The sequence below is a fragment of the Thunnus albacares genome, chromosome 9 (assembly GCF_914725855.1).
Source record: "Thunnus albacares chromosome 9, fThuAlb1.1, whole genome shotgun sequence".
NCBI lineage: Eukaryota > Metazoa > Chordata > Actinopteri > Scombriformes > Scombridae > Thunnus > Thunnus albacares.
This window is the reverse complement of record NC_058114.1, coordinates 11,275,329-11,562,040: the sequence shown is the minus strand read 5'-3', so window position 1 is coordinate 11,562,040 and position 286,712 is coordinate 11,275,329. Positions and strand designations below refer to the sequence as shown.

At 39.1% G+C, this 286,712-nt stretch overlaps 10 protein-coding genes and 1 long non-coding RNA gene across 21 annotated transcripts; 7 read left to right on the top strand and 4 right to left on the bottom strand.

The window, feature by feature from the left end:
• Positions 1–4,202: 4,202 nt before the first annotated feature.
• Positions 4,203–30,707, top strand: myo1f (myosin IF). The gene is made up of 28 exons (XM_044362366.1): positions 4,203–4,729; positions 11,243–11,371; positions 13,642–13,731; positions 13,826–13,920; positions 14,056–14,143; positions 14,256–14,345; positions 16,782–16,913; positions 17,129–17,263; positions 18,389–18,521; positions 19,026–19,222; positions 19,354–19,434; positions 19,564–19,650; positions 19,873–19,959; positions 20,648–20,815; positions 21,133–21,218; positions 21,307–21,388; positions 21,475–21,581; positions 21,670–21,768; positions 22,006–22,150; positions 22,849–22,963; positions 23,052–23,221; positions 23,448–23,593; positions 26,545–26,691; positions 26,777–26,925; positions 27,106–27,168; positions 27,370–27,580; positions 28,425–28,585; positions 29,647–30,707. Exons 1-28 carry the CDS (start codon positions 4,727–4,729, stop codon positions 29,721–29,723), a joined length of 3,273 nt encoding a protein of 1,090 aa, XP_044218301.1. The 5' UTR covers positions 4,203–4,726; the 3' UTR covers positions 29,724–30,707.
• A 5,266-nt stretch (positions 30,708–35,973) lies between these two features.
• On the top strand, positions 35,974–40,680 carry acer1 (alkaline ceramidase 1). The gene is made up of 6 exons (XM_044362386.1): positions 35,974–36,087; positions 37,022–37,136; positions 38,339–38,477; positions 38,980–39,117; positions 39,200–39,337; positions 39,428–40,680. The coding sequence occupies exons 1-6, from the start codon at positions 35,995–35,997 to the stop codon at positions 39,603–39,605; spliced, it is 801 nt and encodes a 266-aa protein (XP_044218321.1). The 5' UTR covers positions 35,974–35,994; the 3' UTR covers positions 39,606–40,680.
• A 3,441-nt stretch (positions 40,681–44,121) lies between these two features.
• On the top strand, positions 44,122–53,441 carry LOC122989475 (protein ENL-like). 2 transcript variants are annotated; one of them, XM_044362384.1, is made up of 6 exons: positions 44,122–44,261; positions 47,316–47,496; positions 47,880–47,962; positions 50,159–50,302; positions 50,508–50,606; positions 52,961–53,441. In XM_044362384.1, exons 1-6 carry the CDS (start codon positions 44,250–44,252, stop codon positions 53,024–53,026), a joined length of 585 nt encoding a protein of 194 aa, XP_044218319.1. In that variant the 5' UTR covers positions 44,122–44,249; the 3' UTR covers positions 53,027–53,441. The 2 variants fall into 2 exon arrangements, with proteins under 2 accessions (XP_044218319.1, XP_044218320.1); XM_044362385.1 differs by lacking the exon at positions 44,122–44,261 and adding an exon at positions 45,761–45,862.
• Positions 53,442–55,449: 2,008 nt separating this feature from the next.
• Positions 55,450–77,291, top strand: LOC122989472 (protein ENL-like). Of its 2 annotated transcripts, none has more exons than XM_044362380.1 (12): positions 55,450–55,620; positions 61,183–61,363; positions 62,590–62,672; positions 63,870–64,013; positions 65,199–65,324; positions 66,638–67,291; positions 67,570–67,660; positions 68,574–68,685; positions 69,979–70,078; positions 70,601–70,669; positions 71,511–71,582; positions 73,065–77,291. In XM_044362380.1, the coding sequence occupies exons 1-12, from the start codon at positions 55,609–55,611 to the stop codon at positions 73,191–73,193; spliced, it is 1,773 nt and encodes a 590-aa protein (XP_044218315.1). In that variant the 5' UTR covers positions 55,450–55,608; the 3' UTR covers positions 73,194–77,291. The 2 variants fall into 2 exon arrangements, with proteins under 2 accessions (XP_044218315.1, XP_044218314.1); XM_044362379.1 differs by having other exon boundaries at positions 55,452–55,620; positions 70,601–70,678.
• A 3,312-nt stretch (positions 77,292–80,603) lies between these two features.
• Positions 80,604–108,537, bottom strand: acsbg2 (acyl-CoA synthetase bubblegum family member 2). 3 transcript variants are annotated; one of them, XM_044362367.1, is made up of 15 exons: positions 108,456–108,537; positions 95,461–95,596; positions 94,577–94,698; positions 92,039–92,313; positions 90,156–90,244; positions 88,813–88,933; positions 88,366–88,446; positions 88,119–88,268; positions 87,510–87,686; positions 85,924–86,105; positions 85,470–85,712; positions 85,136–85,353; positions 84,833–84,972; positions 84,047–84,293; positions 80,604–82,216 (listed from the first exon to the last, which is right to left on the bottom strand). In XM_044362367.1, the coding sequence occupies exons 1-15, from the start codon at positions 108,490–108,492 to the stop codon at positions 82,098–82,100; spliced, it is 2,337 nt and encodes a 778-aa protein (XP_044218302.1). In that variant the 5' UTR covers positions 108,493–108,537; the 3' UTR covers positions 80,604–82,097. The 3 variants fall into 3 exon arrangements, with proteins under 3 accessions (XP_044218302.1, XP_044218304.1, XP_044218303.1); XM_044362369.1 differs by lacking the exon at positions 108,456–108,537 and adding an exon at positions 106,534–106,755; XM_044362368.1 differs by lacking the exon at positions 108,456–108,537 and adding an exon at positions 100,276–100,452.
• rfx2 (regulatory factor X, 2 (influences HLA class II expression)) lies at positions 108,473–135,101 on the top strand. 4 transcript variants are annotated; one of them, XM_044362371.1, is made up of 18 exons: positions 108,473–108,559; positions 119,523–119,631; positions 120,363–120,452; positions 122,345–122,427; positions 123,438–123,708; positions 125,014–125,088; positions 126,127–126,308; positions 126,508–126,627; positions 127,495–127,616; positions 128,538–128,656; positions 131,187–131,299; positions 131,487–131,638; positions 132,184–132,281; positions 132,511–132,660; positions 132,792–133,000; positions 133,150–133,303; positions 133,448–133,490; positions 134,550–135,101. In XM_044362371.1, the coding sequence occupies exons 2-18, from the start codon at positions 119,524–119,526 to the stop codon at positions 134,669–134,671; spliced, it is 2,211 nt and encodes a 736-aa protein (XP_044218306.1). In that variant the 5' UTR covers positions 108,473–108,559; position 119,523; the 3' UTR covers positions 134,672–135,101. The 4 variants fall into 4 exon arrangements, with proteins under 4 accessions (XP_044218306.1, XP_044218308.1, XP_044218305.1 ...); XM_044362370.1 differs by lacking the exon at positions 108,473–108,559 and adding an exon at positions 108,580–109,030; XM_044362373.1 differs by lacking the exons at positions 108,473–108,559; positions 120,363–120,452 and adding an exon at positions 108,579–109,030.
• A 1,672-nt stretch (positions 135,102–136,773) lies between these two features.
• Positions 136,774–199,053, bottom strand: fcho1 (FCH and mu domain containing endocytic adaptor 1). 2 transcript variants are annotated; one of them, XM_044362359.1, is made up of 27 exons: positions 198,930–199,053; positions 182,763–182,813; positions 168,537–168,628; positions 164,809–164,883; positions 163,488–163,629; positions 163,073–163,225; positions 161,759–161,863; positions 160,004–160,102; positions 158,724–158,820; positions 158,382–158,499; positions 158,110–158,134; positions 155,816–155,876; positions 153,420–153,613; positions 153,242–153,266; positions 153,017–153,073; positions 151,844–151,895; positions 150,215–150,339; positions 148,976–150,079; positions 147,112–147,218; positions 146,318–146,513; positions 145,626–145,740; positions 145,370–145,525; positions 145,147–145,279; positions 144,577–144,773; positions 142,871–142,935; positions 138,403–138,570; positions 136,774–137,444 (listed from the first exon to the last, which is right to left on the bottom strand). In XM_044362359.1, the coding sequence occupies exons 2-27, from the start codon at positions 182,787–182,789 to the stop codon at positions 137,416–137,418; spliced, it is 3,717 nt and encodes a 1,238-aa protein (XP_044218294.1). In that variant the 5' UTR covers positions 182,790–182,813; positions 198,930–199,053; the 3' UTR covers positions 136,774–137,415. The 2 variants fall into 2 exon arrangements, with proteins under 2 accessions (XP_044218294.1, XP_044218295.1); XM_044362360.1 differs by lacking the exon at positions 198,930–199,053 and adding an exon at positions 196,875–197,020.
• Positions 199,054–199,192: 139 nt separating this feature from the next.
• Positions 199,193–203,563, top strand: LOC122989479. The gene is made up of 2 exons (XR_006405079.1): positions 199,193–199,258; positions 203,078–203,563. It is a non-coding gene; the product is annotated as an uncharacterized LOC122989479 (long non-coding RNA).
• Positions 203,564–208,315: 4,752 nt separating this feature from the next.
• prg4b (proteoglycan 4b) lies at positions 208,316–216,028 on the top strand. Of its 2 annotated transcripts, XM_044362374.1 has the most exons (15): positions 208,316–208,412; positions 208,534–208,612; positions 208,843–208,959; positions 209,287–209,409; positions 209,925–209,990; positions 210,111–210,164; positions 210,818–210,877; positions 210,982–211,245; positions 211,841–212,554; positions 213,087–213,173; positions 213,565–213,701; positions 213,895–214,051; positions 214,254–214,364; positions 214,838–214,966; positions 215,725–216,028. In XM_044362374.1, exons 2-15 carry the CDS (start codon positions 208,546–208,548, stop codon positions 215,832–215,834), a joined length of 2,196 nt encoding a protein of 731 aa, XP_044218309.1. In that variant the 5' UTR covers positions 208,316–208,412; positions 208,534–208,545; the 3' UTR covers positions 215,835–216,028. The 2 variants fall into 2 exon arrangements, with proteins under 2 accessions (XP_044218309.1, XP_044218310.1); XM_044362375.1 differs by lacking the exon at positions 209,925–209,990 and having other exon boundaries at positions 208,317–208,412.
• On the bottom strand, positions 215,885–241,030 carry tprb (translocated promoter region b, nuclear basket protein). Of its 2 annotated transcripts, none has more exons than XM_044362355.1 (51): positions 240,845–241,030; positions 240,405–240,509; positions 240,238–240,311; positions 238,945–239,041; positions 238,753–238,856; positions 238,432–238,596; positions 237,948–238,040; positions 237,691–237,771; positions 237,367–237,454; positions 237,077–237,217; positions 236,812–236,915; positions 236,320–236,517; positions 236,029–236,136; positions 235,682–235,908; positions 234,869–235,032; positions 234,530–234,672; positions 233,460–233,608; positions 233,192–233,354; positions 232,883–233,017; positions 232,656–232,796; positions 232,178–232,346; positions 230,956–231,122; positions 230,353–230,505; positions 230,010–230,126; positions 229,224–229,427; positions 228,816–229,003; positions 228,494–228,641; positions 227,960–228,097; positions 227,655–227,786; positions 227,386–227,516; positions 226,998–227,208; positions 226,681–226,827; positions 226,197–226,395; positions 225,878–226,071; positions 225,203–225,276; positions 224,818–225,014; positions 224,262–224,552; positions 223,636–223,790; positions 223,451–223,531; positions 222,799–222,987; positions 222,550–222,711; positions 220,718–220,811; positions 220,126–220,286; positions 219,949–220,002; positions 219,715–219,806; positions 218,676–218,785; positions 218,486–218,584; positions 218,142–218,298; positions 217,690–217,811; positions 217,479–217,574; positions 215,885–216,170 (listed from the first exon to the last, which is right to left on the bottom strand). In XM_044362355.1, exons 1-51 carry the CDS (start codon positions 240,993–240,995, stop codon positions 216,121–216,123), a joined length of 7,113 nt encoding a protein of 2,370 aa, XP_044218290.1. In that variant the 5' UTR covers positions 240,996–241,030; the 3' UTR covers positions 215,885–216,120. The 2 variants fall into 2 exon arrangements, with proteins under 2 accessions (XP_044218290.1, XP_044218291.1); XM_044362356.1 differs by having other exon boundaries at positions 219,715–219,803.
• An 8,533-nt stretch (positions 241,031–249,563) lies between these two features.
• On the bottom strand, positions 249,564–253,431 carry pdcb (phosducin b). Its single transcript, XM_044362092.1, has 4 exons — positions 253,308–253,431; positions 251,934–251,995; positions 251,462–251,610; positions 249,564–251,115 (listed from the first exon to the last, which is right to left on the bottom strand). Exons 2-4 carry the CDS (start codon positions 251,977–251,979, stop codon positions 250,600–250,602), a joined length of 711 nt encoding a protein of 236 aa, XP_044218027.1. The 5' UTR covers positions 251,980–251,995; positions 253,308–253,431; the 3' UTR covers positions 249,564–250,599.
• Positions 253,432–286,712: the final 33,281 nt, after the last annotated feature.

Below are 286,712 nucleotides of genomic sequence, written 5' to 3'. Positions count from 1 at the left end.
CCAGACATTCGATGACTAAAATCCTTCATCCGGTTAAAAGATTTAATGAAAAACAATGAAGATCTAAAAAGTTTATCATAAAAATGTTTTGTTGATAACTGATAACAGTTTTTGTTGAACAGCCATAACGCTGACATATTATCTTGTATGCGTATACTCTTTGGTAGATGCCATTGTAGTGGACAAACACAACGCCGACGCATGTATCTTGTACACATATACTCTTTGGTAGAGGGGTATGACACCATTGACAGGCGACCAAATGAAACAGACTGTTACCTTGATTAAAATTACAGATTTCTCTGGGTTTGTAAATTGTTGGAAACATTTGGAATAATGTAAGTACACAACCCAACAAAATATATAACATAAGTCTAGTTGTTTTTAGACATTTTAATGCAGAATAGTTACGTATTATAGCTTTAATAGTGAAATGGGAGACATCTTGTGTCTACCAGTTAAACTTCTGAAATCAAATATATTTACATATTAATAGATTATATAATTTTTAATGAGGGAGAAGGAGAAGATGTAATTTTAAGGATTTTAACGAGATAATTGACCTTTTTTGTGTGGAAAAACTATGTCAGACACAAATAATAATTCAAAGTAGAGTATTTTATATACATCTTACATCATGGCTGGAGAGGATCTTTAAATTATTGAACAGATTTCAATCAAATTTGGTGGAAAGTTCATTTTGAATTTGTAGCAAATTTTCTTTCTTCTCCATGTGTGGGCTTCAAATTTAATCTATTGTTCTCAGAATTTGTTACATAACCCAATTTGACTGAACCTGTAAAAAGGTAAGTGGTTTATTTTTTGGTATTCCATAGGCCTATTATTTTCAGATTTGACCTAGCCAAATTCTTGTAAGCATGCGTATTTGACAAAAATTGCCATAATCTTTGATTGAGTGCATCATTCAACTGCAATATTTATATAAAATGTGCAGTCATTCACTACTGAACAATTCTTCAAATGTTGATGGCGTGCCAGCATAGGAGATTCTAATTTTCTGTTTGGACAACCATTAAAGATCAGAACATTTCCTGTTCTGTGAATGACTTTATTGTATGTTATGAAGAGGGTGATAACAGACAGAAAAGAAAACCTAACAACTCAACAATACATAAATACAACTACAGTACTATAAAATACAATCATATATTTATATAAAAATTGTTGTCTCGTTCTCCTGCTTGTCCTTCTTTCTCCTCCTCAAACTGAAGAAGTGGCGGATTCTTTTCCATACTGAGTGCCTCTTTTTTTCCTCTGGGACCTTCTCCTCGGAAACTTCCTCCTCTACCAGCATTTCGACAGCCATTACAACAACAAGGGTCTTATCCTCCTGCTCCTTTAGCTTTTCCCTGAGCTGGGCATTTTCTGCCTCAAGGGCCTGACTTGCCTCTTTCTCAGTCTGGAGCTGAGTGGCAAGCTCCTGGTTGGTGAAGGTCTGATCACTGAGCTTCAGATTTCTGGCCTTCTCACACTGGATCTCATTGGTCAGGCGCTCCACCTCTTTCCACAGAAACTCGTTCTCTTTGGTCTCTGCCTCCAGCCTGGTGGAGAGCTCAGTAACTTTTTCCTCCTTGCAGGCAATGTGTTGCTCTGCACAAAGGAGGTGAGTTTTCAGCACCTCCACCTGTGTCCCTAGAGCCTTGTTTCCGATCTCGCAGTTGATAAGCTGCCTGGACTCCTCTTCAGGGTCCAGGACGTCACTTTATCAGACATATTCCTATCGTTCTGGGTCAGTGATGAACACTTGTGTCCCTTTCCAACCAGTTGAAAGGTGTGAAATGAACTGATTCTGCTTGAACTGATTTTCCAGTCTATAAATTCATCATAGTCGTCACTGTGACCCCCGAGAGTCATTAAAGTCTGTCTGAAAAGAGACATAGCTACAGTACCATGTGGGATACTTATATTCTTGAACCATTGCTCTTTTTAATATTCATGAATTATGTGCCGAATGTTTCTGACACAGTATTGCCAACACTTTTTGCAGATGACACAAATGTCATAATTTCACACCAGTAGTATCAATAAACTACAGAACCATTTCATTATTTTCTAAAATTTTATTAACGTGCTAATGGTACCTATGCTTTTTCATATTTGTCTTCAATTCAAGCATTCATTCGTATTGTACTACACAGTCTGAACATTTTTGTCTTCCTTTATGTTCCAATAATATGATTATAAATTTTCATTTAGATACAGAGGCCCTGTTTTGTGGAACTCAAATTTGCATATTGTCCATCACTCATCATCTTTGTTTACCTTTTAAAAAACACCTTAAACACTGATAACCTCCCAAGTACAATGTTGTTCGACAACATTAATAATTAATAAGAATAACTTCGTCATAACAGACGTACAGGTGGCATGTCATAACAGGAAAAGCACAGGTGTAATTAATAGCGTCAATGCCATTTAATTTGGCCAGTTCCAATGGGGTGCACCTGATGGTTCATTAGTATTTGTTCCCTGGGACACTGAGCCATCATTAATGTTACTAGTGGAGTGCCCGTTCAAAGTGTGCCTGTTCGAAATGGTGTTACCTAAATGCCTCACACACAGGCTATCAGTATACACTATAATTTACTGACAAACACCTCACATGGAGAATATCTAAAGACTACAATTTTGAGTTGAGTGGAAGTTGATCGGATGAACTGTAGTACCCGTTTAAAACGTGCCTGAGACATCCTGCACTATGTCTCCAACATACATACAGAGTTCCCGCGTGTGAGGAACCGGAATAGAGCTGAACTCTCTAAACCTTTTTCAATTCCTTCTCTATGGTAGTTCTTATCATTACTGGTGTAATCCCACCTCCAACCATAGCATGGCAATGGCAGAGTGGCGCTGTCTGTGTTTCTTCTTGTTGAATGCATGTGCAGCAGAAGAAACAGAAGCAACGTTGTTTATGAGATATTTTTATATATTTCTGAACATGCCTGATAAATCCAGCACTAAGTCTTGAATGTACATGCCAAGTTTCATTCACACTACACACTTCAATAGTAGAATTTAAGTCTCTTAAACATTTTCAAGTCATTAACACTACAGATGTAATCCCACCTCTGATCACAATGTGGGTTGCAATGGCAGAGCATTGCTGTCTGTATTTCCGTTCGTTGACTACACGGGCAGAAGAAGAATCAAATCAACGTTATTTATGAGGTATTTTTATATATTTCTTGAACAACTTCACACATCAACATTGCACTTCCCCGTTTCTCCAGCAATCCACCTGTCAGGTATGAAGTAGATCAGATGAACGGTTCTCAAGATACTCAAAGGACAAACCCACATACATACATACATACATACATACATACAGAAAGAGATTCCATGCTTTATATAGAGAGATACTTCCACCGCAGCTCAACTGGGAAACACTGTCCGAGGAAACACAAAGAGGGAATTTGATGCTAAAAAGATTGTAAATGTGGCAGATATCCACTTGATATGACTACCTCAGACTGCTGAAGCCTCATATAAGCTTCAGGTAAACTTTTAAATGTATTTTTGCACAAAATGACACATAATGACTGACACACTGTGGATTCTGGCCCCCATCATAAGTGAAAGCACATTTGAAGGGGGTCTTTTAACGGCCAGTATGAACAGGAAGAATGATTAAAGAGAGGAAATCCTCTTTCAGTTCATATGGGCACCTGACTGTGACTCAAGTCAAAATCACTACCACAGATCTGACCTGGGACACTGAGAATAAAAGTCTGCAGGAGTAGTTGCTCAAACTTTTTATATCTACTTGTGACCCCTCCACCTGTAGTAATAAAACTATCCAGGTTTTCGCATTTAAAAAAGCAGAGATCACAGAAAAGTTTTGTTTCTTTTAATTCCCTTTCTTTTTAACCATCTTTTGACCCTTCAGATTTATCTTGCAATCTCCTGTTTGGTCTTGAACCCTAGGCTGGGAACCATCACACTTGGCAAGGTTTATTGTGCAGGCAATGTGACAGCATTCTGACTCAAAATCACCCACAATACTACAAATCACACCTGTAGCTACCTCCTCACGCTCCTCTCAGCACAGTGTGTGCCCTACCTCGCTGTGAACCTGCACTGTTATTATGGGCGTTGCAGGCAGCTGTCTCTCTGATGACACAAACACAACGTGAAGTAACCACAGGCCTGGGTGGAGCTGGCCTTGCAACTGAAACACCATTTTCAGCAAAACATCATTTGGCAACAGATTGAAGATAATTATCTCTCTGTAGTTGTTGTTGCCACCAATACTCGTCCGCTGTTTGCAAGATGAATTGGATTGACTAATTGTCTCGTGAATCTTTGGGCTTTGCTGACACAAACACTGACATCAACCGTTCATTACTTCATCCTCTGTCCAGTGACTATTACAGAAATACAGAAGTAGCAGCTTAACTTTATGTGTGTGCATCAGAGTGTGTGTGTGTGTGCGTCTGTGTGTGTGTGTGTGTGTTATCTTAAAACAGTTCTTGTTTCACACAGTACGTCTCTGGGAGTATGAGGAAGTAAGCTTGCAGTGGATGTCTTTTAGGTCGCTGGCTGCCGACTGTCCTGCTTTGTGATGGCTGCAGTCTGAGGAGCTCAATCTGTGGATTTTTACAACACACACACACACACACACACACACAAACAGAGCCACACACACACACTCTCTGGACAGTGGACACCTGAAGCAGGACCGGGGGAGGAGAGACCAGCTGCAACGATGGTACAGTACCACACCCTCATTTATTATCTCTCACACACTTGAGACAGCTGTAGCGTGTATACACTCCTAAAACTAAAGTTTATATATCTTATGCTGACGTTTTCTCATTCACATAGGTTTTAAGTGATTTCACACTGTCTTGAACAGAATTTGCTGTTTTTCTGGCATAAATGTGACTTCTGAGGCAGCTTTCTATTTGTAAAAGCTATAAAAGCTCATTTTATCGTTGTAGTTTCCACTTAACAAGTCATAAGAGGGTATTCATGCTTTAATGTCAGTTTTGACATGATAAGAGATGTGACAGCAAGTCTCTTCAGAGAAACTCAGCTCGTTTACCACAGAACAGTGAGTTTCCTCTTTTCCAGGACAAGCCCTTTCATTGAGATGAGATCAGTGCAGCAAAATATTTCAATTGCATCCAATTTGTGATCAAATTTGGTGTGTAAATGTTGATTTGGACTCAAGAAATTCAGAAAATATAGACTTACATTGTATGCAGAACAAGGAATTGACAGAAAAAAGGTGATGTTAATGTTAAAATTACTAAGCAGAAAAAATACAATATGTTAATCAGACTGTGAAGGGATTGAGCTGTACAGTAATCTCAGCATGCAAGATTGCCATCACAGTGTACTGCACTTGGAGGGGCTACCAGAGCAAGCTACGATACAGGAAGCTGCAGGAAGAAAACTATCATGTACAAAGTTTACAGGTTTCATAAGAGGCACTATGAGTTGTGAGAGAGGGAAGTGGACTGCCTTCAGTTTCTGTAAGAATACTTCCTCTATAGTCAGAACAGTCCTCATGCAGTGCTACAGTGCACAGCCATAATATTATAGTCACAACAAGTCTTTAAATCACTTAAATCTCACTAAACTGATAGATTTAAGGTCAAAGATCTCCAAAGTGTGCAGAGAAATGTAACTCTGACAGTGTATAATTTTCTTTTTAAAATGCAGTGTTTCTACTCCAATTTTAAAACATATTTATGCTTTTTGGATATTGACTTAGCTATCATCCTTTCAAATGAAGACTTAAAAGTGCGATGGGGGTCAAAAGAGGCTGTGCTCTAATTGCAAATAATAAGCCATTTAAATATAATTGACACGCACACAGTGAAGCATGCAGGGACAGAAATAACTGAAGTGTGACAGGTGTTAAAGGGTCTGCACGCTATGGTTTTTATTTTTTTTAACACTCCGGATAGTTCCGATTTGAGGCGTTGAGATCTTAGTGTGTTGAGACTTCTGCTAAACCACAGTCAAAGAGGTGACTGGCGTTTTTATTTGTGGTTCTCATGAAAAATTTGCAATTTTAACTCAACAGAAATGTGTTCTCTCTAGTAACAATTCTTTGTCTAAAGACTAGAAGTGTTTCTCAATGAAAACTGGTCACACTGTGGATTTTGATACATAACATTTTGTTCATTTTTGTTGAGTTCTTTCAAAGTATTTTTTGATACTTGGAGCATCACAAACACAATGATCCAGGCATAGTTGATTTTTTCCAGAAATGTCAAAGTCTACTGTCAATTTTACCAAAAAAAAAGTGCATATAATTTATAATAATAACAGTCTTTATTTGTGAAATGATTGGGACAATACAAAGAAGAGCTTTGAACAATAAAGAGACGGGGCAGAGAATACCCACTTATTGTGGACATTGAAGTTTATAGAAAATTGGTTTTTAATAGAGATTTAAAGGATGTCACTGAAGTAGAAGATGAATTTCATCAGCAAGGATGTTCCAGAGTTTGGGAGCCATGACAGCTTTAAGTCCAGACCGGAGCAAAGCTTTGTTTCAGGATCTGAGTTGCACAAAAACTCACAAATTGATTAAAAACAAATTTGATTCCTACAAATGATTTCAAACTCTTGTGTAGATGCCTGTCATCCTTGAACCACTGCCTGATCGCAAGGGCGCCAAAAGTAGGGGATCCAAGGGGCCATTGGCCCCCCCACTTTACCTTCCTCCCCCATTCTTTTAATCACTGTAAATCACTGTATCCCTGAAAATGCCCCTATATTGCAAAACTTAAGGTAAAAAGACATTTCCCGTCCACTCTAAGACATTAGATAAAATAAAGCAGACAAACATAAAACAGGAAGAATATTTATATTTTAATCCAATCAAAGAAGACATTTTCACACAAATCAAACGCATACAGTATACATTGCAACCAATAATGCTGTGTGTTACATTGTTTAAGTCTGTTTGAGCTGTCAACTTGTTCCTGTGAAAGTTCATGTGAATTCATATCATATTGAAATTGACAGGTCCAAAGCATTTCCTCTTTGTGTAAAGGCAATCGAGGTGCTCCCAAAGTTTTTGTAGGCTATAGTAGGATATGAATGACATTTTTACAACAGCAAGGCATGTTGATAATTTGCAAAGGTGAAGAAGTAGGAAAGTAATTTAGTAATTTTTTTTTTCTGATTTATCATTAAATATGGATTTGGAGCATGGCTGCTTACAACTCAAGGATAACATTAACATTCATATTGCCTGCTTGCTGTTACTCAGCCATAGAGGTGTTAGTTTCCTATAAACTCTGGTCTATCTACCATCACACACACACACACACACACACACACACAAACACACACAGACTTTTTGGCACCCACACTTCTGAAATGAATCCGGTGCCCTTGCCTGCTCCCTCAAGTGCAAAGATGCAAAAATCACCACTAAACTAGATTAAGCTGATTTGCAAGGATATACAATATGTGTCCCTTTATGTTCCTGCCATGAGATGAGAAATGGTTTGTTTTTGAGAGTTTGCCACATTTTTGCATTAAAGACGAGTTGACACACTTAAGAAGGAAGCAGCAGAACATCCTGAAATCACTGTTACACTTGAACGTGTCTTATCTTTGTTACAGATCACATAGCTTCAAAAAGCGATTTCTACTCTAGTTTTACTTCTGTTCAGTACTATCTGAATGTGAGCGCATGAGCGTCTGACTGCTCAAATCTCTAAATCAAAACTTTGTGTTGTTTTTGATTAAGTCTGTGACATACATTTGCTAAAACTTACAGACAGTGTGAAAACTTAGATAGTATTTATCACAGTTATTGTATTTTCACTGCTTGCAGTTTCAGGAGTTTTTATTAGTGTGAGACTTCCGTCCGAATTTCCCCTTGAGAGTTTTTAAACATAGGACTAAAATTCATACCAAATTATGTATCTGCTTATGTGTTACATCTGCTTATTCCAACTCTTAAATAAAACTACTGTAGTTTAACTACAGTATATCATATTTAACAGTCCAACTGTTCTCCTTTGAGAAAAAGCCAATAGGGAGAAATTTATTAGGGCTGCAACTAACAATTATATTCATTATCAATTAATCTGCCGATTATTTTTTGACTAATCGTTTCAACTATGAAATGTTAAAGAAAAATAGTGAAAAAATGGTATTTACGATTTCTCAGAGGCCACAGTGATGTCCTCAAATTGCTTGTTTTGTCTGACTAACAGTCCAAAATTTTAAGATATTCAATAAAATGTTATATATGAAAAAGAAAAACAGTAAATCTTCACATTTGAGAAGCTGGAACCATTAAAATGTTGACTGAAACAATGAATTTTTGATTATCAAAATAGTTGCAGATCATTTTCTGTCAATCGACTAATTGTTGCAGCTCTGAAATTCATATTTTAAATAATTTGATTTGATGATTGTGCCCCCTACCTTTACATTATTTCGATTAAATACCGTTCAAATCTTGAATTAAGCAATAATGTTGCGTTCTATCATATGCAGAGTAGACGGTCACACTGAGCCTGATAACATCCTGCTACACAACAGTCACAGACTCTGAACAACAACCCACATTAGCTCTCCTGCTAAAGTCTCCTTCTTCTTATCTAACTTACAAACATGAACATACATCTTGTCCTGCACCTTAGCTTGTTGATTGAGCCACCAAACAAACATTTGGCAGGGAAAAGTGCACCGCTAAGGTCAGTTAGCAGGCTAGAGCGCTAATTAGCTGTTCAGCTGCAGAATATTAAACAGCATGTTAATGTACCTGAAAATGTCACTTCGGACCCTTTAGATGCTGGTTCTTCAAATCCCTGTTAGCAACATACAGTCTGTCCATGACTTTTAGCCTCAGCAGTTTGCCTCCATTAGCAAGGTGTAGCAAAGGTGTTTGAGTGTATCAAGTGACTGTGTTAACTGGCGACTTTCAGTCGAATGCATCCATGGTTGTACTAGTGTTGAAAACACAAATGCTGCCAACAAGTCGAACTCGTGAGTTTGAGGTTATGATATGGGAAGTCGTGCCCACAATATGCTTGGTGTTGAAGTGGTTAAGTCGTGAGAACACCGCTGCTAGGCAACATGGACGCCAAAAGACTCCTCGTTCTCTTGTCATTCTTCACTTCTTTCCAAGACATGTTGACTTACTTTGTATTTCATATTTCACACCAGGCAGAGAAACAAGTAATGAGACAACAGGGCTGACGAATTTTTATACATATATAACTTAACCATTACTCATAATGACAGAGGAAAAGATGAAGCCGTTGGGAATATCAACATTTTCCTCAGACATATACAATTACAAAGAAAAACTATAATTACAATATATTAACTTACCATCCACTGAAAAATGAACCTTCCTTGGCCTCTGCCATTTCTGAAAACGTCAATAACACGTAACAACTCGTGAACTCAGAGCTTTCAGATAATTTCCGCTTCTGAAGTCGCCTATTTGATGGCAGCAAAACAGAACATATAAAAGCCTTAAATTCTCTCAAATTAAATGTTCAATACAGTATACATTCATCTGGTCCTTTTTGTCTTACATTATGTAAATTAAATGCTGTCGCCAACAACATGCATTCACATTTCTTCACTTATTTTTATGAAATTAATCATTTTAAATGTTAGCTTGTTTGGGGGGAATGCTGAATCTGTTTGCAGTATCCCATACAAAACAGTTACAAAGCATGTTGACATTATTTCTGATGGCAAACTGGGGTGATTAAATGTGATTTTGATCCCAAGATACTATACCTTTTATTGTGTTTATTTATATCAAAATATCACAATTCCCCAAAACTTACTCTGACATGTTGGGCATCTTTGGAAACCAAACCAGACACGTCTTGATCTTGTCCAGGAAAGTACAAGAAAGCATTTTGATCAAAATGATCAAGCTTCCACCTGTAAAGCAGTAAGTGCCGCTCCAGACCACAGCTCTACCACTGTACCAATACCAAGATCTGTTCAACTTAACACATCAAACAAACCAGCTCCTTCTAAGGAAAACCAAGACACGGGACACAAGTTCATCTCTAGGTTTTCACTTGATCACTAGGTTTTCGTCTTGATCTGGAAAACTATATGGACTGCGTCGTCAGGGAAACACCCTTTTAATCACAGAAATAAATTCACAGCATAAAAAGCATCAAGTCAAAACAGTTGTTTTTGTTTTATCACCATGTTATGATCAGGTATGTACATGATTAGGCAATTTAAAGAACTTGGTGTTGCTTCTCTAAAATGTCTAAAATTTGAACATGAGCTCACCTCATCTGTGACCTGTTTCCTGACAACCAGGCCCAGCTTCCTGTAACGACCATAACCACATTGTGTTACATTCTTAAAACATGTCTACACTGATGCCTAGTCTGTTTCTCTTTCTTACCGTTTGTTTATTTGTTTCTTCTCTGTTTGTTTGTTTGTTTGTTTGTGTCTATCTTTCTTTCTTTCTTGGTTCAGTTCAAAGAGCATAAACTTGAATTTACAAAGGTGCTTTCCAGCGATTTATATTGTATGTCCATTAAGTTTGTTTACATGTTTGTTTCATTCTATTTGCTTGTTCGATTGTTTCTTTCTTTATTAGTTTATTGTTTGTTTGTTTGTTTCCATCTGTTACAGTTCAGATCAAAGAACATAAACTTGAATTTACAGTAAAGGGGCATCTCAGCGATTTAGTATTGCACAACATTAAGTTTCTTCCTTTGCTTGTTTGTTTGTTTGTTTCTTTCTTTCTTTCTTTCTCAGTTCAAACACTGTGAACTTGAACATAAAGATGAATTTCCTATAGCATTTCCATTAACATGAATCATAAAACCTGAACCCGCAGAGCCTGAGATATACTGACTTTTATTCTCAAGTATCCTCAAAACACTGGATCCTACGTTTCCCATAATGCATGTAGTCTTTCAAATTATATATTTGTAAAATATTCTTTCTGCAACAAAAACACTTGTGATCTTCAAGCCCAATTTCTTTTCAGACTTTGGAAAATGTTGCTACAGAGCCACAGAAGACATTTCACAACAGTTTTACTCCTCATGACTAGTAAACGGAACTAGTAAAATCAGCGTAGTGGCTCATATAATAATTTAAGACTTAGTCATATTTCCATTTCATCTTTTTTTTTACTATAAAGAGTTTAAGACTTCAGTGAATAATGAATTCAGAGAAAAGTGGTATCTCAACGATCTTGTTCATCTTCAGCTCTCTTTCCTTGTCTTTGTGCTGTGTGATTCAGGCTAAGTACCATTGGCAGAGTCAAAATGTGAAGCAAAGCGGCGTGGACGACATGGTCCTGCTGTCCAAGATCTCTGAGGACGCCATTGTGGAAAATCTCAAGAAAAGATACATGGACGACTACATCTTTGTATCCCTCAGGCTCTCATTTAGACTTTTCTGTTGTTATTCCAGCCAGTTATGTAATTTTACTGATTGTCATAGATTGTTTTGTATTTTAACTGTTTCACTGTTCGGAGGATGATGGACAAAATAAACAAACATATTTAGGTTCTTGTTGCAGCTGCTTAAAGACAGTAAATGACTATGAACAGGAAGTTCAGTAACATGACCTGACATGATCAATCAGCTGATGTCAGCCTCATGTTTAACTTCATTTTTTATCTCACAAAGGCATCGGAGATTTAAAGTAAAAAATCCTAATTTGATTAAATGTGGGGCATTAGTGTCCATCCAAATCAAACTCATTCCCTTCATAGACCAAGTCCTTTTCTGTCCTATGACCTACTGTATGTGTTTAAAGTTACATACTGTCATACTCATACATCCGTCCCCGTCCCTCAAACATACCACAAATATGCCAAAACGCAATGAAACAATCGTCATATTATATCATACTATCTTAAACATATATGGTCATGAATGCAAGAAATTCACTCTTCCTCTTCTGCATTCTATGTGTGACTCAACGGCTCACTTCCATCTTCCGAGAGCACAGCTGAACTTCAAACCAATAGCGTGCAACAACAAAAAAACCCTCAAATATGCAAGCAGGAGGAGCTGACGTCACCTTAAGGCTACACTGACATGAGTATAAGGGATGTATGCATTGTCTTGAGGTTATTGACTTGACAATGACTTTATTCACACTTATGAACTATTTTAGTGCATAAAACAACATCTGGGTTGCCAGATGGTACATTTAAGTGAAGGATCTCTTTGGTTAGTGTTGCTCCTTTGGTAACATAGCATACTTTGCCTTTTTAGGTGGTTCTTTTATCAGACTAATCAGGAAATTTATGGACTTCTTCAAATATATTCTTTATTTTGGTTGTAAATTTTACTCAAATAAGAGTAAATAGTGCATTTTTGGGGAACTATTTTCAGCTGTGGATTAATACACATTTGGTGCACTATTGAGTATTTATGGCAGGATTGTGTATGTGGGATTTACTCAGAATAAATTGCAGTTTAAACTACATTTATTATGAGTGAACAATTACGTTATTGAAACATGTCACACAGTGCAACAATGTGGCCACTCATGCACATCATTTTGACCAGAAACACCAAAAAAATGTCTCCAAATGGTTTGATTTTTCTTGTGCTAAAAATAGTCAAAAAATTAAGTCCCTGCAAAGCCAAAGTTAGAAACAGAAACGGTATATGTGCAGTGGAGTGCAGTGGGCCTCCACCCATGTTTTGAGGAGGTGCAGGATGAGACATTTTTGGGCGTCTGAGATCACACACACCTCCCACTATGATGTTGCTCTGCTAGCTGCTACAACCCACAAGCTTACAGTTAGGACCAGGTTTTTAGCTAGTCAATCAAAAATACATTTGAATGGATAAATTTATGCAGACGCCCCATGAGTTCAAGACGAGTCATCAAAAACTTTAACATTTTACAAGAAGACTTACAAGACTTTAAAAAACTCACACTATATATTTATTGAATACAAAATGCACTTTATAGGATTCAAACCTTCACATTTTAAGCCAGAAATACTCCATTCTGACCTTGGTGACCTCAGTTATGGCTGACTTACACACCCTTTCTAGGTGCGTTTTGTCTCAGAAGCATTGCTTCATTTCACGAAATCCCAACTGTGCAAAAAGCCAGATCCATCCTCAAAGACCCTTCACACATCCTCAACTCCTCCTTTGAATGGCCTCCCTCTGGGAGACGGGTTCGGAGCATTAGATGCTCAACAGTCAGGAGGAGAAACACATTTTGTTCCTGAGGCAGTTTGCCTCTTTAATCTCACAGCATCTAACTTCCTGACCCCCTCCCCTGTTCCACCCACCATAGACTCCAGCAAACTTTGCACTCTCTTAACACAGTTACCACTCTTTGTAGATGTTTTTAATGTCAGTTATGCCTCAGTTTTATGCCTCCCATTGGCCCTTGGGGACAAATAAGGTTCATTGAATTGAATAGAATAGATTCTTTAGTTTTTTGTGTAATTTCGTTATGTAAAGAAAGTGAGTAATCTGCTTCCTTTGCTATGTTCTGATACCAATGAGTATGTTTTGTTTGTTAGGTTTTTTTTTGTAATGAGAGGTTTATTAAAGCAGGGAAATCGCAGGAACAGTCATGCTTAGATTTGCCTTTTGAAAAGCAGCAGCAAAAACATCTTGCTTCTTGTTCTTATGACACTCCTTAACCACGCTGTACAGACGTACATCGGCCCGGTGTTGATATCAGTTAACCCGTTCAAACAGATGCCCTACTTCACTGACAGAGAAATTGAACTTTACCAAGGAGCTGTGAGTAAACTTCAACATTTTATCACCCGTAAATATGTTCGGTGTGGTACATTCCCTTCACCCAAACTGACAACAGATCTCTTTCTCTCTGTAGGCCCAATATGAGAACCCGCCCCACATCTACGCCTTGACTGATAACATGTACAGAAACATGATGATTGATGGAGAGAATCAGTGTGTCATCATTAGGTGATCACCCACACTCTCACCACATTTTCCTCACAGTCTCTCACATTTTGAGACCTTATAACGGACTGTTTGTGAGTTCTTTTGTTAGGGTGAATAATTTTTCTAACATTATGTTGTTTTCTGCTGTTGTGGTAGCGGCGAAAGTGGTGCTGGAAAGACGGTGGCTGCCAAGTACATCATGGGTTACATCTCCAAAGTATCTGGAGGAGGATCAAAAGTTCAGGTACAGACAGTATGCAACCCTGCAGCCAAAATGACTCAAGACACCTTTAAACTTCCTGCAGTGTGGTCTGCAGATATTTCTGCTGTCTCTCACTCTCATGTGTGTGTTGCAGCATGTGAAAGACATTATCCTGCAGTCAAATCCTCTGCTGGAAGCCTTTGGTAACGCCAAGACCGTCCGCAACAACAACTCTAGTCGTTTTGTGAGTAAGACTTTCAAGTCAGCGCTGCATTTTTGTTTTGCTCTCTCTGCCGCCTTCAGAAATGAGTCTATGGAGTTTATTTATTCACTGGAGTTTTAATTTGTTGGGAGACTTGAATGTTTTCCCCCTAACTTTATTGTCAATAAGGAGGATTTGACAAAAAAAAAAATCTCACCACAAGGTACATTAGTAGCTGTTCTGGAGCTTTCAATTGAATCACAAGTCATAAAATTGTAGATGTTAAAACTTCTGTTGTTCTTTTTGTTTTATTACTAATTATTTTAGATTATTTCTAATTATTTAAGAAGATAAAACCTGACAACACAGAGCAACCAAGATGACAGCAACCATCTCAACAACACTGTTGAAGTTCACCAATAAATTAACACAAAAACCACCAGTATATAAATAAAAGATGAGCCTCTCACAGCTGTGTAACTAGAAAGAAAACAGAATCAACTCATGCAAGAGGAAGTCGAAAGATTATGCCAATAATATAACGATCGCCTCATAGTACATATTGCAAGCCTTTTTTGGCTATACCCATTCATGTTGAACCACAAGTACAGATCAGCCGAGAACCCACCACCACATGAGACACTGCACACATTTCCCACACGTCAATGTTCAGTTTTCTCCTTCTATATAACTCATAGTCAAGTCAAGTCAATTTTATTTGTATAGCCTAATATGACAAATCACAAATTTGCTTCAGGTGGCTTTATAATCTGTACAGCAATACAACATCCTGTCCTTAGACCCTCGATCTGAATAAGGAAAAACTCCCTAAAAAAAAGCCTTTAACGGGGAAAAAAAATGGAAGAAACTTCAGGAAGAGCAACAAAGGAGGGATTCATCTCCCAGGACGGATGTGTGATAGATGTGTGTACAGAATAGAACAAGTTAACAAATTAAAGAAATACAGCCTGGAACAGAATAACAAAATCATAACAAAAACTGTTCTCCTTACAGCTATGAAAGTTTGCAAATGCTGCATTTTCTGTTCTTAATATAACTCCTTCTGTATTTTCATGACTAACTTGACTTTTCCATGTGCAAAGTATGATTCTCGCAGCAAAAATAAAACCCATTAGAGCTAAATTAACACATTCTCTGGCACTTTAAGGTCCGAGTTGGCTTAGAATTTGAGATTAAAAGTTAATTCTTATTATTGGAAACTGCAGCTGACTAAACATTTTCAATTCTGGGCAAACTCCATTTGCAGACGAAGGTTGTGTGATACGATCAAAAGCTCTAGAACAGCTATAAATGGACCTTGTGGCGAGACTGTTTAGTTAGCTGCTGTTTCCAAGGTCAAGAATGAACTTTCAATCTCTATAAGAGGATGCATCACAGATTAAAAAGTCTAAAGCTGATTTCTCATAATTCTCTCTGAGGAAACTCAGGCAGTAACTAACGATTATTTACATTGCCATTAAATAATTAAATAATTGATCGACCATTTGATCTATGGAATGTCAGAAATTAGTGAAAAATGTCCATCACCATATCCCAAAGGCTGAGGTAACGTTTTTCAAATACATCTTTTGTCCGACCAACAGTCCAAACCCTCGATATTTAGTTTTTTATCACATAAGACAGAGAAATGGAGAAAATCCTCACAATTGATAAGCTAAAACTAGGGACTGTTTGGCATTTTTGCATGCAAAATGACTTAACCAATGAATGGATTATTGAAATAGTTGCTGTATAATCTTCTGCCTATCTACAATAAACGATTAATCGACTAATCGTTTCAGCTCCAATAGGAAAATAACAATATTTAATGGTCATCACAAATAGATTTCAGTACTTTTAGGTTTTCTGGCAATATGTACCGACTGTAGAAAATGGTATATTGTACAAGATAATTGGATAAATATTAGGATATAAGTATAGTATAAATATTAATTGTGGCATTACAATGCACCACAGACGCTTGAGAAGGTGTTGGTTTAAGCTAAGAGTTTAGTTATTTCTCATCAGGGGGGTCCTGATGCTATGATTCACACCTATAAACCGCATGAAAGCGCATTTGTGCAGCTTTTGCCTTTAGTGAGTGCATGACATCAAATTGTAAAGTTTCCTGTCATCACTTCTTGCAGGGACCCTATTTGCGGGTTGATGCAACAAGATGCATGCTGATTTTTTTTTTTTTTTTTGTAGGTCATACAGATATTGCAAAAATGGAAGTCACAGTTGTTTAAGCATTACTGAGCTGATATCTAACACAAGTTTACTGTTACACTCATTATTCAACTGTACTTATATTCTTCAATGATGCAGAAATGTGTCACTTTTATGTGCATGATGGGGGAAATTTCCCCTGCTTTCCTTGTCCTTTGCATATGTTCAGTGACCAGATCTGACAGATTTATCTAGCTGACAGCTTGTTTATCACCTTTGAGTGTTAACTTTGATTTTTGCATCTATTAGGGGAAATACTTTGAGATTCAGTTCAGTAGAGGAGGAGAGCCAGACGGCGGAAAAATCTCAAACTTCCTGCTGGAGAAGTCAAGGGTGGTGAGCCAGAATGAGAACGAGAGGAACTTCCACATTTACTATCAGGTCAGAGGCTGACGAGCGACATGTTGCATGTCATAGATCGGTCACATGAACTGAGAGATCGTGCTAAATGTCACATCGATGTGAAAAATAATCTTCTTAAAGGTTTTAGAAGATGTGAAATTGAACTATTCCTCATTTTTCTTGTGTCTACATTGAGAGACACTGTTTTGATGTTCAACTTTAACTTCTCCTTTACTTGCACTGTTGTCTTCCAGCTGATAGAGGGCGCCAGCGCTCAGCAGAAGGAGGGCCTGGGTCTTATGACCCCAGACTACTACTACTACCTCAACCAGTCTGGGACCTACAAGGTGGATGGAACCAATGACAGCAAAGACTTTCAAGAGACTATGGTACATAATCTGGGGATAATCTATAGTGATTATGTTACTTTTTCTGTCTTTTTTTTTTTTGACATTTGCCTGAATTAATGGATAGTTTTGCCTCCTCTGGTCTCTAACATTTTTTTTAAATCAAGATGAAGATCAAGATATACTGAATGTCCACATGGGGACATTTGTTTTGCAGTTCCTGTTATGATTTCCCACAGCCCAAGTCCATATCTTGTTTTATTTTGTCCAACCAACAGTCCAAAACCCAAACACATTCAGTTTACTATCACAGAAGACAAAGAAAACCATAAAACAATCACATTTGAGAGGCTGAAACCAGAAAATGTTTCACATTTTTGCTTTTCAGTGATCAAAAATAGTTTCAGATTCATTTTCTGTTGATAAATTAATCAAATAATCAACTAATTGTTGAAGCTCTTGTTCAGTTTCAGCAGCCACAAGCCAAAAAACCTGGGAACCTCTAGTGTACAAAATTCCTCAGCTGGAATATTTCCCAGGTTTGCTGTGCTGTGTGCTAATATAATTAAACATAAAATTACTTAGGAATATGCTCCATGTAAGCACATGTTTACTGAAATGATCTTTTTGACACAGGGGCCCAAGATCAAGTAGGAGCCACGTTAAGTCCCTTATCGTGTCGATATTGTGCTGTAGTAGTGCACACTCCTTTACAAAGGTATCATTGGCCATATTACTACAAACTAATTGCCACACAGTGATCCATGTGGCTTTTGGGGGCCCCTGCTGGTGGTCAGGGGTCCCAGGAAATTTTGCCTGGTTGGTTACTCAAGTACTATACAATTTTGAAGTACTTGTACTTTACTTGAGTATTTCCGTTTTATACTACTTTATATTTCGCTGTTTTCAACTAGGTGTACCTAATAATCTAGCATCTGAATGTATATTGTAGATGCTTTATACTCTCCCAGGTGTTCTCATATAAGAAACAAATGACTCAGCCAGTGACCTCGTCATCTACTGTCACTTAATATCAGCCAAACAACCAACTTTAAAATGTAAAAATGGGTTTTGTCGAACAAATATTTCCCATGAATCTCACTCATGGTCATTGGTAATACCCCAGACTGTTGCCCTCACTGCCCGCTGTTGTCTTGTGGTCTCCAGGAAGCGATGCACGTGATTGGGATCCCAGGCGACATCCAGTCTCAGGTGCTACAGATCATTGCAGGCATCCTCCACCTGGGAAACATCAGTTTCGTAGAAGCAGGGAACTATGGGCAGGTGGAGAGCACAGACTGTGAGTGAGACAAACACACCTGCAGCCTGACACACCTTCACATACCACACACACGGGTTCACTCGTGCATGTGCTGTGCACACACAATCCCACTTGGAATATAAAATTGTCCAATTTTCGCCCCTCGGGGATATGAGCAAATTAGAGCTCACCATGGCAAAAGTGGTCCCATAGCAGAGACTCTGCTAATTGATTGAATCTGTGCACATCGGTGCTCTTGTTTATCGTCTCCTGTGGTTGTTGCCTAGCGATTCCTTTCTCAATGGATAATTGGTGTTTACATCCAAGGTGGTAATTTTACCATCCAACAGTCACTGTCTACAATTTCAGAAACCTTTAGTCACATCCTCATTTATGGTGCAGTTACAGTTACATTTTCAGGCAACGTGCTCACTTTCAGTCTGGCAGCCAAACATATCTGAATCTCCATTCTAAGCCTCATTTTTACACCGTTAATATGTTGGTTGTTGATTTGAAACTTAACTTGGCCTTTGTTTGCTCTAGTGCTCGCCTTCCCTGCTTATCTGCTGGGCATCGACCCCAACCGTCTGCAGGACAAGCTGACAAGCCGGAAGATGGATTCAAAGTGGGGAGGAAAGTCTGAGTCCATTAACGTGACATTGAACCAGGAACAGGCCACCTACACACGAGACGCACTGGCCAAAGCCCTCTATGCGCGTCTCTTTGACTACCTGGTGGAGGTAGCCAAGCTTTATGACATAGTAGACACGAATGCAGATTAAATCAAATTCCTGTTTTTTCTACCTTCACTAATGGAGATCATTCATATTTTATAACTTCTCTCTGCTTTCTCTCTATCTGTCTTCTCCAGGCCATAAATAAAGCCATCCAAAAACCACATGAAGAATTCAGCATCGGCGTCCTTGACATTTACGGTTTTGAGATATTCAAGGTAAGTCTTCTGTCAACTTGCAGTTACATAATATTTATAGACAGCCAGTAAAATAACAGATGTTAGTATTATAGGGTTTGTTTTACTGTGTGGTGATTATCATTGACTGGATTATTTTCTCCCCGGCAGAAAAATGGCTTTGAGCAGTTCTGTATCAACTTCGTCAACGAGAAACTGCAACAGATCTTTATTGAACTGACCCTGAAGGCTGAGCAGGTAGTTACAGCGCATTTATTGCTTTTGTGAAGTCAACATTTGTGATTTATCCTTCTTGTCTCTGAATATCTGCACTATTAAAGTAAATGGGGATCCATTTGCTAGAAGCAAAGAGCCAGCTTCTGATCTATTCTGCAAATATTTAAAACCCACCGTCGTAATATTTGTTTCCATCAGCTTTACCTTGAGATATTTTCTTTCTGTCTTCTAATTTTCTCTCAGGAAGAGTATGTTCAGGAGGGCATCAAGTGGACTCCCATTGAGTACTTCAACAACAAGATTGTGTGTGACCTTATTGAAAATAAATTGGTAAGCTCATAATTGCATCACCTTAATCAATACACCAAAAATGAATATATGTTTTTATGAATCAATTAAAAGTGGTCTTGCTTGACCTTTTTTTTTATGTTATTCTTAATTATCTTAATAATCTTTGTCAGTGTCTTTCAGTTTTTGTCCACCTTAGTGATTATTTTCATTACTAATTAATCCACAGATTATTTTCCAGATTTATTGTTTGGTCTAGAAAATGTCATAAAATGGTGAAAAATCACAATCACAAATTTCTTACACCTTCAAAGTGCTTGTTTTGTCAGACCAGCACCCAAATATATTCAGTCACATCACACAAGACAAAGAAAAGCAGTATAATCCTCTGAATGTTTACAGTAAAATGGACTGAAAACTGTTTCATCTGTCAATCCTTTTCTCAATTAATCAATTAGTTATTTGATCTATAAAATGTCGATCAGTGTTTCCTAAAGCTCAAGGTGATGTCCTCAAATGTCTTCTTTTGTCCCAACCAACAGTCAACAACTTAAAGATAATCAGTTGAAAAGCTGGAATCAGAGAATTTAGACTTTCATGACTCCAAATAATTAATTGATTATTGAAATAGTTGGCAATTAATTTGATAATTGGCAACTAATCGATTAATTGACTAATCGTTGCAGCTCTACTGTATTACAGTAAAATTCAAGCCATGCTCTCCTTGCAGAACCCTCCTGGTGTAATGAGCGTGCTGGATGATGTGTGTGCCACCATGCATGCCAAAGGAGAAGGTGCAGATGGCACTTTGCTGCAGAAATTGCAGGCCGCTGTGGGAACACATGAACATTTCAACAGCTGGAACTCCGGCTTCGTCATACATCACTACGCTGGCAAGGTAGAAACCCGGACTTGAGATAATTAGTCACAGTGACTCTCCTGTAGCAGAAATACTACCCGCTGTCTCTGTCATGAATGTTTATTTTAGTTATTTTAAACAGTATGGTTGCGGCTTATGATGCTTGTTGGCTGACATGTTGCGTGATTGAGGTTTCAGCCACAAGAGAAAATAGGTGACTAGGCATGCTTGTTGGCATGAACATGTTAAATAACACAAAGTAAATAACCTAATAATGTTTTTCTCTCTGGTCATTAATTATGTCTGGCTGGTTGGTAAATCTTACACAGCAGTTATAACCTCTCCTGTCGTCTCAGGTGTCGTACGATATCAACGGCTTCTGTGAGAGGAACCGGGATGTGCTTTTCCCCGACCTCATTGAGCTCATGCAAAGCAGTGAATAGTGAGTCTCCTTTATTTATCTTACTTTTTCACTTATGTTTGATATAGATATGCGGTGAAAATTATCTCTCCTGTATTTGCCTCTACAGTGACTTCATCCGTAGCTTGTTCCCTGAAAACCTCAACACAGATAAGAAAGGCAGGCCGACCACAGCCAGCTCCAAGATCAAGGTGAGAATAGTGTTTTTTTATCTGTTTGAAAAGAGGAAGTTTTTAGCTTCAAATAATACTTCAATTTACACTGATTTCTCCAACAGAGGCAAGCTAATGATCTGGTGAACACGCTGATGAAATGCACTCCTCACTATATCCGCTGTATCAAACCAAATGAGACAAAAAGACCTAAAGACTGGGAGGAGAGCAGGTCAGAACCAGCACCTTGACACAGATTCACATCAAACACATGGTCAACAACACATGTTAATGAAAGGTGGTGTTGCATCTGTTTTCAGGGTTAAGCATCAGGTTGAATACCTGGGACTGCGGGAAAACATACGTGTAAGAAGAGCTGGATTTGCGTACCGCAGATTGTTCAATAAGTTTCTGCTAAGGTGAATTATTAATGCACAGTTTTGTAAATGTACAGTATTATGCAAACGTTTTAAGGCACTAAAAGTAAAGTGAGAACTCTCAAAAATAATTCCAATTCCTGTCTATTGCATTATAAATAAGTATCTAAACATCTAAAGTGCCTAAAACTTTTGCACAGTACTGTACATGCATGCACTTCTTATTTCTCTGTGTTTGTCCTGATAAAATAAGCTCTGCTCACACTTGTTTGTATCCAGGTATGCCATTCTGACAGCTGAGACATGGCCGTGCTGGAGGGGTCCAGAGCAGCAGGGGGTCCTTCACCTCCTCCGTTCTGTCAACATGGATAATGACCAGTACCAGATGGGACGCACCAAGGTCTTCGTCAAAAACCCTGAATCGGTAAAGAGCTATATTTCAGTTTGGCTGTTATTTTACGTCTGTATTGATCTTTATCTATTGTAATATTACAGTTTAAAGCTGTTTAAATGACGTGCTGATTCATCTCTATGTGCAGGGACTCCTAACATTTAACAATCAAACATTCCATTTAACAGACAGAAAACTGATGAAATACTGTAAGAAAATAAATTATAATAATTATTCTGAGACCGTAGTTTTGTATTGTATTGAAAGGGGGGTAAATCATCTGAAGCACTATTGTTATTAATGGAGTTTGACAGGTTGATAAAAAGGAACTTATGCAACAAGATGAAGTCAAGAATTTGCAGTAATGCAAGCCAAAAGACTAAAACTTAAAAATTTGATATTTTGTCCAAAGCTCAAGTTGAGAATATACCAGCAAGCCAAAAGTTTTTGAAATTTTGAAATAAGATGTTTTTGGCTTGAAACTTCAGAACATCCTGGAGGAGCTGTAACAGATACGTCCCTTGTGTACCCCAAATGAGATAAAATTGCTAATTAAGACAAGGCAAGTGACATTTACTCAAATTAAGACAAACAGCCTTGCATAGTCAGTACTAGATTGACTTTAAATATAAACGAAAGGGTTTCTTACTAACCTAGAAATATAGTTTTTGGATTGTAGAGGGAAATAAATCATAAATGCAAATTCCTCCCTCATGCTGTGTGCTCCCCAGCTGTTTCTACTCGAGGAGATGAGGGAGAGGAAGTTCGACACTTTTGCCAGGATCATCCAGAAGTCCTGGAGAAGATACATCGCCAGGAGGAAGTACGAACAGATGAGAGAGGAGGGTGAGTTACAAAGACCTCTATACTGTTCCTACCTGAGTGCATGTTTTCAGATCACGATTCTAAATGTTTGTCCATCCTTGCAACACAGCTTCTGACATCCTGTACAACTCCAAAGAGCGGAGGAAGAACAGCATCAACAGGAACTTTGTTGGAGACTACCTCGGTCTGGAGCAGAGACCTGAGCTCAGACAGTTTCTGTCCAAGAGGGAGCGTGTTGATTTTGCTGATTCTGTCAATAAGTTTGACCGCAGGTTCAAGGTGAAGCTTTGTGCTATTGTAATGAATGAAGGGGAAAAAAAAGGTCTTGCTAAATTCTGTTAAATCTGGCCAATATTAAATGTGTTAGAGATGTGACAAGTCTTTCCTCTAAAACATGTGACACGTAAGATGTCTCTTTGCACCAGACCTCTTCCCCGAAGCCACAAACAATCTTGTTCTCCTTTTCTGTCAGAGTTCTCACTTCTTTTTTTTTGTCACAACCCAGTCCATCAAGAGAGATTTGATCCTGACCCCCAAGGGCATCTATCTGATTGGTCGAGAGAAAGTGAAGAAGGGACCTGAGAAAGGACAGATAAAAGAGGTGCTGAAACGAAAACTGGAGTTTGGAAGCATCAGTGGTGTCTCTCTCAGGTAGGAAAATTAAACATTGATCTTACGTGCACAAGAGTTACATTACCACAGTTGCTAATGGTAACATATGTGGTTGCTGCTGTGGTGAAAAGTACAAGAACTAGCGTGCTGCTTTGTCGGTCGATAACCGAGTTATGAGAAGCTACTGTTGAGAGTAATTATAGCCTGATGAACATAACGTACTCAACTGGAAATTCACAGAATTGGTCTTCTTCTTTTACTGCTTTACAAGGAAACAACTTGACATTCTCAGAGCCAGTTTCACATACGTGATAAGATTTTTCTTAAAGCTAATAACATCATGCTTGATTTAAATTGGAGACATGTTTCTGACACTATTATTCAGAGGTATCTAGACACGTAATGAACCCTAAACCTGAGACGAGTGCATTTAGAATCATAACAGTTCTTGTAATTGTAGATAAATATGTTTAAATGGGTACCACATATCTAAATGAATAGGGATCCGTGCATACTTAGTGACTAATACTGCTACTAGTACAACAATATAATAACAATAATAATAATAAGTTTATTTATATAGCACTTATCAAAACCAGAGATTACAAAGTGCTTTACAAGGACAAAATGAAAAAGAAACAGAAGAATACATAAATACACACATGTGGATACATTTATCCAAATTGAAGTAGGGAAACAGGTGAAAATGCATTTTCAAAAGCAATATTTTTTAATAGAAAAAGCTATTTAAAAGAAGTTATTTAAAAGCCTTTTGATAGAAATGTGTTTTAAGCGATTTAAAAGAAGTACTGATTTTGCAGGTCTGAGTTCGTCAGGCAGGTTGTTCCCTAACAGCACAAGCTTTGTCACGTTTAGTCTTACACCCTGACATGGGAATGCCAACATGTCTGTCTGAGAACAGGATGTGCAGGTCTTTAAGGGACGAGTAATTCAGACATATAGTCTGGAGATAGAGGTGCTTTAAAAGTCATGAGTAAACTCTTAAAATGATTCTGCAATAAACTGTTACCCAGTATAGAAACATCAAGAGGAGAGTAATATGATCTTTTCTTGGTTTTTGTTAGTAGTCTGGCTGCCTATGAATTGTTTTGTGTTTTATAATATGATATAATTTCTGATTTATGATAAAAGTCAGATTAGGCAACACTTCAAGTGTTGCTCCAGCTGCTTTCAACACTTCAGACACTTCAGCTGATACTTTATTTCAATTGTTATACTTGAACACAAGCTCATTTCAGAACTAGCTCCTTTCAGCAGAAGTGGAAGGTAACTCAGTACATTTACTCAAGTACTGTACTTAAGTACAGTTTTGAGTACTTTACTTAGTGCTGCTTTATACTTGTAATAGCACTGCACAACAAGATACTCCATTACATTTAAAAGCCCTGAATTTTAAAAAAAATTACATAAAGAACCAGTGTGGAGGATTTAGTGGCATCTAGTGGTGAGGTTGCAGATTGCAACCAACTGAATACACCTCCCCTCACCATCCCCCTTCCAGCGTTTAGGAGAACCTACTGTGGCTTCGAAACTCATGAAAACGTAAAAAGCCCTCTCTAGAGCCAGTTTTAGGTTTGTCCATTCTGGGCTACTGTGGAAACATGGCGGTGCAACATGGCAGGCTCCATGGAAGAGGACCCGCTCCCTATGTAGATATAAAACGGTGTCACGAATTGCAGAGCAGGTTGATGTAAATGCAGAGACAAGAAGCAGGGCTGAAGATTTTATTTATCTTTTATTTCTGGGATTAACAGAACAAATTAAAGCTAACTGGGCAGAACAGACAACTTGACAAAGACTGAACTGAAAACTGAACTTAAATACAAACTGAACTAATCAGACAACAAGGAACAGGTTGCACAACACAAGGAGCTGATAGACTGGGAAGACACTGGGAGCAGGGAGGGGCTGACGAGACTGATATAGGGCAAGTGTGAAGGTGACAGCAGACCGGGGAAGAACACTGAGACAAGGGCAAGGCTAACAAAGATGAAGGGAGTACATGAACACAGGAGGAAAAACACAGGGCAAAACAGAAAACCAAATACCCAGAAACACAATGAGTCCAACCAATAAAGGCAACCTAAGTGAAATAAAGCCAGAAGTCTTAAAGTCCCTCAAAAAGTCTAACTCAAAACAAGCCCTCGCATTCACAATCCAATCTTCACAAAACAGAAAAGTCAGTGGGCATTCGTTGTAAAGTAACAAAAACACAACGATTCTTATTTTCAGGTGATTTAACACTATTTAAAACATACTTATGAATATTATGTTCAATTTCTGCCAAGTCTGTTCCGCTAGATGCCACTAAATTCTACAGACTGGACCTTTAAGTAAACATATAAAAGTATCAGTTGCAAAATTTACTTCAAATATTGACAGTATAAGTACTCATTATGCAAATTGTCCCTACTCAGTGTTATATTTGTTATATACTGTAGACAGATATACAGTGCTGTAAAAAAAAAAAAAGTATTTACCGTTCTTGGAATTTGTGATGTTTTGTTGTTGAATCAAAAAGGATTTAATGTGTATTTTTTTGACACTGATCAACAGAAAAAAGACCCTTTAATGTCAAAGTGAAATCAGATCTTTACAAAGTGATCTTAAATATATAAAATATAAGCTACATCATCTGTTTTACATGTAAAATACTGAAAAGTAACTAGTAACAATAGCTGTAAAATAAATGTAGTGTAGTAAAAATATTTTCTTCTGAGACATAGTGGAGTGGAAGTATAAAGTAACATGAAACGTAAATACTCAAGTAAAGTTAAAGTACCTCAAAACTAAAGTACTTAAGTAACAAAAGTAATTGAGTAAATGTACTTTCTACCACTGGTTTCAGTTAGAGAAACTCAACATGTTAAGTGTTTTAATGTTTCAGCAGTGGTGTAAATTTTCTTCTTCAAGTTTTATCACTCTTTATCTCACTTTATTAGCTCTTAATGTTGTGTTTTTGTCTTCAGTACGAGACAGGATGATTTCTTCATCCTGCACGAGGCCCAGTACGACAGTCTGCTGGAGTCCAACTTTAAGACAGAGTTCCTCAGTCTGCTCTCTAAACGCTACGAGGACGTGGCCAAGAGAAAACTGACAATATCCTTCACTGACAGGTAGAGGATCACACACACATACAGATTTTATTTGCATAGAGAGTCTCACACACACAAACCACTAACATACAATCTCACCACCCAGACTAGAGTTCAGAGTGAAGAAGGAGGGCTGGGGTGGAGGAGGCTCCAGGGTGGTGGTGTTCCAGAGGGGGCAAGGGGACCTGGCCCAGCTCAAACCTGGAGGAAAGACCCTCACCATCACAGTAGGGGACGGTCTACCAAAGTCCTCCAGTAAGTTAAAAGAGATAATGAAACAGTGCAGCCTTGAAATAAAGACAGGCGAGACAAAATGTATAGAAAATGTCATGCATATGAAGAAATATTAAAAGAAAAGATTACAAAGATGAAAAATGTTACATTACATAGATTCTTGTGTATCTAAATGTTGTAACTGAACATTTATTTCATCAGAGCCAACCAGGAAGAGTGCTCCACAGTCTCGTGGTGGCGGGAGAAATCACATGGCCAACAGAGGTAAAGTATTTTTATCTATATATCTTACTTGACTGGATTGATAAAACCATTCCAAACTTCACTTTCTAATTTCAAAACCACATTTGTAAGCAATGAGATGTACTTTTAGCTTTAAGATTTTCATTCAGCGGCATTTAAACTTAAGTCCGAAGGTTGTTTAGGGGGTTAATCTTACTGTTATTCCACCTTGTCTCTCCTCAGCGCACCAGAATGGAGCAGCCCCATATTCCAGAGGCCATCACAATCAACAACAATCAGATATCACATATTCCACCCCGAACAAACAAGGCCGGCCACCCAGTGCAGCCCTGCCTAAACTGGGTTCCCAGAAGGCTCCCAGAGTCCCAGCCCACAACCAGTATAACCAGGGAGACCAGGACTTCCTTAACGTGCCTGATCAGGGCATGTCAGGGTAAGGCAAATGAAATATATAAAAAAAAAAAAGAAAAGAAGGGATGAGCACAGCTTGTGTGGGTGGAGATGATTAGTCACTAAAAATCATTGCATACAAGCAATGAGCTGTGGCGATACAACAAGGAGTGGCGTAACGCTCACTGAACCCAAACAAATGAATGAAAGCCAACGTAAGGTAAAGAAACCTGTTTAGTTCCAGGACAATAAAGCATTAAAAGATCCTTAGTATCACTTTCTTATCAGCCCCCTTTATAAAAGGTTTATACGTTTCAATTAATGGTTTTATTAATGGCTCATGGTCATTTACTAAAACTTTATAGATAAGTTATCAATTATTAATAAGAGTGCCTGAATTGTCCAGTTTTGACATTTACCTTCTAGTGGAGGGCTGCAGAGAATCTGGACCAAAATCCATTTACTAACAATTTATTAACAGCTACAACTGCAGACTAGATGGATTAAAAACAAACCCATTTTTACTCATTAACATTTATAACAAAAGAGTTGATGAAATATTAAAAAGTCAGAAATCAAATTATTACCAACATGTATAACTGCATTATTATCAAATAGAGAGTGTATTTTCACAACCATGCAACCCAAAATGTATTCCTTTATATCTGATCTATAAAGTATTACTAAGTGGTTTGGTCACAATTAATAAAGTTATAACATAAAGCGTGCCTTATTAGACAGTTTTTCAATTAAAAAAAAGATATAAAAACACATTTTCCAGCTCTGTGTGTCTCTGTGGCCACTCAGTCTCAAAGAAACTTTAGTAAGAGTTCCCGTCTTCTTCAGCTCCTTTGATCTCTTTGTCATTTTGTCTCTCGTTGTCACAGGAAGCAGAGGAAAAGGAGCATCAGTAAGCGGCCTCCCCCTGCTCCTAAACCTCAGCCTCGCCCCCAGGGCCCCCAATGCAAGGCGATATATCAGTACATCGGCCAGGACACGGACGAGATCAGCTTCGAGGTCAATGATGTGATAGACCTCATCAAAGAAGGTGCGTGTGAGCTATAAGGAAGCAGGATGGAGAGTGAATAGTGATAAAAAATAAATGATCAGGGCCTTGTTTCCTGACATTTCAGCCAGGAGAGATTAAGAAATTACGTAAGAAGATGGAGAGGAGGACGATGACAACAAACACAAATTGGCAAATCAATTGCTGAATTAATTTTTTGCATATGTTGGTTTAGTTTTAAAGTGCAGTCTTAAAAATGTACAAAAACAATAAGAACTTAAATAAGGAGTCACTTGTTAATCTACGATCGTTTCTTAGAGTATCTGTAGTTACTTTTGCTTTTGCTTTTGCTTTTTGGAAACATCTGTTAAGCTTAAGAAGGTTTGTAAAATGGATTCTACGATCATCTTAGCCTTAAATATAGCCCTACAATTTTTCAAGTCATTGAAACAGGTTTTTCTTGCTGTAATCATTCCTCCTGTTCATACTGACCATTAGAAGATCCCTTCATAATGCACTTACAATGTAAGTGATGGGGGCAAAAATCCACAAGCCTCATTCTGTGCAAAAATGTTTTTAAAAGTTTATCTGAATCTAATATGAAGCTTCATTAAGTAGATATCTTTCAACATTACAGTCCTTTTAGAGCCTCTTTGTGTTACTATACTTCCACTGCAGCTCAACAGGGAAACACAAAGAGGGAATTTGATGCTAAAAAGACTGTAAATGTGGCAGATATCCACTTGATATGACTAACTCAGACTATCAGATAGACTTTTAAATGCATTTTTTCACAAAATGACTGTGTGGACACACTGTGGATTTTAGCCTCCATCACTTACAATGAAAGCGCATTTGAAGGGGATCTTTTAATAGCCAGTATGAACAGGCGTATTGATTATAGTGAGGAAAAACCTCTTTCTCTGTTCATATGGGCACCTGACTTTTGTTTTAAGACAGACTTGAAAAATTGTGAACCTGTCCTTTAAGATGCTTTTAGGAAATGAGGCCCAGGACTGGCTCTGGCAGATATACAATAGCTTCTGTGCTGTAAAGTGCTGCTACTGGTTAATGATAATTTTCTCTGCTGCTTCCCTCTCTAGATCAATCAGGCTGGTGGACGGGCAGGATTCGAGGAAGGGAAGGTCTCTTCCCTGGTAACTATGTGGAGAAGATTTGACCAGGACTTGATCGATCCTGGTGGACATATCTTCATCTATTAAGAGATACATGTAATTTGCTGGACCAGCATATACTGTTCGCTAAACAAACTGCCTGTGAATTGTTCATGGTTGTATGGTAGATCTTCATCCATAATGGAAACAAAGTTTTTCAGGATGGACTCTGCTGACATTTGAGCCTCATATAACTTGTTTGGCAGCGTGCTGTTGTACAAGTATAGCACAGGAGACATCGCTCTTATGGTCATGATGGTTAAAACACAGATCCACTGCAAAGAGCTGCTCAGGTTTCATCTCCGTCGTTGTCTCGGACTGAATAACCTAGCAACAAGATCTTTTACAACAGCCATCTTTGAGCCATCACACGACTGAATATAGCCTCCAGCTAAAGTTACAGTTCTGATAAAAAAGTGACCTTGAAATACTTCATTGCTTCCTTGTGTCTATAGAGTTTACTGTGGACGTTTTTCTCCAGAGTAAAATCCAATATTGCTCAGTATTCATGATTAAGGCAACAGCAAAAAATCAAGTAATGATATACATTTGAAGATTTACTGAATAAGTGAACTTAAAGTGAACTTAAATGTTATGTTTGCACTTGCTTCCAACTAATCAAATAGTTTTTTTCACTTTAAAAAAACATTTAGATTTTCTGTTCATGACTCTTTACTGATATCAATGGCATTTCTTTGTATGTTATCACCTCATTAAAATCAAATTAAATATATTTTCATATTTTTTTTACCTCAAGGATGTTTTCACTGTCCTACAATTGGTAAGAGCATCTATGTTACTGAAGACTTTTTGAATATGTAAACACAAAGGAGTGACTGCATAATTTGAAAGTGTTTATTTCTGTGCCTTTTTTTTTTTGCAAATCTTTGAATTTGTGGTCTTGTCAAAAATGTAATGTTTTTCACAGTCAACATATATTTTTGTTTATGAAGAAAATAGTAAAAAAATAAAGTTGAAACTTACATTGATTTTGGTTTTTTTGTGGTTGTTCTTGAACTTGAATAAAAAAAACATTGACAGGTACAGGTAATAATACATATAGAGGGGTTTAATTTATGACACTTAATCAATTACACTATTTCTTTCAAAAGATTAAAATAAATCTGTCAAAACAAAGTTAATTTAAAATATATGAAAGAAGGAAAGCAGCCAGTTCAATAAGAATCAGTAGAGGAAGGTGCACATGTTGCTAAGACTTCATTTGAAGCTCTGCATCCTGCAGTAATTGGATTAACCAAAGCCTTGTGATTGGTGCGACACACCTGGTTTTCTCTTCGTATTTAGGTCCTTGAGAGAGCTCATCATGGTAGTGTGTGTGTGTGTGTGTGTGTGTGTATGTGTGTGACCATACATAATTTCAGATAATTAACACAACACATGCAGCAGTGGAACATAACAAAGTTAATTTATTCATGTACTGTACTTTTAGGTAGATGTAACTTCAAGTTTGAATTACTTTAGTACTCAAGCTCATGCTACTTTATACTTCTACTTCACTTTATTTCTGAGGGAAAGATCGTACTTTTTTAAATTTCACTGTTTATTTACCTCTCAGATTAAGATTACATTTGTAAGTAAGTATATGATTGTGTGTTGTTATAGATTTAATGGTACCAATTTTCTGATAAGTCTTCCTTTATAAAGGGGTTTATAAGAAAGACAAAGTTTGATGCAGGATGAGATTTTCCACAACCTGGCAACCCAGAGGTTTTTCTTAATTAATGGCTTATAAATTAACTATAAAGCAAAAAAAGTAAATGATTTATTGAGTTAATAAGGGTTACTTATCGGAAGGTGGTACAGAAGTAGCTCCACCTTGTCAACATTGAAATGCTGTTTACATGTTGATACATCAGTAATAATGTTCTCATAGTGTAAACATGATAAATAAAACACTGAATAGTGCCATTTTGCATAATGAGTAATTTTACTTTTCATACTCTAAAAGATAGGTTCACAATTTTTCAAGTCTGTCCCACAACAACAGTCAGGTTCCCAAATGAATGTACATACACGTTTTTCTTGCCATAATGACACCTCCTATTCATACTGGCCAATCAACGAGCCCTTCATAAAGCACAAAATACGCAGTCAGTGCTCTTCTGTGCAAAAATGTTCTTAAAAGTTTACTTGAAGCTAAATATGAAGCTTCAGCCATCCAAATTAGTCAAATCAAGTCAATATCTTTCAAAGTTACTGACTTTTTAGTGCTAAATTCTTTCTTTTTGTTACTATCCTTCCACTGCAGCTGAAGAGGAAAACAAGTCTGTTGAGACTTTTTACTAAAAAGACTAACTATGGAAGATATCCACTTTATTTAACTCTAACTTTGACTGCTGAAGCCACATATTATCGTCAGATAAACTTTTAACAACAAAACAAAGACTATGGATTTTGTCCTCCATCACTGATATTGGAAGCACGTTTGAAGGGGATCTTCTAATGATCAGTATGAACAGGAGGAAAGATTATAGCAAGAAAAACATGTATCAGTGTTCATTTGGGCTCCTGACTGTTGTTTTAAAAGACAGACTAAAAAAAATTGTGAACCTGTCCTTTAAGTATCAGAAGTAGGGATGAATATTTCTATTATCACCACATTTGTAACACATGTATGAAGCAATTACACACATAGTCATATTTCCATCACTTAAGAAGACATTATATTGATTTAGATTAATCTCCAGGAGACTTACACTAACCTTAAACCAAATCTTCATCCTAAAATGTAATAATCCACGTTATGGGGTCTGACTTTGGTCCCCAAAAGGAAGAGGAGTCTCCATAATGTGGCCGTATGTCCCCACAACATGAGTGATACCTGTTAGACACACTCACATACACACAGCGACACACACACACACATACACACACACACACACATACACACACACACACACACACACACACACACACACACACACACATACACACACACACACACATACACACACACACACAGGCACGCACGGCTCTTCCACCTGGTAAAAGAGCGTTTCTGCTCAGGTGTGTGTTGGCCTGAGGCAGCGGAGGCAGATGGACCAGTTGAGCCTTTCTAGAGAAGTCCTGAGATTACACAGACAGGTAGAGCAGCTACCTGCTGCACCTGTTTGTGCTGTTAGACATTTCATCAGCCTATTCATCTGTTTAAGCCATTTAATCTATATGAAATCTAATGATTAATACTCAATTTGAGTGTCTGTGGCGGTAGTTAGCGTGCTTACAGTGTCCATGTTGAACTTTTAAGCAGTTTTATGGTATCAAATTATCGCATTATTTGAATATCCATCATGTGATAACTGAACTCCTTTTTTAGTCAAAAATCAACCCGTTAACATTCAATGACAAAAGAAAATCTGATTCTTTCCAGACATTTTCCCATTCCCACCTTTAGCGTTGATGATTAGTGACGTCACACGTCTCGCACAACAGGATCGGCTTCGTTTCGATGCTCCACCCAGTCAGTCAAAATACACCTGTTGAGCCACCTGGAGCAGAGCAGCACTGGGAGGCTGAGACAACAACAGCATGGGTGGTAAGAAGACACATCCATTTATAATATAGACTATCTCAGATCAGATGATACCAGTTTAGAAGTGATTTTCTTTTTTGTGTTTTGCGCCTAGAAGAGGTGTGAACTTGTCACACCTCTAACGAGCAGTTACGAGAATATTCCTATTATTATTCCTCTAGTGACTGAAAGTGCATGTGTGGTGATTAGCAGTAAGTTTATAGTGTCTTTGTGATGTTTCACATGTGTCATATCTGCACAACAATCCTATAGTATTGGCTCTCACAATCTAATCAATCTAATAGTCAGTATTTATACTTTATTATCTACTGTATGTACAAGATTTTTTTGTTAAGTTGTGGTATTTGTGGTGTTGTTTTTATGTTTCATGGTTTAATGTCGGTACATTTATAAATGTATTTGTCAACAACTCCTCCTCCTCCTGTGGGCATCCATAATTGGGTGCTGGTGAATAAACAGATAATTACTGACAATACAGAATCAGAATCAGCTTTAATGGCTAAGTTTGTTTCCGCAAACAAGGAATGTGACTCCAGTTTCTAGTGAATCTCAGTGTACCTACAAACAAATAGTGTTCAGGAAGATACACCTGGGCATACAGCCAAAACCAGGACATAGAAGCTGAACAAAGATAATTAAACATACATATATCACTGTCATGTGCAAGCAAGAAGGTGTGAGGTGCATGAGCAAAGGTTTGAAAGAGTGCAAGGAGTGTTGAAAGAAATAATGAATGGGTAAAAAACACATGATAATTGACTTTATATACATATACATACAGTATATACGGCCTGCTCAACACAATTATAATAATGTAAAATATGTCCTGATAGAATATGTTATAATTGCTGATAAATACTGCACATTAATGAATACTTAAATGCCCTTATATCCATTAACAAATATATTATAGTGTGTTATAAACCATAATTAAATGTTTTTATACTTCTTATGAATGCTGTATAGGGGGACTTGAAGTAAGGTGTTAATGATAGTTGTTAAAATTACTCATTCTTGTCATTCCTGTAGTATTTCATGCTGAGTTACACCTCCAAAACAGTTTCTTTCTGGCTGGTGACATGAAGATTAGTTGACTCATCATACAGAGTACCACTACTTAGCATGTCGATACTGTTGTGTACTGTCTCCTGTGGCTTTATTGACAATGAAAGATGCTAACCATTTGCACCAGTGGAAGTGCAGGATCCAGTGTTTTTGGAGTTTGATCTAGTATCTAAAAGTCAGGATATCTCTGGCTCTGCTTCAATTTTGATCATTAAATTTTTAATGTATTTGACAAAGCCCTTTAAGCAAAGCATCCCTTGTTATTCTAATTTGTTATTATTTCTAATATAATTTTAGCCCTAACATACCCTTCACAGTATCCCCTCATAATTAGCCTTTATACCAAACTTCTGAACCACAAAGCTATTTTTCATTCATAAATACCTCATCAGTCATTAATAAACAGGCACTTAATCCTTATTTGAGCTTTCAGAGATCAGAGAGAGTGTGTTCTTTAGGTTTTATACTATTTGTTTGTGGAGAAAACAACATTCACAATCACACTGTGTATTATAGTCCCATGTTACATAAGACAGGAGAGCATAACAATCATAATGATTTTAATTAATTTTACTGGATGTGAAGGATGCAACAATAATGTTAATTTCTGAATTAATACATGTCTAATTTAACGCTGAACACCCTCTCAGTAAAAAAAATGTTCATCAGCTGAACCAAAATTTTTTAAAAAGTTGAAATATTTACATTTTTGTGTATTCTGGTTCACTTCGGGAAAAGCAATAAAATGTCAGGTGTTTTCAACAACAACAGTCAGATGCCCATATGAACACTGAAACAGGTTTTCCTCACTGTAATCATTCCCTCTGTTCAAACTGGCTATTAAAAGATCCCCTTCAAATGTGCTCTCTGCCACATTAACAGTCATTTTATCTTGTTTTATCTTGTTTCCTCGGAAAGTGTTTCCCTGTTGAGCTGCGGTGGAAGTATAGTAATAAAAAGAGGGACTTTGGCAATAAAAAGACTGTAACGTTGAAAGATATCTATCTACTTGATTTGACTAATTTGAACGGCTGAAGCTTCATATTAGCCTCAGATAAACTTTTAAATATTGTTTTGCACAGAGGGAGGGTTATGGATTTTGGCCCCCATCACTTCCATTGTAAGTGTATTATGAAGGGAACTTCCAATGGCCAGTATGAACAGGGGGGATGATGGCAAGAAAACCCTATTTCAATATTCATTTGGGCACCTGACTGTTGTTTTAAGACAGACTTTAAAAATTGTGAACCTGTCCTTTAAAGAGATTTGTTGTTTTCTATATATATGTATGCAATATACTAGATTAAAACAAATTATTAGGAAGTGTTGTGGTTTACTTGTCTATTTCTCACATTTAAACAAACATTTGAATAACTATTATGAATGCTCTGAGAAAGGATGCAAAGCCACATTTGAATACAAGTATAGATACGACTCGGTGGGGAGTGGAAACTGATTTTCATAAACCACCTACCCATATACATAGTACCCTCGGGAACCTCCTCCTGGATATTTACCCTTTTTATCTGCTGACAGTAAAAGTATTTATTTGAATCTGTAAAACTGCAGGTGCGCTCTGTGTGTCACTGACTGATTTAGAAGTCAACAGTCGTTGTTTCCCTTCTCTGTGTCTCTCAGGCATCTACTCCAGTGAAAGGATGGCAGGAGTTTTCTCTTATGAGAGTTCAGAAGTCGACTGGTGTGAAGACAACTACAAGCACTCAGAACATGTGGTGGAGTACTTCAACACTGTGAGCTTCTTCTTCTAATGTGGAGTTAATGTCAACACATGATTTATGAAACATTTATTTTACCAGAATGCAGTGGTGGAAGAAGTATTTAGATCTTTTACTGAAGTAAAAGTACAAAAGTATTAGCAGCGAAATGTACTTAAAGTATTAAAAGTACTTATTTTTTCCGTCTGATTATATATATATATATTATTATATATGACATTATTATTAATACTGAAGCATCAGTGTGTAAGCAGCATGTTACTGTTGTAGCTGCTGGAGGTGGAGCTAGTTTGAACTACTTTATATACAGGTAGCTAGTTTAGTCCAGTGGTTCCCAACCTAGGGGTCAGGCCCCTCCAAAGGGTCACCAGATAAATCTGAGGGGTCGTGAGATGATTAATGGGAGAGGAAAGAAGAAAAAACAAAACTCTGATACACAAATCTGTTTTCAGTTTTTGGACTTTTTCTTTAATCTTTGATTTTTGGTGAAATATTGGATCATTTGAACATTTATTGAAATGAAACCATGTGAGAAGTTTAGAGGGAAAAACCACTATTTGGCGGAGCTGTTAACAACTCATAGACATCTGAGATGTGACCCCGACTACACACTGCTTTTTGTAAGACGTCAAAAGCCAAAAAGGTTGGAAACCACTGGTTTCATCTTTAACGATGAGTTGTATTTTAAAAGCTTGTTATATTGTCCATTGTGACAAATCTTCATCCGAAAAGGAGCTAAAGATGTCAAATAAATGTGGTGGAGTAGAAAGTACGATATTTCCCCCTGAAATGTAGTGAAGTGGAAGTATAAAGTAGCATCAAATGGAAATACTCAAGTAAAGTACCTCAAAAGTGTACTTAAGTACAGTACTTGTAGTATTAAAGTATTAAACATTGATAACCTCACAGGAAAGAGTTGTTGATTGATTGCTTGATGTTTTCCTTGCAGATGAGCAGCTTTGTTTTCTTCATTATATCTCCCATCATGCTCTACCTTCTGCACCCCTACGCCAAAGAGAGGAACCTGGCGATCCACATGGTCTGGATCATGATGATATTTGTAGGTCAGTTGATCATTTTTCTTTTTTACCCTCTCTTTCCCTCTTTGTGCATTTATATTGGTTTGTATCTTTATCATGTTTAAATATCAAGAATAATCAGTTTTCTTTACATTACATTTGTTTGTTGTTCTTGCTTCTGTTATTATTTGCCAAGTACATAAATCGCTGACTGGGTACATCCATTTTAGACATCATATTCTGCACACACAGATGAAAGATAGTTACATACCTGCCAAGTAGAAGTGGCCCCAAGATGAGTCCCTGGGGCGCTCCAGCATTGTGGCATAAACAAAAGTAGACCTATCATGGGCTACTGTAAGATCTATTGTGGAGTCTTCTTTAAAATAAATAAGTAATCAGCCACAGAGTTGAACTGACTCTTTTATGAAGGTTTACAGCCATGGTTCCCCACCTCTTGGGATTCTGGATCCCTAAAACAAAGCAATGTCTATTTCTTGCCCCTCATCTAGGAATTTTATTTACCTTAAAGGATATTGCTGGAGATTTTCTGTATTTTTTTATTATCAACAAATCTCATGTGCAGAGCCAAACCAACAATGAATTGATATTACTTACAAGTACTGTGTGTGCATCCAAAGCCTGATATATCTTATTCTTCCGTGCTGTCGTTGTTGTCCTGAAACTACTGAAAACACGTCAATGAGCCACAACGCTACATTAGGTTTCATGTTCCTTAACCACGAAGAGTTTTGGGCAGGTAAGTTTGTTTAGAAACAGCTCCAAAGACTAAAAACAGTGATCACATTTTCAGTCTTGTTCTAAAGTTCTTTGAGAAATTCACAGTGTAGTACAAAGTCAAAACGGAGCTGTGTTCCCACACATGGACAGTGGCATCTGCCTTACAAGGAACTACTCTCCAGAGACTGCAAACAAGCTGTTTTTAGTCTTTGGAGCCTTTTCTGAAAAGGAAATGAACATAAATTTGTGTAACTAAAGTATGTTTTTCGTCATTCTTCTCCTGCTAATCATTTCACGACCCCCTGTGTGGGTCTAGATCCCCAGGCTGGGAACCAATGGTTGACAATATCAGATGATAATAAATATCTGAAAAATATGAACCCCAACAATGTTCAACCTGTCAGATTTAGATTTTACATTCCCTATATGTCTCCCTTTTTCAGTCCCTATGTGTTTTATTTCTATATATTAAAAATTAATTGTTTAATTGTTCTGTCTTCTGGCAGGGCTCTTCTCAGCCTATTTCCACATGACTCTCAGTTTCGTTGGCCAGATGCTGGATGAGCTGTCAATCCTGTGGGTGTTGGCAGTGGGATATTCCATTTGGTTCCCCCGCAAACTCTTCCCTTCTTTTATAAAAGACAGGTAAAGCAACTCTACAACAATCAACCCAATGACAGAGACTGATTTATGTTTGCATAGACTATTCCGTGCTCTTTGTTTGTCTTTATTGAGCAAACGGTAATTCATATCTCTCTTTGTTGCTAAGGATTTACACAAAGCTCAATAATCCTTTAATAAGGCAAAAAAACAATGAGTTTTTTACGAGGCACGCCACTCTGAAACCTAACCTGTGCAGGGCAGCGAGCCAGTCTGACAGCTCCAATTGGACTCATTGTTACAAAGACACAACATGGTTCTCCTGTCTTCATCTGAATGTGACAAAAAGGGGCTTGTAAGAATGGCGCTCCACCCAACTTGTGTAAATATTTAACTATGAGGTGGGGAAAAAATTAATGAAATTTTGATGAGCACCTGAAAAGAATCCCACAGCCCTGACTTAATACCCTCACATTGATTTTCCAGTTTTTCTAAGTGAGTAATGAGTTGGTCCTCATGAATTATTCCTCTTTCTTTTCAACTAAAGGTCAACGTTCTCGAGGCTTGTCCTGGTGGTTACTATCATCACTTCAGTGTCATCGTTTGTCAAACCGACAGCCAATGCCTACGCTCTGAACTGCTTCGGCCTCCATCTGCTTTACACTCTGGCTGTTGAGATGAGATGGTAAGATAACACCGGTGGTCCTATGAACAGTAATCAGTGCATTTTTAATTTGTTATGATCACCATTTCTCTCTCTTTCTCAGCTGCACAGACCAGAAAGTTCTGCGCTTGGCCAAGCTGTCAGTGGCTCTGTGGGTGCTGGCAATCTCCTGCTGGATTAGTGACCGTTTTGGCTGCAGTTTCTGGCAGAGGCTAAACTTCTGCTACCTGCACGGTATTTGGTAAGTCCTGGTTTGCCTGTGTCCTTTTTCTTTGCCTTGCCTTTCTAGGATATGCCATGTGTATTGATCTTCATTTTATGCATCCTCCAGGCACATTCTGATTGTGATAGCGGTGGCATATGGCAGTACCCTGATAGCTTACTTGGATGCCAACTACGAGATACCCTACTCACTGCCTGGACTGCAGTACTGGCCTTGTGATAAATGGGCTGTTGGGTTACCTCACATTGTCCTGAAGGGCACTACCAAGACACGGAAACACTGCTAATGAAATTAAAGGGATGTTTAACATTTCTATTGGTGCACTCTGCTCCAGTAGTTCATAAAGCCACCAAGAAATCTCACCTAGTGACCCTTACACATCACCACCTTTAGGTGTTTTCACACCTATAGTTTGTTTGCTCTGGTCTGAATCAGTGGATGATTTTGTAACCTTGTTGTATTTGCCCCTTGGGAAATTTAAAGCGACCCAAAATGCATGCTAAAGTGAGAATGTAAACACAGGAAGAAGGTCGTGAGTAAGGTCTTATCGGTCATTGCTAGTTCAGGTTGAACCTTGATTCATTCTCTGACTGGCTGTTAGCAACTGATGATTTCACACATCTGCTCCCCAGTATGCAATGTACACCTGGGTTTGGGAGCAGTTATCCCAAACTTCTTATAGAACATCTTGTAGTTGGATCAGATCAAGGTTGGGTCATGTTCCCACCACAAACAAACTGCTCCAGAATTTGTTTGTGACCAGACTGAGACCACCTCCTGTAAAGCATCTCACTGTGATTGTTTTGGTCCACACCTGAGTATGATTGCTGTGCTCAGATCTACAGAAATGAATCATACACAGAAGAGAATAAACCAGAGTCGAATTCAACCAGACTAAATGATGCAGGTTTGAAAACGACCATAGTGACACAATCTGTGATCCAAAGTGATGACCCCACCATCAAAGTGCAAATTAAACCTGCTACCTGCTATCAATTCTTTAATACAATAATAGTCAAATAGTCTTTTAATGAACAAACCAACACTAAACAACTAAATCTAGAAAAAATATTGTTTAATAACTCAATTGAAGGACCATTTACAACATAATAATAATTATATTATTGATGGCTTACACTTTCAATCAGGATTAATTGACAAAAATACAAGATAAATATTCTTCATCTGTAGATCAAACTAGGTGTATGTTTGAACATACCTGTCATTTATACAGTCACATATATATTTATGATGATCATCCTAGACAAATAGAGTAAATTCTGTAACATTAATTGAATTCTCTGACCCTTAATTTATCTTTTTACTGGCATAACAGATTGGGTTTTGAGTGTTTTATAGTTGATGTTTAGAACTGACCGATGTTGAACATCTGTGGAGATGTGTATAATGAGGTGAGGTTTCTTGCAAAGACATTTTATACGTTTGAAGATGATGACTGTCAACCATTAAGACATCCTGAATGACTGAGACAATTAGACAATTAGAGAAGCTGTGTGTTTGTCTTTGACAGTTATGTATGTATGATTTAATGTGTAAAAAATCAATTGCTTTTATTTATTTTCAATATACGAATGCAAATTTGATTCTGCACATGGCAAAATATATTTATGTACTATATGTTTTCTTTACTTTTCCTAGGAAATAATAGTAATAATACTAAACTACTGTCATTATGTTCAGTGCAACAGCGAAGCACTACAGTGAAATATGTTTACATTAATATACCTCAACATGTGATATTTTCACAGTCAGTCTTCAGGAACCAGCATGAGTTATGTAACCTGAAATAAGTCCAGTCAAATTCTGAACTCATAACAGTTTAGTAAAGTTATATTTCTCTGTGTAAAACCTCAAAAGTGCTGTTGTATCTGAAGTTATTTTAAACTGAGGACATTTGAGTAACACATATATTGTCAATATTAAATAATTCCTCTGAAAAACTGCGAAACAGCATTTTTAAGTGCATTTGTAGACCGACCTTGAAATCGTGTGACTGACCACTCCAATACAATCACATGCAAATTTCTTTCTTTCACACGACTGACTCAAAGTCATCACTGAACTGTTAAAGGCCTCTTTGTTGGAAAAGCTCTTCGTATTTGGTGACGTTTTGAGAATTTTCAGGTACATTGTGCCTCCATTCACATGATCTTTCCTGAAGGTTACAATACGTAGAACAATAGATCCTTTACACAAAGAAATGCACAAGCGTCCTCTGTCTGTACTTGAATGTTCAACAGTGACCTCCTGTGGGCTCATGAGATTATTTAAAGTTGTTTGTGAGCAACTGGTGCTTTCTAAAAACTGAATGTTTGAATGTTAACCTTTGACAGCCAGATGATGTACTGGGAGCCAGATAACAAAATACAATATGTTGGCATGATGACAGAACAAATTAGCTGTAACTTTTCAGTGCCCTGTTGTGGTGAAAGTTTTACAGGAACTGGATGAAGTGATCTCTCACTTCCTCCGGCCTCTAAAACCCTTCAAATAAAACAATATGAGAAGGGAAATCACTTTTCAGTTGAATTGTTCACAACTCATGCCAGGACTAAGGTCATAAATTGTGATAAGGGGTCAGAAATTTAAAAAAAAATTAAAGCATGGGAACAACTGCTTTAGATTTACTCACTAGAGATACGTTTTGTGCACATTATCAAAATGTTTGCTCGAGTTTGGCCTTGAAGGATAGGACACAACTGTATTTTTAGTTATCATGGAAGAATGATAAAATTATTATTGTGGATATAATGAAACAGTCTTTTTTATAATGTAAATTGTACTTGTTCTTTTGAAAAATATGTACCATTAATTATAATAAACCTCTCTGTTATGTGTGTGAACTCTGTGGGACGTGGCTTCATTTTGTGTTTCTCCCAACATATTGAAAAGGAGGATTTAAAGGTTGATGTCTCAATACAAGTCGGACACCCTTGTGTCTGACAGCAAGGTGGGATTTCTTTTACTCAGCTTTGACTGAGAGGCAGACTGGATCAGTTTGAACGGCAGGGGAAGAAGGGGAGGCATCAAGCCAGTGAGAGAGTGGTGACCTTCTGTCCCGTAGCTGAGCCCTGGTAATCTCACATCAAAGTCTGGCACCGCAGAGACCTGACTGCAATGGGCCCTCACTCCCTGACTCTATATAAAAGAGATGTCTTCAATCAAAAGACATACTGCTTTTTTTTTTTTTCAGGAGAAACATTTGAAATGGAATCAGTAGACGGGGGCCATTTTAGGCCTCAAAGCTCATTGTGGAGTGGTAACACTATATTTACTCAGCTATACCCAGATTCACTAGACCTTTATCTTGATGATACAAAAAGTGCATGGTGCTGATAAAGAGCTTTTTTCATATTTTTTACTAATTATACTGACATGCAAATGTTTAATATTCAGCAGTGGTGGAAGACGCAATATCATACCATAAACATATTTCATTACAAGTACAAGACCTGAATTTAAATCCTACTGAAGTGCTTGCAACAAAATGTAGTATCAATAGTAAATATATAAATGATTAAATTATGCAGAATGGTCCCTGTCAGTGTTATATTGTTTTAAAACCATTATTATTGATGCAAGCAGTATTTAAACGTAGTAGTTGGTGGAGGTGGAGCTAATTTTAGCAGCTTCATTTCATGTTGGATAGTTTAATCTGCAACATTGTGTCATATGTTATGAATAAAATAAATGTAGTGAGGTAAAAAGTACAATACTTCCTTGTGAAATGTAGTGGAGTTGAATGATAAAGTAGCCTTAAAGAATAGGTTCACAGTTTCTCAAGTCTGTCTTAAAACAACAGTCAGGTACCCATATGAATACTGAAAGAGGTTTTCCTCACTGTAATCATTCCTCCTGTTCATACTGGCCATTAAAAGATCCCCCCAGATGCTTTTTCAACATAAGTGATGGGGGCCAAAATCCACAGTGTGTCCACACAGTCATTTTGTACAAAAGTGCATTGAAAGGTTTATCTGAAGCTCATGAGGCTTCAGCATTCTGAGGTAGTCATATCAAGTGGATATCTGCCACATCATTCTTTTTAGCATCAAATTCCCTCTTTGTGTTTCCTTGGACAGCGTTTCCCTGTTGAGCTGCAGTGGAAGTATAGTAACAAAAAGAGAGACTTTGGCACTAAAAAGAGTGTAATGTTGAAAGATATCTGCTTGATTTCACTCATTGGATGGCTGAAGCTTCACTTGAACTTCAGATAAACTTTTAAATACTGTTTTGCACAGAGGAAGGCTTGTGGATTTTATCTCCCATCACTATCATTGCAAGTGCATTATGAAGGGATCTTCCAATGGCCAATATGAACAGGAGAAATGATTACAGCAACAAAAAACTATTTTTAATGCTCATTTGGACATCTGACTATTGTTTAAGAAAGATTTGAAAAATTGTGAATCCACCCTTTAAATGGAAAGCCTCAGGTTAAGTCCAAGTACCTAAAATTGTACTTCAACTTGAGAAAAAGAGGTTAGTTACTTTGCATCACTGCTTTTCAGTGAGTATATTATGGTTTTATAAGAGATGGAAGCCGGCATGACATTCTTTAGCAATCAGCACACTAATAGCATTAGCAAACTACAATCGAAACCCGATTAATCAATTAACATCCTGTGCATTTTACAATTGAAACAGTGCTGAAGCCATTGAGACAAACTAGTTGTCATGCTCGACAACCATCAAAACTTTATATTTGCAGCTGTGGTACTGCCCGCCTTCTGAGTGCTGTGATTGGCTCTATTTCCCGCTCTCTGATTGGCTGAGAGAGCTGTCAGTTTTGGTTGCCCGGGGACACCATGTCTGCCTTCCGCTTCTGGGCTAGATTGAGCAGCAGGAAGTGGGGAGACGCTCCACAAACACAACTGTAAATAAATACAGCAACCACCGAGGCCAGATAAACATGGAGGACCAGGTACAGTGGCTTTTCTGTTATCTTTTAGTATCTGAACTTTTCACGTTGTCGTTACCTGAGCTATGCTAGCAAGACGTCACAGTAGTATTTAGCTGCACAGCTGCACAGCTGTAAAAACAACCAGGCACATAAACCAGTTTGTGCCTCTCATGTATCATTTCAGTCAAATTTTGCAGTGTTGAGTGGCCTCTAGTCATTCTGTCAGATTCAGAACAAAGGGAGTCTTGAGTGTTTATTTTCGATCTTTTGAATAGTGACGATGGATTCTCAAAATGATCTTGACCAGACCTTGAGTCTAGATTGCTTTGTCAAAATTGGAAGTTTAGGAAGGTCAGTCTTCAGTCTGTAACTCAATGAGATCTTTGTGAAATCTGTGTTTTATGAGGACTGTAGTTCTACTCCTCATAACACCCTATCTGCATTATTTACTGATGTGCTCAGGTGATGTAAACAGGCCATTTGGGACTCCCCTGTGCTTTCATGGGATTGATCAAATATACAGTCTAAGCGATTGACTCGTTTTCCAGTACAAGTAACTGTTATGTCTTTATTCATGCCATGCACAGTATTTATCAGAGTAGCTGCAGGTCTTTAAAAGGCTTAAAAAACATTGATTTAGGTTTCTGTTATAAAAATTAGGATTATACTGTGATTAGATGTATGATTAAAATCATACTGTGTGTGTTCCTGTTTTTACATGTCATGATGAATGTTCCTGTATTGTTCTACAACGTTGCAGAACACAGCAGCTAAGGCTAACAATGGGGGGCCAGTACTATATATGTTAGAGGATGTCAGAAAAGAATAAAGGTCAGAGATAGGTCAGGAGGGTGTCATCTTGATTTAAGGATCTTCAGCTGGCCACCAATTAGAGAACTGAGAAAATGTTATGACGTTATCTGTGGAATGTGTCTGTAAACAAAAGGAGAAAACTGAAACGCCTATTTTGTAAGGTATATAAACCAACTGTGAATGCTCCATGAGGAGCCTTTTCTTTGTAACCCTACCTGTGTGTTGCACTGTGAAATGCTCCTTCTTGTATAAGTGATAGAAAAATCTGTACCTTGCATTGTGTACCATGTATGGTATGTTATGTTAGACGGCAGGGTCTCGCGGGTAACAGCAGGACAAAGTCATATGGATATCATGTGGAAGGGAGAGTTCTGTAAAGCTTTGTCTAGGTCTGGTGGGAATCTGTAAACAACTAAAGGTGCCTCCCAGGGCCATCAATATATACCAGTGAATTTCTTTCCTTCTTCAGAATTCTGCACAGAGACTCTGCGCAATCTCTGTGTCTGTAACATGTGATCTGTTTGAATTAAAGAGACTTCAACCAACCTCAGTCTATTGATAATTTATCTATCAACAAGAAAATAAATTCAATTTAAACTTTTATACTTTGGATCCAGTCTCCATTATTTAAAGGTCATTAAGAAGAAATTCTTTTGACAGTTTCCTCAAAAAAAAGGCTTTAGAAGGTATTTACAAGTCTTACATTTCATTCTCAAAGGTCTACATGATGGTATAAGAATGGGCATCCTGAAGATGCTGGTCAGAGAACAACCAGGGGTGCTGTTGTCCTTCTCACCATGCTGCATGAAGTAAAGAGATTTCAATTCAGTTTTGATTTGAGTCTTTGATTCTTCAGAGAACAAGCAACTCTCAAACATACAGGAAGACTTTCTGTTATAGAAATTGTGAGCTTGTCAGTTCAGAAACTCCTGGAGATGTGGATGTCTGATGCAAAAAGATCTATTGACAAACACAAACTTCATCGACCAAGGAGATAGCAGTTACAATTCAAAGTGCCGGTGTAGATCCGGTGTAATGCCACAGCAAATCTGAAGGGAAAAAAGTTGAACCGCTCTAAGTTATTCAGGCAGCGCCCAGATGACCTTGTCCCTAGCCACAACATCGCCAAAAGATTGTTTACTTTAATGCTGTCTCTATGCCAACAATCATAAAGCCAGCTCGGCTCAACTGGGAAGAAGACAGCTGTCTGTCCCTCGCTGTCTGATGGTCTAAGGAGAATTTCATACATGGCACATATATGAAAATAGGAGCATTTTCATATATGACACAAATATGAAAATTCCTTCGCGACTTCCACAACAATCTCAAAGTCTTCCTCAGTTCATTTAGTTTGCTCAATTATTACCATACTGATGTCACATAATGCCAACTAAGCTATCTCTGTCTGTTGACCAAAACCATTAGATGCACTTGAGTCCAGTATTATGCTGTCCATACCACATTCTTGAGTTCTTGGGTGAGATGGAGGTGATGATGATTTGAGGGACTCACTAAACATGCAGATAATAACAACAGATAAATGTTTTGATTCTGCATCGTCATCCATGTCTTTTCTTACCTTCATGCCCCTACAGTGCACAGTTTAGTATTAAATTTGGTTTTGTTTGGCAGTGGCAATGTCTGTAATATATATATGTATATATATATATATATATATATATATATATATATTTGGATACAACTGATCCGGTTTCTGCAAAGTGTTTTAGAGTCCCATGCAGTGCCCCCTTAGAAACTTTTAGTCTAGCCATAATTTGATGCTGAGAAAGCCCGTCTTTGCTTAGAATAACAATTTCACTTGTGACACTTTCACTTAGTTCTGATGCCATGTTTCCCACTATCACAATGTTACTTAGTGGAAACGTGAGGCACAGCCATATTTCTAACAAGTGAACACTGGCTGCAAGTTGAGTTATTTGAACGAGCCTCTGATGAGTGGATCAAATCAACCTGAGTGTCACCTGAACTCATGCTTGATGGAAGGGACACAACTCAAGGAAATCTGATCTTTTGTACAAAGGAGTTAAGTTGGTCAATGCCACAAATTTGCTTCATCATTTTACATGTCGTAACTTGTGTTTTTAAATGTTTCTGAATCCTCAAACTTTCTGATTATTTCCGGGTTTACGTGAAGAAATTAGAGAGATTTTCAATGTGGTCTCAGACTTTTGGACCCCACTGGATATGTGCAATACAAAGTACAGTATTTGACTCTTTTGTTTTCTACTCATCTCCTTCCAGTGCACAGTGCAGTTGAATCTAGAGTTGGGTCACAGAGCCCGACTAAAGACGAAAGAAACATCAGAAAACGTCACCCACGACTGGACGATGTTTGTCCGAGGTCCAGAGACTGGTGACATTCAGCAGTTGATAAAGAAAGTTGTTTTCCAACTGCATGAAGGCTACCCTGAACCCAAGAGAGGTACAGTATGACAGATCGTCTTTGTACATGCACACAAGCACACACATTATCTCTCTCAGCGGTTATATAAGGCAAGACAGGTTCATTTATATGGCATGTTACATACACAAAGGCAGTTCAAAGTGCTTTATGTTCTTCATAAAGGACGTCAAAAAGTGCGGCATCACACATTTAAAAAGTAGTGTGTAGGGTTTCGCCCAGGAAATCAGTTAGCGGAGTTGAAACGTTCAGCAGCTCCCCTCCCTAATAAAGTGAAAGAAAAAATAAGAGTAACTGACAGGTTTTTATTCTCTGCCTGTGTCTCCTGCACACTCAGTCCTCTATCACACTGAGAATAATGTCAGTTTAATGACGTTTTAAAAGATACCTGTGTTTGTCTTCAGTGTGTAAGGAGCCGCCATATAAAGTGGACGAGTCGGGCTCTGCAAGTTTCCTCATTCGCATTGAGGTTCACTTCAAGAACAAGGTAAAATGGAGTGAACTGAACTGTGTACGCACTGGAGTAATATCACATTGAAGGAGACCAAACCAAAGAATCTAGATTATCAGGACACATCAGGTTCAGGCTCAGCAGAGATCAAGTAGCATTAACCTGGTTTATATTAATCCAAATTCTTTAACCTGTCAAAAGAAACCAGGTTTGTCCTTTTATATATTTACTCTCACCCCTCTCAAAAATGTGTTTCGCTTATTGTTACTTCACTTGGATGTTTGAGCTTCACTGTGCAGAGTGATGTATGTGCAGAATTTGTTTTCACATTTATCTGCTGAAAAGGGAAAGTTTCTCCGTGCTCACTGTAAATCTGAGTTTAAGGTGTGTACCTGCTGTACGAGCGTGATTTGCATAAGTGTGGTGTGGAAACTTGAAGCCTCCAGTTCACATATACTGAGAATGGACTTTACAGTGAAGCAGGAGACATCATCCATCCAGGAGTTAAATATTTGAAAAGAAAAATATTTACATATAAATTATTTTTCATTGAGGGAGAAGGAGGAGATGTAATCGAAAGACTTTTTAACTAACAAAAATCCATATGATTATTATCATTATTGATTAAACTGGCAATTATTTTCCTAAGGTGATGGCTCAAATCCTCAAATTTGAGCAGCTGAAACCACTAAACACTTGAACAAAAAATAACTTCAACGATGAATCGATTATCAAAATAGTTAGTGATTAATATTCTGTCTATTTTTTGACTAATTGTTGCAGCTGTAGTCTGCAACGATTATCAGACACAAATTATTATTCAAAGCAGATTATTTTTAGATGTTTTAAAACATTTCTGGAGGGGACTTTTAAGAAATAAGGTTACTGCTGAAAGCCTGAAATCATCAGATTACTAAAATGCTTTTAAACACAGTGGACTACGTTTACATACACACAACAGACAAGATAACTGTGATAGGATGGTTTCAGGTACTCTATTTGAAAATACATCTGCATTATTTGTTATCCAAAAGCTTTTCGTGTGAAGCTGCATCATCAGGAAATGCTCCTTTTGATTTAGCAGTAAGTTACTTTAACACAGTAAATACAGCTGAACAGAGATGTTCACACCACGTACAAATTAAAGATACTCGTGGAGTTTCCTTGTAAGCAACAGAAATTATTTTTAGATTCATTGTTTCTCACCAAAACGCCTTTGTGTGTATCCTTCCTTGAGGCCTAACAGACATGTTGAATGCATTTCTTTTGCAAAGCCAGTTTTTTGGAAATGTTTTGGAACCTGCATTGTAAGTCATCTTCTTAACCCTAACCCTTTTTCCAGCTTTCTTTAACAAGAACACACTATATTGGCATCTCTGAGTGTGCTCCTTTTGTCTCCTGCAATTCTCCATAATATTAGACTTTGGACTGCATCCAAAAATGTTTACATCCTCTGCATTTCTGCAATTATGCACTTATATGGACCTATTTGTCAACATCAAGTGAAAATAACCTTTGGGGAAGCGAGCAAGGAGTGCAAATATCAGCAACTATTATCCATCCACATTTACAAAAATGGATTTTCTACTCATAAAGGTCCAGTGTGTAGAATTTAGTGGCATCTAACTGAACAGACTTGGCAGAAATGGAATATAATATTCATAATTATGTTTTATTAGCGTGTAATCACCTGAAAATAAGAATTGTTGTGTTTTTGTTGCCTTAGAATGAGCCCTTTCTACCTACATAGGGAGCGGGTCCTCTTCCACGGAGCCCGACATGTTGCACCACCATGTTTCTACAGTAGCCCAGAAACCAAATACTGGCTTTAAAGAGGGCCTTTTGCGTTTTTCATAAGTTTTGTGGCCACAATAGGTGCTCCTACACGCTTGGAAGGGGAGGGCTATATTCATTTGGCTGCAATCTGCAACCTCACTGCTAGAATCCTACACACTGGTCCTTTAAGAGCGTCTTAACTTCTTTTTCCTCTGCTTTTATTGTCCCCCTCTTTAGAAATGAGCTTCTCCCAGGAATGTTAGCTGGAGCTGATATGAAACAACCATGTCTGTTTGTTTTGTTGACTTCTAGGGTGATAGTTCATTCATTCAGCTTTTATCTTTTGTTGTGAAATATGTAGGTATTGAGAGGCGACTGCATCAAGGGGTGTTACAGTCAGGTTAAAGTGACAGATTACTTAAATAAAATACTCTTTATTCTATTGTTTTCTTCCAGGCACAGCCGAAAAAGGTGTGTTTCAAATACGACCTATTCCTTAACCCGGAGGACAAATCTCCTATTGACCACTTGCGTTGTGAGAAGCTCACCTTCAACAACCCCACCAAAGAATTCAGGAGAAAGCTGATCAAAGCTGGAGGGGTGAGTCTGCCTGACAGACTGATAGCTGAATGACTGATAACTCTATAGTCATATCATAAGTTCTCAAATAAAAGCCTTGTTCTGTCTTCAGTCAAGGTAAATGAAGGACCCCACCAATATTTGAGACCTCATGGTGTGTATATGGTGTATTGTGGCTGTAGAGATCAACACAGAAACACTATAACTGTTGTTTTTTCCATCTTAGGTAAAGGTGGTTTCAGAGGGCGCTGAAGCTGTGTCAAGACCCAGTTCAGACTCCCCGATGCCCCCAACAAAAAAGATCAAGACCTCTCATGTGTCAAAGGTTGGTCAGCATACAGTATGATCCTCTCAGTAGCACTCCTAGCCTTCTCGTGGTTTTTTTAGATTAGATAAGCTGAAACAGTGTCACAGGTTTAAAGATCGTTTTTAGAAAAAGGTGTTGCTTATGGGGCAAAGTGAACGTGTGCTGGTGACTCATTTCAATTTGTGCTGTTGACAGATTACCATGAATTAAAGGATAGGCTCACAATCAGTTATGTTCTAAAAGAATAGTCAGGTGCCCAAGTGAACATTAACACATGTTTTTTCTTGCTGTAATCATTCCTCCTGTTCACACTGACCATTAATGGAACCCTTCTTAATGCACTAAAGACTAACTATGGAAGATATCCACTTTATTTGATTAACTCAGACGGTTGAAGCATCATATAATCGATTCGTCAGATAAACTTTTAAATACATTTTTGCTCAAAATGAGGACTGTGGATTTTGTTCCCAGTCACTTACATTGCACATTTAGAGGGATCTTCTAATAGTCAGTATGAACAGGAGGAATGATTACAGCGAGGAAAACCTGTTTCAATGTTCATATGGCCACCTGATTGTTGTTTTAAGACAGACTTGAAAATTTGTGAACCTGTCCTTTAAGTAACTCTAACGCATAGAAAAACATGTTTCTATCTACATTATTGATACACTGCAGTGTGAGTGGTCATGTGTCGAGCACCAGCTTGAGGCACAGTTGGGACTTGGATTCATCCCACTGTGCCAGATGGTGCACTTGTCCAGAGTCACCACATCTGGCACCAGAGAGAGAGCTCAGAGCCACATCTGAAGACACGTACCTGGCCACTGTCTCCAGTCGTTCAGTGTTCAGTCCATTTTATTATGCAGCGAATGGGTATGAAAGAGGCTTTAATGGACATACCTAGTTTAATAGTGTGAATCTGAAAACCTATAAAGCCAGTGTTTGCTGATAAGAGGATGGATAGTTACAAGATACTGCCCTCTCCTTGAATCACTGTGTCAGAGAGTTGTGATGAAAGACACTCCTGCCACATACAATTTTAACTACATCTCTATTTTTATCTGCTGCACCCACACTTTTACTACACATTTAAGTTTGCTCAGTGACTACCTCTAAAGTAAGATATTTCTTATTGTTAGCCATTGAATGCCTGTCTCCGTCTTTATGAAGGTCAGTGGGATGTGTAAACATCAAGGACAATGATGGAAATAAGTCCAGGACTTATTTGGTATTTTTCAACCTGGACCATATTTTCCCATCTTTTTGGGTTTAAGTGACTAATGGGAACAAATATTTTTGGAATTGGCCCAGTATCGAGCGAGATCGCTTATGCTGGCAGCTGCAAAACTGCAATGTAATCCTTGGGCGCAGTTGCTCCCATACGTCCACTAAAAGTGCTTGTTTTTGCCACTGACAGACTCAGATTGTTATTTTAAGTGTCTGACAATGAAAGTATTTTTATTTTAGCACTAAAAACATTCACTCAGCAAAAGCACATGTAAATAAACAATATCTTTTTAAATTAAAGCGTTAAAACAAAACACAACAATGCAGAGATATAGGGAAATTAAAACCATGAGTGCTAAAAGATAAAAGACAACATCACATCTATAAAAGTATGTTTTTTTAAGAGATTTAAAAGTGTGTACTGAATCTGTGAGCCTCAGATCCTCTCGCAGCCTATTCCATAATTTTGGGGCCCTGACCGAAAAGGCCCGGACCCCCTTTGTTATTAATCTGGAGTTTGGAGCATTAAGTTAAGACCTGCCAGAAGATCTAAGGCTTGTGCACTGGCTCATAAAGAGACAGCAGGTCTGCAGTGTACGAAGGAGCCAGCCAGTAGCAGAATAGCTTTAAAAGTGATTAGTGAAATTTTAAAATCCATCTTAAACTGGCAGCCAGTGGAAGGATGTCCGAACCGAGGTTATGTGATGATGTCTTTTAAAACCTGCTCAAAGCCTTGCTGCTGAATTTTGGACCAACTGGATGTGTGAAAGTAATTTTTTGGCGGATTCTTGCAGGTAATGAGTTACAATGATCAAGTCTGGAGAAGATGAATGTGTGGATAATGTTTTTTTTCCAGGTCATGGTGAGAGAGCATGGGGTTTTATTTTAGTGATTGTTTGAGATGGAAAAAAAGCATGAGTGAACTATTTTCTTGACATGTGGTTTGAATTTGAGGTCTGAGTCAAAAATTACACCTAGATTTAACATGCTGACAGTTCAGCTCCACATACTGTCAATAAACCAAGCCCAATTCTGATCTGACTTAACTCCTTTACAACCCAAAACGTCCATGGCCTGTTTTATCTGATTCCTCGCTTCGAGAGTAGAGTGGTGATGACATTTCTTATGTTTTCTCTTTCCAGGAACCAAGCGAAGAAGGAAGCGGTGACAGAAGCCAATCCACACTAGCTAACCAAGGAGCACTGTGAACAATCCCAAAAAGACTGGCGCAGTCAGACCGGATTTCGCCCCTTTATTCGTGAAGCGGGCGCGACACGTTCGACTCTGGTCGTGAATCGATGGGCCTCTTTTTTTGCTTCGTGCAGAGTTCAGTCTGATTATGATCTGACACAAAGTTGTGTTCTATCAGAATCAGCTTTATTGGCTGAGCATGTGAACACATACAAGGGGAATACACTTAATACCTTTTATTAAATTCCTCCAAAATCTTCAAAAGTTCAAATATTATGAGTCTGGACAGACATGGATATAAACTGCAGCTTGACTGGTTTGCAGAGACACACAACTGCAAGGCGGTATTTCAAGTTTATAAATTGCGCTTATTGACAAGCTTTGAAAAACATGTATTTTTTTAATTGTAATAAAGCTCTAGTATGTGAATTATGTGGGATGTGGCTTTATTTTTTTATTTTTCTCTCTTCTTGCATATTGAAAAGGGGGATTTTATCTTCTGTCTGACAGCCAGGTGGGATTTTTTCACTCAGCTTTGACTGGATCAGTTTGAGCCAGTGAGAGAGTGGTGACCTTCTGCCTCGTAGCTGAGCCCCGATAATCTCACATCAAAGTCTGGCACCGCAGAGACTTGACTGCAATGGGCCCTCGCTCCCTGACTCTGTGTAAAAGACGTCTTCGATCGGCAGAAATACCGCTTTCTTTTCAGATGAAACGTGTGAAATGGGACCAGTAGACTAGAGAAGTTCAGACAGAGGCTGAGTAAGCTTATTATGACTACCTGTGGAGTTAGTTGGAGGTAATAATACTCTTATCCAGATATACCCAAGTTTACAAAGCATTTATCTTAATGCTACAAAAAACTCACTCACTACTTTTGATTCAATTTAGATATTTCTTTTGACTGACGTCTTAGAAAAATTAACATAAGATACAATGGAATACACTTCTTGTGTAGGCAACCATGTACTGCTGGTGAAAAACAGCTTTCTGCATGATTTTAATTAATTTCACTGGTATTCAAATTATGTCCTGCATTTAAATGTTTACACAAATACAAGTATTAGCCACAAAATGTATTGACAGTTTCAAAAGTAAGAATGTTCATGCAGAATGACCTCTGTTAATGTCACATTATTATATCATTGATCATTATTAATACATTAACACGTAGGCAGTACTTAAATGTCACAGTTGGAGCTAATTTTAACTGATTTATACACTATTTGGTTTGGTAGTTTCGCTATAAGTCATTTTATGAAGAAGATTTGACACAATGAATAATATCACAAGCTTTTAAAATACAACACATTGTTAAATATGAAACCAGTGGTTTCCAACTTTTGTGACTTTTGACGTTTTTCAAAAAGCCGTAGTCAGGGTCACATTTCAGATGTCTATGAGTTGTTAACAGCTCCACCAAATAGTGGTTTTTCCCTCTAAACTTCTCACATGGTTTCATTTCAATAAATGTTCAAATGATCCAATATTTCACCAAAAATCAAAGATTAGAGAAAAAGTCCAGAAACTGAAAACAGATTTGTGTATCAGAACTTTGTTTTTTCTTCTTCCATCTCCCATTAATCATCTCACGGCCCCTCAGATTTATCTGGTGACCCTTTGGAGGGGCCCGACCCCTAGGTTGGGAACCACTGGACTAAACTAGCTAACTGTATATATAAAGTATTATTCAGTATTCAGTATTAATAATCTAATGATGTCATATATAATGTCATATATAATAGTATATCAGCCAGAGGGATGAAATAAGTACTTTTACCTTAATGCTTTAAGTACATTTTGCTGTTAATACTTATGTACTTTTACTTTAGTAGGATTTTTCATGCAGGACTTTTACTTGTAATGGAGTATTTTTACATTGCTGTATTAGTACTTTTCCTTAAGTAAAGGACTTGAATACTTCTGCTGTTGAATAAATGTAGTGGTGGAAGTATAAAGTAGCATAAAACTCATCTCAACATTGTACTTAAGTACAGTACTTGAGTAAATGTACTTATTGAGTTTATTATTGTTTCATAAGACTTGTTTATGAACCAAAAGCGAAACTGTGAACTTCTCAGAAGTTTCAACAAACTTATTCTGTGTAAATATAAGAGGAATGTGAGACTTATTAAGTTGTAAAAGTGGGATATGACTGTCATTGTTAATGTTACTAATATTACATTTACCATACAGTAATCAATAGCTAAATTGTGAAAGCAATACAATCGAGCTCCGATTAATCAATTAACATCATGTGCATTTTACAATTGAAACAGGGCTGTAGCCATTGGGACACGCTCGCTGTCACTCGAGACAACCACCAGAAAATGCTTTAATTGTATTTGCGGCTCGGATTCTGCCCCGCCTCCCGGCCGTTCTGATTGGCTCCTTTCAAGAGTGCTTAAATTCCTCGCTCTCCGATTGGCTGAGCGAGCTTTCTGTTTTGGTTGCCTGCCAGCAGCCGTCTGGAAGGGGAGGGGAGCCGTCTGCCTTCCGCTTCTGGGCTGGATTGACACACAATGAGGAGCCGAGGCTGGGGAGACGCTCCACAAACACCGCTGTAAATACATACAACAATCACTGAGGCCAGAGGAACATGGAGAACCAGGTACAGTGGCTTTTCCGTCTCCTTGTGGGGTCTGAACTTTTCACGCAGAAAACGCCAGCAGGCTGCGCGCCGGCAGGGCAGGAATGAATCATCTGTACTGCTAGCCAGAAGAAAAAAAAAGCTCCTGCTGCTAATGAACTCGTAGTTGTTTGGCTCTGGAGCTATGCTAGCTTGGGCACTCATACATCGGTATTTACCGCTAGCTAGCTCCAGTCTACCACACCGCTCAGCACCGCTGCATAGCTGCAGCCACAACCGGGCACACAAAGAGATTCACACCTGGTGTTTATTCTGCTCTGCTGTGTTTAAAAAGCACATGCACGCCGTTAAACACCATGAAAACCATTTTTTTGTGTAGCTAAGCTAAGCTAGTCTACCTACCAGGAGAGTGTCGGCCGTTGGCTAAAGGCTAAGGAGCCGCTACAAGGCGCCGGGGGAAAAAGATTTGTCCTCTCCAGGTTGGGCTGGAGAGGCGGGGTGGTGTCTCCACTGCCAGCGGCCCTGAAACCTCACACACACACGGCTAATAAAACCAGCAACCATCACACAACTTCTTGAAATATCTAAAGGAGTATTTGCTAACAGTTGGTTAATGTTTAATGCATGCCTCATTCAGGGTTGTAGACTAAAATACACGCAGTATGGTGGAAAACCTGACTAATTCCCAGTGTGGCTGAACTTGACTCCAGTTATGATGGGCACCCTTGCAATTGGGTGATCATGATAAGGCAAAGAATCCTGAACATTACAAAAAAAACCAGATGTAAAGACAGATTTGCTCTTGCAAGTTCAAGCCTTCACCTTTAATATAATTGCATTGTTTCTTTTTGCATTGTTTCATACTATTAAAGACTTATATCAGCCTAAAAAGCTGCACGATTTACTTCACAAGCTGATAAGTGGGTGAACCAAATTACATATCTGCTTACTGTAAGGGAGATATTGCTTCAAAATGGGTTACTCTCTAAATGCCTGAGGTTATATTCAAGACTATATTTCAGATGTTAAGGCCACACACACCCATGGAAAGTTGCCCAGCCACTTTCTTGGAACTAGTCCCCATTCAGCGTTGGCCCCTTTGAAGTTTTTAACTAGATCATCTAGAGGAAGTCTTCAGCTACGAGTTAAAAGGTAGTCAAGTTGTACTTCTGTGAGTGTTACCAAAGATCTCTCATTCTTATTGCACAAATATATACACTCAGTTGCCAGTTTATTGGTACACGTAGCTGAAAGTAATGCTGTCTAACAACAACACAACAACCATTCAATGAAATAAAAAAAAGGTTATTTTGTTTTGTTGCTTTCGAGAGGTTGATTCAACTTTATGACTTGCTTTTTACTAGAGGCTGTTTCTAATGTTTTATCGACCCTTGCTGATATAAATGAACATTATAACCCTCAAGGCTGTTGTATTATACATTATTTTTAGCCACGAGTTGTATACCAATAAACTGCCAACTGAGAGTGTAAAGATTTGCAATGTTTGTTAGTCTGTTGCCACGCTGTCACATCCAGAAGTGAGTCAACTTAAGTCCGTCACTGGTTCATTGGAATTTATTTATCTAATGCACATTGCAGCATCCTGATACAGCCAGGTGACAGCTTGGCTAGTCTTAACTGCGTTATGTATGGACAGTAGAGTAAAGGCACAACTTTTAGTTGTTTGGTCTATAAAAAGTCAGAAAAAGGTCACAAATGACGATTACTGTTTCCCAAAGCCCAAGATGAAACCTAAAATGTCTTATTTTGTCCTGACCAACAGTCCACAAACCAAAGACATTCAGTTTACTATCATCGAAGACTAAAGAAACCAGAAGATATTCACATTTAAGAAGCAGGATTATCAAAATCGTTGGTGATTAACTGTCTGACAATCGATTTTGATGGACTAATCGTTGCAGCTGTAGCTGAGACTATTGCTGTTTGCTAGCTGTGTTGAGTGGATGTGTGTTTATGAACGCTACAGTTGGGATGACAGGACGAGTAGTCATGCAGCTTTTCATGATCCCCACACATGATTTCCACTACAAGTAACTGTTTTGTCTCTATTTGTGTCGTCTTGTAGATATATATAAGCGTTTGGCAAAAATGAAGGATTTAGTCGGAACCTACAGCGTCAGCACCACCATCATGATTGTTTGTGTGTGTGTGTGTGTGTGTGTGTGTGTGTGTGTGTGTGTGTGTGTCCTCCTCTCTTCTCCGAGGGAAATTTTCTGACTTTTACTTCAATCGTTTATTAGCTGGAAGAGATTAACATGGTCATGAGGGGTGTTATTTACATGGCAGCTGGGAGTTCATTGTTTTCATGGGAGCCAGCGTGTCTGCCAAAATTTGTATTTCCCCTCAATTGGAGCACTGTGTGTGAGAAAGAGAGAGAGAGGGCTCAAAAGCATCATCTCAGTCTTAGTGGCTTTGTGTTTGTTTTTTTTACATTTGCGTCGCTACATTGCCTTTTTGGTAAAGGTTAGCTAAATAAAAATGTGATGCCAAAAGTAGTTTTGCCCATCTGATATTACAAAGAATCGAATGATTTGAGAAACTCAGCTGTTGTTTTTTGTATCTCTCGGGGTGTTTCATATTTTCAGACAGTTTGACACATTTCAATTGATGTTTATTTATTCTCCCGTTCTCATATTGCCTCCTGCGATTTAAATTTTATGATCATTGGCAGAAATTAGAGCAAGCGGTCAGTTTTTTTAGATGTACGTTTCTGCACCGCTCACTCAACTGTTTCTGATATTCGGCTTCATATCTTCTTCGGTTTCATATTTTAAGACTTGGTGTAATTCATCATCGTGAGCTGAAACAATGAACTGATAAATAAATCCGATCGACAGGAAATTAATTGGCAACTATTTTGATAATCATTCAAGTTTCTGTCGAAATTGCTTTATTCAACCTCTAAAATGTGAGAGTTTTTTGCTTTTGTCTGTTTTATATCATAGTTAATTCAATATATTTGGGATTCGGATTGTTGGGCGAACAAAATAAACAATTTAAAGAGGTCACTTCTTTTATGTTATAGATTAAGTGATTCATAGAGAAAATAATCAACGCTTATTTGATGATGAAAATAATCGTTTGTTGCAGACCGAGTATTCTCTTGGGAGCTGAAACAAATAGTTGATTGATTAGGCTACGGGCAACTATTATTTATATCTATTAATCGTTTTAAAGTCGTTTTTTTTTTAATGAACGTTCAACATCTCAGATTTTAGGATTTGCTGCTTTTTTTGTCATATATGATAGTAAATTGAATATCTTTGGGTTTTGAACTGTTTAGGGCTTCAACTAACTGTTATTTTTATTATCAATTAATCTGTTGATTATTTTCCTGATTAATTTATTAGTCGTTTGGTCTATAAAATGTCCAAAAATGGTTGAAAGCCCAAGGTGACGTCATCAGAAGTCGTCTTTTATCCCGACCAACAGTCCACAACCCACAGACATTCAGTTTTCTGTCACAAAGACTAAAGAAACAGAAAATATTCACATTTTCAGAAGCTGGAATCTGAGAATTTGGACACTTTTTCCTAAAAAAATGACTCTAATCGATAATCAAAGTAGTTGGTGATTAATTTTCTGTCGATCGACCAACCGATTAATTGACTAATTGTTGCAGCTCTAGAACTGTTTGTCGGGCAAAACATGCATTTTAAAGACAAGTAGATTGATTGATTATGAAACTAATCACAATAATAATTGTAACCTCTTTAATTTTATGCTTATTTGTATGAATTCTGTGTTTGTTTTTTTTCCACGTTGAAGCTTTTGAATTTGTTGTTCTATGTAGAGTCAGTGTCCTCCTTTTGGCCCATTATCATCCTGGTTTTTAATGTTGTCCTTATCACATTCCTGATTTTTTTTTGTGTGTGTGTGTGTGTGTGTGTGTGTGTGTGTGTGTGGAGTCGGGCTGAGGGAGGGAGGTGTTGATGATTGGAGGGACTCCGTGGCTGCTCACTATGGGTGTGGTGGAGTCTGGAGTTTAAAGGCATTACTGCCACAGAATGGCCGGGCAGAGTGCCAGGCAGAGGAGGTGTGTGCGTGTGTGTATTTGTGTGTATGTGTGTGTGTGTGTGTGTGTGTGAGAGAGAGCCTGTGTGAGAGTGCTCATCTCAATCCGGTCCCCTCTAATCCTCCCACTCAGTCCCAGCTCACGAGCCGCTCAGTGCCGGGGCCAAATGCCCACATTCTTCAGTCCTCCCCTGGACATAAAGTGCCTTTCTGTCGCCTCTCGTCCCCCCTCGTTCCCTTCTGCACTCCATCTCCATAGCCTCTTCATTTACTATGCCTATCACCCCCATCACACCAGTGCGGTGTCATTCGCTTGTCCCGTTTGCCGTCATTGTTCTTGACAGAGAGAGGTAGCCCAGCAATGTGCCCCTCTTCTGGACAAACCTTTTGAGATCTGCCGGTTGGGCAGCTAATCACTCCCATTCCACAGGGAGCTTCCCGACACCAGTCCCGCTTTGTGTTTGTCCAGGCCAAGTGCTCAGTCTCTCCCCTTGAGAATAAAGTCCACACACTCAAAATAGAAATTCAGAGGTTTTGCACAAGGTTGAATCAGAAACCAATGAATAATGCCCCCTTGGGTTAATCTTACCACTGGCTTTGCTTATGTTTATTTCATAAGCAATCTCAGCTTGCAAGGTGTCTCAGCTGCTATTTATTTATTATTATAGGCGAGTAAGTCATGTATGGTAAACCTACTTAAATTCAGGTTATTCATCTCTTTATTTTTAGAATAAAGTATTTCTTCCTCTTTTTTTAGTCTGACTCATTTGTAATATTTATTCTTAGAAAAGCATGATCATATCTGATGCAAGTTACACAACAGAAAAAGCATAAAGTTTATATATATATATGCGTGAGAACAAGCAATCCAGATACTATTTTTTAGAACTGAAACTATTAATCAGTAATAGTAATTTAGTAAAATCAAATATAAATGCCAAACATTCACCTGTTCTAGCTTATACATTGTGAGAATATGCTGCTTTTCTGTATCTTACATGTTACTAAACTGTTTTGTGCTTTTGGAAATTGTAATTGTTCACTATTTTCTGACAGTTTATAGACCAAACAGTAATTGACAATTAAAGTATTTGCTATTTGGAGTCCTAGTTGTTTTATTATAGACATCATGTAGAGTAAACTTCAAGTTACCCCTCGTTGTATGTCTTTTTCTTCTCTTCTGTTTTAGGCTGACACATTTAATTTAGTATGCATCGTATACAACACAGTGATGCATAATGCAGGTTACATGTAAACGTTTCTATCGTGAGAAAGCAAGGGATCAGCATGTACTTAAATGTCCAAAAGACGCAATCTCAAGGCATTTATTTGTCCTTGATGTGCTCACCACAATATGCAAAAAGTGTAGATAACAGCAGACATGTTTCGATTCGTCATCATCATCTCTTTCTTGATCTGAAAAGTCTTTTTCCTCTCACCCTGCCTCCGTAGTTCACATGTTACAGTTGTTTTTTTGTCTCGTCTATATTCTCCCAAGTCTACAGACCTATTATATACAATATTTGACTCTTTGATTTGTCTTTTCAGTGCACAGTGCAGGTGAAGCTGGAGTTGGGCCACAGAGCCCAGCTAAGGAAGAAAGTGACATCAGAAGGCTTCACACACGACTGGATGGTGTTTGTCCGAGGGCCAGAGACTGGCGACATCCAGCACTTTGTAGAGAAGGTTGTCTTCCGCCTGCATGAGAGCTTCCCGAAACCCAAGAGAGGTATGATGACAGAGATAACGATATTCAAACATGCACACAAACACACATTATCTCTGTCTGCAAGGCAAAGCAAGTTATTTTTATATACACATTTCATAAAAGACTAAGAAATACAGAACAAGACATTTAAAATGCGTAAGGATGTAAACTAATTGCACAAAGATTAGTAACATAAAAACTGAAATAATTAGAGTTCAGGATTAAAAAAAAGGCAGGTGAGATAATTGTTTAAGTGCTTAAGATTCAGTTTTCGGTGCTCAGTTCTCTGGGCTTTACATTTCTCTGTGATGCTTTTGGTTTATCAGAAACTGATTAAGCTCTAGCAGGGGGGCAATGACATTCTCAATTTTTAAAATGAAGTTGTTCATAACATAATTCAAAGAGGTCAGAGTGAGGCTAAGCTATGGTGCAGCTGAATAATCCATATGTCATTTTTTTATTTTACATTCCTGACAGTCTTATAAGTTGATCCTCTAAGCTCTAACAGTCCATCTTGTTAATGCCCCAACACATCTACAAAGTCAAAACTCTTTAAATGTATTTGACTGTAGGTGGATAAAACGAAGCCCGTGCGATTCGGACAACATTAAAAGCGCCCTGTGGACTTTTCCCAGTTAGTTTACATTAAGAGTTACTCACCAAGACGCATTTGTGTGTATCCTTGATGTCTATCAAAAGTGTTGAGTGCATTTCCTGCCTCGAAAACACATTTGCAAAGCCATTTTTTCAAAGCAAAGTATTTTAAATCCTGCATTGCTTAAATCCATGTACACTAGACTATGGTCTTCTTCTTCTCCTTCTCTGCGTTTCTTGGCACATTACAGCCACCAGTAGGTCAGTGGAATAGTGTGAAACCGTTGGCAAGAACATGTATTGCATCATGCGCGTGCACCAGACAAACAAAACGGGGACCCGCTCATAAAAAAAAAAACTGCTTCATAGTGCTACTAGAGGTCAGAAACTCCACAGGGGAACCTTTTTAATATCCTGACAATCCTGACAAATGGTTTTACTGTCAGTAAACTATATTTCAATCTTCTATTATATGAAAAAATGTTCATTAAACAACCGATATCATGTTCATCACTGTCATGGTAATACAGTATAAAGTTTGACGAGACTGTAATTTACAAATAATGTTACTTAAATTTGTTTCTGAGGGTATTTGTTTGATATTCGTGTCACTCTCAACAGTTCACTGTATTTCCGTCTGTGTTTGTCTGCAGTATGCAAGGAGCCTCCGTACAAAGTGGAGGAGTCGGGCTACGCAGGCTTCCTCATGCCTATTGAGGTTTACTTCAAGAACAAGGTGAGAAAAACGAACACAAATAGTTTGCTTGTATACTGCTGATGGCGTACGTGTAGGAATGTACAGATCAGACATTTGGGCAGTGAATAAAAATACTAGAAAGAAAGACTAGTGCAAGTTAGAATGAGATGTGGGACAAACGTAATTATTTTAACTTCAGTACGGTTTGAGTGTTGTAAACTGATTTATTTTAAACGCAGTGGATGCTATAATATTGATTTATATTGAAATTAATGTATGGACCGCCTTTACGTGCACACAAGAATCCAGGTTATTTGGAGAAATCAGGTTTTTCCAGCAGAAATCTACCCGTGTTAACCAGGTTAAGTCCTTAACTTGATGAAGGAAACTGGTTTTCCTTTTACGTGACGTTTCAGAAATAAGGTTACAGCCCGAAAGCCGGGAATAATCCGATTACTTAAGTGCATGTAACCTCAGTGACAGTTCAGAACCTTTTTATAGACTGTTTTGTGAATGGCTTTACTGACACACGCCCCGATTGGTCCAGATAATTCAATGAATGTTAGTTAAACATTGTTTTGACATGGCGACATTCATAAAAGTGAAAGAATTAAAATGAGCAGACACTATTATACCAGGACTTCTTGGTCTCTATCGGTCATTGGAATGAACAATGAAAGAAAGATGTATATACGTGCACATTAGTTTATCATCGTCTCCTGAAAGTCTTCATAATATTAGACTTCTGGACTGCATCCAAGAAATGTACTTCCTCTGTTTATGTGCAATTAACATATACACAATCAACAAATCTGTCAAAAAGATGAAGAAAATACCGAGAGGGAAACACAGGGAGTGTAAACATCAGCAACCATTCATCCATCTCTACATTTACAAAAGGACGTTTTTGTTTATAAAATCTCTCAAGAGTGTCTTAATGCCTTTTCCTCAACTTTAATCGTCCGTGTCTCTACTTCTCCCAGGAATGTGACTTGTTCCTTATCAGTGTGCAGGCCCCGACTATGTCTGTGTGTTTTATGGACTTCCAGGGTGATCGTTTGTTCATTCGGCTTTTATCTATTGTTGTGAAATATGTAGGTATTGAGAGGCGAGTGTATCTAGGGCAGTAATGCAGAAAGACAAACACAAATGAGCTTGTGTTGCACAGAAAGGTTAAAATGACACGATGACTAAAAAAAAAAAAAAAAAACTTTTATTCTATGGTCTTTTATTTAGGAAGAGCCAAAAAAGGTGTGTTTCAACTACGACCTGTTCCTTAACTTGGAGGGAAACCCCCCTGTCAACCACCTGCGCTGTGAGAAGCTCACCTTCAACAACCCCACCAAAGAATTCAGGAGAAAGCTGATCAAAGCTGGAGGGGTGAGTCTGTCACACACACACACACACACACACACACACACACACACACACACACACACACACACACACACACACACACACACACACACACACACTGGCTGGTTGCCAGGTTGAGTGGACTGATGACTGAATGACTGACTAAAATCAATAGCAGTGCCACAATGAACAATAGTACTCTAGTAGCAGTCACTACATAATGCATTTTACCATAAATTCTCACGTAAAAGCCTGTCTCTCTCTTCAGTTGAGTTAAATAAAGGCCTCGACAAATAACTTATCGGCCCGAATATAAGAAGACCGTCCTTTTCCAACACCTGTTTTTGGAGAAAAAAAAGACTTTTTGAAGATATAACACACTTTCACACTCGTCCTGTTAGGATATTTTCCCTGAGATAATATTAACCCAAGGAGAAAAGAGTCCTCATCCTTGAAGCTTTTTTCTCATAAAAAAGAAATATTTCCATTAAAGCAGAACGTAAATCAGTCACTTTTTAGCACCTCGTCACCTGCGACTGCAGCAATTCTTGGCTGCTTGACAGATGATTTAGTCCACGGTTTGTTTCTGCCGTTAAGATGTTGGAAGACAATTTGGACTCATTTGTTAATTAGTCAGTTATTAAATCAACAGAAAAATAACTATTTTGGTAATCATTCTCTGATTCCAGCTTCTTAAATGTGAATATTTTCTGGTTTCTTGAGTCTTAACTGATAATAAACTGAATATCTTTGGGTTATGGGCTGTTGGTCGGGGCAAGATGAGACATTTAAGGTTGCACTGTGGGAAACAGTTATTGACATTTTACACCATTTTCTGACATTTTATAGACCAAACAACTATTTGATTAATTGAAAAAAATAATTGACAGATTAATTCATACTCAAAATCATCATTAGTTGCAGCCCTAGAGCTGACCAGCTCTAACACAATCACTATAAACAAACTTAAAGACACTCGCTAGCTTAGCAACATTAAGGCTACAAACAACCCATCATGCAACACTCATAGTAGGATCCAGTGTACTCTGATACACTCTCAATTCAAAAAGAATATCTGATGTTGTGACATCATCATATCATTTATATTCGGACCTATACAGGTTTTTGAGAATTTACACTGCGTTGTGACGTACGGTGGCTTTAAACATCAACACAGACGCTCTTCTAACTGTTGTCTCTCTGATTTAGGTGTTGGTGGTTCCAGAGGGGGCTGAAGCTGTGTCGAGGCCCAGTCCAGACTACCCGATGCTCCCCACTATCCCGCTCTCTGCCTTCTCAGACCCCAAGAAGACAAAGACCTCCCACGTGTCAAAGGTTGGTTAAGAGACAACCTATCCCGAAAGTCTCACAACTTCATTGATCATTCCAGTCAATTTATTGATATTTTGTGAAAAAAAAGGTATAGCCGACTTGCAAAGTAAGCATTGTGTGCCCTCAACAAAAACATCAAATCAGCCTTCAGAACAGGCTGACTCAGGCCTCTCTAATCACTACCAACTGTGCTTGAGCATCTGTATGCATGTATGCAGTGTTACACACCAGCCAGCTTATCTGCCAGGAGAAGGGACATATCAGAAGAAATCAGGAAGTTGATCCATTTGCCTTTTTCCAGTGTTGCCACAGTTATTGTATCAACCCTTCACAGACCAGTATAGTTCTTCCTGCCTGCCTGACTGAAAAGAAATGACTTTTCACTTTTTTTGCCTTTTGCCAAGGTTTGATCGTCTGTACCGCGACCTGTGTCGCTGTGTGTTACTATAGTTACTATACAAAGTCTTACCTCTTTCTGGACAAACTGATTCTGAGTCAAGAACCATGTCTGCAAATTATCTTTAACTAATATTCCTCCTCATGATGTAGAAATGTTTTTTAGATCCACATTAATTACATGGCGTGAGCAGGTGTGTGTTCGGCACCAGCTTGAGGCAGAAAGAGGACTTGGTGTCATCAGAACTGCTCGCTGGACAGTCAAACAGCTTTGGGAACAATCTTCACCTACACTTTTCTGACGTCAGATTAGAGGGTGCCCACTGTGTCTGTCGGTTTCTGCAACTTTGTGAAACCAACCATCCGAAATTCATACCCAGTTCACACCCGCTTCTTTTCTCACCTCATTGTGTGGAGGTGAGAAAAGAGCCTGGGGTGTCAATTTCTCTCTCAAACTCCGTTTTCCATTCTTTATAAAACTATTTCTGAATATCTTTGTGGTTTTTACTGTTGTTTGGACAAAAAATACATTTGAATATGTCACCTTTGACTCTAAGAAGGTATAATAAGCATTTCTTAAACTATTTACTGACATTATATAGACAAAGCAATTAATCAAGAAAATAATCAGCATATTAACCAATAACAAAAGCAATGGTTAGTTGAAGCTCTAGACTAATTGTTTCCTACAGAGAAATTAGCATTTTTTTTTTGTTTTGGCTGAAGTTATCCTGATAAAAAATGCAGTGTTTGACACTTGATTGTCAGGAAGTACTGTGACAACAGTGCAGAGTAGACTGGCAAGGCTAATGTCTGTGAGCAGTTGAGCTTGTGCCCACGTTAGCGTCCTTAAGCTGAGCGCTTTGCTAAGAGTGGTGTTGACAGTGCTGCTGTTCATCCAGATGTTTATTTCTCTCCAGGAGCCAAGTAAAGAAGGAAGTGGTGGCAGCAGCAAAGGACCCAAACCGCACAAAGTGACCAAGGAGCACCGGGAACGTCCCCGAAAAGACTCTGAGAGCAAAGCCACGTCGAAAGGGGACAATGACAGAGATGGAAGCAGCAAGAGTGGCCGCGACCCTTCTTCTTCCTCATCATCGTCTTCAAAAAAGCCGTCAGAGATCAAAGTGAAAGATGAAGTAAAGGTCCTACCCAAGGCGGCCTTCAAGGAGCCTAAACTCACACTGAAGGAGTCAAAGATGGAGGGCATGTCCCCTAAAGGAGGGGGGGCTGGGAGTGGAGGGGGTGGTGGGGGAGGAGGAGGAGGAGGGCCCACAGAGTCCAAAGCCCCCGGGAAACGGCCCTCCACGGTGGAGTCTCCCAAACCTAGCGCTAAGAAGCAGAAGAAAGGCAGCTCTGAGGGGCCGAAGGGGCCGTCCAGCGGGGCCTTCACAGGAACATCTCCCCGCGTCTCCTCGTCATCTGCAGCCAGCCAACCGTACGCGGAGAAGAAACCTTCCAAGGAAAAGGGTCGCTGGGCCAAAGGCAAAAACGACACGCAGGAGCTGAAGGAGCCCAAGAAACTTCCAGAGTCCGAAGAGTCGAATTCAGAGGATGAAGCATCTTCGAAGTCAGAGGTAACAGGAGTTTAAGTTTTTTTTCTTTCTTGGAAATGAAAGAAATGTCTGAAAGGATTTTCTGATGTCATGCTGTTCATCTTATGATCCCCATATTTCGTTGCGCACTTGCTAATTTATATTTTTATCGATTTATTGCACAACTGCATTTACAAAAAAATGTGAAAGTTTGACCTTATTTTATTCCAAATCTTGGATCTTGAATTCAATCAGCCTACATCTCTTTATCTTGTCCCACTAACTTTCTTACATATTTCTGTCCCCTTCTCCTCCTACAGCAGTCGGCCCCCTCCAGTCCTTCCAACTCCAGTTCCAGCTCTGACTCCAGTTCAGATTCGGACTTTGAGCCAGGACAGAAACAAGGGCAAGGTACAGTCAATACAGCTGGTTTCACTGGAGAGGAAGTAAAGATCAGGGAGTAAAGATCTAATGTGAAATATTTGAGTCTGTTAAAGGCTTTTGGAATATGAGGTTATAGTTTAGTTCACATTGTTTTTGTTGTTGTGGCAATGAAACACAAAAAATGACATTTAAAAATACTAAAACACTATTATTAAAATATTATAATAATAAGATTAAAAACATTAAAATGAACATGTTGAACATAAGGGAAAAAACAAAACAACAAATTCAAATACAGACACAATAGACAGATATAAAAAAGGATTGTGTTGGTGAATTTAAAAAGCTAAGGAAGTTAGCTCTGTGGCCACTGAGTCTGGATTTGATCTCATGGTCTTCTCAAATAATCTTGCTTTTGTTTTGACATGCTTGCATTGTTGATTTCTGGTTGACATTGTGGGTGTATGTGATGTGCTGTTGTGTGTAGCTTTGTATTTTGTATAATGTGTTCTGTGAGTTTATTGCTTTGTACTGTTTATTGCTGTGCTGTTGTATGTTTTGATTGTGGGGGACTACAGATGTAAATTAGCTTTGAGCTAACTCTGGTGCAGTGCATCATTTATGTTAAAAACTGCACACTGCCTCGATAAATAAACACAATACAAAATAGGCTTATAAAGACCTCTCACAAAAAAAAGGTGCACAGTAGCACAACATACAGAACAGAAGAGAGGAAAAAAGACTGATAATTCTATGTACCAAAAATAACATACAGATGACAAACATAGATGGCTACAACTATCAGAAAAGATACAAGAAGACCAAAAGCCACAATATACAAAATACGAGTATCTGTGCTCTTTTGAAATCTTGGAAGATGCAAATGATTTACATGTCAGGTCAGTAATATTATGGTTGTGTGTCTGTCCGTCTCTCTCAGGCCCCTTGCGATCTATGGTGGAGGAGATCCAATCAGAAGAGTCAGATGATGATGACAGCAGCTCGGAGGAGGAGACCCCCATCAAGACCAACCCCCCCAACCGCGACTCTCGGTCAGTCTCTCTAAAGCGCACTTCAACACTGCTGAGTTATCTCGGTCTGTCGTGAGATGAGAGTTTAAAATCATCAGAGAAACGTGGTGAAATCTCGATCAACAATGGCGGTGCTCGATCGCACTGTGAGACTAGTTTATCAGTGGAAATCATCGGCAAGCTGCTAAAACACATTAACCTCATCTGTGTTTTATGTAGCCCTCTTTATCTGACTGCAAAAGGATTCACACACTCTCATCTCTTCCTCTTCTGAGGTTTTGTGATGCATCGAAGTGCCAGCACTGCAGCCAAAGCTTTCATTATTGCTTTGCTACGTTTCAATAAGATGAGAAAGTGGCGGCACGAGTTAATGACACGTCTGTGCATATATATATGTTGTTTTTATTTTAATAAATATTCCAGTTGTAGCACTACAGTTCAACAGGTATTCATCACAATGTGAAATAAGTCAAAACTGATATTGTACAGACTGACACAGATTGCAACCAAGATTTTATTAAAACCATCTTGCACAGTGTAACATGCAGTGAGCTTGTAAGATGTTTGCAATCAAACAGGTGCCTTATAGGACAATGCTGGTGATTTTCTATATTATTCATATTCTCAACCTGTTGACTTTGCACTAAAGTTATTTACACTGTAGTACAAAGTTCAGAGGTTGTTAAATGTAGCGCAACAAGCTAGCAAAGCTCTGCAAAGGTAACCACATTCCTAAGCGGTAGCTTTCTAAACAAACTACCGTGACCATAATCTTCCTGGCGAAGGAACATGTCAGCCAGTGCAGCGGTCTGACTCACTGACATGTTTTTAATAGTTTTTGGACAATAACGGATGTCTACAGCACAGAGGAATAAGATATATCAGGCTTTGGATACACAAACAATACTTGTAAGTAGGATGAGTTCATTGTTGGTTTGGCTCTGCACATGAGATTTGTAAGAAAAATATAGAAAACCACCAGATTGTATCCTTTAAACTTTCTCTCCCTACCTCACCAGTTTTCTCTCCTCAGTGTTGTTTACGTAGGTTTTCTAATTTTAGGCTGCGGTGTCTCCTCCACTAAACGATGAAATGAAATGAAGCCCATAACCGAAAAGGGCTGATGTTGATTTGTTTTGCTGAGTGGTGAACCCCATACTGGCAGCTAATAAAATTTACAATCTTAAGATGCACACACACACACACACACACACACTTGCAAGTACAACAGCAAGCAGTATGACAATGTGTTCTTTCTGTCCATCTATGTGTGACTGACCTCTGGCCTCTGCCTGTCCCCCCCCCCCCTGTCAGACTCAGCCTGGACAGCGAGAGTGACAGCAGTGACGGCTCGCACCGCCCCAGTCGAGACCCCGCCCCGCCCCCGCAGAAACATAGCTCCTCCAATAACAAAGTGAGTCAGACAGACCTCCGACGGCTGCTAACACATTGACATATTGAGGTCGGAGCAGTTTGACCAGAAAATAAACATGGAAACCACCAGAGCCGTCGGTGATAATGACAATATGTTTACATAAATTCTTTAATTTTCAGTTGCCAACATTAATTGTAATTTCCTGATGTGCTTTGTGTGTTTGAGAAAGCAACGTATGAGTTATACTGTCAAAACATTATTGAACAGCACTCTAAGGTGTTAGTTTAGACAATTTAAATATCAGTACATGCTGTATTTTTAATGCTGTGGTGCTACCAAACACGGAATAGCCTGAAGCCATTCAGCCACAGTGTTTAAGGATTGCACCATTTCAGCTGTATTAACTGTCATCAGTGTCCCAGATAGTCTCATGGTCTCACATCGCTGCCTCTCTCTCTCTTCTTCGTATCTTTTCTCTCTGTAATTTCTCTCCTTTTTTTTTGTTTCTTTCTTGCTCTCTCTCTCTTTCTCTGATCTTGTCTTTCCTCTGTCCGAGCGTAGGTGTCAGGCAGAAAGAGTCCAGACTCCTCGTTTCGCTCAGAGAAGGTGTTGAAGAAGGGATACGACAAGGTAGGAAGGGTAAATCAAACTTTTTATGCTTCAACTCTCACACACACATGCAGTGTTTCACCAATGTTCAATGAGTGCATTAATGAATTCAAGATGGAATACGGCCAGTGAATCGATCCAGATGTTTAGACAGACCTATGAACCCCCTGAAAAGAAATCTCCTTCCTCTTTGTAACTAGAAGATTAAAGTAGTGTTAAAGGGAAACTCTGGTGGAGTGATCTTATCACTCCTTCACTTTGAAACATCTGCTGAGTTTCATGGAGATGGATTTTGTTTATATGTAAGTCCACATTAAAAGGCTTTGTGTTGGTGATTTAGCCTGCATTTCCTGGTTCATTTTTAACCATATCTGGACCAGCTGCAAGAGAACAAATCACAGACGTCTGAAATCATGTGAATCAAGCTCCACATTATTATCGATTAGGGAAACAAAATTGGTCTTGCATCTTTAAAAATAGCAAGAAATGTAAAAAGGCTACCAAGTGCAAATAACTATAACATAAAGATGTTTTTATAACATCCGAATATTTCCAGTACAGCTAGAACGGCACCATAATTATGTTGTTCGGGTGTCAGTCAACTTTATGTATAAAGACTAAAATATCAGCTTTGTCTCAGGGGGCTTTAAAATCTCTAAAATTTACGTCCTCTGTCCTTAAATCTTCATCTTGATCATTTCTAGATTCACTATTTCGTGCCGATGTTCTACAAACATACAGAGAGAAAATTCAAGTCATGGAAGACAACAAATATTACCGGTTTCTCTACTGACTCATGACTCTCTCCTCTCCTTTTGTCTTTCATCTCATTCTCCTCTGTAACCTCCTCCAAACTCTTCAGGCGTACACAGAAGAGTTGGTCGACCTTCATCGCAGACTGATGGCTTTGAGGGAGCGTAACGTCCTGCAGCAGGTGTGTGTTTCTGTGTCTCTGTTTTCTGCTCGATACTACTAACTGTTGCACTATTTCATCAGAGGTATCTGAATATAAAACTAAACTACAAAGCGTACGGGGGGAAAAAACAGTAATTTGCATTTTAAACTTTGTTAAAAAATGAGCAAACCAAACAAAAAAAAGTATAAAAACATCATGGTGGTCATGTTTTAAAGATGATAATTCATCTCTCCTCTCAGATGGAAATCTTTCACCTCCCATGAATGTGCAGTGTTGTGGATGTGTTGCATTGAGCGTGTAATTTACATACTCTGCTCCGACTGGATGGTTATTTTCTGATGGAGCTGCCACACACGAGGAAGTAGTTAATTTTCTGTTGCACTGTTTGTTTCCTGAGTACAGAATAGCTTTGTTTGCAATCTTTTTTTTTTTTTTTAACCTCGCAGTATGTGATGTTGAAGCTTTTAATACAACAAAGACACACAAGTTGATGAGACTGATAGTGAGCGAGTTCTTTCACGTAGTGGAGCGGAAGAGTGAACATTTCTGTGCTTCAGTTTCTGCAGGAATCAAATCGAGTGCAATTGGCTCTTGGCTGATTTTTTTTTTTTTTTTTTTTGCTCACATTTGCATCAGAGGACATTTGCTTCCACTTTCCCCCTGAAGAGTCTGTGGCTCAGTGGGTGGCACCGGGCTGCAAAGCCAGGTCCCATTCACAGTGAATAGCAGCCTATCGATGTCTCAGTTTTTAAGTCCTTACATGTGAACGGCTCGTTAGACTTTTAAATGTTGACGAGTCTCTGTTGGAAGTTTTCAGTACTTCCTTTTATTGAGTAAGTTCTAACATTTAATATGATCTGCTGGTTTGGTCCGAAAACAAAACCCCACTGGGGAAAAAGTGAGTGTTTGCCGTAAAGTCATAAACTTAATTTATGTAGCACCTTTCCAAATAGCGTTATAAAGGGAAAAGCTAAATTTAAAACAATTTAGCAGCACAATTAAATGAAATCCAGCTATTAAAGGTTTAATTAGAGAATACCTGAAATAAAATAAAATGAGGTAAAACCAGTAAAAATAACAAAACGCATAAAACATTATAGAACTAAAAACAAAAAACTTTGAGTTAAGATTAATAAAATGCTTGTTTGTTTTTTTTAAAGGTAAGTTTTTGTAAATTTAAATAATCTTTGCCACTTTTATCAAGTCAGAGCTGCACTTTAACATATATATATGAGGTTTTTTATTCAAACAACAAAATTTAATTTGGCTTTCTACAAGCTGTGGAGGCATCACGGTGGTTCCCTGGTTGTTTCTTCTCGCTGGTAACAATGACAACAGTGACACTGGTGTTACTCTCTGTACTTTTTTTGTATTTATTGTTTTAATTAATTGTGTCTTTTTAATTTTTTTTTATTTCACTGACTGCTGTCTATAAGTCAAATTGCTCTTTGGGGAAATGAAAACTTGATTTTCTCTCTCGTCTCTCTTCTCGTATATCAGATTGTCAACCTGATCGAGGAGACGGGCCACTTCAACGTGACCAACACCACCTTTGACTTTGACCTCTTTTCACTGGACGAGTCCACCGTCCGCAAACTACAGAGCTACCTTGAAGCAACGGCCACGTGACAGGAAGTGGAATTTTTTGTGGTCGGCGACGATGGCGGCGGCGGAGGTGGACTCGCTGCGATCTCCTCAAGGAGGGGACAAGCAGCCACGTCTGTCGCAGCTGTTTCACAGGCCTGACTGAATCATCGAACAACTACCGTACACACACACAAACAAACACATGAAGCACACATGAAGACACACCACCTTCACGTGACGCTGAGGAGGAGGAGGAAGGAGGAGGAGGAAGAGGAAGAGGAGGAGGAGGAGGAGGAGGAGGTGTGAGAGGGAGTGTCGGAGCTGGTGGCAGGAGGGTGGGAGAGGAGCACCGGAGTGGCTGAACTCCGTCTACAGTCAGGATTTTCACTACACATCTCTTTTTTTTTTTTTTTTTTTTGAGTGTCAAGCCTCTGTGCAGAGCTGTGGAATGCACCCCACTTCCCCTCCTTCGCCCTCCTGCACTCATGTTGCTCCCTCCTTTTGCAAACCCAATACTTCCCCTCCTCCTCCTCCGCCTCCTCCTCCTCCTCCTCCTCCTCCTCCTCCTCCTCTTCATTCACACGCACACTCCTTACTCGGCAGAACACTCCAGTTCCCTTCCCCCTGCTGTCAGCTGGAGCTCATTTCTCTCCCAACATATTCTTGAGTTGTGTGTGTGTGTGTGTGTGTTTCTGTGCACGTGTGTGTGCGTGTGTGTGTGTGTGTGAGCGAGCACTGCTGAGGTTTAAGAGGAGATGTTGTCTTTGTGGTTACTGACTTCTCTTTGTTCGTGAAGCTCGAGCACAAACAACAGCCGGTTTCCCTCCTTCCCCCTGTGTGCACACACACACACACACACACAAACACACACATAACACACACTCACCAAACAAATACAGATTCATGCACATGTTTGTCTCCCAGGTCCTTACACTTAACACTGTACATGAAGACACTGAGAAGTGTGCTGTATGTGTGTGCGTGTGTGTCTGTTTTTGGATGAGGTTTCTCTGTTGTCTGAACATCTGAACATATGTTCTGTTGAGTTTCCCCTCTACTTCCTCGCACTGAAAGCTGAGCCTTGACCTCCTACCAACAGCCCCCCCCCACCCCCCCACCACCCCCACACCCCACCTCCACCTCTTCCCACTGAAGCCCCCTCACTCCATCCCTCCTCTTCACCCTCCTCCTCCTCTTATTCCCATATCGGCGTGCATGAAAGGGCTCGACTGCTCGCGGCCAGAGCAGTGGAGGATCACTCCTGAATTGCCTTCTAGTGGTGGGTAGGGTGGGGGGGTTTAAAAAAAAAAAAAAAAAAAAAAAAAAAAAAAAAAAAAGCCGCGAAAAAGTAGCCATACTTATCTCCCAGAATCCAAAAATAAGAAGAAGAAAAAAAAAAAATAGGGGCCACGCTTTTTTACATTTTATTTTTCTACAAGTGCATTTTGTGTATTTATTCCCAGATTGCGGTTAAGATAACCTGTGAGCTATGAATGTATATCGCTTTTACTTTTCTACGGCTAGCAACAGCCCCACTCTAGTGCCTTTCTGCAACTTGCAGTGCGAGGGGGGGGGTGTGCGCTCTGTTAGCCATGGTCACACAGATTGAAGGACCCCCCCAAACCCCCCTCCCAACCCAACCCCTGCTCGGGGAAACAAGTGTTAATTGGGAAGCCTGAATATCCAGTATTGTCTTAATGGCTTCCATCCCTGCAGTGCTACTCCTTTTCCAGTGTCTTTGTAGGCTGTTGTCCTTTTATCGGTGATGTTTCTGTTAATTGAGCTCTCTGGAAATTTTAAGACAACTTTTTTTTTTTTTTTTTTTTCTTTTCATCGACGGTGATCATGTTTTCATGTTCTTGCTTTCTGAGATTAGGTTCAGTGTTTTTAAAAAGAGGGAGCGTCAGGTGACTGTGTGGTAGATACTCCCGTTAATTAGCTGTAGTAACAGTCGCTCTCAGCTGTGTTGTGTGTTTTTAATGAGACGGCGCTCTCAGTTGTTGTTGAATAGGGTCCAGGTTCCCTCTTCAAAAGGTTTGAAGTATCAGAACTAATGGTGGAGCATTTGATACCAAGTTACCAGGCACTTGAACAGCGTCGGCGAAGGACGTGTAGGCAGAAAAATAAGCTAAACAAAGCGCTCTGTGTGTTTTCTTTCCCTAAAAGTGAAATGTATTTCTTAGCGGCCTGCCTCATGAAGCGTAAATAGTGTTTGTTTGATAACTCTTGAGTTCAAATCAGGTTGTCCGGTCTCACAAAGATGGCTCTCTTTAACCAAGTTGTATCACTGTGCTGCTCCAGAGAGGGTTTAATTGAGATTAAATCAAAATCTGTACATGGCAAGAAAGCATTATCATCAGTAGAATCACTGAATCACTCTTTCCATGCCAACTATACAAGATATAGCCACAATCTGACTTTAAAACAGGGCTTTTAACATGTAGCAGGAAGACAACATTTAAGTATTTAGTGTCAATTTTGTGTTCATAATCCATCAGTGCAGCTAAAAATAAAAAGTGGTGGGACTTAATGAACACAAAATGTTTCTACAGATAATGATGCTTAGTTAAAAGAAATGCCAAGTGTAGCATCATTATTATTATTATTATTATTCTTATTATTATTATTAAGAAATAAATAACCACACACAACATAAGTGTCCTGTGGTTGCATAAAATTAGGTGACGCATCCGGATTTATGAAAATAGTAGACGTGGAGTTGAAGAAAGCATGAAACAAAGCCTTTATTTCCTTTTATTATTACTTTTATTTTCTATATCACAACACCTCTGACAGCATTATCACACTTATGTTACGGCCACACACCAAAAGAAATAAAGCTAGACCGTTCAGCTTCACTCGTAAGCAGAGTATCATGGTTAGAGTTCGTCTTGCACACTAATTTAGAACCATTTAACCTAATCTGACAACTATTTCCTTGAATCGCGTTATCCAAAAAATGCTTAAAAAAAACAACAACAACAGAGAAATACTCGTCATAATTTCATAGAGTCCGAGGTGACTGGGCTCTCTGGGTGATTCAGATGTCTCATTTTATCCGACCAGCTGTCCAAACCACCAAATTCTCATATTTGAGAATCTGGAGCCAGGGAATGTTTGGCATTTTTATTGACTGAAATTATCAATCAATCAACCAAATTTTCTTTTGATCGCTGAAAAAAAAAACCACACATCTGCCAGTCAGTCAGAGGTTTGTCTCTGTGGTTATGGAATAACAAACAATAATCAAGCTTTCTGTTATTCAAGCCTTATTATGTGCATATTTACTCTTTGTGTCATTTTAATTGTTTATTCACCTTGAAACACAAGAGCACAAATGATGATAATCTACATTTTTCTCACTGTGGAATACCAAACATGTCGAATATGTTGATTACTCACACTTAACTACACCCAATTACCTTCAGTAGTTTGATCATAATTTGATTATTATTGTCTACTACTTGAATATTGCCTTTTATGCATATTGTCCTTTATATCTTGATCTATATCACTGAATTTTACTTTTGCTGCTGTGACCAAAGTGATCAACAGTTTTATCTTAAATTATTTACACAGCTTTTCGATCTGTCGGCATGTGATTAGCTTCTTGTTGCACCTCTTTGATGTGAACGACTTCCTGCCATGTTTTGGTGAACTGCGGTTTTGAGAGAGCCAGGAGGCATCTTTGTGAGACCGGTTTCTACCATCACCACTGTTTGGTTTAGTGAAGCCAGAACAGCTCAAAGAGAGGCCGACTGAGGTGAACTTGCTTTGTGAAACAGGCCCCTGGTGTGTTAGTTCCTGTGGCCCCTTTTAGGCTTCACACAAACACACACACACACATGCATAGACACACCAGCCCACTGTGGTATAAACCTTCAATGATCAAGGATTTCCCTCCCTGCCTCCACCGCCTCCTCTTCTGTTTTTTTTTTTTTTTTTTTTCTCCTGCCGACAGTGTATTTATTCTGACGCTGCGATAGCTTTAATAACTCTTTTTTCTGTTTCCTGCCGGGCTCAGCGACATGTACACACTCCCTCTGCTCTTACTGTAAACTGAGCAAGGACTCTGAAAACGTGTCTCAAAAGAGGAAAAAAAAAAAAAAAAAAAAAAACCTGGATCCCCGCCGCCTTACAGTAACCCCCCCTCCCTCCTCTTTGTGCCCCCACTTCCTCCCCCTCCCCCCCGCCCCTGTCCGACCCTCATTTTCTCTAGGTGTGCCTCTGTCAACAGAACTTCAGGCAGTGATTACTGAGAATGAACTTTGCAACTGTGTGAATGAGGTTTGTGCATCTGCGAGTGTGTATGTCAGCGATAGGAGATGATTTAAGAGAAACAAAAAGAAAACAAAAACAAAAAACAACCTTCCTGTCCTCTCTTCTTCTCTGTGCATCGATGTAGGAACTTTTAAGTCCTAGTTCATGAACTCTGACCTTTGACCAGCCACTCATTCAACCCCTTGTGGTGGTGGAGTGGGGTCATGGGGGACGTCGACTCAAGAGAAGCCCCGCTGTCTACCCACAGTCAATGTTTTATTTATGGACCTCTGCACTTTTGGCTGTGATGACTAAAGTACTTAAGTAGTTACCTAAACTGTATTTTTAAGGATTTTATACAATATTTACATGCAATACAATATGAATTGATTTTTTTTTTTTCTTTGCCAACCTTTTTTTTTGTTATTTAATTGTCTTTATTTGTATTTTTTGGCATGTTTTGTCACTATTATTCACAAACAAACATGCCTGTTGAATCTATTTTAGGCGTAAAATGTTGCTAAGGGGGACGTTCCCTGTATGTTTCTGTGTATCATGATTCTGATGACAGCTGAACACCAAGAAGCAGGTGTTGGAGATGTTTGCTGGATGACCTAAACTTTGTTATCACCCTCTGCTTCCAGTTGGAATAACTGGACCAGAACAAGGACACGGAGTCCACAATTTGGTTCAGGGAACTGAAAACTTTTGAGCTAAAAAAAAAAAAAAAAGTCTATTTTCTGTGTTATGTCCAGTTATGATTTGAGTGTTTATTTTCTGCTCAGATTATCATTTTATAGAAGTCTGTACTCTGTTGTTACACAGACAGTCATCATCACTCTATTTTTGTTGTTATGATCCCCTGAGCCTGAAGAAACACATCATAGGAAACAATGAGCAGGGCTGTAGGAGTGAGACTATATTATATATAATACGTGTATAATACAGCAAAGGTAGATTATCTACTGTGTGGATCTTTAGAGGACGAGGAAAAAGCAAAAATTATAGAGCAAATGGTTCCTTGCAAATATGTGGGGGGGTTGGGGAGGGAGGGAGGGAGGGAGGGGTGGGGGGGCATGTGCGGACGGGGTCTTTCCTGTGTCAGTGGTCGTCATAATGTGTCTGTGACAAGGGGACAGGGTTGCCTGTATTTATAAAGGTTTGTTTTCTACTGGGGATGAAGGGTGGGAGGGGGCGGGGGGGGGGGGGGGGGGGGGGGGGGGGGGGGTTGGGAGGAGGGGGTGTGTGGAAATGTGTCCCATATACAGTATGTGGTCAATGCTACAAACGACGGGCAGAACAAATGAACTGGATGGCAGAAGAACAACATGATTTGGTATTTTTAAAAATAAAAACTTGGCATTGCAATGCCACCATGTGGCCATATGATGCAAGTTGTTAACAAGGACAAAACATGTTATTTTAATGTTATTTTTTATTTGGAAATCATATTATTAATAAAGTCATTAAGTACTGTTTTCCTGGTGTCTGATCATTGACCGCTGGCTGACCCGGTCATGGCTGTGTGAGTGTGGAGGGTTCATGTAAAGTTCATGTGAGGGTCAATGCAGTCTGTGGGGTTAAAAGGACAAGCAGTGGGCCGAGCAATAACGCTCATGATGCATTGACCATCTATCGAGGAAATGTCACTATAGGGAGGGACGTTTATTGGCAAAGGCTGATCAATAAATTGTGTTCTGTGACTCGACTCTGCATTGAGAAAACGTATCCGTGAGGCCTCTGCTGCCATGAAACCTCCATCATTGATATACAAATCAGATATTTGACACAACAGATTTTACAACATATTTTTGATAATTTAAGGACATGAATCTGTCTCTGAATGTAGAAGATCATTGTAGGCAATGTTACAAATTAATCATCAAGACTGCTGTATTGGATGTAGAGCTGCAACAATTAGTTGATCAGTCCAGCGGTTCTCAAACTGGAGTCCAGGAGGAATAATTTATTTTACTATAATTTCATCCATAAGTAACATAATGAGAGAATGTTTGACTTGTTGTTGGTCTTGGGCTTCATACACTTTCTGTTATAAAACATCTAAAAGCAAAAATCTTATCAGATGGGGCTCTGTGGTCTAATTTGTGTCAGTTTAGGGTCCTTAACATGACAAAGTTTGAGAACCACTGGATTAGTCTATTGGGAAAAAAATTATCACCAACTATTCTCATAACTGAATAATCGTTATAGTTGTTTTTAGGCAGAAATGCATCACGTTTGCTGGTTCCAACTTGTCGTATGTCAATATTTTACACTTTTCCTTGTCATACATGATGGTGAACTTGATATTTTTGGGTTTTGGACTAATGGTCCGACTAAACAAGATAATTGAATATGTCACATCGGACTTTATTTTCTTGCATTTCACAGACAAAATGATTAATCGATAATGAAAATAATCTTTAGTTGCATCCCTAATTGGATGTTTGTGTGATAATGATCTTTATGTTGTGACAAAGGTCCACCATTTGTTACTGTTTTATATATAAACTGTTTCTCGGCTGATTTTACACAAAATTTACTATTTAGTGAAAGATACTGTACATCAGTGTTAAAGCTTAGAGATTAGTCAATTAACTAATTAGTGGACTGACAGAAGATTGATTGGTTGGTTGATAATTGGTTATAATTCACAAGACAAAAACTGTATTACATAATCAGCATTATGTATGTATGTTAATATTTGACCTCGACTTTACTCACGCTACAGATAAGATTCATACACTGTATATCATACAATTCAAAGAACGACAGAGGAAAAGTGGCGCTCCACACATTTGCATATTCAACTTTTATTCCATAACTGATCAAACACACAAACATTCACATTTCTGTTGATAGAAACAGGCCCGCTTAACTTTCCTCCAGCAGCATCATGCATATTTCCATCTTACCATCCTGATGTCGCTAAAAACAACAGTAACAGCTCGTTAAGGTCAGGTGAATCCAGTTTTCTGTCTGAGTCAGGTGAACTCTCGCTGTTTGAAGCCTGGCTTTTTGCCGAATAACGTTTTAACAGCATCGTTCTTAATAATTAGAAAGTGCTGTGATCGAAATAATTGAATAACGTTGATGGAAGTGTTTTAAACCTCAAATAAAAAAATGTGTTTCACGTCGCATGACTGGCCATTTGTGGCTTTACAGCGGTAAAAACTCACCCTGACAGTGAGGCCCTGAATCACCTTCATTTCCTTTATTTAAAATTACAATACATACAATATTACAGCAGATACAAATCACACACTTTGCTCCGTTTTGTTTACCCTGAACGTCAGTTAAGTTTGAGCGAGCTGTAACCGCCAAACCTAAACCTTTCACTTTTAAACTATCAGAATGCTACAAATACCTCTAATATTCTTATATACAATTACTTCATATACAGATACAAGATCAGCTCTTTGGATTCCAACAGCCTCTTTCAGTATTTTACTTCCTTTAAAATCTCTGAAGAATGATGAAATGTCTTCAAGGAAACCTCGAGCATTTAAACATTTGATATATGTTGCATAAAAGTGTGGCAACAGACCTATAAGGATAACTATAACGAAGCTGATATATTTGCTGTAAACCTACAATCTAACTTTTTCATTCCAGTTACTTTTGTTTATGTGCCAGTGCAAAAAAAAACAAACAAACAAAAAAAAAAAGGCATGAGGCATTGGATGTCTGGGCTGTTCAATAAATGGCTAAAAAATAAACTAAAATAAATAAAAGACGAGTGCGAAGGTGATGATGATGATGTAGGCAAAAAAAACATATTTACAATATTCAACAGTATCACAGCGAGTCTACACACAGGAAGGGCTGTTAGAAAACGTTTCCACACAGCCAGGCAGGTGTGTAGGCTGTCATGAGTCGTCAGCGTACAGAGTCTGAATTTACATTTACAAAAAAAAAAAAAAAAAGCAAAATATATATGGCTTGGATGACATGTTTTTTTTTTACAACACAAAAGAACAAAAAATTTTGGATGCTCAGCTGTGAGTGTTTCAACTAAATCTCTACACCTGTAGCTACATTTGTAGAAAACCTTTTTTTTGTTTTGTTTGGACTGATGTACAAAATAAACTATCAATTATTTTCTTTAAATCCAGGCTGACAAAGACAAGAGAAAACCACCAAATACCAGTAAAGGCGAGTAAACATCGGATGTGATTTCTGAATTTCATATGAAGTTTTACTAGAAATTTCATCTGAAGCTCATTTGGCCCAAGTAAACGTTGACTTTGGCAAACTGAAAATAAATAAATAAACAAACATGTTCAAACACACAGATTACTCCTTTTTTTTTTAAAAACATCCTATAAACTTGTTTTTTTTTGGATTCTCTTTCTTTATCTCAAGTATTACAGTACAATAAACAACCTTTTTCTTACATACAGCTGCTGCTACTTCATCTATCGGATATTACTGTTCAATCCCAGTAACACAAATAAATAGTTGAGCTTATTGAGAACATCTTCAAAATCATAAAGCTAATTTACAATGGCTTCTTCTCTTTGCTTTCCTTTTGTACAACACCCACAAATGTAAACCAAGACCGAACAACCAAAAAAACAAACAAAAACAAAAAAAACATAGTAAGGCATTCAAAACATTTATACAAGAGAAACATGGCGACAGGGAGAAGTTGGATGAATGAGGTGGAGTGTGTCTGCAGCAGCTCTATTTGGGAGGCAGCGGGTTGTCGGGGGTCGTTGGAGTTGCCAGTTCTTTGTAAAAGTTGTCAATCTGCTCCTTGTACATCTTCGCCACCACCGGCCGCTTCAGCTTCATGGTTGGACCTGCAGATAAAATATAATACAAACTGTTAAACACTTTTTTTTTTGTTTGTTTAAATTAAACTTTGTTTCCCTTTTCAGCTGCAGTGGAATTATAGTAATAAAAAGCAGGAAATTGGCACTAAAAGTCAGTAGTTTTGAAAGATATTGACTTGATTTGACTGATTTTCGATGGCTATTAACGTCTAAAAAACTTTTAAATACATTTTTGGAGGACTGTGGATTTTCTGCCCCATCATTATGAAAGTGCATTAAGGAGGGATCTCTTAATGGCCTGCATGAACATCCTGAAAAATTGTGAACCTGTCCTTTAATGTTTAAATTACATGGTCTTTTATACACATCTGCTGTGTCCTAAGAGGCTGCAGTTTTGCTGCATTGTGTATAAAATCACCTAAATACCACTAGAGGTCACTAGAGGTCACTGTTTCCAAGGTTAAACCTAAAGCTGCTCCAGACTTGGAGCCTATGTTTATCAAAACAGCTAAAAGTAAAATTTAGCAAGTAAGTGACAGATAAAAGTAAAAACACACCAAAAAAGGCACATTTTCAAAATCTCAATTTTCTTAGCTTATTAGTTAGTTAGTTTCAAAGAATACAGCTCCTGGTTACATTAACTATAGTTATCATGATTATGCAACAAGAGGTACTTTAACAAGTTATTCCTGTTGGATTCAAGAGTTTTACAGGCAAAATTACTATTTTATACACTGCTGCAGTTTTCTGGAACAGTTCTCCAGACTGAGAGGAGCTTTAAACTTTCAGTAAAGAAATGGTTGATGAATAGTCAGTGATGTGTTTGTTTTGTCTGTTGTCTTGTCTGTTTGTTTTGTTATTGTTTGTGTTTTAACCTGTCTTGTCTGACTTGAAGATCAGGCATCTTCCCCCTTTTTCCCCTTGAGAGGACCTTCTTAATTGTGATTTTATCATTGACAATGTAATTGTATGTAAAGGTGACTACAGTCTCATATTTGCCTTGTTGTCAAATAAACTCTATCTACTCAAAAACTTAAGATATTTGATGATTAACTTTCATTCTTATGACTTAAAAATGCTCTTAAATGTCAGAGTGGATTTTAGTAGATGACTGTAGTACAGACTGTAGCAGTGAGGACACACCTTCTGGTTTGGTCATGAATAGTAAGTTTTTTCTTCTTATTTTGGATTCATCAGTGGTGCAAACATCTGGAGTACAGCTGGCATTGATGTTGTTTGCAGTGACCTTCCATCCATCTTCACTGTTAATGTGATTAATTTCTCTTATTATCTGTTTTATCTGATGAACCCCGTCTACCAGCAGCTCCAGTTTGGTTTTCTTTTATTTTCATTTCATCCAAGTTCCTTCATCTGTATTTGTATATTTTTATATTATAAATATATTAGATTGTTGTTATCGATTATTTTGACATATCAATTGCTGCCAGAGATATTATGGATTCCACATAAATAATATCAACCCTTTAAACGTTTTTATTTGCATGTTTTTACAGAATGACGTCTCACTGAGTAAAATGTAAAGACTTTTTAAAAGAATGAACTACATTATGTGTCTTATTGGCTCCTCCTGCTCTTAGAATACATGTGATGAATCATGTGATGTGTGAGTTGCTCCTACACTTCACTTGTGTGTCTTCTTCCTCACAGTCAGTAAAGAACTTTTTTACTCTTAAGTTGTCATTTTAAAGGATTCTTCAGTGTCATTTTTTTCTGATAATTGTGGGTCCTGGTCTAACAGAGGTTCAAGCTCATAGAGTCCAGGATAAAAGCAGATTTCTACAGCTCAAATAATCAAATAATCTTTAAATAGTTCAAATCTTCAAAGTTCCTGCTCACCAAGCTCTCCTCCAGGGATTGAGAAGTCCCGATCCAGAATAACCCACTTCTGGATGCGCTGGGCGTTGGAGGTGGCCTTCTCATTGACTCTGTTGATTCCCTCCTGGACAGCAGCCTGGATCTCTCGATCTTGGCCGCCTGCGATCTCAGAGGCGCGTGTGGCATTGCTGCCCAGCTTCTTGCAGATCTCAACAGCTTCTGGCGTCAGCTCGTCCTCCGGACCGCCTGTTTCAGCGTTCACCTGGCACTACAGACAAAAAAACCCAAAAAACATTAGAAAAAGATACAAAGATTGAAATGTTTCATTTTTATTTATGTAATATTACCAAATCACAACTAAAAATAACAAATAATTAAAAGTTATTACATATTTTTTAATTGCTTGTCCATGCAGCTTTGGTCTATATATGTGGTCTTGCAGTTTTGCTAATCAGCCACCAGATGGCAGTGTATGAAATCAAATGTTTTACAGCCAGTGTTCAGCTTTTTATCGTCAATCTCCCTTTGCAACAGTATCAGCCAAGATATATAAACTCTAAGATTAGATAAAAAGGAATAAAGATAGGATGTTGACTAAGCAAACAGCTGGTCATGTTTTGAAATGCACGTCTCAGATACAGTTACATCTTCATCTGATACTCTTCATTCTGTTAAACAGCCTGTAACACACTCCTTTTCTTAACAGTCTTATCTACAAGAGCCTCCACTTAAACTATGAATAAAGTTGACAAACTGAGCCGTGCTTGCTGTGAAGGTTACACCAGGTCCAGGTCTCTAAGCCTTTACCTTAATGGTGAGCAGCATAGACAGGAACTTCCTCTTGTCTCCGATCAGCATGGCGTTGCTAATCAGCGGCACGGCCTCCTTAACCGCATCCTCGATAGGGACAGGAGGGATGTTCTCTCCTCCTGCTGTGATGATTAGCTCTAAAAATCAAACGAGGACACAGGTTCAAGTAAGAGACAGGTTTAATTGATCAGGGTCTGATATAGAGCTGCTTTTTCCTGAGGCTTATAGGGATTAAATGTCAGTTACAGTGTTATCTAGCTCTGTAGGGGATGCGGGGTCAGAATGTTTTTTGCAGCTTACCTTTAATTCGTCCTGTGATAAAGAGGAATCCGTTCTTGTCGTGTTTGCCGAGGTCACCAGAGTGCAGCCAGCCGTCTGCGTCCAAAGCTTCCTCCGTCTTGTCGGGCATGTTGAGGTAGCCCATGAAGACGTGGCGACCCCAGAAGCAGATCTCACCGTTTCCCTCCTTGTCGGGGTTGTGCAGCTTTGTCTTGCATCCTGGGAGCTCCTTACCACAGCTGCAGGACAAAACATTTCTTTAACTCACCACTTTAAAGCATGTTTTTTTTAAAAAAAATTATTCCTTATTTCTAAACGGAACGAAAAGTAGTGCCAAATCAGGCAAAGCAAATACCTGGTGAGCTTAAAGGCATCCGAGCGTGAGATGGTGTGAGGTCCGGTGCTCTCACTCATGCCGTACAGCTCGTACAGAGGAATGTCCAGGCTGAGGAAGAACTCCAGGGTGTCTTTGGTGATGGGTGCGGCGCCAGTGTAGCACTTAGTGCAGCGGTCCAGGCCCAGAGCCTTACGCACCTTTTTGAACACAAGCTTCTTGGCTATGTGATAGCTGAATGGTGTGCGCCCGACTGCTCCGCTTCTTTAAAGGGGTGACAAAAAACAGCCAGTGTGAATGTTTGACTTAAGGCAATTCACAAATATCAGGTGTCCAGCAGGTGTTAAATGTGATGCACAAACTACTAACAGAAAAAAATATTTCAGTGAAAAGTCAAAACAAAAGCTTGAAACCAACCCTGAAGGAAAAGACTGAACCCTCTACATAAAGCTGTAATCACAAAATTAGTACATACGGATTCATCTTGACCAGATTTGCCTGCAGACCCACATCTTTGGCCCAGGCAGCCACCTTCCTGCGCACAGTCGAAGACTTGGATCCGACGGACTTCAACTTCTCCTGCATCTTCTCCCAGACACGTGGGACACCCATGAAGGCTGTGGGACGCACATCCTTCAAGGTGTGGACCAGAGAGCCCTGATAAAAAAAGAAGGCAGAGAGCTTTAACCACCAGCAGCCATATTGTAAACACAAATATGGAAATCTGCTACCACAACGTGACACAAAGAAAAACTGTTTCCAAACAAACAAAGACGCCTTTTTATGTGTGTGTGTGTGTGTGTAACATGCTAATATGTTCCCCCCTCAGGATAGCCCTTAATTAATCTACTTCTCTTAACTACATTACACACTTAACTTGGAGTTAATGCACCGTTAGGGGGGGATGATGATGATGAAATGAAAGAGGCCCTGACAAAGAAATTACCCTTGAGAGGTTTTCAGCACGTGTTTTACACTGCAGATAAAATCTTGCAGCGCTCACGAAAAGCTGGCGAGAGTTCATGGATCAAAGATAAGTTTTTGATGATTCATTTCAAATGACTAAACCTGTTTTTGTATCCAGGGTTTCTGAAGCGTTCACCACATTAAATTCAAGATGTTTTTAATTTCACATAGAATGCAGTTTAATACCTGTTTCATTGTCATACTGGTAAAAGAATGATGGAAAAACAGTTGGGACAAAAAGGTCCACAACTATTTATTTAGTACATTAATTTACTGACATTTGTATTACAGTTTTGTCAGCACTTCCCCTCTGATTACAGGAGTTCTTTGTAATATAATTCATCAAATAACATCATGTTGATCCAGATGAGCAGAAGATTGATGGATAGATTAACCAATTACAAAATAATTACGTTTATTTAATTTAATTTTTTTGAGTCCATCAGCTTCAGAGCTACTTTGGCAAACAGTAGTGATTAGTGTGCTACAGGTCTTATGGTGCGGACTTAAACTCCACAAAGAAGTATAAAGCGACTTCCTGCACTACAATCCACTGTCGTACCCGTCTCACTTGAAGTTTATAGATGTAAAACGTTTTCTGACTACGGAGCCCGAGAGGCGTCATTGAGGGAAAAAAAAAAAAATTGTTGTCTCAGTTTAATAATTCATGGCTTTCTTGGGTGGCAAGAGAGCGAGACACAGACACTAAAAGCGGCTGTCTCACACCAAAAACAATATTAAATTTAGAGCACGAATTATAGTTATCTGTTTGTATAAATTATTAAATCGAGAGCGCAAATGGTTTTTTCTCCCCAGGCTCAATACCTGAACCGCTGCAACTGCATACAAAAAAAAAGTTAGAACTAATTTTACCATATATATCAGCCAAGAAAAAATATTTTGTACCTTTAAGGCCTTTTTTGCGGAAACTGAATTCAATACTTTTAAAGACTTTTCAAGACCTGCAGATTCCACCAGCGCTGCTGAGGAAAACATAAAATATATACCTCTGCAGTAAATACTGGAGCCTATGTTTTGGGTGTCCACGTGTTTGTGTTCTGTTCATTACATATAAACACAACCTCTGTGCCTCACCTTGAGGGCGTCTGGCTGAGCGAAGTAGGTAGCCCCTCCGACCCTCATAGTGACCCAGATGTCGACCATCTGAGCTGCGATGTGGCTGAGAGGCAGGTAGCTGACCACCGACTCCTGAGCCTGAGTGGCGTCTGTCAGACGCACGTGATGGCTGGTGGAGAGCGCTGTCCATGTCAGCTGAGAGGGAAGGAGAGAGGAGCGCAGTTAATATGATGCATTTGAATTGTTTTATGAAAAGGAGGTCACTTATACTGTAAACATGTTTATGAAGAGCAGAGCACTCAAACAAAATGGTTTTACACCTTTATAAGTGAACTTTGACATGGATAAAATGTGTTTTAATTGGTTCACTCAGACAGTTTGGTGTCAGGTTAACGAGACTACGGTCTAACAGGATTTAACAGTCCATGTATGTTGTTTAGAAAAAGGACTTTAGCCACAGACACAGTGCTAAAAGTGGAGTCATTTTAATTCCCTGAGGGTTTTTTGCTGCATCGTGAGTGTAACAAGTTGATCTGTGCCTCATTTGTCAGCTGCACCTGCACCTTTCTCCCGTCACAAACTGTCAGCTCCAGACACCAAACATGTGACGCCGCGTGTGAAACTTACATTGTCATGGCTGAGCATGACTCCTTTGGGCTGGCCTGTAGTTCCTGAGGTGTAGATGAGCGTGCAGCATTGGTTGGGCTTCTGACTGGAGATTATCTCATCAAGAGGAGCATCTGGCTCATCACGTCCGAGCTCCATAAACTCCGCCCACTGCAGTATACAAAGAAAGAAAGAAAAAAATGCTGAACTGATGTTTATTTGAACTGAATAAACCTTTTTTTGTGTGTGTTTTTGAGTTTTTACTTACAGAATACAGATTTGGTCTCTTCTCTTTTAGTGCATCTTTGTACTGGACGATGGCTTTCAAGTGTGGCAGCTTGTCTTCAACCTGAGAGCAAACAGAATACAATCTTAGTACAAACTGTAAAAATCTGAGAAAAGTCAACATCACTTCTATTTTAAAATGTACAAATACTGATAATTATTGCAAGATTAATACTATATTGATCAAAGCCATGCTACAACATCAAAAATTGCTCTGATTATCCACAAGAGACATTTCCTACATGAAATGTGGTATTATAGCTACCAGTAACTTCTCTTTTGTCAGTGTTTTAGCAAAATCACTGAATCTCTATTAATCTCCAAACGATGTAGCCCTTAATCATAGTTAAAACTGACACTAATTGGCATGTGCTGTATATCAAATAGTTGTGCGCGGCATTTAAATGTAGCGTATAACTCTTGAACTCACCTGCAGGATCTTCTGCAGCTGCTTGTGGTTCTCCACCACGATGATATTGGCCTTGCTGTTGTCTGCTACGTACTGGCACGCCTCTGGAGAATTGGTGGTGTAGATGCCCACAGCAAACCCGCTGCAACAGACGAGGGAGAGTCACGTTTACAAGTTTGCAAAACTGGATGAAACTATTCCTTTGTGCTATTCTGAGCAGGCTCTTATGTAGAAATCTGGCTTATGTGTTAGAGGGAAACATTTGAGTGACAGCAGGTATGTTACTAAGACTCAAAAGTGGATTCCTTCCGTCAGAGACGTTTTAATCCACAGAACAGTGAAACCTGATGTGCCACAACCATCGTACGTGCTCTTAACACTGATCAGATTTGTTCTCATCTCTACTGGTTTTGAGCTAAACTCATTTACTGGTTTGTTTACAATGGTGAGTATGTTTATTCTCACAGGATCTTGAGGAGAGTAACCTGCAGTATATTGTTTTCCTGGGTAACCATGAGACAAATTATGTTGAAATAGCTGAAGTATCTCAACCAACATCCTGTTTTTCTTGCTTGTTTTCTGTTTTTGACTGCCCCAATCCTAAAGAGGATGGGAAAATACAAACTACTTGACTTGGCAGTATCATTGCATTGGAGGAACCGACACCCACATCCGATGGGAAGTGAGACAAGCAAGACTTGACCCAAGTTTCAACGTGATGTACTGCAAACCTGAGTTGATTAAAGAGGATCTGTACTTTGCCTCCTCAAGACTGGTTTGACAAGATGGCAATAGTTTCAGCATGATGATGTGTAACCAAACTCCAATCGGTAAAAGCTTTTTTAAGAATTACAGAAAACGTCAGCATCACCACAGCTCAAACTGGACCGACAGCGGGAAAAACCCAACCTAACGGAACAGATGTTTGGTGATGTAACCAGCTCAGCCGGGGCAAAGCCGACATTGACCAATCAATACTCATGTTCTTAATTTGCTGCAGGGTTTCGGTTTCTCCATGATGGAGTCAATGTATTTGTGTCTCACAGCTCACTGTACGAGGCACGCCTAAAGGTTTCTGAAGCCCTTCACGCTGATTATTTATGCAATCATGAAAGCTGAGAGGTTTGTGTTACTGTTATTTGATCACCTCGCAGTTCATCAGCTTCATGTTTAAGCAAAGTCTGAGGCACGTCCTTAAATAAAGAGGCTACGTGCGGGGCTGGGTGATACCCGAGGTTATGTTCTGGCTTAGACATATTTCAGGTCTTGGATTGCATCACTCAGGTATGAAGACATGCAAACAATGACACCCTTTGTGAGAAAAACTCCTCACTGACACCTTCAGAGATGAAGATAAAACTCACCCCGCCAAAATGGCTCCGATATCAGAGATGAACCACTCAGCGGAGTTGAAGCCCAGGATCCCGACACCATGGTAACGCTGCAAACCGAGCTGCAGAAAGACAAACATACTTTCCTTGAGTATATATAAACATTTCCATTTCCTGTTTTTAACTCAGCCAGGTACTCATTATCCACTAGAGTCCCCCTTCCGCTCAAAAATGTGATTTACTTCTTGTTACTTCACTCGGATGTTTGAGCTTCACTGTGCAGATGATGTGTGTACAGAGTTTGACACAAGAAGGCTGTTTTCACAATCATCTGCTGAGGAAGGAAAGTTTCTCTGTCCTCACCTTTAAATCTGAGTTTAGGGTGTGACATCACAACTAGTTTGGAGCCAATCACGGTCCAATATTCAACTTATACAAGTGTGATTTGGAAACTTGAAGCCTCCAGTGCACAAACACTGAGAGTGAAGCGGAAGACATCTTACATCCAGCAGTTAAACTTTTGAAATGGAAATTATTTGCATGTTCATAGAGTCTTGAATTTTTAATGAGGGAGCAGCTTTAGATGTAATTTTAAGGATTTGAGCGAGGGAATTGAACTTTTTTTTATAGAAAAACCACATCAGACACAAATTATAACTCGAAGCAGAGTATTTCTATACAGTATACTTCTTAAAACATGTCTGGAAGGCATCTTTAAATATCACTGTTGTCATCTTGATGATCTTCTAAGTCTCAAATTTAGTTATTTTCATGTATTAAGATGAAACTTGAAGCTTTCCTCTGTGTTTTGCTCATGAAGTGTCCTGTATGCACTTACAGTAATTGTAAAAACAAAGTTTGTCTTTCTTCCTGAAACAATAGGAAGCAGGTTTTGACCTGCCAGCAGCAGATCTGCTGATCTACACAGTGATCAGACCCAAGGACAGCTTGAAGCTCGTTGCCACAACGGCAGTTACTATGGAGCAAATATACAGCCAAATGTACACAGGGCCGTCATAATGAAGCCAAGTTGAAAAACAGAGAGCTTTTTAAATAACTCATGATGTCTTTTGTAACAGCAGTTGGATTCTAATATGAGTCTTGACATGTGATTCTCAGCTCCTGTAGATGGAAACATAAAACCTTCGCAGACCCGACTGTGTTTTGTTAATATCTGAGAGCGTTAAAGCTCAACGAGAGACACACTGCCATGACTGTTAAGACTGTTAAGATCTTTGCATCACGTGACCTAAAACAAGCAATAAGTTCATGTTGCATATACAAGAGTGTGTGTTCGGAGGGCGCCGGGTTCAGGATGGTTTGAGTGTTTACATACAGAGACACACGTGTAAGTATGTCTGTGTAGATGTGTGTGTGTGTGTGTGTGTGTGTACATGACCCCGGCTGAGTCTCCATGCTGACAAACTTCACAATAAACAATAGCGTGCTCTGTCCTGTATGAACAGCTGAGGACTGTACTGGCTGACATTTCAGCCTGACTCCTTTGTGCTGCGTCGTGTGTCGTCTAGACTGACTTGGCATAAATTCCAATGCACAGACACAAGATTTTAAACATGACGACAGTCAGAAAGACGAGGGGGATTGTTTAAAACAAAACTGAAATGTTAGACCTTTTGAGACTGAAAAACTAAAGGTGGGCGGTAACATTTACAGGTACTTCACTGTTCTCTTATGAGGTGTTCTGTAATAGAGAAATTTTTGAAATTAGCCTACCGTGAGTAATTTCCCTGATTGAGCAACATCCTGTGCCAGATTTTTGCAACCTTGTCCTGGCAAGTGTTGAAATGTTCAGGATTTTATTTAATGCTCTTAATGCGGGCAAAAAACTGACAGCTGTTTGTCAAAAACCCTAAACAACCTTTGTCAGCATTTTTCTCTTCCTGGCTGTCCGTTACCTTCAGGAAGCTCTTGGCTGCTGTACGGCAGGCCTGGTAGTATTCTTTGTAGTTCAGGCTCTTCTGCTGCTCGCCCTCCTTCCAGCTCAAAGCCGTATATTCGCCAAAACGCTCCACGGCTGAGGTGAACATCTGGTTGACTGTCAAAGGGGTTTCGGCAGCCAGGCCAGATTCCCCCATTCTTAGTTTCACCTCTGCATCATACTGAGACGTCCACATGTTGCGCTCTGCTGCCGCCGCTGGCAATGACAGAGAGTCTGGGCGCTGGGCATTCACTGGAAGAGGAGGCGTGAAGAAAGAGGGCGGTCAGAAAAATGAGCAAAGGCATGTTAAGAGAATTCAGTGACAGATCCCCTTCAAGACGTTTCCAAGAAAACATGCAGAACTAAACTTTCTGCCAGCATCTCCTTGTTCCTCTAATCTCCACGTGAGTTGCAACAGAAACCCTGTATTTGTCGTATTAGAAGGGAAACCATTCACTCTCTGATACTATATTAAGAGCTGCAAACAAGCATGGCCCAATGAGCAAATGAGCGAGCCTAATCTAAGCCCTCAGCAACAGCTCAGTCACACAGGATGCACAGCGTTGTCCAGATGAACAACGGTAAGATATTACTTCTGGTTGGCTGGATGAAGATTTCTTTAAACCAAACAAATCCGTTCATTGTTACCTTCTTACAGTATTTAAAATTGTTAAATGGAAAAAAATGATTTATTACAACTTATTACACCAAATTAACTGCTGAGATCTCAGAAAAGCAGATGATCATACAATCAACATACTTTTTTACCCAAACCGTCTGTCGTAAACATCCATCACAATTTACGGGCCGACTTCTTGAATCAACGTTGAACTAGTGTACTAGTCGTATCTGTGTGAGCGCACATACGGTAGTTTCCAGTGCAGTGAGGGATTACCAACATTACAGGTGAACTCCCTTTCAGTTTTACCTAAAAAAGAAAATGGTTAACATCATCTGACTAATCTGAGATTTCAGCATTTACTTTGGTGAGAGCAATGTTATCATTACTGATATAAGCGAAGACCTGAGCAACGAAAATAAAATCCAAATCGTGAACTAGAAGAGTGCAGATCTCCACCAGGTGTGTCTGGGGGCCATCTATAGTCTCCTTATACCTCCCTCTCCCCTCCCAAACAAAGAAGAGTTGAATAAACTCAATTGTCCCTCCTGGCTCCCTTAGAATCAAGATGGCAGCGAAGCTAACAAAAACTGGGATTTATTCATCTCGTATCGTGCTTAACTTAAGTGGATCATAACATATTGGATATGGAATTAATCTGCAGTTCAAGATAGCCAAAACTTCTCTATAGATGTCAGTTTTTGAGCCACGACAAAGGCCGAAACGTGGCCTGCAACAGACTTGTTTTTAGCTTAGCCGGAAATGCCTTTTGCTGCAGTTGTTGATCACTTGCGGCAGGTTAAGAGGAGTCAATGAGGGTATAAAACGTGTTATAAAATAGGTTTTTCAACAATTGTGAATCACTGCAACCACGAGAGGTCCTGGAGCATACAGTCATAAATATGCACAAAAGATATTAGGCTGATGGGTCCAGTAGTATGTGAGATAACACACACAGGGACACATACACCTGGTGGAGGTAATGAACCTAAATATTTCTTTAAAATGTTAAATTAGCATTAGGAAAAGTTACAATTCCACTTTGTGTGTTTTACAATCACAAACAAAAGGTGTGTCTTGACCAAACAGCCAGCAGGATGTTTTGGAGGGGTATTGTCTATGTACAGAGGATTTATGACCAAACTCAAACAGCTGCTTATCAGTAGATGGAGCAGCTGGGAGGGCAGGATGGTGAATGTTTTATCATGGAAAACTCTACAACCATTATATTTCACCTGGTGAGTGACTGATGAATGACCTCAGTGTATATTAGTATAATAATCATTTTGTTATTTTAGTACACAAACGGCATATATCACATGTTTGTCCATCATGAAAGAGAGATCCATCCTCTGTTGCTCTTCCTGAATTTTCTTCCATTTTTTTTCCACTTAAAGGGTTTTTTGGGTGACTTTTCCTCAACATTTTAAAGCCTCTTAGCCTCTTTACTTGAAGATTACCTAAAATAATGACAGCGTTTTATTCCACTGACCTTATTTTTCATCATAATTAAGAAGCACTCCTTCCCTGACAAATATCCTGGAATAAGTAGGACATGTACCCGGATTTTCCACGTCAGTGAGCGAGACAGGAAGGAATGTCAAAATTGAGACTGAAGGCAGGAAAAGGAAAGTCATGTTGTGCTGCCAAAGAATGTGGAGTTCACACACTCACTTCTGTATTGTTCACTTCCTCAGCAAAAAAAAAGGACAAAACCATACTGCTGATTTCAGCAAATAGAGCCAACACAATAACTATATCCAATCCATCCATATAAAGATATAAAACCAAGCTTATCATAAGTTTAAGGTGGGACAAAGAGAGTGTAAAAAAAGCATTCAACCTTTTGGCTTTCCTTTGTTAAATTTCAACAGGCGTGTGTGTTAAATCTCTCACCTGTTTGTGTGTTTAAGGTCTGTTCAGCAGGGACCTCTGTAGTCTTGGTGCTGCTGGTGACTTCATCACGGGCACAAATCTCCTCTTCTCTCTCCCCTGTGGACTCTTCCTCTGAGGACTCGCTGAGCAAACAAATAGGGAAAAAAATACGTCAACAAACACACAGATGAGTGGATTCCCAGGATGACTGCACCCTGCGACGTCCGAGGGGATAACCCGAGGCAGAAAACTGACCCTGCCCTGAGTCATATGGGAAAAACCGGGGCTCTCGACACGCTGTTGAGTTCATCATCATCTTGATTCTGCCCTAAATCTCACGGCTCTTAACATACTGTTTATCTACAATCATATCAATCATAAGTCATTTTTATATTATTATAAAGCTTCCATTAAAGTGATAAAAACACTATTTGTACACTGACAGGAACGTAATCCTCTACAAGAAGAGACTGCGCAATTACTGTGAACTACCACTGAGCGCTGGAGCTGTAACCTGGGTGGTATACTTGGCTCACATCAGTATCCTGTAATTTCCCTACCCGTAAACCGACATTCAAATCTTCCCACAAGACAATAATGCTATACGTGTCCAGTCAAAAAAGCACTTCCAACTAACTATCAAGCTCGTAGAATTGTAATCCACGTCAATATCAGACTCTTAGACCAGTTGTTCCCAACTGTCTGTGGCTTGTGATCCTCCATCAAATGTTTCATATTTCAATCAGCTACAATCACTTCAAGCAAAGACTGAAGAGATAAAGACATCCAGTATTTTACAATAAAAATGTCCTAAAAACACTTGTTGATTATCTTGTAACCCCCAGACAGTGGCATAAAAGTGTGTGTGTGTGTGTGTGTGTGTGTGTGTGTGTGTGGAGACGTACTTCGCTGTATCCACAATGCCATCATCAAGGGAAGCTGCGCTGTCCCCCGTACCACAGGAAGACTCCAGGAAGCCACCTGGTCTGGGAGGCTCCATCACCACGGCCTCAGACATGGTGGTGGGCTCACACGCGGTCACTGAAAGAGTGAGGTCAGAGGTGGTTAATAGGAGCCCTGTTAGCTTAATTTAACAAACACATCGCTGACAATAATCCACAACGAGAAAAGTTACAGCTGTTACATGATGATGACAAAGAAAACTGGACACAAAGTAGTGTACGTACATCCTGATAGTGTATAAGGTGCAAGAAGGAACTATAAAGAAAAGTCTCCTTAGCGAATAAATAAGGATTTTGACACAAGACTTTTTAATAATTTAAATTTAAATTAAATTTAAATTTTGTAATGTCCAAATCTCGTCCGTCCACCTGATGATTATCATATTAGGTTACTTATGTGAACCAATGTTGGTTCTTTTTTGCCCTTTATTGTTAATTTGTTTGTTGAATAATTGTGAGTTTTCTTTCTGTGTAAACATGTTTATTATTTTCATGATGGATGGATTAGTCAGCTACTTCATCTTTTTATAAATCAATTAATAGTCTAGTCTCTAAAATGCTGACATGTGTAAATTACTTATTTTGTCTAAACAACAGTTCAACAACCAAAAAGTTTCCATTCACTATCACAGACAAGGAAACCAAGCAAATTCCTCACATTTGAGAAGCCGGAGCCAGAAAATAATTTGATCCACTAATCTAACTAATTAATTTAATTACCATTTCAGCTCTTAAAATGTTTACCACTATTGTGCAATGAGTCCAAATCACCTGAGAAAAAAATCGATTCACAATATTTACTGTCATTGTATTCAGTGGATCATCTTGAAATAATTGTTTGCGTCCTATTGGCTGACATGTAACTGATATCTCAAGGAGTTTTGTGGTTGTAAACACTGTAGATGATTTAATTTGCAGATGTTATGATGGTGAAGCTCAACCTGAGATTCACACTTGCGTTGAGTCAGTATCGGTAGTATCACCTTATGAAGATGTAATGTGAAACATCATCGCTGTACTCAGTTTATCTTCTTTGGGAGCATCAATTCAACCTTTTTCTTGATTAAAAAAAAAAAAAAAAACTATACACACACAGTCTTTTGGAGTTAGAGTCAGACCTGGTTTTGAGAGGACTTACAACTTCAAAAGGAAAGGAAAAGAAAACCTTTGCTCCTTTAGTCTAATTGCAGCAAAGTAACCCACACCAATGTGTGACTGTCAGCGGCTTGTAGTGCTCACAAGACTGACACCTGAGTGTTTATGGCAGCAGGTCACACTGCTTTTTCTAGCAGCTGTAGTCGGGGTCATGTTTACACATCCGTGTGCAGGTTTCACTGTAAGATCTTACATTTAGATATATTTTATCAAGAAAAAAAGACTAAATATTCATGAATGAATACATCAAAAACAACTAACATGCACAAACGCATGACATGCTGACAAAAAAAAACCCCACTCGAGGAACCTTTTTGTTTTCGCTACATCTTACTCATGATCAACCTTTATGCCGATTTTATGAGATATTACACAAACATCGTCTTCGCCTACACCACGCCTGTGCTGTTGACAGAATTTGGTTGTGTGGCAACAGTGTGGGGAAATATGGAGCTTAGCCGGCAGAGCGGAAAGATTTGCCACAGATAACATCGTCTTGCAACAAATAATATATAATTGCCTTTTCATGTCCATGCTCGATCAACAAAACACCTCCTTAAAAACTGTTTCCCCTGCTCCACCCTTCTCAAAATCCGATGAGGGCCATGTTGAAAATCTGATTATGAAGCCAAAGTTTAGAGATACGCAGCCATGAGAAAATGACAAAGATCAGGGTGGAGGACGGATTTCCAGGAATTCTCTTCCATCAATCATCCCGCATCATTTACATCTCAGCCAGTGTTTCAGTAGAAGTGGAGAGAGTATCCTCTCCTGCCTTTTTTGCCATTACCTCATTACAGGAACCACGTCAAAGCCTCCCGAACATAAACCATCGACCGTCGACCACCGTCACAACCATCACAACCACACCTCACTGTTGTTGCCTGGACCCCCCTAACAGGTTTGAGCTGCTGCTGGCCTGTTTATCTAAAAAGGGGGCTGAAAACACATACCAGCGGCTTCATCTGCCTATTGTAGCCTGTCATGACTCGCTGGTAGGGACAATCGGGTTTGGGCGACTGGAAAGAAACAGGCTCCAGAGAGGTCAAAGAGCAGGAACAAAAAATATCTTTCACCCACCCCCCCTTTTGCAGCAGAGTTTAACACATATTTGCCAACCGAAGCTTCCAATATATAACTGTGGAAACACGTAAAATTGAATCTTCCACGTGGAAATTGTATCTAAAAAATCGTAGGAATGTAATTGCAAGCATTCCTGACGTTCTGATCTCTTGGGAATCAGCAGCCATCACCTCAAAGCATCATAAACCATCACTGTTTACTGTTGTTAAAGAAAATCAATTCTACTTGGAGCATGTGGCGAGCAGCCAGCTGACCCCTCAGCTCCTCGCTTACAGATCCTACGGAGGCCTGAAGGTCTCTCAGCCAAGGAGACAGATGTTAAAGGGTGATCTCAGTGCAGCTCACATGACACATGCGAATCTGCCGTTTCTTTCTAACGATCTTACTTCCAACGCAGCTGCAGATTCCTCAAGGACACAGCTGTTCAGTGGATGAGGGTTTTCCAGCAGTATTGAGATGAGTTAAAGGGTGGAGGCAGGCAGATCTTGGATGAACCGGGTTATGTTTTGAGAAGACATTTTAAAATCCTCCTTCCTCTTATTGCTTCTGGCTGTGTCATTGTTATGGGGTTGCTTAGGGGACAGGAAGGGGTGACATGTGTGACACTGATCTTGAGGAAAGGTCTGTCACATGAAATGATAAATATAAACACTAAAGTCTTTTTCCTTGGTTGCTGCATTTCATTTCCCCCTCCTTCCTTCCAAACACTGTGTCCATTTTGGTTTAATGAGCTATCATCACATGAGCCATCATGTTTACACCATAAATAAAGGCTCAAGATGCCTCTGATTTAGCTCTGGCGTGACAACCCCACAATCATCGGTCTCCAGTTGTGACTATTCATCCACAATCTGACTAAAAATAAAAAAATCTCCTGCCTGCTTTGGTAAATCACTTCCAGATTTGATTAAATCCATTTCCTCTAATGGTGTGGTTTACTGGTATGACCCATGTGATAGTGGGCTCCTCTTTCATTTGAACTTCCCAAGATCTCTTAGAAGAAGGGCTGCAACTATCAATTATTTTCATTATCCACTAAACAGACAATTATTTTCCTCAGTTAATCCATTGTTGATTGGTTTTATCTATGAATTGTGAGAAAATATTGGAAAACCTCCACTACAGTTTCACAGAACTCAAGGTGACGTCTTCAAAATGTCTCTTTTTGGTCGATCATCGGCTCAAAACCCAGAAATAACCAATTTACAATCATATAAAAGAATGAAATGCAGCAAATTCTCACATTATAGAGGCTGAAACAGGCAAATGTTCTGCATTTTTGCTTAAAAATGCTTCAAACAACGATTCATTCTCTGTCTGACAACTAATTGATTAATTCGCTGATTATTTCAGCACTGCTTGGGAACTCTTTTAATTTATTTTACTCAAGAAAGACAGTAAACATGTTTTGCATCCTTTGCACGCTTTTGTGAAGTTTTACCGATCATGTACCACCACAGCTGATGCCAACGATGAATTATCTGATGGATTTAGCACTGCGCAAAGTGACATCATTATCGCAACTGCATTCATGCAATCAAAAGGGGATTATGAATGTAGAGCAGACACCGACACAGCTGTTCCCTTACAGCAACAGTTGCAAAGACAACAACACTGAAATCTTTTGATTACTACAGAAGGAGCCCCCAAATGATCACAACCCCGTCCTCGGCCAAAACTGTGTCTGCCTCAAACCAACACAAGGGACTCTCCCCCCGACACAATACCATTAATATACCACAATGCCATGCCTGTAAACTTCAATTAGGGTAATCCCCTGTCAAACAGTACACACAATACTCTACCGCTCCCTCCAGTTTAGTCTCACTGTTCTTATACATCGTCTCTGAGATGAATTCCTATCAATCAATTCTCTGCATGATCTGCATCCTCAGCCCAGCCGCTGCTGCTGCCTCTGACCAGCACCCAGTAGAGCAGTTTATGACTGGGTGTAATCCTCAGCATCCTCACTGTACACACGCCAAATAAAAGCCGGTTCAGGCCTTTTTAAAAAAAAAAAAAAAAAAAAAAAAAAAAAGACAAAACCTTTATTATCTCTTAAATACTGGCTGTCATCTGGCACATTCACACCGATACTGGTTGGGTTACACCCTTACTGCAAACCACCAGCTCTCCACATGTTGTTGCGAAGGGCGATTGAGCCATATGTTTCATCTTCATCAAATACACATATTAAATGATGGGTGTTGGTGTATCACAGTGAAGAAAATGAGCTAAAAATGAGCTACATTGAATTATATGGCTGTAAAATTGATGTTAGGATTTTTAAGCCACATGATAACACAGGAAATCCCACAATGGCATAAACCAAGAGGAAATAAAATGATCTTAATTCATATAAAAAATCACATTATCACACATTAGATCGCCATAGTTATTTTCTTAAGGATCATTATCAACCGGTTTCCTGACAAACTTGATCTGTGTAAGTGAAAGCTGGCGCTCAAAAAGGTGAAAGGACTACATCTGAGCTACGTGAAATCAAAATGAAATACTCACGTTGCATTGCTGGAAACAAATTCTTCACACAGGTTAGGGTTGTTTTTTTTCAGAAGGTTTTTGTACAATCGTCCACTTTCCTCTTCTCTTTCTATAAATGTGCTGTGACTTCAGTTTGCCACCAAACACAAAAATGCTAACCGCCCACTGTGTCTACAACTTGTGCAGCATATCATTCATTTTCAAACACTAGCCGGCTCCACTAGTCCCTCCCCCTAAAAGACCCCACCCAGACAAGCTAGCCAGCTTCCTCCAGACCACACTACCCCCCCCATCCCTCCCCCTTCTCCACCCTTAACCATCAACCACCCCAAAGCGAACCTGATTGGCTAAAACTGCTCACACCACAAGACTCATCATCCATATAAGGCCACGCAAGCCAAATGAATAAGGTGGGGGGAAGTGACTGCCAAGGAGGACACACACACACACACACACACACACTCTTGACAGATGATGCTATGAAACTAAAACCCATCCCCCTACAGTGAGATACTCCTCTCTCCACACAGTCAAACACACGTTGCAGCTATGAGGTTACTATCGGGCAAGCTGTAGTGCTGCATGTAAAGGTTTCGGAGGACAGATTACAAGAGCAGCTGTGCTCGTTTTTATGACTTTCCACTGTGACTGAAATCATTCTTATGCACACAGCGAGGACGCCCACATCCTGTGACCTACATTATTAACAATATCATACATTGATCTTCCTTCTTCTCATTGTTATCTTCTTTTTATTTTAAGCCACTGTAAACCCCCATTAGGGCTGTAATGTTCATTACTGATCAATCTACAGGTTGTTTTCTTGATGAATCGATTAAACTGTTTCATCTTCAAAATAGATGAAAAACAAAATGCCTGTCAGAGTTTCCCACGCTCCGAAATGACTTCAAACTGCTTTACTCAACTGACAGTCTAAACCCAAATGATCTTCAGTTCACAACAATATAAAACAAAAAAAAAGCAGAAAAATCTCACATTTGAGAAGCTGAAACCAGTAAATATTTAGCATTTCATGAAAAATGATTCAAACGATAATTTTCATCTGTGCCAAACATGCAATATAGTAATTGCTTCAAGTCTAACCCCATTTCAAAATATTATTGGTAGTCTTAAGTACAAATTTAAGGTACTTGTACTTGTTAAATATTATTAATTTCATACAACTTTATTCCTCTATTTCACTAGTGAAATAAAGGAAGTGAAATCTTGCACTTTGCATCTATTTCGCTGTATTTATCTTCGCATCTATTTATCAACTCATTCATCTTTTACGTCATTTTCATGCAGAAACATTTCTTGGTTCCAGCTTCTCGAACGTGATGATTCGCTGCTCGTCTTTATCTTAAATTACAGTAAATGTAATCATTTTGGGGTTAAGAGTAGAAGTAGTAGTTACTGTTGTTTGGACAAAACAAGCAATTTGAGAGCTCTTTTGGATTGTTTTTACTATTTTCTGATGTCTTACAGACTAAACATACAATTGAATAATCAAGAAAATAATCAGCCATTTAATCGCTGGTTATATAGAAGCTTCAACCATCCACAACAGTAAAATGCTGCCTACACATTAAAATCTAATGATATAATATATAGCAGTATCACAGTCATAGGAGCCATTTTCTGCATTGAGCACTTTTACCTTTGATACTTTTACTTATTCAGCATTTTCAATGCAGGACTTTTACTTGTAATGCAGTATTTTTACAGCGTTGTATTACTACTTTTACTTGAGTAAAGGATCACAATACTTCCTCCACCACTGCAAAGTAATATCATACAATGGATGGTAAAGCTACTGGACAATATATGAACATCACTGACTGCATGCAGCGGGTTTAAATACACCTAAAAGAGTCACAAGTCAAATGAGAAGCTATTGCAGGTAGACTGACAGTTAAAAATGTGACTAAATCTCTCCTAAAACTGTTTGCTAACTTAACTGTAGCCCTCTGAATGAGGATGAGAGCTGTCAGCTTGACAAACCAAGTCAAACCTGTACTTCTAGTTCTTCTCAGGCATGACCTGATATACAGGTTACTAAAACAAAGCCAAATGCAGGAAGAGAAACAGGAATGAAAGAAGAGACTATTACAAAAATGTTTGCTATTGGCAAACAATACATATGACCATGATAATAAAGGCGTGTCAACTGAAAAAAAAAACGTGCCTGCCTCTGAAAGCAATGTGGGTGGGGATTTAGAGCTATAAGATATTTTAATTTCACATTTTAACCTGCAGGTAACTCCAGATGAGAGTAATTTATCAGTGATGTGCTCTGAAACTCCACTAATCATCACATGTAAATAAGCTGCTACTGTTGGACCAGACCGGGGATTTTCTGTCACAGTTTCCCCTAAACTTCCTCCTCTAAGGTTCCAAAGGTCAAGTAGTTCAAGTGGGGAGAAGCAGGAAGAACCTAAATTTCCTACTCAAGCTCATTAACATATAACCTGTAAAAACACCTAAAATTTTGCTAAGCCTTACAACTAACCTTCTACATTTAACCCTACAGAAAATCTAAATCCAATTTTGCAATATTTCACCTCAAAAATGAGAGAAAGGCCTGAATATGTGCAGGATATTCATTAAAACGGGTGTTATTTTCTTATGATTACAAGGTTATTTTCATGTGGATTACTTTTCATAAGATCTCACGTGCGCGGATGATCACATGACTTCACAAAATGTGTGCCATCACTACTCTATAGAAAGATCAGTCTCAGCCAATTGCTACGAGAGACGAAAACGCAGAGGCACCACACCACAGCACCACATGACAGCAGAGGCCGGCTCATCCAGTGTGCTCATGCGCGAACGCCGAAATGCTGCAGGATGTGCACAGTGCTGATGCACCCTGCACTGAGGTTACTGTAGGTCAGTAACATCCTCTCTCATCAGATGCTCCCATGATGCATACTTTATATTACGGTGCACTGACTTTTTCCTATGTGGTCACGCATCGGGCTTTGGTGATCAAATATCCCACATAATGTCAAAAGCATCACTAATTAATTATTAATTAGACATTACATCAAGATATAAAAATGAGCCTGGTAACATCTGTAAAGAGTGTATGAGATAACAATAACTGGACTGCATTACTTCAAAATCTTTAATATTTCTAACTATTTATTTTAATTTATCATAAAATATTCAATTTCATCACCATCTAAATGTTAACCATTGTGAATTTAAAAGTCTTGTAACAGGAAATATAAAATAGATAGACAAGGGCACCTACAGTGAGATAAAACAATAATAATAAAAGTACAGTTAAAAGATATATTAATAAAATAAATAATATTTCTAACTAAACTATTTTTGTAACATTAGTGAGGATGACGTCACGTCGGGTTAGCCTTGTTTCTGTAACACAGTGCAATCTTTCATGGAGCGTTTCTTTCATCAGTCTTTCTGAAAAAATGAAGCGTTTTCCTGGAATTTATTTTCCATATTCTCAGACCGCTCAGCGTCCACTGCAGCAGCCGCCATCAGAAGTTTAAACCTTTGTTAGTTAAACTTGCATTGCGGGACTTTTACATATAAATGAACGTCCGTTACATTCAAGTCCTAGCCAAATGAGTTCACACAATGCTGATTAAGCCCATAACCGCTAGATAAATCTCTCTGTATTTCACAGTATACAGAGTGTCGGTGGAGACATTCCCACGCTGGCCAGATGAATGCGTACTGCACATGCTCTATGAGCAGAGCATGTGCACTACAGACTTCCGCCAGCCAAGTGGCAAACTTCCCATTAGGCCTCTGCTAACTTGAACTAATTTAATTGTGCGGCTCTTCTAGACTTTCCAAATGTTATCGGACCAAATGGATCAAATTCTGATAGTGAAGTCAGTCATTTTGCGGAGGTTGCGTGATGCTCAAAACAATTTATCCACCATTTTACAGACACAACAGTAGCGACGGAGTCGGCTACAGCGGTGCCTTTGACGGAAGCGCCTGTTACTCTCATTGCCAGAAGAGGGTGACATAAGTCCTGCACTGCAGCTTTAAACGTTTTAGTTTAAGTAATTTTTCAACTTTCTTTTTGTAATGTGTGCTGTTTAGAGCCTTGTGCAGCGTTCACTCCTCTCTGTCCTGCTGTTACTACAGACATGTCTGAACTAGCCGCAACCCCTCCATTTGTTCATGAAACAACTTTTCTGCAGATGTATTTCTGTGCAAAAGATAAATCATTCTTATAAATATTTTTTAATTTTCAAAACTTGACAATTATTGTCATCCTAAAAATTATTCTTTTGTCACACATGACAGGAATGCCCCGCCGCGACTGCAATCAGACCCATCTCTATGCAAATGTTAAATTTATATATATATATATATATATATATATATATACATATATATATATATATATATATATAAAACATAACAAATATATGTAGTTATTATCATACACAAAGATCAGCAAATATGCTATACAGCCTTGCAAGTTTAACCTCTGGAGAAAAAAAAACACAAAATGCACCATTAAATAAAAATAAAAAAATATAAAAATTAAGATGGTAACAATAATAATAATAATAAAAATGATTCAGTTAACATTTAACCGTCACCAACAACTTGTCAAAGCTGCAACTGCCAGGTCACAGGCTGACACTGGATCTGAGGCAGTTTGGATATCCTGCATGTTATCAAATGAAATTTAACACTTTAAAGACATGTTAATATATATTTCAACAAATGTGGGTAGCTAACAAATATTATTGGCCTAACAGAATGTTAGGCGGTTGGATTATCAATAAATTAACACACAGCAATCTTACCAGTAAAGATTTTGTCCCTTACAACTGTTTTTTTTTTTTTTGCTTGCTTGCTGCTTTATTTAGCTGGTCTTCTGTATTTGTATCTTCCTGTATTTGTTCTCTGAACTGTGTTTGGGAGGTCTGAACGATAATGAGAACAGGAACTCCTTCTTTATGTCAACATACTTGGCCAATAAAGTTCCAATAAGTTTAACACATATTTTTAGATATAGAACTATAAATGTTGCTTACTAAAAGAAATTCAATGTTTTTGTTCCTATAAAAATTTAAATATAAATATTATTATATTGTAAAATATATTGTCATATAATAAAATATGATAAATCATATTTTTTTTATTTCTTCCAACACCTGTTCATAGCGACTCAACATTTTCAAAATACATCTCCCTGTGAAATGTTCCTGACTGTTCAGTCCTCAGAGGTTAGCATTCAAGAACTACATTTCCCAGAAGCCTTTGGCAGCATATTGTATTGCAGAGATATTGTAATAGATACCTATTTAGTTTAGATTATGCATAGAAAACCTCAGCAATAAGATTCAAACTAACCAGGAAGACCAATGAAAGATAAACTTTGGGGAGAGCAAGTTACCGCTGCTGTCGGCAGATGCAAGCTAACGTTATTCCTGCTGTTAGCATTGCCGGTGTTTCGGTTTAACGAGTGACCGTGTTAATTGGTGACTTCCGGCCCAATGCGTCCGTGGTCACCATGGTTGTATGGCGGTTACCAGCGGTTATTCGCAGTAATGGCAGCTGTTGAACAAAGTTCTTAAATTGAATGTTCAGCATATATTCGTCTGGTCCTTTTGGTCGCCAACAAGAAGCATTCATCTTTCTTAAAGTTACTTTTAAGTGCGGTAAAAAATAAATAAATAATAATAAAAAAAGATTAGCAGAGCAGCTAGCGTCTTATGACGAATTTGACACTTTTACACAGGGGAATTGGTTGAATATGAGGCACTTTCCGGTTGAGGATAACGGTATAGAAACCTTTGGGCTACGGTTTGTTTGCAACGCTGTAAGAAACGTAAGTAACTACATTTATTGATGAGGCTTTTTTTACGCGGACGCAACAGCGCCAACCATTCGGCTGAGTCACCGGTTAACACGGTCACACGTTAAACCGAAACACCAGTAGTTGTATTTAAAAAAAATGAGGGAAACCGTGGTTTCTTCTCGTAAATCCCAAACGTTAAAATTTGGTAATAATCTACCGTCGTTAACCGTGAAGTTGATGAAAAGTGCTGAGCAGGAGTGTCCTTCAATCATGATCGCAGTGTGGTTTAACTTTAATTTAGCTTTAACAAGAACAAATATTAGCTTAATTCAACTTAACACATCAACAAACAACACCTCAACTGATTAACTCATTATGTTAGACGCTCGACTGATGTTTAGAAAGTGTGATAACATTTGTCTAAATAAGCAACATAAGCCGGTAATCAATGAAAAGGTGCCATGACTTACCGCCAGTCACTCCTTCACTTATTTCTGACAGTGGACGTCTGTGGACTTGTGAGTGCTCCTTTCACTGGCAGACACTCAAACTCACTGTGAGCTAGGCTGAATGACTCTGTGACACCTGTTTAAGAGCCAACTGTCTGTTTTTCAGCTCTGGACAGCGCAGTCACTTATCATTTACCCTGCATAACACTGAGCACTGGCATGGCGGGGACTGACAAAGAAAAAACTCTCTTTGACAAAGAAGTTAACTTTCTTCAAGGGCTCAACAAACTTGCATTAAAATTTGACAATAACTCTACCTGAGTTTATTTTTCATATTTCATTCATTCAATTAATTGTTCATTTATATATTTTCTGTACATTTAAAGGGGTACTCCAGCAATTTTATGTTGCACCCCCAAGTTGGCTACTCACAAGACATAGATTTTTTAAAAAAACAACAACTAATTTATCAAACTTAAAACAGCAGATCCTGACTTTTAGTCTACATTATGGCTCCGAAAGTAATTTCCAGAATGCAGCTCAGTAGCATTTTCCATGAGATTGCCATATTGAAATATATTTAGCTTAAAATACTTGAATAAACCTATAAAATACCCACAATATGTACGTTTTTAAAATTATAGGATGTAAGTCACCTCAGGTTTCACGCTTGTCTTGCCATCAAGCTAAAGTAAACCACTTGTCTTGTGTTTATCAAGAAGACCTGATAAAGTAATCTCTTCAACTGACAAACTGTGACCACCTTGTGACACAATATAGACATATGCTGCCACCATGTGCTGAAAAATATGAAATGCAAGAAGACAAGGCGGGTTGCAGTCTGGCAAGAAGGAAAGGAAATTAAAAAAAAAGAAAAAAAGCTTTTCAAATGGAAAACAATCATAAACATAAACACAATAACACATAAATAATATGTAAATGTATAGGAATAAGAGGAGGAAACAGTACCTGGAACTGAAAATCACACAGATAAGTAAAAAGAAGGATAAAGCAGGGAGGCGTCTAAATTCAGCAGAAATAAAGAAATATCTGGGAGGAAAAAGGGGAGGTGAAGCTGTGCAGTGAAGTAGTTTCAGTCAATAATATTTTAATAAGTTCTGACATCACTTTAATGGTTGCACTACTGTACCTCTTTAGCTCACACATTATTATATACTTCAGGGTCTAATTTCTTTCATTTTTGCACTAATTTATTTATTTTTTCCTGCCTTTTTTCTCTATTTAATATCACCTTTGTGCAACTCTTACTCATATCAGTATTTTTTATATGTCTTTATTCTTATTACTATTATTATATCTATATCTTATAACTTATTTTTCATACTTATAAGTTACCTAACATGCTTTATATGTAAAATGTCTATGTAGGCTAATGTCATCACCCTGTCACTTTTGTTGTTGTTGTTGTTGTTGATGTGTTGATTTTAAGAGTGTGTTGACTTTTAAAAAGTCAAAAGAAAAAAGGACTTGCACATAGGCTACGACACATATTTTTTAAAATAAGAATAATAATAATAACATTTAATTTGTATTGGACTTTTCATTGGCAGTGGATCTCAAAGTGATACATGCTACAGCGTTAAAAACATATAACGCACAACATAAAGAGAATAACAAGAGTTAAGATGAATAGAAAGGTTTTAAAGCCTGTTTTAAAATAGTCTAGCTTATATATATATCTCAAAAGATAAAAATAAAGTATCTGTATATGTGAATTATTCTCTTCCATCACTTCCCTAATCAAGACCGCCTCCTAGTGGTTCAATTAAAACTCACATCTTAATCTAACTGGGCGGGACTCTTGTCGCTTTGGCCCCTCCCTTGCACAGTGCGGACCGTGACGTAGACATTCGAGGGTAGCAACAGTTGCCTCGAGACCCCGTCGCGCCATAGTGACTGTAGCCGTGGAGACAGTTACTTACCAACGGGCGCAACACTCAGCAACAGCAGCAGCAGCATCTGGAGGTCACCGTGGGAGAGTGAGGAAAGAGAGCAGAGCCAGGGCAGAACTTTTCTCAAGGCAAAGGTGACTATATCCTTATAGAATTTAACATGAATTAATCTCACTGTGGAGAGGAGTACTCTGAGATCGTTGCTAGCAGTGTTGGTTATTTTCCACAACATAACTTTCCCTTCTTTTGTGGCATCCGCCCCAAGTTGAGAGAACGGCTTTCCACTCTTCATCTTAACTGACGTTCCCCCCTATCGCCGGCAATAGCTTTTTTACACCCGCTGTCAAGCTTGGAAAAACATCTACTTCACGTCTACTACTTGTTTTGCTACACTTAAACGTGAACGCTACTCACAGCGTCAATGTTAATCCAACTCAAAAACGTATTCAACATCACTTTACACTTGTTGCTATGCTCTGTGGAGATGTGAACGCGCTTTTCAGCTCGATCCCAGCAGGATGGATGGCTGGTTAGGCTAGCGTCACCGGTCAAGCTCCGGCTAATGCTAATTTAGACAGCCAGCAGCGATGAGTGCAAGTTCAGTTGTGAGTTCAAACGTTTGTCACGTTGTTAACGGCAGCTCGGTCTTGTTCGTCGCACCACGGACTAACTTTTCAGCTTTGGAGTATCTTTTATCAGAGCCGTATTTTCAAGCAGGTGGCAGCGTTAACTATAGCAAGCTAGCGTTAGCAGCGTTATTAGTGCTGGAGGCTCAGACTGAAACTGACGTCCTCTTACGAGTAAGCCAGAACTCAACAGGAGGATAACTTTCTTTTCAGGAAAGCTGCTCGTCAGCTTCTCTGTGGCGATTTTTCAACTTCACAAATTGAGCCGTAAAAAATGAACTTAAACAGACAGAGTCGAGCACGAATATAGATGAACTTCTACCGGCGACGACACGACCCTCACGGTTTTTCACGTTACCAAACCTGGTGCCTCCCGTGATCTTTATTTCAGGAGCATAGTGGGCTGTCATGATAAACAAGTCTCTGTTAATCCTCGATTATATTGTATTTGCCATGATCTAAACGGAACAAAGTCGGTACTTTCCAAAGTTACAAAGTTTCTCATATTTTATAAATGGCTTGAATGACTGGAAATGTTACAGCTAGGTGGTGCCATGATGGTTCTTCATATTACTCGGTCTTGTTTTTACAGTCCTGGAAAAGAGGTTCAGTGTTTAAAGTTAAAGAGTCTATGTGCTTTATGAGTTATGCAGTAATTAAAATACACTTGTAAACCACTGAGCCTATTCTGTAACTAATTTCACCCCAGGGAGTTTAATTTTTGTGTCTAATTTTTGTACAAACCTGTCTAATTTTTACTGATGCTGTACCCTTTGAACAGACCCATTAGTAATTTGTTTTCTAATAGCCGTGTTGATCACAGTGGTATTGCTTCATTGTTCAAATGGCAGGTCTCATTTGGGTTGCTGTTGACCTCTCTGCAGAGTTGAAGGCTCATATCAATCTGGGCTGTAGCAATAATGAGAAATCAAGGGAAAGTATCCCCCCTCTCCCCCCATGAGTTTAAATTCTCCCTTTCATTAGTTTTTACAGTGTGGCTTTGTGGCTGCTTTCCAGCCCTTTTACATACCTTTTAATCTCCTTTTGGGATTTTGTTTTGTCTCTTGAGATAGAGCTATTCTAATGAACTATCTTTTCAGAGACAGCTGTCAGGTGCTCGGTCATTTGTGATGATGTTTGCTATTGAAGCATCAGGAAGAATCTTTGCAGCATGAAAATTTGTCTAATTAATGCCCTCTCTGCATGCTATTAATGAATCCAGTTTAACCTTTCAAATGTGTGTTTCCATTAAGTATTCATTTTCTAAAGGAAGAAGGCTGAATGATTCATTTAAGTAGATATATTATCGATGCAGTCCAATATGTATTTCCTTTTAGATGAAAAGCTATCGCAAAGCAAGTCTGAGCATGCTTATATTAATCATAATTATTAACTAGTCTGTGTAATATATTCAAATGTGAAGTTCATGAAACTTCCCTCTCCCACTGATGTTACTTCCGTACTTTTGGCCGGAGTATGTGGACGATGAATTGAATGCACATTAGCAGAAGACTCAGCTTGTTTTGAAGTAAGTGTCAGAGAGGGAAACGTAACTTTGATTGGTCAGACAGCCCTCTTCAGCTACAAAGAAAAATAAAGAAATGACTGCGCTGAAACTCTGTGTAACCCCCACCAACCCCACCCCCCCAATTTGAGCGTGACAATGTTATGTTTACATGGCAACTTGATACACAAATACACCCAAGTCATGGAAAGAAAAGGGGATGGATTGGGCCAGGGGGGCGAAATGTTATTCTTTTAAAAGTCAGTGTTTTTAATCAGGTTATTTTCATCTCCCTCTTTGTGGTAAAAGTGCATAGTTCTGGCTTGCAGAGGCAGGCCAGAGAGAAAAGGTGCTTAGAAAGGAGAATTAAACAAAGTGGAATGCAGCTGGCGGTAGTTGAGGTTAACATATTTCATTGCACTTTTATGCAGAAATCTCTTACGCCGGCTTGCAGAGTAGAAAAAGGGATTGATAAGGATGTTCATATAAAATGGGAGGAAAATAATTTTTTATTTTGGGCAGCTCTGTTGTAGGTTATATATCATTTGTCTGTCTGTCTGAAATTGCAAACTGGCCACACCATAGCACAGTAACACTAAATTAATGTATTCTAATGTGCAGTGACAGAGCTTGCTTTTATTGGCATAGCCTGCACTCTCTGATTGTGGTCATGCTTTGGTCCATTTCAGGGATGAATGCCACCGTGGCCTGTGATTTACAGAAAATTATGCACCTTCTTTAGGCTTAATAATTCCCCTATTCTCTAGCTTTTCTTTTCAACCATCCCTGGTGTTGCTGGTATGATTGTATGTAGCAGTGTTCACCATTACCTTGTGCCATTTTGAGTGTTTAATGGACCCGTGTGTGTAGTACAGTTTAGCTATCAATAGGACAGCTGCAGTGGTCTCTTGGGCAGCGGGTGACCTGACACAGCTTTTGGTCACATGTTCTGTGTGTGTATGTGTGTGTGTATATGCAGTGTGTGTGTGTGCATACATGAGTGTACTGTGTGGATGTGCTTGTGTGTGTGTTTGCTCATGCTGTATTTAGCTTATCTTGATGAGGCCCACTGCCGCCCCAGGGAGAAGTTCTCAATCCAATAGCCAGCTACAGATATAGACACGGACCGAGTCACTGCCATCACTTTCACTGCTGCTGTTTACAGTTGATCATATTCATGTATAGAGTTGCATTTACATCCTGCTGTGCTAACTGAACTGCTTAGGCTTTTTGCACATTTCGTTGTCTGATATTAACATTGTTTTAATGGCTTATCCCATAACTCCAGTCAAAAGCATGTCAGGAAATCACAGAGCAAAGCAGAAGAACTGAGAGGAGAATGCCTTGTGGGGCTTGTTAAGTGGAAATTAATAGTACCATTTGTACACATGAATGTTTCAGTTTCATAATTCATTTATTTGTTAAGAGCTTGTTACCGTTTTATAAGAATCTGTTGAAAGAAAAATAGTTTAAGTGTCCTCGTGTCTGTCACATCGAGTCTTCCAGCTACAAAGATTTTTGGAAATCATTGTTGGCTTGCGCTGCTAGGATACAAAGAAATAAATCTCGTCAAATACCAAAAAAAAAAAAAAAAATGCTGCAGCTGATTGGCCCTTGTGCGGTGGCAACAAGTTGAAACTCGTTGCGAAATGAAATGTTTTTCAGTCTGTCTCTTCTGTCTGTGTGTGTGTGTCATCAGGAGCATTCTTAACATTCCACCTGTTTGTATCGTAGCTACACAACTGCTAATTAAATTTCCTGCCACAAACAGCAGACAAGGCAGTGACATTTGCATTACAATGACTGCCCCCCTTCCCTCTCTTTCAGGCACTGATAGTAGCCGCCCCCATCCTCTTCTCACTTTTCCTTTCTTTTGTAGAGTTTTAGACTAGTTTGTTAAGAGATGTTTATTAAAAAAAAAAAAGAAGAACTTAAGTCAGTGTAAAGCAGCTACAAAGTAACTACCAGAACCCAGATTAGGCAATCAGTACAGTGAGATTTGGACACATTTGCCAAGGAGTAGACGCACTCAGTAGTTTTAGGTTGCTGAATTTGTTGGATCTCCAGAATGGCTCCTCAGAAGCTCTTTAATGAGGAGCTCCGGTGGGGAACAATAGGAGAAGACACCATTGTCACAGATGGAAACAACTAGAAGGTGGATATCCTTTAACAGTGCAACCCTTAGATCCCATTCCTCCCACTCATTAGCTTCAGAAGAGAGTAAATGTTAATGTTGCAATGTTCAATATGGGGGGGGTACATATATAAAAGCAGCAATGTATGCTAATTATTTTCATTTAAGAATGGACAGCATTTGTGTTGCCTGCTGCAAGAGTGTTGAAAATTGTAAATTACTTACATTGTAGGGTAGCAAAATCTGTTTGGTAGCAAAATGAAAAAAAATTTTGAAGTTTAAAATATTTTAAAAAGTTTCAGTCAGTCAAACAAAATGGAAGACAAAGAGAGAAATGACAACTAAATAGGATTTAAATGCTGTAATGTAAATGCCGTCTGAATGCAAACTGCCACGCAGAAACACTTGTTAGATCCCTAAGTAATTTGATGTTAAATGTTCTGCAAATGACACTGAAGGATCATTAGTAAATTAGTGTATGAATACTGCTGAGATTATGCAATACATCATTTTTAATTTTAGAATCTTATCTTGTACTGAATCTTGACTGCTGACAGCAGAGATGATGATTTAAAACCCGGACATCATCTCAGCAATGTTTTGTGCAGAAATCATTAGTTCAGTAGCATTATGTGGACTCTCACACCAATTAAGTCCACTCCATTTGCGGCCAGCTGTAACAGCTGCTAAGATGGAGTTTGGCTGCAACTGACACTGTTAAGTTTCAATATGAAAGGTTGAATTTAAGGGATTTTTGGAACATGCTAGTATGACTCAAATTATGCTTAAACACGAGTCTTGCACGTAATTTGTTAAAACCACATTGCGGTAAACATATTAAAAGACACTGGAAAAAAAAAACCCACAGTTACACACTTGAGTCTTGTGCAAATGGCATCAATCCAATATTTACCTGTGTGCACTATTCAGGTATATGTCAAAGGTACATGTGTTTATATCAAGTGTCTTGCACCGGGGTTTGTGTGTGGAAAAAGGTATTAAATACTTAATTCTGAGGTTGAAGGGTAGTATTCAGCGTGGCACAGTATTTACTGCATGAACAACAGACACTTGGATCCATCTCAGATTTAAAGCATTAACTGGTGACTCACTGTTAGTGTCGAGTAGTGCTTGTAAAACCATACTGTACATACAGTAAAATGATTCCCAGTATCATATCCGTGTGGGATGAATGCTTGCCAAGAAGGAAAACTCCTCCAGTGCAACATAACGCCTATCTGAGATTCATCGGTCAAGATAGACACAGCACGCTGCCAGTATCTGAGGTTATCTCTGCAGAATGTGGTTCCCTAGGAAATAAAACTCCCAAGTCTCACAGGTTGGATACACACCTGTTTTATGAGAGCAATGAGCACCTTTGGTCTGGTGTGTTGTACTTCCGCAGAGGAGGATTACAAGTCTGGGCTAGGCTAAAGTGTTAGGATACTTAATCACTTCAAGTTGTCAGTCTCAATGATTAGTTTTGATTTAATGTTGTCACTTTGAGAAGAGACAGCAACATAGCCTCCTCGCCGGAGGTTGTGTTTTCAGTTCTTAATGTTTGTCTGATAATTAGCAGGATATCTCATTAACTTGTTAAGAGATTTCAATGAAATTAGGTGGAAAGACATGAAGGCTGCGGCCCAAGGAACACATAATTCATTTTTGTTTTAGATCCAGATCAGGAATCACTGTGGATCAAGAATTTAAAAAATATATTTAATTTTAACAAGCTGAAGGGCATTTTCAAACATTTTTCTATTTTCTCACAGACTGCTGCTTTTTCTGAATATTTTCTGTTATTAAAATAACACATTTAGAGGATTGTGCAGCCTTGGCAGGTGTGACAAAGGAATAAAACAGATATTATGCAATGTGACTGTTAACATTTCTATATTTTTAGTTTGCTCTTTAGTCTCCAACATCTTCTCAAGCAGCCTAGGTGACTTGGGTGAAGTTCCTTCCTTTGTGTCATCGGTGCGGCAGCCTCGAAACACATTAGATAAATAAATACTCGTCAAAGACAGAGACGCCCGCTCATATGAGTATAGTCTGATTACCTTTCCATTTGTGACCTCCCCCCCTCCCTCGCCGCCTGTCTTTGTTGTGTTTTCCAGTTTAACTTGTCAAAATGTGCAGTTTCAAATCCTCATTCTTCATCTTGAGATGTTGAGGATGAGGGATGAAGGTGGGTGGAAGTGGAGGGGGCTGGGGGGGGGGCTGTGGAAATCTGGAAAGGGTTAGAAGAGGTAGGGTGTTGGGGGAGGAAGTCGCTAGTGTAGAGCATGGGCGAACACACAATCTCCATGGCAACGGTTTGATCTTTCTCTCTATGGCTGTCAGGCCTGCAGCACACATGGTGACAGAGTGGACAGGTTGTGCTGATGACCAGAGGTGGGGAGGTGAGCTGAGGGGGGGGGATGCTTAGATCAGACACTGTGGTCGGTTGCCTCCTATTTCTGCTCTCTCTCTCTCTTTCTCTCTCCCTCGCTCCCCCTCAAACTCTGCCATCAGCAGACCCCAAGAGCCGCTTTGATTGGATTAGCCATGAATTAATGAGACAGGCTTGAAGAACAGCCTCTGTTGTGGAAATCTCTATCATATCTTAATTCGCTCTTTGTGTGAGCGCGTGTGCCTGAGTGATCTTATAGGGTCTTTTAATGAAATCAAAGAAAAGCAAGTCTAAGTGGGAGTTTTTCAAATCCCAAAATGACCATGCAATTTGTTTTCTAATGGAAATAATATCGACTACATGAATTCTTAAATAAAGGAACACATGTTGAAGCCACTTCAGAAGCCTGTTGCTTCTCTGTGGTACATGTATTAAAGGTGTGGCAGAGCGATGCATCTGTCAAGTGCTAAACAAATGTCCCCAATAGACGTCCCTTCAAAAGCAACAAGTGTCTGCCTCTGTTTCATGTTGTTTTATCTTCTCCTGAGTTGGAAAAAAGTATCACTCTGCTCAAACTGTTTTACTATCTGCTCCTCTAAAGGAACTTTGGAAAGACTTGACTTGGTTTTGAGAGTGTTGTTTTTGGGTGGCATGAGTGTAAAGCAACCTCGAAGAATAGACTGTTGTGCCCCTGATGACTTAAACATTCCTCCTTTTTTTTTGATCACCGAGTAGTTACAAAAACAGAGCACTTCATCCTGTCCTCCTCAATCAAGTCATCCTGTCTTCCTCAATCAAGTCTAAACCAGTATAAACTCTGTACATTTTTATATAACTGCAACACAGGAATAACTCTGCTTCTATGTCCCCCGGTGTCTGAAATTAATAGCTTACATAGTATTTATTGTTGTAAGTTTCTACTTAGCGTGAGATAGAGGGATCAGGTGGGGGGATGGCATTGTTTGGTTTGGGAAGTATTCTGTTGGTTGCATAGCAACAGGCTCCTGGAAACGGGAGTGGACAGTGTTGCCACTAGCAACCGTTGTTGCTCTGCAAACAATGTGGGCCAGTGCAAACATGAGCCAAGACTGTGGGCTCCTGCTTTTAATTGAACATCTGTATGTGTTTTTCTCTGATTGAGCCCTGTTTAAGTTAGATCTGTCAGTGACATATGTTTAAATCTTGTCTGTGCTGTTAACATTATAGACTATAGAGTTAGTGACAGTTTGTAAAGCCTTAAATATTCTTCTCTTGTTGCCGTATATCTTTTAAAACTCAGGTAAATCTTTAAAGGAGGGAGTTGGGCTGGGGGGGGGCTGTTGTTGTAATGTTAAGTGCTCATCTGGGATTTGCCTGAATGAAACCAGGCTCGCAGACTTGACATGAAAACGGACTCGTGTGTGTGAAGTTGTCTCTGAGTTGGAAGCAGAAAGGTTCGGTCCATCCAGAGTAGCGTTTTACAGCAGTGTGCTATATCCCCTGCTGTGTGCTACTTTTGTGCATTTCAGAGCTTGCTGGTGGGGAATTTGTGTGGCTTTTAACCTTCCCTGAACACTAAGCACTCTCCCCTCAAACCCAGTGATTTGACACACTTCATCATACCTATTAAAGCCAGCGCTTTAATTGAGCTTTAATGAATGAAAACGTGCAGGTCAGTGGTCTGTTTCCTGATCCCCCACCATCTTTCCGTGCCGCCCTCTCCTTAATGGCATAAAGAAGACCTCAAGCTTCTTTCACTTCCTTTGGTGAAAATGACTAATCTAAGTCTAAAGATAAATAATGGGATTGTTACAAGTGTATTTATAACTCAGCTGACACTCCATAGACAAATTCTTTTCTTTAGAAACATGCCTGAGTATTGGAGTGGCTTTTAAAATGTTCACTCCTTGTTAGCATCATTCTGATAATAGTCTCTTGGTATTTTCATGACATACAGTAAAGAGGTGTGAAGAAAAATGGTAATAGAATATGAGAGTCTTTACATACACATGCTAATTGTGCCTTGCTAACAAACACATTGAAGAGGTCTGCTCAGGGTACACTCAATATGGTTTTTGGGTCCATTTGTGTGATTGAAGATTGACACATACAGTATCAGGGATTTCAACATAGGCCTCCTCCACTCAGTGTATTAGTCATTTAAGCAGAGCAGTAGGTCCTTGCCTGTGGCAAAAGCTCCACACATGGAAAATGTCAGTGGTGGCACGCCCAAATCAGTTGTTTTTCTATCTTAAAGGTACACTCTCTGATTTTGCTATGGCACCCCCGCACCATCAAATTTCCCCTCAACTCACTGTTGATGGTTTGAAACTCAACACAGTTGGTTGCTCAATTACCTCGGTTTGTGCAGATGATTTATGTGTCAGATTACTTATCAACTACCATAGAGAGCTGTGATTGGAGGACTGATGCCATAATTAACATCAGCTACACAAATAAAATGTGAAAGTGACAAACTCTCTCCTCCATGTGAGTCAACATGTGGTTTTAATGCAGCTGGATACTGGATAAAATGAGAATCCCAATTTTTCTAGTCCAGTCTAGTCGAGTTGAGATTACAGTTTGGTGTCAAGATCTGCAAGAAAACCATGTGTTCATGAAACATTTACCCTTGTAATCTCCTTTTTGCCTGCAAGAATGTTTTGGTTGTAGAAATACACTGATCGTGTGGTGGGGTTTTTTTGTGGTAGTTTCCATGATGGCTTCATTATGTTGTACTTAGCGGCGGGGTTTCAGGTGGTTGGTGAAATTAGTGGTGTTACCCTGTATCATCATGGTCTCAAACTATGAAAACGTTCCACAAAAAAGGATGTGACTCCTATTTTGGTATTAGCACAGCATTTTTGTTGGGAGTTTGGTTTGGTCAAATTTATTTCCTCTTCCTCTATATCACCATTGGGGTTTCCTTGATTCTGACTCATTTTGCCCTTGTTTTTGTTGTCCCTCCAAAGCTTTTTTTTTTTTTTTTTTTTTACTGTTGCTGTTCAGTAGGTCTCACATTAGATCTGTTTTTGTTTCTGCTCTCTCTGTCTGAGTTCAATTTGTCACGGTCGTGTCATTTATTGATGGTTCGATGCAATGGATGCAGGGAGATTGGATGCAGGGAGATGAGAAAGAGGCTTAAATCGTTTAATAGCTTGAATCATGAAGCCTCGTCACTCAGAAAGTTTTTGTTTAGTCTTGAGAAAGCCAAGAGACAAGCCTTGCTGCACCTGTTGCGTGTATCTAACAGCTCAGCCTTCAGATTATTGAGTAAGGTCTCTTTCCGCAAATTAAAATAACATTGTATAGCATGTCCTGTGTTATGAGTAATCACAGGGTGTCTTGAGCAGGTTGCGTCTTGTGGATCTGAGCTGTAACGCTCCTGGTTAACACTGTTCTGCTGTCTACCTACAGACTTCTCCTGCTGCTCCTGCCTTTAACCACAGACTGCTCATCAATTCAACCCACCCCTAAGAGTGCTGTATCTCCCTCTCCCTTATTCTAATCCTTCTCCCCCTAGTCTCTTTGCGGTCGCACTCGAAAGTTCCTGTGCAAGAGCTTTATAAAGGGGGGGAAAAATAGAGGAGTGAACGGGGAGGGGAGGAGGGGGGTTGAGTTGGGGGTGGTCGTCATGGAATCCTCACCATAGCAACCGACAAACGTTTACAAAGCATTGAGGAATTTCCTCATATCAGCTGGATTATTGGAGCCCTCAGAGAACGGCTCTCGTTCGAAACAAACGCTGGATATCATCAGGACCCTGGCAGGGGCTGGAGCCCCACTGCCATTTTCATCTTTTTCCCCCCTTCGTTTTTTTCTTTTTTGGAGAGAGTGGGGAAGTTGTTTTTTATCTGCTTACTCCCCCTTGCAGCTCCATTCTTCTCTTATCCCTCCCTTGCTCCCGCTCTTTCCCTCTCTGTCCTTTTTTTGAAAAGAGAGCCTTTGTGTCACTCCATTTTTAGCTCCCCTTTGCTATGCTGCGCACATTGTCACCCAGTGGAAAGCCGAGTGGCAGCAATGGGTTTGGTCCTCAGGAAGCAGTTCAGTCCTTTTGGTAACTTGAACTCCTGTACTGTAACTTTCCCACCTGGGTCTGTCCTGTCAGCAGGACAAGAAGTGTCTGTGTAATACTGTTGGGCTGCGTATTTTGCCATTGATTAAGGCCAAAGGTGGGCTGCCTCTGGGGCTCTGAAAGCTTCACTGGCTCAGCTTGACTTGGCAAAGCCAGAAACCCCCTGGGGGACAATGAATGCCCCGGTGGCTCCATGAAAGAAGGGGGTGGGGTGGAAAAGCATTTATTTAGTATGGCTGTCCATATGTATAGACTTGAAAAGCTCTTATCCTTTTCTTTCAGGCTTCAGTATTACCTGTAAAAGTATTTCTTCAATCTGGTATGAGATTCCCCCCATCTCACGTCTTTTCTTCTTTCTCTTTCTTCATCTCTCCCCGTGCAACCCAGCATGCAGAGCTCCGAGGGAGGGTCAGACACCACGACCAGCGTGGCAACACTGCGGACGTCATCATCAGCCCAGGCGCCTGTGGTACAGCCTGTCCCAGCCTCCCAGCAGGTAGGGTGCCACCTCCGCCTCACTAACTGCTACTGTAATGACAGGACAAATGGGGAAAGTCTGTCACGAGTATTTGCAGTAACTGTTCTGTATAAAAGAAAAGTTGTTTTGGAAACCAAACCAACTACTTGCTACATGAGTGCTTGTGCATGGTGTCTGTAAAGAAGACCTTACAGTATCTTGACAAGGAATCTCTCCTCCTTGCAGCACCTGCAATAAATAAAAACACTTTTTGTAGTGTTTCCAATTTGTAACTTGTCAGCAACCACAACTGCCACCCCTCCACTCTGCCAACAGATGCCTCTTGTATTCATTTACCATGCCAGCTTTTGCAGTTACTTCTCCTTGCGTTACTCAACCATTTCATCCATTTAGCCGTTTTAGGCTATAGGAAAAATACAGACCTATAGAATAACCAGAATTTCTGTTGTCCATTGCCTGTAATCAGTTAACGACATTGAGAAATTAACAGTGCTTCGCTTTACAAATCAGACATTCAGTTTGTCAGACTTTTACAGAGAAGTATAGGCTTTCAATTATTTTTTAAATTCTTTTTTCTTTTACCCATTTTCTCTCGTAAGGAGCATAAATCTATTAGGCGTTGCTTAAAGAGGGCTTAAGAAAGGCATTTGTTGGCAGTCATATGCTAACAATGATGTGTGTTTGTGCGTATGTGTGTGTGATTGTGCGTGCATACCTATGTAATTGAGTTATGTCTTGTATCTACACAGAGGGTGCTGGTTCAAGCCACAGGCTCAGCTCAGAAGGGAGGACAAGTACAGCAGCTTTCAGTACCCAGGGTTCAACAGGTCCCTCAGCAGGTACACAGTACTGTACATACATATACAGTGCTGTGAAAATATTTGTACACCCCTTGACTCTTTTTGTTCAGTTTTTAAAAAAAAATTAAATTATCTTAACTTGTGACTGAGCCTGAGACCCACACACTGTTTTCTTTTACAGTAAAGTAAGATAAGAAAACTATATTATTTATATCAATTCAAATAAATGGAGTCCAGGATGAGCAAGATAAGTATATAGTCTGCTTCATAAGGCTTATTTGTGTCACTGACAAATATTTGATTAACTTTTCATGTCTCACTGGGGTCAGAATTTACATTCAGGTTAAACAATAACAGTCAAACTGGGGGAGTTAGATAGTAGATTGTTTAGATAATAAACAAGTTAAACAGTAACCACACCACTGGGTGAAGATCCCAAACATTGCAGCCCATTCATTCCACTGAAAGCTGCTCATGCAGAGCTGAAATGTTTCTCCTGCTTCCTTCCTGTGCCCATCATGGGTGCGCCTAAGTGTCTTTCTCTGGCTGAGCCTGGCCCACTGCCTGCATACATGAATGACATGAAAATAATATCTTTATACAACTCTTAGCGGCTTTTAATTAAATTTTGGCACTAATGGTTGGTAATCAAAAAAGTTATTTTTAAATGTGTGTGATGATGAGGAGCTTTTGGCCTTGCTAGCGGCTCTGCTTTAGGGATGGTAATGTCTCTCATTCAGTTGGTCCTGACTGAAATATTTCGACAACTATTGGATGGATTGCCATGAAATTTTGTACAGACATTCATGGTCCCCAGAGGATGCGAGACAAAACCCATCAGCCTTAGCTGTACATTGTGTTTAGTGCTAATTAGCAAATGTTAGCAAGCTGAATTAACACGGTGAACATAGTAAACATTATATCTACTTAGCATTAGCATGTTAGCATTGTCATCAACCTTAGCATTTAGTTCAAAGCACCGCTGTGCCTACGTACAGCCTCACTGAGCTGCTAGCATGGCTGTAGACTCTTGTTTTCTTAGCTTTCCCGCTGCTTCTTTTTCTGTGATGATGTGTAAAGGTCTTCTCTAGTTTCCAGGGTATAATGTGACATGCAGTTTGATGCAGTTTGGCCACTACACCACCAAAAATTGCTGCACAGCCCAGTAATGTTCCTGGGGGCTTGAACCAAATCCCAACACCAAATCTGTGTGATGTCTTAACGTCTAACGTTGAATAGCAGGGACAGACTGACTGTCTGCTATTAGCTGGTCTTTGGTGTCAGGTGATATCATCAGCCACAAGACTGACCAGCAGCAGATAGACAGTTAACTACCTGTTTTTCATCATGTTTATTCTTCAGTATGTTATTCATCATCAGTTGTGATGTTTATCAAATCAAGTATATCTTTATCAATACAAGTTCAAATAAATTCCATTATGATTTCACCAACATTGTTATTGTATTACATGGTGAAGTTATAATTTAATTTACATCTTAATAAACTCTAATTTTTTTATGATTTAATTTTTGTGATTTCCATGTAACCAAATCACTTTTACTCCTACTTCCTTTTCAGAGTTACTGATGTGTACTTATTGTACTTATTTGCCACTTTGAATATACAGAACATACACACAAAAACCTGTGAAGGGCCAATTACAATAGGCATTTAAATATCAAATTATATTGTTGGGGCTTCTGCTTCTGACAAATAATTGTGCAAAAACAAAAAGGGGTGGACAGACTTTTTCACTGCACTGTATAAATGCACACATATGGGTGTGCACATGCCTATACACACATGCAGTTATATCAATCTGTTGCCAAATTTAAAAAAAAAGGTTAAATTACAATCTCAGTGACAGCCTGTGATTAAATCTCAAGTAAGGAAGGTATAAAGCTTTAATTCTACTGTTGTTTCTCTGTAGGTGCAACAGGTGCAGCACGTCTATCCATCACAGGTCCAATATGTAGGAGAAAGTGGGGAGGCTGTTTACACCAATGGAACTATGTAAGAAATGTTATGTCATTCCACATTTATAGCAAAATGGTATGGTGTTTTTATAGTGTAGTTCAACTAGACCATGAAATAAAATGTAAAAGCAAAAACACTCCACTCAAAAATGTGTTGTGCTTGTTGTTATTTCACTCGGATGTTTGAGCTTCACTGTGCAGAATGACGTATGTGCAGCAACTGACACTAGAAGACTGTTTTCAAGTGGAGAAGTTTCTCTGTTCTCACCTTGAATCTCAGTTTAACACGTGGACATAAGAGCAAGCTTTTGTGACATCACATCTAGATATGAAGCCAATAATGGTCCGATATGCACAACAAATGATCATTCCAAGCAGTGTTTTGAAATGACTTAAAATGTGTCTGCAGGGAATCTTTAATAGTTGTGTTTTGTTGAGAAAAAATAGTAATAAATATCTACAAGAAAGTTATTTTTAATGTTTATGTGGTTTTGTGTGCATACATAAGTTTCAATATTGCCCTAATGTATAGGAGTTCATTTTTATTCGAAAGAATTACTCAAAAGTTGCCATTTTGTTAATGTAAGATACCTAAGTTTAATAAAAAAGGCTTAAGCTTTTGAAATTGCGGAGACACAACACTGTGAATAATATTTGACTCCACTCCATTTTCGGAGTCATCTTGAATTATGCATGAATAAGTGCTGGATAAGGGGTGTAATGACAAATAAGACTTTCCAGACTGCTTTCCTCATCATTTTAACTGTGGCACATCCAACTGCTTTTAAAGTGGCTCGAATCAAAACGTCATTAAAATTAAATGAAGCCAAAGTGAGTTTTTTCCCACAGTTTGATGTCTGATATGATTCCAGCATAACCAAATATTTCAATGACATCAATTATTTTGTTATCTATGAAAACCTCTTAAACAGAGCATAGTTCTACATCGCTCTACTGCATAGGACATCCTAAAATTAATCAGTGATCTTGAAATTTATTTTCATTGAATGACATCACTGCATACTAATTACAATGATCTCTCCACAGCCGAGCGGCCTACTCCTACAACCCTGAGGCTCAGTTGTATGGGCAGAGCAGTGGCGGAGCTTACTTTGACTCACAGGCTGGTGGAGCTCATGTCACCACAGTGGTCTCCTCTGCCAGTGGCGGGGTGCCCCCTCATGGCATGGTGGGCATCGCCATGGACGTGGGCAGCAGCCACATCATCTCCAGCGGCAGCACCTACCTAATCCATGGAGGAAGCATGGAGGGAAGCCGCAACCACATATCACACTCCTCTCGCTCCTCCTCAGCCATGGTGAGCAATACTCACCCCAGTGTCCTTGTGGCGTTCTGCAGCATGGTTTGCATTATAGAAAGATTGATGAGCAAGCAAAAAAAAGCTGTAAATCAGAGGTTTACACCCTCCAAAGACTGAATGACTGTGCAAGTAAGTCATTGAACAGTACAGAATATACTTGGAAGATTGTTTCTCAACTCCTCTAAGTCCAAATTGTAGTTTTTGTTCTCTAAAGTACATAAATAAGAGGATTTTACAACATAATGTACCCAGCAAACATCCCCACTTCCATATGGGGTTGTGTGATGCACACAAGTGCTAACTGTCATCACTGCTACGTGAGCTTGTGTCCTGACTACTCAGCCTCCCAGGACAAGCCTGACAGGCAGTAACAGACACACAGGGTTCACAGCAACCTGAGTTGGGGCCTCCTGGCTCTGCAGCAACACACAGAGAGCAGAGTGGAGCAGGGCAGAGAGCCTGTAGAATCGGGACACTGGCTTAAATAATTCAGCGCTGCCTTGTTTCAGAGGTTTTCACAGGCACTTGAGCGCCCTGCGAAACAAAGCAACCCTTGGGGCTCATTACCATTTGGCCAAGAGCCCTCGGGAGTCTTCTTAAGGCTTGGAACGCTGCCTCTTTCTTTTTCCTTTTCTTCTGTGTCTCCAGTTTGGCTGCAATACCACACATCTTTTCTTTTTTGACTTGATTTTCTTCCACAGCTCAACAGAACGTCCCTGGTTTTGTCATTCACTTTACCAGCCAGTTGGACTCCGACACTTTTTGTTGTCCAAAAGAAAGAATTATATGTCAGTGTGTTTTATACCATGACACTCTTGCTTGTGTCGTAGTTACAACTTACTCTATCTGATTTTTAGTTTTTTAGAATATTCTTTCTAAGTTATATTGTTTGATAAATTGTTGGGGGGGGGTAGGCATTGTTGACCTATTGTCTCTGAGCTTGACGTGACCTGTGCCCCTGTTTGTGGTTCCTATTTGCATACATTAGAGTGTCTGACCGCAAGTCTTCACTGAGCAGCTTAACCCTATGAGTCCCTTGATTTGCATGCTTTTGTTAGCCAATAATGGATTTGGCTGCAACACTGACTGATTTTAATGGAAATGCAGAGATCTGGCTGCTCGCTAACAGTCTTATTTCCTTTATCTGTTTTGTGTGTTTTTTTTAATTTTTTTTAATTTTTTATATACGTCTGCTTATTTCTGTCTCATTTTTTATCTCTCTCACTCTCTTGCCTCCTCCCCCTTCTGTGTCCACTCTTTTTTTTTTCTTTTTTTTTTTTGCATGCTTCCTTCTTTCTTTAGCTTGAAATGGCGATTGAAAACCTCCAAAAGTCTGAAGGAATTGCAAGTCACAAAAGCAGCCTGCTCAACAGCCATGTAAGTCCACCAGGAACTTTCTTTGAAAAGGACATGAGAGAGAAAATGGAAAAAAAAAAAAAAAAAAGAAAGAAAGCTGTGGCTGAACCTGTTGGCAGTGTGTTTCTACTCGTGTTGTGCTAAGTTGAACACACCACCTACTGCTAGCTTTACTTACTCTGCACTGTCCCACTGACACGCATAATTGTCTCAATTAGTTTTCATCCTCGATCTGAACTTGCATTTGCTGTCACTTTTTGCTTAATGATGTATCTTGTATGCGTGTCTTAATACTCTGCATGGATTTTGAGCTGATTGATACAAGATTTCTGTTATTTTCACTCGTAAATACATCAAGACATGCACTTTTATTGCAGTATTGCTGTAATATTCTCTTGTTGGGATGCTGAGTTATAATGACATTTAAAAGATATTTATGACACATTCATTTAGTACAACTTTGTATTTCTACCCAAATTTTTACTCAAATGGGGAAATGTTTGGTTTAGATGTTTTCACTATATTCCAGCTCTTTACCTCAGCTGTCACCAAACAATCTCCACATCATTTGTATGAATAGCGTTTGAAGTATTTGCTTTAAATCTGATTAGTTAATTGGTTATTGTATTTTTCATATAAATTCTTTATAACAGCACCGGTAACAGACAAGGTCATGATGACTGTGTCCTCCTTAATATTGACTCGTCTTGAAGATTTTTCCGATTGGATAAATAGCTCTTCAGATGTTTGAGTGTTCACTCAATCAGCCATTCCTTCTGCTGTAGTCACTTACCGCTTCACTCAAGAATATAAATGTGTTGGCAAAAGCCACAATGGGAGTGCAATGGTCTCTGTGGTGTTAAACCTCATAAAATAGGTGGTGATGTGATGTGATGTGTGTGTGTGTAGGTAGGAGTGTGTGTGGTGTGTGTCTTATCTCTCTTTTGATGTGATAATAAGATCCACTGCTCCTCTGTATTGCTGGCCCGGTGAATATCACAGAGCCGACATTTGGGCTCACTGATTGTGAGACTGTGTCTTCTTCTGTGTGTTTTTTAGCTGCAGTGGCTGCTGGACAACTACGAGACTGCGGAGGGAGTGAGCCTGCCCCGGTGCTCCCTGTATAACCATTACTTGCGGCACTGTCAGGAACAGAAACTGGATCCGGTCAACGCAGCCTCCTTCGGCAAGCTCATCCGCTCAGTTTTCATGGGCCTCAGGACCCGCCGCCTCGGTACCAGGTACAAACAGGAAGGCAGTGTTGCGATGCTGAAGATGCTGATAACAGTAATCATGTAACCATTAGAGATGTGACGAATATGATGATGCTTATAGGCATTGGAGACTTGCTGATGGAAGAGGATAATGATAGTGATTACATTGATGGCAAGTCTTCTCCTCCTCACTGGTTTCTGGCTTTTCTCTCACTGAATCCACCAGAGGCAACTCTAAGTATCATTACTATGGCATCCGGGTGAAGCCAGACTCTCCGCTTAACCGGCTGCAGGAAGACACCCAGTACATGGCCATGAGGCAGCAGCCTGTCCATCAGAAACAGAGGTCAGCACTCTCCCTAAGATCTGATACTTTAACCTTTCCCTGTCCACTTCTCTTACTCTCTGCCACATTTGTCACAACTTTCTGAAATGCTCCGTTCATTGTCAGGATTGTGCATAAATCTCATTTTAATATTGATAACATTTATGCTGTAACAGCTGCCTTACTGTCATCACCATCTCTCTGCTGCTTGCTGTGTTTTCTCCTCATCTTTGTCCTTCCCATTTTCTTCTTGAAGCTCTTGCCCTTTTCATTTTCTTTTATGGTTGCTCTTCTTACTCAAGACATTAAACCAAATACTGCAGCAGGGCTACGTTCAGTGCTGCTACAATGTGCTCACAGTTTTTTGTTTTTTGTTTTTTTTTTATGGAAGCGGTGGTGCATTTAATGTCCTGTTGCAATGTGTCGGGACAATTCTGTATGTCCTTTTTTGATTAATTCTCATAAAACATTAAAAGCAAAGGCTTGTGTGTTTGTTTAATTGTGTAAAGTTCACCCCACAGATTAGGTTTTTAGGGTGTATGAATGTATGTAAGTCACTGCTCCGTTGAGTTTTCTCTATTATGCTCCACCAGACTGAAATGAAGGCAAAACATTTTTCACAAATGGGAAATAACATATCAGTAAACCAGAAAAATGTTGCAAACTGTTGGGAATGTTTTCCTTTTAAACACACCCATGGTGATTTTACTAACTAGTCCTCCCTCTGGTTGAAGGTGCGCTTACTCAGGAGTTATCTTGTGTGGATTTTCATTGGCATTAAAACTTGCATACTCCCAGCCTTCTGTGGCACACTCTTTCTTTTTTTCTTGACTGTAGCCAAACATTGCTAACACAGATGTCCTGTTCTCTCCTCTCCTGTCTGTGTAGGTTCAAACCTCTACAGAAGGTGGACGGTATGTCCGACAGCCTGTGTGGGAGCTCTCAGCACTGTAACAACACTCCAGAGCAGTCGGTGGCTGCTCAGAGCCAACACCACCAGCAGTACATAGGTAAAGACAGGAGCTGGTTGGCTGCCACCATGATGTGTATCTACAGATGTTGTGATCCTGAGGATTAGTTTTTTACATAATGGAGCATTTTTTCCCCAACATAATTACTTAGTGAGATCACATGAGGCACATGTTGGCGGTAGATGTCAGACTTCATGAAATTTACTGGCAGGCATCTTGATTGTTGAGACAATAGCTGTTTTCTCATGCAAACTCTTGTTGCCCTTTCACACATATTGCACACAACTTGAGATTGTCTGCATCAGGCACATTCTCACCTACAGGAAATACTCAGATAGGCAAGAGATGACGCCTGGGTAGAGTGTGTGGGAGGCAGGACATGACGCAATAAAGTATTCTGTAGTTGTACTTTGGCGTTTCTAAGCTTTTCACCAGAAATAAAACGCAGTTTACTTTATGAGAAATTGCAGGAAGTCGTCTCTCCCATTAGCGCTAGCTTCACAGCAGAGCGTTCAGGCCCAGCTTTATCTGGCCTGCTGCGTTTATCCAGCACCAGCCGCATGATAGAAACGTCATCAACACCCCACTTGTTCACTGTGAATTCTCTGGAAAATTACCTGATGTATTCACACATGGGCTCAATTGGACATTACACGGACTTTGGACTAGGGAGCTGGCAGGGTAAAGTCCATTTAATGTCCGGTCTGAATGATTTGGACATTTGCGTTCCAACATACAGCTCCTCTGGGTAATGTCCAGATAACTTCAGGGTTGCAGTGCATGTGTGAAAGGGGCTATAAATAGGACATGTGATTCAATCTTGACATACTGTAAACATAAATTATAATATTCTATATTATATCTACCCGTACAGTTTTTATATGTTTCCTGTCTCCATACTCCATGATACTGTGTGTGTGTGCAACAAGTGACACCTGTCTACCTTTTTTCTTCATGCAGATACATCCCACACCTTACCTCCGTTTCCCACTCCTGACTTGGGCACCCAGCCTCTGCCCGAGCGCATCAACATGAACGACATCAAGAAGCTGCAGACGCTCTACAGAGACCACTGTGAGGTAGGTCACATCGTAGCGGGACTCATTTTTATTACATCTTCCACCACCTTAGAAACTTTTGAACAAATATTTACATTTTGACCTGTGGGTTGCTCCTCAGTTTGGTCACATTCAGACGTGCAGCACAGCTCGTCCCTGGTTACACCACACACACACACACACACATTACTGTCTGCTTCCTGGCTGCGGGTCGTCTTTTGCAAACCTCTCACCGTTATAGTTTGAGAGAATGAAATTATTATTTATATCACTGAAAATCACACATTTGCCTCAAAGGGCTTTACAATCTCTACAGCATACGACAGCCTATATCCTTAGAGGGAATGAGACTACACTGACATATGATTAATGACTGGAACAGCTTTCTACAACTCTCTGTGGATCATGATTAATCCTAAACAAAGTGGAAAGAAGGACACAAACAGCAGAACTTCATGATGCAATTTATGGCACTGTAAATTGTATTTGTACTGACATGTATTCTGCTAATAGTTAAAGATTTAATTATCACATATTGAGATATATATATCTATATATATGTGTCAACAGGTCTGTTAGTCGAGCACAACTTTGTCAGACTTAAAATAAAAATTCAGTAAATCAGGAATTTATGATACTGATACTGTATTTCATAGGTATTTCACAGCATAATTCAGAGACATTGAATTTGATAAGGCATAAGAATAACTCGTCACCACAGGTTGAGACACACAGGCAACGAGAAGAGGAAAAATAATAGTAAACGTTAAAATTTGGGGGCTTTACAGGCAGGAGGTAGGCTGTGATTAAAGCAGCGAAGCTCTGGCTTTATCATATTATCCCTGCCCTCCCCTTGTCCAGCCTCACCACGCTCCCTTTGTTCCAGCCGTCTTTTCATCTCTGTGCAGCTTTCAAGACATGCCAATTAACCTTTCAGCGCGCTGGGTGGACATCTCGGTGTCTTTGTGGTGGCCTCCCCTTGGGCCTTTGTGTTGCCTTGTCTGCGGACAGGCACATGGGCTTCTGTCTTTGTCTGCCAGCGCATTTCTGTCACTCTCTCAGCTCTCATTGCCTCAACGTGTTCTAATGTTTATGCATTTCACTTTTTCCTCCCTTATTTGCGAGCCAACAGCGACCTGTTAACACATTAGTCAAGGCTTTTATTAAAGTTACAGCACAAACAAGTTGGCTGAAACGATACTTTATTTCTTACTTTACTTTCATGCAGTTAAAAGAGTCTGGGGTTGTTGTTTTTTTTTGAGCAGGGCTGTAAACAGATTTGTCGGGCATGTATTTATCACTGTCATGGTAACAGACAAACATTCAGGCATCAACCACTAAATGAATGTTTTAAGTACAGATAAATAGATGGTTAATAAAACACGAAGTGAGGGGTTAAGATTTGCGAGTGTCTGACGCAGACCGCTCTTTCTCTGACCATGCATGTGAACACGTGTTATTTCTCCTCCACACATATTTTTTTCTTTCTTTCTTTCTTTTTTTTTTTTTTTTTTTTTTAAGGCATGCTGTTTTTCCTGTGCGACGAAAAAACTGCGGAGGCAAAACGCTTCTTGTTCAGAGGGGATGGGGAATTCTCCTTTTTGTTTTGGAGTTCTGTGTTTGACCTGTTGCTGGGGGCAACCGTAAACAAGGTTACCATGGCGACGGCTGGAGAGGAAGCAAAAACATATCATGTGATTGAAGCCTACACTGCTGTGTAACAAGATCCAGCGGCAAGTGCATGTCCTGCCAGATAGTGAAAGAGGAGTATCTCTGGGCATGGTGTGAATCATAGTCGCATACTCGACAGACTCTCGACGTAGAGATATACGGTTCTGTTTCAAGCCAGAAACAAAGAAGTTTGACGCGTGGAGTCACGTTGACTCTTCTTCTGGTGTGATGAACGGCCTCAACAACTTCTACAGCTCTAAGTGTTTATATTCACCCTCAGCAGGAGGTTTCTCTGTTAATATTTAGAACCAGGTTTTGGCTTTTGCTTCAACCACAAACCTAAAACCATAAACCACAAAACTAAAACTATCATTTACAATCATTAGCTTGCTTCTGCTTCCTTTTGCATTCAGTTGTGTGCAACATAACAAGCTTTCTAAGAGCCTCATACATATGAACAGGAAAGAGGAAGTCACATGGGTTAGTTCAGGTCAGCGCCTTGCCACTGATTGTTAAAAGGAGGCGAATGCACGCTTAAATCTATGAGACTAATCTGCTTTCTAAAGGCAAACAGGATGCAAAGTGTAGAGTGGAATCAACTTCAAATAAAACTCCAGATAAAGACTAAACGTGGCCTTTAGGATCCTCCTGATGATTAATGTGCAGGGAGCTGTGTTTAAGCTGGCTCATTGTCTAACCAGGAGGGCCCAGAGTGAGCGAGAGGCTGCCTGCCCGCCTGTAGAAACTTGGTGTGTGTCTGGTTGCCATGGTTCAGCTCTGTATGTTTTGTCCCCCGTCCTCCCTCTTTTCCCTCCTCTCTTCCCTCCCTCCCTCCCCGCTTTTTCTCTCCCTCCCTTCCTCCCTCGCTGCTCTCCTGCAGGCGACTTTGGATGTGGTGATGAACCTCCAGTTCCACTACATTGAGAAACTCTGGCAGACCTTTTGGTATTCAACACCGCCATCTAGTGACGGAAGCACCACCATCCCTAACAGGTCAGACCACACAGACTACACACACCTTTTAGTGTCACGTCTGGGCTAAATCACATTTTGTATTTAAACAGTTTTTCATCTTAATGTTTTGCTTTTTACCTGAATGTCTGCTGAGTTCAGAATAGAGTATTATTTGCAGAATGGCAGCATTCACAGTCTGTTTTTCTTCTTTCTCATCTATGTGTAGTGATGATGACCTGGAAAGTGTGATCCCCAGAGAGAAGCTGGTAGCTCTGTGTAAATATGAACCAATCAGACTATGGATGAGGAGCTGTGACCACATCCTTTACCAGGCTTTGGTGGAGATCCTCATCCCTGATGTGCTGCGTCCTGTTCCCAGTCAGTACCACTGTTACTTTTTAAGGGATTTACAGTTGTATGCAAAAGTTTAGGCACCAAACTATAACATATTAAACTATTAACTATACATTAATGTTTGCTGAAAATATTGTGTTTTATGTTCTTTACCCTAGAGAGGCTAAAAAAATCACCAAAATGTGTTATTTGTCAAGGAGTGCCCAAACTTTTGCATACAACTGTAAGCTCTATGAACTACTATGCAAACAGTGGAAAATCCGTGACCCTTTGTACATGTTGTCAGTGGTCCCAACACCCTGAATCACTTCACTTTAATAATACATTAGTGAACAAACATTAATAAGAGCTAAATCTATTTGTAAAGGTCCGGTTTTCCTTCATATGAACCCCAGTAATACATCGACACACCTCAGCATTAAATTCAGAGAGATTTTGATGTTTATTTTTATTACAGACCTTCTTGAATTGTGCATTTTACTGCCTTTATACACATCTGCTTGTGATGCTTTATGTACAATGGAAATAAGTAAAGTCAGTTTTTAATTTAGGCTGTTTTGTTCCTTCAGGCACTCTTACTCAGGCCATACGTAACTTTGCCAAGAGTCTGGAGGGATGGCTGACTAACGCCATGACCAACTTTCCTCAAGAAATCATCCGCACCAAGGTAACAGGAAAAAACTCTCATCTCTTTTTGCGTTAACATGTACGTCATTTCTAGATTACGTGTATATGATTCATAATTTTCATAATCAACATCTGAAGATGAAACATGTTTAGAGTTTGTTCACAGAAATGTGTTCTCTAAAAAAATATTGGGTAATATCAAGAAACATGAAATCATTGTGTCTGTTGTAACGTTTGTTTTGGATCGTGTGGTTGTGTGTGTTGCGTAGGTGGCGGTGGTCAGTGCGTTTGCACAGACTCTGAGACGTTACACCAGTCTGAACCATCTGGCCCAGGCAGCCCGCGCCGTCCTCCAGAACACCTCCCAGATAAACCAGATGCTCTCTGACCTCAACCGGGTCGACTTTGCTAACGTTCAGGTGCTCCTCTCTGAGATTATATTCTAAACTTTGATGTGAAGATGACAAATGTTAATGTTTGTTGCAGACTGTTGACTCTGTGTGTTGTGGTCTGTTGCTGACTAGTCGGGTGTGTTTGTTGTGTCTAACAGGAGCAGGCGTCGTGGGTGTGTCAGTGTGACGAGAGTGTGGTTCAGCGTCTGGAGCAGGACTTTAAAGTCACCCTGCAGCAGCAGAGCTCCCTGGATCAGTGGGCGACCTGGCTGGACAATGTGGTCTCTCAGGTCCTGAAGCCCCACCAGGGCAGCCCCAGCTTCCCCAAGGCTGCACGCCAGTTCCTGCTCAAATGGTCTTTCTACAGGTACGGGTGCACTTTCCTTTAAATCACTGCGTTAGTCTAGTTTTTATACTCAATTTTAAGGAACTGATCTGTGCAACGGTGACACAGCAACTATGTGAAACGCACCAAACAGCATTTTATACTTTGTGTTTTCTCTCTCCGTCCTGTAGCTCCATGGTGATTAGAGACCTGACTCTGCGTAGTGCAGCTAGTTTTGGCTCCTTCCACTTGATCCGCCTGCTGTATGATGAATACATGTTTTACCTGGTGGAACACCGTGTGGCTCAGGCCACTGGAGAAACTCCTATTGCTGTCATGGGAGAGGTAAGAAAAAGATATTTGATGAGGGGGAAGAAGTGTCATCGCTCAAAACACTTTAATGACATCGATGTTAACATGTACTGATTGAAAATAGTTGTTTTGTCGAGCCGGCCCAGCACTAATGTTCTCTCATCTCTTGAATTACAGTTCAGTGACCTGAGCTCTATGATGCCATCACTAATGGAAAAAGGTAATCCTTTATTATCTCTCAGTGCTAGTTTTGATATTAGTAACATCACAGCTAACTGGCTCCAAAGTTTCCAAGCAGATGTTGAAGAATAAGTCTAGTGAAATTCTATATACTTTTTTAATTGTCAGAAAATCCCATGAAAAGACCAAAACCAACAATTTGTTAGTCTGTTTCAATTTTTTACATTTTCCCTACACTGTCTGTGGTGCTCAAGCTCATTCGTTCTTTATGAATCTTACAACATATCGTCAGTGTAACTAAAGTCTGATGTATCTTATTCCTCTTTGCTATAGACCTCCATTGTTGTCCAGAAACAATCTCATTGTTGCTGGATGACATACAGTATATCTTTATTAGAATGAACAGAGTAGCAATGATTAGTTGATTAATCAATCAACAGAAAATTAATTGCCAACTATTTTGATAATTGATTAATTGTTTTGTAATTGCTAAAATGCTAAACATCTCTGGTTGCAGCTTAGGTTTCTAGAAACAATGAGATTTTTCACCATTTTACTGACATTTTAGAGACCAAACAACTAATCAAAAATATGAAAATAATCGTTAGTTGCAGCTCTAACGATGAACACTGTAATTAATTCAGTCCAACATACAACGTCCTGAGCAATAATTATTAATCCACAGCTGAAAATAGTCCAACAAATGCACTAAATACTCTTGTTTGACCAAATGTGTCAAGCAGTTTTACACTTTTTAACAATAAAACTATAAATGTCTGTGTTTTTAAAGAATCGCTTAATTAGAAATTAGAAATTATTGTGTGACTAACACATTTTAGTGGTCTTTTCATGTCTCATTCGAGAAGAAAAACCTTAAATACTGTCAAACTTATCCTTTAAACCATCTTTCTTATGCTAGATATGGCGATGCTTTATGAAAAATCCATGTTTATGTTGAGGGAAAAACTTTGTACTGTTGCTGTACTTGTCTTTTTGCTCTCATCACACATCCTCCTCATCCCCCTTGACTGGTCACAAATTACATGAAACTAAACTTTCTCGACTTTAACGATCCCTCCCTCCCTCCCTGTGCCACCAGACGCCTCCTTCTCTGATGAGATGAGCGACTTGGGCAGTGATGCCGACGCGTCCAGAGGTCCTACTGAACCAGCCGTTAAGAGAGAGAGGATCGAAATGAGCCACCCTCTGCAGGAGATGTGAGTCCAGTCCAGACGGGGGCCGGACTGAAAGCCACATCAACCAGCATCTCTCTCTCCGTTGAAAAGATGACCCTCGTGTGGCTTTTGGGCCGAGCACACTGCGTCCGTCTGCAGTCAGCGTGTGCAATGTATATAGACAAGAGAGTAGCAATGTCAGTCCTCCCCTCACTAGCGTTCGTAAAGACGGTAATCTTTCTCCCAGGAAGCAGCAATCTGACCCGAGGAGCAAGCTCACGTCTGTCTTTTTTTTTTTTTTTTTTTTTTTTTACTCACAGGGGTGTAACACAGGTCTGATTTTCTTTGTTTTTGTTGCAACTGTGAATGACTTTGTGCAGTACCTTTTTATCGGATGTGTAACTCTTGAGTGGTGGTGTGTGACGTTAACGTGGGTCTTTAAAAAAAAAAAAACAAAAAAACAACAACAACAAAAACAATCTTTAACTAGCTGTGCCATAGTGTCATTTGAGTGCCTTAGATCGCTAACTTTGAAACCACCACTACAGATGTCTATCTGTCCCTCAGCTGTGCCTCTACCGCAGTATGAATGTATCGTCTCCAAACCTCAGACATTCAAAGCACCTTTAACATTGATTAGGTGTAGGTGTGTACTCCTTGTTGCCTCTGCTGCAGCTCGCAGCACAAAAAAAACAAACAAAAAAAAAAGTAAAAAACAACAATGAACATGCAACCTACTGACCCAAAGGACCTTTCCCTCAGTCGTTCCCACCAGCTTAGCCATAGCCGTGGCTCTGTCTGTCAGGCAGTAGGGCCTCAGTAGTCAGGAAGGCAGGGAACTCAGTCTGTTACCTTGGCTGTGTAAGACGTTGGTTTGTTTACCTCAACAGATTTTCTATGCTGTGCTCCGTTCGGCTCAGATGACATGAGGCAAGTATTAAAATAATAAAAAAAAAAAAAATGTAGCCACTGATGCGGTTTATGTAAATAGTTCCCCACGTTCCTCCAAATGGTTTCAATCTTGTAATAGCTCCTCCATGTGATATAAAGACGCATTCAACGAGTCCTTCTGTGGCAGTTTACTCAGCCGCCGCAGAGTTGGGAACAAATCATCCATCCTAACGGAGATGTGATGTTGAAGCCCTTTAACCTAAACTGGAATCTGGTCCGTCTCCTCTTTGAGCCTCATTTCCTGATCAAAGTGGTTGTACGTTTCTAAGTGAGATCAATTAATACATGTTAGAGCTTTGGACCTGTAAAACCAAAACCTTTACACACACACACACACACACAAAAAGAGAGGATCTTGTTGGCATCTGAGCCGGCACACGTTCCCCCGACTTCAGATTCTGTGACCTCATGCTGTTACTCAGATAAAGTCTCATGTCCTGTTTGAATTAGATAGAAAAACACGGTGCGTTATTGGGGACTTTGTCCATAATAAATTATATATACAGTATATCTTTATATGATGTAGAAAGTGTGTGTTCTGTGGCCTTCGGGTGTTTTGCCTAACTTCTCTCACACTGTACTGGTCACATCGTATCAGAAGAAAATGCTTTGATGTGTAATTGATTAGACTGGCGTGTGTGTGATAAATTTGTTTCCAATCTCAATTGTTCAGTGTATGAAAATCAAATTATTACTGTGGTGCTGCTGCACCCGTGTTGCTATTAAACTGTCACAAGAGAAATTTCTATTTATATGAACTATTCTGATTTGATTGACATCAGCTTTGTGTTGAAATTGGTTTGGTTGATTTAATTTTCCCTCCCTTCGTTCCCCCCCCCCCCCTCAGATGAATTTTGTTGTAGCTATGAGAATCCTTGAGTTTGAGTTATATAAAGGCTTTTTGTAACTTGTGCCTGTCACAGTAATTTGCCTTCAAGTGCTTTGGAAAAAAGTAATTTCTATGTGTACTTTGTAATGTTTTGTAAGGCTGTTTTAGATTTTTGGCGGAGGATTATTTTTTATTGAACTAGATTTGGTTCTTCTTACAAGTATACTGAACCCTTATTTTTGTGTATTTTTAAACCTGTTCTTGACTACACTTTAACTAGCCCAAGGACAGATGGTCTGTAATAAACTGCATAGTTAAGCTGTATTTTGTAATTGGTCACAATGTGTAATAAATTGGTGTAAACCAAAGACTTGAGCACATTTATTTTTATCAAATATCAACATCACAAAACCTCTATGTGGAACAAACAGCAGATTTACAAACATTTCTTTTTCTCCGGTTTGGTAGAAGATCTTTGCTCACAAACAGTTCAATCCTTTTGGGTTGCTTGACAGATTTCTTCCATACAATATATACATAATTTAAAAATCCTAGTTTCCATGGCAACTCAAGTTCCAGACTGAAATATGCTTAACTTTTATTCACACAATTTTTTTTTTTTTCCTCCCTCTCTGTAAATCAAGAAAAGTTCTGACATCTAGCTTAGTTTGCAGTCTCTTAATACAAAGGCACACAGAACACAAAGTGAACAGAGATTCAATAGAAAAAAAAAGTTTTTCCTCCTGGAAAAGGCAGGTCGACTGAGTGTAACAACACAGAGCTGAACAACGGAGGGAAAAGAAAAGGCTTGGTCCTAAAACAGCAGGACACCGTCAGAAGTGCGTGCACGTTGTTGTCCTTCGAAGGCCGAGTAACGACTCCTCGTCTCCGGGACTTCTGTCTTACCTCGGTCCGGTCCTCGACTCAAGACGCTGAAAAAGTGCAAAGTTCTCTGAACGTCCGGCAACGTTTTATCCATTTAAGGGATCTTGACGGTCGTTTTACACAGTTCACAAAGAGCAGCCCGCCATGTACTTCCCTGTAAAAGAGATCATAAAAGATGAATGTGCAAAGAGGAAACGCTCTGCCAACGTAAACCACAAACTAAAGTCATGTGTGCAAAAGCTTCCAGCAGCGTCATTATCTGGTTCAACTGAATAACAAGATTTTAGTAATATTCAGCATGTTGAGACATTCCTGTCTATTTATTCACTAAATTCACACACTTTCAACATTTTTAGTTGGAATAAACAGATTTAACTGATTAAGTGACTACTGTAAATTAAACTTATCAAAATGACATGTTACCAATGATAATCAATGAGTTATTAGTTTTTAATTCACCGTTCAGCCAGTATCAGATTCTTTATAACTGATGGCTTTATTATTGTTTTATAAATTATTTACTAATTCTTAATTGATCAGTTATAAGTTCATTAACAAGAAAAACACTGTCACACGACTCTTCATCATTAAAAAACAAACAAACTGTAAAATAAATAATCAATAATCAACTTTTTAATTTGCTGACAGAACAGAAAAATTAGCACATACTCAGATTTGAAAAGATAAAAACAACAACAAACATTTGGCATTTTTGCTTATTAATTAACCTGATTAATCATCATCAAAACATTCTGACAGTCGACTAGATTAATTAATAGATTAATTGACAAATTATTCCAAGCAACAGTTATTTTTCTCGGAAAATACATATTATAAAAATACATAACAGAACTGTGTGAAGGTTTTGATGTCTTTATGGGGACCAGACTGACAACTGACCACTTATACTGGTATTGTTATTTAAAATCATTTTTAAATGTCAAAACCCCTTTTTAAGTTAATATTAGGAGGTAAATTATTATATAAGGGGATAAAATAAACCTACAGTTAAAAAATGTAACAATAAACTGTTGCTGATGTGTTGATGAAGTCCGATCCTCCACCAGTGAAAACAGAGAAACAAACCACATTGAGTGTGTTCAGAAAGTCACCTGTGGCAAATCTCTTCTTGACCAGCGACATGCGGTATCGGGTCCCCACCAGCTCCACGTCCATGCCCGACAGCGAGGCCCCAGAGCCCACGAACTGAACAGCCAGGCTGGGCGGGGGGCCGCGGGGGACCTCCAGGCACTGCCAGCTGGCACACAGGGTCCCTGATCCTGAGACACAGAAACACAGATACATGAGAAATACGACTTCACAGCCGTGATAAAACTTGTACATACAACACAATGTTATTCAATGTTATTAAACTTATTTACAAATTGATTTTGAAGTGTCACAAGCTCAAATTTTATAGTTTATAGTTATATTTAAGTACTGAATTACTTTATGGTGTTAAAATCTGATAGAAAAAAACAAAGATTGTGTCATAAGTGTTTTGCAAAATGTGAGACACAGAGAGAAAATGTCAGTCTTCATAACAATGGTCTCAATTGTTTTAAAGTAATTACACCAACTTAGAAAGTTTTATTTGACAATTACACATTGTTTGAAAATCCAACACGCAGCACTTGAAAGTTAACAAACCGCCAGCAGAGATCAAAATGTTTCAGCAGCATCTATTACGACGCGACTGCATTGTGATTTCTCTAATTGTCTGTATTTAGCTGAAACTAGAGCTGGGTATCTTTTATATATTTGTACTTGTACTTTCTAGTATACCTGAGTTTCAGAACCAACACCAAAACAACACTTATTGATTCATCTGAACATGTTTTTCTACAAAAACTTTTCCATTAAATAAAAGAAGAAATAAAGTTCTTAAATGCTAAATGTTGAGAAAAACAGAAAAAAAAAGACAGAAGTTCAGACTTTGTGACAAGAAGCGTCTTGGTACTGAGATGTGGGACACTGAGGTTTGTATAAACTACAAATCCTTGTTCACAGCAGTTACAAAAACACATAAAGATTAGTTTGACAATCACATATTATCTCAAAATCCTACATTTTGTACTTTAAGTTAATTAACCACTAATAGAGTAAAAACTGTTTAGAGTGACAGAACATCAATGATCCCAACAACATGATCCAAACTCCATGTGTGATAAAGTCAAAAGACCCAGAACAGCTACTAAATGGACTTTGAGGTGCGATTATTAAATAAAAAACTTTTTTGTTAAGAATGAGACTATCATTTAAAAAAGATATTTACTAAAAAATAAAAACAAATCTGTAATAGTCTACGAAGTTACATAATTATTTCATTTTTTGTAGGATCATATGGTTTTCCTCACGGCCCGACAGCAAATGTTTTGTATTAGTCTGCAGCCCCAGGGGGGGGTCAGGACCTCTGCTGCCCCCCCCCCCCCCCCCATTAGTCTCCACTGTCTAACCAATAAAGGTAAAGTTGCCTTAATATTATATGTTAACATTTTACTTTAAGTCCCTTTTTTGCATTTATAAGTGATATATAAACATTTAATAAGTGGTTTATAACTCACTATAATGTAGTTTATTATTTAGTGTTTATCAATGTATTTATCAACAATCCATAAGTGCAGCTGGTGTATGAACAGATAATTAATGACAATATAGTAAAACTAGAGCTGCAGCAATTAGTTGATCGAGAAGTCGATCGATCGAAAATTAATCGACAACTATTTTGATAATCACTTAATCATGTTTAGTAAAAATGCAAAATATATGACAGTTTCAAGTTCTCGGGTTTTCTCAGAGTTTTGGACTGTAGGACAAAATATGACATTTGATGACATCACTTCGGGCTCTAGGAAATCATGATGGGCGTTTTTCACAGTTTTTACATGTTTTATAGACCAAAACAATTTATCGATTAATCAAAAAATAATAATCAGAAGATTAATCAATAGTGAAAATAACTGTTGCAGTAAAACACAGTTGGAATAATGTAAAATATGTCTTCATAAGAGAAGTTTTTTTAATTGTTGACAAGTGTATGTTAATCACTTAAAAATGTCTTTATATCTGCTTACATACATTATAGTATATTATGTAGTATATTAAATGTTTGTGTACTGCTTATAAATGCTTCACAGGGGAAGTGTTACCGAAGTGAATTTTACATATTAACAGTATATAAATGTGCAGTCAGGACCTGCTTTATATTGAACACAGTCACTTAAGTACTTTATGTAACCCAGACACCTGAAAAAAAATTCATTTTTCAAGTAAATTTAGCCCAACTTTAACTTTCTAAAACATCTTGTGACCTTTAAATCACCAAATAAAGCAGCAGCCAGAGTCACAGACCTCTGCGTGTACAGTAAATGTCACAAACTCCTTGTTCATATATTCATCAGTGTGATAAACAAATGCTTCGTAAATTAATATGAGAAGAAATGTTGATGGATTCGCTGTAGGATCCCTCACACGGCTGCCGCAGTTTACAAGACGTCCAGTAAAATGAATTCATTACCGACTCAACGCTGGGAGACATTATTTATGAAAAGCAGCACTTTTAACATTTGAGTAATAAACTGGAGGTGTGCAGGGAGGCAGTATTTCAGGGGGGACAGAGAGGAGTTATGGAGACCTTTTCAGTGCTTCGTCATCGGCTCATAAACCACACAAGTCCTCTAACTATAAACATGTTCAGCCTTTAACATCCCATCCATCACTGGAGACTATGAATAGTTCTTTATCTCTGTTCTCCAACCTTGTAACTTCACACTGAGGTAATAATATATCATTATGGATAAAAGAATAAAATAAAAAAGAAGAAATGTGGGTGTCCTTGTATAGAGACGCACAAACACTCGGTTTAATTTAATTTTAGACCTTAAATTAGAACAATAAAAAGCTTCTACGTGCCATGTCTCATCTGTGCACCATTAAGGTCATGAAACAATCAGCTTGACACCAAATAAATGCTGAATACTTTCCTCATGTCTCCAATTTATGCTCGTCTTTATTGCCAGTATTCACAAGCACCTCCGCTGACGAGAGCAGCTGCCACGTTCAAATGCTAATGCCGCCGCTAAAAGGTAATGATACGCCTTCAGATTTCAGCTTTTTCAAAAAAAAAGAAAAAAAAAGAAAGAGAGAAGGATGTGGAGCGCAAAGATCTTTTTACATAACTCTTAATTACTCATTTCTACATTTCGTCTTGACACGATGTGGAGATTTGAACCCGTCGAGAAGGCAATCAGGGAGAAAATTCCGGCACCGATTTTAATAAGAAGGAAAATATAAGAATCAAGTGGCTGCTTATGACAAGATGCAAAACAGCCTGAGACTAATAATCAGGTAGATGTCAAGGTGAGAGTGTGAAACTTTCTCTCTCCTGTCCTCCCAGTGAGCAACAGGGTCCAGTATCAGCTGTTCATAAGTTCAAACTTAGCCTAGTTTTAACCTATAAGTGTTTACTAAATGGAGACTTACGCATCACTTAATTAAAACCGGTTGCACCACACAAACTAGTACTTACGTAGAGATTAGTCATTATTAAATATTTACACCTATGAACTGCCACGTGGAAGCATCGTGTAAGCTAGCTGAGTGAATTTATTTCCATGATCGATTGATCTGTTGATTATTTTCTCTATTAATTGATTAGTGGTTTGGGCCATAAAATGTCAGGAAAATGATGAAAAATGTCAAAGTGCAAGGTGCCGTCTTCAAATGTCTTGTTTTGTCCACAACCCAAAGATATTCGGTTTACTGTCATAGAAGACTAAAGAAACCAGAAAATATTCACATTTGAGAAGCCGGAATCAGTGAATTTGACTTTTTTTTCTTAAAAAAAAAAAAAAAAAAAAGACTAAAAAGTATGACTCGGTTATCAAATAATTAGCGATTCATTTAACAGTGAAAGCTAACATTAGCTTGCTAATATCTGACCCGTTTAGATTGAAGAGTAAAAGAGGTAAATAAGCAAAATGGTCGACATATCTGACCTGACACCCGATTTCACTGAAAAAAACACACTAAACCTCAACTTACAAAACCAAATAACATCGGTTAGCTTAGCATTATCGGATATTTCTCTCTCACTGTAAACTGCATGAATACTACTACAGTAACACACATATTTCATCCATGTATGCAGATAAAAAAATAAAACAAAAGTCAGACCTACATTCACAAAACATCGGCAGTTAAGTTTATTCATCTTTTCGCCCCTAAAACTGTTATTTTTGGAAGTTATGACACAGCTTGTAATGCTACACTGACTTCCTGTTTACATAGATGGTTGCGTCATATGCTACAGATGTTTCCTAGCAACCAATTTACACATTAAGTGTTTCCTGGCTAAGACATTTCTTAAATGTTAACGGTGCGACCTGATTTGATAAATCACTAGTTTGAAACTAGCTGGTAGTTACAAAGAACTTTAGGAAGAACTTTATGCACAAACTTAGTGATGGATTTATGAACAGCTGGTGCGACCCGGTCCAGTTTCTCATTAACTCCCTTGTTCAATGAAGGCTAAAAAATGAAAGCAGAGAGGTAAAAGGAGAAAAGCAGCAGAGCTCTGACCTTTGCTGTGGTTGGTCGGGGAGAGGTTTGGTAGTTTCCACAGCAGCCGTCTTTCCTCAGCGTTCCTGCAGAGGCAAAGTAATAGTCAGTGAGGCCCTTCGTCTCCACGCTTTGACCTTTATCCCAAAACAACACGTCCGTTATATGTGAAAATAAGCTGGTGCCCAAAAACAACTAAGAATTATTCTAATGATCAATTAATCTGTTCATTCTTTTCTGTAAAATGTTAAAAAAAAAAAAAAATGGTGAAAATACCCATCACAAGAGTTTTGTCTGACCAATTCTCCAAAGATGACACTCTGTCCATCATTTTGGTCCAGACTAGAGCTGCAACAATTAGTCAATCAATAGAAGATGAATCAACAACTAGTCTGAAAATCAATCAATCATTTTGAGACATTTTTTAAGTACATCTTTGCATTGAGGACTGTTGGTCGGGACTAAAAAAGACATTTAAGGTTGCATCTCAGGCTCTGGGAAACGATGATCAACATTTTGCACCATTTTCTGACATTTTAAAGATCAAACAACTTATTGATTAAAAAAAACAACCATTGGTTGTCATGGTCCAGACTGAAATATCTCAACAACTATCGGATGGATCAACACATTTTTTACATTCATGATCCTCAGAGGATGAAACCAAATGACTTGATGTGATCACCTGACTTTTCCTCCAGTGCCACCAGCAGTTTACTGAAATATCTCAACTATTGGATTGATTATAACCTTTTGGTGCAGACATTTTTTCCAAACCTTCCTTAACCTTTAATGTAGTGCCATCATCAGGATATAGGGTAGTTAGTGCAATACATTCCCATCAGCTGCACTTTATGTTTAGAGCTACTTTGCATTAATGAAAACACTGATGCAGAAATGATAACCAGTACCAAACAAAGTATTTTAAATGTTCATGTTTAAATGCTTAAAACAAATAAAGACCTTTATTCTGACTCCACCTTCTGGTAAATATTACATTTACTTCACCACACACTAGCATGATCAAAACTGTTGACTATTTGTTAGCCATCACATTTCTATCGATTAACTAATCCACTAAGAAGAAGGTTTCTTGGTTTGTGTTTTCTTCTCTTCACCTTTTGTAAAGAGTCATAACTGTCCTCTATAACTTTGTGTCATGTACATTTTTATGTTATCCAATGTTTTGTACTAATTCATTAAAAAAGAGGAATATGACTGGTTTCTTGGAAAGTGCATATAATGAAAATACATACTGTCATAAGACCTGCGTAACGTCCACAGTGGTTTAGAGTGAAGATATTAACCCCTCTTACACCATCATTTACCATAATTTTAATCATCAGAAACCCCCTTCTGACTTTATATTAGGGTGTAAATTTATATATATATAGACAAATGAAGGCAGCTAAATATGCAGTGAAGCATTACCTGCTTCTTCTCTTATTTTTTAGTCAATAGTTTCCACCTTTTGTACCTTAAAACATCTCCTGTTCTTCATTCTCAGTCTATTTTTCCACATTAACTCTGAGTTCATTGACAGCGCTTCAGCTCGCACATTCTGATTACATGGTTCAATTATGATTCTATTTGAGCATTACAATAATCTTCTTGATTACATTTATCAAGTAAATAACAGGGCGGACTCCTGCTAAACCTGTTATATGTGACTGACAGTTAACAGAAACCGCTCGTTATCCCTCCTTCGTCACAGTATCTCTGCTCACCAGGAGGCGGGTGGCTGGCACTGCAGGTCTGTGGCGGTGTGGTCTAACGGCAGCAGCACCTGGACAGCGGTGAGCTGGGTGGAGGGTGCGGTGGCCGGGCAGCAGTGATAATCTAGGGACACCCGGGTCACTGTGCCGCTGCGTTGGCACTCCGCAGACAGCAGGAGAGGAGCCCGACCCGGGTCCTGGGACGACACCTGAGACAAGAACACATTAGTGAGACTTTTTAGTTTAAATATATTTCAGACTAAACAAAATTAAGACTCCAGAGCAGGTTTGGGATCATCTTATGTCAGTAAAACCCAACTGAAGGTACAGATGCACTTCAAATGAAAAGTGTGAGCCAGAGTGTTTCACACAGCACACACACAGCAGGTCCGCTGAACATGTAGTAACACGAAATGTGTCTAGAAGGAAATATACAATTCAACACATACGAAGAACGAGGTTTCCAATAATAAATTATTTAAGTTTTAATTGACACCTGAGGGAAAATGTGGCAATGAAGAGGAACAAAGAAGCAGAAAATATCAGTGTTAGATGGTGAGAATCCTCATTTTGAATCCTGACCTGATACTTTAGCAGCCCTACGTTGTAGTAGGAGGCCTGGGGGTTGAGTTCAGCTTCTCTCTGCAGGTAGAGCTGCAGAGCCTGCATGTTGAACCAGAAGTCTCTGGTGTCTGGGTCACTCTGTGATGGATCGCTGTGGAGACATAGAGACGGCTTGGTGAGGATAGCATACGTTTACAGAGAGGGTTGTGAGGCTGTGTAAGGCAGAGGGCGGGCAGCTGACCTGTAGAGCAGCTTTTGATTAGGCAGGAAGTGATCGATCCTCGAGATGTTGACCAGTCTGAAGCTGAGCACGGGAACGTTTGGGTTTGCTGTGAAAATCCGAGTGATGCCTGCTGGGAAGGACATAGTCAGGTCGCCTGTGATCTTCACAAGACAGCTGGAGAAAGAAGGAAACACACAAGTTAATTTAATGTCAATTGACAGCAGAGAATATAAAAGATTTGTGGTATTTTTGTAGAAAGTAGCATCATGCTGACCGGTTGTGTTGTCCACCTTTGAAGTAGGCATTGATATATTCAGTTATGGCTGTTGCCACCGGCCACGCCTCCTGTGTGCTGAGGGAAATGGGACTGGGACCTCGCGAGAGATGCACTGTAGAGAACAAACGTGATCATTCTGAGTCAAGCTGTAAAAATGAGTTTTACATGAAGCAATTCATGTTTAAAGGAACTGTTCGAGAGTTAGATAAGAACATTACCAAACTCATGTACGCTGAATATGAAGCTAAAACTTAGAGACAGTAAGTTTAGCTTAGCATAAAGACTAGAAACAGGGGGAAACAGCTAGCTTGGCTGTTCACAGGTAAAAAATCTCCAATCAGCACCTCTACAGCTCACTAATTAAAATATTATTTCTCTCTCTCTCTCTCTCTCTCTCTCTCTTTAATAAATGCAAAAACCTAAGCATAAAAACAAAAAGTTATGGTTTTGCAGGGAGTTATGTGCCAGACTATTTCTCGGCAAGGAGCATTTTGGTTTTAAACGGATGTATAGCCTAGCTGTTTCTAATCTAAGCTAAGCTAAGCTAACTGAGCTGTAGCTTCATATTTAGGTCCATGAAAGCAAACAAATGTCTAACTATTCCTTCTAGTACATCCGTCTCTGCACTATCAAAGAAGAGAAATCAGGTTAAAACCATTAAACATCCACCTGATGAGTCTTACACTTACGCTGTCTTTGTGGGTGGTCCTGGTGCTGGTAGGGCAGCGGTGAGGCTTGTCCCACCCTGGCAGGGCTGGGGGCCCTATTCTGGGCCCCCCATTCGTTGTCCCTGGCTTGGGGCCCCCACTCACTGGGGCTGGAGGAGGAGGAGGAGGTGAGGGAGGGGCTGGGCTCCGGCAGTGGGGAGGAGCACAGCGACCGCGACTGAGAGACACACACACACACACACACACACACACACACACACACACACACACACAGGGACAAGGCTGAGTCAACATTAGTAATATTTTCATATGAATAAAATGTCAGCTGAAGTCGAGCCTGTTTCTCTTAGAAAACTAGGGCAGAACAGGTATATATTAATATAACTTCCAGTTCAAGCGTACGTGTAACCATTTGCATCCCAAACATCAAAAACTGAAATATATTTTTTCATATCTGGTGATGAAACTAAAGCTACAGGACAAATTTGGTATATTATTATATAACATAGAACAGCCCACAGCCCAGGGTGACGTCTTTAAATTAAACCTCAAAAATAGTCCTTTTATTAAAATAGTCCTACATTCATATGAAAAAGCAAAGTATAATAAGAATTGTTCATTTATTTTCTTTCGATTGATTAATCGTTTCTCGTACTGCATGAAACAAGTTCAAAACTCTGCTTATTATCATTGTGTACTCATTCCTAATGATTTCTTAAATTGCTGGATGTAATTTCCATGAAACACAAACAACTTTCTGAAACTTGATAATATCTAATTTATGAATTATCTAACTCATAACTCTGGATACTCACTCTCTCACAGCCGCTGAGTCGGCCTGAAGTCCTCTTGGCTCTCGTTGCTCTCGGAGGAGCAACCGTCACCACTTCGGCAGTGTCCTGTCTGAAGTTATGCTTGGACCCTTAAAAACACAGACGCACGAAGTGACTCAACGCTAATCTGAATCACACGCTAGAACAAGAGTATTAAAAAAGGCAGACAGCCTCAAATATCAGCCAAAGCTGTGTTAAGAGCAGCCGCCGATGAGCTAAACAGGCAACTCTGCCAAAACAAGCTGGCAACAAACAAAATGAAATATTATTTGTGTTTGTTTAATTGAGGGATTTAGCGTTCTGCTGCTATTTGAATATTCTTTGAAGATATTTTTCTCTCTAGTGAGAAAAAACAACCCCAGACCTTCATTGAATAAAATTCATATGAATTGATATGATATGACATGATTTATACCAGATTAAGGTCTTTAATACATTTTTTTTTGCCTTTATTGGATAGCAAGCAGTGAAGAGGCAGACAGGAAACAGAGGGAGGGAGAGAGAGAGAGAGAGAGATGGGTATGACACGGTCCCTGGCTGGAATCAAACCGGGGACGCTGCAGTCACGTAGCACGCGCAGCAACCGAGCGGCTACTAGGACACTCCTCAGTCTTTGTTTTTAACTTGTCAATAAGACGTTCTGGTGTGCAAGATCTTTGTAGTGATTGCTTCCTCTCTGTCATTGCAGTCATTGTAACCCTGACAGCGACAGATTAAATAGATCCTCATTCGACTAATAAGACAACAGCTATCACAGCTAATAGTTTATTTCATCTAGGGCTGCAAATATTGATCGTTTTCATTATTGATTAATCTAGCAATCATTACCTTGATTAATTAGTAATTGTTTAGTCTATGAAATGTTAATATATAGTGAAATAATTGCCTTCACAATTTCTTAGAGGTCACGGTCTTCAAATTGCTTGCTTTGTCAGACTAACAGTGCAAAACATGACAAGTCACAAAGAAAATCAGCAAATCGTCATATAAGAGAAGCTGGAACCAGAAAATTTGGGGCATTTTTAGTTGAAAAATGACTGAAATGATTATTTGATAATGAAAATAGTTGCAGCTTAATTTTCTGTCGATCGACTAACTGATTAATCACTGCAGCTTTAATTTAATGATCGCAGGAAATATGCATGATTCCAACAAAAATCCTTGCAGCAAACTAAAAAAAGCTTTAGTTGCATAAACCCCTTAATGAATGACTAACCAGACGGACCCCGACGGACAGATTAACCTTCATGTTGGCTGAACTGAAAAGACGAGGCTGTCTGGGTGCAGAGGTCTGCTTTTAATATAAATCAGCAGCCTGCCTCACAGAATGGAGGAGCAAACTTTCATTCATTGTGATATGAAACTTTTCTATATCTTATATATCTTAACCATTCCAGGTCAGAGTTATGAAAGTCCTGTGTGGATGGTTTGCTTCAGGGGATCAGTATGATTAAAGCCTCCATAATTATTTTAAGGTATTGGAAAATAGCACCAAATTTTAAGGATTGGGTAAATTAAATGGTAGAGATCCTTTGAATCTATGCTCAGGATATTAAAAGGTAGTTTAGAAGATGTGATTTCCTCATGTGACCTTTATAAAAATCAACAAAGTGCCCATTTAGATTTCAAGAAACTCCAGTGAATGTGACAGGTTTTCTTTGCTTTTATTGTCGTCTGGGTCTCTCACTTTTGCAAGTGGATCTTATTCAGTAATGTAACGTCTACAAATGTGTCCATGAAGTTATGTTAAGGATCTACTTGCTGCCATGTACCAACCGTTTCTTTGAAATCAATAAAAACCTAAACGACCCAAGTAAACAAAAACAAAACAAAAGCAGATTCATACCCTTGTGAGAGCTGATACTACACGGCAGCTGAGTGTTGAGATCCAGGCAGTCTTGGTCTTTGTCTGTGGAAAAACACAGATCCTCTTGCGGGCCAGAATGCCTCGTGAGGGGAGGGGCGTTCCTGCGTGGCTCACTTTCTGATGATCGATGTTTTCTCCTCTCTCCTCCTCCCTCTCCTTTTCCTCCTCCTTCCTGTGTTTTGGAGCTGCTCAGCGGTCCAGAGACGCCCTCACTAAATGGGTTGTGAACAGAGTTCCAGTGCATCAGCTCCTTCTTCGGCTGGGATTGGGGTAAAGAGCCTGAACTGGCATCAAGTCCCAGCCTATTGCTGTTGGCGGCGCCACCACCACCACCACCGCTGCTGCTGCTGCTGTTGTTGCTGTGTGGAGGGATTATTCCAGCTGCTGCAGCCAGCGCCGACTGGTGTGTTGGGCTGCCAATCATCGTGATCGCAAACGGGTCATCAGAGGAAACAGGAGGCGGGAGGCTCCGGTCTCGTTTCCTGTCTCTGTCTTTACGATTGGATGAGGAAGAGGACGAGGAGGAGGAAGAGGGGGTTGGGAGAGTCTTGGTGTCAGCGAGGGTGACGGAGAACGGGTCCCCTCGCACCTCCAGCCCCCTGCCCTCCTGGGTCGGGCGAGGTGGCGGGCGCGCCCAGGCGTCAGACAGGTTTAAGGTGTCCTGGGTGACTGTCCTCTCAAAAGCAGCGAGGAAGGGGTCCTCCGGGGGGATGTGTTTGCAGTTCCACACTGACGACTCCATTTCAGGTGGTGGGAGGGACTGGGAGAAAGCAGGGAACTGCATGGATGAGGTGTCCATATCTGGGGGGACGCGAGAGGGACGCGATGGGGCGGCAGACCAGACGCTCGCAGAGTCGTCCTGCGGGTGAGGACTGCGACCAGGGGAGGGGTCACGGAAGGCAGAGAGGAAAGGGTCTACAGGTCGCCCAAGGGTTTGGGTCTGTTCTTTACTCTGGGAAACAGGAGGCCAAGCTGCCCAGCCCACCAGTTCAGGGGAGGGCCCAAGGGGCTGATGGGAAGGTGAGTCCAGGCCAGAGTCTTCAACGTTCTCCGGAGAGGAGGAGTCAGACGAGAAGGCAGCATCTGACACACACATTAAAACACATTACAGGATATCAATACAGTGCAGCAAATGAAAGGATATCAATATGGATACCCACAGAAATTCAAACTTAAAATGAATTTACAAAATACTTTAAACGTAACAATCACTCTTACACTCAGAGGCACCAAAAGTGCTCTGCTCTCTGAATTGTTCCCGACCATCAAAGCTTTTGGACTTAAAGGCCGATTCCAGCGGTGGTCCAAACAGACTGTCTGATCCTGACGCTGTTGAACTCAACCTGGTGGAGAGCAGGGAGGGAATGAGACAAAAATCAGAGAGAGCAGGGGGAGCGATGAGGAGAGGGAATAATAAAGGGAAGGAGAGAAACTACAGAAGTGTGGACGTGGTAGAAGAAGACGACGGGGGAATTTGAAGGATGGAGCACAAAAACAAGAAAGAGAGCAAGATCTTCTGTACATTTCTGGAAAGATACAATTTTATGTATAGGTAGTAGGGCTGGGAAATATATCAATATTATATCGATATCACAATATGAGACTAGATATCATCTTAGATTTCGTAATATCCTGATGTGGCATAAGTTGTCTTTTCCTGGTTTTAAAGGCTGCATTACAGTAAAGTGATGTAATTTTCTGACTGTTCTAGCCACTTATTCATTATATCCACATTACTGATGATTATTTATCAAAAATCTCATTGTTTAAATATTTTGTGAAAGCACCAATAGTCATACCTACAATATTGTCGCAATATTGATATTGAGGTATTTGATCAAAAATATTGTGATATTTGATTTTGACCATATCGTCCAGTACATATATGAAGATTTGGTGCTCCTGTAGGATCAGTTCTCTCTTCTGTATTTGAATCACGAGGTTCTATATTATTTTATTTTATGTTACTGTGGCTTTTTTGTCAATTTACATGAATATATGAGTTAAAATAAGAAAGTCTTCGAGAGGTTTGTGTTTATATGTGGAAACAGAGGCCGGTAATAATGACACACATATCAGTTTCTCTGAAAATTGGTAAAATAACTCTTTGGTTTAGGGCTATTCTTCTTGGTTTAGCTCCAATTAAGGGAGTATCATATGTCATTTTAGACAACAGTTAGCTTCTAACTTTTTAGTAACAGTTTGGGGAAGGTGCTTTCCTGTTTCAACCGATGCTGCCGTGCACATGCAAATCCCTTCAGCCAGGCTCCGAAATCTTGTGGTCAGTAGTGCCAGAAGAGTGGAGGTTATAGCAGCAGATTAATGCTCATGGTTTTTAAATGTAATGTTCAGAAAACACATATGGGTGTCCACATACTGTTTAGCTTGTTTAGTAGCAAGTCAATGGAGGTTCATCATGAACAATACATTTCTTGTCAGTGGAGAATCTTCAGGGTCACGAGTAATGAGGTCAGATCTAAAGTGTCCAGATACTTTTGATCATATAACGGATACATTGACCGTGGTCCCCTAGATTGTCATTTGGTTGCTTTTCTTTAAAAACAACAAAAAAAAGTAAAAAATCCTGACAGTGTTAGAGCTGTCTGAGCTACAGAGGAAATGAAAAATAGGCGAGACAAACAAGGTGAGGAAGGTAAGAATAGCAGATGGGCAAAAATAAAACAAGGACGGTGACATTGAAAAGACTGTAAAAAAGAAACCTGAAGCACCAAACTACTGAAAAGGCCACTGGTGACGCAATTTAACCTCCAAATATGTCTCTCTCTCTCTCTCTCTCTGGACCGCGCCCAGACAGATAGATGGGTATGAAGGGCAGAGCCATCTCACCTGCTGTGATCAGGACTGGAGGTGGACCTGCGTAGGCCCTCCTGCTCTCCATCTGAAAGGAAAGAAAACACACAAACACACACACACACACACAGAGTGACTCACTGCAGAGGATGTTCCCTAATCAGGACTAATCAGCAGCATGATGTTCTTCATCAGAGCACTGAAGGCAGGCCGGGATGGGGTACGATAAGACGACACGAGGGAAAACCGATCCACCATTATCTCCTCAGTAAAAAATACCAGCAATTAGCCAGGTCTCACTAAACTCCAGCCACCTTTGCTGTCACTGCAGAGCAACCATTTTAATCAGAAGCTCATCATTAATCCTAACCCTACTGGATTTAAACGAGAGAGAGAGAGAGAAAGAGAGAGATTCCCCGTTGCTGGAGAGAAACAGCTTGTAGCCTCCCACTCCAGCCTGACCTGCTGGCAGCCAGCGAACCTGTCAGTGATAAAACATGTTTTGAAGCACGAGCAGAGGGCCGGGTGTGACTAATGGAGGGTGGCTGTTCATGCAAGGTCAGCCAATGAAGAGATTTGCTGTCTAGAAGGAAACACGGGGGGCCAAGCAGGCTGGAGGTGGAGAAACACTGCACAAACACATGATTGCTTTACTGATGCTTCAAATGCAGTTGCATGTTCATGTGTGAGCAACGGTTTTCATTCTTATCAGATACCAACGGACAGTAATTTGAAACCCCCCTTTTACAGGCACAGTATAAATGCAAAATATGACAGACTTAAACACTGGATGATTTATTTTTTGTTGTAGTTCAGATTAGTACGAAATACAAAATTATTTTAATCTACTGATTATTTTCTCGATTCATCATTTGATCTATTGAAATGTTAAAAAAAGATAGTGAAAAACAGCCATTACAGTTTCAAAAGCCTAAGGTGACATATTCAAATTGCTTGTTTTATCCGACAAACAGTCTAAAACACAAAGATAATTTAATTTACATTATATATCACAAAGAAAAGCATCGTATCTTCATGTTTGACGGGCTGATTTTCAAAAAAATCGGTGATGAATGTTCAACTGATTCTCATCGATTAATCCACTAATTGTTTCAGCTCTACATAAAAATATGTGAAAGTGTTTCGAAAAGGAAAGCTTGCCAGCTAGATAAATAGATAAAGATAGATAAGACAGACAATAAGACTCACCCCTGTGGGAGGCACCCTCGCCCTCTTCTGAGCGACCTCCTGCAGTACTTGAGTTTCCTGATGACACAAAACAGAAGACTGTAGTCGAAGATACAGTAAACAAACTGTGTCACCCCATTTTTCTTTTGACAAAATATCCCTTTTCTTTATGGTACAGGACCGACAGGAGTACTGACTATTCAGAAAACAGACACAAACATTCAAAACAGATTTGACTGAACTTACTGGAGAGATGTCGCTTGATCACCACCTGAAAAATCAAGAGGAGGACAGATGTGACTCATTTAAAGAATACATTTTTATTATTGTCAACAAATCCCATGAAAACTGGTGAACACTTTATCCTTTAGACATGTTATTTAAAGCATTTGACATATAATTTGAAACAGAAATAACAACCAACCTGTTGCCGGGCCCCTCTGTTGGGCGGCAGGGTGAGGGCCCCCACAGTAGCTTTCAGCTCCTTCTCTGTGGCTGCAGAGTTGCTGCGGTTGCTGCTCGCCACGGGTCTGATCTGGATGTGGAACTTCTTGGGTTCCTCGTCGTCAAAGTCCGAGTCGCTGGAGTAGAAGTTGTTCTCTTTCTCCTCGGAGCAGCGTTCAGAGGGAAAGGAGGGTCAAGGAGAACGAGCTTTTGATGTTGTTTGGTAAAAAGGCAGCTTGAAAGAGACAAATGAAGAGAGGATACACTTCAAAAATAAAAATAAATGGGAAATCTGGCAGGTGACCTTTGTTCCATGTCATACCCCTTTCTCCCCTTGTTTCCTGTCTGCTTTGTCAGTATCGACTGTCTAATAAAAGGCAAAAATGCCCCCCAAAATAATCTTAAAATCAAAATAACAAAAAACACACGAGAGCAGGCTCAAATTTTATTGCCCCTGCTCAACGGTGAGTATTTCTATTTGGACAAAAGGCTGTGAGGAAAGGAATTAGATTCTCTGTGAGATTGATTAAATTGTAACAACAGAGAAAGGATGCAGGAAAAGAGCGCAAAGTGCAACGAGGCACAAACGCAGACACACATGCAAAACACAAACAGGCGCAAGTGGCACCGCAGAGTGTGCTGGAAGTGAGGTTGCCACTTCCTGCCACTATTTTCACCCACCCCCGACTAAAGTCACTGCCTCTTCCTCTTGTCTTCACTCTCTGCTGCATGTGGCCGTGTTGTGTCATGTTGTGTGTTTGTGTCTCTTCTGAGCAGGCGGAGGACCATGATGTTAATGGTGACAAAGGCAGGAAGAGCTGTTATCTTGAAGCTGTCAGGGCTGAGAGTGTTACCACTGATAAATGGATCAAAGTTGAAAGTCAGGACTTGGGAGTATTAGGTTGGACAATTCATTCCTAACCGATGCTTGTGTACGCAGCTCGGCATGACTTTACCTCGCCTGTATTTAATGAAGAGGATGCATTTAGTCGTTTGTGTTAACTAATAGGATGGAGATCTAAATAATTGGCTGGCTATCCAGTTAATGAGGCCATGAATGGAGCCGTTTGTGTTAACAAATTGGATAAGCCTCGCCCCTCACCTCTGACCTTCTGATTAGACTTCATTTGAAACGTTTTCACCTCAGTTAAAGGCCTTTGAGTCTTATTCAGCCTCATGAGGTTTAATTAGGTGCAAACTGTCTCTGCCGTGTGAGAGACTCAAGTTTGTGTGATCTTTGAGTCCACCAGACGAAGTGATGCAATCAATTTAGAGAAGGCTCCGGCTGTTGTTTTTTTGAGTTGTGCCGAGCCTCTAACTCCGACCTGTTTTCATTCAGTAGACGGTGCGCTTCACATGTTTGTGTTCGCTCAGATACTCATTTAATCAATTAGTCAATCAGAAGGCAATTAACCAGATCCAGACCAGACGGTTTTAATTATTAATAAAGTAAAAATACCAAATGTTCAGAAATGTAGAGAGAGGTTTAATATAATTGAATATTTTTGGCTCTTTACTGTTTGTCAGGCTGAATTAGCATTTGTAGAACATTTATGCCACCAACGATGGACATTTGCTGATGTTTTATAGTCTAAAGACGTACTTGATATTTAAGAAAATGTCAGCACTTTATTGATTGTTGCACTCCTTTCTTGTTGTTTACGGTTTTTCTTACGCAGTTGCCTACCTCCAGTAATTTCTTACTTTAATTAAAAAACAAACAAAAGCTTCTTCTGGCACTCTTGTACCTAATCAGCTACTGGATCATTTGTCACCAGATCTCAACTCAGCTGAACAGACTGGGAGACTGTGGATCGACAGTGCTCCTCACGACCATCATCAAAACACCAACAGAAGGAAGATCTTTTGGAAAAATGATGTAAAATTCCCTCCGGTAGAATCTCAGAGACTTGGAGAATCTATCTACTTCTATTGAAGTGCATCCAATGGACAAAGTCAAGTGTGCGTTTCCTGTTTTGGTTCGATCTTCAGCCAGCTTCCAACGGATTCACAGATCACCTTTATTCACCTTTTTACCAGGCAGATACGCTCGTTGGGCCAATAAAAACACTGCTGCACTGATTATGTACGCAGAGAAGTTATTAGTCTGCAGTCGTTCGAGTGCTGGGAAATGTTGTTGAACGGAAACATAATGTAACTGCACCTTTAAACACTTATCTCCCAGTTTTTCCTTTAACCTTTTCATTCTTTTCCTTTTTCCTTTGACACGGCAAACAAAACACCTGTTTACAGCAACTTAACTCACCTTTAAAAAATATCATAAATGAATATAATCAAAGAATGAAAAGTTAGAGTTGTAATATCAATGCATGGTGACGTGTCCAGGCTGAGCATGTGTGAGCAGAGAAAGGATATCATTCTGGGTGCTGTCAGCTCGGATGACAAATCCTTCATCGTCTACTTCCAGGGGTGAATTCTATATGAATGGGAACATATGCACACACACACACACACACACACACACACACACGCACACACGAGAAAGAGAGGGAGGCAGACAACAGCTGGGTCAGCAAGATGGAAACAAATGGCACTTCAGCCACATTTTCGACTCACAGAAGTGCTCACTGCCTGCATGCACCACTGAGTGCTTTCTATTGGAGTGTGTGTGAATAAATGGATCCTACGAATGTTAAACACTCTTTGGCGTGAGTGTGAGTCAGTGAGTAGCTACAACAACTGTTGTACATTAACATTGTTATTACCTACAGCTCAAACTAAGGTGCGGGCTAAAGCTACAAGTGTGCTTTCAATATTTAATTGAAAGCACTTCAGCATATCAGCTGTGTTTTTCTCACATACTTTATCTACAAACCCTTCAAAACAAGACATGAGAAAGGACAGACATGATCCAACCAGCTCAGCAGCAGATATTTTTAGCCCATGTGTGGACACACAAAGATGATATTTCATTGGATATGATTCCTGTAATCAGATCTCAATAAGTCAGGTTGAAATGAGAAGTATTACTGCTGCCATTGAGATTTTTTTTTTTCCTGAACGCCACGTGTTCTGCCTCCACAAATCTAAGTGAAAGAAACTGTGATTTACTACTCCGACCGGTGTAGTTAATACATCATGGTGTGATCAGACTATAAAAGTCACATTAATAAGATTAGTGCGACTGCTGCAGTTGCTTCACTACAGTTACCCATGTATAGATTTAATGCTGAAATAAATGATCTTTTTCTTATTTCTGCACGGACTGATTTTATGCTAATAGATGTTGCATGATTGTCACACGCTTAGTGACAAAGCAACAGAGAATTATCACCAACTCTGAAACTCTATTAAACCACTTTTACCTCATTTTTTATGTTTGGTTCAGCCTCACTGTTCTCATTAAACATGATTCCAGCATAACAGGACGCCTGTATCCATCATAATAGGGCATTTCTTTCAAATGTTCTATTTTTTAACTTAATTTTGAGGATCTGTGCATTACGATTTGTCATGTGATCACCTTGGTTGTTGTTGCTGCTGCCTAGTGTCTTGAAAGCTCATACTGACTGGGACTCTTAAATCAATAAAATGTCCATGTGTCCTTATATAGTAAGTATTTGTCCATCTACAGTTAAAGACTAATAAATAAATAGATATTTAAGAAAACTAAATAAATCAAATGAAAAAAATCAAGCTGCAGCACAAAGCAGAAAGACAGTTAACTACCAGACAGATATTTTTCTCAGGGACAGATGGAGACTTGCTCTACATTCATCAGGCAGCTACAAACAAGACTCTTAATAGGATGACAACGTTGTCTCGTATCTACTGGATGTGCAAGTAAGTAACATCTCACTTGTTGTGAAATTTCACACCTCTGGCTTAATTGAGTCCAAGTACACTCAAAGGTCTCCTCAACATAACCGGATATATTTTGGAGGAACATTGTTGTAATTAGTTCACTGTGACATTTTATAAATATAAAATAAAAACCAGTATTGATGCAACATTTACAGACTTTGGTCCTGTTAATAGCTACTATTATAACTCTCTATCTGGAAGGCAAACCGACTGTTTTAATGTCTGTTTTATGCAACGTGTTTTAAAGTGACCTCCACCAGTATGAAGGTTCTGGCAAACAGCGTGAACCTTAATGCCTTTGAAAGTATAAACCAGTAGCTCTGTTTGCTTTCTCGTTAGATAGTTTTCTGGCAGCATCCAAAGCCCTTTCACACAGAAGCACACACACACTCTCTCTCTCTCTCTCTCTCTCTCACACCAACTTACACACAGGCAGGCACAAACACATACACACACACACTCTCGTGCAGTTACGCACTTCCACTCTGACAGCTGGATTATCTCAGAAACCTCTTCTTAGAAGTACCAGAATAACCTGGGAAACTCCACACCCTCAGTCACGTCATTATCACACACTCATAACTTCCACTCACCTTCTGTCAATGCACAAACAAACACACACACTCACACATGATTCCCCCCAACACACACACACACACACACACACACACACACACACACACTTCTCATAGTAGAGAAGTGCTCCTAATCACAGTCGTCAGCAGGGATAACTGGGGCTTTAGGAGTCAGACAGGACTGAATATTGAGTCAATGGTTTTTCGAGCTGCAGTGGTTGGGTGTGAATAATGAAGAATGTTGGGTGTGAATAATGTAAAAACACTCACCGGTGCTTCAGTCACAGCTGAATCTCTGCAAAAAATAAAAAAACATACAGGAATTGATTTGTTTTCATTATTCAATAATAACACAGACTGAAGCCAGTAGCAAAGAAGGTTGTGAGGACTTGCCTCCCTTATGGGGAGGGGTTAGTTAGGGTTAGGTTAGGTTAGTTTAGGGTTATGTTAAGGTTAGGCATGTGGTGGTCATGGTTAAGGTTAGGATAAGTCTTAAGGAGATGAATGTAAGTGTGTGTGTGTGTGTGTGTGTGTGTACTCACGTAGAGTCTGGCTCCTTGTCCCTCTTGCCCAGGCCGGGGATCCTGAAGGCTTTTGTGCGACTCTTCTTCCCAGCTTCAGGTGCCAAAGCTGTCATGTACTCTTCAAATCCAACCAGAGCTGCAGACAACAGTCAGTTTGAGAAAAGTAAGAAATGTCCAAAACACACAAACACACACTACTTTTGTCACTATGAATTATACCGCCTCCACAATGCTGTTTACAGTGTCTGTGTTTTCATATTTTAATTGTTATGTAAGCTGCTGAAGTTGTGTGTTTATTTTTTTTTTAATTTCTCTTCCTCTGGAAAGACACCAAATTTCATCCCGGTGAGTTCGCTGTACCTGGCCTGTCTTTGCCGGTGCCCTTCAGCTCTGCAAACTTCTGGATGAGGTTATCGATGCCGATGTTTTCCACATTCTGCTTGAATTCCTCGTGCACCTGCAGCAGAGCAGAACAGAATGATTAATGGGTCCTATAAAACAATTAAAGCATGTAATATCAGAAAGGTGCCATGAAAATGATTCTTTGTGTTATTAAAACTCTAAAGTGATAACTTTTTATTGTAAAATATTATGTTTTATATTTTTTCCAGAGTTGTAGTTGAGTCTAAAAGGATGTGATGACACATTTATCTTTGAATATGACAAATAACTTGTTTTGACCTGTGGTGCACTGTTACGTCATTAATTATAGTGCCACTCATGAGGTGATGAGTTGTACATAACATCCATTAACCTCAGTATACGCTGGAGCCCTGGTGGATGCTTATGGTAACTTTTAAATTGAAATCCCCCTGATAATGATCAGACATGGTAAAAACTTTTAAACCATTTCACTTGAATTTCAAATATCTGCAAGCAGTGGGCGGGAGGCACTTCTCTGTTACCAAACATCATCAATCATGCAAAAGTTAGTAAGTTAAGCTTTATTTATTCAGGAAGTCTCACTGAGATCAAGATCTCTTTTGCAAGAGAGACCTGAGAACACATTACACACACACAGGATCATAAACAAGTAGTAACTTGATCATGTGACCAAGGTGCTATTGTTGTGCCAAGTAATCACACTAAACAAAGACAGCTTAAAGTGTTATAATGGTTCAAGACACTTGATCAGTTCTATATCAAGGTCCTGTGTATGTGCAGAGGGTGACTCCATTAATAATCTTAGATACTTTAATCAGGGGTGCAAACGTCCGGGGGAATGCCCCCCCAGGAAGAAAGGAAGAAATTTTTTTAAACATCAGCTTTAAAATGTGGATTTACAGTCGATTTTAGCATGAAGATATAGAGAAAGACTCACCCTAGAATTAATATAATCTTACTGCTACAAAAGTAATGTAAGAGGGTCATCGGAGCACATAGTCAAGAGAGCAGAGCTGGGTCCAAAATTGTATTAAAGTGCATTGCATCCACTATACAATAAAGTTCATCAAATAAAACTTAAACACAATATGCACAACAACTGACAAATCAAATGGAAAACACACACTTATGTTATAAAAAGATGAAAACAACAGAACATTGGAAGAAAAAAACTCTTGTTTTGTTAGGATAAATTATCTTCCCTCCTAATGCAAAGTGAGTCATCAAAGCAAGATTTACTTTCGGCTCCAACATACCTGTCCAACTTGAACGTGGGTATCTTCTATGGAGTGGGAGTAACCTTTGATCAGCTGTTTCATCTGCCGCAGGTGGTTCTCCTCGATTTCCTGAAACTTCTGCACACACGAACATGCACACACACACACACACACACACACACACGCCACGGTGAACAAAACAGACTGCGTTACCGTGTAAAAAATTAAAAACTCTGGTGGTTCATTTATCTTTCTCTGTGGGCTGACATCTTTCTGACCTTCTGTACTAATCAAATCCTTTCAAAACCCACTGAACAAAAAAAAAAACACAGCTGCTGCTTCATATTTTGCCGCTGAAATAATACATTTTGGAAGGTTTTTACTAGGCAGCAAAGAAATGCAACTTATCCTGTAATTATGCTGAAGGGCTCTCCAGTTTCCTACATAATAATGCAATTAATTTGTTTATCAGAATTAGGATATTGTATTCCTTTTTTATGTCTTGTTTGTTTCTAATTATCTGAATATGATGTTAGGCCTGGTGATATATGGGATATGTCTGTATGTCTATAAAGATCGGATAGTCTAGTTTTGTGTGATTTTTTTGTTGGTGCTGTATGTGTTTTCTTCTCAGTTTACTGCATCTGCATGCAAATATCAGTTTTAGGATCCAGAGAATCAACCAGAATCCAATAAAACAGAAACTTAAAACTCCACATAAATGCAATAAAGCGAAAATAGCCTCTAAAGCAGATCTGAGGATTCAAGAGCAGCTACAAAGAGGCAGTCAGCCAGTAGAGGAGGCACCGGCTTGCCAGGTCGTTAAAGCAGTGATAATTTGAAAGGATTTAGCATTTAAGTTTGATCCTGCTCTTTATTCAGCCAGCTAATTTGTCGCTGTCTGGTTCAGGCAAATTGTCTTGATATAGTGGCATTGGCTTTTTGTTAGACAAGTGAGCTAAGTTTCGCCAGATTCTTTTCTCCAATTAACTTGGCAAAATCTGCAGGGAGAGAGAACATAAAACACTCTCTGCTCTCTTTGCAACCTCTGTCAGCCCTCCGAGGAACACTTCATTCCCACCTGCCCAGTCCCGCTGCTCAAGGTTTTACTGCAACTTTTACATCTGGAAATATCTGTACGTGGAAACCTTTCTTCCTGAAACAGGCTGTTTGAGAATTTCTTGTGATCTTCTCTAATTTTATGTGGGGTAAAAAAAAAAAAAAAGACACCTTAATCTTTTATTTATTGATCTGCTATTTGGTTCTTCCTTCAGCTCTTCTTAAATCTTTTGACACACGTTTTCCTTCCAGGTACCGCAGAGCCGCGCATAATTACGACCAGACTTTCCCCCCTCGGAGCTATTACAAGAGATAATTGGTCACAAGGATTCCAGTCATCATTTCAAATGTAAAATACAGATGCACTCATTGGGGTTTGTTGAAGATTTCCATGGAAACAGCAGCAGTAACCATGGAAGTGTGGAGGCCGTGATTAAAGGTAATGAGCGGGGTGCAGGATGTGTGTGTGTGTGTGTGTGTGTGTGTGTGTGTGTGTGTGTGTGTGTGCGTGAGCGGGTGGGTGTTTAGGAGTCAAAGGTTGAGGTTTTCATTTTTGGGGAAGGTATGATGTAGGATAATAAATGAGAGAGTAAGATGTTGAGAGGTTACAGATAGAGTGAGTCAGGGAGAGAAAGACAAAAAAAAAAAAAAATACAGAGAACACCACATCAGAAAGTGGGAGAGGCAGATAAAAGTAATAAAATGGCCCTCGGCCCAGCTGGAGTCAGAGCTGACCTGAGCAGACTCGCTCATCTTTTGCTCAAACTCTCCTCCCACACGGTTGTACTTCTCGATGCACAACGCAAATGACTCAGCTGCTTTCTTGGACTTCAGCTCCGCCTAGTGAAAAAGAGAAGGAAAAGGAAAATAACGGCCTTTAGATACTGACACTCATTCACAAACCTGAAATAAAAATGAATAGCTCCGTTAGTGAATGGGAATGATTTCTACCACGTAATTACAATTACTCCATTCACTATTCACCTTGTACCTTGAGAACAGGAGCAACAATTAGTTCACAGAGTGGATGTCTAAGAGCAGAGCACTTAGAAAATGTTGTTTTTAATTATTACCAAGCCAATTATTACCACGAGAAACCAGTGTATGATGCATTTTGGGTTGCAAAGTATACAATAATAACACGACGTGCCTGAGCTTATATCATATCCACACAACACATCAATCAGTCTACCATACTTTAAATAGAAATTTACTTCAATTATTCCCTTTTAGCTCAATTATATATTCTGAACTTTACAACCTTGTGACATAAATATATAAAAGGAGAAAGTATTTGTTTTAAAACTCAACACTGTCACTTTATCAATACAAATCTAAATCACTAGGTTTTTCTCAGGATGTGACATGCTGATCATAAGGAGAGGAGAACACATAGCTGATATATTAAAAAGAATAATTTCATAGTCACCCAAAGTCAAATTAAAACCAGCAAAAAAATGCAGCTTGGCTCACGTACACTTGGGGCCAACATTATGTAGGTTGTAATGTAAATAAAGGATTTATCTGGCTCAACAATGATTCATAGCTCTTCTAAAATCAGCAGTGTTTTTTTTTTTAAGTTTCAGTTTACACAAAAATACCAAATAAATAAAACAAAAATGCCGTCAAAAGTTTTCAAACAGGCTACGTATTCAGCAGAAAGTAGTTCCAATGAAAGCTGTTCACAGTTAAGTTTGTTGACTATCCAGAGGAACCGTGACATTGTTTGGAGAAAAATGATACTGTTGAATTTTTTAAGTGTAATTTTTCAATGCTGTGAGCCTCACAAACAAAATTACATTCACCTCCACTGTATTGGGGTGAAAGCAGAAAACCTAAAAGCAGAACCAATAAAAAAACAAACTAACCACACGGTTAGATACCACTTGAAGTAAGTGAGAAAAGAGTTTGCTTTTTTCCCCAATTTGAGTGAACGCCACCCAAATTCATTTTATTTCATGTGACAAAGCATCTGTTCTTCAGTTCTGTAAAAAAAACAAAAACTATCCTATAAAAAAAACCTTGAAAATAGAAAAAGAAGGGGCTAACTTTCTCCAGTTCCTTCTGCGGAGCTCCCTCCTTCCTGAGCCGGTCCAGCTCCAAACACTTGGTGTGGTAACCCTCTTTGGACTTCTGAAGGTGACCACTCTGAACCTGCAGTGCCTGCACCGCCTCCACTGTCCCCGCCATCTCCTCCTTTGTCTGGGTGACACACACATACACACACACACACACACACACACACACACACACACACAGGCACATGGACATACAGTACAGATCATCATTGTACTTGATACTTTAGGGCAAATGCAGCAATTACCATGAGGGGAGAAGACGGTAACTGGATTTTCTGTGAGATAATTAGATCAGGATGACAGAGGCTCGATGCAGAAAATATATACGTATCTACACTGAGACGCACACAGACACAATAATCTGCCGCATGTCTTGTCATACGTACCTTGCGGTGAATTTTGACCTGCTCGTCTCCGTACTTGTTGATGTCTCGGATGAGGTCATTCATCTTCCTCATCAGCTCAAGATGGCAGAGGGCCAGTTTGTCTGAAGACACCCTGAACACGTCCCACATGGGAGCAAACGTCCTGAGAGATGAAAGTGGAAAATGGTTTACAAAAGCTATAAGTTTAAACAGTCTGGTATGAGCGACACACAGTTTTACAATGTAGGTAAACGGCTGAAATATATACAGTTAAATGTACTGACTTACAATAACAATAATAATAATAAAAACTATTTATAAAGCACATTTCATACAAAAAGATGCAATACAATGTGCTTCACAAAGCACAATATTACACATTAAACATTAAAAACATAACAGAAAGGATAAAAAAAGACTAATCAAACACCAATAAAATTCAAATTCTGTATATGAGGTCTAACTATAGTAAAAGTTTATAGGTAAAAGTTATTTTAAAGAGTTAAAAGTTGTGTTTTATAAGTGAGGTGAATGTTTTCAACTGTTCCAGAGTTTATTGGTGTTTGAACTAAATAAAGAAATCTTGTTCCTATAAAGAGACTCATTCTGACCTTCTCAAATAATTTATAACTCAAGATATTCCATAACGTTCCAGAAAATCCCTGATTAGAAGGAACTGTGTACAACATTTTAATAGCTGTAAGGTAATACAGACCGCTTCCAACAAATGGTTTAAATTATTGGGCTAAACATTTAAAACATGTTTAAACATTTGCGCTTTGTTGACTTGTGGATTCAATTGTAAAGATGTTTGGCCCCCATAACTCAAACATAAAATAAAAATAAAAACTAAATTTAAAAAATGGATTACATTAAAATAAAATAAATTAAATAAAAGAAAAAATAATTGAATTTCCATTAAAGATTCCAGCCAGCTGTGTTCGTCCATGCTTGTTCTGCCATCACTAACAGGAACAAATTAACTATTTAGTAGTATTTCTTGTTTTAAAATGAAGTCTTTACTACCTTCTTTTTGTATTCCTACAGTAGGTACATATTAAATGTACATGCTAATTTAAAAATATGATACATCTAACAGAAGACACATTTATTCCATCATACTGTATAGACTAAAAGAGGCATTTCCTATATAGTAACTGTAACATTTGGTGATGCAGATGGTACTCATCCATATCTCATATGAAGCCGTATGACGATGACATCTATAACTGCAGTAATAAACACCTTCCAACAGTGTAAATTATACCGTAAGGCGCTGAGAGGAATGAGGAGGGGTTGTTGAAGTTTCTGTACTGTCCCGTGTTTATATGATGCTACTCACCCCTGTGGACTTCCATTGCTCGCCATCTTAGACAGTTTGCTCATTGATTTGGAGTAAGTCTCCTCAATGGCGGCCCTGGAAAAACAAAAGACACAAACATGACTCTAATTTAGGGCAGCCTAAAACCTGAAAATAATGCATAAATAAATTTCAAACCTATGTACTTTCTACTATACTACCATATACTTTATATATATGTGTGTGCGCAGGAGGACAGAAGATGTACGACTCTTTTTTTCTTGTTTCTCTACTAAAGTCTGAACTGCCAGTAACACGACAGGAAGAGTAATGTTTCGTGCATTCTTTCAAAAGGAAATTATTCTAAATAGCCTTTGGACTGGTGAATATAATGTACTCCAATAGTACTTCCTCACAACCCAATTGCCACTGCTAATGGCCTCATACGTTATGTTCTCTATCTAGAGCTTACTTTGGCCTGAACACTGGGCATCCACCTCCACAGCCAGTGAGGTAAAGATTTATTTTCATCAGTGTTGGGTAAATGTTGCAATAAGCCACATTTAAATGATAAATGGACTTGTTTCACAAGGCTGGGCATGAAACTTTAATAACCATCTGTAGACCCTGAAGAGAAAGCAGGAAGGAACATTGATCCAAATATCCTGAGGGGGGGAACAGAATAACTTGCAACCGAGGAGGACCGAGAGTCGTAAACACACAGACAAACATACTGCTGATCTGTGTTTGTGCTCAAACTGGGTCAAAAGTAGAGCAAACAATGGCTGGAAGTTATTTTCATTGTTAATTTATATTTATTTTCATAGATTTCTTCTACGTTTTGTTTTAACTTTCTTATACTTTCAACAGTTTTGTATTCATTTATTCATACAAATGTGGTAATAGTGGCCTTCAGGTTAGAGAAGCGAGCTTATGCTGGAACTTCAAGGTGTGAACGTGTGTAACTGTGTGAATGTGATCAGGTCCTGCAAAAGGACAGGCTGCCTCTCAGTGAAACTTCCCTGAATAAATTAAGGTTAACTAACTATTTAGCCAAAAATATGTCAAACAAAAGTTCACCCTGACCTCAAAGTCTTAAAATTTTTAATTTGTCAAAAATATCAAAAGGTATCAATGAAAAAAGTAATGCCTGCACACTTCCAATCACAAAGTTATTAAGACATTAGTTACAATTTGCATAATGACTTTATGAATTTAAGGCTATATAATTTATTTGCAAGGACAATTTTTCAATCTTCATTCAGTCTTTGTCAGGTAAAAATGCCAAAAATTTCTATCCCAATCAAATCTTTGACAACTTTTTGATTTTGATTCTAAATTTTGTGATTTTCACTTGAGATAGAAATGTTGCCTTTCACTCCCTTTATATCCAAAGTTGTCACATTTGTGAAGCTGGAACCAGCAAATGTTTGGGATTTTAACTTTATAAAGTAATTCATTAATTATTAAATATACTATTATTTATTTATTACTATTATTATCTAAATATTCTTTAAGCATAATAATATTTATCAACTAATTGATAAACTGACTACTTGTTTCAGCAAAGTTAAAAGGCTGATGTCACTGGTCAGATTGAAGTCAGATCAAGTTGAGTAAATTTTATTCATATTTGACCCAAAATCAAAAGGGTTTTACAGTCTGCACATCTTCTCTCATTAGACCTCACTAACAGAGATGAAGCAGTATGTTTTTATTCAATTAACTACCATAGCGACGGTGGTGAACATAACAGACAATAACTGAAAACCTTGAGAGTGTGGTTTACGAGTTGTTCCTGTACTTTGTGTGTTTGATACGGTCTCTTATATCAGAATGACCTCTCAGGGAAGCGGGGACAGTGAAAGACGGAGGAAATTTATCAACACAATTGCCTCCTCCCGGTCCTGAGGGATCACACACTATTTTACCCACAGAGCCCCTATTTCATTTCCTGACTGCTGATTTGTTGTCTGCTGCTGTCCGAGCAGATAAGTGAATTTCCCCCTGCGAGGAATGTGCACAGGCCCTCTGAATCAATGTCAGGATTATATCGCTGGTCCGACAGAGCGCTGTGTGTGCTAACTTCCAGCTGTGAGAGCACAAACTCCTGTGGGAACCTCATTACTCCCCTCAATTTACTCACTGCTAATCAGTAATTAGTAGACAAAGTATTCAATATAACAAACTACCCACTTTGAGAAGACACTTTTAATTGGGTAATTTACCGCCCCCCTCGATGACTGTCGCTACTCCTGTCAAGCTTTCAGTTCTCACACAGCATATATGCAATTTACAATGATAATGGAGGCAGATTTACCAGCAAAATTCCTAGTAATTTTCAAAACAATGGATCCTTGGTTTCAGACAGACGCAGACAAAAGCAGGTTTTTCATTTCTATCTATTTAGGCCTACTATTAGTTATCTATTTACTAGCTGTAGCTACCTAGCTAATTTGGCTAACGTTGGCTCAATGAGTTGGTTGAAAACGCTGACATAACGTTTCCAGTTGACTCATTTTAAAGTTTGTCTTAAATATAAACATGATATCGTGTTGATCCATGTAGAGGACATGGAAATAAAAGGAGCAGCATTTTCCTTGTAATGCAGTGTAGCGCTAGCGAAGGAGAGAAGGTAAGATGTAATTTCGTTCATTCTTCGCTTACTTGGACAAGCAAGACAGAGGTTAGATTTATGCTTCACTGTTCATATTTTCAAACTGTATTTTTTCACTCATATTGTTTCAAGAGAAAAGGCTTTTAGGATGAAGACTGAAACTCTGCTCCAAACAATTTAAAACTTGAAAATGTCCAACCTCCTACTTGAAAAAGTATGATGAAATGGCTCTCAAAGTCTCAGCTCTGACTGTGGAAACTCAGGCCAATTCTTGCACCCCAACTTCAATGAGAAGCAGATACTCTGAAATCACTCAATACGGCAGCATCCACAGTAGTTTGGAATGGTGTTAAATGAATAAAACTCACATGACAAAGACTGTTTATTTGGTCTATCGGCTATCAAAAACGTGACATGATAATAATGGTGCTTGGTAGGCTATTATGTGTAATTCACTGACTAAATTGATGTAAAATATTATGTGTGACAACCTTTCCGTCATTTATCCTTGGATATTTTGCCAGAATACGAGTTTCTCACGGTCAGCCATGTTAAATGTTTGACGTGGAGCGCTCTGAACTCAGAGGTTGGAAATTTCCTCTTTAAATGCTGAGTATCACTCTATGCGCACCACTTTAACATGTGGAAAAAGCCAAAGTGTGACAGGTCTGCGTGCCTTCTTATGATTGCTAAGCTATGTTTGGAGAATTTCTGTCTGAAGGAAGAGTTTAGTGAAAGATCATTTGAGATAATGGAACTGATTATTGAGTATCTAAACCAAGAAGTTGACACACAGGGAAAAAGATAAACATCTGTACTGCTGAAAGCTCAGGGATAATCCACCTATTCAGCCTTGTACGTGTTTGAGAGACAGTGCACCTCAAAAGTAACACAGTAGTGAGGACAGGGGTCAAAGGTCAGAGCTGAAAGAGACGACTGAAGCAATTTGATAGAGAAAGACTTGTTTAAGTGTTGTCTCTGCAATCTGGTGCATAAATCATGAACACCTTGTTAGATGCAGGCCGAGATGAAATCCAAAGCAGTTCATTTATAATCTCTGAGCATTTTACCCAACCTTGGCAGAATCTCCCCACCCGTCCCATCACTAGCGTCACCTCCCACACAGATATTCACAAATACACACAAACCTTACCTCTCACGGACAAACTCGGCTAGCTCCTTGGTTGCCAGCTGGCCATGCTTCATGTTGTGGTAGAGCACGTCAAAGCCGGCATTCTTCTCCCCCTGCCAAGGTACAAATAAAACACACGCACACATACCGTCTGTTAGCACCCAAACGAAAAACAGCGAACCAGCAGGATGAAGTTATAGAGTGATGTCAGCTGGCTACGTTTGTGCACTGATATTCCTTTAAAAGACACTCCGGTATTTGACACTGTCAGTCACATAAAGGAAGTTAACCCAAACAAACAGGGCAGAGTGAAAATTCTTTTTAGAGTTGGAAACAATTTGCAGGTCCAGTAACAGATAATAGAAATCAGTATTATTTGCTTATTATTAACAAAAGTACCCGTTTTGTTCAGGACTGTTATCTCTGTACTGATAGATACTAGTTGTCAGCACCTGTCCCTGTAAGAGACAGAACACACTTTGATTTAAGTGGTTTCATATAAAAGGTTTTCAATGTTTGTGTGGGCTGTCATTGTTATGTCAAAATGCTTGGTTGGTTTGGTATCACATACAAAACATTAACAGGCACTCATCACTGTCTAAATGTTGGTTTGGCAGACATCAGAGAAACCGAAGCACCAATTATTCTTCTCTTCTGACCTTTAGAGTATTTGGCATTTTGTGACTTTTGGTTTAGACAATGACTGTGATGACATTTGGAGGGACAAAACCCAAGAGAGGCAGCTTCTTGTTGACATTCTGCTGAATATTTTGCACATGGAGCTCTGAGCTCTGCTGCAGCTCTCCACCGGAACTTATCTCACCTTTGCTGCTCATCTGTCGAGCACACAAACCTCAGGGCCAAAATGACTCAGTTTTAATAGAACGTGACAAAACCACAGCGCCAGGTTGTTGTTGAAGAGTCCCCTACCTTGCAGCAAAGCAGATTTAACAGAGACTACATCACCTCACACCCTTCATGGCCGCAACAGCACAAACTTACACCTGGCTTAATTTAAGTCTCAGTAATCCAGCAAAGTGCCAGACTGAGGCAGTATTATGACAAAATGACTGTGTCCTTTCTTGAGACACATTTTTCTGTCGACAGACGGCCCAGCTGCCTGTGCAGAGACAGCTGCTTCCCAGGACCTAAAAATACCCTGTCGGAGGAGAACAGACCAATTCTCAGGTACCAGGGGAATGGCTGGAATGCCAAAGAAGGGTCACCCAAAACCACACACACACACACACACACACACACACACACACACACACTAACTCACTGACTACCTGCACAGCGAGCATGCAAAGCAGAGATATACACGTGCAGACTGAGGGCTCGACTCCCAGCGGTCAGGGAGAGAAAACAGAGTGGTTGTTTTTTTGGAAGGTCTCCTTAGCAGCCAGCAGCAGGCGTCTCAGACAGGTTGATGACGTGTCAGCTCATCCATGCAAGACCTGACAGAAAACAACCAGCAAGCTCTGCCGCTGAGGCATCACTGCTGACATCAGCTTAAGTCTTTCACTGGGCTTTTTTTTTTTCCTCCCACAGTGTAAGAAAAAAATGAGGGTATCTGCATACTGAATGTTTATCCCAGTAGGATGCAACAAAAACATTTTCTCGGTCCAATAAACTTTTGGGAGCTTTAATCTAGTGTTTGACGTCAAATCAAGTCAATTTTATTTGTATAGTCCAATATGATAAGTCACAAATTTGCATCATGGGGTTTTACAATCTGTACAGTAACAAAACATCCTCTGTCCTTAGACCCTCTGACCCTGTTTGAATTATTTCCATTTTTCCTTCATTGATCTCCTTTATCCTGCACCTGGCCTGAATACAGCAAGGGATGTGCTGAACAAAAAATTAAAAGGTTAGGGTGACATTTGCATCCTGTGAGACAAATGTCCAAGATTCTGTGTTCAAAAGGGTCAGTTGACAACACAAAAGAAAAACATGATGGGACATTTCCAATGAAAGCTGTTGTGAATTACTCTGACGAACCAGGATATTGTTTCTGGAGAATCATGTTGGAGCTGAGTTTTTCAAATTAAAGTTGTATCAGGCTTATAACTCAAAACTTCAGCAGATAAAGACTTTAACTGCATGGCTAGATACCACTACAGATGAATGAAAAAATAGAAACTAGATGACATTTCTGTCATTGTAATATAACTTTTAAAAAAAAATTAGTATAAAATCATTTTGAAAATACGTCTCTGTATGCATTGCAGCTGTATTGAGGCAAGTTACATCACCCTAAAACAACAGCAGATCATTTGATTTACAGCAGACTGAAATAAAAGGTATAATCAGAATATAACTTAAAACAGTATCAGTCGTTTTATATCTTATCCACATTCAATCCTATAATCTCCATTTCTTAACAAAGAATATGGTTTGGTAATGTTATACAATAGCTGAATGCCTTTTAGAAATGGGGGGGGTGGGTTTTCTGCAGGTGGTATTGTGTTGATTATTGGCAGGGGTCTACTCTATTCAAAACGTGACCATTACTCTCTCTAGTTGGCAGGCGCCTTTTGTTGAAACCCTACCCTCGCCACAGAAAGGTGAGCTGCTTGTCTAAGCCTAGAAACACACAGTCTCCCCAACAGCACCTGTCCACCACCGCTAGCGGGCTAGTCTGTCGGCTGTATGCAAATACAGCTCGTCAGCCAACGATAGACTGTTACAGCCCTCAGATGGTTTTGCAAATGATATTCGATAACTATTAACAGTCAGTAAGAAGTCTTGAATATTTGAAAAAGCGAATACGAGCACACAGTGCTTTGAGCGACATGCCAGAACTTTATAAACAGCAGTGTTTTAAATGTTTAGCATATTAAATGACTCAACCGTCATTACCTGACATGAAGTAGTGTGTATCTGATGACATGTTGTTGCTGGTGTAACAGTTTATCCCACTGTCGAATTTTTCTAACTCTGACACTTCGAAAAACAGCATTTTTTTTTTTCCCAGGACCTGCTCTCTACAAGGTGCATCTTTGTTACATCACTTTGAATTCTTCCCTTATCTTTGAGAGTCAGTTTTCTGATGTGGTGTCGTAGCTTTCACAGCTTTGTAGTAGCTTTCAAGGGAGTGACTCATTGTTGGAGAAATACCCACAGCTCTCTCAGCAACAGTCCTGTCGTGCTGTGGCAAACATTTCCTGAAGAGCTACAGCCCGTTCAAATTATTTCTTCAAGTGAGGACTGATGAATAAAGCGCTCGGAAGTGAAGGCTCGGAGGGCAACTACAATATCCTGCGTTCCCTCGCTTTATTTGACCTGCACTGTGTAGTTCACAGCAAAAGCTGTTGGTGCCACTGACGGTTTCCTGAAGAATTATGTTTTCTGGTAAATACATTTTTCAGGGTTCATGTGGGTCAGTGTAGCTCAGGCGGTAGAGCGGGTTTGACATCAATCGTAGGGTTGCAGGTTCAATCCCAAGCTCCTCCTGTCTACAAGTGTCCTTAAACTAGATGCTCAACTCCAAATTGCTCCTGATGTTTATAGGGGAACAATGCAAATCACTGTGGACAAAAGTATCTGCCAAATGAATATAATGCCATGTTATGTTAGAAGGCTGGAAGGAAGGAAGGAAAAGATTTAAAAACCCATCAATGAGCCACAACGTTACACCGAACATTGTGTTTTATTTGTCGTTTATTTTGAATCTATCCCACATACACTGTCTTGTTGCAAGAAATACTTGTTAATGCACCAAATCCGTGGCTGAAAATAGTCCACAACAAGTGTACACGTTTACTGCTGTTTACTTTATGACACATTTGTGACTGGAATTAAAAGATTTATGTGTTCAGTAGGAATGAATGGGCTCGGGGCTGAGAGCCGCAAAAACAGTATGAAAGTCAGAAAGTATTGAGGGATGGACTAACCTATTGTTGGTTTTAGTGCTTTCATTCTGGGATTTATTGACAATTAGAGATGTACCGACACTGATATCGGTCCAATACTGACTCAAACAGCTGGATCTTAACAATTAACACATAAAAGAATGATCCCAGTCTCTTCCACACAGTGAGGCGTATGGCTTATTGATTAACTGGTATTAACTTGACTGGTATCAGATCAGTACTCAGCATCAGCTGATACCCAAAGCCCAGGTATCAGTATCGGGTCTGAAAAAGTCAGATCCGTGCATCCCTATAATGACAATAATAAAAATACAGAGTACAGACAGTGTTACCCTTTAAAAACAGTCACTAAGCAGTTTATAGTTCTAGGATTAAAATATCGTGTCTCGGCCCAACTCAAATACTGTTTATTACTCGGCAACACCAGTCTCAGACCTGCAGGTGCAACACAATGCACAGCCCCTCTTCACTGTGACTGATGTGAAGCTACACTTGTGCGTGTTTAAGGGTGCAGTTTCTTGATTGTGCAAGCGGACATGAACTGATACTTGTAGATGTTGAGTCATGCCAAGCAATCGCCGAGCACCTTACACGAGAGCCGCAGTCTTCTTCAAGTGTCTTCAAGTGCCATAATGTATTCCTCGAGGCTTCGGTGAATGGAAATCCTTCACGTCTGATGTATGCAAACCCCCTCTTCTCTCGCCTCTTGCTGATCTCTTTTTCATCAATTAACTTGACCATTTTGGTTACGCACGATGGAGCTCATTACCATGACAATGAGAGGGAATGATGGGAGAGGAGAAGAGAAGAATGGAGGAGGGGGGGGTGGGTGTATGAGGAGGTGTAAAATCTTTGTGGGGCAAGATAGGTCCAACTTTCTCATGAAGACTTAGACTTACTACGAACTGTGGGGGATCTGCTCAAATTTGTTAAGGGGGGGATTGTAAGTAGCAAGGGAATTATTATTTTATCTTCAACCAACACTGCACTGTTGAAGGCTTAGAAGTCCTGGTTTAAGCTTTCCTCAAAGTGGTAAATGGTGATCTGGGACATTAAACTTTATGGACTTTAAGAGCAGCTGATCTTGTTTCACTCTCAGGTCTCAAAGCACATTTCGATACATAAAAGTGTTTTGTATGTGACTTCCCAGTGTTCACACTCCATAACATAAAATAAACCAGAAAGACCCAACAAAGTTGGAACAAACATATTAGCAGGGGTCAGCAGTTAGGTTCAGCCGAGGGTCACTTCTTTCAGCATCCTTCATTGGTGGATGCAGGTTTACAGGTGCAGCCAATTCTTTCATTTGTTTGATAATCATCGTTTTTTTAATATTTGTATGAAAATCACTTAGTGAATAGTTAGAAAACTGTTCCTGGCCTGTGCAGTAGCCCAGAAATTTCTCATTGTACATAATTATCACGCAAACTACTTTCTCCGCTTCGAGCAGCTGACTGGAGCTTGAGTGAGTGTCAGTCAGCTGTTGTGTTATGAGACAGTTAGTATGTTCTGTGTTTTGTTATCTGATATGCTATTTATCTTGGGTTATCTAGGGACTCGTAAAAGAGAACAAGGCTTGAAAGCTTTTTTGCTCACTTTTCTACCTAATCCTTACGTCTATGCTGTTATTTTAGATAACTAATAGAACAGAAACACAAGATATTTCTTTATTTTACACCACCTCAACCACTGGACACATTTTCCTACTTTGATCATTGCTTCACGTCTGTGTGTGTGTGTGTGTGTGCCTGTTTGAAAACTGTGTGTGTGTTTTATGTATCTCCAGAGTTTGGCCTATCTAACTGCTCTCACTTGATTCTAATTAGACGCATCCTCAGACTCCCCCTCAGGCATGTATGAAGCTAATTACAGACAGCGAGGAAACCTGGGCTGAACTAAATTCTGTCCTGCAGGGCCCACTTCACAGCTGCCTCGCTACAACAAATATAAGATCTTCCTCTGAGTGTTTGTCTTAATTGTTTAAGTTGTGCTGTCGACCACAACAGAACAGATTGAGTGAGGGACTCGGAGGCAACGAGGACTCTCGGCTATAAGCTCCATTTGAACAGAATCCTGAACTTCTACAAACAAAGAAAATCCATCAAAATAAAAAAAAAAAAAGTTGTAGATCAGAAAACCTGTCTCTCTTATATCTGAGCCAACGACAGAACAGTTATTTCTGTGCTCGTTGTGGGAGGGTACGGCTCAATAAGCATTTGCTTTTGAATAGACTGAAAACAGATGATTGACAGCTGCCTCCTTCACTCAGACATCAACACGTCTTACACCTGACTGGATGAATGCACTTCTCACCGGGCTGCTGTTGTTGTCGGTCTTTGCTTTTGATTTTCACTGGAAAAAATATGACGGGAGCTTGAGACATCGAATTTATCCTGAGATATCAACCAAAACCTGAATCAATTTTAGGGCATAAATGCAAATATTGATTAAAAAAAAAACTAGGGCAGCTACTCGGGTGTGTTAGGACTGGATGTACATTCTAACTGTGAGAACACACACAAAAGGAGGTGCAAGCACTAACATATCAAAATGACTTAATTAATCACTATCAAACAGGTTGAACATCTCTTTTATTACATCCTAGGGGAATAAACCTAGGATACTGAAGACAAGCTGTGCGACCTGTTTTTCAGTGTTATTTTGAAGGGCGTGCGTGCATGTACACGAGTACATCGGTTCACTGGAGTGTTGATGCCCTTTAACTGACTTTATTGAATCACAAACTCAAATAATTAATAGTGACAATGAGAAAACGCTTTGTCATCGCAGATCTGCACTGCAACATGCAACGTCATCTGTTCCCAGTGTAGCAAGTTGCTTGTTCTAGACTTCTGCCTTTTTGTTGGGGTTTTTTTTTTTCTTTGCAATTTCAACATATGTGTGACCAGGAAAGTAATTGTGGTGTTGCTCAGCTTGGCTCAGGCTTTCTGATACACTGCTTCATTCACTGGCTGTGTCTTTAGTTCTGGCTATTGTTCAAATCTGCCATTACAGTCTGTCTGAGGGGGATCCAGTGTCTGAGGACATTCCTGCTCTGTAATATGGTCCTTTTAAACTAAATTAAAAAAGGTACCGAGCGGAGCAGAACAGAACAAAAGGTGAAAAACACAGCAGCTCTAACATGTTCTCAGCAGACACAACAACATCAAGTCAACCAGCGACTGTTGTTATTAACAACTGTCAGACTGTGACATGCGTGTTACGGTCAAAAACATCCACGCTCCATTGTTTGGGTGACTGTTGTTGAAGTTCAGATCTAGAAGTTCAGAAGTTCAGACATGAGAATTTCCTGCATGAGATACAAAGTTTGTTTGTCTTTTCAGCAAATTTCCTGTTTCGAATTCAGCTTCTTCAGCTTTACACTCTTCTCATATCAAAAAAATAGCGTCTAGAGATCAGGTGAGTGTTGAGATTTGAACTTCAGTGACTTGTCTTGCACTCTTACCTGCAATGAAGAGGATATTTGTCCTGAATAGATTCTTGACACTATTGTTTGGATGACTGTTCACATATGCTACACATTAGATGATGCATCCTTCAGCATGTTGCAGGTGTGTGTTAAATATAAGGCTGCAAAAACACATTTGTGCTGTTGGTTTTGAACACATGTCTAGAGCTCCAACTAATGATTATTTTCATTATCAAGTAAACTGTTGATCATTTTTCTTGATTAATCAACTAGTTGCTTGGTCTATAAAATGCCAGAAAATGGTTACAAATGTCAATCACTGTTTCCGCACAGCTCAAGATGAAACTTAAATGTCTTGTTTTGTCTCAACCAAAAGTCCTAAACCGAAAGATATTCAGTTTATTGTCATAAAACACTAAAATAAACTGAGAAATATTCAAATTTAAGAAGCTGGAACTGGAAAATAGTTGTCAATTAATCGACTAATTGATTTATTAACTAGTTGTTTCAGCTCTACATTTCATTCTTGTTATATATGTGTATATATGACTTGATTTTGATATATTCAGGCTATATTGGTTTCATTCTTTCATTGAATTTACTTTATTTTGAAGCAGTTCTGCCGAGCTGTAAATAAATATCTTTCAAATACAGATTGCATATGAACCAGTTTTGTACGCCACACAATATTATATATCAGGCAGTTACCACCGCTGTGTCAGACACTGTTTCACCAAACCATCCAAGCCAGCTGACCGACCGCTCTGTCAGTGCTGCTCCGAGTTTAGCTGACTCACAGAAACTTTTTCTGCTTACTGGGCAGTTTAAACAGAATGACCAGTCCCACAGCAGAGAGGTGTCAATAACATCAGGAGCAGGTAGCAACAGCAGCCTGTCATCGCTGATGGCTCCGAACCAATTTGCTGTGTAGGTCGGGAAATTTCACCTCCGCAAGTCTAACATGTTTTAATTGCTTTGTGTTGAAGCAGTAAGGATGGATAGGCTGGTTTACTTGTCCTCTGTCACAGTATAATTATTTTGTATTGGGATAGATATGTGATACTCCGTGGAAAGTCCATTGAGTAATTGTTTATCGATCACATAACTAGACGGGAGTGTCTGTTTTTAGCGAATCCAGTGACTTACAGGATTTTACACATTGTGAACTCAATGTGTAACATCAGACACATTATAGGATTGAGCCGAGATCTCAGATTTTACATGTATAGGTTGTTTTTTTTTTCATTGGGCACAAGTGTTGGCAAAGTACTGAAGATTAATATCTGCAATCAGAAAAACACACTGCAGGTGTGACAACAGCCTGAGCAAGAAGCCAAGGACAGTCTGAAGACACATTTTAATATCGGAGAGATCTCGCACTCTCAGCCAAGATCAAGAAAAACTCAAAGCACACTCTCTCTCTCCCTCTCTCTCTCACCCTCTCTCTCTCTCTCTCTCTCTCTCAGTGCCACATACTGTAAGCTACACAAGGCCCTGACAGACCATCAGTCTCAAAAAATGCATTCACAACAAAAATCAGATTGTTCTGCTATCAGCCGATCCATCATGGTTAAGTGAGCCGTCTTGATACCTGACAGTAGCAGCCTACAATAGAACAGAGGTCAGTAATGAGTGATGTGGACTGAAGTGCAGCTCAGACCGGGCCTGAAGAACCAAACTGACTCACTAACTTCTTATCTTTAAAACACAACTTGATGTGCTAATATAAAGACTGCAAAAACACTAAATCACATGCTCTCGTCTCATATTAATGCTTTGTCCTAAGTGTACAGATCACTGAATCAATGCAACATGGGTTTGCATTTCTACTTATTTTAATGAGATTACCCTGGTGAGCAGCAATACGACAGTAATAACAGTAGGGGAAAGAAAATGAGAAAAAAAGAAATGCACTCTTCTTTTGTAGTTTAATGTCATTCGCTTTCCAGCATTATGTTAGATTTCTGTATTTTAGATGATTAAATATGAGATGTGTGATGTAAATATCTGATGTTTGATGTTGTGAATAAAACTTTGTGGTCAATAAAATGAAGTAAATGAAGCAGTGAAGTAGAGTTACAATCATTTTGCATGAATGTTGTCCATATTTACAGTAATACAATATTATTAACAAATAAAGTTTTTCCTGCTCTGCGTCATTTTAAACTCTGACTTCTGCATGAATTGCACTTTTTTATGTATATGTTTTCATGTATGAAAACTGCACAGACACAGTTTTGATGAGAACTGTTTACTGTTTGACCACATTATGTGATAATGACGGTTATATATATATATATATATATATATATATATATAAAATGTAACAATTATTAAAATTCAGTGATAAACATACAATATTCTGATGCTCTGATAAACTTACTTTTCATTTTGTGTGTTCTGTGATAGAGTTTTGCTAATTACAACTGCAGTGAAAACTGAGTCGGTGCAACTATAAAATACTGGAAATACCTGGAAAAAAAACAAGCTAATTCCTCACATTTATCAAAATGTCTTATTGTTGATAACTGTCTCCTCAACCCATGCTACACTCTATCAGGCTCACAATTATTTCATGCTGAGAGTAGTTGCTGAACCTCTTTTTCACGTCCGAACATGAACACAAATATAGTAACTCTTATATCGATCTGTCTTGGCTCTTAATCCGGTTTGGCACAGGACAGGTCCACAAGGAATGAAAGAACAAGAGCAAGGAAAGGAGGCGGAGGAAGAGGAGGGGAGGGGAGGATAGATAAAATGAGAGAAATAAGATAAAAGAGACAGATGCAAGAGACAGGGAAACATGGAAAGGAGAAAGCGTTTCACAGTGTGTGTGTGTGTGTGTGTGTGTGTGTGTGTCTTCACTGCTCTCGACCCCGAGAGAAAACCCCATGACTCAAAGTTATGGGAGGGCAGCAACGCTGGCATCATTAAACTGAAAAACAGGCAGTAATAAAATCCCGCTGGGTGGTGTTTGTGTGCGTTTCTGTCCACACACTCTTGTATCTGCGGGCAAAGAAGGAGCCGTTTCTAAGCAGCGAAGATACAAGACAATACTGTATACTGTACACCCCTGAAACACAGCAGCTTGCTGATCTTTACTGTAATACATTGAAATAGTTCATTCAAATCCTCCTGGATAACATACAGACTCATAGCAAGCTTGTTTTATGGAAGAAATGAGAAAACAAAAGCTGTTCTGAGAAGAGACGGGAATATTATTAAAAGATTTTTTTCTGCAGGTCACCCTTATAATGTGCTGGAAAATCAAAAAAAGTGATGCAGTGTCATTTCTATCAGCTACAAATCTCAACCACAATGAAGTTTTTTGTCTGCAGTGAAGCAAACCAGACAAATGCACAGTGAATTAGTTACATTTTTTTTGTGGTTTAAAGCTTTGTTTGCTTAAAAAGAAAAGAAAAAAAAGGGCGTGATCAAACAGTAGAGGGTTATGACAAATTAAACACAAAAAGAGAATTAAGTATATAATGACACACGTATAACATTACAAGAACCAGAGCTGTAATTTCCCACTAGGGAGCTACCAGGGCTAATCTGAGCTGTGGTCCACTATTGACCCTGTTCGTTTGAACTCTCTTTGCATTGTATATGAATCCTGTTGCCTTTAAGAACACATCGGGTACATTTCAAGGCAAATTAAATAGTGCAGCGTTATAAGAGCTCCAGAAAACCAACCGTGAATCCTGGGATACTTTTCCCTTTTTGCTGTGTGTCAGTTAGTTTGTGGTCATTTAATTAAAAATATTTTGGAAAATGCACCATTTGAGCTTAATATCTTCTGAAATTACGAGGGTTATAAAACTAGATTTACCTACCTGAAGCCTTTAATGTATTATTTCAGTTTATATAGTGTTTTTGCTGTTCTCATTCTCATATGTGCAATTATAATATAATACAAAAGGCTCCAAACTAAATGCCATACAGTGACGCTGGGGGTTTTTAAAGTCCATGAGGCCCCAGCTCTGATAATTTGCCTGCTATGCATGCTCGAACTAGACCAGTTTAAAGATCAGATGTGACCTTTTCGATAATCTCTCGTGGTGAAAATTCTACTGCGGTGCATAACATTTTTCCAAAAATTAAATTATAAATTCCTAGAATAACTAAGCAGCACCAATCCTTACAGCGAAATAAATTCTTTACCGGCGGCTTAACAGTGCCTTAATTTACTAAGGATGTACTTAATTATAGCTGATGGGCTTCCCCCTGTGGGCCATGAGCACAGCTCTCATATAGTTAATGGGAAAGGACAGCAAGCTATGAGGAGGCTTTGTGAGCGGCTGCGAATGTTCTTAAGCCAAACAAGACGAGCCTCTGTGCGTGTGTCTTGTTCCCTTGTGGCTATGCTGGCTAATTAACTAAAGGGTTGATTTGTTTTACACAGCTATTTATGTCTGAAAGCAGGCTGGGTGGGAAACACAGTTATGTATATACACTGAGACACAAATTACACATAATATTAGCTGGAATTATCAAGCCAATTTAGCTTTTTTTTTTGCCTGCATTTCAGACGCAGGCACTGTGGCAAATCCTAAAATTCAGTCACAGCAGTTCTTCAACCTCCTCTTTCTGATTGCCGGTTGTGCTCGGCTGATATTCTGCCGCACTACTCCCCGTCTTCTTCCTTCTCTGCCACATCGCTCCCTTCTTCTTCTTTTTTTTTTGCTTTTCCACATGCCTCCCTGCCTGCAGACGTGCTTGTCTGCTAGTATACCCACAAATAGGGCTGCAACAAACAGCTGGTTGTCATTATCGATTTAAAAGTCTGACCACTGTTGTCTTCATTTATTGATTATTCATTTGATCTATAAAATACCAGAGAACAGTGAAAAATGTCAAAACAATATCCTGGAGCACAAGGTGGCGTCAATAAATGTTTTGTTTTATCCAATAAATGTCTGAACACATTTAATTTACTCATGTGAAACCAAGAAAAACAGAAAATTCTTACATTTAAGAAGCTGGAACCATCAAATCTTTTTGCTTTAAAATCAATCAATTATCACAATAGCTGTCGATTAATTTTCTTTCATTTGGCTAATTGATTAATCAACTAATCGTTGCAGTTCTACCCACAACACATGCACATCTACAAACCAAGAGTCATGAATATCATTGGTTCTTTTCAATACTTTGGCTTTTAATTGTAACGATTCACTTCGCTCTAATCAGCCTAATGTTTAGATGCTGGAGCTCAAAGCAAAGATGCATTTTCATTAAGACAAAAACAGAGCAGTGATGTTTGAGACATCATTTAATATTTGACATTGATAAAAGGACAGACAGAGACTCAAAGATGACTACTCCGCCTCAATATCGCCTCAGAAATCCTGGATACAGAGTCAATAAGGGGGAATAAAAAACAATTATTTTACTGTATATAAGAACCTCGAACATTCTCATAGGTTATGTGATCATTTTCCAACCTGAATCTCATTTCTGTGTCTGAATCAAACCACTGAATAGCACAGTTTAGTTCAGCTGCTAAAATATTACTGAGGACTTTTCATAGTCTGATGAGGCGAGGCAGAAGAAGTAGGGCACACCTGAAATAGATGTAGCAGGTGTGCTGGGACGGAGCGGAGAGGAGAGGAGAGGAGAAAGTGAGACTAGAGGAGAAAATAAGGAGACAAACTCACCGGGGGACGAGGAGGGTGGCGTTACGAGGATGAAAGAGAGAGTTTTCTACACATCTGCGTTAAAGCTGCTAACGAGGCCATTAATTACTACACAAATTAAGCTAATTAACACCACAATCAACTAATATTTGTGTTGTTATTTCATTAGGTACACCTGTACAATTTAAAGAAATACAGTGCAATGCAATAAATTATATCTTTGTTAAACTATGTCAGATCTATATGCAGTTAGTGGTAATGTTATACTGGATTGTATTATATTGATGATGATATATATAGGCCTATATATATTGAGATGGGTTTCTCATATTCAGCATCAGATGCTTGATCAGAGTTTTATTTGTTGTTTTGTCTTGTTTACCTGTTTTTCGATCAGATATGTCCTAATCTCAGGGCATTTTCAGACCTGCACTTTTTAGTCCGATTGAATCGGACTGTGGTTTGTTAGGGCAGATCTGAACACAGCGACTGTACTCGGATGTTGACCAAAACAACTGCACGAAGACAGTTGGGTGAGGTCCTTTATTTATTTAACACTGATGCACTGAGCAGTTTGGCATATAATTTTTTTAATTAAAACATTTCACAAAACAGCCTTCATCACCTGATGAAGTTTGCTTGTTAAAACATATTCATATTCTCCAAACTAGCATATCAAAAATAGTATTGTTTGGGGATTGGTACAAAAACTCAGGTGTCATATTGACCCTAATGACAACACAATGTTTACCAAGTACCAATGAGTTATATCAAACCAATATAAAGACTTGAGACTTGAGTATTTCCCTGAAATAAGTGACATTAACCATTTATTCCAGGCTCAACACAAGTTAAAAGCCTTTGCAAATGCTTCAGAAAATGTGCAATGTCCATTTCCATGTAGTAACACTGTCAGAAAGTGACATTATCTCCACCTACAAGAGTAATTTGAATGAGATTGCTTTCCATGTGGCAGAAAAATAAGCAGAAGGTTGAAGACGAGATCAATCTCTATTGTTTGCGAGCGAGCGGAGGAGAGAGACAGCAAACGCATCCTGTGTGTACCTGACAAGTAGCAGGGAGCCAGGAGCTCAGCTGTCCACTGAGAATATAAATGAAATCTAAAAAAGCGCAGTGACTCATGGTTGTGATTCAGCAGTAACAGGTGAACACGTGGCAGTTAAAGCTGAAGGCATTTAAAAAAAAAAAAAAAAACCCTGATCGTATGCATGTATCCTGTCCTTCAGTATCATTATCATTATTACATTGACTCATTTCCAGGTGTTATCGAGACACTTACCCAGAAGTTGTTCTGGAAGAAGGCCATCTTCACTCAGACACTCACTGAGATCTGAAGAGGTAAGGGGGAAAAAAAGTAAAGCTGCATTAGAGAAGACAAGATAGTCAAGACCTTTCTTAATCTTTCTGACCTCCATTTTCTCTGAATAAATGAGCTGGAGGAGCATTTCCTCTGCCCTCTGACAGTAAACCGCATTATTAAAGTGGCTGCAAATTGTACATAAACAAGGCACCAGAAAGTCCTGGCTTCATGAAAACTCCTGAGACATTTTCAGTAGTGTAGGAAGGGAGCTCCTGAGGGAAAACAGAGGAGAGAGCTCTACAAATGACTTCAAAAGGATAAACTCAAGAGGATGGAGGGAAGCGAAAAGGAAGGAGGCAGGGTGGAGGAGTGACGGGAGGAGAGATGGGGGGGGAGGAGAGCGAGGGAATACAGGGAAGAAAAAAGAGAAATCGATGGAGGAAACGAGGCAGAGGAGACGGAGGTATAGCCACCGAGGAGATGATCGGTGCTTGTGAAACGGGTAGCTGCAGTCCTCGTTCTCTGATTGGCTGAGTCACATTCAGTCACATGCTGCTGTTGATCGGCTCACATCTGTTACTGCGTTTTTCATATCTGCTGACTAAATACACCGTTCATACTGTTGTTTTTTTACAGTATGTTTTCTAACTACTGTTCACAAACCACATGACTTCATGGGAAAATAATAGTTTATTATTTTGTGGTATGAATTCATGTTTTAAGTAGTAGTCTGATGATGAGAGTCTTAAATATCACTTATCAATCAAACAGTGTGGAAACCTGCATATTTCTTCAATGTGTTGTTGTTTTCTGAACATCGTCTTAATGTGGATCACACTTTTTTTTGCCATGGTGTCAACTGTTCACGCAAAGTATCAACGTTTCCTTTTGTCCAAACATACTGGCAAACTTTAAAAACAACAACAACAACAACAACAAAAACACAATTTCCTTTGCACCAGAGGATGTTTTTTCCCAGAAAATTAGCTGTTATAGACAGAAAATATAATTACTACCAGAAACTCAGGTGGGTCAGATTAATAAAAATCAGCACAAGTGATCAAAAGTCTGCTTGATTTCTTTTCTTAAATAGAGAATAATTAGTTTGTTATATTGATTGGAAATATAAATAAGCAGAATATGCATTGATTTCTATGCAAGTAGTGCTGCAATGATTGGTTGATTAATTGATTAGTAAATTAATTAGCAACTCTTTTGATAATGAATGAAAAGTTTGGGTCAATTTTTAAGCAAAAATGCCAAACAAAGGATGGTTTTAGGTTCTAAAATGAGAGAATTAGCCATTTCTCCTTCCTCACATTATAACAAATTGAATCTCTTTGGGTTTTGAACTGTTGGGTAGACAAATTGATATTGTGATTGGTGTTTTTTTACTGTTCTCTGGAGTGTAATAGAAAAACAATTAACAAAAATAATAATAATTGGCAGATTAATCAATAATGAAAATAATTGTTAGTTGCAGCCCTATATGCATGTTATATATACTGTATGCTTACAGTATGCGTTGCAGCTGTTCATGCTATATTTTTTGATAAAATATGTAATTCCACATTTTATAAAAGCAGTAGGCCACCAGCAGTCATAAAGAAAGTGATTTAACAACAGCTGAGAGTCACTTCTTGGCACAAGATGAGGAGGTTTTGGTGGATGTGACTAGAATCTCTACCACACTAATAAAATACTCACCACTGACATTCATTTACTTTATTTTGGCTTTAAAAATGTGTAACTCATAAGTTTTCCAGTGTGGATGGTCAATACTGTCCTAACTAGTCTTTATGTCCACAAATCATAATATAATGTATTCATAAATAATCATACCATAAAAACAGGCGGTAATGACGAGCATCCTCTTACCACATGCTCTCCACATATCCTCTCAACGAAGCACCTTGTGATTCATTAAACAACAACATGTCTCCTTATTATTTGAGTTGTCATGGCTGCAGTGTTTTTCAAAGTCAGACACTTTTTTAATTGGCTGATAAATACACTGTAGTAGCAGCTGAGCATACACCTTCTGACCTCCTACTCACACACACTGTCTCACACACACAAACACACACACAAACACACACACACACACACACACATGCACGCAAGCAAAAGCATTGGAATTTGGTCCTGCCCTTTCCAAGTGAATCCATAAAGTGTGTTTCCCCAGGGCTGCCCTCATAGACGGTTCCTGTTATCTGTTATTCTGCTGACTGTGTGTGTGTGTGTGTGTGTGTGCGCGTGTGTGTGTGTGTGTGTGTGTGTGTGTGTGTGTGTTGACAACAGCCCTTTCCCTGTACTGGCACAGCCTCAGCTCAGGCCTGGTGACCTGGCATCAGAAAGCAGCACACACATACACTCAGAAACGAACACAGCAAGACCTACTATACGCAGACACAGACGCACACACCTCACACCTTGTTAATTAGCTCAGCGGAGGGACTGGAGGCCCCTGCAGACGGCGTTCTGTTTGGCGTAGCAGGCCAGCACAGCACAGGAGGGAGAGAGACGCCAAAAGATGGACAAATACTGTAGAGCAGAGCTGGGTGATAATTCTATATTACCGTTAATCTACTACCAGTGGAATCGGATGGTGATGATGATGATGATGATGATGATGATGATGATGATATTATCCTGTTATAGTTTAGCAAAATGCTCTCCTTCTCAAACTTCTGATTGCAAACTAACTAACATGTGAAAAGATTTGTCTGATGCAATGAATTAGTTGCATAATGATTACTGTATCCTTTTTAATACATCAGTGCATAATGTTTCCTTTCTCTGTTTAGGGCTGAAACTAACCATTAATTTAATTACTGATTAATCTGTCGATTATTTTCTCGATTAATCAACTAGTCTTTTGATCTATAAAATGGTGAAAAATGTCAATCATCGTTTCCCCAAAGGTGCAACCGAAGATGTCTTGTTTTGTCCCGGCTAACAGTCCACAACACAAAGATTAGCAGCCCAACCCAAAGATCAATAGATTTAGTTTAATATCACACAGGACCAGAAAAAAAAACATTAAATATTCACATTTAAGAAGCTGAAACTAGAGAATTTTTTCTTTAAAAAAATGACTCAAAATGAGTAATCGAATATCAAAACAGTTAGCAAAAAAATACAATGTGAGCAAACTCAGATGTGTAACAACCTCTTAATGAAAATAATTTATTTCCAAAGACATTTAGAATATCTAAACTCTTTCAAAATAAAGACATTGATAACATGAATGAAAAGAGGCGTTCACTGTTCATTTTACTCAGCTACAACAGTCTAATAAGTGGAGAAAAGTGTGTCACGTGATTGTAACGCAGCCAGGAAAAGAAAAATGTACGTTACATCATAATATTAAGATAACCAAAAGTCTATGCAATTAGGACTGCAACTAACGATTATTTTCATTTCATTTCAAACCATTTAACTATTAAAATAGTTGCCGATCGCCTCCTGGCACACAAAAGGGATTCACGTAATTGGTGATCTATTCAAGGACAACGTGTGACTCTCCTTCCAGCAACTACAGGATCACTACGACCTTCCCAAAGGACACTTTCTTGGTTTCTTGCAAATACGGCATTTTATAAATTCCTTAGCACTCCCACCCCCGGCCGGTCCTCCATTTAATGCTGCTGTGAATTTAATTGTTGAACAAAAAAGATGCGAAGCACTTCATCTCATCCTTCTTCCCTCTATTGATTTCATCCGACACGTCCGATACAAGCAATTTCTCTCGCAAATGGGAAAGAGTTCTGGGTGTAGAATATATTGAGTGGATGACTGGGACGCGGTTGTAGACTTGATTAAAATCATCCTTTGCCTGTAACAGATTAAATGAGATAAAGCGTAAGATTTTTCGTAAGCTACATATCACCCTTGTGATTCAGAACAAATAATACGCACCGGCTATCCTTTGTATGTGGCACCGAGGCACCAGGTACTTGTTTTCGTTGTTTTTGAGAGTGCAGACTTCCTCAAAGGTTGCGGACCTTTAATTCCTGTGAACTTAGTGGATTCTTTGGGGTTAAAAAAATCAAGAAAGACCCTGACCTGTTTCTCCTAGGTTTGCCCTCTAGGGAGTTAAAACTTCCTTTATCATTTTAGATTCTTCTTGACAAACTTCTACTTATTGCAAGGAAGTGTTTTTTACTTAATTGGATCAAAACCACCCCCACCTACTGTGACCCTCTGGCATAAAAGACACTTTCAATACACTCCAACATCAAAGAATACATGCTGTGCTAACGGGCAACAATAATTTGTTTTTAAAAGACTGGGCACCACTCCTAGATTTTCTTCCTGTTGATATCCCATGCATACTTAAAAGGGGGTCACCACTCGTACCATCCAGATATCAGACTCTGGAGACTAAAAGTTATAGAAACTGGTGCTTGATGAATAGCAAGTCAAATTTAACCTCGGGATGGAGAACTTGAGATAATCTTTTCATATTTCATTTCTTTCCACTGTATCTACATTTATTACTATCATTTTTATTTATTTCTCTCTTTCTGTATGGTTATTATGTGTTATTTGTTGGTTCAGGTGGGGGCAAATGTTCCTTTTGTTATATTCCTGCACCTTGTAATGTCAATTCATATTCAATAAAAGTTACTTAAAAAAACAAAACAAAACAAAATAGTTACCGATTAATTTTCTGTCAATCGACTAATCGTTGCAGCTCTATATGCAATATCTAGTTTTACATCAAGATACTGATATTAAATCTATATATTAGCTAGTTGTATAGAAAGGTATTCAACTAACAACAGAAAATAAAGACGAAGCCAATGCCTGAGCAGGTTTTTCATGGAAAAATACCCATGCAGGGGGACTGTGATCCTCACCAAACCACCAGATGGTTTTCAGGCAAGCAAACAAGGGGAGCACAAGAGATACCGTTATGATGAGGGAGACAAAAGCCACTTGTTTTTGTCTCGTGACAGCTTGGTGCACCATATTGAAACATACAGTATATCTGAGCTAATTAGCCATTTTATTTTGATCATCATAGTTTCGACACAGCATGATCGAGCAACACAAAGACAGAGAGAGGTGTGCACTGGGACCCCATGTAGATACCAGCCACGGTGGGATGTATGGAAGTAGCTGACATCAAGCATTCACCATCTGGTTCCAACTAGACGCTCAGCTGAAATCAGCTCTGGGGCAAACAAAGCCCAGAGAAGAAATGGGACACACTGTGACCTTGATTCCTCCTTTCTCGGGATCATTTTTAATTCAGAAATGCCAGCGCAAATTTTTGGCTCTGCTGAGTGTGTCCCCGTGGCCATATGGTTTAACCACAGTAGCAAAATATCAAAACAACAAATACTTCACTCTAAACACATAAACAGAAAGGACACGACTAAAAGCTTCAGAAATGTGTGATCATTTTGAGTTCCCTCACTATATCACCCCGGGGTCGGCTGTACAGTATAAGATTTAGGGATGCACAATGTTATGATAAATGAGAAAATGAAATTGTTGTTGTTTTGATGATGGAATTTCAACTGATAGCTGAATTTCTGTGAATGAACACTCCAAGTAAAATCATGTCACAGGCGAATAGATGAACTTTAAAGAGAGGAAAAGCTGTAGAATAATGTCAGAAAAAATAAGTAAGAGTAATGTTCAATCAGTTATCATAATAACAATCATCATCATAATGTTTACCATGTTGATCATCTTCCCTTATTATGTTAGCATGCTAACATTTTCTAATTAGCACAAAATACAAAGCACAGCTGATGCTGTCGGGAACGTCGCTAGTTTTGCAGGAATTTGGTCATAAATCAAAGTATCGGACAAGTTCAAAATTTGACCTGATGATGGTGCAAGATGAAATGACTTTCACCAGAGTCATTACAACTAATCATGAGGAGGATGTCGATGTCTGTACCAAATTTCATGGAATCCATTCAGACAATTATTCAGACATTTTACTCACAACAACAAGGTGTTTGGTGTCTGGAGTTGTGGACCAACTGACCAGCATCACCATCGCTTTAGTCGTACTGCTAGCATGGATATATAGACCATTTTTTGGAAATCTTACTTTCCACTAAGGCTGCAACTAACAATTATTTCCATTATCTCTTAATCTGACAATTTATTTCTTGATTAATGAATGAATCATTTAGCAATGAAATGTTAGAAATAAGTGAAAAAAAATGGCATTCACGATTTCTCAGAGCCCACTGTGACATCCTAAACATTAAGACATTCAATTTTCTGTCACATATGACAAGGAAAATTAAATCATCACATTTGAGCAGCTGGAACTAAATAATCTTTGGTATTTTTGATTAACAAATGCCTGAAATCAATCATCAAAACAGTCACAGATTAATTTTCTTTCTATCAACTGTTTGTTGCAGCTCAGCTTTCCGCTACTCTGACACCTGTTTACCATTAGTTGCGAGTATAATTTCAAACGCTTATTATCCATGTCAGGTAATCCTGTTCCCCCTTCAAGTCTGTTTACATTCACACATGCTTGATCAACTCTTGTTTTTGATGATTATGTGTGTCAGAGTCACAGAAGCAGCCTGAAGAACAGCAGCACTGTGACACAGATAGTTAAACAAATAAGGGAAGGATCATATCATCAACAGACAGACAGTAAGTCAGTCAGAAAGACGAGGCAACCGACCTTATCAATGGAGACAAACTAATCTCTCCTCCTGCTCTCTGAGCCCTGCCACCCTCGCACTGCCTGACAACACACAGATGGCTGCCATGAAAAATTAGGACTCACAAAAGCAGATGGGGTGAAAGAAAAGTCTCATACAAAGACAAAAAAACTATCCACGATCCACTTAATCGCATCAGGAAATAAATGGTGCATCCTCTCTGCCTGTACTAAGCATTTTTTGTTTTTAGTTCCCTTCCTATTTCTTTTTGCTGGAGAGGGGTATACTAACAGATGTCTCTCTGAAGGAAGGGAGGGAGGGAAGGTCAATAGAAACTCCCACCTCCTCACCACCTCCACCTGCCTCTCCCCCCCTCCTCTGGGTGGGAGACTCCCGGTGGAAATGCCAGAGAGCAGCCTCTTCCTCTGTCTCAAAGAGCAAAATGAAAATGGAATTGGGTTGAGTGTAATGACACAGCCGAGTGTGGAATAAAGACACTTCACTAACCTCTGAGCGGGCACATTTGTCACAAGCTCAGGGAGCAAAGCAGGGAGGGAGAGAAAGGGACTCAAAGGAATAGAGCAAAAAACTAAAAAAAAAGGACAAGTAGAGGTGAAAAACAGAGGAGTTGAAGCCAGGTGGGTGGATGGGAAGACTCAGAGACAAAACAGGCACAACCATATTGCAAAAAAAAAAAAATCACACAAATAAACACAAACAAGCCTCTGAACAGGTGAAGGACGAGATGAAACGATGAGACGGAAAGCTACATAAGTGACACAGAGGATACGGCAGAACTAGAACAAACGTCTTCCCTAAAGATTCATCTCATCACCTCCACCCATTCCTGCTCACTTTTGACAATAAAAACCGGTAGTCTCTCTTTCACTTAAGGTCCAGTCCCAGATCAGGAGTCACTCTGGGTGGGAACCATGTCCTACATTAGGTCTGCTGACAACTAATTAAGCCCCAACACTTTCTAATCTCATATTTCATAACAGGAACACAGTATACAGTCATTCCACAATCTGTTTATTGATCTTCTTTTTTTTTTTTCAACCTTCAGCCTTCAACAGTTTCCACAATGACGCATCTACTGTTGCTCACCGATGGATTCATTATTGCCAATTTATTAAAGAAGGAGCTCCGTAGGTATCTGGCATCAATTATACACTTGCACATTTAGACAGAACAGCCACATTTGACCACCTAAGAGCAGCACGGCAGGAAGATCTGGGAGTGTATGTCGGAGCAGCACGAGTTCTTTCTTCTGTGTGTGTATTAGACACAGATTATTACAATTAAAAACTATTGCACAGACTGCATCTTTCCGTATTAAAACTTTCCTAGACATGACGAGATGATGTTCCGGCTTTCCGTCTGATGTGGGCTGACGTCAGTTTTATTAGCACACATGTTTTGAGACAGCCGAAACATAAAATCTGTATCTGAAATCTTGGGGGAAAACCACTAAAACCAGAACCAATAAGCAACCAATATAGTTTCATCTCTATAACATTGTCAACACGTGGACTGATTTTACTTACTGTAACTGGAAGCAGAAGAACCCACCAACCCACTCAGCACTTAGGATGTGACCTCCAATAAGAAAAAATTAAAAACACTCACCGAGAGGAAATGTAATTAAGTTTTATGTGATTTGGCAACCTTTTATAAACCATTTTAATAATGCTGCTTCATGATCTGTTGCTGTAAAAACACAGTATTGAATGATATCTTTTTTATATATTCTTATGTGCATATACTGTAAATAAATACACTGTGCAATAACCAAATTTTGTACCAAAACCCCAAAAAACAGTGTTTAAAAAAAATATTTGAAGGTTGAAGGGATTCATTCAAAACGGCAAAACATCTGTCAAACATAAAAAGGATCATTAAACTAAAGGGAATCTATGTCAGCGCCGTCGGATTGTTATTACTTAAATTCACATGTGAGGCACTGAGACAGGAGGGACGAGTACAAACCGACTGAATCTGTGGTGCCTCAAGAGTCTACTGCAGTCAATCGACTCATCTGTCCTTCAGTATTAGTTTTAAACCTGGTTTGGCGAAGCGTGGAGGAGGGATGATTTTGTGTCAGGCCTAATTTCCCCTTCCCTGCCGCTGTCTTCTGCACTCCTCTGCTACATCTACCAGCGCTGGATGACTCATTGCTGTGGCTGGTAATTTAGAGCAAGACTTCACCGTGGATGTTTAATCGTTTCTTTCATAAGTATGGAACCTGTGTGGGTTGATACGATCAGTCCGACTCCAATATAAGCTTTCTTTTATCCGCACCGACGTCATTAAACTCGGTTTTTCCATCACTTTCAACAACTAGACTCACTTGTTTGGGTCATCATCGTCATCACAGTCAAGAGGCCCTCAATAAATACACATTTCAGTGGCAGTGAAATATTTAGTCGATTAGTAGATGGATGTCCTTTGCGACCAACGTATCGTGAAGACAACTGAAGCTCAAAAAGGTCCACTTACTAATGATTCAGAGCTTTCAACTGCATATCATGGTCTTCTTTCAGATAAAGTAGCTGGCTCAAGTGTTATGAAGAGACTTAAATGTGAACTTTTGGTCATGTGATAACAGGGGGTCTGACAATTAATCAACAACAGAGCAGCAACTAATAATTATTCTCATAAACGACTAATCTAATTGATTGATTGACTGATTGACTGATTAATTGTTTGTGGTATAAAATATCAAGGTGATGCCTTCAACCAACAAAGCAAAACCTAAACATATTCAGTTAATTATCACATAACACAAAAAAGCAACAAATCCTCACAATTAAGTAGGACATTTTGCTATAAAAATTACTTAAAAGATTATTCCAAATATTTGCAGATTATTTTTCTGTCAATCGTCTAATTGATTAATCATATAAGCTCTAACCTACAACAATCTTTAATAAACGGATAGATCATCTAAGCCATTTATCAAGCAAAGAAGAGCCTCTGAATCCAGCTTCTAAGATGTAAGATCTGATTTTCTCTGGTTTATATCACTGTAAATTTAATACATTTGAGTTTTGAACGGTTGATTGGACAAAACAAGCCATCTGAAGGCATCATCTTGGGCTCCCTGGGAAATCATGATGGGCATTTTTCATTATTTTCTGACATCTCATAGAACAAATGATTAATCTAGTTTAGTTTAGATTAGATTATATCTGAGGCTGTAAAAACAGATAACTGTCTGCATCAGACCCTGATCTTACTAAATCCATCCTGGTGGTGATTCATTGCGAGTCTCATATGAAGAGACAGATAATTGCTATAATAGTCAACAACAACTTCAGCACTCCCAAACTGCAAAGCCCGTGCGTCAACAGAAACACGTTAAACCCAGAGACTGTGCTTTAAATCATGAAACCAACAATCACATCTCCGCCAACTTGATGGCAGAATTACACCCTGTACTTAATGACTAAAGCAGCTTCAGCAACACTACGCAGAGCCTTTTCTCTTAACGTGATAAACAGGCTCCTCTGTGAACCTCCGATCGAGCCTTTAGTGACTGAGACAGAAAAGAAACAGTGAGACAGCAAACAATAGACAGGAGGGAGCGAGAGGGAAAGAGAAAGCAGAGTGATAAACACAACCCAGGCTGTCAGCTCCCCATTGTCCCGGCCTGAATGTGCTTTTGTCACTGCAGCATACAGCCCCAGTCCGGTCTATGACAATGTGCCAGGCGGGCATCACTTCCAAACCCTGGCATGAGCAGCTGTGTGAGAGCAAGAGAGCGCACAATGCGACAGCAAACACTCACAATACACGTCAAGGTCCATGCACAAGCTTCAAGATGAGCATGTTTGCAGTGGTTTAGCAGTGAATTAAGACAGTGTTGAGTCTTAACACTGCAGCTTATTGTATCTGAGGAAAGACTGAGGAGAATCACCAGTTTCTAGATGGATTCAATTCTGTTCTTTTCTTAGCATCTCATTAACAAGGCTCCCTTTCATTTTTAAGAATTTATCTCTTCTTTGTAGCTGCATACTTGACATATTATATATAGATACACTCTATAGCTGATATCTGTTAAACGATTGGGAAAATGATACAGTAGCTTTTTATGTGTTTATGAGCATCATTATGTAGTTCAACTGTAAATGAAGATACAGTTGATACATTTGTTTTCTCTATAAAATGTCAGAAAATAGTCAAAAGTGGTGGTCACAGTTTCACTTCAAACATTTAAGATTGTTTAATGAATATCTTGAGCTGAGATTGTTTTATCGACTGCTGATTCCAAGTTCAACATTTGACCTTGAACTTCAACTGTCAACACCTACATGTACATTTCCATGACAACCGGGCAACCTCTATCCGCTGATTAAGATCACGTGAAATGATTGAAAGCTCCAGAACAGCTATTGTACTAAATGCACTTTGGAAGTAAGATTGATCATGATAAAAAAATGATGCAGATAAATGTTCAGCTGTCCCAACTATTGACTCATTGTTTCAACTCTAGTTTTTTTTTTTAGGTATGTATATTTTTGGGGCATATTATGGCTTTATCAGAGACATTACAGAGACGACAACAAATGAGGGGAGAGAGATTTTGGGAATACAACAAAGATAATCAGCCAGATTCGAGCCGGGCACATTGCAATTAATGGAGACCATAAAGCATTTTTAACACACTTATGAACATCATTATGTAACACAACTATAAATGAAGAAACAGTTTAAACCCATAATTATGTCGAAACTGCCCCTTCTGGGCTATTGCTGATAAAAGTTTTCTCTTCCCTTTTTTAACTCTGTGATAATTAAAATAATCTTCAATCAAAATCAGCCTTTATGCTGCTATTAAGCCAATCAACAAAACAATTCTCCTTATCTTCCATTGCTCCTTATCACTCTTGCTTATTGAGCACAGCACAGCATAAAATGAACCAGTAACCTAGAAATAGACCCAAGACCAGAGCCAGAGGGTGGGGTGTGTGTGGGGGGGGGGGGGGGGCGAGGGGGGCAAGCCTGCTCCTCCATCCTGCCCCAGGATCCTCCCATCTGCCACGGGGGAAACCTTGGCTGGGCTCATTCACGACCTCAGGCACAGGTCATGGTTTTATACAAGGGGGATTGTACAAAATTCCCTAGCAGGATGTAATGTTGTCACCTGAACTTCCACATGTTAAACACTGGATGGATTTATGATGAAACAATGTCATAAACTGCAAATCAACAACTGTGAAGTAGAAGAGTTTTATTGTGTTTGCGTTACATAACAGGTTAGCTTTACTGTTTCCTGCCTCGAATTTCCTGCCTCTGGGTTCTGCCCCGCTTGGCAATGAAGAGGGAAGGCCTTGAAGCACTTCAGCCTACATATGTGAGGCTACCCATGTATAATTAATATTTGTCATCGGCACCATGTAATGTGTTGTTGGAGAGCCAATAGAGAAGGAGGGAGGCAGGATCGCAATTTGGAAAAGTAAGGAGATCCTTATAGGTCAAAAAAAAAAAAAATAGAGAAAGAGGAGTCATCAGGGATGCGGAAGAGTCCAGAAGATTGACTATGCATGGCTGCAAGCGTATGCACATGAGCATTCTTGCCCGTTTGAATATTTAGCTGGACTGTGCAGCAGGTTGTTGGCAGATAAAGCGTCAGCACGGCACAGAGCCCATTCAAATTTAAATGCAAAACAGGGAGCTCTTCTTATTCACCTGCTTCTTTCTTTCTCCTCACCTTCCCCTCTCTGCCTGCCTCTGTCTCTGATGTCTGGACTGGTAACAATCAGGCTTGAAAAGCATCAGGCGTTTAAAAAAGAGAGTGTTTGTGGTTTAGCAATTGGCTGTGTGCTGCATGGCAGTGAGGAAACAGCAAGTCAGCAGAAGCTTGAGGGTGTCAGCCAGAGGTTTGGGTACTTTTTCACTGCCTGTAGTATCTTATAAGGTGGCCAACCTCATCACTTTCTATGATTACCTCAATGACAACATATAACTACATATCTGAACTGGTGCATAGACAGCATTTCCTTTCCATTTGCTGCATGTGATAGCCCCTACAGCCTGAAGAATATAGCAAAGTGTCATTATTCTTCTAAGATGCAAACAAAAAGTCTGTCAAATTGCAACTGTCCTTGAATTGTAATATGATATCCAGCCTGTCTTAGCCTGCATCACTTACTGTCATTGATCGTTTTATTGCCTCAGGAAAAACAGCAGGGTTCAAAATCAAAATGACCTCCAGCCTGCACATCTAAAATAAAAACAGGTAAACACTGGGCTCTGCGTATATCGAAGTTTTAGACTTGATATTCTGTGCTCTTATAGACTGTCCAACTCTTCTCTACTGTAAAAAAGTCCCCACACTTTTATCCTCAGTGCCTTCACACAGTAAACATGCCACACAGTGTTGAACTATCAGTGCAATTGTGTTTGAAAGCAATATGTTACTATGTAATATTCATCATAGACTCTGGTATTGTGACAATGTTAGAATTTAGCCTGCAGTATTTGGCTTGAGTGAATGTGCTCCATGGAGGACACTCACTCAAGCCAACATACCATCTGACCCGTATATCTCCGAGACTACAGCTGAAACGATTTGTCAATTAATTCTTGAGTTGATCAACAGAAATTTAAATTGCTGGTATAAGCAATGGTATAAGTCAAGAAAAAATACCAAAGTATCTGGCTCCGGCTTCTCGAATGTAGATATTTGCTGGTTTCCTTAATCATAGTCAGTGATATTAAAATGGAGTACTTCCACATTTTGAACTTCTTCTCAGACAAAAAAAACAATTTGAACATGTCAACTTGAACTTTGAGCTTCAAGAAAATAATCGTCAGATTAATTGATGATGAAGATGAACATTGTTTGCAGCTCCACCCATGTAATGATCATAGATTTTTACCCTTAACATTCAGCAAAAGGTTCACTAGTAACGGCATCAGAGGCTTAATGTATCAGCAACAACACAAGTAGCCACTATTCAATAATGTAAAAAAAAAAACTCCCATGTCCCTGCAGTATTGAGGTATAATCAATAAAGCAAGCAACCAAATTAAAGAGCACAGAAATTACAGCAAAGCATCTGAATGTAATTTAGGCCAACATATTGTAAGTAAATGCTCCTCCAAGCCAAGATATCACTTGTGTTTTATGTATAATCTTTCCTTTATTGCTCCTAACAGTGTATATATCACTATAAGCACGGCTGTAAAAAGCAGTTACTGAGGAGCCTCGACAGACTTGTTATAGATAACAGCCATTAACCAGTGAATGAACATTGATTGTCAAGAACTAGCCAGCAACAAATGTGACTTGGCAAGATCGCGCCTGTAAACTGAGAAGAGGTGAGAAAAGACAACCGTTCCTCGAAACGCTGGTGTGCGTTTCTTCATCTAATGATAGTAAGACCCCCCCTCTCTCTCTCTTCTCACCGCCTCCTCTCTCCATCCCACTCACCCTGACTCACTTTGTCAGCATTCATCAGGGAAAAGGCCTATCTCCTGTTGAAGTCAAGACACCGGGGAGAGTGTTGTTTACCTCTTTGATATCAAAAGACCCAGCAACGCTCAACTCTCGACTCCTGCCATTTGCTCCCAGAGACGGAGAGAGAAAAACAATGCAAGTAAACAGATCGCTGTGACATCAGAAAACAGCCATGTTGCATTGTGAAGATGCAGCTGCCATGGCTTATGCTATAGCTGTTTGGAAATTAAGTCAAACTGAAAAACTAAACTGACAGTCAGTCAAAGGGGAATTCCAGTCTGGCTATTTTGGTTTAGCCTAACAGTGGTTGACTTGCATGTTGAGAGTGATGCAATGATGCAAAGTGTTAAACCTAAAACCCTGAATCCAACAAAATGATCGTTCTTACTTTCCCTTTTGAGGATATATTAACCAATGAACTATTCCCAGACACAAATAGTCTGACTAATTATAGATTTTTTTTTTTTTAAAAGGTCAATTCTGTATTTTTCATAGATTATTATCAAAGGCTTTTGTCTTTATTTGATAGCAAACAGCAGAGTTACAGGAAATGTGGGGAGAGGGGAGGGCTGACATGCAACAAAAGGTCCTCGACCACATTCATATTAGGGATGTTGTGGTGATAAACAAATGGGCCACTGACATCCCTAATATCTATACTTTTACCCTAAAATATTGAGACATACTCACACTCATAAGTGAAAACAACAACCTTTAAGTAGTTGTTGTTAAGTGTTAAATGTACTTTTTTTAAAAAACCTGTAGTAACCTGGAGTGAGGCTACCCTTTTGGATCACCGATTGTGTATTTTAAGTTATAAAACAAAAACGGCATCACCGGTAAAGGTCAGATAGGATCCTTACTGTCATGATGCTGCACCTTTGCAGTGCTGCCGACTCTAAAAAACACTTTTCAATACGGTATCAAACTGAATCATTATAGTATGGCCAAGCAAATTCAATATTTCTTATCAGATACTCTCTTTAATCTAAACTTTTTTTTACTGGGTCAGGGTGTCTCCAAGTTGGGTACCGCTCTATAACAGATGCAAAGAAATATCCGTCATATCTCTATGTGGAGGAATTCACATCAGATATCTGGAGCAGACCATCAAGCATTTGTGGGCTCTCTCTCTCTAACCCAGAAACCCCATAATGTTGTCTCTTATCTAATGTGGTCTGATGTACAGCAGCAGCCAAAGCTTCCTCAGACCCACTTTGTGGACTTACTGAATTGTCACTGTTTTAACCCAATGAAGCTGGTGTCATAGATAGAGCCCGACCAGTGTTATCTGCTGATTTCAGCTTATCACAGATATATCTGTATCAGCATAAATGTGGGCAAATAAGCAACGAGGCATAGCAGTACAGGAGTGTCACCATTACATGGTTTGTTTGGATTTTTTTTTCAACTGTAAAGTAAAGCATCATCATATCCTTAAGACAACTTTGTCTAAGGGTGTAGGAGGATCATTTGACCAGGGACATTCAGTGATATCCACTTAAACTCCCAAAGTCCAGTGGCTGACTAGAAATCAGCATAGGCTCCAAAAATGCCTCCAAGATAGCATCAGATAACACAAATAACCTATGAGTGGGAGCCAGACTGTTAAATTAGTTTATGTCAGAAGCACCAATATAAAATCTCAGTCCAATAAAACCAGGAGCCTTGGCAGATGATGCACATTTTTAACCCCTCTATAAAAGCACAATGATATATGGATTTGTTACACTGAACATTATCAACTTAATTTTAGAGTCTGGAATTATATGCTATTTTAAGCTTGTACATTTACTTGTCTTTCGTAAGTTTGTCCTTGAACGTTAGCTAAATTCCCCCCCGTTCATATGTTAGCTGCTGCCAAACAAACGTGTCTACTAGTGCTGCCAGTTTCAATTCAACAATGTCACAGCCATGCATGAACAACTCGATATTTTTTAATAGCCTAGCACTAGCTCATTCGAGCCAATTTCACTGTCATATTCATGTTACAGAAGGAGGTGAGAAAGACAAAGAATTATTTATTACCTTTATAGACTTCTCCGGCAGTGTTTATAGTACATTTTCCATCTCCAGTCTTTTTGGCAGCTACGGTCCAACACTTGCATGCACCCTGAGCGGTTTGATCATAGTAGTAGAAATTCACCAGGCAGTTTTCAGTGTGCGCGCACACTCCCGCCCAGCTCAGCGGTGATTGGCTACTCCGGCCGTCGATCACAGAGAAACGTGTAGTAGGCATAGCAACCATATAAAGGCGGGTCTAAGAGCGTATACTAGCAGTCTATTGGCTAATTGTTTCCTAGGTAATGCCCACAAAATAAGGACTCCTGCATCTGACGATTGAGATAAAACAAAGAGTAAGCAATGTTCCGTTACTTGATAGCGAATATAGCCTGCTTTTTTTCAAGATTACTACCAATATGTTCTGTGTGGTGTAGTTGGACACTATAAGATTAACTTCTTAAACAGTTTCATACTTTCTGACAGTGTCACATTTAAATTATGTATCTACATGTCAGCTCTTCACTGAGGCTATTTGATGATTGAATGACTTTTAAATGGGCCCTCTCATCACATATACCATATATATACAGCATATATGAACACATTACACTCACATCTATGTCAATGTGTCATGCACATACACATAGAAACATGCATATGCAGACAATGTTTTATCTGCTTAGTTGTTGTTTTTTTAATCCTGAATCTGTTTTATCCAGATGTTTGTTTGTAATTAACCTAACGTTCAATTAAAAAGCCTAATAAGGGACAGAGGCTACACATTATCTTCAGCCAGATGTCCAACATGGCATTTTTCCCCCCTATTACTTCATGCTATGATGTTTATTGTCAAAGTTTGTTTTCCCAAACTAACATATAAATAAATAAAGATATCCAAGTATTTTATGGCTGCACAGTTCCCTCAAATTAAAAAATTATAAACGTCTTGTGCATCATTTTGTACAAATTTCCCCCCACATTCAGCCGGTAGTGTAAATGGCATCTTTGGAAACTTTAGGATCTCTATAAGAATCTAGATTAAAGTATGTTTGAACAATGTTTGGCTGTGCAGCATGAGTTTGTCATGACTGGCCCACCAGCAATTGGCTTTTTAGGGTTAAAAATGCAGATCCAGGAATAAAGATAAAAGAGCACATGGTAGAAACAGAGCTTCTTCTTCCTTCTTAATCAATGCTCATCTATCATATTGACCTCTGTAAGTCCATGCTGTAGGCTACCGCAGACCTCTTAGGTCACTTAATAGACCCCTGCTATTTACCACCAACACAGAAAGACATGCATGTGTGTTTCCTTTTACATAAAGTCACAACAGTTCTAATTTAAGACCAAAACACTGTGTTTGTTGAATTGTTTTGTGTCTTTGGGATAGACTTGTCCTTCAGTCAACACACATACAGCCTTAGGGTCACTACCTTACAAAACTAGGATATGTGGCTTACTAACTGGCCCTTAAAAGTTGTAAAACACAACTGTAGAATTGGTTTATCTTGTAATGTGACAGCCAGACAGAATAATCTTTATAATGATAAATTGTTTGTGCAAGTTGAAAGGGATGACATGCCCTTTTTCTTGCATAAAACAATTATAAATCCTCCTTGCTGGCTATCAAGAAATCTATAAATGTCGATTTGTGCACAGGCAGAAAGCAGTAAATCAGCATGTACTTTATACACTTCTTTGTAAGTACTGATTGATTTGCAGGTCAAAAGATATCTTGAGACCTTTGAAGCAGGTCCTAATTAACCAGTGAAATTAATATGAAATAATTGTATGTAACCTAAATATCAAACAAATTTGGCAGAGTTTTAGATCTGCGAATGCAGTCTGAAGGGTAATGAGACAACATTGTCTATCATACTAGCACAGGACATGTTTCAGGTGGTGATTGACAGGAAAATATTCACCTGCATGTCAACCTCTGTGAGATGCTGACAGTAGTCCAGGAGGAGGCAATGACAGCAGCAGTCTCGAGGCATATATTGATTGACAGTGAGGAGGTAGCTGTCCACTCCATCAGTTCTTCAGTGAAGCCTGTAACATATGATGCAGTCAATCTTTACTCTCAAATGTACAGCACAGGCAGGCTATCAGTAAAGCCAGACTGCTGTGGATGATAAGTGGCCGTTTATAGACATACACTCTTGAAGCTCAGATCCTCAAGAGTGTGAGGGCTGGAGAAGTATTCCTGCAAACAAGCAGGGTGTCATCGCCTTGGCATTAACAGTTCATTCTGCACTGGGTCTGCTCTAAATCACTCAACCAGGGATGGCATAAAAAAGAGGGAGCATGTTACTCCCAGTCCTGCCTCCCTACACCGGCTGCCTGTTAGCTGCAGAATTGATTTTAAATTCCTGATGTTTGTTTACAAGGTGTTAACTCCTGTCCCCATCATTTTTATTTATCTTATCTATGATTTTTTTTTCTTTTTCTTCTCTTCCATTGTGTTTGTTTCTTCCTCTTGTTTTCCTCTGTGTGTAAAGTGCTATATAAATAAAGCTGGGTTGAGTTGAGTCGAGTATATCGGGTTGTATCTCTCCGAACTTCCCTCCTGCAGTAGGCTTGGTCCAGATCTCTGAAAAGCTGTCAACATTTCAGATTTTTTTTCATTTAAATACTGAATAGTGCTGTGAAAAGGAAATAACAATTCAGTGTGATTTTCAGGCTACTGTTGCAGATCTCACAATGCTTTTAGCAACTCTCCATGCTGTGCTTCTCATGTGGAGCCCTCATATAATGACATAGTAACAGGAGAGAAAATATGAACTAAATATTGATTAAATTGTACCAAATTGTGTAAAGACCAGTTGAAAAAAGTACTGCTCTTTTCATAATGATTTAAATATATAACTTGCTTATCTCAGATTGTGGATTTGGATAAAACTTTTTGGCACTGAATATCTGCACAAAAACTCACACTAGCCATTTGTTTGTGCAGATATTTAAAGTTTGTGAATTTATTTATCTTCAATAAGAAATACATGTATCAGTGTCAAAGTAATCTGAGAGCTCTGCCACAAGCACAGCTGTTATTACTTTCTGATGCTCTCACACATCAAAGACATGAGGAGTGAGAGTCCTCTGCTGGAGGTGTTGATGCTCAATGTGATGCTTAGTGATGTGATATTAAAATCGATACAGGGTGCAGCGGAACATAATGTCGGTAGCTCGGCACAGGGTTATAGTTTGTGTACTTTCCCTGCGTGGTAACTGAGATGGTTAGATGAGATTATCATCACTTTCATCTTCAGATATACACAGAACTACAGCTAGGAAGAGAACATTTAACCACAAGTCACGAGGCAAGATTTTATCTTACTTTAGTCAAGATCTCCTATAAAAGAGTAAGGATCAGCAAAGACCTAAACAAAACAATATTATGATTATGTAGAGCCTTTCCTATCCATATGTCAAGTGTAAGATCCCATTCAGGAGTGTATAAACCCCGTCTTTCTGTAAACAGTCTGATTGGCAGTGTCCCCTTGCTTCCATCTGCGAACACAAATGAAATGGAGGATAATGTTTTGAGCCTTTAATCCGCAGTAAAAATCTCCCAAATAAAATGAAATGAGCTGCCGAATTTAATTATGTATCATCAGTCCGTGCCACCTGTTGGTGTTCCTATTCTTATCCTGCGTGAGTGCTCTCGGTGCTTCAGACACCAGCCGATTCGCTCTCATTTGTCTCCCTCTAAAGGTCCTTTCTGATCATGTCCTCTTTTATCATATCAATACACTGACTGAACACAAATATATTGTGACATAATTTCATCTGATTATGCAGATGCCAGATGAAGGGCCATCACTGTTTAGGTCATTTCCTAGTCTTCCTCAATTCTTCCCAATTAGGTATGTTAAATACAAATTTATATACATGAAAATAGGACTCAAACTGAGAAGATAGAGGGACCTTTACTTGACAAAATGCTGTGCTCATCCTCTGAAGATAACAGGCAAGTTTGTTGTGTCATTTCCTGCTTGCAACTCAACATTAATGTGTACATTTTTGCAGAAACACTTGCATGCAGCCAGGAAGTTACTGATCTTCTATGCAAGATGTACGGTATCTCCTGAATGAGGCCCAATACGCACACCCACATGTTTTTTATCACCTCTCTTCCTCCTGTGTGTCTCCATGTTTCTGCCTCTCATCAGGTTCTTTCAAATCAGCTTAACTCCTGCTTGAACCGGCTGGCTGACAGCTGCCAAGACAGAAGACGAGGCAACTGCTCACAAAACACAGACACAGTCTTGGATCTAGCAAATGAGATGACTTTCCCCTCTGCAGACCTCTTATCTCCCCGGGATCCATCTGTGGCAAGAAGTGCTCTGTGTCTCTTCTCAGTGTTATTACTGCCTTTAGCTGGTTGCCTCTCTGTGTCAGGTCTGCCTCTCTGTGGACTTGTTGGCTTGCAGAGGAGGTGAACAGGGATACTGCTGCTCATGTCTGTGAGCCATCGGCACAAAATGATGGAGAGGAAATAACAGCATCTTTTTTAAGTAGAAATGCCATTAACAACTTACAATAACAGTTATTGTATGTTTGGTTTAACAGCTAATTTAAAGCTGAACATTCAGTATGCAGGTATTCTTGACTCAGACTGATAGCCTGCAGTGTCTTAATAAACTGTAAATGGTGTGGCTGAGTAGTACTTGTCCTCAGATTTTTTTTGAGAATAATGCAAAAATTAAATATTTTACCATAGTTTTATTTGCACATATACAAGATCATAAAAAACAATAACAGAAGTGAAACAGATGATTGAGGAGAGGTCAAGAAGTTGTTGGCTTATGCAGAGAACAGCTTCCTAAATTCATAATAAAAGAACAAATATTTAAAAAATGAAATGGGAAATTAAAATATATGTAAATACAAAACAGAGGAAAAGAAAATAAGAGAGACAAAATAAACTGATCAATGTACAAGTGATCAGCTGACAATGGACAATAGTCATATTAAAAAAGAAATGGAAAGTAATTATAATCAAGATTAATTAGACATAATGTTTAAATCTAAACTTAAAACTCATCTTTTTGCCTTAACCTACAATTAGTTGCCTTTAATTGAGTACTTCATGACCTTGCTCTGCACAGCAGGTTGGTTTCTGTCTCAATGGATTTACTGAGTGTTGCTCTGCCGACAAGATTATTGATTATTGCAACTGTTCTGATAACCACTGGATCTCTTTAACCTTCTGTTTGTTTGTTCCACAAGCATGTGAGCATCCAAGCTGTGTGCCCTTCTCTCTTCTCTCTTCTCTCTCTCTCTCTCTCTCTCTCTCTCTCTCTCTCTGTTTTCTCTTCCTGTCCTCTCTTGTTGAACTGCTCTGTTTCCCTGGCTGTCGGTGCCATCTCCTGAGGTTTAGAATCTGGTTTCCCATCCTGCAGGAGTTCAGCCTCACCTCATGTCTCTCTGTCTGAATGATGTCTTTATCTTTCTCTCTGTCCTTTGTGAATAATGTCTTTTCTTGTCTCCTCTCTCCCATGTGTCTGAATGCTGTGATGTGAGTCTCCCCTGTGTGCATGTATATATATATATATATATATATATATATATATATATATATATATATATATATATATATATATATATATATATATATATATATATATATATATATATATATATATATATATATATATATATATATATATGCTCTATTCTGTACACACAACATCTATTGTATGTCTTTCTGTCCTGGGAGAGGGATCCCTCCTCTGTTGCTCTTCCCGATGTTTCTTCTATTTTTTCCCATTAAAGAGTTTTTTAGGGAGTTTTTCCTTATTCGAATTGAGGGTCTATGGACAGAAGATGTTGTATTGCTGTACAGATTATAAAGCCCCCTGAGGCAAATTTGTGATTTATGATATTGGGCTTTACAAATAAAATTATCTTGACTTGTTTGAAATGGTATGACAGTTTTTAAATCCCTGAAACAATAGCAAACTCCTGATAAAATGTAGTTTAGCATACTGTATACACCACAATATCTCAGGGAATACATACTACATGTTTGCTTTTATAAAAGCTGACATGGGAGCTGAAGATGGTCACCCTGTATACTATTATGAGAATTAATCTGAGAATGAAGTAACTAAAATATGATGAGAGAGAAAGTGGCAAGTACATACTATAAGCTATAGTAATAAAGCTACAAAAAGTAGATGTATGAACTTTACATACTCTTTGTGGAGTCACACAAATTCATTCACTTCCCCTCCTGGTGGGGTTCACTTTCTGAGCTGTCTAAACTAGACAGAAGTTTCTGCATACACTTAAGGGCTTATTGTAATAGGAGCAGGATGCCAGAGAGGCAGTAGTCTAGTTAGAGATGACAGCTCCCACATTGCAAAGCTTTTAACTGTAATTAGGACTACAAGCTTGACAGTTAAAAAGTTTTTGCAGTTAGACTCTGTGCAGAAACTCTTTTGTCTTGAACTGTCAGATGTGAGAAGGGCTCAAGAAGAAATGACCCCAATAGAAAGTCAGACACCATGTAGCCACAAGGGGGCGCACTGGATCTACTTTTTAAACTTTCAACTTCAGCTTGATCCATTAAGGTCCCAACTTCCCAGTTTGGCATTAGTTGACTCCATGTCAGTGGTTTTCAGATTAAAGTGAGAGGGGCTTTAGGGACTTCTTCCTTTCACAGTGCTATTGTTGGGTAATTGTTGTGTGGATTTTTCCTTTAGTGTGTGCGTTTACCTGACTGGCAGGCTTAGTCATTTCAACCAGATTCTGTTATCGTTATCACCCTGCCAAAAGTGCACTAATGAGTACTTTTCCTCTAATTAGACCATGATATTATGGGAAAATACCGCAGGCATGATATGGTCTATCAGCACCTCCAACCACTAAATTCCCTCAAATGATAAAAAATACATCTACACAGTCATCATCCTGGTATAGTAAGAGGGATCTGGTCTGGTGTTGCCTTAAAATGAAAAAGATTTTCAGTAATACTGTGAATGTTCGAAGGAAACAAGGCTACACAGCCAAATGTACTTTATACTGAATGTGAAATACCATACAGGAAAAATATAAGAATAACAGATCCTGCCTTTTTTTTGTCCAATCTTCAGGACCTGATATGGAGTATGCTTGTAGGAAACCAATATATCAATAGTGCTATATTTTTAAATAAATGAGATCATTTTAAAATTAAGAAGCCCAAGAGAAACACAAAATAATTTCAATATCATCCATTTAGAGCTTCCTACATAGTCTTTAAAAAAAGGCCTATGTCACATTCAAATTCACAATTTTAATTGAATATCTTGAAATATATTGAAACATTACAACAGGACCAGATGTGATGTAAAATATTAAGAAACACTGCTATAAGGTCACTGTAAAATACACTAAATAATAAACATTTCAAGCATGTATTCGTTCAGCTCAGCCCATTGGTTTAACTAACTATGGTTAGAACATGGTGACCATTTAAATACAAGTTTCCATTTATCTTTGATAATTGACCGTGATCATTTTCTGATAATGCACTTTGTGGTGTCCTGATATAGAAAACAATGGATGGATTCACCACTGACTCCACTTGTCTTTTGGGTTTTTTTTCACCTCCCTCATCAATCCGGCAGTGGTGGAAGAACCACTCATCCACTTCTGCTTAAGTAGTACCAATACATTAATGTAGGTACTGAATTACAACTATAAGGTAAGTCCTTGTGCCAAAATATGTACTTAAAATATCAAAAGTAAAATTATTAGTTCTGTATATATTTTTTATGTATGACATTATAAGGTTGTATGTATTGATCCATCAGTGTGTAAGTAGCATTTAATTGTTAGGTTGATTAGGTTTCGGGTCCCCTCCTTAGGGGTCCCAAGATATATTTGAGAAATGTTGGATGATTTCAGTCTCGACCATTAACTGAAATGATACCATCTGAGAAATTTAGAAGGGAAGACATAATTATATATATGCTGTATTATATAATAATTTATAACTGCTAACAACTCAAAGACATACAGACCCTTCTAGACACTGCTTTATTGTAAGGGGTCACAAGCTGAAAAGGAAACACTGGTTTAATCTTGCGTTTCACTGTAAAGCCTGAAAAGTAACTAGTAACTGTTACTGTCAAATAAATAATATAAAAAGTACAATATTTATCTATTAAATGTAGTGGAGTATAGTATAAAGTAGCAAAAAAATGAAATACACAAGTAAAATACAAGTACTTCAAAATTATATTTTCTACCACTGCGATCCAGACACCTCACGATGCGTTATCAAAATCTCTGTGGAAACACAAACAAACAAAACAAATACCTAACATGCTTAGGTCAAGTATGAGTAGTCTTGTTGATATCATAACTTTTTGATATCATAACTTTTTGGCTGCCAGTGGAGATAAGTTTACTACACTCTTGTGAAAACGATCACCCAGAAATGAGGACTATGGGGACACTGAGGTCATGTCCTCAGTATTTCTGGGAACTTGAGGGTGTTACAATCTGTGGGGGAGTTTACATACCGACATTCAAAACATACATATGGTGGGTATTTTGTAGGCTGACTTCAGTGGTTTTACACTCAATATACACTCAACAATCACTTTATTAGGAACACCTGTTAACTTGTTAACATACGTGAGGGGGTAAAAATATTAGGAACACTGTTCAATATAATGCACTCCAGTACACCACCACCCACTATGACCTCAATAATAAACATAAAGTAGAATTATCACCTTTTTGACAATGTCAACAAAAACTGAAAATGTATAAACTTCATAAAAGTAGAATTTATAGCAGAGCTTTCGTATTGGATTGCATTAGATTTCACAGGTGTATCTAGTAAGGTGCTTGGTGAGTGTGTTTAACCATGACTGTGTTTAGACCAACATAAATAAATTAATATTCAAAGAGATAGTGTTTTTCCACCAGAATTTTATATCTGGCAGTGTGTGGCGAGCTTTGAAAACAGCACTAAGACCTTCATGATGGGTAATAAAATATAGAGATAATATAACTGAATAAACTTGATATGAAAAATCCAAATAATTAGAAAAATGGTCTTGCCAGAAACAAAGGTGACCAACAAGGTTAAAGAAATAACTTCACTTACAAGTATTTTACTGATCAGATGGCTCTGAGTCCAAGTCTTTTAAACTGGATGTGAACGTATTATGCTCACCCAAACATTTGTGAGTGAATAGCAGGTCACAAACACTTTTCTTTCTCCTTTGCTCTGTGTAGTTGTGTATGATGTGTGTAAGTGTATGATGTCAGCTGTCTGTCTGGCACAGATGGGTGTTGGTGTGCTTCCAGCTGTTTGTGGGGATTCATGATGTCTGGACCTATGGTCTGGACTGGAGGATCCTCCCTACATACAGCCTGTGAGATCATAACGCTTTTAATTAGACCGGATACGACAATTATTGGGAAATTCGCCGGCCTCTCTCAGCCTTATAAAAGCAGCTGGAGTCAAACCTTCAGCAGGATTTAGACAGAGGCTCAACCAAGGTAGGTACATTTTATTTCCTGTCTTGTATTTGTCTCAGGAGTTTCAGCCACGGACGTTAATACACTCATACAACTGGAATCTGATTTATTAATTCTTTGTGTGTCTTACGTTCAATTTCAGGTGTTCAGGAAGATGTCTTCCACTGTACTGTGTTCTGTTGTTTTTCTGGCTTGTGCCTTGACTCTTAGTGCTGCTCAGAGTGAGTATTTGTGACACATTTCTATTACACAGAGAAATATTTAACTGAAATATATTCCTCAGCGCCAGACTTTTAGATCATTCATGTTTACTATGTTAACAATTATTTACCAGAGGGGTAACCTCTGTCAATGTGACTTCTAAAGCACTGATACCATCTGATTTTCCGCAATGTATTTCCCTCTCTAATATTTTTTACTGAGTTTCTGATGTGCTCTTTCTCGTAAACAGCAAGCTGCAAAGGACGATGTGGTGCCGAGTACTACAGGGGTTACACTTGTCAGTGTGACTATACCTGCCTGAGTTATGGAGAATGCTGCAAAGATTATGAATCAAAATGCACCACAAGTGAGACTTTTTCTCTCCTAATGTTTTTACAACTTTATTTAATATTTACTCTGTAGGTCTCAACCTACAACACCGATATGCAAACATTTGGAATCACTGATAACACATTTTTACATCACTAATCAAAAGTGTTTTTCATATTGTGTCTTATTTCTTACACACCAGTGAAGTTGTCATTGATTTTCAATTTCACATTGATTTTTCAAACAATCTCTATCCCCTCAGAGAGCAGCTTTACATATTCTGTACACTGTTCCCTAAATGTTCTTCATGAATAACAAAGTAATTAAATCTCTGAGCTTATTGTACACATTTGTTGTGCCACAGCAAACTCGTGTAAAGGTCGGTGTGGAGAAACCTTCAAGAGAGGCCGGCTGTGTAACTGCGACCCTGATTGCTTCAAGTACAATCAGTGTTGTTCAGATTTCAAGACTCACTGTGATGCAGAAGGCAAGTTTTCTCCAACACATTCAGCATGATTATGTGTGTGTCTCTTTGAAATTTTCTGCATGTTAACGACCACAGATTACCTTCACAGTTTATAACGCAGTGGTATCTTCATGATACTTGCTATCTTGATGAAGGTAAAAGTTAAAGGAAAAAAAAGTTAAAGGTGGTCATACATCTTGATGTAGTGTTTTAATGTATATCATTTGATACATGACCATCAAATGTATCACCGGTTGTATGAGTGAAAGCATGGCTGCATGTTAAAATCAGCCCTCACCTTTCCTGGCTGCATCATTATGTAAGAATTGTAATTACCGCAATCTGAGATTAGTATACTTGCATGAACAACAAGGGTGTCTAAAAGTATCAGGATAAGATGCTGGAAATATTCATATCAAATGTCAAACAGCCTGCATGTCCACCAGCATGTGGAGTAGCATGCAATGCATGCAGTAATCTGCACTGAAGCATTGGGATATGTTTGACAATATTTTCTGTCTTCATAATTACCACAGAAGAAATCAATGGAGCAGCCAATGTAGCAGCACCATGCAATAATGTAAAAGATAACAAACCAAAAGGTATATTTGTCTTGGCAAGATGTTTGATTTTTCTTTACTAAATTTTCAGTCATTTAGGTTGTAAAATGTTTTTCTTTTTATGGTTAGCCCTCTAACCTTTATTCATGAATATTCTCACAGAGCCAACTCTGAATGAAGCAACGGAGGACCCATTAAGCACGGGAGACAACACAGGTGACTATACTTTTTGAAATGTACTCAAGGAAGCTACACAAAAATATATTTTACATGTCTTAAAGAAACTCCAACTTTATTCCAGTAACAGAAACTGATGCTCTCTGAACTGTACTCAAACAAATTTGTTTGAAATAACTTAAATGATTATTATGAACTGAACTCAATTCATTTAATAAGGCATATGTCAGGAAGAAGGCAGGAAGATGTTTATGGTTGAGTGCCACACTTGCGGCTCTGTGGTTTGTTCGGAGACCAAGTCTCACCAGAACAAGCCAAGAGCACAAGCCTCACTGGCCAACAGAAACACAAGGAAGCAGTGTTGTGAGGAGTGTGGGAGGGTATCGGGCACAGGTTCAGTCACAAGATGTGGCCAAGAAAAGACGAAAAAGAACATTTTCCTGGAGGTTTTAATTCAGGAGTTGGCTTGGAGCAAGTTTGTGGGTGGAGATACTCTTGCATCCTTGTTACTTCTCTCTCAAGAAGAAGACATTTTGTAACGTTTCTGTCTGGGATGTCACCGTCTGAGTGATGTGCATGCTAAAGTAAAGTAATGCCGAGAAAATATTATGTACATTTTAAAGAAATACAGTAGTTTGGGTTAAAATGTCTGTCTATATCACATTAATTGATTTTGTCTTATTTTCCCACAGATGACGATTTAATTCCACAGGCCAATCCGTCATCATCTCCACAAGATGATCCCAGTGATGGTGAGCGATGATGTGTACGGATAATAAATCTATCTAAGCTCTCCCCTGGTAAAGTTTTATGAGTGTGACATCCACACCTTTTCTCACTTGTCACACTCCTGTAGATATATCCAGCCAGATACTTCCCAATGATGAATTTTCCAACAATGGACCAGAGGATTCGAAGGCAAGTCCTACCCCAGAGAGCACCAGCGACAACGGATCCCCTCCAGCTGACCTGCTGGATCAAATTATTACTGAACCCACGCTGCATAAAGACAACCCAGAGTTGAGCACAGAGACAGTTACAGTCCTCTCTCAGACACAGACGACTCCTTCAGATAATGAACCAACAAAGGCCGATACTGACTCCCCCAATGAGAGCACAGGTATGTGATATCTGGGACGAGCTTCAAGGCTCCTTGCCATAAATTCTCCAAGTTTCTGGAGCTCTATTTTTCAGTGGTGACAGTGAAAGCCTTAATGTGTAATTCACATCATTTTCATTATCATCAAACCATTCAATGACCCCTCGAGCTCTACATGGAAGCATCTGCATTTGTCATGTTTCGCCACCCATTTATTCATGTTTTTCCTCTATTTTGTCACCCCTCTGTATATGCTGTCATTAATTTAATAATTTATTAACTTGTTTCACACTCGAGCAGTGGTGGTTACACTAAAAAGTCCTCTAAGTGGTTGGATAGTGAAATGAATAAAAAATATCTCATTTTAGTTGATTATATGTTATGTGAGTAAAATCTTAATCTACAAAGAAATTAGTAATGATAGCTGTGAAATAAACGTGAGGTAAAAATTGAAAATGTTTCCCTTTGACATGTAGTGAAGTGAAAGTATAAAGCAGCATAAAATGGAAATACTTAAGTAAAGTACAAATACCTTAAAATTGTACTTAAGTACTGGTCTCATAATATTAATTTAAATCTAATAACACAGTTTATACTCATGTTTGTCCACTTCCAGATGTAAGTGATCCTGAGATGTCCACCACCTCACTGGACTCAGGAACGACTCTTTCTCCATCCTCCACAGCAGTTCAGCAGGTCTCCAGCCAGCCTGCTTCAACCTCAGTACATGAAACAGAGCCTAATCCCACAGCCAACACCCCAGAGCTGGAGACAGAAGAGCTGGCACAGAATGCAGATCCAACTGAAGCCTCCACCACCACCTCCAGCCCACCTGTAGCTTCAGTATCCACAGAACTCACCAAGGACTCCTCCACAGCCTCAGAAGACTCTCAGGTCACCACCACCTCTGCCTCTACAACGCTGGACCCAACACCCATCCCAGAGGCAACCACTTCAAACACAGAGCCAGATGTTACTGAGCACAACTCCGACGACGTCACAACAGGCCCTTCCTCTTCTCTGCCGGACGTTCAAGATCCTTCCACCGGTGTTTCTCCAGCAGCAGAGCTTGATTCCCTGACGACCCATGCCCCCTCACTCACAGATGCAGCAAAGAGTGACACGACAGATGATGTCACCACAGGAGAAACCACTGCTGATCCACCAATAGTCACCCCAGAACCAACTAAACCTCAACCATCAGAAGCCACCTCAAAACCTCAGGTCAAACCTGACCCACACAAGCCACTGCCAACTAAACCCACCTCCAAACCTGAGACTAAGCCTCTGGATACTCTGAACACAGACAACCCTAGAGACTACCAAGCGGGTAAGAAATGTTTTTAGCGTTGGTCCAGATCCTCTGCACAACAACCATAGAATATAAATTGCTTCGAAAGATGATTTATGTGACTAAATAGGGTAAATTTCAGTGTGAGCAACTTAATTTCTTTCCTGTACGCTGTACTGAGATCTAATCTATTTTTCATGAGTGACTCTATTGCAAAGCTTAAGGCCACTAGTTTCTTGTACATATTCATTACTGTTTGCAGCCTGCTTTATGAGCTTTTTTTCATTATGCATCTGGGTGAAAACAGCTTCCTTCAAAGTATAGCTACTTTATATTAAGTGACAGAGGTGGCTGTTTTCCCCATACTGTAAATGAATCAAGCTGTCCTTTGTAATTGGAAATAAAACTCAGAAACTGTAAAGAACAGAAAAAAGCTACAGTGCAGAAAAAGTCCCTGCAGGCCTTGGAATACAAAAATCACATTTAACACAGAGTAACCCCGTCTGTGATTGCATGGTTTCTTTGTTTTATTGCTTGTTTTCCTCATAAATGTGTCCCTTTTTTTCCCCAGATGACAGCAACGATACAAACCTGTGTAGCGGGCGGCCGGTCGGTGCAGTCACCACACTGAAGAACGGCACAGTGGTGGTTTTTAGAGGTTAGTGGGCAAAAAACGTGTTTTACTTTTGCTCTTGAGTTTGACAGTAGAAACTTTTTTCACATTCTGTTCAAGGTGGAAAAGTTTTTGTTCTGTGTTCACCTTAAATCTGAGTTTAGAGAGTATGTGTACGTTACAAGTGTGATTTAGAAACCTGAGATCTCCAGACATCTACTGTCCATTAGTTAAACTTTTGAAACAGACAATATTTACATATTCATAGATTTAGTACTATTCAATTGAACTTCTCTGTGGAGAAACCATATCAGACAAAACAAATTATTATTCAAAGCAGAGTATTATTATTGTTAAACTTCAAACATGTGAAGAGGCTCTTAAAGTGATCTTGTCTGTGGGTGGACCAGTTTTATGAACTAATGTTGTTTCACAGGGCACTACTTCTGGTCTCTGGATAGAAACAAGGTGCCAGGTCCAGCCCGTGGCATCACACAAGTGTGGGGCGTCCCATCCCCCATTGACACTTCATTTACCCGTTGCAACTGCCAGGGCAAAACATACATTTTCAAGGTAAACGTCTCATCTGAACCAAGAAGTGCATTTGTCAAATCTGAGTTTGAGATAGCATAGGTGTGACCCTGTACACTATCAGGATGCATTTTTGCTGTTAAAAAACATCTTTGTTTTACCTGAAACCATTTTACAAGTGCTGAACTAATCAGTTTTAGTTCCCAGATGTTTAATGTTTTGGTTTGGTTTGCAGGGACCTCAGTACTGGAGATATGAAAATGATGTTTTGGACCCTGGTTATCCAAAAGCAATTCAAACAGGCTTTGATGGGCTTCGGGGCCACATCACAGCTGCTCTGTCTGTGCCTCAGTATCGAAGAAGGAGAGAGGCGGTCTACTTCTTCAAGAGAGGTGAGGAACTGCTGTTGTTGCATGTCTTCTAATGATAATTTATTCTTCATTACATAACTTTCTTTTTAGTTTCGTCATTGCTGTTGTGTTGTATTTTATCTTTTCGGCATGAACAAAGTTTAGATTTTTATTAGTTAAATCTGTATATCATAATGACGTTCTGATTGAATGGATTCTAAGACTTGATTCTTGATTGTTTCAGGGGGATCGGTCCAGAAATATTCATACCAGTTTGGTACCAGTCCAACATGTGGCAGGAAAGTCCAGCACATCACAGTTCACGCAGTCCGCAACCGACTGGCTCGACAAGCAGGTACCCCAATAATGAAAAAATATTACAAAACAAAAAATGCATCTTAACTTTGGTATATACTGTATATATATATTTATTTTTCCCATTTCTGACAGCTTTGAGATCACATCCATGCAATGGTTGAAATGCACACTGTGTGTTATTGTGTAAATGTAACCGTGATGAGTGTACTGGGTGTTTGCTGAGCATTTCAACAGATAGGCTTGAACTCACATAAACATGCTTTATTTGAGTTACAACATATGTTGCTCTCTGAAAAAATGAGTCATGTGTTGTTGAGTTGAGAGGGGCAGCAAGGTCCAGCTTGTAAATAATTGGCAAGTGGAAACAAACAGCCTGTGTGCTGTTTATGAGATTGTAACTGTTGAGTTGTGAGTTTGGACATAAAAATGTCAAAAACAAAATAACCACTTAAAATTTGTAAAAATAGCAAAGAATATTTTATTCATCATTTTAAACTGTTTTGTTTCTAGTGTCTCTCTTAGGGCCAACAATCAGCATCCAGCAATCCTGGAAAGGTTTCCCCTCCACCATCACAGCTGCTGTGTCCGTCCCGAGCACCAGAGAACCAGAGGGATACAAATACGTCGTCTTCTCTAGATGTAAGTTATTTATAAGATTTACCAGTTCTGGAGTTATATCTCTAATTAGAACAGATTTAGGGGCTGTTTTTTTTTTTTTCTTAAAAAAAATTGGATTTGTTTTCTTTAAAATTATTCTAGTGTTTAAATTTACAAGACTATTAGTTAAAGAAGAAACAAACACCTTGCCATATTTTGGATTAGCTCCCAACATACTGGTTTTAAAAAAGAAAAAGATCATGTAAAAATAGTCTTGAATTAGTTTAACATCTCCTCCATACTTAATCATTTATTCTCAAAAGAACATAACATCCCTCACTCTGTTATCCTCATTCACACAGTGTCTGAAACGCCTAACAAGGACCCTGTGTGTCAGGGTGTCTCAGGGTGTGGTGGGGGATTAGGCAGATGTAAAGGTCACTGAGGGTGGCGTCCATTCACCTAAAGATCAAGTTTATTACGCAGTAACCAGACTAGAGTTTCCATTTCAGTAATGATACCTGTAGTTTAAAACCATCAGTCAATGTCAGTTTACAGTCAATGTGTCTCATCAGGAAGGGTTTACTGTCCGGTCATGTACGTCATTCAAGAAACAGAATCTTTTGTAATCAATTCAAGTTGGCGTCCGTAAAACTTGAACTCTTGGAGGAGGCGCTTGATTCTGTCGGTCACGCCATGTTCACCAACAATGGAAACTGGCAGTCGTATGGCTAAAAACGACATCCTACACATAACTTATGAATTTAAAAACTTAACTGTCTGTTCTGTTTCTTTTGCAGCCAAATCCTACAACGTTAGGATAGACGGTGAACGTCCTGTCGTCGCTCCCCCTAAAGCCAACACGTCACCTCAGAGCAACGAAGTCTTCAAATGCCCGAAGAAAGTCTGAACACCACAGACTGTTCTAAAGAAGTTGTCTTCCACGTTCTTATTGTTTTTAAAGTTTAATACATTCTTCATAAAACACATCGCTTCAGCATAGACTGATCAGAAAAGGTACTTTCTAAGTACATTAAAAAAAAAACAATAGTCAAACAAAAGAAAAAACAGGCTTCAGAGCAATCGAACATTATCAAGACTGAATACAGAAACTGAACACTCAGATTGAAAAATGCATAATGTGGTTCTGTAGGGAATGACAAGCTCTGCAGTCATATTTGTCCAGTTTTAGTGCTTCATCTGGCGAATCGTCTCCCATGTACACCCCGAGAAGGAAATGCTTGACCTGTTGGAATATAAGAGAGATTTTTAAGACAAAGTCCGCTATACTGATGTAAAAAATGATGTACAGTGGCTGTATAAAATGTGCAATATAATGAAAATATTGAAAGAATTAGTGTTTTCTGTTCTTTTTTTCTTCAAAATTAAAACTGAACTATAATAAACAAATACTGTACTGTATGTATTAAATTATGATTGATGGTTAAAATGAAAAAAGTTTTGTCGGGATTTGTGCGCACAATGTTACTGTTCGTCAAATGTTACTCAGCTTAAGATTCAGGATGATTTTTCAAGCATGCAACTTTTCGAATATATTATTGAAGAATAGCAATAGCTTAGTATTGAATGTTTTTTTGTGCAAGTCTGAAACTTTAAAGATGAAATCTGTATCTGTCTTTGTATTTGGTTTACAATAAAGATGGAAATGTTATTGCAAAAGTCTGTGTGAAAGCCTGCTCTCTCCTGCTTCTTGAATCACACAAAAAAGCAGCACTGTCTGGGTTTATGTTGCTGATTGTGGTATGAACATGAAAACAGTGAAAAATGTCTTCACCTCCAACACACTGATTAGATGAAACAGGTGTGACCTGACAACATTTCTCAATACCAAAGTCTAGAAAGCATCTCCACCCACACGATGTGTCAGTTATTAGTATTTCTCCTTTTCATCACAATCTTGTTTAAGGGTGACATTTTAACATCAAAATGTCTTTTTTTTGCCACAGCGTGAGCATGACTGCGGCAAGACATTTGCTAATTGCAGTCGCTCGCTCGCTCACTCAAGAACGCTGAGTGGACGATGTGTGAGAAAGCTGTGTCTGCCTGATTGCACTGAGACTCAATTTTTCCAGAAAGGAAACATGTCTCTTTTATATTGATGCAGTTTTTTACTCTGAGGAGGTTTTTATTTTAGTTTACTGGTCATGGTCTACCCCCATTTCCTCTTACCACTATTCAATAGTGATTTTTGTACTACACGGAGTTGCTGAGTATTACTTTGTTCAGCTTCTCTTGCTTTCATTTGTGATATCACACAAGGTTGGGTTATATAGTGAAAGATAACAATATGTTTGAAATTCTTTTACTGTATGCTTTTGTTGCAGAGAGACTTTGGTATCACTACTGAAGAGGAGAAGGGATCTTAATGTTTTTTTTATGCCTTTAATACACATTTTAAGCCATTTTGCACAAATTTACCATTTTGTTGTATCGAGCAGGAAATGAGCAGTGAACTGTTGGACCTGTTTAGCCCAAATGACCAGTAACAGCTCTATAAACATTTGACTTTTGTGTGTGCTTTCAAATACGTTACCTCCTCTCTTCATGCGGCCACCGCCGCTCTCTGGCCAGCGCTGCAGCTGTCTGCTGGGTCCAGGTCTGGAGGGTTTAGGTGGAGCACTGCTAGTATCTAGAAAAACACCACAGCAGTCAGAACTGAACTTAAGATACATAAGAGAGGAATTACATGATAAAGATAGACATTTGCTGGCAGGAAGCTGCTCAGTCATGAGGCTACGCTCTACCTGCAGAGCTGGAGGAGGGCTCCTGGCTGGTGGAGGGGAGGTTGGCCTTGTCAGACGGCTGGCTTGGCTCCTCCATATCACCCTGAGACACCCCGGCATCCACTGACACTTCTGAACTGGGCCTGGAGGAAACATACCAACACATAAAGTACATGCTATCTGAACAAATTATGTAATCACGCAGTTTCAAAATCACCTGTAAAAACATGAAAGCAAGAAAATCCCAAGAGGCATTTTTTATAGTTCACTTTTTATATATAAAGTTTCTTCATTTGATTCTGCTATTGATGTTAATGGTGGAAAAAGCAACACATTTAAAAGAAAAGGAAGAATTACATTTAAACTTGAACTTAAAACTACTGAACAGAAATACAGCATTCAGCAATAACACTGTAGTTCAAAGGGAGGGAGACGAGCACCGACTTTGACTAACAGAGGGGAGTGAGCCTCACCTATCAGTATCTGGCTCCAGGAAGACATCGTCTCTCTCCTCCCCTGTACTGGCTGCTCCTGGCACGACCAGGCTCGGTGTGGAGGTGCTCACCATGGGAACTGACTGGGAAGCGTGCTCCGCGGCGTCTGACTGAACCACCTCCGAGAAGACCGTTACTGGAAGAGAAGAAAACAAGATGCACTCATTGATGTTGTTGTAGCACCTGGTAGTCCTCTGAAATCTGAAAATCTCCTCCCAGCTCACTGCCAACTGTCAATGTTTATAAAGTGTGAACAGTGTTGAGTATTTTAATGAAAAGGCTGAACCAGACTGGATCTCTCCTTATCAGAACGATAGACATACCTGGCGCTGACACTTGTAGCGGTGTGGTGGGAACGCTGCGTCCACCAGAGTCCTCTTCATGAGATGCTAGGAACAGGGGGCTTTCATACATCCCAAGACCTGAAGACATTCACAAGAATTGATTTGAAGTTAAAAAAGAGAAGCTTAGAGAAACTTTAGAGAAACTGTAGAACATACGGTGGTGGTCTACCTCCTTGTGATGCAAGCTGTCCCAGGTCAGAGTGCGAGGAGGAGCTGGTCTGTGGCATGTCATCTGAAGCGCCAAACCGGAAGCGAGGGACACCAGCCACTTGTGGTGAACTGATAAATGAACAAAATACACTAAGAGTCATCCAGAGCCATAAGATAGCAGAATGATAGCAGGTCTAAGTATTACTGGATCTCTGTTTATAAAAATATACATTCAAGACAGCGATGCTATGAAAGTAAAATAAAACAAATAGACCATAAAGTAGAAATCTGTACGAAAATTTGAATGTAATTTGAAAGAAAATGACATTGTATGCTTTATTTGTGGCTCAAAATGTAAAAACATATACAATGAAACAAAAACATTAAAAGAAGCCATCAACAAAGTACTAGTGCTGTCACTTTTTATTCGAAATTTCATTTGAATGAGGGGAAAAATTAAATTTTTAAACTGTTATGACCTGTTTGAATTCAAAATGTACTGTCTATAAGAGCAAAAGACCATTTGAAGCAGTTTGTCTTGTGATCCAGCAAATTAAAATTCATTATCAGCTTGACACATTGCATGCTCTTTGACCTATCAGTAAACTAAGTTAATAAATAAAAATAGGATGACAGTAGTGAGCAAAGCCGTGCTGATTGAATAATCATGACACCCAAGCATCTGAGAAGCAGTGTGGAAGTACTTTGGGGGCAACATCATACTGTAGGCGGCAGATTTACCAACAAAGACAAGTGAGGCAGCAGAGGCGTCAAGTCACAGCAAATTGTATCTGACACATTACCGTATACGAGTTGTGTTCATATTGATTTGAATGGATTATTTGTTAGTTTGAATTTGTTCGTACTTGACTGTTTGAAAAAGTGGCAGCCCAACAAAGTACAGAAGTAAAATCACTTGATCTCTTAAATAAACCCCAGAAACCTAAAGTTACACTAAAAACAAAGCCAAAAATGATGTTAGGTCAGTATTATCTGCAGTGTTACCAATGATTTTATTACTAATAAATCTGAAATTTGTGTGTGTGTGAGAGACTTACTGGATGGCCTGGTCAAAACCATCAGAGCGGTGTGGTACAACCAGAGTTGGCGTGCTGGGAACCATCCTGTCATCATCATCAAAGAAGTGCTGCTGCAGACAGAGAGACGACAGAAAAGCGTTGGACGCAAACATGCGCAAACACAGGATTAAATATTTACACTAACATTTATATAATTAAGGTAAATACAGTATATTTTGGGATTTTCTCCAATTGTAGAGAGTGTTGACTTACAGCACTGCTGGGCATGCCAGGAGCAAGCTGAGGGACTCGACGAACAGGAATACACTGTGATATATAACAAAACTATTAAATATTGCTCTGTGCCACAAAAAATATTAAGTTATGTTCTTTCTTTTTTCATACTTTCATTATTGACGAATACAGATCAGTCACTCTATTCCTTCATACCTGAACCTGAGCAGGCGGTCCCAGTTCTGATGTCGGGGCGGGGTGAGTATTCAGGCGGGCAGGTAGCTGATGCGTTGGTCTCCGTGGTGACTGGGGCATGCGTGTACCAGAGCTTGTGATTGGTTGTTCTGTAGAGAAGACCTCCATCGCGCTGCCCTCGACTAAAACAGTAGCAGACGTGACCAAATTAACGGAAGGATCTATTTTCTTTGTGGTGAAATGAATAAACTGAATTACATTCCAGTATCTGAATGGTCTTCTAATAATGTGTCCCCAACCTGTTTACTGTACTCAAGATGCGTTTTACATTTAAGAGCTTCAGCAATAAAGCGCTACAGCATGAGCACAAGAACTTTCATGTGATTCATTTTCAAAGAAAAGCAACCATTATGTGCCCTTGTTAGAAATGACCTTTATTTTGGCTCACAGTTGGTCCACTCTTCCTTTCAGACAGACAACAACATATTACATCTTTCTCAGTCATCCTGAAGTCTCAGATAACTAAGTGGATGACGGGATAGTGTGTGAGCGCATGTGGAGAGTTTGAGGTGGATCTACGTATGTGCATTCGACATGCTTTCCTGGATCTTACAGCTGGGTGTCTGGGAATCTGCAGGCCTCTGGGTGGAGTCAGACGCCCCCAAACTCTCTTCTGTCTCCGTGCCCGGGTCTGTTACATCAGCCCCCTGAGAAAGGAAAGAACAAAAGGAAATAATAAAAGACGAGAGTCATAAGAGAAAAAGGAAAACCATGAGTAGAATTTCAAAATGTTAAAGAGGCCCAAAAGAAACAGGAAATAAGAAAAACAGGGAGAGTAAAGATGTGCAGTAAAGAAAATCAGCAGGGCAATACGGATGCCAAGATATACTGGCGGAGCACCACATACAGATTATGTTACATTTTCTCCCTGCATGGAACAAACATACTCTTTTTAAAAAGTTTAAAAATTCCAGTAAAAAAACACTTTTTCCATACATATTAGTTAAAAAAAGGTGAGAAACCTTTGTGAATCCAGCATTACCTGACAAACTTTATAGAAACACTAAATCAGGAAAAACATCAGTGATAACCAACAAAGACATGTTCTATATTTGATGTAAAATACTATTATTCAGAATATGGAAAATGCAGTTCCCAGCCAGAAGGCAGAAATAAGAGGTAAAAAAGAAGAAAACCATTATATCATTAAGCCACAATGAACACACTAAATAGAAATAAGGCAACCAAACATGTTTGGTTTAAATTTGAGGTTTTAGTTAAATTGTAAGACTAACCTCATAACTTGAGAATGTCAGCATCATTTAATAAGTGATAGTCTCATAAATATGTTCAATCATAAGCAAAATAGGACAGCAACTATTACATACTAATGATTATTCTCATTATCGATTAATCGGTTGATTATTTTATTAATTGATTAGTCATTTAGTCTATTAAATGTATAAAATGATAAAAAAAAAATGTTGATGCTTCCCAAACGCCAAGATGCAACCTAAAATATCTTCTTTTGTCCTGTCCAACAGTCCACAACCCAAAGATATTCACTGTCATACAAAAAAACAAACAAACAAACAAAACCCCCAGAAAATATTCACATTTAAGAAGCTGGAACCAGAGAATTTGTGCATTTTCCTCTTAAAAAAAAAAGACAATTATCAAAATAAATGGCGTTTAATTTTCTGTTGATCGACTATTTGATCAGTCGATTAAACGCTGTAGCTCTAAAACATTTCGATTTTCCACCCAAGTTTACAGGATAAATAAAATTCTAGAAAATTTAAAGTAAACCCTTAGAAGTGTAACAAAAACTATGTATTTTCCAGGGACAACCTCTCCGATGTGCCTAAACGTTCTTGTAGAAAAAGGTGACACAGACAGAGTTCTGTGTCAGAGTTCAGATTTTATTGCATGGTGTTAATCACCAGACACTGTGTCAGATGTTATGTGCCTTTTTCTTCTAACAACTGCCTTTAAAAAGTTGTAAAAATGTATTATTTAATGTCGAATCTACACACACACACATACACACACAAACACACACAAAAACACTGGGCGGTGGTTTGCAGACTCACCACATCAAACAACTTTCACACATGCAGATTACAAGTGAAAGACCGTTAAGTGTCCCTTTGCAGACACTGACTCATTCCACTGAACATGTAGAAAAAAGGTAAACAACTCGAGTCAACACATATGCGCCCACACCCACACACAGCTGGCACGCAGACAGAAAGTTACGACAGAGGGGTAAAAATGTGAGTGAGACCATGACACGAGACGTTGTGGAAAAACTGAGCGTGAGCTGGAAATGGGTGTGTAATTCTCTGACTGAAAGTGTGGGAAGGGTTAACTTATACTGGATATGATGGTTGCGTGGGTGTCGGAGCATAAAGCTGTGACGGAGCATGTCGTGTGTAATCGAACCTCCGTGTCGTCTCCCTCGTAAGCCTCGTTGCCGTCGCCGCTCCCTTCGTTACTGTCCTCCCCTTCTTCCCCCATCCCTCCGTCATCTTCCTCCTCGTCTTCTTCATCTTCCTCCTCCTCCTCTTCTTCCTCATCTTCCTCTTCCTCCTCCTCGTCGTAGTCCTACATTGAGCAGTGATCAAATTAGTTGGGAGGAAAACCGAGACAAATTTCCGCATTGATACATACTGTTTTTGAAAAAGTCTCTACCTGCTCTTCTTCCTCTTCATCCTCCTCTTCTTGGTCTTCCTCACTCTCTGTGTCCGTTACGATGATGATCACTTCTCGCTGCTGGTGGTCAGGGGTTTCACTTTGTGTCAAGGTAACCTCTTGGTCCATCGCGACAGACTGGGAGGCTGTGCCTTCGTCTCCATCCTCCAGTGTTGGAAACTCCTCCGTCTGCAGGGCGAAACAACGATCACCATGAATGATTTGCTTTCTACTCAACACTTTTGGTCAATAATTGATAAAGAACTAATATCATCCATAAAAAAAGCTGTGCTACATGTAGTACCAAAAAGTAATTACCAAATTAATTCTGCAACATTATTATTAACTACTCCTGCCTGTTACACTGTATTTACCAGACAGAATGATTTATAGCTCTAAGAGATTGCTTTATGGTACAAAACAAGTAATGGGCCATTATTCTTCCGTGAGACAAGTGATCAGCAAAATGCACGAAGGGAAAAAGAAAATTGCTTATTTGAAGATATAATCTTGGCCTTATTTGTGCTCTTTAATCATACCAAAGCATCTTAATGAGACACTTGGGAAGTTTTGTCTGCAAACAAAAAGAAGTTTATCACCTTAAAATAAAGAGATAATGGAAAATGTATTATTCATTTGTATTAGATCTGACCTGGCTGGCTTCTGCACCGTCTTGACTGTCCGTTGGCACCATTCCCTCCGCCTCAGCACTGTCCTCAGCCAGCACCTCCTCCTGAGGAAAACACAGGACACATTAAGAACTGTGCCGACAATTTTCAGATCATTAAAAAACAATAAAAACACCTATTAGGATTTGTTTGTAACCCTGCTCCTCACCTCTGGACCCACTCTCTGGATAATGCGCAGCTTCTTAGGTATAGGAGCCCTGGAGGTATCCTCCTGGGAGGCCTCTGTGTCAGTGACCATGGTGGTGCTTTCCTCTTCTTCACGAGGTCTTTTGGACATGGAAGAGGTTCCTGGTGTTGCTGAAACTGGAAATAAGGGATGGGTATTGTTTAGACTTTTCCCTAATAGTGATGTTATAATGATACTTTTAAACCATACTTGATAGCTGAAAGAGCCATGTGTGCCTGCACTCATGCTCGTTATTGTTTAATTTGTAGCAGTAAGTACAGGAAATTACTTGAACGCATGTTTCCCCCAATCTGTTTGATACACATCCAAAAATGAGCATTTGTATTCACTTGGCAATACAGCATGTTTTTCCTTCTAAAGATTTGCAAAATAGTAGCAGTAGTGTGTTAAATCCAACATTATATGTTCATTATAATAAGCAATCTATTTTGAGGTACTAAGGGTATTTTACTAACTAACTCTTTATTTCTTTAAATACTTGTGTACTGTACCTCTTTATCTCTCAAAATATGACATCATAATAAAATTGCATTGCTATTCCCCATAAACCTTTAGTCATCTCAACTTTAAAAGATATAGTTTCTCACCAGTCCCAAACACAGAGGAGGTGGAAGATGTTGACGGCCGTTCCACCTGCGAGCTGGGAGTCGCCTCGATTACCACAGGTGGTGGCTCCTGATTGGCCGGCTCTGCGTGGGTCACACTCTGTTGCTGCGTTGGCTGGACAAAAGCTGTGGCCTGCGTCTGGGTCTGCTGCACAGTCAGCATGGGGCTCGCTAAAGTGGTCTGGATGTTAGGGCTGGCGGAGCGCACCGAGCCGCTTGCACTACCATACACGGTCACATGCTCCACTGGTGGGCCGTCTGTAGACTGCATGGCTATAGAGGAAATACAGTCAGTAGAAAAGGGTTTCAGGTGATGAAGAGCAAATTAGAAATACTGTACCGTACCAAAAACTCTTCACTGAACCACGAGCAACATTATATAGCATCAAGATATATTTCAAGGAATCGTTCTTTGTCGACGTTGGAAGGGGGTTCAAGACTAAATCCTACATCTGGTCACTTGAGACTAATCTCTAGGGGTATTACTCTGTTGGCTGGTTTCCTACATTCATATCTGAAGCTTTGTTGTTAGACTTACCTTCCTGGGTCTCCACCTGTGTGGTGGGCATGACAGTAGCGGTGGGCGTCGGGGTGGGTACAGTAGCTGGGGTGATCATGGGCCTGATGCTTGCCCTTGGAGTTGGTTTGTTCCCGGGATTGACAGGTTGCTTGCTGGCTGTGGCCACTACAGGTGTTGGTTTAATGTTGGCAGTTGGAGGCTCAGAGCTGCTAGCGCTGAAAGAAACAAAGATCAGGGCTAAAATAATGACTCCACTAGGACTGAAGTACATTTTACAATAAGAAATATTTGAACAAGTAAAAACAACTGAAGGAAAAAGTAAGGTCTGTTCACTCCTTTGTACCCCTGTTGCACTGCATTAAATGTATATATGACAAGCAGCTTTTGCAGTTGTGTATCATACCTGCCCCTGTCAGCAGCTGGGGTAGTTTTCAGACTGATCTGTCTCTGTTCTGTGCTCCTCTGCTGCTCCTGGGTCTAAAAATCAGGACAGAGAGACAAAAGTCACAATACTGTAGTTCCACCCACACATACAACAATACCACTGGACATGCTTTTTTTAGACATGTCTCACATTCTTGTACCGCTTAGCACTACAATACTGTCAGCAAGTTGCAATTCTCTAATCTATCAAATTAACTCGTCAATTGTGTATCCAAGGCATCACCTGTGGAAGAGCAGTTGTCTCATATAATGACATGACACAGCATTAACTTTAAAAATGCTCTTTGGCTCTAGGAACAGAACCTGAAAAACTGAGGTAATTTTACAGTCCTGAAAACTTGATGTAATTTCTAGTTTATGGCAACTAATGACTAAGAAACTAATGACTCTACAAAAGTGCTAAAAGAACTTTGTTTATTTTCAGTTTGCTTCATGCTTGTCTCAGCAACCTGCATTAACACTTGACTGCATGTCTCCATGGGTTTTCAAATTTACTGAAAAAAGAGTAAAAAAAAATCTAAGAAAAATATTCATGCAATTACATGGTAAACAGTTTGTGTTTTGTTTAGATTAATGCATTTAGACAAAAATAGAAATAAGTTATTATTTAAAAAAAACAACTTCTTCTTCTCACCTTGCTAGGACCTGCCTCAGCTGGCTCGTCTCTTTGCTCTTGTCTCTCCTGCTGACCTCGCAGGTCTCTCAGTTCTCTCTCCTGTCGACTCAGACGGCCCTCATATTGGGACTTGAGAGCACTCACTCGCACCTCCAACTCCTCACGCTGCTGCTTTAGCTCCTCATTTTCCTTCTGCAACTGGTCTTTGGTGCCTGGGCATAAATTAGTTTGGTCTCAGATTCCAATAAAACATACAAGAAACACTAGAATAACCAGCAGATGGGGAGAAGAATCTAGAAGATAAGGACTGGTGGTAATGTAAGGAACACCCTCTCACCCATGAGCTGGCTGATCTTCTGCTTGGCATAAACGATGGCTTTCCTGGTCTTGTCCTCCTTGTCTGCCATCTGCTGTCTCAGTGTATCCTCCTGGGAAGCCTTATCCTGCAGCTCCTGCCTCAGCCTGGTCAGCTCTGACTGCAACCTGGATGACTGTTCCTGGGTGTTGCGCACCTCAGTCTCACGCTCTGAAACCACCTGAGGCAGGCCGGGAAGACAAACGAATGTTTATATGCAAATAAAAAAGGCAAGCATGCTTATTCAGTGGATGGGACATATTAATTAATGCTGTCTAGTTACTGCCTGTTTCAAGATTACTTTTGCAATGGCTTAAACTATGCAAGTTATATGATCTCTCAAGCTGATCACAGTGCAGTGCTCTGCCTCTCTGATAAGAGGCTGAGGGGAACATGAGCCCGACTACAGAGCGTACAGCCCAGTCAAAACTTTTAGCTCAAACCCGAGTGACTTGTGATGTCTAACCTTGTTTATGTTCTCCAGTTGTCCCTCCAGCTCTTTGGTCCTGGTTTCGGCCTGGCTCAGAGAATCTTTGAGGCTCTGTAGTTCCTGAACTGAGGCTTGACGAGCCTCCTCTTCTTGGGATGGACCTGCCGCGGCCTCAGCTACCATCTGGAGGACATACACCATGAAAGATTAATTATGCTTAAACCAGCACAACAATGGTGGAATTAGTCGACTGTTTCCAATGGATTGAAGCGTATAATACAACCATGCTCTTCTTTTCAAGCTCTGGATTAAAGACTAGGACAGCTAGACTAGGACAGCTCCTGAGCTCTCACCTTGTCATGCTCCACTTTTAGCTCATCATATTGAGTCTTGTAGCGGCGTCCAATCTTCTTGACCTGGGTGATTGTCCGCACCTTCTCCTGGAGCTCCTGGTTCTTGGTCTCAATATCCTTCTTTAGCGAATTTCTCTCATCAGTTGTCTTACTCATGTTGTCACGCAAGCTCTGTATCTGGCTTTGCAGGGATGTCGTTAGATTATTGGTCCTATAGAGAGAATGAAGAGATCAGGAAAATTCATGACGACGGGGCAGAAACATTGGGTAGAATTGAGGGACGAAGATGAATTATCACTACAATTACAGTCAAACAGATCACTCAGATTGCATGGAGAAACAGATTGGTCTGTAACATCCTGCAGTTACATCATTTATAATCCCTCACCTGGCCACCTCTGCTTTAAGTCTGTTGCTCTCCTCACTGAGCTGCTGAATACGTTTAAGGTGTGCCTCCTTCTCAGAATGCAGTCGCTTGTACTCTTCTGGATCTGAATCTTTCTGCTGGCTCACCAAATGCTAGAACAACAGGACAAAATGCTGTGAGTTAGTGGTGTGAACAGATAAAAACATTAGGAATAAAATAGTTGTATTATTTATCTTAACCCCCTTCCTATAAGCAGCTTTATTGGTTTACTTTCTAGTCTTTTCACTGACCTGGGTCCGAGCCTTCCAGCGCTTGATCTCTTCTTCCAGTATCTTCTTCTCCGCCTGCAGCATACCGCTCTTCTCACTCAGCTCGGAGTTAGCCTGCTGCAGTGGCATGATGTCTGACTCCAGTTTTTGCACCTGAAACACAAACAAGATGTACTGAAACCAAGTGGATTTGGAGGTTCACTGAAGCATACTGCCCAAAAACCAGATTGTAAAAGCAGGATAATAGAGGATTTGGATTGAAGTAGTTAAATGTGTACACGTATAGTTGTAGTACACTCTATTCTTGAAAGAAATGCAACTGTTACCTTAGCTTGGGTTTGCTGCAGTTCTTGCTCCATCTTGTCCTTCTCCTCTCTCAGCATCTTGTTTGTCTCCATCAGGATGCTCATAGTTTCTGTCTTCTTCATCAGTTCATCATGCTGAGCCAGAGTCTTTGCTGTCACCTGAGTCAGATGAGCATTGGGCTTATTGTCACATACAGTATTCTTAAGGTTGGAGTCCTCCTTGCCAGATTACAATTCTTTGTATTTATTATACAAAGAATGTATTTAGTATGTATTATTTGTATTTCAGAGAGTAAAATGTCTTTGAACTGACAAATAAAGGATAGAAATAGAGGATTTTACTATAAAGAAACAAAAACATCAATGAAAAGAGATTCTAAATCTTCCTATTTCCAATAATCTTGAGTTACTATTAAAGAAAATCCACAGAAGAGATTTTTCAGTGGACAAAAGTCAAACAAACACACAATGCAGCAATCTAACTTTGTTGCAGACAAGTAGTTGCTGTAAACAACATTATTGCTAATTGTGGGGTCATTGAGTATAAAAGCATACCTGCATCCTCTCCCTTGCGGCACTCAAGCTGTCCTGCACCTCCTTCAGCTCTCGTTCCAGGTGCTCCACCCTCAGACGGTAACGCAAACTCTCTCCTTGGGCAACCTCAAAACGAGACTCTGCAAGCTCCTTTTCCCGACGCACGAACCTGTAATAAGAGATCAGATAAGGATCTCAAAAACAGGGAATAGCAAGGGAGTACAGGAACAAGATGGATGGCTTTTCCAAAAATTACTATCATAGATTTTATATGTAGGACTCCTTAAATAAAAGAACGATTTGTTTTCATGTGTTATTTGATATATACATGAACATATGTTACCTGAGAATCTCTAGGACTTGGTCTTGAGATTTGCCTTCTTCAGTCAGAGAGATGTTCATGGGACTCTCACTTGCGGCACGCTGTAAATTGTCAGCCATCTTGCTACTCATTGTTTGGATCTGCTCATGCAGGAGGGCGTTCTGTGTCTGCAACTCCTCATGGCGGTTCTCTATCTTGGACATCTCCTCCTGTGAGATGAGGGAAAAAAAAAATTAAGATTAATGTGGACATTTTGTCAAATATTGATCTACAGGGATTAGAACAATACTTATAACAAATGCAAAGACTTAGAATGACAATAGAATGCAATCCAAAAGTTATTGCTAAATTTTTGAAACTACATATTAATAATATATACTCCAATCTGGTCATCACATATCCATCTATTTAATCAGCTCTACAACCAACCTTGAGGATCTTTTCCTGCTCCCCCCAGGAGACTCTGGCCTCCAGTAGCTCAGCTTGGACCCTCTGGGATCTTTCCTCCAGCTGGTGTCTGAGCTCCATGGCTTGCAGGGCCTGAGCCTTAGCAGCCTGCAGGGCCTCCACATCTGCTGCATGAAGCATCATCTCCCGCTCATACTTATCTTGTGCTTCAGCTGCCAGCTTAGCCTTGAGAATAAGGAAAAAAAAAAGATATATCATCTTTCCATAGAGGGCTAATTTCATTCTATATCATCATTTTAAAAGCATAAAAATGTCCACCAACTGCAGCTGTCACTTTTTGTTACTGGACAATATTAAATACTAGACATGACTACAGTGAGGAGCAGACTGGAATTTGCTCACTTTCTTTTTCACTGACTGATCCATCAAATCATCTGGTTTTACTAAATGTCAGACATGTAGAAATGGCTGTTTGTAATATAACTTGATGTTTCAAAACCTCTATAGATTTTAGAGGGTTTGTAATGAATCTCTACTCTGAAAAACATAACTAGTTGTTCTGAGGAATATAGTATGAAATTGAACTAGTACAATATTATGGGTATAAACATGGTCATGAGGAAATGTGGTGGCTTTTACAGAAAAGGTTTCTCTCATGAAGATAGGAAGCAAATGGGGATCGGTATCAGATTAGCTGATTTTACCAACAATAACTGGCAATCTTAGGAGCCCTAATTGGGAATTCCCAATAGGAAGAACTGATCATGATCACACTCTTCTGCAATTAATTTTCTAATAACTGCTTACCTGGTCCTGGCTGTCTTGTAGAGCCTGTTGCTGCTGGGCTTCAGCGACTGTCACTCGCAGTAGTGCTGCCTGGTGATCTGCCTGAGCACTGCTTAGACTCCTCCTTAAACCGTTTATCTAACAAACACACACACATACATACACACACACACACACGCGACAAAAAAGACAATTATCAACAGTTTTACTTGCTTGTATAATTGAGACCAAAACAATTCTCAGAAGATCAAATCTGGTGGGTCAATAAAATAGTGAACTGCTATTTTTTAAAAAGGAAAATGTATAGCAATACTTGGACTTAATTTGTGTAAAACATAATTTAATATTGTGGGATTTTGATTACCTGGTCCTCCAGAGAGACCAAGGCTCTCTGCTTTTGCTCCTGTAAGTCTTGTTTCTCTTTCTCTGCTTCCACAAGCTTCTCCTGCAGCCTGCTGTGCTGCTCCTCAGCCTCCTTCATACGGGCTTCAATGGAGGAGCGTGCCTGCTCCGTTACCTGCACGTTAAACATTTTGCAATTATGAAAATGTTACACAACAATTATCTTCTCCATGAATTTCTAAATATGCAATATTATCCAAAAGGTTTTCAAAGCTAAGCGTTCAGATATATGTGACTAATCAGCAAACATGTCTTTTTAAAACTTCAATGGAACTTTATTAACTTTATTAAATTGATTTTTGTACAATACATGTTTATAGTGTTTCAACAAGGCATCAAAGGCTACTCAGATAATAAAATAAAATAAGCCAAAATGTTAGCAGTTTGGCGCAAACTGATATTGGGCTATACAAATAAAATTGACTTGACTTGAGGCTGGAATATCTGACTCCCACATACTTTTTATGTGTGCAGGTAATTTTTTCATGATCTTTTTTGTGGTCAATTGATTTATGAGGGGAGGAACGCTGACAGTTTGGGTTTGTTTTATGATAGTGTCCCCCACCTGTTTCTCTTTATCCAGAGACTCCTCCAGGCTCTGAGCCATGGCTCTGTACTGCTCCATGCTGGAGGTGGCTGCCCTGAGGCTCTCTGCCAGCTCTTCTGCCCGGGTTTCAGCCAGACGTAGGCGGCCCTGCAGGTCCTCTCTGTCTTGATCTGAAGCTTGCAAGCCTGAAAGCAGGAAGAATCAGTGGCATGAGTGAGTCAGTCACATTTTAGAAAGGTACTATTAGTATTGGAATAATGTTAAGATGGATGAGGACTAATGAAAATACCATTACATAGTTAAGAGTCTGCTTAAAACCCACAACCATTTGAAAGATTATGGTTTAGACGCTGCGTTGACCTTTACTGGGTCTGGTTTCATATGAACTCATGGGTGCTGGTGAGAAAAATTTTTTTGACTGAAGTCTTTTCTAGTGGTGTCCAGGTTGTGCGGCAAAGCTGCACAATGACTAACGCCGAAGGCATGAAGTCACCTAGGAGGGTATGGGGGGGGGTCTAGGAGGTCCAGGGATATAAACTCAAAATCTCACTGTAAACAAATCAAATATCCCAGTAAAATAAATAATATAACTGACATCACAATACTGAGTGAAGTGTAGAACGAATGAAGAACACAGACATCAGTCAGTATCAGTCATTCATCCTGTCGTCTGTCCTCCTCCCTCTGATGCTGATGTGATTCACTGGGAGAGGCTGGTTTGTCTCAGCCAAGCTAAGTTTACAAGAATGTGCCAAGTTTTAAGTCGTGACAAACTAAGCTAAACGGTTAGACTACATACAGACGGCTTTCGTTTTAGCTATTAGCTGAGCTAGTGCGCTGTGGTTGTGTACAACATAGCGGTGGTGGATGAGAGACTGCGGAAAAAGCAGCTTGAAATATCACTTTTTTACATGTTCATGCTTGTTGAACAGGTGTATTGGTAAAGTATTGAATTTTTACTCGCGAAGGTTTTGTTGCACTTACAGCAACAAGTGTGATTGTTGTCAACTTGAGTAATCTTCACTTCACCTGTGCTCTGCTGTTTGCTGACTTCGCTCCGTCTGTGGGTGCTTGTGTGTATGTGTGTGTTTGTTTGTTTGTGTGTGTATGTGGAGGAGCTCAGCATCAACAGAGAGCAGAGAGCATAATTTATGGACGTCTGAATTCCTCAGTGCATACTGAGTGTGTTGTGCTGTTGTCCTATGTACTTGTGCCTGTATGTGTGTGTGTTTGTGCTAACCTCTGATGATGGGTGTGGAGGGGACACTCAGGGCGAGGCGTGCTTCGCTGCTGCCTTGCTGCAGCCTGTGGGTGGTGAGCTCCAACTCGGCAGTATTCAGCAGCTCCTTGGTCTTCTGGTGTAAAGCCACCTGTGTCTCCAGCTGCCTCTTTGCTTCCATCAATTGGATCTGTACACGAGAAAAGAGTGAAATTAAGACACATTCTATGTTCTTTCTGTCTGCTGATCAATGATCTGGTGATCAAAATGAGCTCATGCAGCCTTTTGAGAAAAAAACAAAAAAGATAACTACAACTGAAAAGGCACCTTCTACAAGATCACATGACCTATGTTTCATATGGCTGGCCCTAAAAATCCCTAAACCCTTAACCTTAAATCAGTGAGGCAAAACAACATTTGATGGTCCATAAAGTCAAATTTAAGTGGACTATCTTGTACACTTGCAGAAAACACACCAACAGTTAAAATTTATGCTTACTTCCTGGTTTCTACTGAGCAGGTGGCGCTGTTCCACCTCGTGCTCCAGCCTCTTCTGTAGCTGGGAGATCTCTCGTTCCTGTTTCTCCAGCTGGCTGTTGAGGCGCTGACGTGTATCAGTCTCTGAACGCTCAAGAGTGGCCTGAAAAACATACAACAGTTAACATTCTGAACAATGTTTATTTTGGTGCGTGACACCGAGTGAGAAATGACACACTTCAAGATTACCTGAATGGCCTGCAGGTTGGTCAGCAGCAGGTTCTGGCTCTGCTGTTGGCTTTGGATTGTCTCTTTCTCTTGATTTAACCTGGACTCAACCAGCTTCAGCATGTCTCTCTCCTTACGCAGGCTCTCAGCACGGCCCTAAGAGGCAGGAGGAGATAAGTCCAGATGTGTCAGTGACCCCGCAAGCCGGGACAAATGAAGAGTCAAAGACCGGTGTGATTTTCCTCAGTGATTAAAGAAATGCAAAGAAAACACACTCAGGCACAAACATTGCCATGGAAAAAGTAAAAGGATAATGAAACAAAGACAAACCTCAGCCATAGTGAGTTTCTCCTTTGCAGCTCTCAGATCTTCATTTAAAGTGTGGATAGTTTGCTCATGCTTCTGTGTGGACGCGGCCATCTTCTGTCCTTTCTCTCTGAGGGAGGCAATCTCTTTCCTGTAGCCCTCAACATTGTCCTGCAGCATCTCATACCTGACATCATTGAAACATGTCATTTTTCTAGTAGTCTATGTGCTCTCCTTATGTGACAAACAACAGACTTCTGTTCCTGCTCATGTAAATGTATTTCAAACTCACCTCTTGGAAGCAAACTCTAGCTGTGTGGATATCTTTGCATTCTGGGAGCGGAGGTCAGAAAGCTGCTCCTGGAGCTTCTCACTCTGCTCAGTCAGTCCCTTGTCACTCTCCACACGCTCCTTCTTATAGGTAGTGAACACCTCCTGCAACTGCAGATGTAACCAGACATTCTTATTTCCTATGGCTGTTATTGTAATACAAATTTCACATAAAAACAAACAAGTTTGATGGGGGATAATGGACACGTTACTCAACCACAGAATCAAATTTTTCTGGTGCGTTTTTTTGAAGTACCAAATAAAGTTTCCTTTTCAGTTTAGTTTCTCCATCACTCTCTTTTTATAGACTAACTGATTGAAGAGTGACAAAAATGTTGATTGAACAACTTAAATTTTCATCCTTAACAGAGAGAAGTGTCCCTTTCATATCCAAAGCAAAATCCGGTCAAAATTTCATTCAACTGTCCATGAATGCAGGTCCATATGAAAGTTACATAAATGAATCACAGGTGTGTAATTAGTCAGTCTTTAAATGTAAATGTTTATGAGTTTGGGCCTGCAGTTAAGACTGAATTCATTCCGCTTTTTTGCATTACCTGTTTTCAGAAGCAAAAAGATGCAAGAATCCTAACAGTAAACGATGTGACAGATTCTTCCAGTGTAGGCACATTTCCATCTAGTGGCCACATAATAAAATTACCAAAGCTCATCACTTGCAGTGGGTAACACTCCAAATACTGATCCAGAAATGGCCGCACTATTTTTCAAGTAATATACAGAAATCGGGAAAGTCGAAGCCATGAGAGTACTTTAATCAGGTAATACTTCATAATCAGACCTGGAACTACAAGAATCAGAGACAGATTTATTTATTTCCATGGAACACATGTCGGGCGCTGCTCAAACATGCACCATGCAACAGGTCTACAGGCTGTATTGAGCTCCTAAATAAATGTAACTGTTACAATGTGGAGATGAACAAACCATCTGTAAATCGCTGAGCTTTGAAAGACGGATGCAACAACAATAAAATGCAAATATACTCTTTACTTTGGCAAACGTGGCGCTCACCTGTCGCAAAGCTGCCTTGGCTTCCAATGCTTCAGCAGACTCTGTTGCCATGGAGACGAGTGCAGTGGGTGTTCCTGTGGTGGGAGTGGCTGCGGGTGAACGCCGGGGGGTGGAGGTCAGGGAGAACTCCTCAGGTGGTGTACCTTAAGTCAAAAACACTTAGAAATTCAGCCACATAGACAAATCGTAACAATGTATAAGTTTACTGTGGTGACAAAAAGAAAAACACTGAGATCTGACTGAGAATTAACTACTTTAAATTGTAGTAAATGGTATATGTGTGTACAGGAAGCCCTGTCACCTGTCAATTGTATATGACTTATCTCTTGTGTGTGTTACCTTGCTGAGGGAAGCTGACTCCTGTTGCCTGGGCCAGCAGCACACGGTACATGTCTCTCTGCCTCACGATGGACTCAGTCATCTTTATCTGCTGGCTGCGTTGCTCCTTCAGGGACTCGAGCTCAACCTGGGCCTTCTCCAAACTCTGCTCCAGCTCACCGCGCCTGTGATAGTTCACACTGATTAGCCCATCTGACATTTCGTCATACCACACACATACAGGAACACATTGTTTACTTGCATATTCAACTATCTCAACTAAGTGCTACTGCATAGTTCTAAAAAAATGCTGAAACACAAGCAGAAATGAAGTACCAGAGTGAAATGGACTGAGATTAAATAGACTATAAATTACCTGAATTCTACTTAAATTAAATGCCAAAAAACAATACATTTGAAAATAACTGAAAAATATTATCATAGGGATAGAAAAACCATAACATTTTAAATGAAAAACATTCAGAAATTCATTTTTATATTCACTGTAAGAGCAACTATATTGTTTGAATGAACCTAGCAGTCAAGCACAGGTTGATTTCTTAGGTTATTTATAATTTTTAAGTATGGATTTATGAATGTATAATGTACGTACTAGAATTATTAAACTGATGAGTTGAAATTGTGAGTTTGACACAGTTTTTTGGGCATTTGTTGCTTGGCTCTCATGTTCTTTAGCAGATTTAAAAAAAAAAACAAACAAAAAAAACCCCCCAAAACCTAGATGTGTTGTTGCCAATCACTGACTTTGGCTGGCAATACATCAAGAAACACACAGAACACACACAAAAAAACCCAGCACACATTCTAACATACTTAGTGCCAGTGGTCTCGTACTCTTCTTTCTCTTGGGCATCGCTGAGGTCCCTGAGGGCCACCAGAAGACGCTGGTTCTGCTTCTGTAGCTCTTCCACACTGCGGAAGGTTACCAGGTGTTGACTGATCACCTCTGATGTGCTGCTGACATCAGCAGAGCTGACCTCCTCCTCATGAACCACATGGTTTCCACGAGCCTCTTCCAGCTCAATAAGGAGCACACGCACCTAGTAGGAAAGGCAAAGGATGACTTTGAAAGTAAACATTTATAGAAACCTATTTATAGGTTTCATTTTCTGAGAATAATTATTATTATCCTTTAAGATGGGAGACGAGAGTGAACTCACCTGCTGAGCCATGTCTGAGAGCTGCAGTTCACACCTCTGGTTGTCCCTTTCCAGGACAGAGGAGCGCTTGTTGGCCTCATCAGCCTCCTTCTGCAGGCGGTGCACCTCCTGAAACACACAAGAATTCATCAGTGCTGACTTTAAATGCAGAAGGTATGATATAATACAGAATGTATATAACCATCTTCAAAACAAACAAATTATCAGTTATTATTATCAGTATTACCCAATGCAATTTCATAGAAAATCCCATCCTACTGAACATGCATGCAACTTGTCTACAACACAAACCTTAACAGCCTGCTCCAGTTTGGTGGAAAGACTGGCCACTGACTTCTGCATGCGCTCATGCTCGTCCCTCTGCCGTTTGAGGATGGGGGCTTTTGCTTCCACTTCCTGCACTATATCATCAAGGTACTTGTTGACCCGCTTGTTCTCCAGGCGCTCCAGCTGCAACTGCTCCTGGCTCTCCACATAAGCAGTATACAACTGGCCAAAAATAAATAAATACAACTGACATCTCATGTCTAAATAACACAAGAAAACCAACAACAACCAGACTAAAAAACAATCAAATTAGTCCCTTAATGGTGGACTGAAAATGTCATTGTCCAACAGCTGAACCATAAGATGGTCTATAGATGGCGTTACATCATGTGATACAGGAAATCCATTTTTGTCAGTCCATTGGAGCTCATCAACAGCAAACTCATTTATACAAGCCAAGTAAGAGCATTTACAATAAAGTCTGCAGTTTGGGTGTTGATATTTAGTTACACATACCTCGGTCAGCTTCATTCCGGGTTTTATCTTGGATACAGCAGCTGCTGTTGGAGACATTGTTGTCATTTGCTCCTCTGTGAGCAAAGATGTTGTGCCAACAGGGCCTAGACATACAAAAAGGAGAACACAGATCATAAGTCATTGTTATTTAAAAAAAATCCCAAAACAATACAATCCCTACACGTCAACTTCATGGAATTTGTATGTCCTCAATGTAAACCTGTGTTACAAAGACACGGACAGGACTAAATTCAGCCCAACTGACCTCTAAGTTTAGAATTAGACAGCAGCTCATTGGCGTTGTCCAGTTCTTTCTCGAGCCCCTGGATCCTCTCCTTTAGCTCAGCAACAGCGTTGTCTGTGGCACCATTCATCTCCTGCAACTTCCCCTCAAGGGCCTTGTTGGCTGCAGCGACAGGAAGAAACTCATTTAGCAATTAAGTCATAAACCTAATCAAACACAATTAAGCATGGTCAGACTCTCTCCTTCTAGAAAGAGGACAATTGTTACATAATGGGAAAGGCTGTTATGGTCATTCTGTGGTAGCCTCTCACCTTCTCCAGCATCTTTGAGCAGCTTATTCAGCTCCTCCACTGCACGACTCAGCTCTTCACTTTTCGCCTCAGAATCTGCTGCTGCTCCCTGCCGCCACAACGAAAGGGTTAATGTTGGCATCTATTATATCTTTACTGCAAAAAACATAATATCTTATCTAATCAAATAAGCCAAAGGTTCAAGGTATGCTTGCATATTCCAAAACTGTGAAACAGTGACACTCTGTGGACTAAAAATGAAATTTGAAATGTGAACTGGGAGTAAATGTTTTGTTGGTATAAAAACACAGGACTATTTAGGTTTGCTCTAACACGGGAACAAACCTTGTATAAGTTGGAAAGCTTGATGTTGGCATTCAGCTCATTTCTGAACTTTTCTTCCATGGTGGCTTGCTGCTCCTTGGCCTAAAAAAGAGTAAACATCCAGACATTCACTTCACTTATTAAATTTTACACTCAGTGTTACAATAATTGTAATTGTGTTGCAGAATACACATGACAAATTGTAATTATTATCTGACTTAAAACAAGACAAACTGGAAACTTAAGGGAGGCCGCAAGAAAACAGCACACACACATACTTCTCTCAGTTTGCTGATCATGTCCTCATTCTGTGTCTGAAGGTTCTCATTTGAAGTCTTCAAACTGCCCACTTGGTCTTGGAGTCTGGTCAACTGGAAATCACACAAAAAAAAACATAATTAAGTGTTGACCATGACATGTGATGACAGTCATTCAAAAAATGCTTAGATTAAGTGAAGACATAGAGAATCTGCCAATAGCCAAGTTTCAATGAGCACTAGGCTGAATGTGACTGGTTATGAAGTAAACTGCAAAGTACCTCCAGACACCATCTTTATTAAGGTGCAAAGCTACTAGTCTACTAGTTTGTGTATCACAGCCAGCTCTACAAAATGTGATGCAGTTTGACAAACTTAATTATTCTTATCATCATTATCACTGTAAGATGAATATATAAATTTATACTTTATATATTCTATGATATATATAAAAAGCATCTGCTAAAATGAAACTGTACATATGAAGTAAAGCAAAGAAACATGCCTCATCTTCTTTGTTCTCCAGGTTGCATTTCAGTTCCAGGATCTCGTTACCCTTCTGTCGGGACAGGGACAACAGTTCCTCACTCTTGGCCTTCAACTCCTCATTCAGCCAAGATGTTTGGCCATTCAGCAGCTCCTTCTCTTGTTCCATACGCTTCTCCTTGTACTGGAACGGCAAACCACCAAAAAGTCATTCAGTAATTTGTTTATAAGTGTATACATGTATACTACAAGGTACTAACTGTTCACAAAGTCACTTCCTCTGTAAACAGATCTGATGTTAATATATTCAAATCACTATGAAAAGAACAGCATGGCTCACTTTAATGTTGACTTCGGCCGCTTCAAGCTCATCCAACTTCATCTGCAGAGCCATTTTAGAGGTGTTGACTTCCACCAACTTATCATTAAGTTGCCTCAAGTCATCTTGTGGGACAGCAGAAAAAAGAATATATTACTATGTCAATACAAAACGTTTTAAGAAATGTCTCCAGACTTATAAATCTGTACATACCATTTAAATGCTCCACTTCCAAGGATCTCCTCTCCAGTGTTCGCATAAGTTCTCGCTTTTCTCCCTCCAGTTCCTCTTTGGCTTTTGAGAGCAGAGTCTATAGACATATGTCTCAATATTAATCACAGTGATTGCTGGGCATGGCTTACAAATAAAGTTATACTTGTACTGACTATATCTGTAGTTTTAGTGGTCATCAATTTCCCCATCAGTCAGCTCAATTAAAAAGGTATGGTCACATTTCACTTCTGCACAGCAAATATTTGCTTGATCCTTTATTCCATTCAATCAGGAGCCCGTGTGACGGACAAACAGGGCTGCAACTAACAGTGAATTTCATTATGGATTAATCTGCTGTTTTTTTCTTGCTTATTGTATTAATTTCCTAGATTATAAAATGTTAAAAAAAGTAGTGAAAATATTTTTTTATTTTCCCATTTACAATTTCTCCAAGCCCATAGTGATGTCTTCGTCTGATCAACAGACCAAAACCTAATTATATTCACTTTATTGTCATATAAGACGGAGCTGCAAATCCTTACATTTGTGAAGCTGAAACTGAAAAACACTTTTTTATTCTTGTTTGAAAAATGACTGCAATAATTATCAAAATAGTTGCTGATTAATATTCTGCTGATTGACTGATTGTTTAATTCACTAATTGTTGCAGCTCTACTGACAACTTCAAGCACGTGTTTCCTGTTTACTAGCCTATTTAAACACTGAGTTGAATATGCTTATTCATCTGACATTTCTCAAGATATTGATCTCCATAAAGTATGTCCATAAATAATTCTACGAAAGAAATGCAAGGAAAATACATCTCTTATATTAAAATATTTCTGTAACTATGTTGTAGATCATAAAATGTAATATGCAGCAGCACACAGGAAAATAGATGACACTGTTTTCAAAAATAGAATAGATGTTTCACAAATCTGAAACTGTTTTAATGACTCTCTAGAGTCTCCTTGTTAATGTGGTCTAAATTTGACAAGTCTTAGTATAGTGGGTTGACCTGATCTAATGTGGTCTGCATTCTCGGTTTTTATAAGCAAAATAAAGGTTTCTCTAATCTGAAAGTGGGTTTAAACAACGTCAAGGCTTTTGGTACAAGATCTAACACTTTTTCCACAAGTTTAAGTGGCGCAAAAACGGAGAATCAGACGCTAAATATCATTATTTACGTTTCCCTTTGACCCCGAATCGGAAGCTAACAAAACAGATAAAAGAGTGAAAGAAATAATTAAGCAATACACAACACATAAACAAAGCATATTTTGTTAGCCATACCTGCTCTGATGACAACTTGTCTTGGACATTTTCGTATTCCTTGTTCTTCTCACGCACACCTTTGAGTTCATCCTCTAAAAAAAAGAACAAATCATACTGTTATTAGCTAAGAGAAACTAAGTCAAGGTAATAATGTGTGTAAGCAATATTAAAAAGTTCATTATTACCGAGCTTGGTGAACTCTTCTTTGAGTTTAAGGTGTTCTTGAGTCTGGGACAAAAAATCTTCCTGACACTGAGCAAGCTGTTTCACTTTCTCAAAGAAGTGTTGCTCTGTAAGAAGAGAAATATCATCACAAACAAACAAAAACGTCAGAAAATGTCACCGTGTTTACGTTAAGGTTAGCTAAGTAGGTGAGCTAAAGTTAGCATCAGTTAGCATCACATTTTGGTTAATTACAATCTTAGAATTTATCGAGTACAACTTCTCAAAGCCGTTGATAGACTTATTAAACAACCTACAATTCAAAGTTCATATGTTAGTAACGTCCAAAGCAAAATGATTCACTTTAACTTTGCTATGTTCTTCAACGTGCGTGACGTTACATGGTGAGCAAAGCCAAACACTTTAGCACTCTTAGCTAGCAAAATAACAAGCGATATCTTACCGTTGTCAACCCTAAATTGTTCCTGTTGTGCTTTCAAAGAATCGATTTCATATTGCTGATCCGACAGAATCTTCTCGAGTTTGTTTTGAATTGTTTTTGGTAGCTTAGATATCTCTGAGCCCTCAAACTCTTGCAGCAGCAGTGCCGCCATTTTTCCCGAGAGCACCACGAGCCTGCGCAGTTTGCGATTTGAATTTGTCAAGGCTACTGGAGCATTGTGGGAGATGTAGTTCTCGTATGTTTTCGATTGACACTAGTCGGGTCAAGTCAATTTTATTTGTATAGCACTTTTAATACAAAATGGCAGTTCAAGGGGCTTAAAGATCCCCTCCAGACATGTTTTAAGATGTATATACAGTACTCTAGCTACTCTAGCTAATAATTTGTGTCTGATATGGTTTTTCCACAAAAAAAGTTCAATTATCTTAACTCCTTCTCCCTCATTAAAAATATGCAAATATATTTCATTTCCTGTTGGATACAAGATGTCTCATCTTTCCCTGTGCAGTCCATTCTGAGTGTATGTGCACCAACACGTGCACAACTTACACTGGGCTTCTACACTGTTTGTGTACACTGGAGGCTGACGTTTCCACATCACACTTGTCTAAGTTGAATATTGGACCAGGATTGGCTTCCAAATTATTTGTGATGTCACAGATCATGCTCACAGTCTGTGCCTCTCCACAGCTGCACCTTCCACCCAGGTGTTTACCGACCAGTACCAGCCCATGATTCCGCACACACTGACCTAGTCTTTGTCCTTTCTGCCCTTTCTTACATTTGAAGGATGCTTTAATGTTGGCTGTATTGAGAAATAAAACCCAAACTTGCTTTCCTCCTCACATTCATTTTGCTATAACTTTGATACTCCTTGATGTATTAAGCTCTTACACTCAACCCTTCCATTCAGCATTTTCAGATCTATTTCTTTCCTGTTAATGACTCTTTTTGCTGTTCTGTCAGCTACTTAATTTACGTCTATTTTATATGTGAGCTGGCACCCAAAAGAAATTTCCCACTATTAGATCACAAGATCACCTGCATTATTCTTCTTGATTGTGGTTAGCCAATATTAAGAACCCATAACTCTGTAGGTTAGATCAATAATTCAGAGATAATTTCCTCCTCCTCAGCTCTAATACGGTTTCTCACATCTCAACTAGAAGAGCATTAATGGGTGTCATTCTAAAAGCCCTGCAGCATATTCTAAGTGTTTTAGCCTGCAACAAATCCAGCTTCTGCAGGATTGAAGAAGCAGCTGTTTCATACACCCGTAATAGATGTATTTATTTTGTATGAACTTAAAATAAGATAATTTACAATGTGTAAAGGTTAACTGCCTAGGCACGAGAGCATAAAGAGTGTTTTTCCCAGACCATGACACATGCTTACAAATCTTCCTGTAGGTCTACTGCAAAACTAATGTCAGTGTTTACACAGACAGAAATTGATTCACACACTGAGGTTTATCTTTTCCTGCTAGCTAGAGCTGTACATTAGCAGGGGTTGTAAAGGTGGAGATGTTTCAGATGTATTTTTGCATAGGTGTACAGATTAGACAGATTAGAAAAATAGTTACAAAGGACAGGAAACTTGTCTTGACTTACAACAATCTGAACTCAAGGTTCACATCCTGTTTTATTTTTCTAAAGCTTTTAAACCATAGTCTGTCTCACTCAATCTATGTAAAAGGATTGGATTAAAGTAGCCAAGTAATTTTTGTTTCTTACCAAGAGGTCAAACTGCATTTTGGATTGAAACCACTCTACTAAGTCTATCTTAAAACAACAGTCCAGTGTCCTTATCCATATGAACACTGAAACAGGTTTTGCTTGCTGTTATCATTCCTCTTGTTCATACTTGATATTAAGAGATAACACACTCATGTAAGTGAAAGTGATGGGGGATTTTTGTGTATTTCAAAGTTTATATGAAGCTGATATTGGGCTTCAACAGTTTCACTGATATAAATCAAGTATCTTCCAAATTTACAATCTTTTATTCTTACTCTTCTTTTTATCATGAAATTTCCTCTTTCTATTGCCAACAAAGAAACACTGTCAAGAGAAACACAAAGAGGGACTTTTGTTCTAAAAAGCATTTAACTCTGGAAGATACCCACTTGATTTAACTAAACTAGTCTGGTAAGGCATCGTATAATATTCAGATAAATTTTTGCACAGAACAAGGAACTGTGGATTTTGTCCCCAATTCTGGAAAAATACCAGGAGGGAATCTCTTAATGGCCAGTGTTCATATAGGCCTGACCATTTTATTTTTAAGTTTTATTGTAATACAGACTTTGAACCTTTTTTTTAATGTTAAATGCCCTTTGCGTTGACCTGTAGTGCTGCCTAAACACTGTCCATGTTCCTTTCTCAGCCAGCAGATGGAGCCATGACACACTAAAATACATCTGTATCTGCAGTGACAGTGTGTCTTTGTCTTTGTGCACAAATTTTAGTTTGAAACATCGTAGTGAGGACATTTCTGCATTGTGAGGACATTTGGGCCCATTCTCAAAACTTCAAATTGCTGTTCGAGAGCTCAGACTTGGTTTTAGGGTGCAGGTTAGTGTAAGGGTTGGGGTTAGGCATTTAATTGTGATGGTTAAGGTTAGGGTAAGGGGCTAGGGAATGCATTATGTAAATAAATGACCTTACAACTATTGGTGTGTCTGTGTTTATGTGTGTGGTTGTGCATCTGTATGCGTGCGTGTCTGTCACCGAGAGGGAGGACATAATTCAGCGAAGAATTTTTAAGGAGAAACTTAAGTTGTGCACTACTGGGAAGTCCAGAGATGACCAAGCAGAGCAGTTTAAGGCAGGTTCCAGTAATTTTACAATAAGTTACAAAACAATATAATAAACACAGCTCAGAGCAAACCACAATAACAGTCCTCTCCCCACTTTGATTCAATCCATGGTCATGAGGCAATGACAAAGACTTCATCATAACAAAATCATAACTGACATGAGTTTATGAAGGTTTACAACGCCAATAGATGTTTGGTATTGCCAACACTGGAAAGCTTTGGATGTTTCCTATAACCTTAGTATAACGTGTGCCCCTCTATCTATCTATTATACTTTCCACAGTGAGCAGTTAAGTTTCCCACTGCTGCCCCCACGAAGTAACCAGAAATGAATGACACTGATGACCACTGAGGACAGTGAGGTCATGTCTTTGGTAATATTTTAGTGGATTTGGGAGGTTTGATGTCAGGAAGAGGAGTTTATGTTGTGCAATCACAAACATACACATAGTTTTTTTTGTAAAGACCTGATATTTACTAAATATCTTTAAATTTGAGTGAAAAAAATATTTAAATCAAAATAAGAGGGATTTAGAATTACATGTAATTAAAACAACATTTAGATCAGATTTAGGAAGATAATAGAGAAATATTATTGAACATTTATATAGATACATTTTAAAAATGTAATACTGTCTTTGGTGGGTGTGGTTACGCTTGGAAAATGCTGCATAAAAGATTGCTCCAGAGTTCAAGTTTATTTACAATTGAGGGCTATTCAAAGACTTTGATTTCATTAAACAACATGTTTTGTACAAGTGCACAATTATTAATATTTGATTGACATACTTTAAGTTTCACTTACTTCTCCATATGTGGGCTGTAATTGCTTCCATAGTTTTAGTTTCAGTGATTTATTAACTGCGTCCCTGGTGACATATGCCTGGTAGGTATTCAGACCCTGTCTGGACCAGTTTTGACAAATACCTGAGTGGTTTATTGGTTCATAACCAAGGTGATACTTCTCTGAGACGAAAGACTGATGGCACGAACATGAGAAGAGTTAAGGCAGAGGTTTGCTCCAGGCAGCAGAACTATTTTCTTTACTATTCACTTGGCTGTCATACCTGTATATTAAGATGTACAGTAACCTATAGCAACTGTGCTATGCAAACTTCTTAATCTGAGTCAGCCATGTTGGGTGCTGTCAGCACTTGTCGTAAGAGTGAAACCCAGAAACATGGACACTTAAACTGCAATTCATAGTATTCTGATCTAATAGATGTGTGATTCATACAAACAAGTGACTTCCTATTTTAAGTTCCATATGACACTGAACAAATGCAGGGGCGACTTTTCAACTACTGTGTAGTTAGTTAGAAGTTAGCGATAGCTTGAAATGCAAAACTGGACATGTAAAGTTCAAGACATTTTACCCATCTGCCCATCCCTTCCTGTATCCCTGCTTTTGTCCATTCATTCAAAGAATGAGTAAAGTGAAGTTTGCGTGAGAAACACCAGTGAGACCGGCCCAAAGGTGAATTATGGTGTGGAGGTGATATGTGCACTATATAATTTATTTTCTGCAGAATTACTCCTTTGCGGTTCACTCTTATTCTGATAATATTTATCTTTTCTATCCTCCCACCTCTTCTTCTTCTTCAGTTTGCTCATTCTGCCTTTGCAATGACAGTACTCTCTTATCTCATACAGTTTGTTTTTTTATTAAACATACAAGTTAAATGTCAGAAGAAACAACATCAAATAATGAGTCATGTGGAATTTACAAATATCTCAACAAACTGACTCAAAAGGTTTTCATTCATGTGAGCACATTTTGTGGTTATGTCATCACTTCCACTTCCGCTGTCCATATTTGGCCATAGACCTCGGACCTGATCTCTACTACCGTGCCATGACATAACCTCAGTAAAACTGGCTTTTATGTGGGTGAACTAGAGCATGTCAGCTGGGCTCTCCACAAGTCCACACACAAAAAGCACAAAAGTTCTCCAATTAGTGAAACAGTATAAACAAGGGAGAAATCAAAACGTCAGACATGGGGGTGGGATCATGTGGTCAGTTCAGGGGTAAACATTGAGGTAAACATTTGCTTGAAAGGAGTGATGGTTCGATGAGTCAATCCATGTTGTGGGCTTTGTTCTAAGAGGCAGATTTACAGAGTTATCTGGATAACTTTGCTCTTACTCAGCAAAGTTATCCAGATAACTGAGTAAACCTGCATCTTGGAAGAGGTCAACGCGTTAGTTGTATTTATGTTACACTGAATATTGATGCAAAATACGCCTTCTCTCAAAATGGTTTGTTGTTTATTCCGAGCTTACATATGAGTCATCTTGTATTTGAGGTGGATCTTCTGTCAACACAGGCTTGGATTTTTGTAGTGACTTGTGTTGCACTTGTTGAACTCTGTTGGAAGAATGCCACACATACTGTACTTGGCTGTGATGTGTGGCTGAGGTTCAGAGGCATATTCCCATGAAGAAGCCCCTTTAGATGGTGTGAACATTGTAGGGCAGTGATGGCACACATGTTCTGTCTGAAGAGTAAAAATTGGATGCTTGGGTGAGTTACTTGGCTGCCACACTCGTAAACAATAGGTCAGCAACCAGTCTGGTGGACATGTGTGGGAATCTTGGGAAAACCTGTCTCTGCCCAAAAAGCTCTTGCAGGAGGTATCAAAAGTCAGTTAGTTAGAAGCCAGACAAGCCGGTCAGTTAGAACTGAAGAAGGCCCTTGGATGAGAGGTGAAATGTCCTCAGATATTTACAACCAAGTCCAGTTGCCCTCGATTTGACCCTCCTTGGATGAGGTATCAAAAGGGTTTTGATAAATCTTAGACACGCCACTGTGTGAAAGTGAGGTGTTACCACCTAGAGGCTATGCAATCCATGCCAGATGTTGTGCTGGGAAAACACAGACACATGTATATCCTCAGAGAAATATGTGTTAGCGTGTCACAGTTCACCAGCTATTGCATTTAGAGTAATTAGGAATCAAGAGCCCTTTTGCAGGCAATATGTCAGAGATTATTGGAACTTACTTACATGAAACCACATAAAAGTAGACTCATTAGAATGTGTTGAGGCGCAATTTCAAAAGTATATTCTGCTCAAGAGATACCAGATCAAGCTGGCATACTGTATATGATCCCATTTGATTCAATTTAGCAGTGGGATTGAGAGATCTATAACCTTTTTTTGTCTTTAGACCCAAACAAGTGTAAAAGCACACAGTCTACTACTGCAACTGCTAAATCCTTAATCCAATAAGAAGATTGACCTGGTTACCTCAGGATAGATCTCTGGACTATGCATCATCAAATGACACTTTGATGAAGCATTACATGCTGTTGTCTAATATTATGACTATGTCAAGTTAAGAATAATAAAGGTGCAGCTGCATATTTCTTCAGACAAGGACACAGAACAAACACTGCAGCTGGACTTGAAGAAAATGACACATCAAGTTTTAAAGTGACTAAGTTGAAATGGCTTTTTACTGGTCAACTGGGTAGAGCTGGTCACGAGGTAGAGCAGGTCGTCCACTAATCAGAAGGTTGGTGGTTCAACCTCTGACTCTTCCTGTCCGCATGTAGAAGTGGGCAAGATACTGAACCCTAAATTGCTTCCGATGGTTGCACCAGCCCCCTGCATGGTAGCTTGCCACCATTGGTGTGTGTGTGAATATGTGTGTGAATGGGTGAGTGAGCAGCAGAGACATTGTGGAGCGCTTTGGATGAAAGTGCCATATAAATGCAGCCATTTATCATTTAATGATAGTATAAAACGTACACATACCCTCTATTAGAGCCTGTAAGTGCCAATGGTCTGCCTTTGTTACAAACATCTTTTTCCTACTGTAGCAGAGGATGTGTGTGATGTTTCTGGCAGTTTCAATAGACATGAGGCGACTTCATTTAATTCACATGATATATCAAATTGTAGGTTGGTAGTGCAAGTCTTTACTTAAAAATCTTAACCAGCTTTTATGTTGTGGTTTTGGCATGCCTGAAGCTCACAGGGGTCACAGGGGAGTCAAGTCGGTGCTACAAGACTAACAGATGAGGTTATTTAACATTTGACAACCTGCTTCGGCAGGAAAGAGGAGAGATGTCTTCTGCAAAGGTATGTATCCTAGCATGTGTGTATTTTGCAGTTTAATTCCCTTGGAGCCTGTGTTTTGACTACCCCGAGGTAAGATTATTTTCATTGATGTATTGTAAAAACATTCTTTCAAAATTGTAAATAAAAAAATAGATGCAGTTGAAGACATTGTTTGATGCATTGCCCTGAACACAAAGAAATATCAAGCTGGTGATATCAAGCGTAGTATCGTCATCATGAAAGCTTTTATGTTGTGGTTTTGGCATGCCTGAAGCTTACAGGGGTCACAGGGGAGTCAAGTCGGTGTTACAAGACTAACAGATGAGGTTATTTAACATTTGACAACCTGCTTCAGCAGGAAAGAAGAGGGATGTTTTCTGAAAAGGTATGTATCCTAGCATGTGTGTATTTTGCAATTTAATTCCCCTGGGGCCTCTGTTTTCAGTACACTGAAGTAAGATTATTTTCATTGATTTATTGTAAACACATTCTTTCAAACTTGTAAATATGTAAAAAAAAAAAAAAAGGATGCAGTTTAAGACCTTTTTGATGCATTGTCCTTAACACAAAGAAATATCAAGTTGGAGATATTGTCGCATTGTCATCATGAAAGCTTTTATGTTGTGATTTTGGCATACCTGAAGGTCACAGGGGTCATAGGGGTGTCAAGTCGGTGCTACGAGACGAACAGATGAGGTTATTTAACATTTGACAACCTGCTTTGGCAGGAAAGAAAAGAGACGTCCTCTGCAAAGGTATGTATCCTAGCCTGTGTGTATTTTGCAAATTTAATTCGCTTGGAGCCTGTGTGGTTAATACACTGAGGTAAGGTTATTTTCATTAATTTATTGTAAAAACGCTCTTTCAAAATTGTAAATATATAAAAAATGGATGCAGTTAAAAGCTTTTTTCATGCATTGTCCTTAACACAAAGAAATATCAAGTTGGTGATATCAAGTGTAACATTGTCATCATGGCATGCAGGTCCATGAAGTTTTGTAGAGACTAGATACTGGTGGTGTTAGATTATGTAACCTCACTGATGGCTAAATCTCCAGGCACAATCTGAAAATAACAGTGAGGAAGAGGGTAGTTTCGCAATGCTCAGTCTGTAAAAGTATTCGCAGATTGAGCTAGGATTGAGTTAGATCAGCATCTACCCGCCACACACACAAAAACATATGATTGACGACACATGGTGACTGCAGAGATGCTGGAAAAGGAGACCATGAAAGTAGAAACTCACAATAGATGAATGAACCAGACATGTCTACTGTACATGCATGCTAGTGGATCTGTGAGGCTGTACTTAGGCACAGCGGTGCTTTGAGGTAAATGCTAACATCAACATGCTTACAATGCTGATCCTATACATGCTGATGGTAAGCAGGTGTAATGTTGACCATGTTCACCATCTTAGTTTAGCATGTTAGCATGCTTATTGGCAAAACAACAACAAAACACAATATAGCTGAGGCTGATGGGAATTTCATTAGTTTTTCAGGTATTTTAAAGCAAACAATTGGACAAATTGAAAATTTGACCTGAAATTGATGCTATATGAAAAATTAAGAATTCAAGTCCATTTCATCCTGAAAAGGATAGGAATATGTGTACCAAATTTCATGGAAATCCAACCAATAGCTGTTGAGATGTTTCACTGAGAACCACAAATGTTAGCCTCATGGTGGTGCCAGAGGAAATGTCACCAAAGTAATTATTGAAGAATTCATCCACAAAATGTCATGGCAATACATGGATAAAATTTGAACATTCACAGCAGTCTCACTTAAGATGTATGTTTTTTGTGAGTCAATGAAATGCAATCCAAAACTTTACTATTTTATGTTATTTTATTATTATCTTTATTCTGGACAACATGCATATTAGGCTATGTTTCATCGTATTTCAGGACAGAACTGAAAATAGTAACCAAATTAGCAATCACATATGACTTTGATATTGATCATTGTGCTGAGTCAAGGACTTATCACACCTAAGACACTGTCACTACTTCCTTTGTGTATATTTCCATGACATTCTCCCACTTTCACAATATCATATACACAAAAACAGATGCACTCCTCGCCGATGACGTTTCACTGATGACCAGATGCCCATACCAGATGCTCACAAGTGTTTTTTCCAAACACAATATGCATCTCTTCCAACACTGGCTCAAGAAGCAAGGGTAGCTAATGTTGGACCCGACAGCTGGAAGATGTGTTTACACAAAAATGTTTCCTCATTCAGGCTGCTTTGGCCTCTTACGTTAAAGTGGCTGCTCTTTTCAGTGGATATTTTTTTTTCAATTTGGCAAAACAAAAAAAAGAAAGAAAGAACACAGAGACCTCAAGTATACATGTGTTTAAATATTATATCATATTTAGGGATGTCACTTTGTATTGATTCTGGATTTATAAATAAATAGTGTACAAGATCAATCCAGTCAAATGCTAAAAAAAAGTCTATGAATGAATAATTTAAAGACATACAGTATGTAATATTTTCTAACACTGCAAAATAAAAGATTGCAGTTATTTATTAATTACAGTTAGCTGGTTTTGGCTTTTTTCTGGGTGGTGGGGAGGGTATTTGTGATAAATAAATGCTGTATCTCCTCACTGTAACCCAACCCATATCTGAGAGCTCCCATATGTGGGACACCTGAGGTTTCTTCACCAACTGTATGTAAAACAATTTCTCCTTTAGAGAAGGGTCCTCAAACACTAGTGATCTAGTGGAGATGTTATATTTTTTCTATTTGCTGTAGCCCAAACAAATAACTTATATTATGTTATAAATTGTCTTTCATAGCTCTATATCCAACCCTCCAAGACAGCTTCCGTCCTTCCTCAGCAGCTCTTTGTTTACTCTACATCATTTTCATCGTCATCTTCCAACATAGGCATCTCTTTCTCTGGCAGCAGGCCATAGCTGTTGAGGAAGGCTTCCACATCAGTAGCGAAGAACTCCTCAGTTAGGTGCTGTGTGCAGGCCAGGAAGTTCCCCAGTAGTTCTCCAGCCTTGTAGACCAGTAGTGTAGGCAAAACCTCATCTGAGAACCGCTCGGCAGCACCGGATGCAACAGCATCAATCCTGCAGAACTTTACAGTGGGGTACTCAGTGGCCAGGCAGTCAAGGCAGTTGTTGAGCTCCTCACAACCTTTGACCCCAACCTTATAGATGTGGACCACCACCACTGTGGTGTGGTGCTCCTTCTCAATGACTTCTAGGAATGCCTCTCCACTGTTCAGGTCATGCACACCTTCAAACTTGGGCCCAAAGCTGAGCTTATCATGCATCTCCTGCATGCACCGCTTTCTGTACTTCTTCAGACATCCTTCATCCTCCTCCTTAAGCAGTTCATACTCTTGGACACTCATCTGAAAAAAATATATTACAGCAATAATTACAATCTTTATTGGCTACGGAAAGAACATTGACTATAACTTATTAGAACACAAGGTAATCCTTAAATGGATGCATTTGTCCATAAGGCAGGAAATTTTCTAAAATTAGATTGTAATTCTGAAAAGCTCTCATTGCCGACACACTTCCTTATTTGCATTGCTTGTGCTAGACTGTGCAAGATTGATTTTACAATGATATCAGCCTTCAGGTTTATTTGTAGCTGTTACATAATACACAGTGTACAAAGATCACAATCAAAAGCACTGTGTTTGCTGACCATCAAAGTTTGCCATCTTTACTGCAGTCTTTCGGTTATACCTTGCGATTAAGGTTTGCTCTAGAGTCGTCTTTTGGCCCGCCTGGGGACGACATCTGTCTCAGCAGTTCCCTTTTTGCAGGTGGTAAGTTTTCCTGTTCCATGCTTTCCAACTTAAACCTCCTCCAGTCATTGATGACTCCTTTGGGACCTGTGGACATGAGAAACAGCATTTTTTATTCAGGTTGGGCAGGTTGTGGTTTCATGGAGTACTATTCTCAAAATTTACTCTCAAGGCACAAGTTATCAATGATATTTACGATGTCACGCCGAATTACTCTTTTACTCCTTTGTAAAATGGCAATGTGCAGATATGAATCATTGGTTGGTATCGTGTCAGGTTATAATTTAGGGTTTAACTAATTACCAATTGCGCAACCGTTGCATAAGAAAAACAGGAATAGAGCTTGACTTTGCTTTAGTCTTCCTGTTACCTGTTTGGTAGTAATGTTTGAAAACACTGCCTTTACTTACCCGTGTGGGTTGCGGTCTCTTCCAAATCGATGATTTTGTCAGACATGTTTCTGGTTAGCTACCTGTGAGACAAAAAACTAGAGAATTAGACTGAATTAAAGGAAGTCATCCATTATGTAATGTGCATGTGCTGATGACTGACTGAATAATCACTGTGCTTTTTTTTTTTTTTATAAGCGTTAATGACTTGTAAGACTTGTTTGTTCTAATTAGATAATTGTACAGCCACAGATTGTAAATCTTTGGGCTGTGACAGAGCTACTGGATACCAAGTGAGTCCCATGATATTTAATTAATTTAATGCCATCTAAGAGGATTACTGCACCGCAACAGATCTCTCTTGCTTGCTGTTAGCCCTTGGAGATACTGTTTTAAGATGAAACAGATGTAACTGGCAACTAAAAACATGAAACCATGAAGAAAACAAAATCATACAACAACAACAACAACAACAACAACAATACACTAAAATTAATAATAATAATATGTTCAAGTGTATAACACGATTGATGCATTTATTACTACATTAAAAGAAGGAAAACACAACTAAAACAAGGGTCCCGTGTTATGATATGTGATGTCATGTGCAGACAGGTTGTAATAGTGCAGCTTCTGCAGATGTCATGTACAAAATATTTGAGATAGATGTAAATCTATGGTCAGGTTTTGATATACTTTGGGTGTCACACTTTGTGATGTTGCTGACACTCCGTGAGGTTTGTAATGTGTGTGATGCCAGTGTTTGGATCAGTAGATAGTGTGACGTATGCAGAGCAGACATCTCATTGGATTAAATGGCCTCTCCCCAGTGTTTCAATTAGTGTGGTCTTCCTTCCTGCGTAGAGTCATGATGTTGATCTGGTCTGATGATCTTTGTCGCCACCTCTTAACCCTCAAATCCACAAGAGGAGATTTGCCTTGATTAGTTCTAGCATGAGCACATTAAGTCGTGTATAAATGTTGAATTTCTTTATGTGTACTGTATGTGTGCAGAATACAAAGTGTCTTGTAGACAGCTGACACTTTCCAATAGACACAGACCCATGACCAACACCAAACCAAAAGAAAGTGTTCTTTGTTCTTATCCTTTGCAGAAGCTTTTACTTTAAAACAACAAAGAAACTAAACCAGAATTGGTAAAATCTCTCTGAAAGATAAACAATGTTGTAATAGTATAAAATTTTGAATTCAATCCATATGAAAAATCAGTAGGGCAATCAGTATCAAACACATATAAAAACAAACAAACTAAATAATCTATCAATCTCAAATTACACCAATTCATAAACAAACTTCTCATTTCTACACATTTCTATATAAGTATTTAGCTGATTTTACTCCATTATCTACAGATAAGAAAAGAGTTTTCCTTACCTTTCACGCTCACAGTGAAGTCCTCTTTCGGTCAGTAGCTAACCTCGCACTGGTCTACACTTGATCACTTCACTGAGATATCTGTTGCTGGATGGTGTGTGTTTTTCTGTGCATGCGTGTTTCTTTTCCAGCCAATGAGCTTGGTCTAATGGAGATTTCAAAAAAAGACCCTATAGACCAAACAGAAATAGAGCATAGATCCTAAGAGGATTTCACTTCAGGAATTAGAAACGTCTTGTTGACAAAGGCCCAACTACACACAATGAAGAGAGAGAGAGATAGAAAGATACAGAAACAGAGAGAGAGAGCAACAGAAAACCTTTTTTTTTCAAAACTATGGAAGGTTTCTTTTTTTTTTTTAACCAGAAATCTAACACATCACTTGATTGGGCAGTCAATGAGAGCCTCTCCTATTCAAGACCAGCACAAAAAACCTACAGTGTAGTCTTTCACTATTTTCAACAGCACATAAAGAGTTAACTCAAGCAAGGGCACTATATCCCCGAGATGAACTCTCAAATAAAGTGCTCTTGTCTGGAATTCAAAGTTCTTCCAGGCATAGAGCTTCACACGAAATGAACACATGATGGGAATCTTTCTAAACACAAAACACCGCTAGCTAAGGGCGCGGAATGTCTAGTGATGCTTTATCATGTGCTTCCTGATTATTTTCAACACAAAAATCACACTGTAGTCTCTTCTCACTTCTTAAACCACCATTTTCTCTTTATATTCCCCACAAGTAGATTTTAAGTTTTGGAATATACTTTGTGAGTATACAATGATAGCATTTTAAAAATAACAGATAAGAAGTAGAAAACAGAACCATCTGTAAGAACACTAAGAATATCTACACTGCAAAAAAAAGGTAAATTTGCATACAATATGCAGCAAAGTTTCACATTATGTTACATGTATTTCATATTTTTTAAGAATATTGTTGTCTATAAATTTACAGTTAATGGCTTTTTTTGTTGTCATTGTTGTTGTTGTTTTTTTTTTTTTAAAGATTTTTCTGCCATCAATTTATAATCAAATTCTATGATCTTTCTTTTTTTCTTCTTTCTTTTAAAAATAAGGTAAACAGTCATTATTCTACAGCAGGGTTTTGTTAATAAAAACACATAAAGAAATGAATTTTACATACAAAGTTAATTTCATAATGAAAAAAGCAACACTTTCTGTTATAAATAGGGCTAATGCCAGCGATCATACAACATGAATATATTTTAACATGGTTGTATTAGTAAAAATACTTTAAAAATGAAATATTATGAGTAAATTGTTTAATGCCACAAAAGTGACAGGTGTTTCTTTTAAAACATTATGTCAAATGATGGTGATTCTACAAAACGGTATATTTACAAGATTGTGTTAGAAGTATATACACTAAATACACTACACTTAATTTTTTACTGTTAAATGTCATAATGACAAAAGTGGCAAGTCTTTCTTTTAAAAATAGTGTGAAATGATGGTGATTCTACAACATTGTTGCATTTTTACAAGTTTGTGTTAACAAAAATAGAGTAAACACACTGTACATTACATAGATTTTATTAAAAAAAAATTAAAAAGGGAGTGTGGATCTGTTTGGTTGTATGTGCCAACACTGCCTAATAATCTACTGTGACAGTGGTTATTCATGGTGCATAAACTTAGGTGTCACCTTAGAACAACATACATTCAGGCAATACATTTGGGTTGGTGTATTTGCACAGTATTAAAAGAAATACCTCAGTCACTTCCATTTCTTTGTCTTTCCCTACATGTCTCATTGTAAGCTTTCCTTGAACCCAGTGCTGAATCACTGCAGTGCAAATAGGAAAGGTAAAAGCTCTCCACACCCACACGATATTTCCTGGGACAGCTAATGCAACTGTGTTGACTTCTGTCCTTCGTCTCTTTGTGTGTGTCCTGTATTTATTGGCTTAAAGGATTAGTAGACTTTTTTATTCAGCCACACTGAGTATGCGTGTCAGGTGGGGTTTCATTATTCTCAGTACCCAGGTAAGCATAGGTTGCTTAATATGGAATTTGGCAGATTATTTAGCACTTTCTGTTCTAAAAATGTCTGTCAGCAATAGCTTAGAGTCCAAAACTAGTCTCGCTATCTCTGTCTCTGACTCTGTCTCTGTCTCTGACTCTGTCTCTGTCTCTGTCTCTCAATGCTTGGGAAAAACATACTATAAAAACATATACAAACTCACATGACTGTGTGACAATGCTGTAACTGATGCAATACAATAACTGACAGATGATTGAACTCACAATACACGACAACAATAACAGTAAATGTATTTGTAAGGGCAGCAATCAGAAAGGATCAAGGCCTAAACCAAATTCCGTAAAAACCTTAAAACATAAAGAACACGTGAGAAACCTCAACAGAAGGATTCCAGTCTCTATGGGTGCACAGGACTGTGTTTCTGTGCACCGCGCTGAGTCGCTCTGTTACATGATCATGGATCATTGGATCACCTTCCTTGGCTGGATAAAAGGGTGACGCCGGGTCAGCTTTATTACACCTTTTTTAAACACTAGAGGTCAGCCTCCTGCCTTTATGCACTATAGCTAAGGATAATCATGCTGCTTTGCAAAGACATATACCTATTTTAATAAAAGTTTCTATAATTAATGAACATACAGGGTGAACAGTCAAAATATTGGACACTATAAAATATAGTTGAATGATGTTACAGGTCACCATGTTTAAATTCTGTAATCCTTACAGTATATCTATTAAATATATTAAACATTACTGTTCTATTAATTTTACTTGCCTCTTTTAGTCTTTCTGATTTTATTTTTATTGTTCTTATTCTTGTTCTTATATTATTGTACATTATGTAAAGCACTATGACTTTTCCTTGTGTATGAAATATGCTACATAAATACAGTTGCCTTGCCTTAATCTGCTATGGAAGCAAACTGACATTAAATTGGTTGTTCAAACTTTAGCCTTAATAATCTTACGGTAAGAGGAATATTTGAATACACCACATCGTGCAAACACAAGGGTTTCATTCACTGTGATTCCTACATTGAGACAAATGTGCAAAATGTGTCAAGTGAAACTAAATGAAAAAAATGTTGGTTCCTCATTTCTTTATGACTCACCGACACCAGCATTTCCACCAGCATGTTTGGCTTATAAATATACATTTACATCTACCAGCTTGTCCCTGTTACGCGGGGGCGAGAGAGTGAAAAAACCATGGTGACCAATCTAAATAACGCAAAAAAATTTCCATTAGTGGAATTTCAAGTGGCATAACACTCGTCTTTGTTCACTTTTGAAAAACATCTGAAACAACACCGATAACTTGATAGCTCTCCTGCACAAGTGTTTGTTCACTTTGAATTCATGTGTAACTGTGTACATGTAGGTAAAAATGTGTTTTCATGATATTCAGATCTAAAATTACTAAACAATTTAGTAACAATCACTAAAAAATATTAATACCAGGAGAAACTTACAGTAAATGAAGTGTTTCCCGGTAAGTGTGCGTGCACATGTGCGTCAGCTTTCCTCCCCCTTTTAACTTAATTAAAAAGCACAGTTCCTATATGATCCACATACTCCGTGACGTCCTTATGTCTGGAACTTGGAGTATAGAGTTACCTCATTTTACAGAGCCTGCAATTACAACCAGTCACTACTTTTCATACATCCATGCTGAGGTTTCTGAATATTATGGTTTTCCTAGTAAAGTAAGCTTTGAGTCACACAGATGGGTATCAACATTCAGATGTGTAATGTAAATCTTGTGCGCCGCTGTGATGTATATGTGGGATGAAGAATCTTTAATAGATCTTCAGCGTTTCTCCGACGGACTTCAGCTACAATAGAGCCCTCACATTTATCAAGTGAGTCAGCTGTGTGTACATTCCATAGATAAGCTGCTGCCTTAAAGTTAGGCAACGGCTTTCCCCAACGCTATTAATCATTGACATTAGAATGGCAGGATATTATAGGTAAAAATTATTATCAGGCACCGACCATGTGGGGTGTAATACCATTTTGTTCTTGACAGGGTAGTTTCATTCCAGTGTCAAGTGTCACATGTCAGGGGAATTTATCTGGAATTTTATTTGCATTTGTAACAAAGTTTGTTTTTACACCTGTGACACATTGATGGCAAATGTCACAGTGAAGAAAATTGATACTGAAAGAGGAAACTGCCATTTCTTACAACAACAAACTTTGTAAGAAGCTTATTTATTTTACTAACACATTCACAATAATGAAGATAATGATGTCTCTTTGACAGTTCTCTTGAAGTGCAATTCCTCAAGTTGCTCATTTGTTTGGCCCTCTAACACTCACTATACCTTTCCATATCAGTGACAAAGTGCCTGATGAGTTAGTTCCTGGTAAGTTGTGTAAATGTAATGTAAAAAGGAAAGCATTAAGCTTCTGTAATTTTCCTCTGGACAGGTTCTGACCTAGATGTGGTTTCCCTCCTGACATTTTAATCACCCTTATGAACAAGAATTGAGATCCTTCCAAGATTTTGACAGCTGTAGGCTATTGGAGTATTATGAGAATCTGTCTGAAAGTCCAGCCTTGCTTTATTTGAGGCCCACAGCCAACAAGTGTCTGCGGCTCTGACTCAGGAGCTTTCACTTCCAGTTCATTGAGGCAGATGTTATAAATTGGCAGTGAAGATGTTTTCCTGCCGTCTCTCACTGCATCATCTGGTACCAGTTGCACTACAGTTGCTCTGAATTCATGTGCAGCAAAAAAACACATGTGATGCTGAAATGGAGTGTAACATTTCCTCCTCTCCCACTTGGGTTTCCCAGCTGAGCCCAAATAATGGAAAAACAGATGACCAATACGACCTTTTCAGTGCTGGACTGTCTGAATCTGCATCTGCTTTCATACATTCAGGTTATCTGACCAAATTTTATGCAACTGACAACTATACCCACCTTCAGCAGTGGTAGTTCGCGTGTACGCAAGTGCAAAAACGGGCAGAGGTCCAAGTTCTCGCCTCCGCAAAATATTTTCTCCCTATTACTCACATTACTTGTACCATTTTCATTCACTTTCTGTTCCTCCTTGCAGACTCTGGCAAGTGAGTGAAGACACCAAATTTTGAAGCAAATAGATGGAAATGGTGATTATGTGCAGATACATTTGGGACAGGTCTAAAATCAATAAACCAATGAGGATGAATCAATGGCAGGATCAAGGGATGTTTTTTTGTCCGAGTGTTATGTCTATGTGTGTGAGTCTGCCTGAGTGTCTGCACGTGAGCACTGTGAAATGCACGGAAACTGTCCTGATTTTAAGGAGCAAATTAGAAAATAACTTTGTTTCTTGAGTGATTCATTGTGGGTAAGAGTTTTCTTTCCTAACTATTCTCCCTGTGTGTGAGATGGCATGAATCTCCTGAGTTGAGAGTCAAGGAAAGAGGACAAAAGACCAAACCAACAGAAATGTCCCTTCATAGGAAATTTATACTGTATGTCTTTTGTGGATCAAAATATTTTCTTTTTCTGTGCTCAAATAGTAAACTTTAAATTCTATTGTAGTTTACAATTATTCATGCATCAGTTAATTACATCTCCAGTCTATTTATCACTCACTTTGGTTTTCTTTGGTTTTACTCAGAAAATAATCTACACATATCACTCTTTTGGCTCCAAAAGAGCCATATTAATGAATTTTGACAGAATTTTGAGTATGCATAGTCAATGTTAGTCTCTAGTGCACTCAAACACCTGTAAATAGTTTGGTACCTTGATGTGCTGCTAAATACTGAGCCCTGTTAGCAATGTTTAACCTTTAGTCATTTAAAATGTGCTATTCTTAAATGTGTTCCTAATTGTAATAAAGATGACATAACATATCTTACATTATCTGTGAGTGGGCCTGTTGTTGCATAGAGAGACTAATAGAAATTAAATGCATAGACAATTCTTGACAATTCTTCTTCTACGGGGGCCTGTTGTCTCCAAGGTATTCTGGTACTTTCTTGTCAGTATAATTTTGCAAGATAAAGTGAAATTTTTTTCAGTTGGTGCATACACTCAACTGCATCTCTGCTCCTGAACACTATTCAATCAGGATTTAAATATCTGCTCATATTCAGTTTTACGAGTGATTTTTGAATTCCTGATTCATATTGTTGTCTTTGTAATGTAATGTAAACTATATGGGCTCCAGAACTGCAGTTAGATGCTTAATGGAGGAACTGAACACTGAATGGTCAGTAGTTTTCCCTTCACCCTTTACTTCTGTTTTCATCATCACCACATACATCATCATCGTTGTGATCATTCATGACTTCATGATATTAAGAGACGCAGGAAGATATGGATTGGTAAAACAGTCTGTGGTACAGTGATTACATATCTCCACAAAACCCCCTGATTCACTCTCTATGTATGTATGTGTGCTTGTTTCTATTGCGTAAAAAAAGCTAGTCCAGTGAGTAGTGCGTAAGAGAGGGAGGGAGGGAGGGAGGGAGTGACGAGGGTACAGTCACTCTAATCCACCGTTCAGCCTCTGTTGCTACTATCACGACCCATTCATAAACATTACTCATCCAACTGTAATGTTGGTGTTTCTGTTTTCAAATGAATGCCCCCCCTTGACTGTTTCAAACTCTGAGGGAAAAAATGACACACACTATAAAAACATTGTGCTTTATTATTTTATCAAACATGCCACTGGGAGGAGCTGCAGGAACACACAGCAAATCAGAAAAAAAACCTGTTGTCACAGTTACTCAATAAATAAAATGCAGCAAGTCCATGAGACACTAATGAAGGTAGTCATTCCTGATCTCTGCACGGTGTTGGAGTTTTAATCAGGGAATCGTTGATGAGAACTTGATAGGGTGGAGAGGTTATGAATCAGCAAATATAATTATAATACTGAAGTTTGTTTATATGTTACCTCTCAAAACATGGTTACGCAATGATTTAAATGTGCTTTTGCAAACCCAGATGAAAACACTTTGAAGCAAAAACAACAGATGGAAAGATAACAGTAACGTGACAGAAGAGGCACAGAGCTGGAAAGAAATACAACTATGCAGTAGAAAGTACAAAAAACTAAAAACAATTAAGTCGTAAAGAGTTTACATTAATGTGAGGCTTAACAACAACAACAACAACAACAACAATAACACCAACAATAATAATAATAATCATCATATTTTTTTCAGTTGTGATGATGTGAAATTAAGTTTTCCATTTACACATAGCCATAAACTGATGGGAATGGTGTAAATTGTGTCGTAATCAAGCTTTTGGCCTCGTAAACAGTGTCTGTTTGAATGCCCTATTGCTGCCAAATCACATGTGTTTGTTTAAGACTTTGTTTTTTATTATGCTGTGTGTGTGTGTGTGTGTGTGTGTGTGTGTGTGTGTGTGTGTGTGTGTGTGTGTGTGTATGTGTGTATATGTGTTATTTATTTAGTAGTCTAATGGCCTGAGGGAAAAAACTGGTCCTCAGGCTCCTGGTACATGATTTGAGAGTCCTGTACCTCCTACCTGAGAGCAGCAGGGAGAACAGGCTGTTGTGTGGATGTGATGGGCCCTTAATGACCTTCAGGGACTTCCTGAGGCACAGCTGGGTGTACAGCTCCTGCAGGCCGGGCAGCTGACCCCGTTGATGTGCTGGGTTGAGCGCAACACCCTCCCCAGTGCCTTGTGGTCCATGCTGGACAAAACACATCTCCACCAAGAAGCACCTCAATATGTCTCAGTAAGTTACATGACTTTCATAGATCCACAGCAAGCTCTGACGGTGGTCCAGATGTCACAGTGTTAAAATTTTGAGAAAAGAGTGGTAGCCCTGATACCAGGTATAACATCATGACTAAGTGCCATATTCTTTGATTGGACCTTGTTGATCAGACAATATGTGATTGACATTCTGTAAAGTTATGAGAAACACACCCCAACTTTTTTCCCTTATTGGGTGCACATCTGGAGTCACATACAACACAGGAGTCTCCAACCAAGATGGAAGGGAAAAAATCTACTGCCAAGTTTTCTTGTTCTTTTTTTTGGGAAGTGGATGTGATTTCAGCTTGGTTGAAACCTGATTTTATTTGTACAGTTCGTTTCATGGTGGAAACTTCTGTAAATGTATTTCTATGCAAGTGTGTTTAACATTCTAAGTCATTGTTCTGGGTGATATCCTGGACTGAAACCGATTTTCCTCTCCCAGGTATACTTCCCCTATGGCTCATAGCCCACCACCGCCCTCCCAGTTGTCTCCACCTTCACCTACTCAGCCAGCTCACTCCCTCATCAGACTAAATGTGTTTACATGCAGCCTCTACATTACACTACGCCTTTGCTTGTCATGATTCATCCAGTGTAGACATGCAAAGAACTGCTGAGGGTTTCCTATATGTTTTCTATATGTTTAAGTATTGTGACTCAAACATAAGGAAATTATTTTGAAATCACTGTACTGCAATGTAGACACACATAATTTGAATAACATGATTCAAAAACACACCCACATATTAGAAGAAGAGAAGTTACGTGTTCTGTTATATATAATGCCATGTTATTTGTCATGTCATGTCATTTTATGTGTGTGGTGTGGTCCAACCCTAGTGTGGACACATTCACAGCAGTAAGAAAAAAGAGTATACATTAAACCTTAACCTTAAAGAATAAGTTTAATCATATTCTTTATTTTTCCTTTTGCCAATAAATTGCACAACACCAAAGCCAACAATAAATCATCCTACTTACAAGTATTGCCTGTGTAGCTAAAGCCTGATGTAGCTTACCCCTCTGTGCCACAGACCTCCCCATTAAACAATTTAAAGGATATGGCTGGCAATTTTGTATATTCTTCCTATTGTCAACTAATCTCGTGTGCAGAGCCAAACCAACAATGAATTGATCCTATGTAGTAGCATATAAAGGGCAGAAGATGTTATTTGGGCACTGGAAACCTTTAAAGGGATGTGGCAAAAAAGCATGCAGAACACCACACAATTATAAACACTGGACTTTTCTGTTACTGCTGACAATCACAGTCTACTATAAGCACACAAATTATTCATGTGTGCACAAAGTTCAATCAAATGTCATTCACTGCAGAACAGTTTTGCCTGTCTTCCCACATCCTAACAATGCCCAGTCCCTCACTGCTAAGAGGAACTGTTTCCACTCTCCATCTCATTGAGCAGCTTAGGTTCTTGTTGAGCAATGGAGCACTTCTTGGGCTGGACAGTCAAACCGGCTTAGTGAAGATGCTGTAAAATCTCTTTGAGATGCTGCAAATGGTCCTGACGATATCATCAAGGTCAGCCACTGAAAAGGCCTCTGCACCTGCTAACACTTGGTCCATGAGTCTTTGAAATATGGTATGTGCATCCTGTAGGCCAAATGGTATGACAGTAAATTGAAAGATGTACTTGGCCTTACCTGCTGATGTACTGGGCCTTACCAATACACTCAATGAGGTCATCTAGTGCGTCAAAGTCTGACTTAGATTTCAATTTTTGAAAGTCAATACAGAATCAGAGCAATACTTCTTCAAAACAAGAACTATTGGATTGCTCCACTCACTCTGTGACCTTTCAATGACCCCCAGTGACTTCATCACCTCCAGTTCCTCCTTCAAGGCAGGAAGAAGCCTCCCTGGGACTCTGTATATCCTCTTAATTTGAGTGTCCTCTGTATTTAGGGGAAGAAACTGGTCAGTCTGAACCTCCTCTTTCTTTACAGCCCTCACCAAGGGCTGTTGGCTGGCATGGTTCGCCTTGGAGTGCCACTCTTCGAGCAGATTTATATGAAAAGTCTGTTTCTTTCTCCTATGAATAAGCATACTAATCTCATATGTGGTATATCTTCCTTAAGATTTTAGAGAGGCCTTGCCATCAAGCTAGCAATTTGTTGTCTGAAGTTGGTAGGAGAAGCAGAACTTCTTGTCCGGGCTGGAAAACTCTCACTCTTGCTTTCTTATCAAAACAGTGTTTTTGTCTCACCTGTGCTTTCTCCATATTGTCATGCACCAATTTAGCCATATCCCCCATCTTCTTCCTCATTTATTGGACATATTGGAGGACAGGAGCTGGCTGGGGACTGCTGGCCTGCTCCCAGGCTTCTCTGAGAACATTGAAGGGTCCTCTCTCTTGTCTCCCCTACAGCAGCTCAAATGGAGAATAACCCGTGGAGGCCTGAGGCTCCTCACTGTAAGAGAACATAAGGCAGCCAATGATCCCAGTCTTTTCCATTTTCAGCCACAAACATCAACTTTAATGTTTGGTTATGTCTTTCTACCAAGCCATCAGTCTGTGGGTGGTAAGGAGTGGTCCTGATCCCTTTTATCCCTAGCAAACTGTACATTTGACGTAAGGTCTGGGATAAAAAAGTTGTGCCTTGGTCTGTCACTATTTCTTTGAAGATCCCTACTCTGGAGAAAGCTGTAACAGGGCTTGGGCAATTGAGCAGTGACTCGCCTGAGTAGTCACACACTACAAATATGTGCCTAAAACCACAACGAGTCCTTTCCAATGGCCTTACAATATCCATTGCTATCCTGGAAAACAGTACATCAATGATTGGCACAGGCTGCAGTGGAAATTGCTTGACCTTCTTGTGGCTGGCTAACTGACAGTCAGGACAGGCTCCACAAAACTTTTGAACATCAGTGTATAAGCCTGGCCAATTAAATTTATTTACAATGTGTGTCTAGTGTTTTTCACTTACAAAATGTCCTGCCCAAGGTATAATGTGGCCTAGGGTCATCCTCTCTTTAAGATGGACTACTAACTGCTCTATTACACCCCCTTCTAGCCTGTGATATAACAAGTCCCCTCAAAGGAAATAACTTTCTCCTGTTAGAGATGTAGCTGACCCTGTCTGCAGTCCATCTATCTTGGCTTTTCTAAAAGCTGCATTCAGGGTTGAATCCTCCTTCTGCAACTGCTCTACACCACTTGACACCTCCCACCAGCTATCTTTCGCTGACTGGCTTGGCTGTAGTAACTTCTCTGGGTCTCCCCATTAATTTCTCCCTCCTTCTCTGTTTTCTGCTTTTTTAAACCTTGCCATTATTCTCTACAGGGAACTCAGACTGGCTAAAAGGAAGCTGCTCTAACCAGTGTGAGTGGAAACGGTCACTAGGAGGCTGATCTATGACACATCCTGGCCTAATGGTATTGGATGACTTAAGCCTGGTACAATTCCCCCCCCCCCACTTTCCCCCAAAAAAGTAAGTCTGACCTTGTACCTCTAGATAAACATGGAGTGTAGGATGAGGTTGTTTGTCTCCATGAACACACCACGCATCCACCATCCCATTCTCCAACTGCTGTGACTGAACCAAATAAGGCAATGTTTGGGTGCTAGCAGAATCTAGCAGGGCTGTGGCTGGAATACCGTTTACTGAGATAGCGGCTGTCTGCTTTTTCCCCTGAACTTCTTGAATATCTGATTTTGGTCTGGGAACACAACATAAAGTATTAACACCTTTAACTTTTATAGCTGGACACTGAGGCTTAATGTGGCCCTCCTTTCCAGAAAAATAGCAAACTGGTGGACCTTTATCTCTTCTCCCTACAGCACATTGAGTAGTTCTCACTGTAAAGGTTCTCTCTCCTACAACATTACCACCTTCTCTACGAATAGGACCAACCCACCAAACCCAGTAGACTTACCCTTAGTTGTGGGCTGGCAGTGGCTCTTGTCATATCTGAAGACTTTGTGCCCCATCAATCAGTGATGAAGGCCTCCACCAGTTCTGTCGCTTTCATTACACTCTCACTTCAGGGAACAGTGTGCAGAGGTACTGCTCCAGGACTCTTATGAAGATCTTTCAGATGATTATAAAGCTCTCAGGGAGTCTCTCCCAGATGAATGTCTGACTCTCGAAACCTTTGCCAATACATTTCTTCATTAATTTCATATTTACATAGTCAATATTAATTTCATATTGACTATGACAATATTGAACATTGTCATAGTCCATTGATTCATTCATATCCATAGCCACATACACACTTCTTGCCTTAACAGACACGTGATGAACAAGATGCACAGGCCACTCTTCTTTGGACCATCTATAAGCAGTGGCTAGTCGTTCGAAAGTTGTTAGATATTGCTCAGTGTCTTTTCCATCCATCCAAACTTTGGAATTGCGGCTTCTACTTACAAGTATTGTGCGTGTATCCAAGGGTTAACATATCTTATTGTTCTGTACCGTAGACCTCTGTTGTTGTCCAAACATGACAATGAGCCACACTGTTGCAATGGATGACATGTTCTTTCACCACAAAAAATGTATGGTCAAAGAAATTTGCTAAGAAACAGCTGCAAAGACTAATAACAGTGATCAGGTTTCAGTCTCTGGAAAGTAGTTCCATGTAAGGAAGAAACCACTGAGCATGCACGGGTAGGTGGTTTGGTTTAAACAGTGCTTCACTAGCTTGTTGTGCTACATATCACAACTTTTTGACTTTGTACTTGTAATTTATAATGTGCTTTTAATAGTTTTTGGACAACAGCGAAGGTCTGAGGAATAAGGAATAAGGTATATTAGGCTTTGGATGCCTTATCCTTTAAAACACATCAATGAGCCACAGTTTCATTGGGTGACATGTTCCTTCATTACAATGAACACCACCATACTAATTTATTTTGAGTCAGTCCTCTGCTGCAGGAAATACTAACTAGAGCACAAAATTATGTATTATTCCACTGCTGAAAATAGTCCCCAACAGAAAAACTATTCATTCCTGTTTGAGTAACGTTTGCTAAAAACAATACTGCCCAGCTTTTTTATGAAAAAAAGCTAGTGTTTTTTAAAAATGGAAGCTATAAGTAAAAATGGTTATATAAGCAACTTATATAGTGACTTTTAAAAAAAATGAAAAAATTATGAACAAAATAGGCTGAAGGTTACAGACGGAGTTGGAAAGTTTGGTCTGGACTTTTTGACAAAACAAAAATATTGAATATCGCCAACCTTATCCTTTAACCTTATTAAGCCTTCAGCTTTATGAAATGAAACTTTATAAAATGATTTTAGCATCATGTGAGCATAGGGATTTGTTCATTTTACAGTATGAGAGGTGTCATTTCAATCCTACAAAAGCAAATATAAAAGCAAAATGCTATATGATCGCGTTCATATCTTATGTATTGATTATAAAATAACATTGTAACATGTATTACATTTTCCCAAACATATATATTTTTATGGTTTTGTTGTTTTTTTCAACGTTTTTCATTCATTTTTCATGCATTTTAAAATTCAAGGACATAGTAGAGTATGAGGGGTTGTTTACTACTTCAAGTTACTGGTGACTTTCAGACACTTGTATGACAACACACACTGACACATCCAACTGTTGTAATCTAAGGCAACACAAGGAAGTAATGTCAACTTATGGTTAAGTTACAACTAATGACAAGCTTTGAGCAGAGACTTCTCTGTCACCAGACATGTTGTGACAACATAGCACAAATATTACGCATGTCATGGAAACTTTTGCAACAGCTACTGTTGGTGGAAGGTCACAGGTGAGCCTCTTTAACAGCTGATAGGCAGACGTCTGGAGTAAGACACTGTCAAACATGGTTGTCCTCCCACATCATGTCCATCAAAAATATGTCATCGTTACAGCACGCATTTCCCTTTACTACTTGTTGTCTCTGGAAAAATCACTCTAAAAGCAAAAAAATCAAACTGGTTTTCTGTAATTGCATCTTAATCATAACCAGATAGCGTTTCTGCAAAAAACAACAACAACATAACAACAAATCAAAATTGGAAATATAATGTGTGGAGGCAAATCAAAATCTGTGTGTAACATATTGCGAGATGATAATTCCTAATTCAGTAGGATGAATTACATCACAAGTGATAGTACAATGCAGCAACATGTTTTCTGACACAATTGGAGAACTTCTAAATCTAAATTAACACCAAAACTCTAATTGAAAGCAGTCAGAGTTAACTCTTAACCCACTCTAACTGGTATCAGAAACCAATTAGAGCTAATTAGGTAATTCTAATAAATCTAATTAGGTAATCAACAATTTCATCAATTCTGCACACATCTTTTAGATTTCTAACTTTTTTACCACGCTTACTTTATACTCTTTTAAAGTGTGACACTAAGAAAGAAAACAGAAGCTCACAACATCGAATTCCACTCAACACTTACACTACATACTCTGACATACTCTGACAAAAATCATTCTGGCAAGAAAAGTTGAAATGAATACACGTGTTAATCTTCAAAGATTTTGCCTGACTTTGACTAAACAGTTCCAGAGTTTTTCTGTAGGTCAGGAGCTATTTTTAATTCCAAGCAAGAAGTATCAATGCAAGGAGTGGTCTATTCCGAAAAATCTGTTCACAATAAATGGAATATTCACTTTGTATTAATCAAGAGTGCTTTAATATAAGACAATATAATATAATGTCAATATAAGACAGGGAGGTAATCATCATTTATGAAAGTTTTGAATGATTATTATTAGTGAATTAAAGTATTTTTCTCACAGAGACGGTGTGCAAGGAAAGTTGGAAAAAAACAAAGGAATCGATGGCTATAGCATAATGACGCCCCAGACAGCAAAATTGCTAGGGCCCAGATCCACTTTCGGCACTTTCATCCAGCCCACACACCACATGGAATGATGGCACTTGGGCGGTCGGCTCCCGTATTCCAGATCTGGGCCACAAGTAAGCCGTAGGTCAACCAAGAACAACCACATTTGATTTGGGATATTTAGGCCATATTTTCTATTTTACATGTGGGCCATTTCAGGCTCAAATCCAATCCATTAACAGCCAGGAGAAGGCAAGCAGTACCGCATCATTGCCTGAAGCGGCCCACTTCCGTATGCTATCTGGGACCATGTGTGGTCAGATTGGTTCTTGCTTTCGCTATCAACCTCACTTTCATTACACACTTCTGGCTGCTGCCAGGTACGACCGTGTGGGAAAATGAAGGCTGGATTTACACAAAGAGGGAGTGCATGAACCATTGCACAACCAAAAGAGGAAGCAGAAGGATAGCACTTTTGTTTTTCAAGGCAGCTATTGGCAGCTATATCTCATAAATCATCATTTCTCACAATATTTGTATTATGAATAAGCTTTTCTTTTGATTTCCTAAAGGGTCATTGATTTTCTAAAGAAAAGAAAGCCATCTCGAAACCAGTTAACTAAGCTGCATAGCCCTACGGCCACAGAATACTGGAAGTGTATCCAGTCAGGCTGGCTGTCAGGCTGATTTACGTGTTCATGTGAAAATCAACGGACATGAAATATGTAATCACCGTCTCTGTTGTGCAGTTTCTTTCATATTGTAAACACATAAATATGCTACCAGCCCAGTTTGCTTTTGCCAACACATACTAAAGAATTTATATCTGCTTTCATGTCTCCATTATAGACTAAATGAATGAACAAACTCACACTTCTTCTACTAAAGTTTTCTACTAATGTTACTCCTCCTCCAGTCTGACGCCAACCCCTGCTGTAGTTACGTGTTTGTGTGAAGCAATAATGTTACTCAAACTATGTTATTACTGTGGAATACACATCATAGCTTTTGTCTGTTGCATAAAGGTTCTGATTCAAGTATCTTCTGAATACTAAACAAAGTATAAATGACAAGTTCACATGCAAAAATGGTATCCTTTTCTGGGGAAGACCTGGTCTGATTAGGAGAGACGGCATACATTCCACTTTGGATGGAGCTGCTCTCATATCTAGAAATATGGCTGAGTTTATTAGTAGACCAAAACCATGACAACCCAAAGTTGAGACCAGGAAGTAGACCTGCAGTCCTACACGCTTCTCTGCGCTTCCATTAGAGCAGTTACCCACCCAAAACTACATAGAGACTGTGTCTGTCCCCCGACCACTTAATCAATTAAATCCAAAGTAAACAAAAGAAGAGTCATTCATAAAAATCTAGTAAAAATTAAAACCACTACTGCAATAGTACAACAAAATAAGATAATTAAATGTGGACTCTTGAACATTAGATCTCTATCATCCAAAGCTGTTTTAGTAAACGATTTAATCTCAGATCATCATTCACCAGTCATATTAATACCCACATTCCTCAAGACACTGAGGAGGAGTTGCAGCCATTTTCAACTCAAGCCTAATCATCAACCCTAGACCTAAATTTAATTATAACTCATTCGAAAGTCTTGTTCTTAGTCTCTCTCAACCAACCTGGAAAACTTTACATCCAGTTCTATTTGTTATAGTGTAACATCCTCCTGGCCCGTACTCTGAATTCCTATCTGAATTCTCAGAGTTTTTGTCGTATTTAGTCCTTAGTACAGATAAAGTAATTATAGTAGGTGATTTTAATATTCATGTGGACGTCGATAATGATAGTCTCAGCACTGCATTTATCTCATTATTAGACTCAATTGGCTTCTCTCAGTGTGTAAATAATCCCACTCACTGTCTTAACCACACCCTAGACCTTGTTCTGACTTATGGGATTGAAATTGAACATTTAATAATTTTTTCCACAAAATCCTATTCTATCAGATCATTTTTTAATAACTTTTGAATTCCTATTACTGGATTACACAGCATTAGACAAAAATGTCTTCACTAGATGTCTATCTGATAGTGTTGTAGATAAATTTAAGGAAGCAATTCCATCAGTACTGAATTCAATGCAATGTCTCAATACTACAGAGGACTCTTATGTTAACTTTAGTCCCTCCCAAATTGATAATCTTGTTGATAGTGCTGCAGGCTCATTAAGAAAAACACTCGACTCCATCGCCCCCTTAAAAAAGAAGATAATAAAACATAAGAGGTTAGCTCCATGGTATAACTCCCAAACCTGCAAATTAAAACAAACATCGCGAAAATTGGAAAGGATTTGGCGTTCCACCAAAGTAGAAGAATCTCGCTTAGTCTGGCAAGATAGTCTTAAAACATATAGGAAGGCCCTCTGTAATGCCAGAGCCGTCTATTACTCAGCATTAATAGAAGAGAATAAAAACAGCCCTAGGTTTCTTTTCAGCACTTTGGCCAGGCTGACAAAGAGTCATAACTCTATTGATCCATGTATTCCTATAGCTCTCAGTAGTAATGACTTTATGAGCTTCTTTAATGATAAAATTCTAACTATTAGAGACAAAATTAACCACCTCCTGCCCTCAACAGGCACCATTCTCTCCCCAAACACAGGCACCTTAGAAACAGCTGTAAATCCTGACATATATTTGGACTGTTTTTCTCCAGTCGACTTTCCTGAACTAACTTCAATGATTTGTTCAGCTAAACCATCAACCTGTCTCTTAGATCCCATCCCAACTAGGTTGCTTCAGGAAGCCTTACCCTTAGTTAGCATGTCTTTACTAGATATGATCAATCTGTCTTTAGTAACAGGCTATGTACCACAGTCCTTTAAAGTAGCTGTAATTAAACCTCTTCTTAAGAAGCCTACTCTTGATTCAGGTGTTTTAGCCAATTATAGACCTATATCTAACCTTCCATTTCTATCTAAGATCCTTGAGAAAGCAGTCTCTAATCAGTTATGTGACTTTCTACATAACAATAGTTTATTTGAGGATTTTCAGTCAGGATTTAGAGCGCATCATAGCACAGAGACAGCACTGGTGAAAGTTACAAATGACCTCCTAACTGCATCGGACAAAGGATTTGTCTCTATACTTGTCCTGTTAGATCTTAGTGCTGCATTCGACACAATCGACCATCAAATCCTTTTGCAGAGACTGGAACATTTAATTGGCATTAAAGGAACTGCATTAAGCTGGTTTAAGTCCTATTTATCAGACCGATTTCAGTTTGTACATGTTAATGATGAATCCTCCATGAAGGCAAAAGTTAGACACGGAGTTCCACAAGGTTCTGTACTTGGACCAATACAATTCACCTTGTATATGCTTCCTTTAGGTAATATTATTAGGAAACACTCCATAGATTTTCATTGTTATGCAGATGACACCAAATTATATTTATCAGTGAAGCCAGATGAAACCAATCAGTTAAACAAACTCCAAGCATGCCTTAACGACATAAAGACCTGGATGACCTGCAATTTTCTACTACTAAATTCAGATAAAACTGAAGTTATTGTGCTTGGCCCTAAACACCTTAGAGACACATTATCTAATGATATAGCTACTCTGGATGGCATTACCCTGGCCTCCAGCTCCACCGTAAGGAATCTGGGAGTTATCTTTGATCAGGATATGTCCTTAAACTCCCACATAAATCAAATTTCAAGGACAAATCTCAAAAGGCCTTTTTTCACTTACGTAATATCGTAAAAATCAGACACATCCTTTCCCTAAAAGATGCAGAAAAACTAGTTCACGCATCTGTTATTTCTAGGCTGGATTATTGCAATTCCTTATTATCAGGCTGCCCTAACAAGTCTCTAAAGACTCTCCAGCTGGTCCAGAATGCAGCTGCACGTGTACTGACTAAAACTAGAAAAAGAGATCACATTTCTCCCATTTTAGCTTTGCTACATTGGCTTCCTGTAAAATCTAGAATAGAATTTAAAATCCTTCTCCTAACTTACAAAGCCCTTAATGGTCAGGCACCATCATATCTTGAAGAGCTCATAATGCCGTATTATCCCACTAGAACACTGCGCTCCCAGAATGCAGGCTTACTGGTGGTCCCTACAGTCTTTAAAAGTAGAATGGGAGGCAGAGCCTTCAGCTAACAGGCTCCTCTTCTATGGAACCATCTACCAGATTCGGTCCGGGGTGCAGACACCCTCTCTATGTTTAAGAGTAGGCTCAAAACTTTCCTTTTTGATAAAGCTTATAGTTAAGGCCGACCAGGCTCACCTTGGATCAGCCCTTAGCTATGCTGCTATAGGCCTAGACTGCTGGGGGACTTCCCATTATGCACTGAGCTCCTCTCTCCTCCTCCTCCTCTCCATTTGTATGCATTCATGTAACATCAATGCATGTCAATAACTTTGCTTCTTCCCCAGAGTTTTTTGTGCTTTCTCATCTCACAGGAAACCCTGGGTTCTGGGCCGAGCCTTCACGGTCCTTCACAGTCCTGATGTCATCCTTCCCTGGCTATTGATACTTATACTTATTGTTATTGTTATGATTGTTGTTCTTCTGTCCCCCCTCCCCCTTTCTCTCTCTCTTTCTCTCTCTCAACCCAACTGGTCAAAGCAGATGGCCGCCCACCAAGAGCCGGGTTCTGCTTGAGGTTTCTACCCATTAAAGGGGAGTTTTTCCTTACTGCTGTCGCCAAGTGCTTGCTCATGGGGGAATTGTTGGGTCTCTGTAAATTAAAGAGTACGGTCTAGACCTGCTCTATGTGAAAAGTGCCATGAGATGACTTTTGTTGTGATATGGCGCTATATAAATAAAAATTGATTGATTGATTGATTGATTGAAAAATGAAAAGACTGTCGAGTTGAGTGTTGTGAAATTTATTTGCATGTTCATATTAGCTTCAAGCTAACTCTGGTGCAGTGCATCTTAAATGTTTCAAACTGCACACCGTCCCATTAAATAAATAAATAAATAAATAATAAATAATAAATAATAGTTTCTGGAATTGTTAATGAGGGAGAAGGAGTAGATATTATTTTAAGCATTTTACCGAGGTAATTTAACTTTTTTTGTGTGGTGAAAAACTATACCAGACACACATTTTGGTTCCAAGCAGAGTATTTTTATATGTCCTTATAAATGTCTGGAGGGGATCTCTAAAGATAGATAATTTGGATGAAACTGAAGAGCCTGTGATATTATCTTGTTAAGCACATAAAAAGAAGTGAAGTAAAACAGTACTGGAACCAGAAAGCACTGAATGTTAAACACTGAAATATCAAAAACGGTGAAACACTGAGCAACACTCTTTACCAGGGTAAACCGAATGCCGTAAAACAATGAGTAACAAAGAATACTGAGTTAAACCGAATATTGTGAAATACTGTAAAACAGTTACGTTTTTCCAGTTTAGTGCAGTTCCCAAATAATTGGTTGTATATCAAAGCTGTGGCAAATTTTAAGCTCAGTGAGTTTCTGTTCTGCAATGAGCTGTCTGGTCATCACTGTGGTAGGTCTTTGAGAAAAGACGGCTGTGTTCTTTAACAACACTCTACGCGTTAAAACATTGGTATGTTCATGCTCAGATGTTTTGTAGTATTTCCCAAGGAAAGATCTCATGAATGTGTAATATTGCCTGTTAATGGGCTGTTTTTGTTGCAATTTTCAGACTTAACCTACTTGGTTTATGTTAAATATTGCATTTAGAGGAAACTTATATCCATTACATGGCATTGTTGGAGTCTGCTTTTTCCTAAAAAACTTTGAATTTGAAATTTGAAAACAATTTTATCAGTGAGTTATTATGAGTTATTTTTACTTAATCAAAACAACCCAACTGCAGTTTGATTGATATTACCCAGACTGCACAGTAAAAAAAAAACATTATTTATGAAAATTACTATAAATGGAGATAGCTGATCTTGTAAATGAACTCATCTATTCTAAGAAAATTAGGTGATGCTAGCTGGAAGTTTTCCTGTGTGACATGCTCTTTCAGCTGACCCTTGCATAAACTTTTATCGATGACAAAACTTGATATGCTTCATCTCCAGTCATACTGTACACCAGAAATTCGATCACTGAAGTACTTCAGTAAATGCAGGTATTGGGAAAAATAATAATTTGAGTTTTATTGTGTAATTCAACTGAATTGTGACTCAAGTTTTAGAGAGCTGTTGATTTCTGGAAAGATGTGTACACATACGCACACACACACACTTGAGAAACACATTAAAGTCTTTCCTTATTATCAGTATTAACAATGAGCCTCTTTTTAAAGAGGTTGCTCTGGGAGAGTTTAAAGAGCCAGATATTTTTATCTGAATTCAAAGAAAAGTGCTGCTGAATGTTTAGAAATCAAACACACAAATTCATGAGCTAACATCAAAGTTATGTGCTGATTCTGGACACCAATTAAGCATCGCTTTGCTGAATATGCTTCCAATCAGTCTCTGGGTGTCCTGCAGCTGCCCTGCCAAACCCTAGATCCCTGTGGATTCTGAATCACAGAGCTTTCCAACAAACACAAACACGTCATTTTCATTCTGACCGCCTGTGAACAATAAAATGAGAAACATGTGGTTTATTCTTTGAAAAGGAAAAGTACTGAGAGACATTCCTGCTAAGAATACATCTAGCCTGAGCTGATTTCTTACAAAGGTTAACAAATGGCATGGCTGGTGTTTTACGTTGGTTATGTTATCAAACATTAATCAGTGCTTGTGCTCCGACATAATTTACAATGTTGTATCCCGTATTCTCTGTCTTCCACCTGTGTGGAAAGCAGATGTTTGCAATACTTGTTTGTTGGTTATAAGGGTTTCCAAAGTAACATATGATGTGAGGAACACAGAGAATAATTAGAGAAAGGGCTGTGCAAAGAGATATGACAGATATGCAAGGTGTGTCAAGTTATTACTAACATGAGAAAGCTATGGATACACCAGATCAAATAACTCACATTCAAATGTCGGCTGTAACATGCGGTTAGTCACCACAGAGATGTGTGAGAAAGTGACTGAGCAACACAAATACTGTCTGTCTGTGTCTCCCTTTCATGAATGTCATCTAGTGACATGAATGAATGTGTGTTTAGATGTGTGCGTGCATGCTGGTCTCCCCGGGTTTTTACAGGTCGATTTCCTTGTTTCTTCTTATCGGTAAATCATATGCGTGGTATCACATGTCCAGTCTGTGTGTGTGATTACTTAATTTCCAAAGAAATAATACGTGCATGTGATAACTTAATTTCCAAAGAAATAAAACCTGCATGTCCTGAACATGTTTTCAGATCAAATTGATTGTTGGAATCCTGGAATCCTTTGGGTGAAGGTAACAATACCATAATGGAAAAATAGTCTATTAAAAGTTTTGTGTTCAAAGAGATTGCAGATTCTAATTGATCTCATGGTGATGTTACATTAAACCAATCATTAATAGCCATGAATCAGCGCGACAAAGTGCATAACTACGTTTTTCTACTTACTTTCATGATAAGATTAGATGGAATTATAAGGGTTAACATTAAACCAACCTCACCAGTCACAAGGATTAGTTATGCATTTCGAAGCAGTGATTCATCGCTCCTACACAGAAACTACCAGGTGTGTCTTCAGGAAAGAAATGACAACATTGAAAGAAGAATAATTACAGTACCTTAAAAAGGAAGAGGATGTTAGGAACATGAGGGCAGAGGAATTTCAGCACTATGTTCTGATAACTACCAGTTTTGACTTCCAAGAATTGTCATGTAATTTGTAAGGTATTAGGCTGATAGTAGGCCATAATATTTTGAAAATATTAATGTCACCATATTACCAGCTTAAACAAAAATATGATATAACCTTATTATTAGCAGGTTACCATACTGTCATTGATATTATGTATTAGGGGTGGAATCGGAATCCGGTATTCAGAAAAGTACTAATAGCGTTTTTTTTACAAATATTTATTTCGTACAAATATTTTTAAAATTATTTGTTTTCGAGAAGAAAAAAAATCATGTCAAATAACAGCGTGCAGGTCAGTTACATTGCTGTCTCTGTCTCTGTCCTCTGATCTGCTGTGCTGTCTGTCTCTGTCTGTCTGTGGTTAAATAAATAGCTGCAGGTCTGTATGTGTAGCGGAGCTGAGCTTTAGCTGAGTAGTCAGCGCAGTTGTCCATGGTCTGGCACACCCAAGTTCAAGACCTGGTGTGAAGACTTCCTTTGCAAAATAGGTTATTGATAAACACTTATTTTAACACTTTGATATCCTAAAATTAGAAGTTTCCACTTTTATTCAAATACAAATAATTTTTCTGCCTCAACAAATACAGATACAAATACAAATACTGGGCTCTCTGCACATCCCTAGTATGTATGTGTTTCCACATAATTACCCCTTTCAAATATTACCTAGTTACCTACCCATTGCTAATACCAATCCGTTACTTGTTAATTACCATTAATATTACTTTATTATTACCTCTTTACTATCAAAATATCACCCCACTATTACCTTGTTATTACTGAGCTAGAATGTAAAGTGCAACCCAAAATTTTACTTAAGTAAAAGTATTGAAGCATAAGCAGTAACGTGTACTGTATCTACATGTCAGTTGTAAAATAACGTGCTCATCCTTAGACCGGTCTCTTTCAGTGTTCAAATATGTCATGTGATATTCTCAAGGAACTCAACTTGACAAATCTAAATCTATTCCACATATATGAGTGCATTATTGTCATTATTAACAGCAGCAGCAGCATATTTTATGACCTTATGTAATGTTTTTCATATAGCTTTATTTGTGGTTGCAAGAGGACTTTAAGGCATGGATATTTTAAGAGGAATATGGTACTGCGTTCCAAGATGGAAAGCCATTCAGTCCTGTGAAAGTTGCTCACGCGGTGCATGTGAATAAAATGTGTTTCTGGTTTCTGCTGGCTTCCAAAGAGCACACTAGAGTTCTCCTGCTGAGCCGCTTGACAGCATGCATATTACAGACTTCCTCTGCATGAACCTACTGACTTCCTGTCAGCTCCTGGCATAAAATAAATTAATGGATGAAATTCTGATCATACAGAGTCATTTCAGAATGTCTGTGACACTAAAAGATTTTGACAGTTTTAACTGCTCCTTCCTTAATGATTGAGTAAAGGAAAAGGTCTTTTTTGGGCCAGTGTGCATATACGATGTCAAAATCACCTCACAGCCCAGAGCTTGAGGTAAGTGTTTGCTGAGAGCAGTGATCTCCTGCAATTTTTGTCACCACGCCAGGAAACTGGAAAGGAAATTGTTATCTTTACATTTCTGTTTGTGTATGGATTCAAAAAAAGAGATAAAACATGTTGCTTACTGAGTTTAAGTGTTGCTGGGTGTATTTCTTTAACCTTTGGACAGTCTCTATGCTCAAATGTAGGTTCATACTTAACACACAGACACGAGAGTGGTATTAATCCTCTTATTTGACTTAAGAAAGTGAATATGCATGTTTAAAAAAAAAAAGTATTTCTTTAAAAAATCAACAAAGAATAAAAATTTAAGCCTCAGTCCTGAAAGGCTGAGGGTTTACATCTAGAACGTTTGTATATGTATTATCGACCCTTTTCACAGCAAGTATTTTGACTTTTCAAACATGAAAAGCACAGGTGTTATCAATAACATTAACAATGGCTTGATTTCATTAACTTTCCCAGTAAGTCATGCCAGTGAGTGAGCACGCACAATACCAGAGCCCTTAAATTGGCTTACCTCAGTGGAATACAGTCATCAGTAATGTCATTGATACCACCTGTGTTTTCCTGTTTGGACATGTCAAAGTGTTTGCCATGAAAAGAGTTGATTCACCTGCTGCTGAGAAATAAATAAAAGGAAGTTTATAATCGCATGTTGTGACTGGGAAATGAATAGGAATACAGTAGTCACATGTTGCAACTTCCTCATGCTTGATGCTGATAAAAATCTCTTTGGAGAGTTTATGCTCAACCTCTGAAATATAATACAAAAGTTAAAGTTTCACAAAATGTCAATACCCAAACCTCTGAGCACAGCTGTTCTTTTTTCAAAACTCAATTTAAAGACACAATCCATAATCAAATATTAACAAAACTGTCGCCCCCAACACCAAAATCCAAACACATGGCTGATACCTGCTACCACTTGGATGGGGAAATATGTATATTCATTTACTTGCTGAGAATTAGTAGAGAAGATTGATGTTGATAATGTTTTTTATGCTAAATATGAAGCAACAGCCAGGTTAGTGTGGTATAAAATAAAGAGAAGGGGATAAAATCTGCCCACTGTACCAGCAACTCCAAAGTTGTGGTTTAATGTATTTTTATTTGCCAAACCATTTCTGAGCTGTGTAAAACTCAGGTGATTTATGTGAATACACTTGATACGTAGGCTGTCAGTCAATTGGGGCTTTAAGAACAACACTTGAAACTCCAGTTTCAGGTCTCAGATTATGATTCTTATCAGGTTAACAGAACTGAGAGTGGAGTTAGATAAACAAAGATAATCTCCAACATTTCTGGTATGTGATGTCATCCACTGTGTCTGTGTCTTTAGACCCTCAAATGGTTTTGTACAATGTATAACCGTGATTTGTATGTCTGATAGATGAGTAATGTGTGCTATGAGTAAGTGTGTGTGAATGGTATGATATGTGTGTGACTGTATGTGAAGTAACATTAGAGACAGCTGTTTTTTGCGGTTCTTTTGTTGTTGTTGTTGTTGTTGTTCTGTCAACCTGTGACATAGTGCGGCGTACAGTGAAAGCTCCTTACCTCCTGCACGTCCTTAAAAGGTTCTGTTAGATACTCTAGGTAGTTTCTGCCTACAGTAAACTCCTGTAATGTACACGTCAGACAAAAAATGATCAGAAATGGAAACAATGTGGTGCCAGCCAATCCTCCCTGCAGAGAGTCATAGAGACATGCAGAGTGTGAGGGTCTGACCTTTTTCTTTCTTTCATCTCTTCTTACTTTATTCCTGCCCTTCTGTCCTTCCTTATTTCTTTAGACTACATAGAGACACATTATTTCTTTTTTATTTGTTTCTTTAAACCCTTTTATTTCTGTCCTTCTTTGTTTTTCTTTATTACTGGCATTCATTCCATTTTGCTTCCTCATTTCCTTTCTTTTTCTTGTAACACGGACACCTTATCTTCAGCGTTTCTGTAAATATGAGGATATTTGTGTGGGTGACACATGGATCAATTACTTCCTGATATAAAGTCGATAACTGACGTTCAACGTTCCCTTGTTTAGTAGTAATAATGATTTAATGAAGGACACCAAGAAAACGCTTTACAGTCAAATTCAATAAGTTGAAATTGTCAATTTGCTAAAAGAAAATGGGTGTAAACACATACATAGATAAAGATGAATCATCAGGACTTCTTCCTCTTACCTGCACAATGTTTCATTGTGTGTGGAGTTGGGTTTTTTTTAGCTCTTGCCCCTCCCCTCCTTCCACAGGCCTCTTTTTTTATCCTACAAGTTCACCTCAACTGTCAGATTACACTAGAAGAAGTGATGGACATGGTCCCACAATACCCAGAAATGCAGACAGAAACCAAGGACCAGTTATCTTACCCCTCATATGCCCCAGGCTTTTTCCAACAGTAGTCACGATGACCTAAACTATAGTGTGCTCATGAAAGTATGACAAAAATGTTATTAGTGAGACTGTGTCAAGACTCGAGCGAAACCACCATGACTTCAAAAGAATGACATCACGGACGATGACAGATGGAAATCTTTCCTGTGGCAGTGTGAGTTGCCACCTAGCACCTATGAGTGGACAGATTACAGATTAGGTAAAATTTCATCCGACATCACGTAGGCTATAATTTAATCGCAGTTTAGGATCCCTGCATGTTTCGAATACAGACAGCACAAGCCTCAAACAACAGACCAGCTCTTTCCTCAACACCCAAGGAAACCATCTAAACAACCTCCTGCATGGTCACCAAACCTGACCACTGACCCAAACCATCTTTTATCTTTCAAGCTACAAGAGCCAGCAAGATAGGAAGACCAATTCACAGCCCAGTGTGCATTGAGAGCACCATTTTGATAAACAACCCCCACCTAAGAGCCAGACGAACTGGCACCAAACTTTAATGCCACTGTGGATTTTGATTCAGGACTTGAGTGACCAACCCAAGAACTGATCACTGGGCAAACCGGCATAAGGCACAAGACATGCTGCACTATATGCCATGCCCATTCGCACACACACACACACACACACACACACACACACACACACACACACACACACACACACACTCAAATGGCATGGACCCCTGCCATTGGCAAACAGACCAAAGACCAGAGGACTGTAAAACCCATGGGTTAGTTTTAGATTTTGTCTACGGACAATTATTGTTATATGTTGATATGTGTTTATATCATATGTGTGTTGTTATGTACTTTGGTTAGACTTTTATTCCACTGCCTTTAAACCAGGACATGTACCATTAACATAATCCCATCATCCATGATAACACTATCATGTTTAGTACCACTCTGCTTGTTTCACTGTCAGAACACTAAAGCTACTATCCAGATTGCAAAATTAGGAATCATGCAATTGTTAAATTGTAAATGCTTTGTTTAATGGAGTAACCATATTCAGGAACTGTACTCACCTGACCTTGGACAGGGAGGGACTGACTCTGCTTCCCCAGAACTCTGCAACCCCTGCAATTGGCCAGGATGCACCCTCTTGGCGAGCAGACTGAAACTTTAAAACAGTGTCTTATCTGAGACTCTGGGCTTCCCCTTTTTGCTGTTTTTGGACTGTTGGCTGCTGTTTGCTGTTTTTAAGCCTTTTAGGCAGCTGCTCTCAGACTGCTCTTTAAGGCTGCTTGATGCTGGTTGCTGGTTCTTCTTGCTTTCTGCCATGCTGGTGGAAAGCTTGCAGTTTGCTAGTCTGAAGATGTGACTCAGAGCATCTTCTGAATCTGGAGTCATGAGTTGAGGATCAAGCCTAGGAAAGCATGAGAGCATAAACCAGGAGCTCTTTCCCAATGGGAGCGTTTCAAGTCCAGACTGGCCGACTCACTCATCACTACCAGATCCAGACTCCAGCTCCTCACCCCAACACAATGGACTCCATTCTCCACAAGAAGCCACCGCAGGGAGCAAGCAAGTATTTGTACAAAACCTCCATCAACTTGCTTAAACCCTGGTGCTTTCATGATTTGTAATTTCAATTGGCAATTCTGAACTAAGCTGTGGTGCCGTTGATTTGACTTGCTGCTTGTCAGGTAACAGTCATCTCATCTGTTTATCAGGTTTCTCATACCAACTACACAATACATAACTCTGCATCATGCATTTCGAACTTTCACTAGCCATAGCCTTGTGCACCAGTTTCCCTATCCCTCTTGTGTCTTGTTTGTAAAATGTTGTAGTGTTAAGTACTTGTAGCTGTAGTATTAGTAATAAATGTGCATGTAACTAAGGTGAACTTGTTTGTGTTTTCTTGTGCTTGCATCTCAGTCACTTAACCTTAAAAGATCTATACCCTTGCAAAATCATAATTAAGATTAATAACAATCATAATTCTAATAGACCTCTCTTGTGTGTCCAACAAGGAGGACTATTTCCCTATTATTACACATACTCTAATATGAGTTAAGTTACTGGACGAATAATTTCATGTCGGAGTTGTGCACAATAATTATTCATAATTCCCCCATAACATCATATTGATATTTGAGTGCACAAATTCCTACAGCAGACAATCTACACTAATGGTTATACCTGTTGCTATATTCACAATTACTTTTCATTGCTTTGGTACAACCCTCCAATAAATATCTTTCTCAAAACATATTTCAAACTCATATTTCATTTTCTCAAAATGCTTTTCTTCTTTCACACAGAAGGTACAATTATCTGCAGATGACCTAGTGATGCATTGAGTTTGCCCTGGTGACCCAAATTGGGTTACACTGCCTTTCTATTCAACAGTATTACTCTCAAGTGCCTTCATTTGCATGCTTGTGTAAATCCTCACATGCAAAATATTCGACCTGAGTCATAACCTTGCACACATGACATTTCCCTTTTTCAAAATTGGCACTGGTACAATGCCAAACAGGCAAGTCTTAAAAATAAATTACAATAACAACTTAATTGTCATTGCACGCAGCAAGTACTAGTACAATGTAGTTTGGCATCTAACCTCACACAGAAGCACTGTAGCAAGTCACTATAAATATTTCAGTCAGGAGAGAATGAAGCAGAAATAATTGTTTATTATACAGATGATATAAATGATTAAGTGTTGTCAAAAGTTTTTGGCACTTAGACCAAGCGGGTAGTCCCGGGTCTGAAAAGTGAAGCCAATGGCCAAAATTTGGCACACCAGGCTAACCAAGCTACCCGCTAGCATTTTGTCAGCTACACTCTCTTGTCCAAATATGGCCATTTTTCATCACTTCTGGCTCCAAAAATCCAAGCTGGTGATGGTTAAAATGCCAAACCGATGGGTGATGTTCCTTTATTTTTATACAGACTATGACTTAGACTTAGAGAGGGAGATTTTGAATCGACAGATATCAGACTTGAGCAGCAGCGAGATAAATCCCCCCATGGAGTCTAGACACTAGTGGTGGTGATGTCTGATGACTTCTGCTGAGTCTGATAAAGCTGATGAGGTTGATGCAGTGATGCACTGATGAATCTGTGAAAAATGGCAATGATTGGGAGTCGGTGGGATGCGCAAACAGCACCATGAAAGCACTAAGGCAGAGAGGGAGAAAACATATTTAAAAAGACAGCCATAATATGATAATCTTACAATGAAGGTGAGTCACCGTGCAACTGATTAGATGTGACCAGCTGATGTGGACAGCTGATGTTTTAAATTACGCCCGGGGGAATGCCAGCAAGGAAATTATGAGTGAGCACACGAGAGGGATTGGAATGACAGATGGTTTGAGAAATAGTACTACAGACCTGAGCATGCAAAAGATAGTCTTCCTGACTGAACTTTCGCTAAGCTTCATAAGTTACATACATACATTTGTGGGTGCCTTAAATACTGAATATGGAACAGAGAGACATCAGAGAGGGAGAACAGCTCACTCGTACAGAAGGAAAGATGCATCAGCATATGTGTTAGTTTGGTCAGAGGGAGATCTGAACACAGAAGGAAGACTGTGAGGACATCACTGCAGAGACATGTAGGGGAGGTTTGCACCACAGTTCTTGTGTATTACAAGACTGAAAAACAGGCATACGGCCAGACAGACACGTTTGTACATAGTTCCTCTTTTACATATCTACACCGATTTGTTGTATTGAGATGTTTGTTTTTTCAGTGCAATTCCATTATTTTTTGTATTTCTGTGATACATTATGGTTGCTGTAAGGTGGTTGGTGTGAATAGCGGACCAAAAAGGTGACCACTACCGCAACAATGAGAAGAACATAGTTGAAACTTGTGTTTCAGTGATTCTTGTGACATTATCAGTTTGATTTTTCAGTTTGCTGTATAAGATATTTTACTTCCTATTTGGTGATATGTAAGTCTTACAATGGAGAAGTACAATTTCATTGGACTTTATTCAGTTCCCCAGACTTCTGATTTTCTTGGCTTAAGCAGCCATAAACAGAAATGTCATTTTGGTGGCTGTAAAGCTCTCTTGAATTGTGAATTAATTTGCTTTTTACACATTAGTTAAAGGCACCCTCCACTCAAAAATGTGTTTTGATAATTGCTACTTCACTGTGCAGAGTTTGACACTAGAAAGCTTTTTTTCACATTCAACTGCTGAAGAGGGGGAAGTTTCTCTCACCTTACTGTAAACCTAAGTTTAGAACATGCACATACAAGCATGATTTTATGACACAAGTAGGTTGGAAGCCATTCACGGCCTATGCATCTTAAATCTTACACAAGTGTGCTATGTGCTCATACACTGAGAAAATATTTGCATATTAATATATTCTGAATTCTTTAATGAGGTAATTCTATGAACTTTTAAGTGAACTTCACTTCACTTCACTTTAATGGCCATACGACTGAAGTTTGTGGAATTTGTGGAGAAACCGCATCAGACTCAAATTATTGTTAGAAGGAAACTAAACTTAGAATTAAAATATATATGAAGAGGGTCTTTAAGTGCTGTGGATCATTGCATAAATTGTGATGATTTCATGTAAAATGTGCTTAAATGATAAGTTCACAATTTTTCATCTCTGACAGTAAACAATATTCAGGAGCACCCAGTGGCCTGGTGGTTGGGGCACATACCCCGTAACTGCAATGTCCACAGTTCGACCCCTGATTGTAGGACCCGTTTTCCATGTCATACGCATGCATGTTTTTCTTGCTGTAATCATTCCTCTTGTGCATACTGGCCATCAAAAGATCCTCTAATAATTTGATGGAGGACAAAGTCGCTTTCAGTGCAAAAATGTGTGTAAAAGTTTATCTGAAGCTAATATGAAGATTTAGCAACCCAAATTTAGGAAATAAAGTGGATACCTTTAAAAGTTAGTTTTTTTCAGTGCCAACTTCCCAGGTTTTGTTGGTATCCTTCCACTGCAGCTCAACATGGAAACACTTTCGCTGTAAAAAGAAAATAACCACTTGATTAAACTAATTTGAACTGCTAAAGCCTCATATTAGTTTTACATAAACTTTTAAGTAAATGTTTGAACAAAATGAGGATTGTGGATTTTGGCTCCATAATCACTTCCAACCACATTTGAAAGGGATCTTTTAATGGCCAGTATTAGCAGGATAAATTATCACGGCAAGCAAAACCTATTTCATTGTTCATATGTGCACCTGACTGTTTAAAAATTGCAAACCTATCTTTTAAGAATTTAAGATAAACTTTAAACCTATGTACGACAAGTACTCTATGACAAGTGACTTCTGGTGGGTCAGTGCCAGCGCTTCACGTGCGGAGGTGGCTGGTGCTGACTCCCAGTTGACACCAGTTCCTGCCACCTGCAAGGCGTCACGTACGCGGGTCTCGGATCATGGCCACCACACCACGTCTGGTTTCAGAGAGGTCCAGAAGCGGTCAAAAGGAAAACACACACTGAAGTCTCTTGATCTCCTCCCACACCAGGGCCCACGGCCTGCTCATGCTCATTACACAGACACAAAGCAAGATGTGTTCCCCTGCTCGATCTCATAGACCAGGACCTGAGTACGCCACACATTTCTGCACAATGGAATAACAATACGCACCCTCGGGCAACCGTACAGTGGAGAAAACAAATAATGTGCACACACAATTAGGTCATTTTCATGCCATGATGGACCAAGTCCCTCTGACGGGGAATCCTACGCCTGGTCCTTTGAAGTAGAAGACAAAGATTATGAGATGGAAAAACTGTCCATCAGATTTACTTGAGATGACAACTGAAGCACATTACTTAATTAATGTAATGTCCTTGCTTCTCTGTGTGGTTTTGTGTTTAAACTCTAATCGTCCAGTATGAGGGGAGAGAGTAAATGTGCTCTCTGTATCTGTTGTGAGAAATGTGGGAAAATTTAGCTTGTCATTGTCTGTGTTAAGAAGGGACGATGCTTGGCGGCCTGACTCACCACTCTGTGCCGCCAGTCACGTCAACATTCCTTCCACCATGTTTGTTTTGGAATGGGTACCCCAGAAAAAAAAAACTTTATTCGTCTGTTACAAAGCCAGCCTGTACTGCTGAGGCAAGGTTTCCTGTCACTGCTGGATGCTTGCGGACTGGCCGCTATTCTTCACACCTCATATACAGTAAAAAGGTCTTTAACTCTCTCTGCAACTTTTCCCAGCAAAGTGTATGTCAACTGATGGAACATGTATAAAACCACAGTCTGCACACAGTCATTTCCTCTTTGATGCATATCATGTGGTGTGTGTTACGTGAGTAATATAAAATGTTATGTAAGTTTACTTGGAATGTAGCAGATTGACACTTTTATTCAGCGTCAGTGATATGCCTCAAGCATACCGTTGACGATAATCGGAAAGTTTCAGTGAGAAATTCGCTGATATGTTTCTCCCGAATTGATTTACCTCACCACAACTTTTCTGTGTCAACCATGCCCCTATGCCGTGTCGTCTCAGATCATGAAGATCACTTTCAGCTTGACAAGTGTCTGCATGTCTTATCTCATGTGCTAAAAAGAAGTTCTTCAGCTGCACAAAATGGTCAAATGTGTGTGATAGCGTGTGTAGAAATAGGTCATCACTAACGAATGTAGCCAGCAACGGCCATCCTATCTTAGTTAAGCTGAAGTTAAAGCTCACTTTTGAGTGACTTTAACTCTTATTATGTTAATCACACTCATCGTATTACTAAGATAATTTATCTGTTGTTCATTTCTTCGTCTGTGCAACATTATCTGTTGTTTCCTTGTACTTGAGAACTTCTTGATAAGACTCTGTTCACACATAAGTGTACATATCTACAATTATAAAGTTAGAGCGTGACCTTGAGATGAGTAATAAAATAACAAAATATTCTTAACTCAAGGTCCTCTCACTCTCTTTTCAGGAGCTTTCTGAAAACAACATGCTTTGAGCCCCCGCTTTTCCCAATCCAAAGAACGGTCAGTCCAACAAGCAGTTCATTTGCAAAAACTTCGGAGTTGAGCAATGCCCAAAAGAACAAACATAAAATCACTAACCCCAACCCTAAACTTCCCTGATAAAAAAAGATCAATTGTAACAAAAAAAAAAAACAAAGCTCTAACTTAACTCCTAACTGGAAAACAGGGGGAAAAATGGTTTACAAAAAGAAAAGGGCTTCTCCCTCCTACTGACTGTGACTTTTACCTTGGTTTTAAATATTTATAATGTACAATGATCTACACATCTGATGGCAGGAAAGTTGCCTAACACTT

What these genes read in the sequence shown, in the direction of transcription:
- myo1f (XM_044362366.1), top strand. An exon ending in TGACCCTGAAGGCTGAGCAG is followed by an intron (nt 19,651 to 19,872) that starts GTAGTTACAGCG and finishes ATTTTCTCTCAG; the next exon opens with GAAGAGTATGTTCAGGAGGG. An exon ending in AAAGACTGGGAGGAGAGCAG is followed by an intron (nt 21,582 to 21,669) that starts GTCAGAACCAGC and finishes ATCTGTTTTCAG; the next exon opens with GGTTAAGCATCAGGTTGAAT.
- acer1 (XM_044362386.1), top strand. Translation starts at nt 35,995, where the DNA reads ATGGCAGGAGTTTTCTCTTATGAGAGTTCAGAAGTCGACTGGTGTGAA. An exon ending in TGGTGGAGTACTTCAACACT is followed by an intron (nt 36,088 to 37,021) that starts GTGAGCTTCTTC and finishes TTTTCCTTGCAG; the next exon opens with ATGAGCAGCTTTGTTTTCTT. An exon ending in TGCTACCTGCACGGTATTTG is followed by an intron (nt 39,338 to 39,427) that starts GTAAGTCCTGGT and finishes TGCATCCTCCAG; the next exon opens with GCACATTCTGATTGTGATAG.
- LOC122989475 (XM_044362384.1), top strand. An exon ending in AGCTGATCAAAGCTGGAGGG is followed by an intron (nt 50,303 to 50,507) that starts GTGAGTCTGCCT and finishes TTTCCATCTTAG; the next exon opens with GTAAAGGTGGTTTCAGAGGG. An exon ending in AGACCTCTCATGTGTCAAAG is followed by an intron (nt 50,607 to 52,960) that starts GTTGGTCAGCAT and finishes TTCTCTTTCCAG; the next exon opens with GAACCAAGCGAAGAAGGAAG.
- LOC122989472 (XM_044362379.1), top strand. An exon ending in AGGACAGAAACAAGGGCAAG is followed by an intron (nt 67,661 to 68,573) that starts GTACAGTCAATA and finishes CGTCTCTCTCAG; the next exon opens with GCCCCTTGCGATCTATGGTG. An exon ending in ATAGCTCCTCCAATAACAAA is followed by an intron (nt 70,079 to 70,600) that starts GTGAGTCAGACA and finishes GTCCGAGCGTAG; the next exon opens with GTGTCAGGCAGAAAGAGTCC.
- acsbg2 (XM_044362367.1), bottom strand. Translation starts at nt 108,492, where the DNA reads ATGCTGCTGCTGCTGTTGCTGAGTGTTGCGCCCGTTG. An exon ending in GACCTTAAACACACAAACAG is followed by an intron (nt 92,314 to 94,576) that starts GTGAGAGATTTA and finishes CTCCTCTTCCAG; the next exon opens with TGAATGCCCAGCGCCCAGAC. An exon ending in AATCCCTGGAGGAGAGCTTG is followed by an intron (nt 82,217 to 84,046) that starts GTGAGCAGGAAC and finishes TTTTATCTGCAG; the next exon opens with GTCCAACCATGAAGCTGAAG.
- rfx2 (XM_044362371.1), top strand. Translation starts at nt 119,524, where the DNA reads ATGCAGAGCTCCGAGGGAGGGTCAGACACCACGACCAGCGTGGCAACA. An exon ending in CCTGTCCATCAGAAACAGAG is followed by an intron (nt 126,628 to 127,494) that starts GTCAGCACTCTC and finishes CTGTCTGTGTAG; the next exon opens with GTTCAAACCTCTACAGAAGG. An exon ending in GCCATCACTAATGGAAAAAG is followed by an intron (nt 133,491 to 134,549) that starts GTAATCCTTTAT and finishes CTGTGCCACCAG; the next exon opens with ACGCCTCCTTCTCTGATGAG.
- fcho1 (XM_044362359.1), bottom strand. Translation starts at nt 182,789, where the DNA reads ATGGCCTTCTTCCAGAACAACTTCTGG. An exon ending in TAGGGCTGCTAAAGTATCAG is followed by an intron (nt 144,774 to 145,146) that starts GTCAGGATTCAA and finishes TTCTTGTCTCAG; the next exon opens with GTGTCGTCCCAGGACCCGGG. An exon ending in TGCCAGCCACCCGCCTCCTG is followed by an intron (nt 142,936 to 144,576) that starts GTGAGCAGAGAT and finishes TTGCCTCTGCAG; the next exon opens with GAACGCTGAGGAAAGACGGC.
- prg4b (XM_044362374.1), top strand. Translation starts at nt 208,546, where the DNA reads ATGTCTTCCACTGTACTGTGTTCTGTTGTTTTTCTGGCTTGTGCCTTG. An exon ending in GACTCACTGTGATGCAGAAG is followed by an intron (nt 209,410 to 209,924) that starts GCAAGTTTTCTC and finishes TAATTACCACAG; the next exon opens with AAGAAATCAATGGAGCAGCC. An exon ending in ATACGTCGTCTTCTCTAGAT is followed by an intron (nt 214,967 to 215,724) that starts GTAAGTTATTTA and finishes TTTCTTTTGCAG; the next exon opens with CCAAATCCTACAACGTTAGG.
- tprb (XM_044362355.1), bottom strand. Translation starts at nt 240,995, where the DNA reads ATGGCGGCACTGCTGCTGCAAGAGTTTGAGGGCTCAGAGATATCTAAG. An exon ending in GAAGATCAGCCAGCTCATGG is followed by an intron (nt 226,072 to 226,196) that starts GTGAGAGGGTGT and finishes ATTTATGCCCAG; the next exon opens with GCACCAAAGACCAGTTGCAG. An exon ending in TCCAGAGAGTGGGTCCAGAG is followed by an intron (nt 223,532 to 223,635) that starts GTGAGGAGCAGG and finishes TGTTTTCCTCAG; the next exon opens with GAGGAGGTGCTGGCTGAGGA.
- pdcb (XM_044362092.1), bottom strand. Translation starts at nt 251,979, where the DNA reads ATGTCTGACAAAATCATCGATTTGGAAGAGACCGCAACCCACACGG. An exon ending in AGAGACCGCAACCCACACGG is followed by an intron (nt 251,611 to 251,933) that starts GTAAGTAAAGGC and finishes TCATGTCCACAG; the next exon opens with GTCCCAAAGGAGTCATCAAT. An exon ending in GAGCAAACCTTAATCGCAAG is followed by an intron (nt 251,116 to 251,461) that starts GTATAACCGAAA and finishes TATTTTTTTCAG; the next exon opens with ATGAGTGTCCAAGAGTATGA.